Below are 288,358 nucleotides of genomic sequence, written 5' to 3'. Positions count from 1 at the left end.
CCGGCTCAGGAACAGACGCTGGCTCCGGCTCAGGAACAGACGCTGGCTCCGGCTCAGGAACAGACGCTGGCTCCGGCTCAGGAACAGACGCTGGCTCCGGCTCAGGAACAGACGCTGGCTCCGGCTCAGGAACAGACGCTGGCTCAGGAACAGACACCACTGGCTCCGGCTCAGGAACAGGAACAGACACCACCGGCTCAGGAACAGACACCACTGGCTCCGGCTCAGGAACAGGAACAGACACCACCGGCTCAGGAACAGACACCACTGGCTCCGGCTCAGGAACAGGAACAGACACCACCGGCTCAGGAACAGGCACCACCGGCTCAGGAACAGACACAGGCTCGACAGCGGCCATCTTGTCAGGGGACACAGGCTCGGCAAACGTGACCTGAACACTCTCGGCGGCGGCCCTCTTGTCCGAAGACACAGGCTCAGCAGGCGTGACGTGAACAGGCTCGGTGGTGGCCATCTTGTCCGAAGACACAGGCTCGGCAGGTGTGACGTGAACAGGCTCGGCGACGGCCATCTTGTCCGAAGACACAGGCTCGGCAGGCGTGACGTGAACAGGCTCGGCGGCGGCCATTCTGTCCGAAAACACAGACTCGGCGGTGACCATCTTGTCCGAAGACACAGGCTCGGCAGACGTGACGTGAACAGTCTCGGCGGCAGCCATCTTGTCCGAAGACACAGGCTCGGCAGGCGTGACATGAACAGGCTCAGCTGCGGCCATCTTGACGGAAGACACAGGCTCGGCAGACGTGACGTGAACATTCCTGGGAATATCTAGGATCTTGACTAGCGTCGAAAAATAATCCAACAACGTTTCAGCAGGCGTCTTGTCAGGGGACACAGGCTCTGCGGCGGCCATCTTGTCCGGTGACACAGGCTCGGCAAACGTGACGTGAACAGGCTCTGGCTGTGCAGACGTGACATGAACAGTCTCTGGCTGGGCAGACGTGACGTGAACAGTTACGGAGGGAGCCTTTCTCCTCCTCCTGTGTTTTGGAGCTACCGGACTCTGGATCACCGGCACTGGGACCACCGGCACTGGGACCACCGGCACTGGGACCACCGGAACAGACACGGAGGAGGTCTTCCTTCTCCTCCTCTGTCTCCGATGGCAATGTGCAGGTTCTGAGCTAGGCGGAATCAGCGGCGAATGGGGCTCTGGGCTGAACGGAACCAGTGGCGAATGGGACCCTGGGCTGGACATCACCAACCCAGGGTCGAAGAGGGGCCAGAGTGGAGAGTGGTGTCGGGACTCCTCTCGACCACCTCCTCTACTGCGGCCTCCACGGGTCCCGCGAAATATGACCAACCGGGTTCCCAAAAAAGACTGTCCTCTCTCCCGCTCGGTGGCTGGGGAAGAGACACTGTCGGACATGCTGCTGGATGAGTGAGCTCTTCTGCTGAGTCCTCAATGGGTTGGTTCGTTCTGTCACGGAATGGGGAAATACAAAAGGTGCGAGGACTCAAGTGCAGAGAATAAGAATTTATTAATAAAAGAAAGGCTAAACACAAAACAAAACCCACGAGGGGGAAAACACAACTAACAAATATTACAACCGAAAACAGAACATGAACTTACTAGGGAATCAAAGGGAACAGGAAACATAAGACAACGAACCAACACAGACTGCAAACAAGAGGGGACTTATAAAGGGAACAAATCAAGAGGGAACAGGTGGAACAAATTAACCAATGATCAGATAACAAGATGGGAGGGGCTAGACAATAGACACGAGCACATGGCCCAAAATAACAAAACACCCATGTGCAGCACAAGACAGGACAGGCATGTGACAGATCCTCGACGTGATCGAGAGTAGCAGTGAAAAGTTATTGAATATATTTTGAGACAAAGGTCTTCTTAATGATTTTCAGATTTGTTCAAGGTGATTGAAACGACAGTTTTTCAATAACGGAAGAATACGTAAAAGTATAGTATTTGGGGTAAAATGCGCCACTGCTGTTGGGGCAAAAGGCACTGTAGTTAATAATAAATATGGCTGACTTTTAAATTTGTTGACAAGACATGGTTAGATTCAGATGGTAAATATCATATATTAATTTGGTTGTCAGCTGATTGTTATGAACAAGTATTAACTTTGACATTATTAACCCATTTAATCCCACCGGTCACAATAGTGACCGTAAAAAAATGTTTCATTTCTAAGGCTATAAAAATGTTACTGAATGATCTATCAATGCATTTCCAGCAGATATTGAAATAATAAAGGGTCTCAATGAAATATGTGCAGTGTCGCATGTTTACTGTAAATTGTCACATGACCAGAGCTGTTTACTTCCTGTTTGCGCCAAGAGAAGAGGATGGCAGCAAGAAAGCTCCCAAAGAAAAGGTTATTAAAGTATGTTAAAATAAAGATAGGACATAGATTTTTGGTACACATCATGTTTAAGGTGTCTAGTATTGATATATGCATTTGCAATTACTCAACTTTATTTAATGTGGTCATAGAACTCACAAACATGTCAACGGCAACAATAGTGACCGGTGGGATAACCCATTGTATCTACATGTAATACACATAGGCTAACTGTTCTACCTTACTTTCTGCTGCTACCTTACTTTCTACCTAATTTTACACACAGACACACACACAGAAACACACACACACACACACACATGGACCCAAGGAAGACTAGCTAGCTAGCTAATTCTGCTAGCTAATTCTGCTAGCTAATTCTGCTAGCTAATTCTGCTGCTACCTAACTTCCTACCTACTGCAACTTTCCACACAAACACACACACACACACTAGCTAGCTAACTAATTCTACCTAACTTTACACACACACACACACACACACACACACACACACACACACACACACGCACAAGTGGTCTAGGAAGAAAAGCTGAAAAAAAAAAACCATCAAAATGTCCTGAATGGCCAAGATACTATCCCTTGGCCTCGAGACACTATCCCGTGGCCTCCAGACACTATCCCGAGGCCTCGAGACACTATCCCGTGGCCTCCAGACACTATCCCGTGGTCTCCAGACACTATCCCGTGGCCTCCAGACACTATCCCGAGGCCTCCAGACACTATCCCGAGGCCTCCAGCCACTATCCCGTGGTCTCCAGACACTATCCCGTGGTCTCCAGACACTATCCCGTGGTCTCCAGACACTATCCCGAGGCCTCCAGACACTATCCCGAGGCCTCCAGCCACTATCCCGTGGCCTCCAGACACTATCCCGTGGCCTCGAGATACTATCCCGTGGCCTCGAGATGGTATCCCGTGGCCTCCAGATACTATCCCGTGACCTCAAGACACTATCCCGAGGCCTCCAGACACTATCCCGTGGCCTCGAGACACTATCCCGTGGCCTCCAGACACTATCCCGTGGCCTCGAGACACTATCCCGTGGCCTCCAGACACTATCCCGTGGCCTCCAGACATTATCCCGTGGCCTCCAGATACTATCCCGTGGCCTCCAGATACTATCCCGTGGCCTCCAGACACTATCCCGTGGCCTCCAGACACTATCCCGTGGCCTCGAGATACTATCCCGTGGCCTCCAGATGGTATCCCGTGGCCTCCAGATACTATCCCGTGACCTCCAGACACTATCCCGAGGCCTCCAGACACTATCCCGTGGCCTCCAGACACTATCCCGAGGCCTCCAGACACTATCCCGTGGCCTCGAGATACTATCCCGTGGCCTCCAGACACTATCCCGTGGCCTCGAGATGGTATCCCGTGGCCTCAAGATACTATCCCGAGGCCTCCAGACACTATCCCGTGGCCTCTAGACACTATCCCGTGGCCTCCAGACACTATCCCGTGGCCTCCAGACACTATCCCGTGGCCTCCAGACATTATCCCGTGACCTCGAGATACTATCCCGTGGCCTCCAGATACTATCCCGTGACCTCGAGATACTATACCGAGGCCTCCAGACACTATCCCGTGGCCTCGAGACACTATCCCTTGGCCTCCAGACACTATCCCGTGGCCTCGAGATGGTATCCCTTTGCCTCCAGATACTATCCCGTGACCTCAAGATACTATCCCGAGGCCTCCAGACACTATCCCGTGGCCTCCAGACACTATCCCGTGGCCTCCAGACACTATCCCGTGGCCTCCAGACACTATCCCGTGGCCTCCAGACATTATCCCGTGGCCTCGAGATACTATCCCGTGGCCTCGAGATACTATCCCGTGGCCTCGAGACACTATCCCGAGGCCTCCAGACACTATCCCGTGGCCTCCAGACACTATCCCGTGGCCTCCAGACATTATCCCGTGGCCTCGAGATACTATCCCGTGGCCTCGAGATACTATCCCGTGGCCTCGTGACACTATCCCGTGGCCTCCAGACAGTTTCCCGTGGCCTCGAGACACTATCCCGTGGCCTCCAGACACTATCCCGTGGCCTCCAGACACTATCCCCTGGCCTCCAGACACTATCCCGTGGCCTCGAGACACTATCCCGTGGCCTCGAGATACTATCCCGTGGCCTCGAGATACTATCCCGTGGCCTCGAGATACTATCCCGTGGCCTCTAGATACTATCCCGTGGCCTCAAGATAGTATCCCGTGGCCTCAAGATACCATCTCGTGACCTCAAGATACCATCCCGTGGCCTCAAGATACTATCCCGTGGCCTCAAGATAGTATCTTGTGGCCTCAAGATAGTATCTTAAGGATTTTATACACTCTTATGCACGCATGCACGCACACACACACACACACACACACACACACAAACACACACACACACACAAAAACACACACACACACACACACACAAAAACACACACACACACACAAACACACTGCACAGGTCAAATAGACCTATATTCAGTCTGTCCAATGGTTGATACAACACAGTATCCCACCGGTCACAATTGTGACCGATCATAAAACACACTTTTTCACACACTTTTCCATGAAAATTAAAAAAAATTATGATTGATTGTTTCAAAGGGATACTAATGACACATGATTTGGATATTTTTGTTTCTGAGAAAAATTCGGGATTAAATGGGTTAAAAACGTTATTTTTGGCTAAAGTATTTGTATCAATAATGTGTGCCTTTTACCCCATGCTGGTGTTACATTATATATATATATATATATATATATATATATATATATATATATATATATATATATCCTCATAGCTGGAGGGCAAAAAGTTAATTTCGTACCCAGGTGAACACCCTTAAGAGTAACTCTTTTGCTGACAGCAGAGCATGAGCTAAATAACTTAATTTGAAGATAAAAGGCATCATTTGCTAGCTCGTAGTGTTTCACACCCTGTTGAACATGAAAGCTGCAGTTTGAAATGATTTTACGTCTTTGATTCTTTTAGCTTTGATATACAAGCAGTATAGCAGTATGTGATGTTTACGTATTTGTACCGCATTCGAAATCTGTCAACATAATCTTAACATAATTCTTTTTTTTTACCAAACTGTGCAGACCCACATTTAATCATATCAAACATTATATGCAGTCTTCCTCTTAGAAGACTTTCTCCCAAATATTTTGCAAACTAAAAGCACTTTCAGATGTACGGGAAGTCACTGAATAGACAATACTGCTTGAGGAGAGGGGTATTATATTGACAGTATTAATGATTAATAGGCATATAATTTATGCATTAAAATGAAGAATAGTTTTACACTTGCTCAAGTGAGGAGGAGGGTTCACTCAACAAGGAATTCCCACAGAGTGAAGTACTCACACACACTTGAGCTAATCGTGTGCTGCTAATCATCTCATCAGCATCTCTCTCTCGCTCGAAAATAAATAAATGAAATAAATAAGTGTCTGAGTGAGAGGAGTGAAAATGATATTTACAAGGGAGCTTATGTGATGAGCGACTTAATTACAGCAACTGTAAGGTCGAAATTAATGATGTATAATCACGTCGCGTTCACCCTCAGTTTAATTAGGCTAATTACCGAGCTGGGATTGGCTGAGCTTGTTTGTTTTGCTGGTATTTGCTGTTAATGCTGCAGCGTCAAAGGTGTCCGCAGGGATGGAGAAAAGATACAATCTAATTCTCTCAAAATTCTAGGAAACCAATCAAATGGAAGTCTTAGGATTTAATTCCAAAATGAGAAAAGCCTCAAACAAGAACCCCATCTAGGATCTCCTGGTGGAGTGATTTGTACATTTTGCACTGGTGTCAACATTAATGACATACATCAATATGTGTGAGAAAAACATCCAATCAAAGATAATTCAAAGACATTACAGTGTTGTATTAGACAAGTAAATCATTAACTAGACATCTCTCACCACATGAGCGTCACATTTTTAAGATTTTGTGTCAAGTAAAAGAAAAGGACCAAATTTGGCCTCAAAAACACCCTCACGCATTGTGTTCACAATAGTTGCATAATAAATGGTTAAGTCAGAAGGTATTTGTGTGTGTGTGTGTGTCTGTTGGCAGAACTTGATCTACCTTCTCAGTGTCCATGATGGATTCATTATTCAGAGGATCTACCTCACCCATGGTATGTCTGTCTGTCTGTCTGTCTGTCTGTCTGTCTGTCTGTCTGTCTATCTATCTATCTATCTATCTATCTATCTATCTATCTATCTATCTATCTATCTATCTATCTATCTATCTATCTATCTATCTATCTATCTATCTATCTATCTATCTATCTATCTATCTATCTTCCAAAGAGGTGTTTGTAAAACCTCAATCCTCACAGCTTGAGTCTAAAATAAAAAAAAGTGTTTGTTCTCAACTAAGTACATTACAGTCAAACTGGAAAATCACACGTCTTCTGTGTGTCCCTGTAGACTCAGTAGCAGGGCATATTGTCAACAAAAATACATGAACATTGCAACAAAATGAAATGAGCAAGCTGCATATTATAATGTTTTGGTTAGCATGGCAATCCCTGGTGTGGAATTTGAGCAACAACCTTGGCAGTGAATTGCATTTCGAGAGAAACGGAAGAGACACGAAAAAGAGGAAGAGAAAGAGAGAGCGAGGGAAGGCGAAATAGTCGCATTTGTTTTCATTTGGCATCTTGCAGTTTCCTGGGTGATATAATAAAAGAGTTCCCAGACGTCATATAGCAGCACAAACCTTCTCTGTCCATTGTGTAGCAGAGCATTCTGCCACTGTCACATGGGCCCAATACAACTGCTTCTGCTGCAGGGAAATCCACACAATATACTATATGATGCTTATGCTTTCTCTGAATAGGCATATGGTTTCAGAACAATGTAAAGTAAGTAATGAATGTTTAATGGATGCAATACATCTCAAACATACTAATATTCAATAAAACATGCTAGTAGGATGTGGGTGCAAAGCTCAAAGAAAAAATGCCTTTGTAATGAAATACTAGCTTATCTGAATTACTTCCAAACATTTTAAATGTAACTATTAAATATACTAAACTACTATTTATTCCAATAATTTCTTAACATAATGCTGTTTTTAGCAACTTGTAAATATTTTGCATTTTGATTAGACTTTTGGTAGTTGACTCAAATAATGAGCTAGAATACATATTAAACAAAATGAATTCCAGTGTATTCACACTAAACATGGGAAGTAAATTAACAGACTACAAGAGTAGATAATTACAATCATTTAAACTTTTTAAATAAAGAGAAAAAAAACACTTAAGAGGTGTTATTATTACATGTTATTATAACACTCAATATTAAGACTATAAATGTGAGTTTACATGTCTTTACATGAAAGTAGCTAGTTCTGACTTAGTGATTGTGATGAAATGTTATGAATATTGAGCAGTATTACTGTTTAGGGCTGTAAAAGATTTATATTGTCAACAAATTTTTTCATTTTGCATTGTAGCCTGCCTATGACCCATAAATAATAAAGTAAAAGTCAATATATTTACATTTGTGCATGTAAAACAACAGAAAAGATTCAGAGCTACATTGTTTTTAGCTCATACAGTGCAGAAATAGGAAGAGTAGTATGTCAGTATGCTAGTATTAAAACATATATCCAGTTAGCAGTGTGACTCAAATAAAGGTTATATTGACCTAGAGCTAAATCTTCACTCTTTAATAACTCCCACTAACACTCTGTCATTAATAACGTATATGAATGTGTTTGCTGGTTACATCATCACAGCATGTTTTGCACACTTAAAAAATAAAACTCTCTCTGACCTCTTACACACAAATCTTCAATCCCTCAAAACCCTAACAACATTTATGAATAAACAAAATTATGAATTTGATGCAGACACTAAGCAGACCCTAATAAAAACATAACCACACACTCTGTTCTAATATGAGACAAAAAGATTAAAGAAATGTAACAAAAGCAACAACCTCTAGGCCAAAAATAGTTTTCTACTTTTTTTGTTGTAAAACCACTCATGTCTGGCAAAGGAAATTGAAAAAAAGGAATGTAATTCATTTTCAAGATGCTTTCAAGCAGTAAATTGGTTGATTATAGTTTGAGAGGCTTGTTTTAAAGTATCAAGGGAAACTTGAAAAGAACTACCAATAAATAAAAAGGTTACTTGCCCACAGGGGTGGCTTGAATAATCCAACTCAGCAAAAAATGTTTGCATTATTATTCAAACTTCCTGTAATTTTACTAATGAGAAACCTACTGGGCCCTGTGTCCACAGTTCACAGAATGTGGCACTCTTGATGGAGCGAACGCCCATCATCACATCCTAAACTAAACTGCTCCAGCCCAGAGACACTTTATATTCCCATTTTGATTCTTATTTGATATTGCCACTGTTGTCCTTTTTATTTAATTGTTTTCATAAATCATTACTTTTAGTCAACCTTTACATCTCTCTGTGGGTTTAGCTAAATTTAACCAATTAAAAAGAGCTTGTGACTAAACCTCAGATCGCCATTGGATCCTAAAACTGTCAGTCAGACCTTGTAACTCCACCCACCTCTATCGTGAACAAAGTGCCGCACGCGATTTGGACCGTCTCTGCTTGTTTGCAATGCAAGGGTTATAAAGAACTGGTTCTTTGAATAAGTACAGCGTTTTATTTACTCAAGAAACACTATATATAAAGGTTAATGTTTTATTTATTTGAGGAGTGGAGAAGAGTGTCTGGTCTAACATTTGTTGTCAAGTCATAGCCAGTTCTGTCTTAAATAGCCTGTATGAAGCACTTCATCTTCAATAACATGAGATTTTGGAAAAAAAAACTGAGTGCCCACATAGCTACAGTAAACTTTATGATCAGGTTTCACAGACGGGGTTTAGATTAAGCCAGGATTAAGCCTTAGTTCTAGCCTGACATCAAGATGTTGGGTCTGGGAACACACCATTGGCAGGGCTCAATCCGAGGGGCGGGATCAACGGTTGTCTTTCAAATTCCCTCTGCACGCAATAGGACAGCGCTACAACCAACCAGAGCGTTTTCCCACCAGCGGATATAGTTGATAGATTAAACTTTTGCCGTATCCGGTCGGCAAAACACAAACACATCTTCCTTTTTTAAGAATTCTCTCAAAGAAAAGCTTAACTCCAAGTCTTCCAGAGTCCAAAGCCGATTCGAAAGACCGCTGTTCGCCAGCAGCAGCCGCCATCTTCTTTGTTTTCAAGTAGCAGGGAATATACGCGGAACCGTCACAACTCTGCCGTCATTATGTTAAGCCCGCCCACCGACTCTATACACGATGTGATTGGCCTGAATAGAGTTTGTTTTTTCCAGCTCGCAAGCCAACGGAGAGTTGCTAGACTACACTAGTTGCAAAATAAAATTTCAGAAACCTCATAACTCCATTTGAGCTTGATTTTGTTAAAATGTCAATAATTTAATGACACAAGCAAGTGTCTGACAGTGACAATATATAAAGCCACAATATAAACTTGTACAGCACAATCTTCAATTATTTAGAAAATGCTGTTTTTTATTTTTTATTTCCTGAAAAGTATCGTTTTTGGAGATACAAGGTTTCCGCCTGACAGTGACAATATATAATATACACACAACACCCACTGTCTTTCTTAACTCGCCACACACCATTATAAGGACTAAAGGAACACAGCGTATGCCATTTCTTTGATAATAAAACACTTTCTTCTATCTCAGCTTAATATGCAAAGATAACTATAAGATTTGACAATCTATTTGTCACGCTGCAAACTAGTTGTGATGCTGTGCACATCCTAATGTGTACCTGTAACATGAAACACAACTTGCACTTCAGTAAACAAACAGAGTAAATGAGCCCAAATGTGCTGATGGAATTATGGGAGTTTGCCGCATCAGCCCTGTAATGTCATGTGAGTGTCATCAGCTTGCATTTGACACTGATCTCAATGGACTCAAAGTGGGTTGCACACTACATGCCACTTGACTTAGACTGAAGGGGAAGTTCACTAAGAATTACAGTAATTGTCCCCGCTGATAGTGTCGTTTATATGCATGTGCTTTGAGTTGTTTTAGCGCCCAATTCAAAATGAATTATGCAAATCAGATAATGGGGCAAACATGGCCACAGCATTGGGACTGTTTGTGCAATCTGATCATAATTTGCCGGGTCAATAGACTTTGTTGTTACCTGTCTCACACCACACACACAATCGATCTGGCTACATTTACTGCTGCCATGCCCATGATCACTACAAAATGCACTCAAACAAGTTAGGGGTCCTTATGTTTAGGAACCCAGCACATTCTATAATAAGTATCATTAAGATTGAAAGCGTTTATGATTAAAAGATGCAGGTTTTTGCATTGAAGTATGGTGCAACTGTTAAGTAAATTTGCCTGAGTATCTCAGAATTGTGACAAATTATTTACAACGTAAATCTTGATACTTTACAAGGCTTTAAAAGACTTCAACATAATATACACTACTATTCAAAAGTTTGGGGTCGGTAACATTTTTTTATGTTTTAGAAAGAAGACTCTTATGCTCAGCAAGGCTGCATTTATTTGATCAAAAATACATTATTAGTGTGGAAAAAAATATTACAATTTAAAATAACCATTTTCTATTTTAATAGATTTTAAAAAGCAATTTATTCCTGTCAAATCCTGTGTTTTTTATGCCAAAAATAATCTCAAAAGGATGTTTTAGCTTGAATAATAAACAGGATTTTACTGAAATATTCATGCAAGTGCTTTAAAAAAAAAACAATCCTCACATTATAAAATGCCAGATTTCCAAAGCAACCACTAACATTGTCACAAGGATGAAGATGAAGATGAAGATGAAGACGAAGGAGGGTTCAAAAAGGTTTCTATAAACAAAATGGTTCTTTAATGAAAACAAACTCAGGTAATCCACAGCAATGAAGAGACAGTATCAGTGTGTGTGTGTGTGTGTAACATGCACACATAAACAACAACCAACAAGCACAGAGTGAAGGTGAGGAACTGAAATACACAGTGATAATGAGGAGATGACGAACAGGTGATGAGTGGCGGGAAAATCAAACAAAGGAACACATGTGATGAATGAAAACAAACTGAAAGTCCATGAAAGCGAAACTAAAGATGAATGTGACATCTTAATTAACTTTCTTTAGCATTTGCATTTCATAACAATCAAAAAGTGACTGTATGAATTATTCTGACCTGTATCTTTGCAGGATATTTGACTTTCCACAGCACCATTTGGATTATTGGCACATAATAGGAGTTTAATCAGTCATTATTCACAATTAAAGGTACAATAAAAACCTTGATAACCCAACAAAGCCATCTGCTGACTGTAATACGACTACTACATCAATTAACAGAGTAAACAACACTATCAAAGTACAATGGGTTATAATTCTTGATGATGCCGGATGACGGCTGTTTGCGGTAAAGGTATAGGACGTTATGATGAGTTCTCTCAAAGCCGGGAGAGCGGGTGAGATAAAATGCATCCACCGTATCCTTTCCTCACAATGGATTTCAGTGAGATTATGTGTGACAGGACTTAACCTCAGAGAGTACAACACTTCACTATGTTCTGCTCTGCCCCATCGCTAAGATCTTTGTGAGCTTGAGTCATCATTGAGTCGCTGGTTCCACATAAGTGACCAACCTCTCATGATCTTATTATCCTGCTGTCTGCACAGGCTAATTATTTTTTGTGTCCTTTTTCCACTGTATAATGGGATATTTCTTCTCATTCACTTCTAATGATCAGTATCAGATGGTTGAATTAAGTGCTGTAGATAATCACAGCCTTGCATTCAGTATCGCTCGACTGCATTTGAAATATTGCTTTTATACAACAGTTCTATAAACAAGAAGTTAATATTGACTAACCTGTTTTATAAACAATACGGCATCCGTATGCTTGCTTAGAAAAGTCTATCTCTAAAAATATTGGTTATGCTAACATGCACTTTTGTAATGCCATTAAGCCAGATCAGTGATTAGGTTGGAGGTCAGGCGAAATACTGTGATTATGTTAATGTGATTGTGCTCAATTAACAATCGCAGTGTGGAGTACTGCCATTTTAACTGTACTGTATGGTCTTGTATACATTCGCACTTCTTTCTGTTCACATCATGGCAGACCGATGACGTGTGACGCTCATTTGTAAATATGGTGGAATAGAAAAGGACACATTTTACAAACTCTTACTCATGCTTAAGCTTTATGTGACATTGTGCGTTTTACACTGTACACTGTAAAAAATGATTTTTTGGTGAAGTAAATACTACTGAAAAAAAACAATGTAATTTACATGAAAAAGTTAGTTCAGGCAAGAATTAAAAAAACGAAGTAAATTCCATATCAGTACTTAATTCAAGCGAGTAGAAATGAAAGTGTAAATATCAACTCAATAAAATGAAGTAAAAATTACTCTTTTCTAATACTGGGGCTCCCATCATGCACTGGACCTTGAATAATTAATTAGGTTAATTTTTTACTGGTTTCCAGCTGTATTTACACTTTTTTATCATTGCTTTTGTTGTCAGGTTTAGTAACTTGCCATTTTGTGACATTTCGAGTAAATTTTCTGCTTAAAATGACACATTCAAACACAAAAACAATCCATCAAATGTTACCGTCATTGTGTATTGTCTACCAAGTATTGAGGTCTTTGCATTCATCTGACATGCTGTAATATAAATTGCTTAGATAATGTAAGTAAACACATACTATAAATGACTGGTATAAATCAATATTATTGTTTGAGTGAAATGTAATGCAAAGGAAATTTCAACTAAATCGATATTAATCAACCTTTTACTAGCCAAGTTAAAATTACTTATTTTCTGTGTTACTTTCACTTTACTAGGTTAAGTAAAGTTTACTTAATTCCATATATCAAGTAAATCTAACTTAAAGATTTCTAATTAAAGCTACTGATGAGTATGTTTAGGTTTTTACTTGGCAAACCTTTGTAAATTTCCTAGCATTTTCTGAGTGAAAAAAAGTTTCCTAGCTTTTTTCATGTAAATCCTACTCCAATTTTTTTTCAGTGTTTATATTAGACTATTTCAGTCTTTCTACTATTCAATGTGCTACTTGTCATTTCTTTGTAATCATTTGTGAAATTTCTAGCAATTTCTGAGTGAAAATTGTTACAAAGGCAATTTTTTTGCTCCAGTTTATTTTAACCACCTCAAAATTCACATATTTTATGAACACTACCATTCAAAAGTTTGTGGTCAGAAAGATTTCTCTTTTAAAGAAATTAATAATTTTATTCAGCAAAGATGCATTAAATTGATCAAAAGTGACATTAAAACATTTATTAAAAATGTCTATTTCAAATAAATGCTGTTTTTTTACTATCTATTCATCAAAAGATCTGTTTACACTTGATCACTTCATGCGTTTTCATTGATCGGAGAGCTGTCTGATCGCGAAGATAACAGGGCTGTGTCCGAAATCACCCCCTATAACCTTAAATGGGACACTATTTGAGGTTACAGCCATTTGGTAAACATTTTAAACAGGCAAATAAAAACTACAACAGCAAAGAGATCTGTTACATTTGCAACTGAACATTTGTGTTGTGGGTTATGGTAAAAGCACATTTCCTAGCGAATAATTTGAAATATTAGCAAGTAACATGTAAATGGGATTCACCAAGATGTTCACCAATAGTTTGATTACAATCAATAATCAGAATAAGGAATTTATATGACATGCATAAATCCTTTCAATCCTGTTTAGATTAGTGTTGTCACGATACCAAAATTATTGTTTCGATACCGATACCAAGTCAAGTATTGCGATTTCGATACTTTTTCGATACTTTTCCTGAAAAGGGAGAAACACTCTCAAATATCATTGCTGTGCTTTATTTTAAATCCGGGACAACATTCTAATCCTATAACACACTAATAAATGAACATATGAACAGCAGATATATTAAACATTTGAACAAAATATGAAATATCAAAATATAAAAAATAAATTAGAGCAATGCCATTCAAGGTAATTTTTTTTTTTTATAAATTTAGCAGCATTATCTCATTTATCATAAGAAACATAAGAGCTTTATCTTGATTCTGAACTTTGAATAAAAATATGAACAGCGATTATATTAAACAATGTTTAATATTGGTAACATATGATAAGCCTCATTGGTGATATATTTGACATGTGGGGAGAGAGTTGTGGAAGGCCTATACTTCATGTTAAACATATAGCAGCAAAGACAACGTCGGCAGTGTTCACGGTAAAATAGGCTACAGAACAATTCGTTCTTGTTTGAACCAAACATCAAAATGTCATTTATTAATATGTATTCGTGTCAAAATGACATAGAAACATCTTTTCCTATTCTATTTTGCCTGGAAACTTCCAACACACTTGCGTGTCGTGAAAAATAGGCGTCGGTTCTATTTTTAACATGCACGCGTTTTCCGCGCTCTCGAGCTGCGCCCAGGCGCGTGTGTCACGCAGGCAGTTTACATGGGAGCCGAAATAAAAACGGACACGACACGCAGCCAGTGTGTCACCGGCCTTACAAATCTGGAACGTGGTCATTCTTAGAAGTATCGATACTAATAAATTAAGGAATCGTGACGTTTTTAATTTCCGATTTACTTTTGAAGTATCGGTGCACCGTGCAACAGAGCAAGTTAGGCAACGTACTTCCGTATGTCACTCCTCGCATCATCTTTTTCAACGAGTCGTGGAGACGTGGACCACTTGTGCTCGCACATGCAGCCATCTCGCTGTAGTGTTTTGTCACATGACACTGACAGCGGCAGGTTCTTTGCTGCGTGCATCAGGAAAAAAACACAGACGTCCATAGGGAGGCGTTTTTTTTTTTTTTTTTTTTTTTTTTTTTAAGTATCGATACTGATAAATTTAGGTATCGTGACGTTTTTAATTTCCGAGTATCGCGATACTTTTCAGGTATCGGTACACCGTGCAACACTAGTTTAGATGCATTATTTCATTATCCACTAGGAGTTGTGATTTTATGCTTTAAAATAGGAAGCCTTGCAGTTAATCCAGCATATACAGACCAGTTTGTTGGTCTTGTTTTATAGAAGCAACCCTTCTGGAAAGCTCAGGAAACAAAGATTATGCTTATAGCTTTATATGACATAGACATAATGCGTTTTATTGGCGCTCAGAAACATGGACTTCTGTTCCCCCTTGCTTTCAAAACCGATCATGAGCGCTAAACCTCCTCCATGCAGCACATGCACACCTGTGTCAGAGTGGAAAAAATACGATTAAACCGTATACATGCGATTAAACTCCACATATTAGACTGTGATTACTGTAATTATGAGCCTAATCACATTAACATAATCACAGTTTTCAGTGTACATGAGCTCAAACTTAATCTCATTAGATGTAAACGCAGCCAGCAAGTGTGTAAATGAATGTGTGAATGTGCTGCATTTAGGTGTTCGATTGTGTGTGTGTGTGTGTCTGAACTAAACAGGCATACTGTCAACTTTCAATGCAGTAAAAGCAGCAGGAGACTGCAAGACAAACACACACACACCTTTCTCACCTGCAGCCTCGAAACAAAGTCTGAAACAGTGGCATCACTAGCTGAGCATGACTACATGTGTGTGTAAGCGTCTTCTTGTTTTGTTTGGTGAATAATGTGTTTGTGTATGTGTGTGTATTTGGCGACCTGTGGAGACGGTAATTACTGCGACAGGATGGGGCTCTAGCGAGACGCTGTGCTGCAGTTCATCCTGTCACTATCGCTCAGGCACGTCTTCTCCTCCAGCCACAACTGTGTGAGGTCTCTCCATTCCTATCTCCGCACTCTTTTTGTTCTTACAGCTTTTTTTTATTTCTCTTTCTCTAACTGCAGAACTAAATGAATTAGTCTCCTGTGAGAGAGTGGAGCAAGCTAGCGTGAAACCAAGCTGAAATCCACCGCTGATCTGCTAAGTGTGAGTGGCATCACTTCACAGCGATCCATCCTTGAAAAATACCAAGAAAATATGACTTTACAGCCACTTTAAACTTTGAATTTGTGAAAAGAAGTTAGAGGTGAGGGGTTGAGAAATAAGAGGGACTGGTAATCTTAGCCAAAACAGAGTAGATTTTGATTAAAATTATCAAGACCAATTTTTTTTCTTCAGAATAACATGACTGACTAATCATGACCACAAAGGTATAGAAAGTAAATTATGATTTCATTTTGATTTTAAAACCTTTCTTGTATGATTGCCTGCTACACTTCTGTAATATATTTTCGATTCTTTGGTACAAACTGGGGGACGTTGATGTCTTATTTTAGCTTTTTTTATTACTTTTTTATATATATATATACACCACCATTCAAAAGTTTGAAAACTGTTTTTTTAAATGAAATATTTCACACCATTTCTGTTATTACTGTATCAAATAAATGCAGCCTTGGTAAGATTTTTGTTCTCCCCACTGAACTGCATCATGAACAAGGAGAATCATTCACATTGCCTTCATCAGTGAGATTCCGATTATCGATCTTATAGTTCAATAAAAAAAAAAAAAAAAATCCTATATGAAATTTTGACTTTTTTAATAAAAGTGGTACCCACAATTTAAAAACCAGCACATTCAGAAACCTAATGGTTCATGTGTAAAAAACAAACAAAAAAAACCTGACTTAAAAGATGCGTGCCAGTCTGAAATGCAACAGATCAAACATGCTCAACAAAGAGAGAGAAATGAGAGATTTGTGGGGTCAGAGAACATTGAGTTTTGAGTATTAAATGGTTTGTGCAGACTATTATGTTCAACATGTATCAGTGCTGTGCGCTGACTTTGACTTTATGTGCAGCAAAACTTCGAGGCAGGTGAGACAAGCTCACTGCGCCGACAAAATGTCTAAATCAATAACCTGTCAGAGGAGAGGAGAGCTGGAGAAGGACTGATATTCTCTCTCTTGCTCCCTCTGCCTCTATCCTTTCTTTTCTGCCTCATCCCTCTCTCCGCAGAGAGTTTGTTGTAGGCTTCCTCTATTATTGCATTGCAAAACAAACTGTCAGAATTCTCAGAGAGATAGAGAGAAAGAGAGGGCAGCTGTTATGTTGTGGAGAGGTCCACTACTACAATAAACCCATCAGACGGGGAAACTTGCAGCTTTTCTGACAGCATACATGTGAAACAATACAAAGATGAAGAATAAAACATCTTTACTTTCAGCATCACATGCTCTGTTGTTTATCAGAAGTAAATGTTCTGTAGGGGAATGCAGTGTCGTCTGCTATTGGCGAGTCAAACGGATGATCCCGCCCAAATCTCACACAATTGATTAAGACAGATCAATAATTTGAAAGCGAACAAATATGCCCCTCAAGTCTGAAGGACTTGAACAAACTGGAACATTTGTGAACGATTTAAACAAACATTGCATTTCAACACAATTGTGTTTTGCAGTCTGCTTTTAGTTTTGTATGACATTTTTACAACAATAAAATTGACGCAGACCAATAACTGTGTCTTTAATGTCTGTTCTACTGATTATATACTGTATTTAGACTTCAAAATAATAACTAATATTATTATTTTTTGTTGCTGTTATTATAAAAATATTCATAATGCCTATTGTTTTATTGTTGCAGTATAATGAGTCAGCAGTTTTTTCTCCTCAAAAATCTGAAATAAAACAATTAAAACACTGTCACCAGTGTGCATATTAGTTATTTGACACGTAACAATAATCAACAATAATACAGGCCAAACTAATATTAAGCACACTCTATTCTCATTACTGTAATGCAAAAAAAACTTCCACTGATATATTACTTACTGTAAACTGTTAAGTAATAAACATCATGGTATTATTTGTTTAACAGACTTTCATTTATTCTGATTTAAATAAATACCACTGTATTACAGTAATGAGAATTTAATGAGAATCACCAATGAGAATAATGTAAATTACAAAAAGTGCTAAAATATCATGAATATAATGTTATGGAAAAAAACATATTAATTTCATAAAATATTCAGTATATAGCCTACTTTATTTAAATGTGACCTGAATGAGCTTTTTTTCTTTATTAGAGGATTATAAACAGTGGAATTTGAGTAAAAGATCTAAAAAAAAATGAGTTTACTGTTGTTTGTGTACACACACACGCAGACAAACATTCCCAAGGCTGCATTCTGTACATAAATACCAACAACAAGGATTTGTCACGCTGTAAAGCTAACACTGAATGGGGTATTATGACCGGCCTCCGTCAGATTATTTATGAGAGGGGCTGTAATTGAACACTGCAAATCCTACAGCTTTGAGTTATGGATGAACAGGAGAGGGCGTTCGCAAGTGTACTCCATATGCTCCTCTCTCTCTCCCACGCTCTTCACAAACTTTACAGATTCATACCTGCTTATTTGCACAGTACAACAAAATACATGACACAAAATCTGATATGTAACACCTCAGAGGAGGGGATTAATTGCCATTATACAGTACTGAATCATTTTAATCATTCAGGGTAAATAAAAAAAGAAAATAAGGGAACGCATGTTTCGCTAGGTGTAGGCTATAACAATTGATCCGCATGTTGAATTTACCAAGAGGCCCGGAGTGATGGGTTCATTCTGAATGAGCCAAAGGCCTTTATTTAGTTACACACCTTGTAAGAACTTTGAGAATAGAAAGGCACAATTCAAAAAAATATAATATTCACAAAATACTGAAGAGCTGGTTCTCCAAAAAAAAAATTTTCTCAATGTCACAAACTGTATGTAATGCCTTTTTAAAAAATGCATTGCCTTGAGTCAATGAGAATGTAATGTGCTTAATATTAGGTTTGCGAATTGGATTAACTGATTAATTGGGGGAAAAAATCTTGTTTAATAGAACAATTCGTTCATGAATCAGGGCGAACTAGGGTGGATATTAAGATTTTTACTAAAACTTTGGTTTATTTCTCACACAAAACTATTCAGAAGACTTGTAACAGTGCTCAAGTCATATGGATCATTTTTATGATACAACCCTTGTCTTTATTTACAATTATATTGAAAAAGTGCTCAAAATATTCTTCATAAATTCATTTTTATGTTACACAGAATACACTGGTCTGGAACAACATAAGCATGAGTAAATAATGACAGATTTATCATTGTTGGGTGGACTGAACCCAGATCTGGAGTCTGTTACATCATAAAGCACACGAGCAACCATTAGCTCACCCTCTCTGACCGAACAAACAGCTTGTTCTTAAGAGCATCCCGTCACAGTCACATCTGTGCACTGCTCAATTAAAATCGCAATCACTCATAATGGCAAAAGGTGTTCAGCTCCAAAACTGAATTTGGAAATGATCAGTGAGGTCAAAAATATCAAGAAGGATGCAATCTTACTACTATATAACTCTGTGCACGTATACGTATACTGTGAACATTTATCGGCCTGGCCAAAATATCAGTTTATCCCTACTGTGCGTGTGCAGTATGCTATTCAATTCTGAATACAGAATATGCATATTGCTTGATGGGAGGGTCCTGTCCAAAATTCACTCTCCTCTCCTTCTACACCCCTCATCTTCTTTATTCTGTCCCTGTGACCTCTCTACGTTCTGCCTGACTGACCCTCCTGATTTAATGACCTCGCACAGACGGGACACTCAAATAGAATGGGTGAGAAAGAGAAGCGAGAAAGCGAATGGGAGCCAAAAGCTAAAATCAGCGGAGTGGGATTCATTGCTGCTTTCAGATCAGAATTCTCCCATTTTATCCCTCAGATTCATCTTTTATTTTCTTCACCTGTTCGTCACTGTATCTGCAATTCATTCCCCTCTCCTTCTCTGTTACAGCCATTCATTTCGGCCTGATGTCACTCAAAATACCTGTCCCATCACAAGCCTTCATTTCAAATGATCATCCCTCTCTCCCTCTCTCTTTCTTTGTGCTCATTTTCAGAGTGGATTTGAAAGGAGTGACAGACATGCCGAGTGAGAAAGCGCGGCAGAGGAGCCAGAAGATTCTGTATCAAACAGAAACACTTGTGCACGCACACAAACATACCTCCGCCAAGCATTCATCATTTTTTGTTATTCTAACAAAGCTAATGCGACCAAAGTCCTGATGATGTCACTCTGATGTATAAACTGACATTCTCTCCTCACAAACTCATCAAGAATTCAGACCAGCCATAATACCTTCATAACACTTCAATCCAAATCATTTTAGGCAAAATTCTCCATTGCTTTGTAGCCATAAAATATAAAAAGGTATATGGCTCTGTTTCAAAAGCTGAGCTGTCTTGCTGTCTACTCCCTACATAGGCAGCTGCCTTCTAACAGCATATGAACTGGAATAGACAATTTGAAGCAACAACAGTCATACAAATAGCATTACTCACATGCTTAAAGTTGATTTCATTTTCAAAAATTGAGTTAGCACTAATAGCACGTTGCCAAGCCAATGACACAATATTTTATTAACCATAAAAAATATATAGCACGTACAAATATTAGGTAAAATATTCAATTTTTCATTTAATAAACAATTTTTTTTCACACACAGATTTACATGAAAAGTATTATATATGAAAGATGTTCCAATGTTCCCAAACTGATCAACAGTTGAGAGGCAAGTCCTAAAACTGAAGAACTGGAGAACTAATCAATAATCAATAAGTCCTTGTAATCATTAAGTCAACTGAGTTCACCCAAACCAAAAGGGGGTGGGGGGTGGGGGGGGGGGGGGGATTTAGATTGGATCACTCTATAGCGCTTATGCATGCACAGGTGATCAGATCAGCTGTCCAGCTGGAAGTCTATATGCATGCTGATAATACAGCCTATGTAACATCACAAATTCCCTCCTGCCACCACACAGCATTATAAACTCTTAATGTCACTAATGCTATGCCAGCCAATCATCTTTCATCAGTGTCACCATCAGTCATATTAATTCTTATCAGTTGACTTGACACGCTGATTTATTTGGTTCTTCAATAAGTTTCCGGGGGTGAGACCCTCACGAGCTTCTCTTGCGCTCATGGCAACCCGCTAGTTCACACTCATGTGCTCGCATGACATATGAATAAATAACGACACGCGCAGCAAGCGCGTGCACCGCTACCCGATACGCGCAACACTTATGCAAAAAAATAATAAACATTCAAAGGTTTAAAAAAAAACTTTAAAGATAATTAAACACTGAAATATTATAGAACACAAGTATACAACATATAGAAATTGAATGGCCAACTGAAAGCATTGGTTGCCTCATTGTTGTCTAATTTTCTAACATAGGTGATACTGAAGTAAAAGTAGCGGTTGTAGCCTACAGACTTGTCAGCAGTTTTCCAGAGTAAGTCAGAGAGTCAGCGCTCTTACCTGCTTCCTCCTGATCAGTCCGGCCCGTGCGCTCTCGACAACCGACCGACCGACCGCTGATCCTGATGCTGAGAGAGTGCTGATGCTCCGCGCGCTCACCCTTCCTGCGCTCGCTCTCTCTCTCTCTCTCTCTCTCTCTCTCTCTCTCTCTCTCTCTCTCTCTCTCTCTCTCTCTCTCTCTCTCTCTCTCGCATCATCATGTTGCGGTTTCAAGTTTAAAACAAGTTGAATGCCGCATGACTGAGCATCATCATCGAGTGTCATTTGTCATCTATAAATGAAGCTTGAAAGAAATGTCATTTTGCATATCACTGCATTTTAACAGTAAAATAATCATCCATCTCTTATCATATAAATTGCATCAATCCAAGTGTTTTTGTTTTATTTCTTGATTAAACAAATTGAATATATAATATAATCATAGAATAGGCTATGTAATATAATATATAGGCTATTATATAACAATATAATATAAGTTTATTATAACAATAATAATAATACAATTATATCAATATATAATATATATTATATGATAATAATAAGGTAATATAATTGATTAAATGTAATGATATAATATAATCCAATGCTGCTTTCTAAAAAGAAAAGTTTGTGTACATCTTGATATTATATTATATTAGGCTATATTATATTAGGCTATATTATATCAGGCTATATTATATTATATTATATTATATTATATTATATTATATTATATTATATTATATTATATTATATTATATTATATTATAACCAGGACGAGAATTATTCAATGACTTTCCAGAGGGGATGACTGATAAGTTATAAAAGAAATTACCGCCAGTAGCCTATCTAACTGTGAATTGTATCAAAGACGATTCACCAAAACACTATTTATTGTGATACATGTAAATTCATGTATTTGTGATGTTCAAAATTATAATGAAGTAATAAACAATGATAGTATTATGTTTTATATACAGTCCAATGCTGATAATGGAAAGCGCTGAGTGGCAAAACTCCTCCAAACCCCTCGATAATTCACACTCTGCTTGTAACGGCAGATGGGCACCTTTCTGTCATTATATTATATTATATTATATTATATTATATTATATTATAATATATTTTACTATATTATATTATAGATGTATATTATATATTAAAGTAATTCAACAGATCATAAAACTCACAGTTTGGGTCATATTACGGTTTTTGAGTCACAGGTTTTTGATCATTTTTCGGATCAGCAAGAAAAAAATAATATAAAAATAAATACAATATATCAAAGTTGCAAATAAAGTAAGGTCTAAATAGTATTCAGGTACAGAAATATAATAATTAGGCTAACTATAGTGCTCACTGTATTAAATATTCTTTTGTAAGCTATATTTTGTTGTTTCATGAACATTTATGACATAGACAGCGGCAGGTATTTATAGGCTGCTGTCACTTTAAGACCTAAGGCACGTATCCAATATAATGATAGAAATCCATTCAATTAAGACAGAACCTACTGTGTTTATGAGAATTCCTGCCAAGACAGGTATTTTCACTTACTTGTTTTGTGTGTTTGTGTCCGTTCAAGCGCAAAGAGATTGGAAAGGAAACAATTCGTTGTTTGCAGGCTGTCTGAAAAGCGCCTTTCTGTAGTAGCAAATTGATTCTTCTTTTTCATCTCCTTGCATTGGAATGGTTTAAAATCGATTGAATGTGTAAATTCAAGGGACTTTCGGATGCCTGCTTTCTATTTCTATGCTGCTATCATGTGGATTTCATCACATTACTAGGAAGTTTTATCATTTAACAGTTACTCACCCTTATTTCAATTTAGCATAAAAGTGGATGATTTATACTACCAAGCTATGAAAAAGTCACCACAAAAAGCAATCTGCAATGTGTGAGGGCACAAATCTAAATTAAAACGATTTTGCATATTTGTTCGCATTGTTCAGTTAAACTAGCTTTTGTTCTTCATCCTCTGGCAGGTTGCCGTCAATTAAAAATGGCGCCTTTTTGTTTGCTTCATATTGAAACCAAACCTTCTCAACCTATTGGTTCTCATGTGTCATGTGACCGTTCGCGACGCTGCAGGTTCAAAAATAGTACAAATTCTCATAAAATTAATTAATTTGGGTTTATTCTTACGCAATTTGGTTACAGACTACATTTAATAGCCTATAGCATATAGTAGACCTATATTTTATTATATTTTACTGTGTTTTTAAATATATTAACATATTATTGCATCCGCTGGTCAATGATTTGCAACACCAATCTAAAGGCTAAAAAATCAAACCTCAGAAGAGTGATTTATGAAGTGAAGAGTAATTATTAGATGGTATTATTAAAGCGGCTTTGGAACCACACAGAACAAGACGGGTTGCCTCAGATATGTTAAATGACTAAACTGCCTCGGTGTGTTTGCTTGACACTGTACTTCCCTCTGCTGGACATGCTTTTAAATTAATGGAAAGAAGGAGGAAATGATGGCCTAGTACTTGGGCGAGCAAAAAAAAAAAAGACTAGCAAGTAGCCTAGGCTGTGTGATGTAATTTTAGATCAAAGATTTGTATTCAAAATAGAGAAACATCAGACGGCATTAAAATGTTTATTTGACATGAGTTCAATATTCTGAATGCTTGCTGCTTACAGAACTAGCCTATTATTTTCCTCTGGCAGACATATAATAATTATTATAATTTCCTATGTAGCCTACCACTGCTATACAACTTAGCTATTATAGAATGTTGGCCAGAACGTCAGACTGATTCATCTATTATTAAATGCATAAATATATGACATTTAACACAGTTTAATTTTACAGTGCATGGAAGTTTAAATTTGTTATGTTTGGATCAAGAATTGAACCTATGCTCTTGTTTTAATGAACAATTTGAGTTATAAACTGATGAAATGGTTGTTTGTAGTGTACATTGCTGTGTAAAGAACACAAGAGGGCAGCATCAGTTCATCGTGAGAATGCAGATCTGCAGCCCTGTGATCATTTGGAGCAGAAGAGTTAAAGAGAACTGTGATAGCCTACAATTAAAATATGCAGTATCACTGAGCACTCTGGAATACTTGATTCAGATCGGTCAATAGCAGCATTGTGGGGTCAAATATGTAAACGATGATGCAAAAAATATCTAGCATGTGCAGGATGATGATGCATCAGCTAATATGTGTTAAAGAAAATAAATAGAAACATTTGCTTATTTAGTTGTTAGCACAAAATGTAAAATATGAATTGCCCATATTTTGGCAATTATTAGCATATTTTAGTAATAATATAAACAGTGAAAACAATTTTACCACAAAATGACTCATCTTGCCCCTTGTTACCGATACAAAATAATCGGCATATGCTAGACGAACGCACTAGTATTGCAGTAGGATAGCCTAATAATTACTAAAGTTCTCTGAAAGCCTTTTTCTCTATATTCGATAACTCATGCGAGATGGCGACAGTTGCGATTGTATCAAATAAAAGCGAGCAAGTCCGCAAAAGTAGCGCGCTGATCAGTGCGCTGTTATGTTAACCCAAAATAAAAAATATAAATACAGCGATAATTACCATGGATGTATGGAGAACCAAGCCTGCAAACATTTTAAATAATACATAATAATAAAGAAATAAATGACCTGAAGGACGGCAAATAATTGTCCAATTAGAATCAAGTAGACTACCTGGCACCATTAAAAGGCTGATTTCTCAGAAACCAACCCTGCTGAAAAGACTAGCAGTCTGACCAGCTAAAAAGTGACCAAAAACCCCTGTACAAAACCAGCCAACAGACCGTCTTGACCTGGGTGGGAGACCAGAAAAGGTTTGTTTTATTCCCCCAGCAAGACGGTCTGAGGTATAAACCAAAAAAAGTGCAGACGAAATGCAAGACCACTTCCTCTATAATTGCGTGTAGTCAAGACCTCAGCTTTGTAAAGCCGCCATGAGACGTCCTGCATTCTTCTCCTTTTAAGCTGTGCTGCGTCCAGCTGTTTTTAAACGCAAAATACGCACAAATCCTGTGCGTGTGTGAACGGCCCCTAAAATTAAAGGCTTAGGACCACGCCTGTGCTAGAAGGAGGAGTGGGTGAAAGCGTACGAGTAGAACTATTTCACTGTCGCACTTTACAGCTGTAGAGAAGCACAGGGGAAAAGTTTAGAAAATGTCCGGCGTGGCATCAACACTCGCCAAGAAGAGAGCCCTGGCGGCTGGCTTTGGGACGAACACCAATGCCGTGAAGTACCTGAACCAGAACTTTGAGAGTCTGAGAAGTGAATGTTTGAGCCGCGGGGAGCTGTTCTGTGATACAACATTCCCAGCCGCTCCCGAAACTCTGGGCTTCAACGAACTCGGTCCACGATCGTCAAAAACCAGAGGTGTTGTGTGGAAAAGACCTGGGGTGAGTTCCTGTCAAATCAACATGTAGTTTTACCATAGAAATTCATCATATACCAAGGTAAAATTATCTATCTATCTATCTATCTATCTATCTATCTATCTATCTATCTATCTATCTATCTATATTGGCATTGTGGCATGAAGCATAAACGCTTTGTAATGTACTTTTCTTAAAAAGCATTGTCTGCCAACACATGACTCATCTCATGAGTATTTGAATAAAAAATTCTAACATTTTAAGTACTAGGTGGTTTTTTTTTGGAAAACTTCATGTCAATTCTTTTTCACTATTCCTGCAGGAACTCACCTCCAGCCCTGAGTTTATTGTTGGAGGAGCTACAAGAACAGATATTTGCCAAGGAGGTTTAGGTAAGTAAACGCCACTGCTATGTGCAATATAACAGTCCAAAATTTGTTCATTATGAGGAACGGAGCTTATGAAGCTATCTTGGAATTGCCTTATTCCGATTACATTTTTAGGAACTGCCCTCTAAGCATGTTGAAACGTTTTAAGAAGCACACCCACTGTCATTGAGTATTCTGTTCCACTTTAATATTGCACTGCTGTCTAATAAGTGAGACCCCTGTCTGATAAGACCCAGTAAAGTTACTCAGACATCAGAGAAGTGTTGTGCACTTTTGGATGAAATCCCAGCCATTGCTGTTTTTAGCTCCTCTTTTTGTTTGTGTTTTACTTGCAATTAGTCTGTTGAGCCTTATGGAGAATTCTGTTCATAAAGCGGGGTGTGATATGCACCATTGCATAACACAGGGAACGAGTCATGTAAAATCTGCCTCACAAGGCTCCCTATTATATTACATCTGAATCTGCGTTTGTGCTAGTAGTTGGTGCACCACATTTTTGATTTCATATTTTTACAAATGCACTGGTTTCATTCTTTTAGAATGGGAAATAGTGCTAAAATAGTTTCGACACTGGTTGAGGAACCCCCCCCCCCCCATTAAGACTAATAGTGTAACCGTTACTACAGTAACACTTTCAGTGTTGTTGTACATAGTAGTATCACTAGGAACATAATGTCATAGCTGTATGAAAGATGATTCATACCCAGGAAACCGTTGTTTCAGCCCTGTTAGTTAAAGTCAGTTAGAAGCCTAATCAGCTGACACGTTAGGGAAGAATCTGAAAGGCTATTCATTTCAGAGTCAGCTAGCTTAACTGAGTCGTCTTTGTGAAGATTGCGGAATGCAAAACATATTTGGGCAGGACAAACTGTGTAGGCCTACAACAAACTGCTGGAGGATAGAATCTCAGCGCTTGCAGTTGAGCATGTGGGAAGTAAAGTCTTAAAGGGATAGTACACCACAAACATGAAAACTGTCATCATTTACTCACCCTCGTGCCATTCAAAACCCTGTGGTTTTCTTTCATCAATGCAACATAAAAGGAGAAACTTTAATTTATGTAGAATTTGGACTTGAAGTCTTAATGTTTTGAACTGCTTTTACTCATGACTTTACTTTATATACGTCTCTGCTTTGGTAAAATGTCAATTTTCCTTATGAGTGTTAAAGGGAAAGTTCACCCAAAAATTAAAATTCTGTCATCAACCAATTCTTTATTCAACCTCAAGTTGTTCCAAACCTGTATGAATTTCTGTCTTCTGCTGAACACAAAAGAAGATATTTTGAAGACTATGGGTAACCAAACAGTTGATGACTTCCATTGACTTCCATAGTATAAAAAAAAAAAAAATTCTATGGAATTCAATGTGGCCCATTAACATTCTTCAAAATATCATAATTCAAATTCATAGAGGTTTGGAACAACTTGAGGGTGAGTAAATTAAAACAGAATTTTAATTTTTGGGTGAACTATCCCTTCAACATTCATAATACCTTTGCAGCTGTTAATTTTGGTAAAGTTCGTAAAACCTCCAAAACTACAACTATGTTTTCTTTCTGCAGGTGATTGCTGGCTCTTAGCGGCCATTGCATCACTAACCCTCAATGAAGATGTTTTGGCTCGTGTCGTCCCATCCAACCAGGGCTTTGGGCAAGACTATGCAGGAATTTTCCACTTTCAGGTAAACAAAGTAAATTTGAAAGCATGTTAAAGTTAAACTTAAAGAGAAATATGTTGAATACTTAGAAGAGCCGATGAAGTTTTAAAGAATCAAGCCTTGCTAGGATGTTGATAAGATGTTGAGTGGTTGCTATGGTGTTCTGGGAGGTTGCTTGGGCTGCAAAAAAAGATGGACGACGCCCCTTCGCTCTCTTCCATTGATGAGAACTGAAGCCGCCAGTGTCCTGATATGGCGCTGACATCTTGGAACTTGAGTCTGCGCAGTAGCGATCTCGGGACCAGACCTGCGCAGTAGTGAGCAGGAAGTAAAGCCGTGAAATCGGCGCTCCGCCCTCAGTCTCGCAGAATGCACTCAGGGAGAGTGCATTCTGCACACTTTTTTAAAAATTGATTGCAGTACGACAAGAGGCTTGTTAAAATAAAGTAAATACAATCCGAAGATCACAAAAAAAATGTCCGTTGGTGCTTCAGTGACTACTTCGCTCAGAGAACCTGTCAATCACAGCTGTCAATCATGACGTTACACCACCGCATCACGTAACTAACTAAAAACCAACTTATTTTTGAAACAGACACTTGAACTTACATCAGCGTGATAAAAACAACAGCAAATGAAAGAAACCACCTTTGGAAAAAAGATATTTGAAGTGTAATTCAATTGTTTATTTGGTCTCACGTCCCGTTGAATAACACGGGGAGGCGGGGCTTATGACCTATACTAGGACCAGTCACCGGGGGGCGATCGAGACGTTTTGGCTTCACTTTTCAGGGCATGTGTGGCATGCTTGGTTCTAGCTGGTTGCTAGGCAGGTATTAGACAGATAGATGTCTAATAAATAATGATGTCTCTTTAACAGAGACTCATTTTGGCACGGTTTTATGGGTTGGAATGGTGGAAAGGTTTTGTCAGGACAGGAAGTCAAACTGACTCATAATAGACGGACAGCACTGATCCCAGAGGAAGTGCATGCTCAGTTCCTCTGTGTGCTCAGGCTTGCTATATTTTTAAATTCTACTTTTTGCCATGACACTGAGTTTAAGTATTTTTTTAAATCATTCCCAGTTTATAACTGTAAGTGATGCCAGAGATAATTCACAGGACTTTGAGACTGTGCTTTGGCTCTTGATTCTGTGTAATGAGGTTGTATTTTAATTGTCATCTGTTGTGATTCCTCCATAATTTAAGTACATTTGTTTTGATGGTTGCAGTTGTGGCAGTATGGGGAATGGGTGGATGTGGTGGTGGATGATCGATTGCCCACTAGAGATGGAGAACTGCTGTTTGTTCACTCCGCCACAGGCTCCGAGTTCTGGAGCGCCCTGCTGGAGAAGGCCTATGCAAAGTGAGTCATATAATCTTTTGTTGGGTTTGGGATGTTTCGCTTGTGTCATAACAATCACAATTGCAGTCTAGCTTTTCAGTTTTCTTAGTGTCTTATGCTCACCAAAGCATTTATTTGATCAAAATCAAAGTACTTGATACAGTAAAACATTATATATATATATATGTGTGTGTGTGTGTGTGTGTGTGTGTGTGTGTGTGTGTGTGTGTGTGTGTGTGTGTGTGTGTGTGTGTGTGTGTGTATATATATACATATATATGTATTTTATTTTATTATTTTTTTTTTTTTTTTGGTAATTTGTGTAATTTATTCCTGTGATGCAAAGCTGAATTTACAGCATCATTACTCCAGTCTTCAGTCTCTCATGATCCTTCAGAAATCATTCTAATATGCTGATTTGCTGCTCAAGAAACATTTCTTATTATTTCACAATGTTGAAAATGCTTGTACTGCTTCATATTTTTTGTGGAAACCGTAATACATTTTTTAAAGATTCTTTGATGAATAAAACAAAAATGTAATACTACTAATGAAATCTGTTCTGAATTCATGCACATAAAAAAATTGTGTATAGAATATAGATTTATTTGTTTGTTTGTATGCAATCTTAAATATGTGGTTACAGTTTTGCAAAGTGTTCTAGTAAATCATGCACATATAGCACCCAAATATCATCCAAACACATTTTTGGGCATTCTCATTAACATTTTTATCAATACCAACAGAAGGTAAACAATTATTGTAGTCTATATCACTCTTTTTGCACACTTTCCCTCAGAGTGACACTGTGTTCTCTCATTCAGAGTGAATGGGTGTTATGAAGCTCTGTCTGGAGGTTCCACAACTGAAGGTTTTGAGGATTTCACCGGTGGGATTGCAGAAATGTACGAGTTGAAAAGCGCGCCATCCAACATGTTCCAAATCATCAGGAAGGCCCTGGACTCTGGAGCTCTGTTGGGATGCTCCATAGATGTATGAGGTCTTCAGCACACCTAAAGATGTTAAAGGAATAGTTCACCCAAAAATGAAAATCCTGTTAAAAAAAGATGCAGTGCTTATATTACCAGTTCTTTGTTCCGACAGATCACCAGTGCAGCAGACTCTGAGGCTGTTACTAATCAGAAGCTTGTGAAAGGACATGCTTACTCTCTTACTGGGGCAATTGAGGTTATTTATTATCTGAGTGTCTTTCTTTTTTAGAAAATTCACTAAATTTAGACATTTCCCTGTGCATTGGCTTAGTGAAAGAAGACATACACTAAAAGTAAACTTTTATATGTATAATCTATGTACAATTTTGTCAGGTTAATTATCGAGGCCGAAAGGAGAAGCTGGTCAGAGTTCGTAATCCTTGGGGTCAGGTGGAATGGACGGGGGCCTGGAGTGACAAGTTAGACCCAACAATTTAATACAAGATTAAAAATAACTTAATTTATTAAAATCTATATTATAATGATGCATGAAATTGACCATTTATAGCATTACACAGTAGAATATTCACAATATTGCTTAACCTTATTACGTAATTAAATCTATTCACCCTGTATTTTAGCTCTTCTGAGTGGAGCGCTGTCGATCCATCTGAACGTGAGATTGTGAAGGCAGAAGATGGAGAGTTCTGGTAAAATCAAATTCAGTTTTAAACCATATAACCACATCACCAAAGCTTTTCTTGAAACAGTTCTTCACTTCCTGTTTGCATTTGTGCAGGATGTCATTCTCAGATTTTGTGAGGCACTATACCCGCTTAGAGGTCTGCACTCTGACACCAGACACGCTGTCCTCGGACTCTGTCAAACACTGGAGTGCATGTAAATTCGATGGCACCTGGAGAAGAGGCTCTACAGCTGGTGGATGCAGGAACCATCCATGTAAGCATGTTTATATTTCTTTGACCTTAAAGGGGAAGTGTAATTTCCTGACCACTACTTGCACTAAATGGAATTGCAATCTGTTTTAGTGGGCGTGGCATAACAACATCGGCTCTACCAATGCCGTGAGTTCGGGGAGGGACTATCTGTCAGTGGCAGATTAGAGAATGTCTAGAAGCACAGTTTGTACTGTATGTATATCAGTTGCTTTAATTGACATCTTAATTATTTCTTCCAAAGACACCTTCTGGATGAATCCTCAGTTTAAGATCAAACTAGAGGAGGAAGATGATGATCCTGATGATAATGAAGTAGGCTGCAGTCTGGTGATTGGCTTGATTCAGAAGAACCGGCGCAAAATGAGGAAGTCTGGAGAGGACATGCACACTATTGGCTATGCCATCTATGAGGTGGGGTTGCTAAGATACAAATGGTTTATGTGTTTGTTATTGTAATGTTTATGACAATCTGTGAAGGGCGCTATTTATATACCTATTCTTTATGCTTTCTTTCTAGGTGCCTTCACAGGTGAGCACAATGGAAAAACTTCAAAAGGATGAAAATGTGGAGCATTAACATAAATAGTAGAAACAGTAAACATATTTCAAATACACTTTTCACTCAAAATTCCCAAGCAACCACATAGTAATGCCTTAGCAGCAATATAGCATTGACTTTTTCAGGCAAAACCTACACACATTTTCTTCAGAAAATGCATCTAGTTTAATCTTCCTCTGCTTCTTGATCGCCTCATTGCAGTTCCATGGGCAAAAGGAAGTTCATCTGGATAAGAATTATTTCCTGAGCCACGCTCAGAAAGCTCGATCTGAGACGTTTATTAACCTGAGAGAGGTCAGCACGCGCTTTAAACTTCCTCCTGGAGAATATCTCATCGTCCCTTCCACATTCGAACCGCACAAGAACGGAGACTTCTGTGTGCGTGTGTTCTCCGAGAAACAGTCTGAGATGCAGTAAGGACTGTCTTGTTTTATTGAATCAAAAATGATTGATAAGCTCTTAATAAGATCATGTTCTTGTAGTGTCTTCAACATGTGATCAAACAAAAACTGTATTACTTTACAAGTGACCTTTTTTCTCAATAATTCAACGGTCTTAAAGGGATAGTTCACCCAAAAATGAAAATTTCCCTTATTAATTACTCACACTTCAGAACACAAATAAAGATCTTTTTGATGAAATCTGAGCGATTTCTGTCCCTCCATTGACAGTCTACGCAACTGACACTTTCAAGCACCAGAAATGTAGGAAAGACATCATTAAAATAATCCATGTGATGCCATTAACCTAAATTTTATGAAGCGACCCGAGTGCTTTGTTTGCGCAAAAAGGGTGAGTAATTAATGAGAATTTTCTTTTTTGTGTAAACTAACCCTTTAAGCCATTTAAGAAAATGAAACCTATATTGTATATTGTATTATTCACATTATATGTTTTATTTATGTGTGTATAAATTATTAGGGATGCACCGAAATGAAAATTGGGGCCAAAACTGAAAATTTTTAATGCAGTTGGCCGAAAACAGAAACCAAAAATGACTCTTTATATATATATATATATATATATATATATATATATATATAGGCCTACTGTATATATATATATATATATATATATATATATATATATATATATATATATATGTAATTTTTCCGGTTTCTGTTTTTTATATAAATATATATAATTCATTTCTTATTTTAAATTCGTTTTTTGTATATTTGTATTATTATAAGATAAATGAGGTGTTTCTCAAACGGAAAACTGAATCCTACGAAGGCTCCACGTCATCAATCTTTGATAAAGACCATCTCAATTTGTAGGATCCTTGGAAGGCAGCGTTCGTTTCACATCCTTCATTCGGCCTGTTTTGAAGGATGCATTGGATGTATCCTTCACGGGCTTAAATCACCCACAATCCTATGCACACATTCCAATTCACGAAAATAAACTCACTAAGTCGGCACTGAGCTTATTATGAAACGTAAGACAAAACTAATGTTTTCGGACATGAAAGCATAGATTTTATCTTTTATTTTTCTGTAAATTAATCACTAACTAAACTTACAATAATGTAACAGGTAGACCATCTGGAGGCCACCGGTTATCTCCAAACTTTTCCTGTAAAATGACATCTGTTTTTGCTTTCCAAACTCAGAGTGGTTTCAGTTTAATATGTTGCAGGCTCATTTAATGATGAGAAATAAAATTGATGATAAGAAATAATATAATCATATTAGGCTTGTTTTTGAAGCTGTGGTTGCTTATTTGTCTCGCGAGAGTTGGCAACACTGACGGAACAGTGAGCACAGCGCACACACAACAGTCGTTTCGAGTTCAAACTTGTGTATCTTCGGGAGCGGAGCCGCTCTCAAAGTTACAAGCAGACATGCTGCACCAGAGTGAAACTGATCTCTGAACACGGAAGATCGAGGCGGCATATTTTCAGCCTTTTTTCTCTTTCGGACAAAAAGTGAAAATGCCATTTCGGTGCATCCCTATAATTTTTATTATACTGTCATTCGATTTTTTGAAGGGGGGGAGTTTATCCACTATCCCTGTCTCTCTTATTTCCTCCAGACAATGTGATGACCCTGTAGAGGCAAACATAGAAGATGTAAGTCCCATTTTCCTTTGTTTCCCATTACACATTTTCCTCTGTGCGAATTATGGGAGTAACTTCTGTTAAACTGTAAACAATCCTCTCTATAAACACAATAAGCTTAAACAAAACAGCAACAACTGGGTACAATGAACTGACATTATTCTACTCACCCTTTGGCCATTGTACGTTAAAAGGAAACTTAAAAGTGTTAAAGAATGAACAAATTACTTTCAACGGACCATGAATTACAACAAAAGCTTGATTCTTTCCGCAGCAATATTATGGACATGTTAAATATCACTGTAGTAATATGTCTGTATTATGTAACATGCATTATCTTAATCAAAAATGTTCATTAACTTTAGCATTGAGTGATGTTTCAAAAGTGCTCACTGTCATTTTGACAGATTTGTCTGCTTTAGAAACATTCCAGAACTGCTAATAGGGAATAGAAGTGAAAAGGGGAGACATTTTAAAGCATCCGTTTGATAAACCTGAAAGAGACGTGAGGATGTGGGGAGAATCTTAGTGATTTTTTTTGTGAATTCCAGTGAATTACCGGTATTCATGGGATATATCATAAAGTAAAGCAGACCACTGTCAGCATTGGGTTGCAAACAATGATGGAAATAAAAGAGCTGGATCTTTTTAATGGATATATTAATCAGAATAAACAAAAACAGGGTAAACAGAACAACCACAGAAACAGCTAGAACTGAATAAAAACAACTGAAAATGAGGACTATGGGTACGTTTACACGACGATGTACTAAAAACGGAAACATTTTTCCTTTGTGTTTTTCACGCACAGATGTCAGTGTTGTCTAAATGGTCAAATCACATGAGGGCAACCTTATAATATGAAATGATTTGTTTCAGTCTTTTTGAGTGAAAGCTCCCCAAACCGGAAGTGTCTCCCATGATTCAAAACGAAGTAGGCTCTTCAGGAAAAATGTGGATAATAATGGCATTTATTACTGTGAATATCATCAATAACCCTCTTTTCTGTCTCCTCAGGACACAGTGTCTGAAGATGAGGTTGATGCTGGCTTTAGAGGGCTGTTTACTAAACTTGCTGGAGATGTGAGTTATTTTAGACCCCACATAAAGGCCTGTTCACACCAAGAACAATAACTATAACAATAACTATTAATAGCATCCGCACCAGCGCACAATATCGTTCTGTTTATTCTAAGCGCACGCTGCAGTTTAAATGCTCAAGCTTTTTAAAGCAGAATGCTTTATGATTGGCTGTCAGGTGATTCAAACAATATTGTCCCTCTGTGCCGTTATCGTTATAGTTGTGGCGTGGATCCTGCTATTCTTTTATATGTAGAATGATTTTTAGAAATACTTTTTATCTTTATCATTATAGTTATTATCCTTGGTGTGAACGGGCCTTTATGCTCATGGATTACTTTACTTGATAAACATGTAAAAATAATCATTTTTGCTCTTATCTAAGGACATGGAGATCTCTGCCACTGAGCTGCGAACAATTTTAAACAAAATAGTCGCCAAAAGTAAGTATTCTCTTTGTACATTATTATAAAAAATAAAATAAAAACATATTTATACAGATATTTAGTAAACAATTTGTCTTGTCTGTACAGGAACGGATATAAAGACAGATGGTTTCAGTTTGGATACTTGTAGAGTCATGGTGAACCTCATGGATGTATCCTTTTACAAATAGTCCAACAGGCAGTTGTTGTTAAATCATGAGTGTCTCAATCAGTTTGACTTAACTCTAGTGCAGGAAAGTGGCAATGGTAAACTGGGGTTATCTGAGTTTGCCACTCTTTGGAAGAAAATTCAAAAGTATCTGGTCAGTTTGTCTCAAATTTTGCATAGAAACTTTTGCTTCTCATGAGTTCTCTTGGGGTAACATCCTCATCATCCCTTTTTTTAGGGCATTTATAAGAAGAATGACATGGATGGGTCCGGCTGTATGAGTACACCAGAGATGCGAATGGCTTTGAAAGAAGCAGGTACGCTTACCATTGACCTTCATTCAACTTTTAATTTTAAAATGAGTTTTTAAAGAAGGTTTAAATGAATTCTGATACATGGCAACTCAGTATATTCCTGAAAGTCACAATATGAGCCGCAGTTATTTGCAAGCAGCAAATCAAACTTTGAGTTTATCAAAGTAACTTGATTTTTCTGGTAATCATTTCACAGGATTCTCTCTGAATGACTGCATTCATCAGAGTCTGGCTGCACGCTATGGAGACGCAGACATGACCATCGACTTTGATAACTTTGTGTCCTGTGTGATGCGCCTGGAGATGATGTTCAGTAAGAGCAGTTATTTCTTAATTCTGATTGGTTGAGATCGGTTCTTTATTTTGTTGTTGTATGGCTATAAAGTACTTCAGGTTTGTTGACCGCATAACAGTTGTATATCACTTTACTACTGTACATACTTTCTGAATTGTCTCAAGTTACGCTTTTAACTTGAAAATAAAAGATTGTAAGTAAAACTTTATAGTGCCCCTAATATGCTTTTTCGAATATTACCTTTTATGCAGTGTGTAAGATAGCTGTTTATCAATGTAAAAGGTCTGCAGATTTTTTAAGTTTCAAAGTGCACAACAAATAAAGTTATTGTCTCCTAAAAGAAAGAACCAATTCTGAATCAAGCTGGCAGTAATCCCAGTCTTACTTCGCTGCATGAACCTATGTGGGTTTGCACAAATTTGAATAATGCCAGTCTATGTTCTTCATTTGCTGCCCACAAACAACATCTACTTTGACCCGCCCTCAAGCCCTGTAGTTGTAGCTGAGGCCTAGAAGAGTTCATATTGTTTAAATGTTGAGAAGACGCCGTTAAAATCGAAAAACTGTTTGTATCACTGTGTGTACAAGTGCTGAGGAAGCCTCTGGAACTTAAATTCAGATACGGTAATAGCCGTTCTGGGGTGCGTTTCCCGAAAGCATCGTTGGTCAACTATGGTCGCAAGTTCCGTCGTTACCAATAGAGTTCAATGGACATTGCGATGAACTTGCGACCATAGTTGGCCAACGATGCTTTAGGGAAACGCACCCCCGATTGGCATAGATATCATATAAAGGCTAGATGTCTTAAGGCGGAGTCACTTCCGGCAGCACCGGCGGCCATTTTACCACAGGGCTCTGTGAATTAAGGTGAGTGATCAGCATGCACACAAATCCTCTTATCTCGGTGAAATCTTGACGGATTTACAAACGGTTTGGTTTCTTACAAACGTCATTACCGTGGCTATAATTCTTTCATATGGAAGTCCATTTGTATAATTTTTCATATGTATGCAGTTTCATAGCTACATCTCTGACGTTTATAACAAACCAAACCGTTTGAAAATCGGTAGAAAATTGAGCAAGTTATGGTTATTTAAAAGTACATGCACCATGTTACGAGTGAGCGAGCACCCTGTCGTAAGATGGCCGCCGTGTGCGGACGTCGACCTCCATTGGCCAGCAGCGCGGACGAGACATCTAGCCTTTATATGATATCTATGCCGATTGGGACATGTGCTGTAAAAGGTAGACCAATCACAACAGACTGGGCCGTCTGACCAATCAGAGCAGAGTAGGCTCTGAGAAGGGCTTAGAGAGACTGTATCCTTTATCGAAGCGTTTCTGTGAAAAAAAAGGTGATGCTGCAATGTATATTGAGAAAATTAAAGTGTTTTTTTACATTTGATGCATGTAAACCTATTGTAGGAGACCTCGAAAACAAAACTAGGAACAATATCATAATAGGGGCACTTTAAAATAGTTCTGTATACAAATGACCTGAAAAACTTCTTTCTGTGTCATTACCACCTTGTATGTGCAGCATGTTTACAATAATTCAGTAGTCCATAGGAGAATATTTCTTTCATACTATGTAATGCAATTATATTCCTTTCTGTTTTTATAAATTAAACTTCAACAGCAAATTGACAAAAAAAAAAACATTTTTGTTTAACTTTTTGTAGAAGTGTTCAAGAGGATGGATGCACACGACAGTGGGTTCATTGAGTTGGACTTCTTCCAGGTACGCAATGTCTTGCAATCTAGTAGTATATCTTAATGTTCCTACATTTTGTGTTTGCGTTTTATATGGTTCTTTTTCTTTCTTTCAGTGGCTGTCATTTGCTATGATTTAAAGGGCCAGAGGATTATTATGAATTACATTTTCATTGTACTAGTTACCTTACACAGATAACAATCATATGGATAAATGCTTAAGTAGTATAGTGGGCCACCTGGAATTTGTAAATGTGTCCATTGTACTTTGCTTCAGAGATACAAGTATAGTTGGCTGTTGTTTTATTTGTAATGGACTTTTCTCTTATTGTGGTGCTTGCAAGGCATCACTGTTTTTCTTTTTTTCTTTTTTGCTGCTGATGTGATTGGTAGACCAAATTGTGTGGGTTGCTGAGGAGAATTCTGCAATTATTTTAAGTTATCAGACAGATGATTTTCACCTGATCTACGATACAACTGTTGAATGAAATCCCAAGAGGGATCCAAGCCATATATAGGGGCCCCCTAGCCCAACACCCTAGCATCTTGTTTGTGTGAGCAAGCACTGCTCACATTTTTGTAAGAAAATGTTAAAACCAACCAATTACAGACCTGATGAAATCACTTGACAAACAGGATTTTTTTTTTATTTTTTTATTGTAATTCCTATTGAAATTTGAATAGGACATATCTTGGGGATTGTCCATATAAAAAAAAAAAAAAAAAAATCACGACAAAGATTTGCGAACCATGATTTGCTATTGATAATCAATTCAGGTGTTAATAGCCACAAAACTATCATTTTGATTTATGTGGTTTTTAATGCACAGATTCTATTCAAACTTTAGTTTGTAGATAATTTATAGTGCTAAGATAAAAATGTTTGTGAACTTTATACTTGGAATGAAATTCAAGATTTGTCCGAAGCCAAATTTACTCTTTTTTTTAGTACTGTCTTGCAAGCATTGGTATTTCCTTGTGTACCATTTGGAATTTAAAAATGTACAATACAAAGCCTTGCTTTAGATAAACAAATAAAGCTATCTTTTATTATAACATGCTCTTGCCAGTGTTCAAATTATTCAATTACTTTCAAGGGGTTCGACTTTTAAGAAGAATTTCTGTCAATAATGTTAGCACCTTCTGCACAACTTAAAACTTCTTGTTACTGTAATATGTGAAATCTCTGATGAAAGTGTACTGTATGAAATAAGTAATGTAAAAAAAATTATATTTAGTTATTGTTTTTACTTTCGTTGGGAATGCTCAAGGCTCAGCTAAATGGGTCAGACCCTTTCAAATCCACTAATAATTGTTCAGATCAGGAATTTGTATAGCACTTGTCCGTTATGTTGTGACAGGTGCTCTTGTATCGCTCCGCCTCCTCTCTGGACTATCCCACACACACACACACACACACACACTGAAGCTCTAATACAAGCGTGTGTCGCTTATCTTTCGGACGAATAGGTCTGTATATTTCACACATTCCCATCACAGAAGAGACAGACCGGACCGCAGTTTCAAGGCAAGTTTATCGGTTCTTGTATTTCTACCCTCAGTGAAACACGTCGAGATTTATTTAGCTTTATTCTGTCCGTGTTGTTGGTCTCCGTCGGCCTGCTGTTAGTTTGTCGCATTGGACACTTTATTCAGTGTCATATATGAATCTTTTGCGCATATTGAAGCTTAGAGACGTCTAGGTATCGTAGCCTAGTATCGCTTAAAAAAATTGCTGTTAAGTTGAAGTTAATAATCAAGTGAACCGCAGTGATTTGCGAAGGTTTAATGGAGTAAGACAACACCAAGACAAATGTTTGGCATTCTTTACATTTTAGAAAAGAAATGTAGCCTACAGAACAAGACACCAAATAAATCGCCGCTAAAAGTGTTTTTAAAGTGTTACATATACTTATAGAGGTTTAAAACAGTCCTGGTGTTGATTTCTCGACGTTTCAGTATATTTCGTACATTTGTTTTTTTATATAGCCTACAGTGCAGGCTGTGATATTACACTGAGTGTGATTCCTGTGTTGAAATGAATGGGAGGCTCTCACTTTGTATTTGATCAATCATTTATATCGAGATAAGATGCCAATGGTGTGGCATTATGAGCATAAAAGTATTTGGCATGCAAATATTTAAGACTGGACATTGAGAAACAGATTATGACTGTAAAGAGTTATTGTTCTCTGGCCTTTTGTGCAATTAGGCTACCATGTTCCACATTAACATGGTATCACATTAACTTATTGCTATAATGTTTAACAACCAAAAAGTGTCAAGATACTGTTTGTCTTCATTTTGAACAGTATGTCCATTGTATTATCATTTACATACTGTAATTGAAGGTTTATGGGGATCTCAGCACCAGTGTTAGTCTTTTGAAAGCCTGTCTTTTGATGTCCATTTTTTATTTGTCTGTTTTTTTATTATGGCAAAATGTAATGTCCAGACAAAGGCACAAAAATGATGCTAGAGTGATATGGAGTGAGTTTTAAATGTGGAGTGGGTGTGAATCTTGGTATCAGTTAAGCTATTTATACCCGGTCTGCATCTCACCGCTCCAGCATGTTCACATATGGAGGGATCTCAGCACAGATCAGTGCTAACAGGCTAAAGGCAGATGGCGTGGGCTCTTTTGAGCAGGCTTTACACTTCCAGAACCAGGATTTTGAGGCCCTCAAACAGGAATGTTTGGAAGGGGGCTACCTGTTTGAAGACCCCTGCTTTCCAGCAGAACCACCCTCGCTCGGCTTCAAAGAACTCGCCCCACATTCCTCCAAAACCCGGGATGTGGAGTGGATGCGCCCTACGGTAAGGAAAAAAGCTCCATTATTAGATGTTGTTGTCTAAAACGGTTAGGGTTAGGTTACTCACCCTCATGTCATTCCAAACCTGACTTTTTTATTTTGGTGGAACACAAAAAATTTAATTATGAAAAACTGTATTTGTCCATGCAATGAAATTCCATGACAATATTGGACCACGCTGACTTTCATTGTCTTATATATTCACTACCTCTTAGTCTCTTATGCTCACCAAGGCTGCATTCATTTGATCAAAATAGTAATATTGTGAAATAGTAATACAATTTAAAATCACGCCTTTTCCATTTGTACATATTTTATAATGTAATTTATTCCTGTGATGCAAAGCTACATTCAGCTTCATTACTCCAGCCTTCAGTGTCACATGATCCTTCAGAAATCATTCTAATATGAAACATTTCTTATTATTATTAATGTTTTAAACAGTTCTGCTGCTTAATATTTGTGTGGAAACTGAGATAAATAATATCAATAATAAATCTTTGATAAATAGAAAGAACAATATTTATTTAAAATAAATGTTTTTTGTAACATTAGAGATTACTTTACTGTCACTTTTGATGAATTAAAAAAATCTTACTGACACCATACTTTTGAACGGTAGTGTATATACTGTATAGCAGTCTAGACAGCAACATGCTCTTCATTGTGGGCCCGCTCATCCCTGCAGTCAGAATGACTCCTCCTTCTCTCTAGTCTCTACTGCAGCTGTTGTCACTATTATAAAGTTGCATACACAACACATGGATTATAACGTTTCTGTAGACACACTTAGTCAAAATACACATGCCTCCTCTGGAAGAATGAAGGCCTCATTCAGACTGGCCATTGTTATTTCTTTAAAGAAAATGAATATGTTTTTCTGGCAACATAGGTGTGGCAGCAGTACTTGTGCTCATGTCGTTCCAAAGCCTGTTATTTTTTTTCCATAATATACAAAAATATGTTCTTTTCCATACCAGGGTTATTATAATGAACCAAAAACTAAAGCCGAATTTTTTTTTTTACTTCCAATAATATATATATACTACAACTAAAATATATATATATATATTACTACGACTATCTCACAAGTCTTATTTTTCTCACAACTGCAAGTTTATATCTCACAATTCTGAGGAAAAAAGTCAGCTCACAATTCTGACTTTTTTTCTCACAATAGCGAGTTTACATCTCGCAATTCAGACTTTATTACTCGCAATAAAAAGTCAGAATTGTGAAATAAAAAGTCGCAATTAACTTATTTTTTTCTTCTGTGACTTATTAAACAAGCTTCCATTCTAAAAGAACTATATACGGTAGATAAATAAAAAAAAAAAAACGAATAAAAATGACAAAAACAACAAAATGACAAAAACAACAAAATTACTTAAACTTTCAAATGAAAATGGAAAATACAAAAGTAAAAACCAATGCATTATCTCTCAGTCATAAAATAACACCGTTCCATTCAACGGCAGTTCATCTAAAAGGTAACAACAACAAACAATCCTTTGTGTTCCATACAAAAAAATATTCAGGTTTGTTGTTATAACATCAGGGTGCTTTTTCATTTTTGGCTGAACTATTCCTATAAAGTCTTGCTTGCTTCAATCTTGCTAGTAATAAAAACTTTTAGGCTTCCAAATTCCAGCGTCAGTCCCTCTAATCCCTCGTTTTCTGCAGGAGCTCTGTGATGATCCTCAGTTCATTGTGGGAGGAGCTTCGCGGACAGACATCTGTCAGGGAGCTCTGGGTAAGTGTTCTGCCTGTACAAAAGTCATCCAGTATAGTTTCTAAGTGTTGGTGCTCTGCAGGAATCGCCTCTAAATGATTCTGTGGCTGTACCAGCAAACTTAAAGCATGAGTCACGACAGAAAGAGCAGCTCATATAACTGACCTGAGGCGTGCCTGCATGTGACTCATCATCCGTTTCCTCCTGACCTTGAGTCAGTGCATGTTTGTAATCGTGCCAACTTATTTAAATCAATGTGCATGACAGATCATTTTTATAAGTTACCGCCCTTTTATATTACATATGTCTGCTTTCTATTAAGCTAGTGTAAAACAAGCAAATACATTACAAGCCTGCACACACCTACTTATTCTTTATTGTTAGCTTTTTCCATGTTTCACAATAATAGAAAAGTCATCAAAACTAGGAGATAACTTATCTATATCTCTGTATGCTTGCTCCTATTACATTAACTGCTTTAAAACTCTCAAATTCACTACCAGGTGAAAAGTCTGCACAAACATACTCATACTTTGTTAGTATTTTCACAATAATAGAAAGTTCATCAATCTTAGGAGATAACATAAATGGAATAATGGAAATTATAAAGTGATCAAAAGTGTTAAACCATTCAAAATCTCTCATATATTTGAGCCTAGATTTGCTTAGGCTGGGCCTGCCGCCGGCCCGTTACGCTTTTAAAGCTGTGGAAAATTCCTCCGCTCTGAGGTGGAGATCTGAGTGGGATGTAAACAGGAATGGGGACACACAGGCCTCACAGAGAAAATAAACCCCACCCCTTTCTTTGTGTCCCCCTGCTGGTTGTAAATTGACAGTTCAACTGCTGTGCTGTATTAAAAGACAAAATATGAATGGGATTTTAGTATCACAGTTTAAAAATATATTTTCGAATAAGTGCCATTATTTCTCCTTGCCTCATCTGTTATATATATATATATATTGTTTTCTTGTTTCTTTTTCCTGCTCAGGCGACTGCTGGCTCCTCGCTGCCATAGCTTCTCTGACTCTGAATGAAAAACTCCTCCACAGGGTTGTACCTCATGGCCAGAACTTTCAGGATGACTATGCTGGAATATTCCACTTCCAGGTTCTGAAACACACTATGCATGCTCTAAAATCTAAATATTGTGTAATTTTTTAACTATATTAATCAAAGCATTAAAAAAAAAAAACATGGACCATAGTTTCCACAAAATATTAAGCAGCACAGCTGTTTTCAACATTAATAATAAGAATAAGAAGAACCAAATTATTTCTGAAGGATCTTGTGACACTACGGACCTGTTTCATCTGGAATCCTCTCAGCTTTTTCTTCATACAGTTGCTTGTTTCTGTTCTGCAGTTCTGGCAGTTTGGCGAGTGGGTCGACGTTGTGATTGACGATCGACTCCCAGTCAAAGACGGAGAGCTCATGTTTGTCCATTCAGCAGAAGGAAATGAGTTCTGGAGTGCCTTGGTTGAAAAGGCCTATGCAAAGTATGTCCTGATAGACATTTTGGTAAAGACCAGCAAATTTTGTACTTACTAAACAAGAATCATTTACAAAAGTGCACTTATACTGTCTCTGTCTTATTTAAGAAAGATTTTCTTCATGGTCCTCACCTGTGTGTGTGTGTGTGCGTGCGTGCGTGCGTGCGTGCGTGCGTGCGTGCGTGCGTGTGTGTGTTTTGTGCCAGGTTAAATGGCTCCTATGAAGCTCTCTCTGGAGGCTCCACCACTGAGGGTTTTGAGGATTTCACCGGAGGGGTCTCAGAGATGTACGAGCTCCGGAAAGCTCCGCGAGACCTGTACCGAATCATCGGCAAAGCCCTGGAGAGAGGCTCCCTGCTGGGCTGCTCTATTGATGTGAGAGCTTTATTCACTTAAGGGATACTTCACTCAAAAATTACAATTGTTACCAACTTGAACTCATGTTGCTGAAAACCAGTAAGATTGTTTTTCCACTTTTAATGCAGATATTTATCAGAATGTTCAATCTGCTGTTAATTTACAATGTAAGATGATAGGGATGGTTTTGGGGCTGTCAAGCACATACACTACCCTCCAGTTTTTTGTTTTCTTTGTTATATTCATAGTTTTGAATGTATGTGTGTATGTAATATATATATATATATATATATATATATATATATAAATGTATTCAACATTTATTCACATGCATTTATTTACCTATTTCTAGATTTATATTAATTTGTTATTTATAATTGTTTTCCAGATTACCAGTACCTTTGACATGGAATCGGTGACGTTTAAGAAGCTGGTTAAGGGCCACGCTTACTCAGTGACTGCTCTCAAACAGGTAACACTCCCAGTGTATGTTGATAATCGACATATTAGAGTTCAATTTTGTGTGCTTTCGTGTGTGAGATCTCTCTCCTCTTTGATAGGTGGAATTTAGGGGCCATACGGAGAGGCTTATCCGTGTCCGTAACCCGTGGGGTCAGGTAGAATGGACGGGTGCCTGGAGTGATAAGTAAGAAATAACACAGAAATACTCATTCAGTTCAGCCCAAGTCATTGAGTAAGAAGACCGTGTATGTTCCCTCCTCAGCTCTCCTGAATGGGACGAGATCGATCCATCTGAAAAAGATGACTTGCACTTACAAATGGAGGATGGAGAGTTCTGGTGAGCTGTATTAGCAATACAAATTGAATATGACACAACAGTAGACCAATAAGCATTGTGTACTCTCACAGTCACCGCATAAAGAAACGGCTCCCTTTGTCCCCAGGATGTCATTCAGTGAGTTTTTGCGGCAGTTCTCCAGGCTGGAGATTTGTAATCTGTCCCCTGATGCTCTGAGTGATGATGACCTGAGCCACTGGAACACCATCAAGTTTCACGGTGCCTGGCGGAGAGGAAGTACCGCAGGAGGCTGCCGAAATCATCCCAGTGAGTTACACCCCATGTCCAGCAATTTTATCGGTTGAGGTCACAGTGTGGCAGTATTGGTGGTCATAGTGGGAGTCTCTACTACATTCCTAGGCTTTACAAATGACCATATGTTTTGAAAAACATGATAAAAAGATTCTGGAAGAGGAAATGTTTGGATATACACTACATATTGGAGATACAGTCTCTTATGCTCACAGAGGCTGCATTTATTTGATCAACAGTACAGTAAAATAAGTAATATTGTGAAATATTTGTAAAATTTAAATGAACTGTTTTTTATATATATATATATATATATATATATATATATATATATATATATATATATATATATATATATATATATATTTTTTTTTTTTTTTTTTTTTTTATGTTCAGTAGCCATTACTAAGTCTTCAGTGTCACACAATCCTTCAAAAATCATTCTTATATGCTGGTTTACTTCTCAAGAAACATTTCTTATTATTATTAATGTTGAAAACCGTTCTGCTGCTTAATATCTTTGTCGTAATATCTTGTCTTTTTTCTAGGACTCTTTGAAGAATAGAAACTTCAAAAGAAAATAATTTGCAACACTATAAATGTCACTTTTAATCAATTTAATGCATTGTTGCTGCATAAAAGTATATATATTTTTTTTTTTAAGAAATCTTACTGACTACAAACTTTTGAACAGTACATTATAGCATCATATCATTTACAATTATTAATGCATGAATCAAACTCATCTACCAGCTTTACCTGGGATTTGATCCCCATAACTGTATTGTGTTCCTGTACTATTTGCAGACACATTTTGGATCAATCCACAGTATAAGATCACGCTGCTGGAGGAAGATGATGACCCGGAGGATGAAGAAGTGGCCTGCAGCTTACTGGTGGCTTTAATGCAGAAAGACCGCAGACGACACCGCCGCCACGGCCAGGACATGCACACCATTGGTTTTGCGCTCTATGAGGTGAAGAGGTCCCTTTCCAACATGTTCAGATGTTTGTTATGCTGAACAAGCTGGCAATCGAATAATCATATTTATATGCACATTTTGGAATATTGCAAGAACAGGTAGCAAATTAAAAAGCACTTCTTCCTGACATCATTTCCATCCCATCCATGTGTTCAAGCAAGAACTGGCAAATTTGGCTCTGTTCATGAGGATGAGATGCACTGTAGGACTGAAAGCAGCTGGTGGCCACCAAATATTGATTTGTTAACTTTTTGCTCATTGTTTTACTAAGCTAGTTCTTAGCTAGGTGTTTACAAGGCTTTGTTTACAAAGTTAGTTGTTTTCTGACATTGTAAAAGATTTCCTCAGTGCTTTTTGTATCTAATTATTAATTATAGAAGTAGTAAAAAAAAATTCATTACAAAATAATTTTTTCTTTCCATTTCTTTTTTTCTCCACCTTGCAGATTCCTGAAGAGGTATGATCACGTCAACAATTTCTTTGTTAAATAGGTTTGACTACATCATTATGGCTTGTGTGCTTCCATAAACAGGTCATTTATTTTTCAAACGGAAGGTTTGAAGATTGAATTTTCCTCTAGATTATTCACAGTGGAATAACAGAAACTTAATTTATGATTTCCGTCTGTCTGCAGTACGCAGGCTGTCAGAATGTGCACCTTAAAAAGGACTTCTTCCTGACAAACTCATCGAGCGCCCGCTCCGAGACCTTCATCAACCTGCGCGAGGTGAGCACCCGTCTCAGCCTCCCTCCTGGGGAATACATCATCGTCCCCTCCACCTTCGAACCCAGCCAAGAGGCTGATTTTGTCCTACGAGTCTTCACAGAGAAGCAGTCAGAGACAGAGTGAGTGTGTGTTTGAGAACTTCAGCCATTTTTCAGATTACTCACCCTCATGTTGTTTCTTTCCAACATCCAAGCTTTTTTTTTTTTTCATGGACAGTGGACAAAGAAAAATAGCACCAAAAAGCCACACACACACACATTTATATAAAAAGAGAGAGTGCACAGAAAATTATAATAATTGTAGTAATAAAATTGTGATAATTTTCAGAATTTTCTTTTTTTTATATATTTTATATTTTAGTATAACTACATTTGCATATAATAATATAGTGCACTAGTCACACTGAACTACTTCCGTTGTGCTATTTTTGTTGTATGGTAATTTTCTATAGTCATATTTCCTGTTGTATTACTTTTACGCATAGTACATCTCTGAGAGAGATGGTGAGCAGGATCCAATTGCAACATTAACTTTTATTTAAACAAACAAAACAAAAGTAAATCCAGGCAGAGGGAGATTTAAATCCAAAAAAACAGGGAAAGGTAAGCAAAAACAGAACTGACAACACACGCGAGACATTCACAATGGACAACACCAGACACTAGGGAAACACTGGGGTATAAATACACCGGATAACGAGACACTAACTAGGAACAGTTGATGGAAATCAATCACTATGGAAACAAACAAGGGTTACTATAGAAACAAAGCAAAATGGGAACTAAACATGGGAAGTGAACACTGGAAACAATAGAAATAGCAAATACAAATTCAAAATAAAAGTCCTCTAGCGCAAGACAGTGGAAATGAGACCAGAATCGTAAGTGTTATATGGGAAAAAAGAAAATTGGGTTTGGAATGACATGAGGGTTATTAACCCATTATCTTCAATAAAATTTGTTTTCTCTTCAAAGGGAGTTGGATGATGAGATTTCAGCTGACCTCGAGGATGAGGTAAGATTTTGGATCTACATTATCATATAAACTTTCTGACCAAATAGATGCCAAGTGCTTTAGAGTGTAAGTTCATACTGTTTAATAAATATGGTTTCTTTGGTTTTCTTATAGGCAGAAATTACAGAGGATGACATTGATGACTCTTTCAAGTCCATGTTTGGGCAGCTGGCTGGAGAGGTGAGTGAATATAGAAAAATGGTCCTAATGTTAGATTTGTGCATTGATTGATTATTTTTTGTCTTGTTTAAGGATATGGAGATATCTGTCCGTGAACTCAGGACTATTCTCAACAGAGTAGTGTCCAGACGTGAGTAACACATAACAGTTTGCTCACACTTGGAGTCGACTCAAAATGAACCTGTTTAACTGAACCGAATGAACCATTTCTCTCTCAGACAAGGATCTACAGACAGATGGCTTCAGCATGGAGTCCTGCAGAACGATGGTCAACCTCTTGGATGTATCCTTCACTATTTAAAAGAGTATTCTGGGTTAGATACAAGTTAAGCTCTATTGACATCATCTGTGTTATTCTGTTGACTACTACGGAAAATCATTTTTGAGTTTGTAAACGGGCAATATTCCTGTTTACGTTAATGTAAATACAGTGGAAGTCTAAATTTAACAAAGCAGAAACAAGAAGTTTTTTTTTTTTGCTTTAAATGGCAATGACAGCAGAAATACTGGATATATATTTGTACAGAAAGGTTAGCAGTATATGTGAATAATATAAGTAATTTATTCTGGAACAATGCTTTGCTAAATAATTTTCTGTGGTAATTGACATCATGTCAGTTGTGATCAGATAACCTGCGTCAGTGTTTGTTCTTGACTCTGTTCATCAGAAAGATGGTAGTGCACGTTTGGGTTTAGTAGAGTTTCAGATCCTCTGGAACAAAATAAGGAAGATGCTGGTGAGTGGAGACCTTTTTTTTTTTTTTTTTTTTTACATCTTAGCCTACTGAATAAAACTTACATTGTGTTTCCCACAAATTCTGAAATGTTTATAGATGATTATTCAATAGATTGTTCAATAGAAATAATTCATGCATTTTTTTTTTCACTCAGGGGATCTTCAGAGAGTTTGATATTGATAAGTCAGGGACTATGAACTCTTATGAGATGCGTCTCGCTGTAGAATCAGCAGGTAAAGAGGCATTCATTATTGGCACAAACTCACGAACAGGGCCCAAAAACTTGCAACACCTGTCAGTCAGGGTGAATTACGATAATTTGCTGTCCATTAATATTTATCAGCCATAATTGTTTTAAAGAAATTAACACTTTTATTCAGTACAGTAACAGTACTGACAGTCAAGACATTTATAATATTACAAAATATTTCTATTTCAAATAAATGTTGTTCTTTTGAAGTTTCTATTCATCAAAGAAGTACTGAAAAAACAGTACATTAATGAGTCACAGCACTTGCAGATTGTCGCCCTATTGTTGTTTTGATCGCTTCTATTGCTCTCCTCATTTGCAAGTCGCTTTGGATAAAAGGATCTGCTAAATGATTAAATATAATGACTGCTGAAAATTCAGCTTTGCCGTCACAGGAACACATTTAAAATGTATAAAAATAGAAAAATTAAGCCTTTGTGAGAATATATTTTAAATGCAGAATCAAAAACATTGGAAAGAAAATCTTACCAACCCCAAACTTTTGAATGATAGGTAATGGTAACACAATAAGGTTCTATTTGTTGATATCTCTAAACTACATTAGTTTACATGAATTTACAGTGAAAATAATTATAAAGCATTAATTAATCTTAATGTTTCTTTCAACATTTACTAATACATTACTAATATCAAAAGTTTATATATCTATTAAAATTATTTAATGGACTTGAGCTGAAATTAACTAACAATAAACAGCTGTTTTTATTAACTAGCATAACTAACAAAGATTAATAAATACTGTTACAAACGAATTGCTCACTGTTAGTTAAAGGGATAGTTCACCCAAAAATGAAAATGCTGTCATCATTTACTCACCCTCATGTTATTCCAAACCTGTATGACTTTCTTTCTTCTGCTGAACACAAAAGAAGATATTTTAAAGAAGGTTTGGTAATTAAACAGTTGCTGGTCCCCATTGACTTCCATAGTATTTTTTTTTTCCTACTATGGAAGTCAATGGGGTCCATCAGTCGTTTGGTTACCGACTTTCTTCAAAATATCTTTTTTTGTGTTCAGCAGAAGAAAGAAAGTCATACCGGTTTGGAATAACATGAGGGTGAGTAAATGATGACAGCATTTTCATTTTTGGGTGAACTATCCCTTTAATGCATTAAGTAGTATTAACTAATTGGTCCTTATTGTAAAGTGCTACCATAATCTTCTCTGAAAGCCCATCCTATTCACTTTCTTTACAGGCTTTAAACTCAACAATAGACTCAACCAGATCCTTGTTGCCAGATACGCTGAGAATGATGTCATCGATTTTGATAACTTTGTCTGCTGCTTGATCAAACTCGAGTGCATGTTCAGTAAGTGTTTCTCTTTGAATCACATGGTGCCTTTTAATTATTTAAAATTACACTGAAACGCGTTATGCTAGCGCCTTCATAGTCTTGCACTTCCTTGTAGGAACTTTCCAGCAGTTGGACGCTGATGGAACAGGAACGGCTGAGATGAACTTATCCGAGGTGCTTTGGTTTGATTTCTTAATTATTCAAATGTTCAAATATCTACAAAACACTTATTCTTTCTCTTTCCTTTTGTTTAGTGGCTCTTTATGACTATGTGTGGTTGAGGTAAACCATTTCATTAATGTCCAACTCAAGAACCTGCTGCAAAGTGCCTCAATGCTGAACTCCTCATGCAACAATCTCATTTCCACTATAACCTCATTAGAATAAAGTGCTGCTAGTTTTTTAAAGGATTTATTAATATAACATATTGTAGTTACACTACAAAGGAAACCCCCTTCTAGTGTGAAACACGAGAGAAGAGGACCTCCACTCACCGCTTCTCTAGGACTGATGGAATGGCTGAGAAACATCATGTGCATGGGATAAATATCAAGTTTTGCATTTGTCCTAAAAGAAGACCTGCCTTCGTTTCCAAAAGGTTGTGTACTGACAGTGCCATAGTGTACTTCATGTTCTCCTAAAAGCTGAACTAATGCATCCTATTAAAAAAGCTTTAGATGCATAATGCAAAAATTGTGTAGCTATTGTCACTGACTTCCTATGATCAGAGCTTTAGAATAAACACTGTTGTTAAAATTTAACTTGTTTCATTTCATATGTTCTGAAAAACAAGTCTTCCAGAAGCCTGAAACATTCTTACAAGCGTGTCATATTGGAGCATTTAATGGTGATTTCAGTCAAATTTAATTCATGCATGTTTGGGAATACTACAAACAGAAATGATGTGCTTTAAATCAATGGATAATGTAACAATCTCTACAAAATTATAACAACATAAGTTATATCCACATATTTTATCACAAATTTCTCCACGAGTAACCATGAAAGCAAATTTCCTGAATGGAACGAACATCTTTTTTTATATTTATTTACAAAGATAAGTAGTTGCATATTTTGGGATTTGTCCTCCCAGAATACAGAAACGCTGATTTAAACAAATCGCTGAGCGATGGCTAACAGTTTTGAATATTCCCCTTCCATTTTACGCAGGTGTGTTGGTAAAGGAGTTTTTATTCTCGTTCCTGTGGGGTTTCCATTCTCTTCAATCAAAACAACATTATTTGAATCGAAGCGTGGGGTCATTCGCGCTCCAGGCATCTTATGACCCACTATGAGAGCTTTTTTCTTCTGTCCTTTAATGGCCAGTAAGACTCTGTCTCCCACTTTACCAACTCCATTCTTGGTGTAAACGTGAATGACTTTTGGTGGGCGGTGGTGATGGGCATTTCCAAGAGCGCTGTTGTCGACCACCCTCACGCGTGTTAACTTCTGAATAGCGGCCACAGTTGCTGAGACACTGCGGTGAGATTGATAATATATTTGTTGAGAACATGTGAGATCATTATTTCAAAGCTTAATGACAAGGCTACAAATTAAAACAAAAACAGGTTTATTTGAATGATTAAAACAAATCATTCATCATTAAAAAGTAGCATATACTTTTCTGAGAAACTGAAACACTGATCATATATTGAGGACAAAACATCTGAATTTCCATTATGTGTGATATTAATAAATCCCCATCCAAAGATAACAAACCCAGGGTGCCCTGACCAATGAATTTCTATAACTTCTGCTGTCATTAATGATTATAAGTGGTAATATAAATAATAATTGCAATATTACAATTCCTTAATATTTCCCCCATGATTGTGGGAACCCTGCAAAACTAAAAAATTAGGAAATTGTTTACCTGAAAGTCCTCTGCTGCATCAATTTGGGCAAAATCACCCCGGACAACGACAGGGCCATCCTAACCTGGCAATAAAAACAATCCAAAATTTGTAATAACAATAATATAACTTAACGAGTATTAATAAATAGCATCTGGCGTTTGACACCTCGTGCTATTTTGCTTCAGTTATCGGTGAACGGATGCAACGGAAGAAAATGAACTCAAACATCTATCTAAACATTAGTCAAAATGTACTTGTAAAGTGGTATTAAATAGTGTGAATAAATAACGTTATTACCTGCTCAGATCATTCACACCAATGTCACACTCACACACACACATCGGCTTTGCGTCATAGGAAAGCGACATCTGATGTTTCTTCAGTATCAGCGAACTGAGCTCATTAGCGTCCCCTGCAATGTTGGAGGAGACACCGCATTAGAAACCGACAGTATCCCAATATGGCAAGCTGTTTTAACATTTAATCCTTAAAACCTAGTAGTATCCATTTTCATGCTACTAGTAGGCACACTTATTTCTTTAGATACTAGTATCTATTCCATTAAGTACTAGAGCTTATTCTTTTAGGCTAGTGCCTATTTAGAAACTAGCAGACTAACGTTACCTTTTTTAAAAGATACTAGTACCATTGAGAGCAGGGACGAAAGTACCATTTTTCAGAAAAACATAATTTGAAAAGATGATAGACAGAGATATATTTTTGCTGTGGTCAGTCACTCACAAGTGTGGTCTATCAATACCAGGTGGTATTTTGTAAAAATGTAGAAGGACTTCAGTATAATTTCACTTTGAACTTAAGACTGCTCATGTTACTTTCGACCCTGTCAGTTGGGACGAAAGTAACACAACAATATAAAAGCTATATTTTTTGTGTTACTCTTGTTTTTTGTTTTGTTTTTTTATTAGCCTAAATATACCTGAGTATGACCTTGTTAACATGTAACTGCAAACATATTTTGGCTTTTATATTTGCAAAAAATTGTTAATTTTTTACACTAATGCCATTAAAAAGGTAGGCTATTATTATATTGTTATTATAAAAACGGCCTTGTGCAATTCAGTCCGTTTCCTGTGTCATCTCTCTTTGATATGTTGTTTGTTTATTGTTTTATTCAACATACTGATTATTTAAATACACTGTAAAATCCAACAGTGATTCTAACTAACACTTTTCAGTTAACTTTACTTAATGTCTTAACTTAATTGTAAAAATCTAGTAATCTGTACTATTCACATACTAAGATTTGTTTACTAAGGAAACCCAAGTTCAGATTAATTGATTAGTTTGAGTGTGTTATTTTTTGTATTTTAAAAATAACTATGTAAAATCCAAATAAGCTTTATAGATCTTTACTGGAAATGGTTTAAACAAATGGGTTTCATGCTCGTTAAATGATCCATAAATAGATTTTTTTCTTTATTTATTATTTGCTGTGTTTTTACCTTTATTTGTTCATTCATTTATACCCACATGTTTGTTACTGTTATCACTTTCTGACAATATTCTGTAATCAACAGCTAGAGGTCACTATTGGACTGGAAATGTAACATAGAACAATGCATTCTGTGGAGTTATAAATACATTAAGAAATTAGAAATTATAATTAAGATTTCTCTATGAAATTGGTTAGATTTAGGGTAGGACCTAAATCTTTATTATAACGAGTAAGAAGTATATGGACAATATAACCATGTATAGCTTACAAAGTTTTTGACAAAAACAACAACAACAACAACATTTGCTAAGGGCTAGTGGAGGGATAAACAATATTACACAAGGACATGACACAAGATTATGTTCAATCTGAATAGTTTTCTGTTTAGGGGACTAGAGTTAGTTAGGCGTGTTCGAATGCCACGCCTCTTTTCCAACATCCGGGACTTTCAGCGCAAAGCTGGAAAAAACACTTCAGACTCTCAGGAACGACCATTAAGGTAGTGTATCGGTTTTTCTCGCCATCTACTGTCTTTTTCTTTTTTGAAATTAAACTCATACAAGCGGTGGTTGGCTGCTTTTAAGCCTTTTGTGACTTAACTTGGGCCGTTTTCTTGGGAAAGTTTGAGGTGACGGACAGTGTCAGTTTGTGGCTGTCACGCAGGCACGCGCACGCTCACTCAAACAGCCACGCGCACGTGCGCACTCGCTCACCCTGGTCAGCGGGAACGCGCCCGGGTCCCAGTCAGTCAGAACCGACCCTAGTCTCGAGCGGAACAGTGACGGAGAGAAACGGTAAGAAACCGGCACTTACGGAACCAACTGTCATGAAAGTCCAGACAGGGTCACTAAAATGTAATGTGCGAATGAACGGCTCGAGACTTGAGTGACATTTACACACTTTATGCCTTTGAGGACAAGCTAGCAGGCTAACCGCTAACTAGAGTCATACAAATATTGGATTTTACTTATCATATTTATCATTTTAAATATTTACATACATTTAGCTTTGTGTGGGGAATACTACATGTGTTTAATGCTGAAGGGCATATGTTATTTATTTGTTTTCGGGAAAATAAAGTGGTTTAAGTTATTCTGTCACGCATCTGAATGAGTGTTGGTTTATATTTAGCACCTCAGCAGAAATATCAATACAAATATAGATTTTTATTTATAAATGTATTTTTATTGAACTGTTATAAAAATATCCTGACACATTCAACATGGGTTTGGTTTATATAACGTTACATGATACAGACAAGCATGATATATCGTAACGTTACGCGCAATTCTTTGGTTAAACTATTTAATATTCAGGTATTATTTGTCTAGATAAATAAAGTGCTTATTAAATTACTGTCATTGTATAAACTAATTGGCTAACAAAAGAGTAAATAAGAACTAATGAAGCTGCTTTTAAGGAATCAAACACATTACTCTTCCCGTGGCTGTGATATTTCTCTGCTTTGTTAACGTTACATTATATTATGAGGTGTGTGTTGTGTGTCTGGTGTTAATCAGCTCTGAGTCCAGACACACATGACTAAAGCCTCTATTTGTGGGTGTGTGAGATAGTGTGAGAGGCCAGGCTTATCTAACATACATTTGAAATGTTATACGAAATAACACACTAAGATGGCTTGCTGAATTTAGTGGAATAGACCGGCAAACTGCCAATGCAATTTTCTTTACTGTTTGTCTTTGCTGCGTGCAGTTAGATTGCTTCATTTTCTCAACAAATTGGTCATTAAGGTTATGTTGTACACAAAGCCTTTCAGAGATGAGACTGTAAACATCTCATTCAGTGTTTTCTTAAATGATGACACCTGCCAATCATTGTCTTCATCTGCAGAATATTCCGGGAGCCAAGTTGATCTTTATTCAGCTGTGGAGTTGCTGCAGACATGGGGACGCCAGGATCAGGACGAAAACGGGCCCCGATTAAAGACCGTTTCTCAGCGGAGGATGAGGCTCTGAGCAGCATCGCCAGAGAGGTAAGAGGTGTTCACCTGTGACCCCTTTTTATCTCACTGTTGTCATCTTGTGGCTGGTGGTTTCCTGTGACCACAATAAGGGAAGCGTTCACCCAGAAATGAAACTCCTGTTGTCGTTTGCTCACCCTAATGTTGTTGCACTCATATGACTTACTTGTATGTGTTTTCAATAAAAGCATAGAGTGATTTTTGGATTAAGCAAATAAAAAGAGAAACAGATTGAAATTCAGGTGTTATTTGCTTATAGTCGGCATGAAACGAAAGTTGTGATAGTCTTTTTATAGTCTCTGTTGTGACGTATACACAAGCGAAATGGCTTCTGGAATGAGAAGAAAATGGTAGGGCATGACTTTATCTTGTCCATCGGGAATTGATCGAATCGTTGTTTGCTATTGACTTCAACATGTCAGCAGAGAAGAGAAGAGATGTCGCTGCAAGAGGGAGGGGAAATTATTGTAAATAAAGTTAGCGAGGGCACATCAAATAAAAAAAAAAAGATGTGCACAGAAGATTAATAATTTATAAAAAATACTGCAATATTCCATTAAAACAAGAATTGTTAGTTTTTGTTTCGTGCTGACTTTATAATCATACAATCCTCTGTAGCTTTCAAATCTCATTTTCAATCCATGTGACACAAGAGAACCAGTGGCGTTTGCTGTCAGTGATGTCAAACCTTTTTGGAGTTTGACTGCCATTCTATAGACAATCTCTCCTTATGTTTTCTACTTTGGAAAAAATCACTCAGATTTGGAACAACAGAAGTGAATTAAGTAACGGATGAACTAATCCTTCAAAACAGAGCTGTGTTTTTCTGTCATTGTATAAATACTTAAGTCGGATGTCCCATTAAAGATATTTGAGAGTACTAAGGTTTTGCTTTTTTGAAACGCCACACATAAAATGTCTTTACATGACAGGAATATGTGTACCTGCCTCTGTGACAGCTCTAGGCTCCGTAAACAGTGAAAAAGTTCACAGGGTAGCGGACTACACCTTGTAATCAGAAACATTCTCCAGCTGTCAATCAACTAGCCTTTTGGGGTTTGCTGACGTTGGATTTGCTGGCATGTCTTCGAAGAGTGGCGTTTTAGAGAGAGGGCCTGTTATGACATCCTAAATGGGGAGCCTAACTGAATTTAAGTGACTGTCCAAGATGAAAATATTAACCCTGACATATGGAAAGATAGTCAGAAAAATCTTTTATTTTTAATGGAACAGTTTATTTATTAACAGTTAAAAAAAGTTTTCATATGCATTTTTTTTGTATCGTATGTGATACATCAGGCTTTTATGACCCATATAGTATGATAGTAAGGCTAAGCGAAAATATGCAATTTGGTAAAGATTTATATGGCCGAAAAGAGTGGCACATATACAGTAAAGTGATGATTAATTAAAATCCTATTTTATCATATTTGATACAGTGCTTAAAGGGTCATTTCACCCATTTGAACATTGTTTTTTATTTAAAGTGGGTCATATATGTAGTCGAAATGTAAAATAATTTTTGAATTTGGTGCCTTCGTGAACGAGAAAAGACAAAAAATAACTTCAGAACGCATTTGTATGAAAGACAACAACTCCCACAATGCACCACATTGCACAGCTCCGCAAGCCACTCCCACTAATCCAGAAAGCGCATATCTGCCTATAAGAGAAATCACTCTTCCGTCTACAAGGCTAGCTACTACCAGAGCTTGAAATTCATTTCACATTCACACAAAATGTCTAGTTAGTTGGCGAACTCATATAGTGCATTACTCCTCGTTTGTATTTCTTTCGAAAAGGTGAATTATTGCATGGTACCTGGATGTTCAGTCAGAACATATGCGGTGCGAAACTAGGATAGTTCTCAACACAAACGTCCGTGTCCTCGTCTGATTCAGAGATTTCGTCCAGGAGAAATTGTCATCGTTGAAATTCTTTGCCGCAGACGGACTCTATCTCTGTGTTCGTAGCGGTTCGTAGCTGCATTGTGAGATCACCGGCGCCACCAGTCCGCCCTAACTCGAGCCAGTCCGGGCTCCTCGTCTGCGGCAGGCAGGTCTTCTGCCTCGGCTGCTCTTCGCTATAATGCGGCTTGTAAAGGTAGCCACAAACACCTGATTCAAGCATCAGACTTCCGAAATCCTCTTCTTCTATATCATATTGAGCACTCTCCTCCGCTATTGTCATAACTTTACATCTGTCTCCACAGCGCCTGTTAGCTTAGCTTCAAACAAGATGGAGGATATTGCTTTCAGTTTCAGAGAGTAAAGTCCCACCCACTGATCTGTAATAGGTCTGTAGCGTGAGCGCGCCCCACCCTGGGAAAGATGAGAAACTAGTGTCTGTAGTCTTAACAGAAATCCCCCCCTCTAACACTTCCTCCTACAATGACGCAAAATGACGATTTTTGCGTCATTGTAGGAGGAAGTGTAAGAGGTAAATAACAGATTTCTCCCATCTCAGGGGAAAATGAGAGAGTGTTGCACGACCATTCAATAGTATGACTGGGTTTCTAACAATGCAAAGCTTAATGCAAATGGGTGAAGTGTCCCTTTAAATTTTAACATGATTTTTCAAGTCAAGTCACCTTTATTTATAGAGTGCTTTTTATTCCTAAAAAAATATGTATGGATAATCAAGTTGCTTCAGTCTTAAATGTTCATCTTGAAATATTACAATATTAAAGCTCCAGTATGTGACTTTGGTATTTGACCACAAGAGGGCGCAGTTTCCAACAATAACAAAGGCGAAGCTTGATGACGCTATGAAGGAGGTGACGATGGGAGATGTGGTTTATAATGCGTTTTCACCATCTAGCGATGTATCTAAATAGAATTGATGAATCATGATCACGGATGAGGTAATTTATTCGTTTTTGTATTACCTGTATGTCTTATCGTATTATTTTATGTCATCATAATTAATGAACTGCAAGGGACGTGAAATGTTATATTATCCCGTTACAACATACAGCTATTTGTCAAATGATTTGTTTGGTTAATGTTGTGCAGTTTTACGTTTTTTATGGTTAATGCCGTGTTGTTTAACGTGTTCAAACCAATATCTAAAAGTAAATTTGAACGAACATTTGCAAGTAATGACTAAATATTTTTTTTAACATCATCTCCGATTGTAATTGTACTGCCATAATCTCGGTCACCACACGTGATAAAAAGCCTTACCAAAGTACAAAGAGCAATATAACTTTGTTTATAAGTGCTATTATTGACAGTTGCATGTCTTACCTGTCTCAATACACTCGCGAGAGAGTCTCTGACAAGTCCAGACGCGCAGCTCTCTCCATCTCGAAAACGCCTGCCGATATTTATCCGGGTTTTATTCCTCCGTTTGTCACACAGTCCGTGACTCCGCGTGTATCCGAATATGGACGCTTTCGTTTTGTTGGCACTTCAATACTCGCCAAAGAGTTCGTGATCCATAACAGCTATAACCATACAGTCTATGGCTATAACGCTTTAACCACCACTTCCGCATTTTACCATGCGATATTCCGGTGATGTGGGTCATATTTTTTATTTTATTCCTTTTTTTATTCTTTGTCAGATGTCTTTATTGTTTATTGTGATAAGAAAAAAACCTCAATAAAGTTGTAAAAAAAAAAAAAAAATCCGGTGTGGTGGAATATCCTATCACATGGTCCACACCGGAAAGTAGGATAGAGAGAGCGGACATTGCGTCACTGAGGCGCGACATTTCTTTTCCGGGACGGCCAGTTATTTAAAATCGGAATTTCTCTGAAATAAAAAATCTTTGGAGACTTTTGAGATATTGTAAGTACATAACTGGAGGAAATATATCACACTGTGCAAGTTATTTTTGGAAATTTTATTACAAAATCCCTACATATTGGAGCTTTAAAGTAATTCTTACGTTTCATTTATAAAAAAAAAAATCATTACAGATTTCAAATAACACTGAAGGTGGATGTTTTTACAATTTTGCTAAAAGGCCTTTTACTTGCTAAAAAAATATGAATTGTCATTCAGAGGGCAGAAGGCATGTTGTAGAGTGTGTACTAAAAGTTTTTGGTAAATTAGAGGCCTTAGAAACTCATGTATCAAATATGATGCAGTAATCTTTATAGGGTTACGGTAAACGTCTGCTTTGTGAGCTCTACACTGTAGTCTGCATTGTTTGGATCTGCATTATCTTGTTGGTCAGTCCCTAATAGCTCTGCTGAGATGTGTTAATATGTGGACGTTCAGGTTCTGCCAGTTGGAGCTGCAGCTGATGAAGTTTGACTCACAGCTTGAGCAGGGAGCAGCCAGTGTGGACTTGTCTCAGATTTTTCTGCAGCACACATGTGTGAGCCCGTCACTCTCACAAGTAAAAAAAAACGTTTGACTGCTGTGCTCTGGGACACTTCGACCTGAAATGAACTTGTATGACCCAAAATTTATAATTGCAGAGCCCTAATGTGACCCAATGGGATGATCTTGATGCTAAGCCAGATATAAAATCCTGAGTGAGAGAGTTTGATGTCTTGTCTTGCATTCTTTTTCATTGTTTGTTTACAATATTCATTATTAGTAATGCATTTCTTGTTGCTGTGATACAGCATTAGCTAAAGCGCAGCATGCTGATTAAAGTACTGGCACTTAAAATAATAAAACTAAAAAAGAACAAATCTTGATAAACTAGTCGACTTCACCAATCAATTATTCCGCTGTTGCAGAATTAGTAAACTAGATTTTTTTTTGGTAATTCCCACAATTATCATTTTTAATGGAATATTGAAGTTTGTTATAAATAATTTTTCTGTGCACATAATTATATTTTTAATACTCATGTCCCCTTGTAATCTTGTTAACTTCCCCTTCCCGTTACAGCAACATCTCTTCTCTGATTAAATGTGTGCAGCAGCATGAGGGCTGAGCAATAAAGCCTCCTTTCCAGCAACCTGTCACTCACTTGAGGTAGTAGCTGCGATTTGCAAATGATTCTATCAATTCCTTCCCGATAAACAATATCAAGTTCTGTCTTACTTTTTTTTCTCATTCGAGAATCGTTACTCAGATCGTCACAATAGGGAAGCAAAGATGATTGGAATTCCAGTTCGTGCCGGCATTAAAATAAGGGTTTGATATAAAGAACAATTCTTTTTTTTTTTTTTTTTGCCATGGTTTAGTAAAGAAAAGAAAAACAAGGGTATGTTGCTGACACATTATATATACTTTTTTGGGGGAGTCGGGTCAAGTGTTTGTTCAGCGTTTAACGCAAAGGAAATGGAAGTACCATTTGATACTCTCACTGTAAAAAAGCAGGAATAGTTCCCAACCTGAATGTGGACCATATAAGGATGTTTTAAATGAGGAAACAGAAATCTAATGCTACAGGGTGTGAATTGTAATACAGAAGTGAAACTGCAGCCACACTGAAGATGTTTGTTGAATATCTAAATATTTAAGTATTGCCGTGAGAGAGATCTGTTATCTTGTTCTGTGCATTGCTGGAATTCACATACTTTTCAACCCATTGAGTCAGTCACACGTTTTTACAGTTGAGGGAAGCTGAATGCATGCTGACCTATTACATTAGGAAATACTCTGCTAGATCTACTGTATCTAAAAGTTCAGGAGTCACTCCACCCATGCAGTCCAAAGATTATGAATCACGGTCTACCTATAGCACACACAAACCCCTTGCTTGTTTCATTGAACCTGCCTCTTGATCCACCCATTGCGCGCCTACTGCAGAGGAAACTCCCTAATGGTTAACAGAAGTCTCTGTTAACTGAAAGCATGCCGTTTGATCTGCCTGTGCATAGTCCAGGTGACTTCGGGTAAATTTGAGTCGTGTGACCCCCTGTGGAGGTCACTTATGTTTCTGGCTAGTCTCGTCACTTTGAAATGCCAGTGAATTGCATGGTCCATTAGCCACAAATCAACAGAATGAGCTAGTCCCCTAAACTTGGAGTATCTAGGGCAAGGTGTGATATTTCTTTAGCTATTTCCTGGCTTGCACTGCTGTCTAAGGTTTAATGTGAGGTTGAAATAGGTCAGCATACTGTAATAGTTTTATGCCAGGTGTAATATTCAAAGTGCATACCTACCTTATACAATGACGAAAATAATTTGACATGCAAGAAAAAAAGTGTAGCTAACTAACTACTTACAACTTAAACTAACTTTTACATCCAGGAGCAATGCAATAGTGGCCTGCCTTTTGTCTTCTGATGCCCTGTGGCTTTTCAGTTTCCATCTTTCACTGTCTCTGTCTTTATCTTTCACTGTCTGTCCTCCACTGTCTGTCTTGTCTCTCTACCGTTGTATCTGTTGAACTCAGGCAAGACAACCAACCCCATGTCACAGGTTGTAGTAATGCAAGATGGCAGCGCCCTTGCTATATTTTTTCTCTTTTAAGTTGTTACATTTATCAGGTTTATTATATACTTTTTGATTGCAGTGAAAATCCATTTGCTAAATAATGTTAACTTGACTGACTGCTTCATTTTCACTTTAGGGAACTGTTCAGCGTTAGGCTATATAATGTTATTATTGCACAATGCACATAAACTGCCTCACTAAAGTACACAAAATTTCAGACATCACTGAAATTATCATAACTTACAGTTCAGTTCTTGAGTCAGATGTTTGATTCTGTTGTGTTAAAGGATTCAGTGAGTTTATTCCCTGAAGGATTTGTTAGACTTATTCAAACTGGCAACTCGAGTTGTTTTGAATGATTCATTAAAAGATTTGACTTATGAGTCATTTGTTTGTGAATTGGGCTACAGCGGTTGTGCTTTGTTTTGCCTGCAGTCCACAAAGACAACCCAATATAACAACATGCTTTCTTGCCGTTATTTTAAAGGAACAGTTCATCACATTCAAGTGGTGCAAAAAAACTCTGCCGTGGACTGTAGAATCCTAAAAATGTAGATGCATGTTAAACGTCAAGACATTTAAATAACGATAGACACTTTGCATTTTATTGTGACCTTCGATAACACAGTTCTACGGTTCGATAACAAACATTTCCATATCCGACTTTGATAAGCTTATTGTGTAGTGTGTCTGTGGCTTCTCATTGGTCAGTCCCACTATAGAGTTCACTTGTTCTGCAGAATACAGTTAGACCGTCTCTAATAAATGAACGGCTATGTTGGAGGTTGTGAAGTAAGTGTCTCTCCTCGCTCAGATTTCCTGTTGCAGTCTCATGACGGAGGCTCTGCTGGTCTATAGATAGAGCTGGAGACACTGGGCTCAGCTGAGCTGCTCTGGTGAGCTGTCAGACAGCTCAACAGGTGCTGAGCAGAAGAATCACACACACACACACACACACACACCGAGCCCACCCTCTCTAACCTCACCATATGTTTAAAGATTTGCCGTAAGCTTTGTTTAAATGTTTGCTGTCAGGCTGCATACTTTGCAAAGTCACTGTCCTTTTCTGTCAAGGCATAATTGCATTGGAATGTGATGCAATTAATTATTGTGTAGGGTATTGGGAAATGTAAGCAGGTCATATTGCATGTGTGTGTCACATGAGGAATGTGATAGTCAGAAATCACCCAGCATGTGTTTACCTGGAGTGAGTGTATGTGTTGATCTTAAATTAGACACTGTTGCTGAATCATGTTTGTTGTTTTTTCTCCTAGTTAAAGTTGGTGTAATTGAGTTCAGCCGTACTTCTGATAGACGTGAATTATAGACAGCAACCCCCATTGCTTCAGCCACACCCCCTCACTTACCAAACCTCACCCTCCAAAGACATGTCAACAGCAAACATGAACACTTAAGAAAAGCTGAAAAGAGAGGGCTTTTTTTGCAGAGCCTAGTGCTGTCACAGAGACAGGTGTGGTTTCCCAGGACTCCCATTTGAGTGATTTGTGTCAGGACTCTTAGATGCCTTCCAGTGTTTAGTAATGGGGGGGGGGGGGTAATAATTATTATAATAATAATAAGTAATAATACAAACACTAATACAAATAAATTATCATCAAAACTTTATTTTTTAAGGAATAATCAAAACATTTCTTCCATGTTTTAATTTTAACAGTAAAGCACATTGTACAGCACGTTGTTTGACAAAGTTTAAAAATTAAAATAAATTTAATTAATGTTTTATATCTTCATTTGATTACCAGAATAAACAACACTGAATTTGTGTTGAAATAAAAACATTTCATAGAATCTTTTTTTTTTAAATGTCGTGCAAGTTTCATGATTTCAATTCATTTAGACATGCTTTTTAATGTTATGGTGTAAAACAGGTCTGGCAGAGAGCTTTATTACTCAGCTTCTGAAGGCTATGACAACACCACGTATCCGTAACGCCCGCTCCACGACACTAGTAGTTTCGGGGGTGTCCCCCCCCTCCCCCCCACACACACACACAGACCCCCAAAAAAATCCTAGGGGAAACACTGCCTTCCTTCAAGCTATTAAAACAGTCCAGTGAAGGATAACATACCCACCCAGCCATGGTTTCTCTCTTCTTATATCATGTCTACCAATGTATTATGAAGCAGTTGCTTCCCCAACTGTGGTTGCATGGAAAATATGACTGTTCCCCCTCTTTTTTTATTTTTCTGATGGGTGTTTTGCTGCATTTATTTATAGGACTATAGAGTGACAGGAAAGTTGAGGGAGAAAGATAGCCAGTAGGATGGAGACATGACTCTGGTTTGAATATAGGTCCCGTGAGCCAGCTGCTCATATATATATCATCAGCATGTGCTCTATCCACAGCTCTGATGGCTGTTCTTGTTATGATTGCTGACTTTTGAACCATCAGCCTTAAATGCCACCAACAGTTGAAAATGCAGTGAAAAAGCTGTATACATTTATATCTAAACTTGGTGGGAATATGTATCTTTAACTACACTGTAGCATTTTAACATTGCTTTTGAAATGTACACATAGCACAATAATAATTGTTGGCTCATTTTGCATTTTAAGTGAGTGAGTGAGCAATGAGACTCAGATTCTGTATGGCAGAGAATAATAAGACTGAAATCCAAAATTTCAGATCTTGCATACCATTAAGTGTCCAGACAGAGTGTTTCCTGTTCAGACTGTTTAGTGTTACAGCTGTTTAGATGAATTCTGTTTTCTCTCTTGTGCAGGCGGAGGCTAGACTTGCTGCGAAGAGAGCTGCTCGCGCAGAGGCCCGGGACATCCGAATGAGAGAACTGGAGCGACAGCAGAAAGAGGTGAGTTTTACAGAGAACATATAAGGTGACAAAAGGCACTTGAACTTGCTCCCTATAGAATGACATAATGGGCTTTCGCACCGGAGGAACCTTTTAATAGTTCCTACTAGGGCTGTCACTTTTGTGAAAAAATCCTGTTCGATTTTTTGAGACATTAGTGTTCATTGAATCGATTGTAAAATCGATTTTCCATGTCTAAAGACGTTTCCATTTTAAACGCCAAATATGGGCAAATCCACGAACAACTAACAGGCATTAGGACGAACGTAAAGACGGCGCTTGAGACGCGCACAAGTCAGCAAATATTCCTGATGATTTATTGGTACGAAGTTTCGTGCACAATGACAAACAGGAGTGCAACATTCTCGAAAAACAATAAGCAGAATGGACTACCATAACATAAATGAAAAACTTTACCTCAGTCTTCAACATGGCTGTGTTTACGGTTAGAAATGTCAAACTAATTTCGCCTACATAGGCGATTGAAGACCGTAGCCCGAAACTGTATCTGTATGCATGAGACTGTCTGCATACCGGCAGAATTCACAGTTTTGTAGTAAAAAGAGAAACATTATGCAGAAGTATAATTTGCTGTTATGCGTGTTTGTCAGAGCCTGCCGTTGCTGTGTGATGCGCGTTCGCTGCGGGCGTATCGTGACGAGCTGGACGCGCTCCGAGAGAAGACCGTTAAAATCGATTCCTTATTTTGGTTTTCGAAACTTGCGTTGGTTGGTCAGATCGATTGTGCAATCGATTTTCGAACGTAAAGTGACAGCCCTAGTTCCTACAACTATTGGCGGAAGTTTGAACTAGGAATAGGTATTTTAGTTCTTGGAACTCCTTTTGGAGGAACTAATTAGCTCCTACTTCAGAGTAGGGTCTAAACCAGGGGCCGGTTTCACAAAGCTATTTTAGACCGGTCTATAGTGTTAGACAAGTCTAAAATTTGCTCATAGACAGTCTAATGCAAGTTAGACTGTTTCACAAAAATAAAGACCGACTTAATTTAGACCAAAAAAATTAGACACCTTACCCCCAGGCTAACTTAGGTCTAAGACTCTATGTTACCTTGGCAACCAGCAGTAACAATCAGTTACATTACAAACTGCCAAAAGAAAAGGGAAAATGGCTCATAATTTAAACGTTTCTTCTTGTTACTAACGTTACATTCCCAAGTAAAATGTCCTTGTAACTGTTAGGGCCGTTACATAGTCAACGCGAGCAATGATCGACGCGCTCCCTTTCATACGCAAGCGTCACGGGCGATGTGTGAAATGCAATACACCGTGACTGTTCAACCGTCTATTTCGCTTCAAATGCTCGCTTTATACGCGCGTCCTATTCGCCTTGGACGCGCGAATGGATTCAAAATGTTCAAGCGTCGAACTAGATGCGATAGACGCTCTATTCGCGTTTGGTGTGAACGCTGCATAATAACAGGCTGCGATGTCAAGATTGCAATGCTGTAATGTGTGTGTGTATGTCAGAGAGAGAGATGGCACGGGCGCGATCGAACAGTGGAAACATAAAAACATACTCCTCCAACAAACACATATTTTCCGCTGGGGTAAACTGCACCGAGCGGTTGAGTGCGCTTACTCGATCCGCCATGTTTTTTGTTTTGAAAAGTGTCTTATTTTACCCAGAATGCATTGCAGTGTAGTCCTACTTAAGATAGTCATAGTCTTAAGTGCTTTGTGCAACGGTCTGATTTAGATGTCTATCTGAAGTCTAACTATCTACTATATCTAAGCCATAGTCAAAGTCTATCTTTGTGAAACCGGCCCCAGGACTATAGGAACTACCAGTGACATTAGTTACACTGATTGGCCAAACACACGCGAAAAACCCACACCCGCTATTTTTAAAAAAGCTGTATAAACACACATATTATAGCCTATATATTTACTCCAGAAACTTAACTCTACGAACATGGAAAACAGTGATAGATGGGCCTCTTAACCTTTACGCTGAGGAGAAGATCCAACGTGACTTTGAGGGGACCAAGCAAAACATGATTATGTATTTCTGCTCAGCTAGCAACATTGGATATCAACCACTGGGCATACGCTAATACCTTTTCATATACTGTCTACTTTCTTTGTATAACAGTTATATCTAATAACGTATTAGACAGGACTGTTAAACAGATCGTAAACTAATGAACACAGAGAATGCAAGCACTGTGAGCTCAGGCTCTGGCGTTCTCATCGCCGTCAAAAGAAGTCACAACAACAAGCGCAGCTTACGTCACTTCAGAGTTCCTACTGCCGGTGCGAATGCAACCAGGGAACCACTCGTTCTCGGGGAACCACCCTGGTGGCTAATTCCTAGAACTAAGTTCCTAGAACTGCCTGTTGCGAAAGCCCCTGTAATGCACAGTTTCTCAAGGGATTTATAACGCTTTCTTGTGCCTTTGCCCAATTCCAGAACCATGCCTATGTGTTTACTATACTTATTTAATTTAGGTCTGTTGACCTGCAGATCTGTCCTTCACTGATCCTCTGTTCTAAAACCCAGTGAACTGCATGTATAGGCAGCATTCTAAGGCATCATAAGCACACTTTCAATGTGCAGCTAATTGATGTACCTTTGCATATATCCTTCATGGAGAAGGAAAACGCATAATGCATTGCGACGGGCCATTACCTTAGAAAAATGATACTGCAAAACTCTATTGAAATATTGAACCGAGTCTCTCGTAGGATGAGCACTATTAGTATGATGGGTGGGGTTGCTGACTATTTAGCTTTTTTCCAAATCGATCACTTATGAGTTTCCATTTCAGTTCGGATGCTGACTATGTAAACTATAAACGGCAAGGCAGTTCACTAGGTTTTGGAACAGTCTCTGTATTTTGTTCAGAATATGCCTGATCGTCTATAGACTGTCACCTCTCTTTCGATGCCTCGAAGCCAAAGCTGAAAGATAGTTTTAAGAGATCTTCTTGAGCAGATTTTTGAGTAATTTGCTCGTGTGGTTTTAAGCGTTTTTGTTCAGAAGAATAAGTATGACTGTGTTTACAAATAGTTCCAGATTCAAAAACCAGATTTAGCTTGCTGACTAAGCTCATAAGTGGAAACAGGCCTTTAACAATACAGTGTGTTTTTAATGGTTGCAGACACATGTGAATGATTCAGTTATAGATGTCAGCTGTATCTGTCACGGTTTTCTGTACTTGTGAGTTCCTACACTCACAGACCTGGTTGGAGGAATATGTTTACAAAGTGCTTACTTTCAGTATGTCTGTTATCTTATTGGGTTTATTCGTCAGAGTCTTTGTTTGTAAAATGTTTTTCACTGTCAAGAATTCACAAGTACCAAACAATCCACTGTCATATTGAAGTGCAATAGAAGTCTTTGTGTTTGTCTCGTGGCTGTCTCTCTCTCACAGCTGTCTTACCATCAGCACTCCTCCTCTAGCAGGAAATGGGGGCAAATCCACCAATGGATGGTATGAGAAAGATTAGGCCAGTTTGAACATGCATGTACTTTTTCCTTTAACTAATAAAGAACATCAGATGGGAGTGTGTTATCTGTATTCTCAGACACTCAGTTGATTGAATTTGGCTTACATGCATGTTTTGTTAATATTACTTGTGCTCTTTTGAATTTATAAAAGAGTCCTAGTGGTCCTGTTGTTGTCTAAAAATAGTATTCTGTTAGGATGGCATTGGAATCACTTTTCACAGGAATTTTTTTTTGAGTGTGTGTGCATGTGAGTGCATTACAGTAAAAATGGATCTCAGTGTTCTAATTTGTCTGTATAATAATTATTACCTAGAGGCTACATTTACTTTATGGTCTGGGTGATACATTCCTGATGCATTTGTGAATATCACAGTGATTTTAATACATTGATACATTTTATTTGGAAATGATTAGCAGCTATGATCTTTAATGAAGGTTTTCAAAACCCTGCACTGTCATCTATTAAATTGTTTATTTTATAATGATTTTTATATTGGTGCATATCAATGAACAATATTTTTTTATTTAAAAATATTACTTTTTATCAAAATAAATTAATCTTATTTATTCAGTAAATAACATTGTGGAAAATATGCATTAATTTCTTTTGAGATAGATATTTTTAGCTACATTGCCCGTTTTGTCATATTACTGCTAGTAAGCTTTTATGCTTTCCCTGAAATTTGAACCGGCCTTACAGACCCTAACATCAGCATGTTAAGTGTGTTTAGAGTTTGTTTGGGACTGCTGGCGAAGGCTAACACTAACAGCCTAAAACGTGCAACGTTCTTTTGTTTAAATGCTATCTCCTTCACTCTCTTCATATCAGGCTGATGCAGAAAAGGCCCGTCATGGTCATCATTCCAGTAGCCACAGCCGACGGGTCTGTATCTCCTGATGTTGCTGTCTGTCTCCTGCTCTTTCTCTTTTCATTTTGTTCCTTTTTTTGGTCTTATTCCTTTGTTCTTCCAATCTCTCATCAACAGGGATTAAATGATGACACAGCGTCGGTTCGGAGTGTGGGAAGTTATAGGGTGTGTGATTCTGGACTTTATGAAAGTACATTTAGAACTAATTTTTCTTATGAAGATAATTGCTCATTTTCATGACCTGTGTAGAGTAATATGTACCCACAAGCCAGTGTGAAATAGGTCATATTGGAGACATTTGAACACTAATAATAATAATTGTTTCAATTGAAATATTGGCACCTGCCATACAAATAGAAATCTGCCGAAGTATTCAGCATTTTTTTAAATTGATCCCGTAATCACAAACAATTGGAGAGTAGTTTTAAAAGCTCATTTAGAGACAACATGTTACAATCGTGCCATGGAAATTGCAAATTAATGTTTGCCTATTGGATTTCTCTCTACTTTCAAAGTCAAATTCGTCATCTTTACGAGACTTGAGCAGTTCTCATCACTCCAGTCGGGTTAGTTCTTCCAGGAGAAGAGACTTGGTGGTACGTCACTGTGTGTGCTTCGTTCCAGGCATTGTATTGTGTGTATTTTGGCAACATGGTTTTCTCTTGTGTGTGTGTGTGTGATGTGTCATGACTCTAAATTAGACTACTGCATACTAACTTTGTTTGCGCTCTTAGATAGACAAGCTTTTTGTGGCCAAGATTGTCACTGTAACAAATAATTTGGCTTTTATTTTATTAAAATTATATAACTCTAAAAAGTGCTGCCACCAACTGAAGATTTCCCTAGTTGGCAGGACATGGATATAAATCATAAAGAAACAAATAAATGCATATATAGTAAACTGAAATGCTTAAAAGAGAACATAATTAGGCAGATTCACAAGCATCGCCATGAAAACTCAAGAGGTCAATGTCACTACGTGGGCTTTGCCAATTACTGTGGAGTTTTCTTCTTCTTCTGACTAACCAACTAATTAAAATTTAGTGGACCAAGCCTCTTTTCGTCTACTAACGTTTAGTCAATTATTTAGGGGGCAGCCTTAATTCTAAAGCTGATTATTAATAAAGATATACAGGGTTTCCATGGTCATGGAAAATCTAGAAATAAGCAAATTTTGATATTCATACATGGAAAAGGAGGTGAAAAGACAGCTAAAGAATAATGTAATGAGAGCCTCATTTGATTTGCATGCAGGTTGCTTCAAGATTGATAAGTGTGGACATTACGGGCAGATTTTGTGCTGTTGATGACTAGCACAGTTGAGTGGTTTTCTATAAATGAAGTATACCACCACTGACTCATTGTGTTGTGGCACTAACACAAAAAGGTCTGACATAACGCTCCCTTATTAGCACACATGGCATGTCTGCGGCATGGATTAATTCATGTTATATGTATATCCACGATAGATTGTGATTGTATTGACTGCTGTTTTCTCTGCAGTCTGGTGTCTCCAGTAGTTCCACTTTGAAGAGCTCCCTTTCCACTGTATGTATCTATGCCAGTTTATGTCTTTTCTCCATTGAGTGTCAGTTGTTCAACATTTAAGTGTTTTATAGTTCTCCTGTTTGACTAATACAAGGGGAGACTCCAAGATCTGGGATCTTCGTTCATTCCAGCATTCTCCTATGAGATCATAACTGTATATCTATGACTAGATATTTTAGGGTTGCATGATTAATCAAAATGAAACTTAAATCGTGATTAGGTTTAGTCTTAGTGACTTAGTGCAATTATCAAATGGCAAAGGCTGTGATTTAATTAAATAAATATATGTTTCGGAGTGAAGCTGTTATGATCTGTTTTCAGTGTTTCAGAGCGGCTCTGTTTGCAGTAAATATGCTCCTCCACAGTCCACACAAACTCATCTCTGCACCTGCTCTGAGTTTGGGTCACTTTTAACGTACATTTGGGAACGCAATGTGCCAACCACTTCCTAAACTTGTTATGAGAATCGCTTATAAAACAACTGTTGTCAACAAAAGAAAAGCTTTTAGAGCTCCCTGCGATTTTCTGGCAAAATTAAAGCTTTATGGATTAATGTGAAAAAAAAAAAAAAAAAAAAATAGACAGCCATGAATATTACAATATTAAATTTTTTCACTTAGCAGATGGTTTTATCCAAAGACACTTACAAATGCGTTTCAACAATCTTAAAGAGGCAATAACACAAGAAGTGCTACCAATACAAAGTCTTAAACATGAGAAATAGTGAAAACACAGAAGAATTTTTATTTATTTTTACTGTAGAATAAAATTATTATTATATTATTTTTCTTGAATTCTCATTTTTTTATTTTACAGTGAAAAATAGATATATTTCTTATTGTTAAATTATTTTTATTAAATCATAATAAAAAATAAATATATTTTTTATAACCATTTTGTTTGGCCAAATTGCACAGCCTTGCAAACAAGCACCGCAAACCTAGAGCTTTTTTTTTAAATCACATTTTTAAATCAGAATCATAATTTTTATCAGAAAAGTTAGTCTTTTGTGCAGCCCTACTAGGTTCTGTTGCTTCTAAAATTAATCCTGTTAATAAGAATTCTACACATTTGTGCTCTTTCCTTCCAGAGCTCTGTATATAATGATCTTCACAAAAAACATGTTGGCAGTAGCTCCAAAAAGGACCTTCTGGTTAGTGCTGTTCAACATCCTGAACTCAAGTGCTGCTTCATTCTTCATGCATCATCTTTAACATGTTCTTCCTGATTAAGAGCACGATATATTTGAGAATAATGACTACTATGCCAGATATCTGTGTTCATTCTCCATTGCTTTACATCACTTCCTTAGACTGGATTGTATCATGACCAAAGAAACTACACCAGCTTAAAGAACTCCAAACCTCCTCCCTCTACCGCCTCTACCTATACGCCACGGGTTTGTCCGCTTCCTTTCTGCATGTTTATTACTCGCACTGCAAATCTTTTGTAGGAAACATCTTTGAGTCCTCCTGGAAAGTCTCTACTTGCAAATTACGATATGATATAATCTATCTAGTTCATTTCTCTTGTCTAGTCAATGTCTTTATTCCAGTATTGGTTGTTCCTTCAGTTTTAGAAGCTAGTCTGGCATCATCTGTTTGATTCAGTGGTTTAGGAGAGATATCTGACAGCTGTCGATTGTTTGACCTTCACAGGCTCCGTCCAGCAGCAGTTCTGCAGGTCTGACGCGCAGCTGTAGTGTGGTCAGTCTGATTTTCAGCACATCTGCCATGTGATCGGATGTGATACAAGCCCACTGATCACATGCAAGCAACTGTGATGTTTTATAAGCCTCTTTGTCATCTGTTCATTTAAAAATTGTGAGATCTGTTTTGACAGGCCTCCATATGTGACGATGGTCTGTATAGTTCATATGGTTCAAGAGCTGTAAGTGATGCCATAGTCTATAAAATAACAATCATGTGATATATCCCTGGAGCGGCGTTAGCTCAGTGGTCAGTGTTTTTCCCCGCAGCCCTCTGAATGCAGCTGGTATTCTTCTGGTGCCAGCTCTACCCGTAGTAGCCCTGTGGTGAGCGTCACGTGTCTTGAGCTGCAGCATGTCGCACAGCAGCTGATCATGCATTTGTTGATTCTGAAACGCCAGTGTGTGTTTTACTGTATTATACTCCTTTTGAAAGTAGATGTTCTTTCTAGTCTAACTCCAGGTTTTGAACTTTGTGTGTGTAACTCATCCTGCATTTTTATGTTCTACGAACAATTAATGATACCTGGCATGTTAAGGAAAGGTGTGTTAAGTAATTGAACTTAAGGTTTATAAAATAAAAATAAAAACCTTCACAGACCTCCACGGACTGAGCTATACACTACTTACTGTTCAATAGTTTGTGGTTGGTAAGATTTTTTTTTTCTTTCTCTTCTGCTCAACAAGGCAGCATTTATTTGATCAAAATACAGTAAAAACAGTACAATTGTGAAATATTGTTACTTCTTAAAATAACTATTGTTTTCTATATATTTTTTTTTAAAGTAACTAATTCCTGTAATGGGTAAGCTGTGTCATTCTTCAGTGTTCCTTCGGAAATCATTCTAATATTCTGATTTCGCTGTTCAAGACACATTTCTTATTATTATCAATGTTGAAAACAGTTTGTGCTGCCTAATATTTTTGTGGAAACCATGATAATTTTTTCAGGATTCTTATATAAATAGAAAGTTCAGAAAAGCATTTATTTGAAATAGAAATATTTTGTAACATTATAAATGTCTTTACTGTCACTTTTGATCAATTTAATGCATAGTAATTTCTTTCAACAACAAAAAATCTTACAGACTCAAAACTTTTGAATGAACGACAGACTTCGAGGTGGACATTTTTTACTTTGGCCAACAAGCAACCACCCAGGTCACCTTAGCAACTGCATAGCAACACCCTGACAACCATAACCACATAGTAACACTCCGACTCATGACTACACATTTGTTTATGTGCCTCTATTCCATGAGGCCACTGGAGCTGAGAAGCTGTCGAATTATAAATGTTAGAGAGGGAAATATAAGACAAATGGATGTTTTCAAGTGAAAGTGCTTGTAAGTATCCAGAAATTTGTCCCTTGTGGTTAAATGGTTTGACAACAACTGAGTGAATTGTTCGTTGTTGTTGTTGGCTTGGTCAAAGAACATCCTGGTCAAAGGTTAAAACCGTCGTGGTGGATATATTATTTCCCGAAATGTATTCAAATATGTTCTTTGTTGCATTCAAAGCATCATCTGGAAGCATGAAAATTTGGATGCATCAGTGGTGTCTTGATAGTTTGTTCTCTGAAGGTGGGACAGGAATGCAGCTGGTGTCTTTGTTACTCATGTCCCAAACATCTTAGGCAGCAATGACATTGTTTAATGACTTGTCACTAATAAGAATGGCGTGCTATTAAAAGATTGACTTTTTCCTTGAAATGGTTGCAAGTTCTGCTTAAGTCATGACATATGGTTTTTGGTTTTATTTCCTGTGCCAATGTTCTTTTCTTCTCTGTAATCACCCTTATTTAAACTTTTAGTCATCCTCTGATGACGATTCTGTCAGCACTGTGTCCCAAAGTCGACGTGGGAGAAGGGATAGTGTGGTGAGCCAGAATAAAAAAAACTAACCAATGCAATTCAACCACATATTGTTTTCATTAAAACAATAATACATCAAAAACAACTTCTTTCTTTAGGTTGACCATTGCTACTTCTTTTTCCCTTTATCTTTCTCATGTTCTTGTCTGTCTGTGTAGTTGTCTGATTTCTCGGATATCTCCGAGACGGCTGCTGATTATTTCAGCCGCTCTAATCGCAGGGGCAGCATTGTCTCTGATCTTGATGATCTGAGCATCCCAGACCTGGATAGTGTGAGTCAAGACGTGCATGAAGTATTAACCGGTGTGACAACTTCACTAAAGACCACTGGATGGTGACTTATAGGGATAGGTTATTTGTTAAAGTTTCTTTACTTTGCATGGCTTAAGTAAATTTGACTGGATGACTGCTTTGTTTTATTCAAGGACTGCTTTTAGGAAGGTTTTTTAGGAATTTGTTCAACTTTCACTTACATGTATTATTCCAACAATAAGTGAATTAGCTATGGACTGCCTTGATCATAACACCGAAAATCATTCCTGTTTAAATACTTCTAACCATTACCTCTGTTGTGTGTGTATCTGTAACTGTGTGCATTTGGTTTTATAGCAGATTTTTGGTGAAGTCTGGCCAGAGCACTGACTCTGGATGTCGCTGGTTAAATTATGTGACATGCATGATGTGTGCTTAAATCAGTTATTGGAACTACAGCATGTAGAATCCCACTAACTAAGGCACAACCCTGTTAATAGCCATTGAAATTACGCCAAGTATGTATTTCTAATAGTTTCAATGTGAGTAATGGTATCGTCTTCTTTTTCAGCTCGATGAGAAATGTGACAAGCAGTTTACAGACACCTTCAGCCGGGTAAGAGGAAGAGAGATCATTTTCCACTTCCCATTGTAGACTGGCATTTGAGCCATAATTAAGACCCTAGTTAATTTTACTCTTCTCATTAGGGTAAAGTTCATCTGTATTTGGTCAATATTTCCAGATTAGGAGCTAGAGCGGGTTTAAGTGATTTATGTTATTGTTGTTGTCATTACTGATTTAAATGCACTAGTGTTCAAAAGTTTGCGGTCAGTAAGATTTAGATTTTATTTTTTTTTAAGATATTAATACTTTTAATTAGCAAAGATGCATTAAATTAATCGAAAGTGTCAGTAAAGATACATTTACATTAATAATATTTGTACATTTTATAATGTTACAAAAGTTTAAAATAAATGCTGTTCTTTTGAACTGTCAGTTAAGCAAAGAATCCTAAAAAATTATAAATCCATATTAATGATAAATGATTCATAAGTTAATAGGGGTGCAACGGTACAGATAGCCCACGGTACGGTCCGTACCTCGGTTTTTGGGCCACGGTCTCGGTTCGGTTTCGGTACATGTTTTGTGTAGAAAGAGACTGCTATTTCATCCCAAAAATATGTTTTATTTTTCTTATGAGCATAAACAGAATGTCACAGTAGGAAGAACATCAATGTATGGAATAAATTAACACTCAAAATATTCAAGTGGATCCCAATTCCAAACCTTGATAACTGGTATATGAAGTGATCAATGTGAAAGAAACAGTGCACTTTTACCTTTAACAAACATAAATTAGCTTGTGCTTTGAATAAAAAAAAGCAGAGCAAAATAATATAAAAAAAAAAATACTGCATTCAGGATACAAAGTGCAATGTTATTTACTCATCCACTATTGAGAGATTCTTGTGCAAAAAGATGAGTCTATCAACACTGTCTGGTGCAAGGCGAGACCGGTTGGCACTAACGATGTCCCCAGCAGTGGAGAAAATTCTCAACTTTTCAGAATGCCGCAAGCGCACCGTAGGTCACGTGACAAGAACCAACCAGAGCGCAGCTGATGGTTGCTTTAGCAACGACAGACGCCTCCGGAGCGCAACCGCCCTAGCGCTTTGGAAAAAGGAGAACGCGGCGCGCCTAGCGTTTTCTACGCGTTTTTAGGCGCGATATGTGAACGGCGCCTAAAGCAAAAACTAAAAGGATCAGCGCGAACTCAATGGCAAAACCGAAGTCCCGCGGGACATGAGGGTAGATTGTCCCGTGCAGGGCTGACCGAACGGTCAGGGATTTTACCGTGTACCGTAGCATCCCTATAAGTTAATGATAAAAAATTAATCCTTGTAATAATAAAAAGGAATGTTTCATGAGCAGAAAAATTGCATATTAGAATGATTTCTGAAGGATCATGTGACAGAAGACTGAAGTAATGATGATGAAAAATTCACAGAAATTAATTAGAAAACGTTTGTTTTAAATTGTAATACTTTTCCACAATATTACCATTTTTACTGCATTTTTGATCAAATAAATGCAGTCTTGGTGAGCATAAGAGAAAATTCTAACCCCGTACTTTTGAACGTTTTGTTAAGATAGATTTTGGTTAGGCTTAATACACATTTAATTCCTCTAAATATCAATCAATAAAACTTTTGGTAATATACAGCAGCCTCAAAAAGTATTTGCACACTCGAGTCACACTGGGAAATGAATGAATGTCATTGCATTTGATGATAAAATATCCAACCAATTTGCATCTGCAAACAAATGTTACATCTTCTCAAAAATTCATTTTTGCAAATAAATGTAACCAACAGGTGTTAAGGTTGTTGAATCAGCTTTTAATTCATTGTTGATGGGTGCTCTCGTGTCCTGCAGCCATCCTCTCGATGTGCCACCCCGGCGCTCTCCGCAGCTGCCCTGGCATCTCTGGGTGGAAGCACTTCTAGACGGGGCAGCGGAGATGCTGGAAGCGTCATTATGGATGCAGAGGCTTCTCTCAGCGAATTAAGGGTAATTATGTTGTTTATCTGCATATGTTATTGCAGTCAGCTAGTTTACAGATTCAACACAAATCTCTCTGTAATAGGGATTTCTCTGGGATGCTTTTTAAATAGGATGAATCTACCTGCCTTTGAATGTATTTTGGCTAAGCATAGAGCATCATACTTTCCTACTGAATGCATTTGATCTCAGAGAATCCACTTGTTCATTTCCCAGCATTATTTGGTTTTATTTGTGTCTGTGTTAATCTTTTCCTTTCTTTCCTCTGTGTTTGAATGCCCTTGGGAAGCTCTTTCCCTTTCTGTGTTTGTAAAAATGTACAATCAGAGGTCACCGCTCTGACCTTCAGTGAATGCCAAACCTTTCCCATGATTCATTCATCCATCTCAACAGGACATCTATGATCTAAAGGACCAGATTCAGGATGTAGAGGGTCGATACATGCAGGGTCTTAAAGAGCTGAAGGTAGAGGGTCCTGAGCTCAACGCATGCCTTTCCTCATCCTCCACTAACACACCAGACACTTAGCACTCTTTAGTCTGAAAGCATGAGCCTTGCATGGGTCTTTCAATCACTACATTAGCTCTTTATAGTAATGTTTAGCCCACAGTGTTGTGTTGCCTGAAGATGTAATTGCTCCAAAGCGCCAAAGTCACATGGAAGTCTTCTGCCTCACTCCAAACCACTGTTAAAGAAGATGGAGGACGACGCAGACACACCTTTACTCTGTTTCAGCTGTAGCTGTGTGAAGAATTTTTAGTGTTTGTACAGAAGCTGTAGATATTTAAAGCATTAAATATCCTGATACTAGTAAGACCCTGTGAAGGAACTTTACATGAACAAGTGTTAATGCAGGAAAACATTTGAATTTTATCTATTGAGAAGTGATTTGATTTTGAGTAGTTGCCATTAATATATATACTACTGTTCAAAGGTTTAGGGTCAGTAAGATTTTTTTGAAAGAATTAATACTTTCATTCAGCAAGGTTGCTTTTAATTGGTCAAAAGTGACAGTAAAGACATAATGTTACAAATGATTCTATTTCAAATAAATGCTGTTTTGTTTTGTTTTTTTACTTTCTATGCATTCAGTTTTTCTACAAAAACTTTAAGCAACACAAATCTTTCAATATTGATAAATAAGAAAAATTTATTGAGCATCAAGTCAGCATATCCAAAGTATTTCTGAAGGATCATGTGACACTAAAGACTTTAGTAATGATGCTGAAAATTCAGCTTTGCCTTCACAGGAATAATGTTATTTTAAATTGTATTAATATTTCACAATATTACTGTTTTACTGTATTTTTGATTAAAAAATGCAGCCTTGGTGAATATAAGAAACCTCTTTCTAAAACTAAAAAAATCTTATCAACCTCAACCTTTGAACGGTAATGAACCTGCATTAGACGGGTGATTGGAGCAAAGGAGCTGAAGAGGAGGAGCAAGTTATTACCATTTTAGAAAGAGTTACAAAGACGAGCCGTAAAAAAAATCACAGTAAGACCAGGAATGTCTGTTTAGTAAAAGGGCCTTGACTTTTGTAAAAGGTTGTTGATTTTTCAATTTTATGTATAGCATTGAGTTGAATTACACTTTTACTTCTTCAATTTTTACCTGTACTTCACATTTTTATCTAATCTTCAGTGCAGTGATCAGAGTCTGCTTGGTTTATTTGCCTGTCATTAAGTTTTGTAGTGGTTTTGTGTTAAGGATTTTTTCCTCCCTTTCACCAGGAATCTCTGTCAGAAGTGGAAGAGAAGTACAAGAAAGCCATGGTATCCAACGCTCAGCTGGACAACGAAAAGGGAAACCTCATTTACCAAGTGGACACACTAAAAGATGTTTTAGAGGAGATGGAAGAGCAAATGTCAGAGCTGCGCAGGGAAACAGAGGAGAAATCAAAGGTACTTGTACTACATTGCTCATTTCTAGAAAACTGTTGCTTAATAAAACTCTTTTGATTAATTTGGCACTAATTAATCAGGCAAAAAAGCATTGTATGGTCCAGCTGTTTGTATTGCCAATGCACAGATCAATGTGTTTAAATATATTATTATATTATATTTTTATATATATATTTCTATATGATTTTTTTACTATTTATTTGTATGATACAGCTGCAAATAAGTGTTTGAACACCTGTCTATCAGCTAGAATTCTGACCCTCAAAGACCTGTTAGTCTGCCTTTAAAATGTCCACCTCCACTCCATTTATTATCCTAAATTAGATGCACCTGTTTGAGGTCGTTAGCTGCATAAAGACACCTGTCCACCCCATACAATCAGTAAGAATCCAACTACTTACACGGCCAAGACCAAAGAGCTGTCCAAAGACACTAGAGACAAAATTGTACACCTCCACAAGGCTGGAAAGGGCTACGGGGAAATTGCCAAGCAGCTTGGTGAAAAAAGGTCGACTGTTGGAGCAATCATTAGAAAATGGAAGAAGCTAAACATGACTGTCAATCCCCCTCAGACTGGGGCTCCATGGAAGATCTCACCTCGTGGGGTCTCAATGATCCTAAGAAAGGTGAGAAATCAGCCCAGAACTACACGGGAGGAGCTGGTCAATGACCTAAAAAGAGCTGGGACCACCGTTTCCAAGGTTACTGTTGGCAATACACTAAGACGTCATAGTTTGAAATCATGCATGGCACGGAAGGTTCCCCTGCTTAAACCAGCACATGTCAAGGCCCGTCTTAAGTTTGCCAATGACCATTTGGATGATCCAGAGGAGTCATGGGAGAAAGTCATGTGGTCAGATGAGACCAAAATGGAACTTTTTGGTCATAATTCCACTAAACGTGTTTGGAGGAAGAAGAATGATGAGTACCATCCCAAGAACACCATCCCTACTGTGAAGCATGGGGGTGGTAGCATCATGCTTTGGGGGTGTTGTTCTGCACATGGGACAGGGCGACTGCACTGTATTAAGGAGAGGATGACCGGCGCCATGTATTGTGAGATTTTGGGGAACAACCTCCTTCCCTCAGTTAGAGCATTGAAGATGGGTCGAGGGTGGCTGGGTCTTCCAACATGACAATGACCCGAAGCACACAGCCAGGATAACCAAGGAGTGGCTCTGTAAGAAGCATATCAAGGTTCTGGCGTGGCCTAGCCAGTCTCCAGACCTAAACCCAATGATTTCAAAGTGGGAGAACTTGCAAAATAGCAGGGTGTTCAAATACTTATTTTCCTCACCGTATATATATATAAAATATAATATAATAATATATTTACACACACATATATTATGTGTGATTAATCGATTTTCCTGCTGTGTTGAACCCTAAGCGCAAGCTTTGGCAGATTATGTGTGAATGTATTTTTTTCCTTCTTTTGATTGACAGGAGCTAGAGCGACAGAAGCACACATGTTCAGTCCTACAGCACAAACAAGAGGAGCTAAAGGAGGGCATTCGTCAGCGAGATGAGCTCATCGAGGTAGAGACCAGAACAGAAATGGTTTATCGACCATAAATTCAGTTGAAAACATCAGAAAAAAAGGGGAAAAAAGGAGTCTGCATTAGACTAAGTGTTTCAAAGCTTTTGCAGGATAATCAAGTTGTAGATGATTTGGAATCTTTTTAAGGGAAAGTGGTTGTTCTTTATGTTCTTCATAGATGAAATAGGAAGGTTTAGATTCTCTATAGTCTATATCATTCACTCTCCTCCATTGAGATCCTCCTGTTTTCTTCCTTCATATGTTCCGCCTCATTGCTGCTTTGTAGTGTCTGTTTTGAATCTGTCTTTTTTCTTCCTCTGCTTTATTAAACACAACTCCAGGAGAACCAGAAATTTCAGCAAAAACTAGATACCCTAACAAGAGAGGTGTTTGACCTGCAGGAAACTGTTAACTGGAAGGACAAAAAGATTGCGGTATGACGGTTTAGGAGATAGTGTTTGGATTGACTCTGAAAAGGCTGATCAAATTTTATATATACTGTATGTGTGTGTGTGTGTATATATATACATACACACACACACATATACAATATATATAAAATTAAGGTTTTTATATATAATATGATTTATGCGAAGTGTTTGCACGCTTAAGTTTACACAAATTGATTGGCAGTTTCAATAGTTGTAAATGCATGGTGCTGCCCTCTGCTGGTATCCCATGAGCCTCAGCTGTTTACACCAGAATTGTTTGGTACTACACAGTAGAGTTGAAAACTGTAAAAGGAACATAATGCATGAAAATTGATTACATCCAGACTTGCTTGTTTGAAGAAGGTTCGTTTTACTTCTAATATATTCACTTCTGCATGAAATCCAAGAATTGATCCAAGAAAAGATGATTGGAAGAAAAGCACAGGCAACACTATATATAGATAGACTAATAACCTCACTTCTTCACTTCCTGTACTGTTCATCTGTCAGCATGGTCTATTTTCATCCTACCATCTGTGACTAAAGCTAGGGCTGGGCAATATATGCAACATTTGTGATGGGTTAATCAATGTCATTTTTTTACATTCACATTAATTCAGTTAGCAGATGCTTTTATCCAAGGACAACAAACGATTCATCTTAAGGAGGCAATTACACAAGACGTGCCAGCAATACAAAGTTAGGGATGCTCATAATTAACTGGTTAACTGAAAACAAGAATTTTTACCAACTAATACTATCAGTTAAAGGGTTTAAAAAGTCATTTAAGATATTTTAAGACGTTTGCTGCATGTTTCAAAAATTGCGTTTTTGAGAGGGAGAGAGAGACAAAAACGGACAGATCGCGTTTGTCTGACTTATCACATTCAGAAATAATGTAATGTAATGTAAAGAAACGTTTACAAACACCATAAACATACAGTAGCTATAGGCTATTTTAGTTCCCCTCACTCCACAACAAATCCTTTAAATTGAACAGTATTCAGAACAGAACAAGGAAAAATAAACTTAGCCATATAAACATCAATCCAAAATGAATTCCTTTAAAGTAAAACTGAAACAGAATCATTATATTTATATTTATATACACCGTATATATTATTTTTATCTATATCGCCCAGTCCTAACTGAAGGTGGTGTTCATTGCGTGTGTTTGCTGCTGTCTCTACTGTTTTCTTCACTCCTCTCTCTTTTCCTGCCCTGTGCGTGGCCAGGCGTTAGAGAGACAGAAAGAATACTTTGGTTGCATTAGGAATGAGAGAGATGAGCTCAGGGATGAGCTGGCTGACCTCAAGGGGAAAAGCCGAATGGAAGAGGTACGTCCTTTAAGTGGTCCTGCACCGGAAGCTTGACATCAGCACTGTATAACAACAATAAACAGATCGTTTGAATGGAAAGCATTTGGCTTGTTGCGCTCGTCTCCTTTTATTTGGTTTGTATCTGTTTGATCTGCATTTCATAGGACACTTTTTTGTGTGTGTGTTAAAGTAGTCAGTTTGAATTATTTTTAGCTATTTTATCTGTAATTTCTGGCCAGCTTGGATCTTTTTTCCCCCACTGAGCTTGTCACAGTACACTATAAAGGACGCATGCAGTTTTTCTTTAGGATTTATTCCACATAAGGTATCCTAAATAAACGTAATTATGCAATAATCGTACTGGCCAGTGTCCATTAAAAATGGCTTTTATACATCATGCTCTTATACTGTCCTCTCCTGCTCTCACAGAAACATGGGCTGGTCATCATACCCGAGGACATGCCCAACGGAGACGTCAGCCACGAGTCCCCTACCGCAGGCATCACCGTGGTAAAACAAGAGGTAGCTCAGGTGCTGGAGTCAGCAGGAGACGGGCCTTTGGGTGAGTCTCCGAATACACTGTCAAGCTTATCTGTATTAGTGTAGAAGCGATGGCTTAATGATAAAGCTTAATTCCTGTCTTCATACTCCAGATGTAAGACTACGAAAGCTTGCGGATGAAAAGGATGAACTTTTGTCCCAGGTATGATTGTACATGGAATGATTTCAATGGGATTATTGGCATAGATGAGTTGAAGTAACACATCTGTGCTCTTTTAGATCAGAAAACTGAAGATGCAGCTGGAGGAAGAGAGGCAAAAACACTCAAAGATCGACAGTGTTTACACAGAAGGAGAGCGAGGAATGGAGAACGGCACTGACCTGCATTTCATCGAGATGCAGAGTACGACCTCTGACACGATACACACACTGAAGTCTGAATTAACACCTTCACATGTACCTTTACATGCTTTAACTCCGTTTGTTCCTTGTAGGGGACGCCAATAGACAGATAAGTGAATACAAATTCAAGCTCTCAAAGGCTGAACAGGAAATGGCCACTATGGAACAAAATGTGAGTTTGTAATCAGAACCAAATAATTTTCAAAAATGTATTAAAGGTGCATTAAGCAACTTTTCATGTTAAAAATACCCGTTTTCTAACCCATACATGCTTAAACAATTGCCTGATGGGCTGAATGAGCCCTTCTCTGATCACTGAGATTGTCTCTATAATCCTGTAAAGTGAAATAAATAAGAGGGATTCGGGCCGGAATTTTAGACTGGGTGTGACGTCATGCGCGTTCACGGCACGCTCACATAGCTATGCCTGGCAGGTTTGTGTATTCGCCGCCATTCTCCGTAGAAGATGGATTCTAAGAGACCGGCTTGTAGTTCATTTCAAACACCAACGCAAACTCCACGTAAGATAAAAAAAAAGAAAACTTTTGTCCGTGAGCGTGCACACTTCTGGTTGCAGTTTCAATTGCCGCCAGAGGGGGCATAGTTCTGCAAAAACTCAGAGACTTGCGCAATGCACCTTTAAGTAAAATTATTTTAATCATGTGGCAAATATTGTCACTTTATTTAGATTTTTTATTTATTTATTAATAACTTGTTAAAATTGAATATTAGTATAACTTGTAATTTTCTGTATGTCTTGCAGGTAAACAGACTTGAAGGACAGGTGTCCAGATATAAAAATTCAGCAGATAATGCAGAAAAGATAGAAGATGAACTGAAAGCAGAGAAAAGAAAACTTCAGAGGGAGGTATGAACCCATCTGCTGTTCAAACATCTCCGCTACTGATATAGACACACATGACACATTCAGGGTTCTCACAATTGTAACCTGGGGAAAAAATTGTTCCTGACATGCAAATGCCAAATCCAAGCATAGAGAAAAGCAAACTGTTTGTCATATTAGCAGTCACAGTCAAGAGTTAACCTCACGCATCTCTTTTCCATTTGTAGCTGCGTACTGCCCTGGATAAGATCGAAGAAATGGAAATGACCAACAACCATCTCGTAAAGCGGCTGGAGAAGATGAAAGCAAACAGAAATGCTCTTCTATCCCAGCAGTGAAGAGAGACTCTCCGACACCTTTCAGTTGGACACCAAAAAAAAGAAGAAATCTGCAGGCCCCTTTACCTTGTTTCCTTGCCTCTTGTGGTAAAATACAGATTTACACCTTACTAAGGCAACACGGTCAGGGAGGGAACATCTAAACCTTTGTGCTTTCTTCTCTGAACCCGAGAATATTGTTGGTTTTGTTGTTTTTAAAGGCTTGATGAGGTTTCGTTGCTCGGACTGGGTGCTTTTTCCCCCTCCTCTTATCTAAGTTGAACGAGTATAAAAGCGCTTTTTAAACTGTAAATCGACACGACCGCAGGGCCCTCGACGTCCATGTAAATGCTTACACAGCAATGTGCCTTCACAGGGGGGGCGAGGGTTATATGCATTATAACACTATACAAGAAAACGTATTTCTACCGGTACAGAAAACTTTAATGTGTTTAATAAAGGGTACAGCCATGAGTCGAGCGCTATAGAAAATCAATCATGTCTGCTATGGTTTCAATTAAGTGTTTTTGTTTTTCAATTATTTAAAATATTTCTTGAAAATAAATGTGTAAATGAATGCAGTATGAATGGGTGGGTGATTCATGAATTGTGATCGTTTGCAGGGCACATTGACTTTTGTTAGGTTTTTTTGAAGTGCTTTTTCACAATGGACTACATCAGTTTTACACTAAATGCAACGATTTTAACTCCCAGATAGAGACTGGTGTTTCTACTGTGACATTGTGAGATTTCAGATTCATGTACCAATGCCACTCAATGCCTTTCACCACGCTGTTGTATTCAAGTTTGGTGCAACTTTTTAATCACACTAGAAACAAATTGTCTGACACTTCACAAGCACAGCGATTTTGACTAGAGCAACTGCAAAGTATACTGTAAATAAATTACACGATTTACAAACTGACCTCTCTTTCAGTAATTATTTTTGGCCTTTTTAAAGGTGGCATTTTTACACCTCGGAATTGCAGTGTTTGAAATGGCCTAACTTGGCTCAATCAATGGTCACATGTATTTAAAAACACAACATGCAATGATAAACATTTCAAACAGTACTTTATGACCTCGTATTTTAATTGTTTGAGAATGTTAAAGGTAGGGTAGGCAATTTTCAGAGGCTAGCAATAAATAGCAAGCTAGCTTTCAAAGCATAAGATCCCGTCCCGTCCTCCCTTCAGAGCGTCTCCAAAGCCACGCCTCCTTCAAAACACATGAACGCGTGCAGCAGGGAGAAAAGCATCACAAGAGACGGCGTTAAACTACCTCATGTCTCAAAGCAAATTACGTTAAGAATAATAATGAACATAAAGAGCACTGACCTGTACCGCCCGACTGCTGCAGAATCACTTCGCTGAGTGTCACGAACCGCTCCGAGTATAACGTCACGGGATTCCATCTTACAAATTATGGCATGAACGCAGCATAAGCCACTGATCTATATAATGTCATTCTACAGGGTGGGCCATTTATATGGATACACCGTAATAACATGGGAATGGTTGGTGATATTAAAGTCCTGTTTGTGGCACATTAGTATATGTGAGGGGGCAAACTCCTCAAGATGGGTGGTGACCATGACATATACTAATGTGCCACAAACAGGACTTTAATATCACCAACCATTCCCATGTTATTACGGTGTATCCATATAAATGGCCCACCCTGTATATAGATCAGTGGCATAAGCTCATTGTTTTGGATCAGGAGGAAGTGTAAAAGTGGCTGCTGTTTCGGTGCTTGGTGACTGAGGTCCGTCTCTAACTCTTAGTATGAAACGCGTTGATGACGTGTATGGAAATGCATACGTTCACAGACAGGTAGGACATTGTATCATTGCATCGGACCAAATTCAATGATTGGACGGAAATGTTATGGTCCTAAACCACAGATGATGTATACATACACACACACATTTAGACCACTTAACTTAGTGATTGTTATCAGGATGTGAAGAGACTTTCAACCAGCATAACAAAATGTTTCTGTATCAAATTCTGCCTTTAATTTTTGCCATTCAATTTGGTGCCGTTAATGGTGCAAAAACTACATACTTCTACAAACGTGATTTTGTGAATTGTTGTTGATATCCGTTTCATATTTTTGCTTTATTTATCCAAGTAGCTTTGGATAAAAGAATCTGCCAAATGCATAAACGTGTAATGTGACTTGAAAGAGAAGTGCATTATGGAATAAGACTGTTTTACACTTTCAAAGACAGTTCAGTCAGTTCACAATAATAAAAACCGTTGTTTAATATTTCAAAATACAATCTTTTTTTATTCATCTGCAGTACAAATGTCTATAAATCCTTGTTTTAATGTTAGCTGGTCATCTGAAATAATGTGACAGACAATGTGTATCGTGGGATTGTCAGCTGACCAACAAAGCGCAGCGAAAAGCAGTCATTTCTGAAAAGTGCTGAACTTCAGCATCTCTCAAACACTTTGTAGAGTTCAGGCAGGCTGGCGATCTGGAGAACGCTTCCATCTTCACTGAAGTGTTTCGGGGGACTGAAGAGAGATCGGAGAGCTTTGAAAAGCACATGCTCCACCTTCCACTGCCAGCTCATCTCTGCATCCTACAAACAATAAACATCCAGCCTTACACACTCAGGATTCAGTCAACTCTTCTATTAATCAAAAATCATTGACAAAAACGGAATGCATCAAGTTCAGAATAGCATGTTATTACAGTTTGTGACTACCCACAATGTCATTTGTGTGTGTAACGTGAGCATTACCTGTGGCTCTTCTGCATCCGGCTCCAGTGTGTAGCGTTTCCTTATGGAATAGAAGTGACTGCATTCTATGCTGAAGTCACGGAAACAATCCTTCTCTTGATCCCAGTTCACCTGCATCATCCATCAGTTATTTAGTTGCATCTGTTTTTTATTGTAATGTCTATTTTATGCACAAAACCCAATAAACTACAGTTCCATGAAATGCCGACCTCAGTGGCTAAACGCAGGATGAACATCGGGAGTCCCTCCATGGCAGGAGTGTAATTATCAAGCAGCATTGGCAGACCAGTCAGGTTCCCTTCCTGTAAAGAAATGCAAGAGTTCCTAACAGTTATGAAGCACCATAATGTTGATTTCGATTATTATCTTGTCATTATATTGCTTTTGCATTATAGTACGGCAGTCGTATATAGGAAAGCACCATACGCGAGGTTAAATAAACACATAATCAGTCTCTTGAGCTTCATTTATATAAGAATTTGATTATACGTGTAGAATGTGTCACTCACTCCATCTATTTCCAGGGAAAAGTACTCTTCCAGCATTTCGGTTTTCTGCTTGAGGAAATCCACAATATACTGGGCCAGTCCTTCTTTTGATCCGTCCTCGTCCGTCCATCCGCTCTCCTCTGAATCCAGAGCCAACATGGCCAGATCATAGAGCGGAACTGGATTCTGAAGAAACAACTTTAGTTTGAATCTGTCAAATGCAACCATTAGTAAACAGACATTTTAAAATAAAAATGTATTAAAAATTGTTATTACTTTAAATAGCATGTATAACAAAAAATAAAATGAATGCAATAACACACCGACAATCGAAGGACTCCAAAGTTACCAAAATCGTAGATCAAAATTTGATAAAACAGCATCTGACTGTAGAAAACGAGAGAGAAATGTGTGTTTGTCAACAAATATATTATAAACATTACGTATATATATAAAAATAGCATTATTTATGAAAGTAGAGTCATGAATGAACTTATGTCAGTCATTGATCTGTGTGTAACCTGAGTTTGGTTGTATTGAGCAGGTAGAGTTTGGTCTGGTGCTGCACTAGAGTCCACTGAGGACTGACTGAACCCACAAACGAGTGTTTCTGAAGCAGCTCCTGTAAACCTGTGGAGGACAAAATCAATTTACAACCATCGGCTTATCGTCTATAGCATGAAAAATGCCAATATAACAAACCAATGGTTTATTTATTAACTGCATGAAGGTACAGATCTTGTCTGTTGCATAATCCAAGATTAATCCATAATCTAATATTCCTGCATTTTAATGTTAATCAAACAACAAAAGGCAAAGAAAATAAAAAATAGCTCACTTGTCTTGACTAAATACCTTTTGTAACTCTCATAAGGATTAATATGTATTTAATATATACAGTGAAATTGAAATTGTTATACTTTACTGCTCTCCCATTGGAAGTTGGGACGGGACACATTGAATGGCTTTTCCATTGTTAAAATAGTGAAGGGAGATTTTAATTCACTAACATAAAAATTTCAGTCTGTTCTATTTCCTAAAGTGGATATAGTTTGACCTTTGTGAGTTTGCTGCTCTATATCCTCCCGAAGCTCCTTAATGCTGGTCAGTTTAATGACGCGTCTCCTGGGAAGAGAGGCGGCCGTCAAATCTTCCTTCACCTCCTCAACATGAGGCCTTTTCCTGAAAGAAAATGAAACAGACGACAGGATGATCCTCTGATTCCGACCATTAGGCCACGACTGCCTTCTACTATAACTAGTAAAACTCTCTGCAACAGCCTGTTTTCTGCACTTCACCTCAGTGGTGCTTCATCAGGAGGAGGCTGAAAGTCAGTCTGTAGATCTTCTGAGGCGCACGGCTCCAGATCCTCAACAGCATTCAGAAGCTCAGAGTCGTCCGGCTCGGCAGCGGGGGGGCTGGGGGCTTTATCTGGCCTGCACTGAGAGCCAGACGGCTGGAGGAACGCATCCAGCTTCTGGGCTTTGCAGTCAGTGCGGACCATCTGATGGGCGTACACACGCTCCTGGGAGTCTGCTGAAGAAGAGGCTTTGGCCGCGCTGGTGGACGCCGACAGTCCTGGAAGCAGAGTCTAAAACGGATCATGAAAATCAGTCAAGTGTTGGTCAAATTAGACAATATAAAAACGTCCTCCTGTAATTGAAGGTTCACCTGTGTGAAGTATGTGCGTGAGGAGTTGGAGCCAAGCAGTTTACTCTCGATGTGTTTCTGAATGCTCTCGGTGATGCTGTCCTCGTGTAGGAAGTGCACCTCGTGCTTGGTGGGGTGAACGTTCACGTCAATGTTCTGAGGAGCAATCTCTAAACTTCACAATGAACAATTGTCAAGTATTAGTATTGTTAAAGTATTGTTTTAAAGCAGAACTCAGGTTATATTCAAATATTCTGTGTGACTTACACTATCCTTTGATAGTTTGGGTTATATATAGATATATTTTAAAATGTAATTTATTCCTGTGATTACAAGGCTGAATTTTCAGCATCATTACTCCAGTCTACAGTGTCACATGATCCTTCAGAAATTCGCAAATCTTGATTTGCTGCTCTAGAAACATTTCTTATTATTATCAATGTTAATATTTTTGTGGAAACCATTTTTTCAGGAATATTTAATGAATAGAAAGTTTAGAAGAACAGCATTTATTTTAAATAGAATTTTTTGTAACATTATACATTTTTACTGTCATTTTAGATCAATTTAAAGGGATAGTTCACTTTGAAATTAAATTTTGGTATGTTTTAGCTTACCTCAAGGGCATCCAAGATGTAACAACACTCATCAACACAAAAGGTGTCTTTTTTTCCACAGTAGTTTCAATTTTGATATTTTTAGGTCAAACCGTTCTTGTCTGTCAGTCATATAATGCAGGTCTATGGTCACTGTCTCAAAGAGCATGCACAAGTCCAAATTAAAACAATTCCCCATCATCCAAATTAAACAATTCCCCATCGTAAGTACACACTGATGGCCTAAGACACGAAACGAGCGGTTTGTGTGAGAAAACGAACAGTATTTATATCGTTTTTACCTCTTATACACAGCCACGTCCAAATGATCTGAGGGCGCGCGCGCATCCTGGTGTGTGACGTGTGCGCAGACTGGTGCATAGATATATACAATAGATGTCGCTTTAAAGACATTCGTTCCAATAAACTGCCGTAGACAAGGCGACATCTAGTGTATATATCTATGCACCAGTCTGCGCACACGTCACACACCAGGATGCGCGCGCGCCCTCAGATCATTTGGACGTGGCTGTGTATAAGAGGTAAAAACGATATAAATACTGTTCGTTTTCTCACACAAACCGCTCGTTTCGTGTCTTAGGCCATCAGTGTGTACTTACGATGGGGAATTGTTTCATTGGGACGATGTGCTCTTTGAGACAGTGACCATAGACCTGCATTATATGACTGACAGACAAGAACGGTTTGACCTAAAAATATCAAAATTGAAACTACTGCGGAAAAAAAGACACCTACATCTTGGATGCCCTTGAGGTAAGCTAAAACATACCAAAATTTAATTTCAAAGTGAACTATCCCTTTAATCAATCTTTGCTAAATAAAAGTAAAATTAAATCTTATGGACCCCAAACATTTGAATACTCTCATCAAGTGATATGATTTACCTAAGGTAAAGAAAAGGATGAGTGTTTTTGGGAAGATAAGCGGTGTATACAGTCTCAATAGCTTTCTTCAAGGCACTAGACTCCACCAAGCGATCTAGAAGACAACAAAGTCAGAATTATGAAGGTCTTGTATTCAAACGATATCACATATTGCATTTAAAAACTGACCTAGAAACAAACTCATAAGACATACGGTTGATAAAAAGGATAAGGATGCATTTCTTGACGGAGTAGTTGGCATTGGAGATGTAGCCCTTCATTTTAAAAGCGAGTTTCTGATCCTCACACTCAACTTCAATCAACTCCCTGAAACACACACATAAATGCTTTACTCCATGATTTACCATCAAATTAATGTATCCTTTAGTTTAAATGAGGTTCAAATGTTTATAATCCAGGAAAATGGTCACATAAAAGTACCTGCTAACAGCTACACCAAACACCACACGAATGTTGTCCAGCACAGAGGCATTCAGAAGGGTCTTCACATCTGCAACCATCTCGCCTTGCTGGATAGAGGGAAACAATTTACTTTCTGAATGTGTCCTCTCAGTGTTATTTTAGTATCATTAATATACTTTTATAGTATATTTTTTATTGTTATATCGTCCATTTTCAGTTAAAGTTTTAGTTTTTGACATTTTTATTGGTGTTTTCAAGTGTCTATTTCATTTTTATACATTTTTATTTTAGTTTTAGTCATTTTAGTTCTTAGTGTGTTAGTACAACTTGAAATAAACAAAAGTTAGAAAAGTTGTAGTTTGCCTATAATTGATTTTATTTCGTTAATGTTTATTTCAATTGTATATATAAAACACAACACAATGAGAAATGAGCATTTCACCTTCTTGACAGCAAAACTTTTCCCAGAGTTGTGAATGGCGTATCTGTATGACAGGAAACACATACAGGTTGGCATGGACAGTTATTCAGGATCTCGCAGCAGAACAAAAACCTTCTAGATCTCATGAACACACCTGCTCACAACCTCAATGATTCTAGAGTATTCCTCACTGGGGCTCTTCAGGGCTTTCCGTCGGGTGGACACATTATAGAACAGATCCTCTACCTGGAGGAAAGAAAAAAATGGAGGAAATGATTGCTTGTGGAATTGTGGGAATAAAAAAAGTGTAAAAAAGTACTTGCTATCAGGTAAACCTACAGAAATCAACGTCCCCTGGTTTCCAGCGCAGGGTTTGGGTGGAGATTTCAGCTTCCCATCACAGTAATTAGCCCTGTAAACAAAACCAGAGTACCACTTTATAAAAGAAAAGAAAACATTAATAATAAAATAATTGAGCTGCAGTGTATTTACACTACATTCTGTGTGTCTGGTAAAATATATACAATTATAAAGGCTGCGTCCGAAATCGCATACTCTCTTGAGTAGGTACTTATTTTGAATAAGTAATTACTTCACGACCGATAACAAAGTATGTTCTATAGTATGAATCTAATATGGATGTTCTACCTCTGCCATGTTCTCATTATCATGTGACCTACCAGCGTCAGTTACATCGCTTCATTGCCATTCATAAATCCTCTCCTGTGGCCTCATGGGATAGTAAAGTGTCCATCGTATGCACACTCCAGCATCTTGCTAAGAGTAGTAGGTCATCCAGGTACTTTTTGCCTGCTGTTTTATGAATACTGTGGTTTCGGACGTACTTCTTTTGTCACATACTGTTTTTCGCCTACTAAATATTAGGGAAGTATGCGATTTCAGATGCAGCCATAATGTATATAATCTAATCTAATTTAATATATAGACACTTTTCAGCGCTGCGCTCATTGTGTTCTGTCTTCCGGTTTGCATTTCCACAGCATGAAGGTTAGATCTTACCGATTTATGAATGAACCGCTCGTTTTTAAAATCTTCCCGGTCTACTGGCATTCATTATGACATCCGCTTCAAACATTACAATGCTCATGATAATAACTTTCATTAACTCTACATAAAGTAAGTCCACTTCACCAGCTGATTACTTTTCGACAGCAATGCCATAGAAATATACCAAGCTACTGCAAAAACGGTAATTCAAAGACAAAATTCTAAAGACACCTGGGCGCTTGTTTCTCGGACGCATAAGGTCTATAAAATAAAATAAATTACCTGTAGGCACATTTGGCATCAGCTGTTTTTGTGGTGATTGTGACATGTGCCACATGACTTATACTGGCAAGAGCCTATAAAAAAAGAGAGAGGTGACTTAGCCAAGTTGATCAGTAAACAACACACAGGGATCAGCTGAAGTGAGGAACACTGTACCTCCCCTCTGAATCCATATGTTGCAATTGATGCCAAGTCCTCAAAAGACTGAAGCTTGCTGGTCGTAAAACGCTCACAAACTATTTCCATATCATCTTTCTGTGAAGCATAAAAATGCATCAAGCTCCAAACAAGAAATTTGCCATTTCACAAATGTCTATCGATGTGTGCGGTGTAGAAATAAGCGGCTTACCCTGATGCCACTGCCATTGTCCTGAATGAGGATGAGCTTCAGTCCACCTTCTTTCACTGTTATCTGGATATTTGTGGCCTTTGCATCCAAACTGAGGAGTCAAAACAAATATTAGTGTCTCATATTGTGTCACGTGAGGTTGACATATTAGGGTAATTTTGCCACACAGGTGCCATTTGTGTTCCTGAATAGATTTTGATAAACATGAGAATTTTTTATAAAGTGTCACCGGTTGTCAGTCATCAGTCGTTCCAGATAATAATGTATAACCAGTTGACACCAGTCATAAATAATCAATAAAGTTTAATCAAGCATTTAAGACTACATTTGTTTTTAGTCAGTGACGTTACTTGTTATATTAAAGATAAACCTTAGTGACACCAGTTAGCAGACATAAATTGTTAAAATGTCATTAGGTAGAAGTTATTATAGTGATCGATAAATGTGTCACCAGTTCTCCATCATCTCTTTGATGGCATTGGCAGGCCGCTGGATGATCTCTCCTGCTGCGATGCGGTTCACTACAGTCTCGTCGAGTCTGCGGATTACTCCCGCCATGATGAACTCGCACTCATTTACTAAATTAGAAACAAACACAAACACAGTCACATGACCTGTCACTCATTCACTACATAAAATATAAGCTAATTCAAAGGCACGTGAATGTTTGTTTACGTCGCACACGCACGAGACCCGCAGAACTTCAGGCGCGAATGACGAGCGCCCGCCTCTCGAGTGTTGTGATTGGCTGGTGGAAGAACTATATCCGCCAACGTCATGCCTAAAGTTTTTTTATATATATAAAATTTTTATATTGACCTTTCAAAATGACAGAATTCAACAGCAAGTTCTTGACACATTTTCACATTTTGTAAGTATAAATTGAAACACAACAATGATAAAAATTAAAAAAATAAACAAAAACGTAAAATTAAAGGGCATCACAGACGTAAAATTCATTTAGCAGAGATACAGTTCTTTGGGCTTTTCGATTTTTGAAAAACTAGAGATTCTAAATCAACTAAAGGCTGTTCGAAAATGAACAAAACTGACCAAATGGCAGGGTCTTATAAAATTGTAAAAATGAACGAGTGGAGGATGATACACAGGTGAGTGTGTGTAGCCTACAAGTATAATAATACCAGTAAATGTTGACCTTGTGGGGAAATTGTTTAGGTCCCCACGAGGAAACAAGCTTATAAATCATACAGAACGATGTTTATTGGAAATCTAAAAATGTAGAAAGCTTTCTGTAATGGGTATATTTAGGGTTGATTGAAGGAGAGAATATACAGATTGTATAGTATAAATATCATTATCTCTATGGAATGTCCCCATGAAACATGAAAACACAATGTGTGTGTGTGTGTGTGTGTGTGTGTGTGTGTGTGTGTGTGTGTGTGTGTGTGTGTGTGTGTAGCTTATCCATAGAGAGAAGATGCTGATACCTCCATCCATACCACATGTGTGCTGTCATTTTATAAGAGTCTGCTGATGTGCACAATGGTTCTCTTGTGTCCCCAAAATATGTGGATTCTTAGATATCATCAGATTTAGTTACGAATCCAAAGTAAAGCGTCTGTGTTTGTTAGTTTATCAGTGTTTTTATTTATTTTGCATAATGAAGGAAATATGTGTTTTAGTCTCTGGTCATGATATTGTATGGCCTTTAAAGCAATGGTTGTGTTTCTGAACTACTTCAACACAGCATCACAAAACAGCCACCAGATGGCAGAAGACAAGAGTGCTTGTGTAATGCTCTCCTCGTTAAAAGAGGAAGCTGATTCATGGATCAAGATGTCCCAATTCAATAAAAATGCTACTGTCAGGCTCTTTAATCAATGAGTCATAGACCACAATGCAAGCATGTATCTTGTCTGATATCTTTTTTGTTTCTTATATAACATTTTATGTTTCATTAATATAATAAGGCAGTTGTCAAAAGGGATGTCCGGCCTATAAAACTGGCATCTTCATCCTTTTTTCAAATATTCTAAAAAATCTGTTAAAGATTTTGTAAGTATATTGCGTAGTTATTCTTTGAGTCAATTGTTTTATTTGTGATAACACAATTAAACATACCAAATTGTGCAGACATATTTTTTGGCCAGGCTGTGCAAAAACAAGAGAGATGAAATATTAATAACTGATTATGTTGTTGTAGTCAATGTATGTCTTTCCGGTGAGCTTTTTGTTTTTATATGCATTATTTTGCATAGTAAATTAACACTGTAATTATAGTTTTTGCCAAATAATTTTGTCAGATAAATACCTTAACCAAATTTAGTATTTTTTTTTCTTCCCTCACATTTAAAATGTTTTTTAAAATATATATCCCCTCCGGACATCACTTTTGGCCACTACTGTATTGTGTTAAAAGCAGCCTATACGTTTAATTTGTTGAGCTACATTTAATGGTCTCATAACTTTTACTTTTAAGTAACAAACATAAATTTGAAAAATTATTCATTCATTCAATGCATCATTTACTAATCCTCATGTCATTCCAAACTCACATGACTTTCATTCTTCTGTGGAACATTAATATATTTTAAAGGCTTTCTGATCATTTTCATATAGTGGAAGTTAACAAGTACTAGGGCTCACAAGCTCCAAAATAATGAAAAAGCATCATAAAAGTATCATAAAAGAAGCCATATGATAGCTTTATGTGACAAACAGACCATATACCTTTTACATAAAATATACCTTTTCCACAGAAGAAAGAACAACATGAAGGTGAGTAGATTATTGTTTTTGGGTGAACTATCCCTTTAAATATACAGTGACTGACTCTTCATTATCCTCATGTCAATTATAGAGGTCAGTTCATGAGAAATGGATAAAGAGCTACAGAACAAAAGTCACATCCAGTGTTTCCAACCCTTCCACCCTTCATCTTTTTCTGAAATGCTGTGGTTGAGACAATTAAATCTTTTCTCGCTCGCTTGCTTGCATGTAAGTATGTGAGGAATTCAGTTTCTTTGTTCTTTCATATTTTGAAAGCAAATGAAAGTAACCTGAAAAGTACCTGAAACCAGCTCCCTTCCCCTCTGGGTTGAGCTGTAAATCGTTCTCTTCAGCGTTGCTTCATGTTTGCTGTGTGTGTGCTGGACTGAATTCAGCAGCGCATTGAGTCTTTTTACAGGCCTGTTGAAAGAACAGGTCTGATCAACACTGAACAAGACACTATTTGCACAACATTTCCTGTCAGGTCTCTCTCTCATGATTTCTCGAAAGCTTAACCTGCAAACTAGATTTTCTGCTCACCTCTGTTCCGCATTGGATTAAAGCTAGGGGCTAAATTATACATATTTTTTTTTCATTTAGAGCAATTTATCAAATTTCTGAACTGGCTCCCCAAATGAGTTGCAGAAAATCAGTTCATAAATCAATATTTTCCCGTTTCCATGACAATCTGCATTGTGTCCAAAGTAGTTTAGTTGCAACCTGCTCATTTTCAGTCAACACTTGTTTAGACTATTCATACATGCATATTTCTATAACCGGTGCTTCAAGCAACCTGGATTTGTTTTTATACACAGTATGAAGATTGATGAAGGCATATAACCTGAGAAGGGGAATGCCGTGTCTCATTATTTTATGAGGTGTGTTCTGTAAAGGTGAAGCCTTTCTCATCTGTCAGTCTGTGTCTCTCTGCTTACACCCTTTTATAGGAAACTTCTATTGAGGTCTTTGTAATGTATATGTGTAGTATTCATGCACTGTAAAAAAGTATTGCTTGTTTCACTTAAAAAAGTAAGTTACCTGGTTGCCTTAAAATTTTGAGTTCATTGAAATTAAAAAATTGAGTTAATACAACAAAGAGATTGGTTTAATAAATAGAAACTCAAAATATGATGTTATCTGAACCACATTAATTATCTAAGTTGATTTGACAAAAGATTAAAAGTTGTGATAACAAATCATGAAAATATTTTTTTACAGTGGTAAAGTGGGACACTTTCTGGTAATTTGCCCTTAGCCCTTCACCCAGTACTGTTCTGAATAGCTAAAGAGGGAAATACAGAGGGAAAAAGAGGAAATATACAAAAACCTGAGCGTCCCACTTAACGTACTGTCATGTTTCTGTTTGTGTTTGGACTTCCTCTGTGTTCGTTGTTCAGTTTCTAACCACTCCTCTTTCATTAGTTCATTTGGTTCAGCTGTGTCTTGTTAGTTTCTATGGTTACTATCATTGAGTTTATTTGCCCACAAGGGATTTTATGTGAAATGTGACACTTGTAACACAGCTGAACCTGCTGATATGCATCTGGGTTGTGTTTCCTTTCACACTGTTTGAAAACATAATTTTCAGATTCAATATTTTAACATTTAATCTGTTAATTCAATTGCAAAAATGTCATTTGGCCATCATGACCCTCAGGTTTTCCTCCTGAGACCCAGCCATAGACTTTTGTCCTCTGTAAGAGACATTATATTTTAGCGAATTTCTCTGAGACTATACATGTCACAGTTCCTGTACTGTTTAATGTAGAGTACTGGATGGACTGTAAGGTCAGAGATATCAAATGCATTGTGTAAAGTATTTGAGTAAATTGAATGGACTCTTTAATCCAATACATTTCTGATAAGTAATGCAATTACTTATATGGCACCTAACTTTTTCTGTAGCAATTTATTTCTGCTACAAAAGAAGTGTAACACCATCTACAAGGCATTTACAAGGCATTTGTGCGTCAAACAAGGCTACTTTGCATGAATGCAGGTGCATTAGCAGGTAGTTTTGAATCGCAGGTGTTTCACCAGGGCTGTCCTTAGGCCAGTGCAACCGGTGTGACCACACCAGGCCCTGCGCAAATGGACCGAGGGGGACTATTTAATTTAACATTATTTTGAAGATAACTTTTTGAAGGATATGGGTTTACTTATTCCCTTTCTGAGCACTTGAGCTTAACTGAGACTTTAGTGCTTGTAGACGTTTAAGAGGCTATTGTGTAAACCTTGATTTATTGCAATTTTGAGGTGTTCAGTATTTCAATTTTAGAAAATATATGCTTGCTCTCCTTACAAAACACTGGTTTCTTGATTTTCACTGGCATGTCTCTTAGGTGTGGAGGACTAGTGCATCTCAGTATGAGGCAAATACTTTATTACTGTTAAAATCACAATACTCAAGCCATATTGAAAGTTGTAACTTTTAATGGAGTCATTTTTGCTGCAAGGTATCTGTACTTTTACTCAAGTATGGTTTTCAGGTACTCTTTACACCTCTGGCCAAATGTTTGGAGGTTTGACCATGACAACTCCATCTCCTTGCTCTTTAAAAATGACTGACATTGACTGAATGACTGAATTTAGCTCTCTTATGGATAATATTTTGTAATTATCATTTAAATCTGAATCATTTTCAAATAATTTGTCTTTTTTATTACGCTGACAAAAAGCTCACCCCAATAACACATTAATATGCAATACCCATTTATGCATGTTTAAACACACATATTGTATAAATTAAAATAGTATATCAAATTATTTTGTTATGTCTTTCAAGCTGAGGATTATCTTTATACAAAGAAAAATAAAAATGGATTGATGATAGTTGTAGAAAGACAGAAAATATGATGACATTAGCCTCATAAAAAGATCAGTGCTGCTAATACAGTCCCGCTGCTCTTTTTAATGCATGCAAATAATATTCAGCCAGATTCTGACAAATGCTTGTGCATTTGCATGGATCTGGCTGCTGGCAAAAATATTTTCATATTTTTTGAGTGCAAAGACTTGCAGCATGTTTAGAGTAGATGTAAGAGATTGAGAACTGCATGCCGCTGCAAAGCAGAATGTCAAAATCCTTTGATACCATTAATGCAGACTTTTTCGCACACACATTTTCATATGCATACATACAAAATAAGTCATTTTTATTCTTTTAAAGGGATAGTTCACCTTCAAATTAAAATGAAGTCATTATTTACTCACTTTACTTACTGGTGTTCTAATGCACTATGGCATTCTCACATTTATGGACCACAAAAGGAGAATTGAAAAAAAAATTCCACTTTAGCTCTTCCATATAATTGCAGTGCGACCGGCATCAAGCTTTTTTTTAAAAGAATGACAGAATGACAGAATGATCCCATGCGTCATGTACCTTATATACAGTTGTGGTCAGAATTAATGGCACCCCTGGTAAATACGATGTTCCTAGTCACCCTGGTGTGCTAAAGGTAAATATTAATGGGAACATACTTCAGAGATATTTTACTCATAAAAATTCTAGGGGTGCCAATAATTGTGGCCAACGTGTTTTGATCATATTTAACAGGGGTGCAATTAATTCTGACCACAACTGTAAGTGTTCTGGAGCTATACAACAGGGTTTAGTGAAAAACAAACTGAAATTCTTGACCTTGGCCGTTGGTCTTCCCTGCATGTCTGCATGAGAGTCATGAGACTATTAGCGATAGAGTTCACTCCGCCTCACCCAGAAAAGCACACACGTTGTGAGAAGATTAACAAAAACACAACATGAAACACAATGTCTAGAAATCTCAAAAAAGTATCTGTGTACTTTCTTCACTGAGTCAAATATCACCAGACTGGAACTCTGTTTGTCTGATGGCAGTCAGAATGGCAGTTGACGGATGTGAACGCGATAACTTCTTGTTACAACAAACACAACGGATATATTCACCCCAGAGAAGAAGTTGGTTAAATTTTATGTTGTGTTTTTGTTAATCTTGATTAACGTGCATATCGCACAGAAGACCAACGGCCAAGGTCATGAATTTGGTTAAATAAATAAAACATTGAATTTTTTTTTTTTTTCACTTGGGACACTTGGAATAAATGACATGTTGCAAGGGATCATTCTGTGATACTTTTTTATTTATTTATTTATTTTAAAAGCTTGCTTCTGGTCTCTATTCACTGTCATCATATGAATAGCACAAGTGGGACATTTTTTTCTAAAATTCTCCTAGGCCTTATAGGTATTAGAAAAAAGTCAATTATGACATAATTTTCATTTTAGGGTGAACCATCCCTTTAAGAGCCCTTCAAAAATTATTTGGACTGTATAAAACTTATAATAATAATATAATGAAATGTTAGCAATACATAGTGTGGCTTATCCCTTCTAAGGTCCAACTATCCCATGCTAAATAGCCAAACCTGGACCCCTTGGCATTCAGCATATAGCCATATTTTGTCCAATCGAATGTTCTTTAAGATAAGAATGCCACACCTTCCAAAAACACTTTCCTGTGCTGTGACTTGCAACAAAGTAGCATTGACATAACTCAACTAATGGCTATTGATTATTTAATCATAAAAGGGTGATGCCTTCTTTACATGTATCAGCACAAAAAAACGTGCTTGTCGAGACATTTCATTTTATAGGGTTTAAAAGATCTGTGAGTAGCTTAACAGGTATGCGGATTAGCAGTGAAGAGATAGCTTTGAAAATGACTTTTGTTCTTGGAATGTTTTTAAGTATGAGTTCACGAACATCCTCACCCTTAACACTGCTTGCAATATGTGCTTTAGGCGGTGTCTGTTGAAACAATGCAGGATTGTTAAGGCATGCACTTGAGAAATTACATCATATCCTTTGGCTCTCCTGTAGCCAAGTTCTCTTTTTTCTCTGGAAGGGAAGCATGAATTCATGGAACACAATGACAGAACACAAGCCTTTGGTTCTTTTCAAACATTGAATCAACAGCGCTTACTTTCTGATTAATGTAAGCTTGAGGTGATTGTGTGCGGACTATACATCAATATAGCCTTATGAATGTTTGAGGAGCTGTCAAACATATAGCTGTTATATCAATAGAGGTATATTTGACAATGAGTTGTGAAAAATATTCAAGCATTTTGTTGTGAAGCACTTGGTGTAAGAGAGTGGAGGATCCTCTTCAGGTGGTGGGACTAATCATACTTCAGTGGCTATAGTTAATCGTTTCCAGAGAGAAAAGCCACAGACCTTCTGCCGCAGAAACAGCCGATGAGCTCTGATCTGATTTCAGGTGTTGTCTCTGTTGTCCAGGTCGACGCTGCATGTACATAAAGGTCATGCATTATACTGAAACTCTGCAAACAAGATAATAACAATAGCACTATGTGCATGTTATCTTAGACCATTATGCTTTCAGATATATATAAGTATATGTCAAACAGGCAGAAACGTCATGCTCATTCAGCAAAAGTCCCTTCAGATGTTTGAACCAACTGGATTTTGAATGCAACTTCCAAATAAAGTATTGGTCTCTTTTGATAAGTGGCATAAGTGTTGTAGGTTTGCTGTTATTTTTTGTTAAACAAGGTGGTGGAAATTGCATATTCAAATGTCTAAATTCGCCTTCAGAATGTGGAGGTTTTGCTTTTAACTGGACAAAAAGAAAATCCTGTCATCATCTACCCGCCCCACTGAAAACTTTTCCCTTCAGGGGAATTTTGCATTGCATTACAAGGAAAATGTATAGTGATAACTGACTGTTGAGTTATGTTCAACATCCTTGCACTTTCTACTGTTTTTATTTCCAGAAAATGTGTAGATATATCTGTATAATTATTCATACTTTTATTTTGAGAAACACTAATCAGTTTTGTTCACATCTAGTTTTTTCCCTGCAGCCATTCTTTTTTTCTTTTTCTTTTCTTTTTCTTTTTTTTTTTTACAGAAGTTACTCTGTTCAAGCCAAACAAGTTCACACAGGCTCATGTGACCCCATTATTTAATATGTACTTGGATTGCACACATACAAAATTTGTCTTATACAAAGAAAAATAATAATTGTTTATTCATTGATGACAGATGATATAGGCCTACTGGACATACAGAATGTTCATAGCAGTTGTAAATATGGTCTTGTCTAAGTAAGTCGCCATGGGTCCAGTTAAGAAAGTGGAAGGGATTCCCACAATTCAGACTTGTAAACTGGAACATGAATTGTTTGCTATTGAATTGGTCCAGGAGTTAAATTAAGAGCATTAAATTATTACTTGACTTTAATCATATGTATAGGCTAGCCTATATGTAGGCTACTGGCTGTAGATCAGTGTTTTTACTGAGTGGGATTTTTCCAGTGACCTCTGACTGACTGTATGTTCAACAAACACACATTCTCAAATTTATGTGCAATTGAGCTCCAGATCAAGCCTATGTTATCAGGACCATGTGTTTATAGTTAAAGATTGACTATGACTGAGAATTATTAACTTGCATACAACCATATGGAAATCAAATCAATATGTTATGAAATCAATATGTCATGAAATCTGCGTATCTTATAACTTTAACTCTGACACATATATAATTGAATTGTCTTTTGGAATAATGGAAAAAGCGTTTATTTTGAGCAGGAAGACAATTCTCTTCACTTGCGCGCGAACACGAACAGGTTTTGCCTGAGTGTGTGTGTGTGTGTGTGTGTGTGTGTGAGTGTGAGTGTGCGTGTGTATGTTGGCCGAGATGTGTGTTTTCCTCTTCTTCAACTGGAGTGAAAGTTAAACGTCTGTCGTTCGTCATGACGGTCTTATGAAGTCGAGGAAGGGATTTCACACAGGGAATCAACGACCAGTGCGATTTAAATTGGTAAGTCGACTTTAAATGCATGTGAGGAAACTTTAACGCGTCATTAGGTTTCATAATCTGTACTTTTTTTGCTTGGCAGTAAATTTGCGAAACTTGAGAGCTTTTCGATTTACGACGTCAAAATCTAACGGGGTCGCGTCGATCCTCATGGGAAAGAAAATATGTTTGTGATGAAGTTAACAATAGTGATTGTCTTTATATAAATACCAGAGAAAGATTTGGCAGATTTACTCCCTAAATGGTGGGCTCTCTGTTGTCGCGACACACCCAGAGATTGTTGAAGCAGATGTGAGATAACTTACTCGATCTATTCAGATTCATTTCTGTGTCTTAATGATAATAACGCTTAGGATTCGTGCTTTTCTACTAGGCTACTTGAAACTATTAAAATTATATTTGGTTTAGATTATAATTTACTTTTAATATGATTTTACCTCCCGAGATTATTTTACTTTACGTTTTAACTAAGACTAATCCAATGTGGACTGAAAGAAATGGATGCGGTGTTCGATTAGCCTATGTATTTTTTAATATCCATATTGTAATTCACCCTTTAGACCTTAGTTATGTTCCAGGGACACACAAATAGGCCTATGCTTGATTTCTACTCTAAATGCTTTAGCCTATTACCACTGATCTTCTATCCAAATTTATTTATATATAGGCCTACATTTATATAGATCTGCGGATATTACTACCAAAAAATACATTATAATAATGAATAATAATTAAAAGAAAAACAGTTTGTGCCATTTTAGGTTATTTCTAAACATAAGACAAAATTTGGTGGTGGATTAGTACTGAAATCATATCATGATATGACTTGTCTTACTATAATTTATGTAGTTTTAAGGTTTAAATATAATGTTAGATTTCTGGCTCTTTTTTTTGCAACATTCACAGATGTTAGTATCATATAGTTCTCCCTTGAAATAGATATTAACATGTTTGCATTTGCAACGATATTTTTTATTTAATTTTTTTGTTTGTTTATTCAAAAATATCACAATAATCTATGAACATGTTTACTTCTCATGTAGGGGTGGGGGCAGAGTGTTTGCCCTCATGTGGAATGAATGTACATTACCATTTTTTTCTGATAATAATTAATCTCTTAACTCCACTGGTCCAGGTGTAAATATGGCTCATCGTTCCCAGTGCTCCTCTACCGGGGACAACCCCCTGGACCCCAACTACCTGGCCCCTCACTACCGTGAGGAATACCGTATGGCTATCGACTCCCTGGTTGACGCTGACTTGGATGGCTACTATGGGTTTCTTCAGAAAGTAAATGTGGTTGATTTCTTATCCCGTTCAGAGATTGAGTATATCAGATGCATGGTGCAAGCTCCACATCAGACCGCACAACTAGAGAGGAGATGCATGGCTGAAGATGTAGATGGCTCTTCTGACACTTACTGGCCGGTACATTCAGACCATGATGCTCCGAACCTGGACTTGGGCTGGCCACAGACATACAGATCTGTTGGACCAACTGAGGTCACTACATTGGTGAACCCGTCTGACCCCGAGATGCCCAGTATCAAAGAGCAAGTCCGCAGGATGATCAAGACTGCACAGCAAGTGAGTTTTGCATGCTGTCCAAGTGCACTAATAAATATTTTCTTATTACTGCATCACAGAAGTCAGTAAATGCGACTTAGTATTATGGTAGATGTCTTACCTCATTAATCAGTGGTTTAAATTGCTTTGGTACTGTTTTCACAAGTAGGCAATACGAGGTTAGTACAAACGGCAAACTGGTCACACTAGTTTCACAGCTGGTCTTTCATTCTAAGCTTGACAATGACAGCTATTATGCACTTATTAGGATTGTAGTTTCTATTGACATATTTGGTTTAAATACACAACCAAATGATCTTATTTCAATTTAGACATTAAACTACCGGTTAATTCAGTTACAAGGGATACAAGCTTATTGTGTCAAATTGCCTAAAGGTGCTGAATATAAGAATTTGATTTTATGCCAAATTGACACAAGATCTGTATTGTATCTTCATGAAAATGTTGCGATCAATGAAGGCATGAAATGGTTGTTATTACATACACTCTTGCCTGCAGTGATGCCATTCACAGTATACTTCTGTACTGTAAAAGTATTATGCAAATTGTGCAGATTTGTTTTCTTTTTAAAAATGTTCTCATGTTAAATTTGCTCTTGAGGCAGTTTGAGATTCAGATTGGGGTGATTTAATTTGGCAGTCTCTTTCATGATTGAACTTTTGCCTAATATAAAATAGACTGGGTGCCATCATTGTTGACAATGTGGTAAACCGAAGTCCAAGTAAACATAAAAGTAGACAGTGTTGTCTGCCTTCCAACGTCATCTGATATTCACCTCTTTGTCATTTATGTCTGGTTATTCTGCTGGAAACGTGAAATGTTGACACTTTACAAGCACACATGGTAATCAAACCATTTGAATTATCTATACAATATTCAAAATAATTGAAATGAAGTCCGTTTAAAAACTGCTTAAACGTTTAAAGAAAAAAAAAGCACAGTATTTTTAAGGTTGTATTAGATGATTAATACTAAAAGTATGTTCTTGTGATTAAAAACAAACTCATTCTGACATTGCAATGCATGTTGTTGTTTTTTTAACTTTATATATATGATAATATAAGTTTTATTTCTTGTCCTAGGTTATCGCTGTGGTGATGGATATGTTTACAGATGTTGACATCTTTGCTGATATCCTTGGTGCAGCAACACGTGGTGTGGCTGTTTATGTTCTTCTTGATGAACTGAATGCTCAACATTTTGTTTCGATGGCGAACAACTGTAGGGTGAATCTGGATGAGATAAAAGTAGGTACTTTTTTTATTTGATTGTTACAAATCAGTACAAATTCATTAATATACATTTTACTTGCAGTTCATGCGGGTAAGAACTGTGTCTGGAAGTACCTATTCCTGCCGCTCAGGAAAGACATTTAAAGGTCAGATGATGGATCGCTTTATACTAGTAGACTGCAGAGCTGTTTTAAGTGGCAACTATAGGTAAGTGCATTTTACTGTTTTATATATTTTGTTTTAGTATATGTTGTGTTTAATCAAGGTGTACATTAAATATGTGTTGGTTAATACAATTTCTCACTTTGTGTTGCAGCTTCATGTGGTCTTTTGAGAAGATACATCGCTGTCTTGCTCATCTGTTTCTGGGACAGCTTGTGACCACCTTTGATGAAGAGTTTCGGATTCTGTATGCCCATTCAGAGCCACTGGTTGTTGAAAATGTTTTGGCAAATATGCCACACTATGCTGGGGAACCTGAAGGCTACTACAACACAGAAAAGACCCACATGTTTAACAGACAATATCCAACTATGGGCATGGAATGGGCCGAACGTACTGGAGAAGACCAAATGAAAGTGGGTCAAAACATGTTACCCTTTAGGAGTGAATCCATCCACAGTGCAGCAGAAGCAAATCCTTCTGTTCAGAGGCACATGAACCTGCATGCTGATCAACCATTTAGAGGGGACCATCAATCTATAGAGCATGGAAGGCAAATGAGAGGACCAACTGAAATGGTTGGCTTCAAAAGGAATAGCTACGGACATATACCTGATTATGAATACTTGCCTCCTCAAAACATTCCAATAATGAGAGGAAAACAGTACATGGAGGGAGCTGTGCTCCAGGGCAGTCCCTTTGCAAGGGAACCTCGTATTTACCAGGGAGCTGAATTTCAATCTGGCTATGACATGTATGGGAAGCTTAGAGGCCAAGGCCACCACATTGATCAGTTTACAGGGTCTGGCTACCCTCATGAGGAAGATGAGGTTGAACCAGCTGGAGCTTATGACCATGTTCAAAGATACCTGCAGTCTCAATCTGCTATGGAGGAAGGGCATGGTCCAAGAAATGTATTGTCACCTGTGCAGTCCAATATTAAGAGACATAACATGGGGCAGTCGTATACCTGTCAGAGCTCACCAAAACAACCAAACCTGCCGGAACAGAAACATTTCTTTAATGTAAGCCACAAACCACAGGATATGAGTCAAAAGCAAGGCATGCGGGACTGGAGGATCAGCTCATACCTTAGTGCATATGATGATGCAGGAGAACTGGATTTAGCTGAACTTGAAGGATCCAGCACATGTGATGATGTTCCATGTTTTACACAGGAAGCTCCTTGTGGTCCTGTACGTCCAGAACTTAGACCAGGAAACAGAGAGTTTAACAGGATACCTTCACCTAGGGAAAATCCCTTGTTTGTCCAGATTCAGAATAATTCTATTGTGCCTGACAGTTCAGTTAATCATCCAACAGACTTATCACAAATAAATATCAAAACAACACCAACATCAACTTCAGAGTCTTCTTGCACCACTGAGGGTGACAAAGTGGAGGTGACGCAGAATAGAAAACCTAAAGAGACAAACCGGATTAGTGAAGACTTCCTCAGGAAGAAACCCAGCCGACCTTTACAAAGGAGTTCCAGACTGAGACACTCACTGATATTCAGTTCAAATTTGGAGTTGCATACGTCAGATGAGATGAAAGATACTGTGGGAGAAAAGGATGGGGATGAAGCTTCAAAACATTTAGCTCGTGTACCACACATCTTGGATAAAAGGAGGACTGGTTCTTCATTTCAACCATTTCAGTGGAGCGATTTTGTAAAGTCAAACACATTTGATAACTCTGAAATAGAGTCTGCACAACCTGAGGATGAACTGAACAAAATGGGTGAAAATTCCGATTTAGATAAGGTTGAAAACTCCCAAAATCTCTGTCCTCTGCAAGAAAAAGAACAGCTTCAAACAGCAGTTCCTGAAAGAAAAAGCCAAAGGGATGAATGCCCATCTAATCTATTGAAAAAGTCATCTTCTTTCATAGATATGAATGACCCTGACTGTAGACTGAGGTATTTCAAAGAGTTGGCAGCCAAACGCAAACTTGCAGCAGAAAAGGTTTCTCAGAGCAATCCGGTGAAAGCCACCCAAAAATTTGCTCTATCAGAAAAACCTTCCACTAATGATGCAGATAAAAATGCTGGACCTTTTTTCAAGACCACAGAAACTACACTCAAGTCAAAAAATACCACTCTCCCAGCACCAGAGATCAAAGAAACCTGTAGAGACACCAAATATGAGGAATCAAGTAAAGACATCCTGCATAGAGCTACTGATGCTGAAAAAATTAGATTTAAGAAAAAACTTGCTGAAGAATCTAGCTCAACTTTTAAAAAAAGTCAAAAAGACACTGATCCAACTCTAAAACCTGTTGAAGAGGTAAGAACAGTATCTATAGCTAAAAATCAGACATCCCCAGTTTTAAACATTTCTGCTCAAAAGCTTTCCTGTGCTTTGTCTAGTAAGTCCTCCGATCCTTGCATGAGTTCTTCCTCAGAACCTTGCTCAAAAAACTCCCTTTCTACAGCCAGTGCTACATTGGAGGTGCAAAATCAAGGAGAATCTGTTGCATTCAATACTCCCTCAACAGAATCTGGCCTCATCCAATTTCACAGTCCAAAAGAAACTGACCACTCCCATGCTGTTCTGACAGGGAGTTGTCTGCCTGTAAAGTTACCACAGACAAAGTGTATGTCACCATTTAGCACAACTATTGCACAGAGCTCACCCAATATTTCTAGCTCATGCTCTGATAATGTATCTCTAGATTTTAATTCAAAACCAAACCTTGCAATTGTAGATACTAGTGTATCCTCAAAACCTGACCACATAAATGCAGTTCCCTCCCCAGGGATGGAAAGTGGGCCTTCCCAAAAACCTGCTTCAACGGATGGAGACTCTTCTCAACACCCTCCCACATCAGAGACAGACTGTTTTCAGCAGCTTACTGCATTGAGAGAGGAATCTTCTCAGCATCCCACTGCTACAGAAAGTGAAACATCACAAAACTTCCCCATCAAAACAGTAGCAGATGCTTTCCAACAGCCAATTGTAGCAGAAAGTGAATCATCACATCATTCTACTGCAAATGAAACAGTCTCCTCCCAACAGCCTACTGAAACAGGGGAAGACTCTCAACTCCCTGCTATAAATAGGACAGACTTTACCCAAGACTCCAATGTAGCAGAAAGTGAAATCTCCAAACAACTCCTTGTAATGGGGACAGACCCAGCAAAAAATGAACCTTCCCAACAGTGCATTGCCACATCTTCAGACTTTTCCAAACACTCCCTTGCAATGAGGGCAAACTCTTCCCAACACCCCTCTGCAGCAAAAAATGACTTTTCTCTGCAGTCCACTGCATCAGTGGTAGACTCTTCCCAACACCACACTCCAAAAGAAAGTGAACTTTACCACAAACTCACTGCAACAAGTGCAGAACCTTTCAAACAGGCTACTCCATCAGCCACAGACCCTTCCCAGCAGTCCACTGATACAGTCACAGACTCTCCTGAACCACCTTCTGTAACAGAGACAGGTTCTTCTCAAAAGCCCATTGCAATGGTAACAGACACTTCTCAGCAGTCCACAGCATCAGTTGTAGATGCCATCCAACAGCCAACTTCATCAGGGGCAGACACTCCCCAAAACCACACTGCAATAGAATGTGAACTTTCCCCAGAACCTTTCAGACAACCACCTGCATTGGGAGCAGGCTCTTCTCAACAACTCACTGCAATAGAGACTGATTCTTCTCAAAAGCCCATTGCAATGGAGACAAACACTTCTCAGCATCCCATTGCAACAGTCACAGACTCTTCCCAGCATCCCACTGCAACAGTCACAGACTCTTCCCAGCATTCCACTACAATAGTCACAGACTCTTCCCAGCAGCCCACTGCAACAGTCACAGACTCTTCCCAGCATCCCACTGCAACAGTCACAGACTCTTCCCAGCATTCCACTACAATAGTCACAGACTCTTCCCAGCAGCCCACTGCAACAGTCACAGACTCTTCCCAGCAGCCCACTGCAACAGTCACAGACTCTTCCCAGCATCCCATTGCAACAGTCACAGACTCTTCCCAGCATCCCACTGCAACAGTCACAGACTCTTCCCAGCATTCCACTGCAACAGTCACAGACTCTTCCCAGCAGCCCACTGCAACAGTCACAGACTCTTCCCAGCATCCCACTGCAACAGTCACAGACTCTTCTCAACATCCCACTGCAACAGCCACAGACTCTTCCCAGCATCCCACTGCAACAAAGTCAGATTCTTCCCAGCATCCCACTGCAACAATCACAGACTCTTCCCAGCATCCCACTTCAACTGTCACAGATTCTTCCCAGCATCCCACTGCAACAGTCACAGACTCTTCCCAGCAGCCCACTGTAACAGTCACAGACTCTTCCCAGCATCCCACTGTAACAGTCACAGACTCTTCCCAGCATCCCACTGTAACAGTCACAGACTCTTCCCAGCAGCCCACTGCAACAATCACAGACTCTTCCCAGCATCCCACTGTAACAATCACAGACTCTTCCCAGCAGCCCACTGCAACAGTCACAGACTCTTCCCAGCAGCCCACTGCAACAATCACAGACTCTTCCCAGCATCCCACTGCAGCAGTCACAGACTCTTCCCAGCATCCCACTGCAGCAGTCACAGACTCTTCCCAGCAGCCCACTGCAACAGTCACAGACTCTTCCCAGCATCCCACTGCAGCAGTCACAGACTCTTCCCAGCATCCCACTGCAGCAGTCACAGACTCTTCCCAGCATCCCACTGCAACAGTCACAGACTCTTCCCAGCATCCCACTGCAACAATCACAGACTCTTCCCAGCAGCCCACTGCAACAATCACAGACTCTTCCCAGCAGCCCACTGCAACAATCACAGACTCTTCCCAGCAGCCCACTGCAACAATCACAGACTCTTCCCAGCATCCCACTGCAACAGTCACAGACTCTTCCCAGCATCCCACTGCAAAGGAGACAGACCCTTCCCAGCATCCCACTGCAACAGTCACAGACTCTTCCCAGCATCCCACTGCAACAGTCACAGACTCTTCCCAGCATCCCACTGCAACAGTCACAGACCCTTCCCAGAAGACCACCACAACAGCCACAGACTCTTTGCATCAACCCATTGCAAAAGAGACTGATTTGTCCCAGCAGCTCACTGTAACCGAAAGTGAATTATCTCAGAACTCCACTAAAATTACGGTAGACACTTCCAAACATCCTATTGAAGCAGAAAATGAATCCCTTCAATACATCACTGCAACAGAGTCTTACTGTGTGAATGAGAAAAAGAAAAAGGATGATAATTTATCCAAAGCCTTCAGCAAACCCATTCCAGATGCTAACAGTACTCAGGCAGACAATAGCATATCTCAAATTACAGTCATTACAGACTTAAGTTCCACCACTGAGCTTTCCCAAACTGATACTGTTCCACCTTGTGATAGCCAAGTGGAACTAAACAAAACACAAGCATTGACCAAACCATGTATTACTCCTATGGTAAAAGACACAGACAGTGATATTTTAACTAGTCTCAATTCAGTGGAGGTGAGCTCAACTCAGCCTCAAGATTCACCAGAGTTTTGCCTGTACTCAAATGAGACGAACTCAACTCAGAGAATCACACAAATAAAATCTAGCATATCATCAAACCCAATGGAATCTAGTTGTCCAAATGACCAAAAACTAGATGAGTGCCAAAAGAATGAGACCATTACAGAGCAATCTCAGAGGCATGACACTTCAGCTATAGCTCAGACAGAGATTTCTACAACCCTAGACCCTAAACAAACAACACCAGAGGTGGAAAACTCTGTGAATAACTTTACAGAGGTGTCAGAAAAATCTGATTTGACTGTACACAGTAATTCAGAAAATCAGTCTTCTGTTGCAAAGAATCCAAAATCAATCATGTCCGCCCATCAGTTATCTACTGCAAATGTTATCTCGTGCAGCAACCTTAGAGATGACACTAAAGTTCTTTTGGAGCAAATTTCAGCAAAGAACCAAAGCAGATCATCCCAGTCTAAGCAGACTCTTGCTGCACCCAATGAAGCCAAAGAGGTTGAGGTTAGCTCTGCAAATAAACTGTTATCAAATTTTTCGGGAAGGCCCTGGTCCTCCAAGACTACACCAGAAGAAAAGGACATGTTAATACAGAAGATGGAGAAAATGAGGAAAGAGAGGAAGGTCTACAGCCGTTTTGAGGTACATTGTAGAATTTGTTCATAAAAATTCAAAATGTTCAGTCGTATTGTTTGTGTTTGTGAATGTGGGTGTGTGTATGCACTTTTATTTTTAAATTGTTCTGAAAATATTCTAGTAGGTTCAGTGTTGTTATGTTTAAGCCATGTTTTACATTTACTTGTATTACTCAGGCATTTGTATTTGGTGTTTTCACAGGCCTCATAACTTAAACCATTGGAAGAGTGGCTCCAGTAAAGGAACAATACGAGGGAAGCGATTTTGTTGTCTTACCTCAAAACTGTGAACTTGCACTGATTATACCAAAGATTGCTGCCTATATTGAGAGGATAGAAATCCCTGCAAGACTTAACAGATGAACTGCCTGACAAAACACAGGAGCACAATCCTTACCAGCTGTAATAAGCTTTCGATAGAGCAGGTATTTCCTATTGTGTGTGTATATTTATATCTGTGAAATGTATTTCTGAATCTTTTGTAATTATTGGATTTCTGTATCCAGAAATTGTGATCTATAAGAGTTGTTTACCAAACAGTAAGTTGCGTGTTATTGCCAGGAGCAGGTTTTTTGAATGTCTTCAAGATTGTTCCAATACTGCTCCAACATGTTAACAGACTAGTGTTCTTGTTTCAATACAGCATGAAACTTTTCTCCAAGTATTGTTTTTTTCTTCTTCATTTAATACAATTATCTTGTGCCCAGATGTTTGTGGTATTAAAAACAAACATTTAAAGAACTTAAAAGTGGATCTGTAACTGGGCACACATTTTTCTATGTAGTTTACTTGAAATCTGTTCATTTGTAAGTCACTTTGGATAAAACTTTGCTAAATGATTAAATGTAAATGTAAATAGAATACATGGAACAAAGTAGAGCTGTAATGGAATGATAACAGGATGCTTTGAGGAGGGAAAGGGGAAATTGTTCATTCACATACTCTGGCCAGAGAAGAACAGGAAAGGATGTTCCACTACTTCCCATGCTTAAGTGTTTACTAGCCTATTTTTAAAGATGTAAAATACATTATGTTGGTTTATGTTGATGCACGATGGAAACTCCTAAAGCACATAGACATGAGTCCAGGTAACATATTGTTAAGAGTGAATACAACAGTTTCTCAGTAACACAAAACGCTAAAGTAAGAATTGAGGAAAATCTTGTGCAGTTAGATGAAATGTGCAATATTGTGAATTTTGCATGAGATATTGATATTGATTTGTTTAAATTGTAAAATCTGTTTATCAACAACTGTCAATGTAGTGAGACTGCCTCTGTTTTTGATGGAGGATCCCAGCAATGTGTAGAAAGCCAATAATGTCTGTTACATGTTGCCAACCGTTCCAATTGTTGTGTGTTTGAATAATGTTTAGAACAAAGTAAGGTCTACACTGACATGATAATAAAATAAAACTAGGACACAAGACATGTTCTTCAAATATCATAATGCCCTTGTGTGTTTTGTGTCCTCTATTCATCAGAATAGTACTGAACTAAAATGCTTAACAGTAAGGGATTTATCACACAGACAATTAATCTCATTAATCTGAATCATAAATGTTCATTAATCTTTTAATGAAAGGAAAGTTAATACAATGTTTTATGTTTAATGTGTAATCATTCCCCTTTAATACTATTATAGTAGGCTATTTTAAGTGGGAACAAACAGATAGTTTGTGACCCAAAAGTCATAATTTATTCGCTGTCATGTCATTCCAAACCTGTATGACTTTCTCTCCTCTCTGGAACACAAAAGAAGATATTTTGAAAAATGTCTCTCTTTTTCTTTTGCCTGTGCAATGAAAGTAAGAAGGGGCCAGTGTTGTTTTTTTACACTATTCCTTCAAGTCAAATAATATGACAGTGAATGGAGACTATAGACCATAATACATCATGGAAAAAAACTTTGTGTTGAGTATCACTTTTGCTTTCAAATAGACTGTTGAATTGAGTTTTGCATGCTTACTTAACTTTGTGACATCACTGATCTATAATTAGCTTCTTAGGCAGTTTGAGTCATTCTGCAAAATATGTTAGCCATGCAGTTAAGCTTAAATTCGACTTTACAAAACCAAATAACAGAGCATACTTTTTTAGCCCATGATAATTTTACTGTGGCTGAAAAAACGTTATGTCACCAGAAAAACACAGAGCCCTTTGTGAAGATTTGCACTTTTATAACACCATGTCAAAATAGCTTGTCAGTTTAGGCTAATCTCTCAATACAAGCTTTTCTTCTCACAAATCTGAATTAGTTCCCCTGGCTTTTCCTAGTCTTTTGCAGCTCATATAACAGTAGAGAACTTGGTTGATAGTGATGAATTTTGGATTTCAGCAACACACTATATGAGTGCGGACATGACTGGCATTTTGAAGAAATTTTACCACATTGTTGCTTTCAGCTGGTATGCCTTTGTTATTCAGTCTATTTATGCAAAAGGTGATTCAGAACTGCCACCTGGGATCTTTGTCTATGGCGGGCCCTGGAAATACCTAACATTTTTAAACCTGGTAAGTTTGGTACTTTACATCAACATTCTTAGTCTTTTGGACAGTGCTGGAGGTTGCTTGTAAATTTGGTTAACGTTTATTTCTCAGGTCTTACAGATGGTGTTTTTTGGAATGGCATCTGTGAATGACCTTCAGCCTGTGGGGAAAGGCTCAAAAATATCATTTCTATGCCTCTGCAAGGATTTGCTCTTTTCCGTCTTTGTGTTTCCAGTGGGAATGGTGAGTGAGACTTTTTTTTTTTTTTTCAGAACTGCTTTAGATGAAATTAACTAATTTAATAGTTGATGATCTTCACAACAGAACTGAATCAACACTGAATTGACTGTTGCTAATGCATCATTTTCCTGTTATCACTGTAAAGTTGCTTTGAAACAATCTGATAGATAGATAGATAGATAGATAGATAGATAGATAGATAGATAGATAGATAGATAGATAGATAGATAGATAGATAGATAGATAGATAGATAGATAGATAGATAGATAGATAGATGGATGGATGGATGGATGGATGGATGGATGGATGGATGGATGGATGGATGGATGGATGGATGGATGGATGGATGGATGGATGGATGGATGGATGGATGGATGGATGGATGGATGGATGGATGGATGGATGGATGGATGGATGGATGGATGGATGGATGGATGGATGGATGGATGGATGGATGGATGGATGGATGGATGGATGGATGGATGGATGGATGGATGGATGGATGGATAGATGGTTACTTAGTTAGTGAGTGTGCACCATCTACTGGTGATTAATGTTAAATGCCTTAAAGCTTTAACCTGTTAGCCAGTAACCCCACTTTTGAAAAATTCCCTGAAATGGCATTCCCAAACTAAAATAGATACAGTTCATGAACCCTTTGCACTAAAAGCACAAGTATGATATCATTTGAAAGCTGACAATTGGCAGTTTATTGTAAATTTAGAATTAATTATTGTCATAATGAAATTAATTTTTATAAATAGCTTCAAAGTTTTGTAAAGTTATTAGAAATTTATTTTTATGAAATATCTTCATGAAAGTTAAATTGAAGTTGACATTGTATCAATCTAGAAATGCACTGCAGATAAAGCCACATGTCTGACCATGTTACATTTAAAATCTGAAGATGATAAGTCGAAAACTCTGTATTTAGTTAAATGTTTTTCAAGATCATTTCTATGACTTTATTTTGATTAGACTCTAAAATGCAAACTGACATAAAATTACATAACTCCTGACACAAATTAATACATAACTTTCACTATAAGTTTCTCAGAATACTGAAACTTGAGTCTTATATCTTTGATGTATTATACTTTGTCAAGGTAATAACATTAAATCTGATAGTAACTTTGAACTATTTAAACAAAGAACTATTCAGTGCGCCGGCGTCCTCGTAAAGGCTAACAGGTTTTAAGTATTAAATAATCACATTACAAGTCAGTCATTACAAAATCTGTGTATTTGTTATTTTTAATGGGTTTTTAATGTTTGTTCTTGTTTGTCTTCAGTTTGTAGTTCTGCTGTTTTGGCTGATTTTTGCCTATGACCGACAGCTAGTCTATCCAGCTTCAATTGACAGCTTCTTCCCTCAATGGTTGAATCATTCAATGGTTTGTTATCTATTCCTTCGTATAACTTTTTAAAATATATGTCAGTTAAATAATCTGCATTCACAACTACTATTCACATTCACAACTATTCACAACAACTGTCTAATACTAGTCACTTTGTATGTTTGATTTTCAGCACACTCTTGTTCTCCCAATCTTGTTTGGCGAGATCCTGTTGGAGCCACATATCTACCCGAAAACTAGAAATGGTTTAGCAGCTTTGGGATTTGTTGGTCTCGCTTACCTAGGATGGTGAGAATGTCTTGTGTTTGTTTTAAGGATATACTAATGATCTGAAACTGAACAGATTATGTTGGTGACTCCACTAGTCATGAAACTTTTCTCATGCTTTAGACCAGTGGTTCCCAACCCTGTCCTGAAGGCCCCCCAACACTGCACGTTTTCTTTGTCTCCCTACTCAAACACACCTGATGCAACTCATCAGCTCATTATCACATGGGTTAATTGAGCTGATGAGTTGAATCAGGTGTGTTTGATTAGGGAGACAAAGAAAATGTGTAGTGTTGGGGGGCCTTCAGGACAGGGTTGGGAACCACTGCTTTAGACACATGATTAATATATATATATATATATATATTTCTTTTTCAGGATTGTTTGGGTGTATCAAACAGTGGGAATCTGGGTTTACCCTATACTGGGACTGTTCAGCAGCTCAGGATTGACCATCTTCTTCTTTCATAACATGCTTGTTGTGTCGTTGCTGTTCTTACTGGGCCAAACTCTGAACCATAAAGTTTGGGGTAAGAAAATAGTTTTATTTTCATTATAGATTTTCATCTATTGGAAAATTTGTGAGCAATGTTGATGCTAAATACTTCACTAATACCTATATACCTAATAGTCACTTTTACTCTCACAGGGAAAGAACTTCTAAAACGTACAAGAACATGATGAGTCAGAAGGAAGTGTTTATCAGACTAAAACATGGCACATGATTCCTTATAAACGTGTTCCTTGTTTCAGCCCTATGAATCTCTGGTATGAACCAGCTCCAAGTGCTTTGAATTATGTCTGCTGTTGCATTATCAGTTTTGTATATTTTATATATGACCATTCATTTTCTGCTAATGTGTGATATACTGTATGTCATACACATTTCTGGGAACTTGCCACTGGTAAAAAATAATAAAGCTGGTGTCTTCTAACATTTACGGAGCAAGTTATTTAACAAAATCAAAAACTGTGTGAAAAAGAAGTGCTGTTTACAATCTTTGTTACTGCAACTTCCAGAACAATTTGCAAAAATACAGCTCAACATGACTGTTAATTTGCAGTATATAGCTTTATATTGAAACATATGTTGAACTAAATTGCTTCAGTTCATTTTAGATCTGTTTTTCATTCTAAACTAATTTGGGTGTGTTCATATTTACAATGGCAAATATGTTCTGTACATTTCACATAGGAATATTTTTAAAGGGATAGATAGTTCAACCAAAAGTGAAAATTCTGTCATCACTTACTCACCCTCATGTTGTTCCAATCCTGTATGAATTTCTTTCTACTCTTGAACAAAGAATAAGATATTTTGAAGAATATTGGTAATCAAACAGTGGACGGTAGCCATTAACTTAGTATGGAAAAAATACAGGCTTGGAATAACATGAGAGTGAAAAAAAAAAGTCTATCCCTTTAATGCTTTCTGATCTTCCAAGTATTATAAACACATATTGATAATCCATAATGCAGTAATTCTCTCAAGAGAATGTTTGTTCTTTTTAGGCCAATTCACATTGCACTGACAGACACAGAACAACGTCGACAGTCACCAGATTACAGCACGTCACTTCTCAGACATTCTAACTCCGAATCAACATGTTCAATCGGCCAAAACCAGCTCCGACAGACAGCAACAGACTCCGACAGGGGTAACCCTGATCCGGCAAAACCTGTCTGTCGGTGCGCTGTGAAGTGGCCTTTTCTACACTCTTAAAAATAAAGATTATTTTTGGCACTGATGGATCCATGGAACCTTTCCACTCCACAAAAGGTTCTTTATAGTGACATTGCTGTGAAAACCTGCTTTCGAAACCTTTATTTTTAAGAGTGTAGTGTAAATACTCTTCTTTTTTTCAAAGTCCATTCCACCGGAGTCTTTCAGAACAGATGATCCAGGTATTTCGCACATCATCAGGAAAAAGAGTACAAGCGTTTCACAGTCATTTTAAGGTCTGGGAGGACAACATTTTTTGCCACGTCACATGTTTCCTTGAACCAAAGTAAAAGAGAACCACTGCTCTCAGGTTTTCTCTGTCAGGGTTAAAGATGAGGAAGGAAGCTTTTTATAATTGTCTGGGTGACGCTTCCTCTATCAGGCTGAACTTCCTCTCAGATCTCTGTATTCTTTTATATGGTGCAGAGTGTTTGGATCTGCATCCACCAGCCCGACAGAGAGGAGTTTTATGATGAGGTGAAGTTCCTGGTCATTCATTCTCTGCAGGAAAACAATCAGATATCAGCATGTGCTTCCTTCAGTCAGCCATAAGAGAACAAGAGCTGTGTTCTCACCTTGTTTTTGTAAAGCAAGTTCTTTTCTTGGGAGGCATGTTTCTGTGTTGGAGATAATACAGTCAATAAACATGTAAGACTGCGCTCAAAGAGCCTTAGGACAAAAATCATCATTAAAATGTTCTCCTCTGCATCTACATTAAGATATGTGTCCCTTCTTGTCTAATATGATTGTATACTGAATTTACTGCTATGCTTTAATGCAAAAAACTGTTCTCGAACCATACAAAAAACTCAAACACATAAGCACGCACTGCCAGCTTCTCCCAACAATAGATGTAATAGCAAGATAATCATGTATAATTTGTTGCTGACTTTTAAATCCAGATTAACCAGTCATGAGAGCATATATAAACACTTCCTCTTACCTGACTCAGACCATGTGACATGCACTTTATGATACCAATAAGCCCCAGAACAATCTGTGGATAGAAACATTTGAATATTAATAGACATTACAAAGAGAAAAATCTATATTTGCAAAAATATTCGAATTAAAAACTGCATACATAAAAGAGAAACAATGAAACAATACGAATGATCTTAGCAATTTTATTTATTCGTTTGCATATGGTTTTATTGTGTCAAATATTTATCCAAAAGCTATTACAAAAATACAATTTTAGCTTTAAGGAAAAAAATATCTCATTTACAATGGTTTAAGAGACAATAAGCATTTATGTACCATTTATTGACCCAAAATCTTATACTGAGATGTAGCCTTTGTCACTGATAGTTTTGCACATACAGAATACCAAACACAAGACACAAGCTTTAAAACATGAAACAGATCAACTTACCCCCACAATGTACAACATGATTGCTTCTGTGTGTGTTCCTCTTGCGTGTGTGTTTGTCTCTGATCAGGACTGTGATTTAAATGAAACTGAGAGATCATCATGTGAACAGAACCAGATGTACAGGTCTAACAGCATGTGTCAAACTCCAAAGTGACAAAGCCAGACCATCATGAGTTTTCCCCACACACGACAGCTGGAAACTCACTGACGCACAGGTCTGTCACAATTCTGGACTACTGACGTTACTTTAAGAGTAAAAATAAGACCCCAGTGTTTTCTTTTCATTAGTAAAGGGTTAATCAGAAGTAATGGCACATGTGAAGAGTCATTTCTGAAGTTTTACATTCATGTGACCAAAAAGAGATGACGCGCAATATTATACCTCAAGCGTCACATACAAACAATCATTTCATTATTCAAGTTATTGATGATACACTATTCTGTAAGTTCTTCAGATCAGCATACTTTAAAGCACTAATTGTTTTTCTAAAAAAAAAAAAAAAAAAAAAAAAATCAGTCTGACTAATAAAAGTTTTCCTATATCAGTCTGTAAAAAATTATGATCAATAAGTTATGACGACATATGTTTTTACAATTTTCTTCTTTTTTAAATAAGTTATACAAGATTCAACTCAGTTTTAAGTCAGTTTAATGTAATTTAAGTTGAAATGACTTAAACATCCAAGCTGATTATACACAAACAAAGAAATGTTTTTGGTATTTTTTTAAATATAGATTCTATTTTGAGCAGCTGACTGAATTTTTTTTTTACTGTAAGCAGGTTGTAGCAGTTTGCCCATGAATATTTTTTTTTTCAGAGGGAAAATGAAAGATAACTAAATTCAGTGAGACTGAACATCTGATCATGAATGTGTGATAAATGAACTGTTCCCATACAGAAAGCAAAAGTGTGTCTGTGTGTGTGTGTGTGTGTGTGTGTGTGTGTGTGTGTGTGTGTGTGTGTGTGTGTGTGTGTGTGTGTGTGTGTGTGTGTGTGTGTGTGTGTGTGTGTGTGTGTGTGTGTGTGTGTGTGTGTGTGTGTGTGTGTGTGTATTAAGCCACTTTTCCAGTTAAACGCCAGCCAATCTTCTGAAGAAAAGCTGTTCCTTGAGGTAGATTCTGGTTTTACTGGTCTAGTATTTCCCTCTGTATCATTATCAATACCAACACACACACACACACACACACACACACACACACACACACACACACACACACACACACACACACACACACACACACACACACACACACACACACACACACACACACACACACACACACACACACACACACATGTCTGGTGCACTATCTTTGTGAGGACTCTCCATAGACGTAATGGTTTTTATACTGTACAAACTGTATATTCTATCCCCTTACACTGCCCCTATCCCTAAACCTACCCATCACAGGAGACATTCTGCATTTTTACATTTTCAAAAAAACTAATTCTGTATGATTTATAAGCTTTTGTACCCATGGGGACCTCAATTTAGGTCCCCACGGTGACACGAGTCCCCATGAGTCTGTGTGCATTCAGGTTTAAGTCCCCACCGGTGTAGAAAAACATGTCCACACATACACACACACACACAATGAATGTTTCCATGACGACAGGGCATTTGGATTAAAACAATTTGGAGCATATACTAAATTCATTTTTGGAAACTGATGAGGAGCCTTTGGTGAATAAATGTAGAAAACCAGCAACAATTAAAAAGGAAGTACACTGACTTTCAAGGCAAATGAGATTATATAAGAATATAAGAGGATTTAATACAATAGTGCACTGATGAAAAATGCACATTTATTTTTTCATATGCATCAACATAATCTCCAACACTGACAATCCGAAGCACCCATGGTCTTATTTTAATGTGACGTGAAGCTAATATTTAACCATTCATCTTCATGCATTTTAAATCAACCAATGTCAGGGTATGAAGCAAATTTTTTCAGTATTGGATTTTATATCAAATATATTTTGCCATCAATCCTTCATGGTTCTCAGTGCTGCTTGATGTAGAATATATAGCATAATATAATACTACAATAATGAGGCCAGTCATCACCCATTGTATCAATATTTTACCAGCTTACGGCTTCATGAGATGTTGGATTGTTGCAAGTCGTCAGTTTTCCTGTGCAGCAAGTGTAGTTCCTTACATAAAACGTAGATTTATCAAAGCATAAACTAAATATATTGTATGTCTCAGTCTTCTCAGTGAGTCTTCAATCATCATACTATTACAAAGCTTGTAAATACACTAGCTAAATGAACATACTCTGGGTCACCGCGAGAGGGAGGCAAGACACACAGAAACCACCATCAACTACCAGACTACACAAAACTGCTCAACTGACTACACTCGATAGATATCCGATATCAAATGTATGGAATATCCAATAAGTTAATGGCTGTGTTTTATGCTCAATAATAAAGAGCGAGAGAACATTTAAATGTTTATTGTTGCAATATTTAGATAACACGAAGTGAATAAGGTATTAAGAAATTTATTATTAAATCAATTGTAAAAATGTCCACATTCATCAAAGCCAAGAACGTTTTTTTAATTATATTTCTCAGGGGGGAAATAATCACAGGTAGCCTATATACGGGGAAATATAATCATCCTTTTCTTAAGCAATAACTAAATACATATAATTAGTTTATATACACGAACATTTGTGATATGAGTGATTCTAAAAGAGATGTTCTTTTTCACTAGTGATCATAGTCAATGAGTCGTAAAACATCTTTAAGTCGATGTTTGTCTTTGTGCAAGTTAATTTTTCCTTTAAGTCATTTTAGTCATACTACTAAGTCAGTGTTACAGATCAGTGTCATTTATTGAAATTATTGTATTAAATGTCTCAGATATGAATTTTGAATAATTACAGGCACAAATAGAACTTAAAAATATTTCTACTAAAAAGGAGATTAAAAATTCGTGTTTCCGGAGCACATATTTTTTTTCTTGTCCTCTGTGCTTCCTTTTGAAAAGTGCGTTGTGATTGGTCAGCTGGAGCCCATGTAACCAATCACAGCGCGCCTACCATGGATGAAGGAATAAATGCAAGATGGCTCCTCATATAAAACCAGCCGCCTGGCTTCTCTTTTGTGACCAACAAAATTATTTTCCTCCGTTTATTCGATTAAAATACCGTTTTCGGGGTAGTGCGGAGGGCTAAATCAATCTGTACGCTGGCGTAGGTGTTATTCGGCGTCTTCGGGCGCTGTGGGAAATATTTAATAAGCGAGCATTCCGATTTTGAGGCAGTGTGCGAGAGATCGGGCCTGTCCGCGCACGCGACGGTCATCAGCAGCGCGAGCCCGAGCCCGAACCTGATCCTGAGCCCGAACCCGCACCCGCACCCCGCACCGGGATCCCAGCCCGGGCACCCGAACAGCTCATATGGCTGTTTCAAGGTGAGTTAGGGGATTATGGTTGATTTGCAGCTGGCAAATGTGTCTATAGTTGAATATTCTAATTCTTAATACTTACGTTATATAATATATACATTATAGATATAACGGTCAATATATGTGTTAAATGAGTTACGTTAAAGGTAATTCCTCACAGCTACTGCAGAAGCAATTTAACCTCCCGCACGAACACGTCAATGTAACCTGTCAAATTGTGTTAACTCATGCTGTATATCACATATTGGTAGAGTTTTGTGTTATATTTCATATGCGTTATGAATCCAAAATAAATAGTTTGTGGTCTGTCTTAATGATTCTACTTTATCCTGGTAAATCTTCGCCTAATGTGTAAATCCACGGGTGATTAGAGGACTAACCCCACGCAGTGTCATCCCTCTCCGGGTTGGGCACTGTCAGTGAGGTAAAGACACATTAACATTCACAGACTGAAGACAGCACTCGTTTCTCGTAATCCATAACTTGATGATGCAGTTAATGTGCCGTTATATAACGTGTCTGACAGGATGGTGAGGGGGAAGCTGCTAGGTTTTTTTTTTTTACCCTTATAGGGTATTTTTTGGTAATCATATTTTTTTAAGATATAGAAATTAATTCAAATGAGTCTCACGGAAAGATTCTATTCCTTATAGTCCGGGTCGCCCTCCCATGGGCGGCGCCACGTTTATCACGTGACCATTTATTACTTATTATAAAGTTAATACCATAGACTGTAAAAAGGTTAATACACAAATTTCTTGCAATCCAGGGACTCGCCTTGAAACAGGGAAACTGCGATTTGCTTCTTGCGAGAGAGTCAGCAGCGCGATTCATTTCTCTCTTCAGAAAAAGATGAATAGATGGAAGAGTATGAAGTATGTGCATTTACACAGCAAGAAGATAATATCTTGCTATGTGAGTGCAAGTGAAAGTTAGTTTATATAGTTGATCATTTATAGGCAGGGCCTAAAACTTACTTTTTGCCAACCTGCCAAACAAGTGACTTACAAATTTTTTACTGGCATAAATATTTTTTACCAGCCATATCCCAAAATCTTTATTAAGGTTACAGAAGTTATTCAGGGAAGTGAGTGATTGTTCTTTGCCTTTTGTTGTTTGATTAACATGTAAAACAGCAGCAGGAATATAAGGGCTGCTGTCACTTTAAGACCTGCACAGATCCAATATACTTATACACATGCGTTTTCATTCTCAACTTTTTACATTCACTTAAGATATAACTGACTATGTTTATGAGGGTACTTGCCAAGACGGGCCTTTTGACATCATTTTGTTTGAATAAGTCTGTTCAGGTGCAAGAAGACGTGAAAGAGAGCTCAATTCAGCATTTGCGTGCCCTCTGAGACATGGATTTCTGGGCGCGCGATTCGGTAACAAGTAGGCTAAAGAATTGAGTTCCCTTTTGCATTTTCATGCCCATGAATATTTAAATTGCCAAGGCTTAAAGGGTTAATTCACCCAAAAAGGAAAATTCTGTCATTAATTACTCGCCCTCATGTCGTTCCAAACCCGTAAGACCTTTGTTCATCTTTGGAACACAAATTAAGATATTTTTGGTGAAATCCGAGTGCTTTCTGACCACTTTCAAGGCCCAGAATGTTAGTAAAGACATTGTTGAAATAGTCCATGTGACTACAGTGGTTCTGCCTTCATTTTATGAAGTGACGAGAATACTTTTGAGAATCCCCCCCCCCCCCCCCAAATAATGCCGTTATTCAACAATTTCTTCTCTTAAGGGTTGTACGTCAGAACGCCAGCTCAGTATCATGTTTACAACGTGAACGCCGGCGTCAGAGACTGATACGGAAAAGAATTATTTGAATAGTTTGTTTTGTGCGCACAAAAAGTATTCTCGTCGCTTCATAAAATGAAGATGGAAAGTAGTAATAACATTGCAGTCTATAAGGGGGTCAGAAAGCTCTTGGATTTCATCAAAAATATCTTAATTTGTGCTCCGAAGATGAACGAAGGTCTTACGGGTTTGGAACGACATGAGGGTGAGTCATTAATGACAGAATCTTCATTTTTGGGTGAATTAACCTATGAGACTTTTGCAGTGATAGAAGAAATATTATATGAACAATCTAGTGGGACCATGGCTTAAATAATCAATTTATTTATAACATTGTAAATGTTATTTTCTCATTTTATTTTCTCCAGGTTGGAACGTCTATTTATCTTATTGGACACAGGAACGACTCCTGTTACCCGTAAAGCAGCTGCTCAGCAGCTGGGAGATGTTGTTAAGCTTCACCCACATGAACTTAATAACCTACTATCAAAGGTGAGTTTAGGATTTGTTCAGACCAACCAAAAGAAATGTGTAAAAAAAATTTGGGGGGGACATAGGCTCATTTAGTAGTTTGTCATTTGAACCGCAAAAAGATGCATTAAACTCATAAAAATGGTTCAGATATGCAGAAGAACATGTCTGTATTTTGTACTAATAGCATATGTCTTATGTCTGAATTTGTACAGGAAGAATGTCTTTCCTAGCATTCCAAATAGCATGTTTGCCATCTGATGTGAAAACACTACTGTGAGGCAATTATTTATCAGATGCTTTTAAATGTTTTTTTTTTTTTATTTACAGCAAAATTACAACAAACTATATATATATATATATATATATATATATATATATATATATATATTCGTTTAAAATCCACACCAGTTAGACCAGTTGTAGATACTGCCTGTCTGTCTGAACAAATGGGTTTAATTTCATCACTTACAAAATGCTAGTGTTGCGATGAAGATTGCGTTTGAAAAACAAATCACAATTGAGCCAAGATTTAGACCTGCAAATCAAAACTCAAAGGTGCAGTAAGGGATTTCTGAGAAACCCTGTTAATATTTGAAATAGACACCTAAACAAATGCACCCCTCCCTTATTGCTCCCCCTCCAAAATAACAAATATGCTATGCAACACAGGCAACCACTAACATCAGACAGTTTGCGTAAGTTTGGATGAATCCAATCCACTGTAAACAACAGCATCTAAATAATGTCTATAATTGGCTAATAATTTCTCAGATTTTACTTGCCAGTGTGTGTGTTAGAGGCTAAGTATAAGTCTGTGCGCAGTGAACATGTATTTGACGTACCGTAAACTCAAGTGTGAAGGCGCACAACTCGCAGTCGCTTTGCTGACACATACACCGAGAGAGAGAGCCTTACATACCACGCAGAATCGACGCGCTACATGTAAACGATATTATTTGTTGTATTTTCCTGTCAAAATTACGGAGTTCATTTGGAATTATTCAGCTTTTAAGAACAAGCAGAAGATATGCCGGTTTCTCCGGTAGTGGGCGGAAACTAATGCGCAAACTGCAATCTCATTGGCTTGCGCTCATCCCTGTTTTGTTTTCTGATTACTGTTATCTATTTTTATAATACATTGAATGACCCAACAATATCTTAAACACGACCACCAGTCCTAAGTTCAGTTAAAATGACAAATATGCATTCATACATGGTTACCAAGTTTTAGTTCTAATTACTGAAGTTCTATCATTAAATAGTGCTTGATTATTATAATATCATTATATAATGATTGATTGACTGATGTTAAGAGTGTACGTTCAAATATTTAAAAAGTTTAAATTTAAACTGATTTGGTGGAATCATATTTTTTTAATATACAAATATATCAGTCTGGCGAGTAAACTAAAAAAATTACTAGCCAATGGCAAATTCTATTGCCAAGGTGTGTGTAGTTGAAAAAGAGAGGTTAACAGAGATATTTCTTAACATAAGAATTAAGGTGAAGGTTTGGAAGTTCTTATTTGCCTAATGTGTGGTGCAGTTGAACAAACCTGAATTTCAACCCTTCCGAATCTGATTGATCTGGTTTCCCTTCGTCTGGCCTTAATAGGTTTTAACATTCTTGAGGAGTCCAAACTGGGATACGCGAATCGCAGCTGGACAGGCTGTTGAAGCCATAGTGAAGAATATTCCAGAATGGAACCCAACTCCAAAGCCAAAAGACGGTGAGATGTGTATTCCTAGATTGCATTACTGGAGAATTGGAATTTTTTATTTATTTATTTTTTTTTACAGGAAAGCACATAACTATTTATACACTTGATTAATGCAGTCAAATGCAAAAAACTCCAATTTGACCTTGCAGTGGTAATGCCACATGGCATGTTAAAATCTAACAAGTCTTAAGCTTCTGTCTAATGTGTGTCTTGAGCTGAGCGAGAGCTTTAAAGGGGTCATATAATGCCATTTTTGAACAAGCTAATATGATTCTTTAGGGTCTAAATTAAAAGTTTGTAATATACTTCAATTAAAAATTCTCATTAGTATTGTAAGAAAACACTCATTTTACCTGGTCAAAAACAGCTCTGTTTTCAGCACGCCGTTTAAGTGCATGTGTCTTTAAATGATAATGAGCTTTGCTCACCCCGCCCCTCTGTTCTGTGCATACACCGTTTGTAACACAATAACCATAACGCGTTTTTCATTATAAACGTGGGATTATGAATTATATTGAGAACGTCGTACATGGACAACATGCCGTAATGTACCTGAGTGTAAACCTTAGCCGCATTCATTGTGAAGCGTGCAGCAAGCGATTTGCAAAGAGTAACTTAATATAAAGATTAATATAAAGGTTAATAAAACGTTACACTCACTTCAGTTCTTCTGGAGGTGCAGCACGAACACAAATAGTTGGTACCGATCCTTTTTTCAGGAGCAGCTTCTTAGCAAAACCAGTTTTATACTGATCCTCGTTTGTAAAGCAGTCTGGTGAAATGATTCGTGCAAACATGACAGCATGGAAGTTGATCGTGGGGAATCCCCGCGTCAATGCTTTGGGAATATTCCATCAAAACATCAAAATGACTGCTGTGTTCCTTATTACACCCAAGAACAGAACGCCACAATCGCTTAGACGACGCCATTCTTCCAGCATATCTATGCACTATGATGACAGGCAGCTCGCTCACGAGCGAGGGCGGGTCTGTGTTGAAACGCTGCTGTCAATCACAATCGTGGGAGGGGCGTCGATTTTGTGACGTCACAAAATCGAACGGCTTGATTTCAGAGAGATTAAAAAACACTGGATGGATTTTTATCATTTTATGATGGTTGTGTACAGGCACTGCCAACACACATTTCAGTACAATCAACTTGTAAAAGTGCATGTACCATTATATGACCCCTTTAATGTGTTGTCCTTCTCAGAGGTGTGTCCAGAAGATATGTCTCCAGAGGACATCTCTTCAGACAGGCTGAGTTTCTACAGGTTTGATATCTCCCGTCTGCTCAAGCATGGAGCGTCGCTGCTTGGCTCTGCAGGAGCGGAGTTTGAGGTGCAAGATGATAAGTCAGGTAGGATTAGATCTGGCATGCAGGTTAACATTGCAGCTTTGTAACTTTCATGTCGTTATTTCTATTGTTTATACTTGGAGTTTGTTCAAATGTTGCTGTTTAACAGGCACCTTTTGTGCCACAGACATCAATTATGTCAAATGTCAGATAACTACAGGAAAGAGATATAATACCATTGAATTTGACTGTAATAAGGAAATGAAAGCATTGGTCATTTGACATTTGCCTAGAATTGGATAAGAGATGCAGGTGATAAGTGTGCATTTATTTGTATATCTGTATGAAAGAAATTTGATTAGAAATATTTTTTGTCCATGTACTCCTTAATTTTCCATTTCATATTAAACTTGCGTGTACTTTACTCTGCACCATTTGTGCTACAAGCATGAATGATACCTCATTGATTGATACTATTACGTTTCTGTTCAAGCGATTGTGATTATACCTGGTGGACAATAAAATGGGTAATATCTAGAGACCAGAGTATCATAGATTGTTTTGACTTGGACCAAAAAGCGCACACCTAGAACACCCTTGTTGGTTTTGCCATTCTGAGTCATGACTGCATTCCGTTCTTTAGGTGAGACGGATCCCAAAGAGCGTTTGGCCCGGCAGAGAAAGCAGTTGCAGAAGAAGTTGGGATTGGATATGGGCGCTGCGATCGGCATGGACACTGAGGAGCTTTTTAATGATGAGGACCTGGAGGACGCTTGTGCCTCCAGTACCAACAGAACACAGCCTGGTAAAAGCCTGAGCTGTCACTTCTCACGCAACCATATGGTGAGTTGTGCTGTGAATTTCTTACCTTCATCATATTCTACAAAATTTTAATTAGAGGAGAAGGTGAATGGGCATTAATCATTGCAACTATATTGTGATTATTTATTTTTAGTCCAGCCCTGATTCCGGGTCTAAGCGGGCCACTTATAATATTAAAATGTTCAATTGTAAGTTCAGGTTTGTGTTTTCTTCTTTAGCCAGCTGCAGAGCTCATAGATTCACAGTTTCGTCCAGGCATGAGCAATCGACAGAAGAACAAGGCCAAGAGGATGGCCAAACTGGTGGCAAAGCAGAGATCCAGAGACATGGATCCTAATGAGAAGAGGTAATGCTATATAGATCTGTATTTCCTTTTATTCCTTGATTTTAAATGCCAACATAAAACACAAAGTTTACCCTGTACTATTAGCAATTTTGGCTATAACCCTTTCATAAAAGTTTTAACAGCCACAGACACAGAGGCTGCACATGCTTTATTTTACAAGATCTTCAAGACGACAACCACCAAGAAACTTTCATGGATCATAAATAATATATTTAAAGGGAATATGGTTTTATACAGGAATGCAATGTAGGCTGAGGGTTTAAGGTCGCTCTGCAGCATTGAATTTTCACAAAGATACTAGGTTATCATACCTCATTTTTATGTTTCTGTTAGTGGATGAGAGCAGACTTATTCTAGAACAACTTTTATGGTTTACGTAGCCACCTTCACATGTCAAAGATTTGCACCCCTAGATGCATTAGATGAATCATTTTTAGAATCGGGTCGTGATGTGCCTGAAAGACTCCCAGCCCTATAAACAGTGTTTCACGTTGACTTTAAAGATAATGACTGTTCCTAGGTATGTAGGCGGTCAGTCTGACCACTGCTCTTATGTTCCTCTGCCACAGCAATGACAGTTTTGAGGGAGAGCCAGAGGAGAAACGACGGAAAACCACAAATGTAGTCATTGAGCAGCCAGCAACCGACAGCAAACTCTTAATTGATAATGTCCCTGATAACTCCGGCTTATTTGAGGAGGTGTGAGACTTGCACACATGCTTGCTTTTTCTTTCACACATTGAGCTGTTCACATTCAACGTGTCCTATTGTGTCGGTCTAATGTTTGTTTTTGTTTCACAGACTCAGGAATGGCCCCTGGAAAGCTTCTGTGATGAACTGTGCAATGACCTCTTCAACCCCTCATGGGAGGTACTGAAAAAAAAAAAAACTTGTTCTGAAATGGCCACAAGACAAGAGGGGATCATACTAATCTAATGGTTCAGTGTTTCTGAAAATTAATGGACCAATAAAAAGTTCATTAAAATATTGCTATATTTCACAATGCTTAACTTTATATTGCTAGTGAAATCGTTGTGAATTATATCTCCCAGGCCTGGTGGAAACTGAAATTGATCTCAAATGGAGCAGTGATTATATCTCGCTGTAATGCCTATCAGTGTTATCTTAGAATTATTTTATTTTAATATTTATTAATATTATGAATTAGCTTTTTTTTATATAATTTTTTTTGTAATTTTGTGCTTTGTCATTAGTTTTTATTTTTGAATTATATTCAAAATATTTCTATTGTTTTATGTCATTTCGGTTTTAATTATTGTAGTACTATACCTTAAACCTTTTTTTCAGTTAGTTGCCAAGGCAACATTGAAATTTTTATTTTTTAAGTTTGGACTTTTCATCTAATATTTGTTTTTTTTATTTAAATATTTCAGTTAGATATGCAAATTATTTTTAATAGTTTTAGTTACCGAAAACACTGATTCCTGCTGGTCTTGTGCTTTTTGAGACAAATGATCTTAAATGCAGCTTGTGAACAGAAGTTATTTGTTTGTGTGGTTAGTGAAAGGAGTAGTGGTTGGTCACTGAGTTTTTATGTCATGTTTAGATTCGCCACGGTGCCGGCACAGGACTGAGGGAAGTGCTGAAGTGTCACGGTGCTGGTGGAGGAAAGACTGTTGGCAGTACAGTAGAACAGGTGTTCACCAGCTCATTGCACATTTTCACTGTCAGAGTTTAAATTCAGTGTCTAATGTTTGATGCCGCCTTCATTCTCAGATGGAGCGACAGCACCAGGAGTGGCTGGAGGATTTGGTCATCCGGCTTTTGTGCGTCTTCGCTCTGGACAGATTTGGAGACTTTGTATCAGATGAGGTCTGTAACTTTCTGAGTTTGTATATTAGTGTCTGTAGCCCTGTTGCCCCGTAGTGGCTAAAAAAGACTGACATTTGAACCTGTAATTGCACAATTGTGTGTCAGTGTCACTACATTTAAAAATAGTATTTATTTTTTGTGACAAGGCTTTCATTTTCTTGTTCTCATCTTGAAGCATTCCCTTTTCTTAACTTACCAGGTGGTTGCACCTGTCAGAGAGACATGTGCCCAGACTCTTGGCGTGGCTTTGAGGCACATGGCGAACAGTGGCGTTGCTATGACTGTGGACATTCTGCTTAAGCTGCTAACTGAAGACCAGTGGGAGGTTCGACACGGAGGCCTGCTGGGCATCAAATATGTTCTTGCTGTCAGACAGGTGAAGAAATCTCTAATTCTTATTGGCTGAGATTTAAAGTGGTAAGAAGAGTAATATCCACATGTGAGTTTACCATATGGTTGAAACGTTGCGCTGTTTATGAATATGATTTTGGAGCTGTAAACTTGCGTCCGGATATTACTCTTCTCACCTCTATGATTGTCGTATTTTTGCTCTGCACCTGAGCCCAATTAAGATTTGGGATGTGCACACCTTTTTTGTATTTCTGAGATGTAACGTGACATTCGTGTTGTAGTCTTTAGCCTTTGTTTGACCTTCACACCTTGCTGACCCTTAGGATTTGATCGCAGCGCTCCTGCCCCGGGTTCTTCCTGCCATTACAGAAGGCCTGCGTGATCTGGATGATGATGTTCGTGCTGTGGCAGCAGCAGCTTTGATCCCTGTGGTGGATGGATTGGTTCAGTTACAGCCTGCTAAGGTCTGAGCTCAAAGTTCATTTGTTTTTGACAGTCAGTGCAGATATATCTGATTTGAATTGATATGAGAGAAAGAGAGGGCATGTTTTATCAGATGCGACAATCTTAAAATATTCAAATATAGGCCAAGTCGGTCTATCACTGACAGTGTGCATGAAATATATTTTCCAACACATTTAAGCCAGTCTTACATCTAGCACTTATTCACAGCAATTTCTCTGGGTTAATGCGTGCTTCTCTATATCCCCTGTGTGTGCTGAATAGGTTCCCTTCATCGTGGACACCCTGTGGAATGCTCTGCTGGAGCTGGATGACCTCACAGCCTCAACTAACAGCATCATGACCCTTCTGTCCTCTTTGCTTACTTACCCACAGGTCCGCCAGTGCAGGTTAGATCTCTTTAAATCTGAAAGGAGCTCATCTTAGTTGCTATTAACACCACTTTTCATGACAATGATCAATGGGAAACTAAAAACTTTTTTTTTTTTTTGTGGTCTTTCCCAGCTCGCAACAGTCTCTGACAGTGTTGGTTCCTCGAGTGTGGCCGTTCCTCAGACACACCATTGCTTCAGTTCGTCGGGCCGCCCTAGAAACGCTCTACACACTGCTTTCCAAAGCTGATCAGGTTGGATATTTTGTGTAAAGTCTAAGATGCACAACTTTACAGGAAGGATTAGCATGTAGCAATGATTAACATAAAAGTATTTTTAACTAGAGTTGCACAGTAAAATTAAAATCAAAATATGCAGCATTTAAACATCTTCAGTTTCAAGTATTTAATCTTTGCTGTTTCCTGTTCTGATTTAAAAATGTTGCCTTTAGAGTTGTGCAGTGTGGCTGAATCCCATCATGCAGGACATGTTAAGGTACATCTTTCAGTCCTGCATCCTGGAGAGCAACCAAGAGATCCTAGAGCTGATACAGAAGGTGATGCTCACTGAAACTCACTGTTCTGCTCTTTGAATGTTTTGTCTGATTGGTATGTAAATTAGTTTATTAATATGTTCATGTTTTTCTAGGTGTGGGTGGAGTTGTTGCGACAGGCGCCGCAGCAGTATGTGGTGGCGGCCAGCTGTCCTTGGATGGGTGCCTGGCTCTGTTTGATGATGCAAGCGCCACACATCCCAATAGACCCTAACATGCTGCTGGAAGTGAAAGCCCGCTTAAAGGTGAGGGTGGGGGTCAAAATCTCTTAACCAGTCATTTCAGTTTATCGTTATCATTAAGAAATTTATATTTTTGAGCAAGGATGCATTAAATTAATCACTACTGTTTTCAACAATGATAAAAGATGACATGTTTCTTGAGCACCAAATCATCATATTAGACACTGTGACACTGAAGACTGGATTAAAGGAGAACTCCGGTCAATTTTAACATTGAGCTAATTTTTTTGTAAATTTGGAGTGCTGTCAATACAGAGAACAACGACAAAAATCGGTGTTGCCTACACCGTGTTATCCTGTTTTTAAAATTTGCACCCTGTTGACTTCAATGGGGCAATGTTTAAACCTGCTTTTAGCCTCTTAACATCCTTGATGTGTCATTACAAGTGCCCAGCCATGTGAGTGATTCCTTTAGAGTGATCACGGGTGGATCTGACTGCAGTAGATGTGAAAGATATGAATAAAAATGATGTTATTTCAGCCAGCGCACATACCTGTATTTACATCCTGTTTTCGGTCGAAGTCCACAGTAATCGATTGTCAAGTTCACACGCATAGGTTTAGTTACCTATGATCACGCGCGTGAACTTGACAATCGATTACTGTGGACTTCGACCGAAAACAGGATGTAAATACAGGTATGTGCGCTGGCTGAAATAACATAATTTTTATTCATATCTTTCACATCTACTGCAGTCAGATTCACCCGTGATCACTCTGAAGGAATCACTCACATTAGCTGTGCACTTGTAATGACACATCAAGGATGTTAAGAGGCTAAAACCAGGTTTAAACATTGCCCCATTGAAGTCAACAGGGTGCAAATTTTAAAAACAGGATAACACGGTGTAGGCAACACCGATTTTTGTCGTTGTTCTCTGTATTGACAGCACTCCAAATGTACAAAAAAATGAGCTCAATGTTAAAATTGGCCGGAGTTCTCCTTTAATGATGCTGAAAATTCAGATTTTCCATCACAGGAACATGATTAGATTTTAAAATATAGAACATTTATTTTAAATTGTACTACTTTGATGCCTAACTTTTGAACGGTAGTGTACATGCACAAACTTTCTGCCTGTCCAAAAGTAGCGAGTACGGACATGATTTAAAGTAAGCAGATTTTACACTTCAGATTAGAGCTCACCAGAGTGAGAAAGTGCTTTCCAGTTTTCTTTTCTTCTGTTCAGTATGTATCAGTCTGTCAGTGAACGGACTGTGGGTGGTCTGTGGGCGTGCTGTCTGAGGCTGAGAATAATCCAGCCTACAAACTTCACACTTCCCACTCATCCAAAAAACAGATCTGCTTTGAACCTCATTCTGTTAATCCGCAGGAGAAGGCTTCTGGGAAGACCCGGCAGGGATCTATTCAAGTCAAGGAAACGGTCCAGGAATACATCGGTGGAGCGGAGACGATTACCGAAGACCCTGCCACACGAGACTATGTGGTGACACGTGCACGTCTAATGGCTGCGAAGTGGGTGTGGGGGGAGGGATTCTTTAAACTTCTTTTTCCATATTCTTTTTCCATATGTTTCTTTGTGCCATATTTGTGTCTGACTACTTTGTGTCCTCCTAGGCTGTTGGGGGCGCTGTGCAATTGTATATGCGACCCACGGTTGAACAGCTCTTCTCAGGAACTCCGTCCTGCCGAGTCTCTAGCTCAACTTTTACTATTCCATCTCAATTCCAAATCGGCCCTGCAGCGGATCGCTGTTTCTATGGTGATCTGTGAGTGGGCAGGCCTTCAGAAGGTGAGAATGGGAGAGGGTCACTTTTCGGTTTCTTTTTAAACATGTTAATGACATGCTGTCCTGCATCACACAGGAGTGTGAGCTGTTATCCAGTGTGGTTCAGCCCCGATTGCTGACCATCCTCTCAGAACAACTCTACTATGATGAGATCGCCATTCCTTTTACTCGCATGCAGAACGAATGCAAACAGCTCATAGCACTGCTGGCTGACGCCCAGATTGACGTGGGAGAACGCATCAACTCCGCTGTGTTCACCATTGATCAAGCCAATGAGCTGGTAAGTAAAAGATGCTAAAAGTCAAAACTCAAGTTCTAGAGCAGTCTGCTGTTATCTTTTAAGAATGAGGTCCATTCTGGACTTAAACATTAATAATAAAAAATAGTTTATTTTATATATATATATATATATATATATATATATATATATATATATATATATATATATATATATAACTATTAATAATGTGTGTGTATGTATGTTTTTTACATACATGCATACATACACACATTCATACACATACATACATACACACATACACACACACACACACACACACACACACACACACACACACACACACATTAAGTTTTATATATATATATATAACTATTAATAATAAGTAATATTTAAATGCATTATAATTACAATATTAATGTAAATGTATACTAATAAACAAATATATATAATTTACTATATTAATATAATAACTTGAATATAATGTGATGTTTACTTTTTATAATTACAATGTTAAAAACAACAATAATGTACATTTAATATAGCAATTTAAATTATTATAATAAACATTAGTAATATTGTATTATATAATAACTTATAATAATTTAATTGTGTAATATCTAAATGTATTATAATCAGAGGTGGGCATAGATTAATTTTTTTAATCTAGATTAATCTAGATTAAATTGGCTCATTTGAATTCTGCCGAAGGCATTCAGAATATGTGTGCTACCCAAATAATGACTATAAAAGTAAGTCTTTGAGAACGGGTTTGTCAAGCCAGGTGGCGCATTAGACCAGGGGCTCATCTCCTGTTTCCAAAATGCATCACAAACTGCTTGAGAAAGCTGTTCTACTCAAAGACTCTAAAAGGTTACTTCTGTACTGTTACCGTCCGTAGGCAACATTAGGTAGGCCTATGTTATTATCAACTACTATAGGCTATCAATTAGGGATGGGCGATATGGCCTAAAATCTATATTGTGATATACATTGCAGCCTCTTGCGATAACGATATATATTATAATAAAACCATTTCAGAACAGGTTACACAGACCCTGCTAAACGACTGGTAAATGTTTTTTTTTTTTTTTTTTTAAGGGTGTAACTTATGTAGTTTTGAGAACATAGCCTATATTGTGCAAAACTGTAAGTAGCCTATACAACATAATTTTGCAGATAAATAAAATTTAAGTACACTAGCTGCAGAGACTTAAGTAGGCCTAATGTTTATTATGGCTTGGAGCTTATGAAACCCCAAATTTAAAATTAGAATATTGTCTAACTGATGTCTTTTCAGTTAAAAAGAAACACAACAACGATTCTTAAAATCGGGCACAGACAGAGATTATGTGCTGCTACACCACTAAGATATATTGGGAATAATACGCGCGCGCAGGTATTCAGTGATATCATGTTTCGTTTTGAATTTGAGGTGGCAGAATGGATTAGTCGTGTGTTAACTTACCGAACTGTGACCCCACACACTCTGTCTATAGTTTCCTGCTGTTTGTCGGACAGCTTAAATCTTTTTCACCAGCTTTCACTTTCAGCCGTGTTTACTTAAGATGACGACGAATATGATGCGTTGCAGCCGGGTTTACCTCGCGGCCGCGGGTAGATTGCGTCATCATAGCTTGTGTAGTAGAGCCATCTCCCAACCCAACTTGGAGAATAGATTAACAGCGATATTTTTTTTATCGCGCGATAAGAGTCTCGCGTTAACGCAGCACGTTAACGCCGATAACGGCCCACCACTAATTATAATATAATTATATAATATACTATAATATTAATAATTCTATATAATGTACTATATTACTATATCATAATACAATTAATTCATTCAAAACTATGTGTCCAAAATGCTTTAGGATTAATCTCAAAGAAATTAATTTCAGTTAGGACCCTTACTTAGAAGGCAGCAGATGGCAAGGCAGCTCATTAGAACCTATACGTGTCCTGTATGCCACTTTGGATTAATGTCTCCAAAATGGCTTCTTATTCATCCCCTGATTTTCTGTAGGTGACCACCATCTTCTCAGAATGCACCTCCTCTCTGAACCTCAAGTCACGTCAGTTCCAGCCTTTGGACGGCAAGAGGCTGCAAGCTCATTCCACTGTGTGCGAGACCAGTGCTGAATGGCAGCAGCTGCAGCTGAGAGTTCATACCTTCACTGCCTGCGCTGTGGTGGGACTGGCCATGCTGCCGGATAAGCTCAATCCTCTGGTCAGGCCCCTGATGGAGGCAGCCCGCCGTGAAGAGAACATACTCGTTCAGGGTTACGCAGCCTCCAACATCGCTCGCCTGCTGCAGCTGTGCTCTACCAGATCTCCCTGTCCTAACGCCAAGATCGTGAAGAATCTCTGCAGCTCGGTGTGTGTAGATCCGATGCTCACCCCCAGTGCTGCCTGTCCTGTCCCGCCAGCCAGCGCTCCAGCAATACAAGAGAGCAGCAAAGGTGAGAGGAACACCATAACATTCATATTTTCATTGGCCGCCCTTTTTTATGAAACGAGAGCAGACCGAATTTGTGGGTAAATTGTATGAATGGATTTATTGACAATTTATTAAAAAAAAAAAAAATCCGCTTTTATTTCAAGAATAAGGTCTATTCTGGCCCTTTTATTATTATTATTATTATTATTATTATTATTATTCATTTTATTTTTATATTAGGGCTGTCAAAAGATTAATCGCGATTAATCACATCCAAAATAAAAGTTTGTTTACATAATATATGTGTGTGTACTAAGTGTGTATAATTTTTTTGTATATATAAATACACACACATGCATGTATATATTTAAGAAATATTTGCATACATATAAATTATATATAAATATATACAGTATATTATATATAAATATATTTTTTTTATATATAAATTACTCATTTTTCTTAAATATATACAAGCATGTGTGTGTATTTATATACACATTTAATTATACACAGTACACACACATATATTATGTAAACACAAACTTTTTGGATGCGATTTTGGATGCGATTAATCTTTTGACAGCCCTATTTTATATACAACAAATTCTATTATTACCGCTATTACTAGGAGTTAAACGTATCGTTGTTGATCCGTATGGACCATGTGCTAGAATATTACAGTTAGACCTTACAATATAACAAATTTACATAAAGTATTTTATCTATGCTTGTAATTAGTGTTGATGGTCCGATACGTGAATCGAGAGTTGTGATCCATTGACCCACTAGCTATTACTACTACTAATAATAATTACTACTAGCTATTACTGCTACTAATAATAATTACTACTAGCTATTACTACTACTAATAATAATAATTGTGCAGTATTAATAATAATAATACATTTTATTATTATTATTTACATGTATTATAAAAATGGATAATCTTGAAAATTGAAATAAATATAACAAATAATATATAGTATATCAAAAAAATGGAAATGCAACATTTTTAAAACGTGAACTTTATTTCTATAGATTGTTTCTTTCCTTTTTTTTTTCTTTATAGTAATTTGTTCATTTATATTGGTATCTTCCTAGATCATCCTATTTAATTTGAATGTTGGCTTTTAATTAAAAATGTAAGCTAAGCTCTATTGTTTCATGGGTTTTAGATTTGTGTATTTCATCTGTCCTGCAGGGTCTGTGGCAGAGAAGGATGCAATGCATCATATGGTGAACAAGACAAAGGGCATCATCACTCTTTACCGCCATCAGAAAGCAGCTTTTGCCATCACCAGTAAGAGGGGACCCACCCCCAAAGCCCCCAAAACCAACACCAACAATGACCTGCCCCTCGGAGGCAGCATTACTACAGAAACAGACGAGGTATGTACAGTGTTGTAATTAGTAGCGTCACGGTTTCCTCTTCAGTGACCTCATGACTGATGGTGTTTAATTCTAACTTTCTTCTTAATCCTTAATTCTAAGAGCAAGAAGCCATGTCTTATCCAGAGGAGAGGTGCAGAGTTCTGCTTGATGACAGTTGCCAGGCATTTCGGTCAGGACTTGACAAAATCATTGCCATATCTGTGGGAGTTCATGACCGTTCCGCTGAGAAATGCGCTGAATGCTCAGGGATTTGGTAATCTTAATGTTTCAGTGGAGTTTTGACTTGTGTTTGAAAAGCTCTTTATGATTCAGATGAATGTTTGTTAACCTTCTCACTTTGTGTGCGTGTTTGTTGCAGATTCCAGCCAGTTGTTGAAGCAGGGAGATTCGGTTGCTCAGGAGCTTGTGAACTCTCTGCAGGTGCTGGAGGTCACCGCAGGAGCCATGTCCCAAGAGCTCATCCCTGTAGTATGTACACGTACAGCTTTCAAGAACGTCTTGCTTCAAACTGCATGAACATTGGAAATGACAGCTAGTCTCTTGTTGTCTCTATACCTGCAGTTGATGGAGCAGCTGCCTCTCCTGTGCACCTGTCTGCAGCATCCATACACAGCTGTGCGTCACATGGCCGCTCGTGGTGTGGGCGTGCTCAGCAAGATCGCTACTATGGAGACCATGAATGTGTTTCTGGAACATGTGCTGCCCTGGTTGGGTGCTATTGATGACAACACCAAGCAGGAGGGAGCCATCGAAGCCATGGCCTGTATCCTCTGTCACATGAAAATCTAGCTGTGTTTTTTTATTTCACCAAGGTGTTAAACTTAATTTAGGATGTATTATAATTTGAGTAAGACATGCATACAAGTCTTTTGAAGAGATTAATTAAATCTCTTCATCATATAATCACCGAACATAAACAGAAGCTCAACCATACTTGCTTGAGCGAGAAAGAAACCTGTTTGTGGAAGCTCAAATGTTCTGGCATAACACTATCTTTAAGAATATCTTTAAGAGTTTGGGGTGAATAGACTTTCAATAGAGGGACTGAAATCTCCCAGATTTTATTAAAAAATATCTTAATTTGTGTTCCGAAGATGAACGAAAGACTTATGGATTTGAAATGACATGAGGATGAGTAAATGATAACAGAATTTTTAATTTTGGGTGAACTATCCCTTTATTTCAACTAAATGTGCTCTAGAAATAAACGTGCCCTGGATGAATAAAAGTTTTAAGTCAAAGTCAAAATTAAACTGATCAAAAGTAACAGTATAGACAATTATTCATCAGAAAAAAAAATTTGTTTCCACAACAATATTAATCATCACAACTGTTCAACATTGATATTTCATGTGCAGCAAATCGGCATTATTAGATTGATTTCCAAAGGATCATGTGACACACTAGACTGCTGAAAACTTAGCTTTGCCATCACAAGAATAAATTACTTTTAAAATGTATTAAATAAGGATACTTTTTACTTGTATAAACTTGTATACTTGTATTTACTTGTATATTTTTGTATTTGAATAAATAAATGCCTCCTTGGTGAGCAAAAGAGACTTCAAAAACATAAAATCATACCAACCCCAAACATTGTTTGTAGTGTACAGAACACAAATATTTTCCCTGAGCACAGTGTCCAGGTGTGATGGAACAGTTGGATGTGGATATTGTGCCCTACATTGTGCTGTTGGTGGTCCCTGTGTTGGGCCGTATGAGTGACCCCTGTGACAGTGTGCGATTCATGGCCACACAGTGCTTTGCTACTCTGATCCGACTGCTTCCTCTTGAGGTGAGAGATCCGTAACCAGCACAGTTTAGCATTCACACTTCTCACAGTTTCTAATGATGCAAGGCGTTCTGCAGAGGGTTCTCGGTATGGGTTGTTGCATAACTTCTGTGCAGCTGGTTTCCTTTTTGTCTTAGTCTTTTTTTTTTTTTATTCCTTTCAGGCTGGAATCCCAGACCCACCGTCAATGTCTGAAGATCTCATTCGGCAGAAGGCCAGAGAACGACACTTCCTCGAGCAGCTGCTGGATGGAAGGAAACTGGAAAATTACAAGATTCCTGTGCCCATCAAAGCAGAGCTCAGGAAATACCAACAGGTGTGTTTGCTTTTCACAGTTCTTTTTTATTTTTTGGCGAATCCTTCTGAGAATGGAAATGCATAATTTAAATATAAAAGAAGTTTGACTGCATTTATCGCTGGTAATTTAAATCTTTGTTTCATTCATAAAGAATTTCTGTTCTCTTTTGTAGGATGGTGTCAACTGGCTGGCATTTTTAAACAAGTACAAGCTTCACGGGATCTTGTGTGATGATATGGGTCTGGGTAAAACCTTGCAGTCCATCTGTATTCTGGCTGGCGATCATTTCCTCAGGTACACCCCAGACCAACTTCATCCTTTATAGTGCAGCATTATAGGTTAAAAAGCAAGACTTTATTTTCCGAATAATAATGGGGTGTGTGTGTGTGTAGGGCTCAGGAGTTCACCAGGACAAAGGCTCCTGACTGTTGCCATTTGCCCTCCATAGTGGTGTGCCCCCCCACCCTGACAGGCCACTGGGTGGATGAGGTTGGGAAGTTTTGCTCTAAAGAGTATCTGAATCCTCTGCACTATACTGGCCCCCCCACTGAAAGAGCACGGTACGATCATAAGAAACTGTTTGTTAAACGAATATTGACACGTCATACAGTTTTCAAAAAGGAATAGGAAATGCATGTGATTTCCTGTTTCATTTTATGCAGGTTGCAGCACCAGGTGAAGAAACACAATCTCATTGTTGCCTCGTATGATGTCGTTAGGAATGACATTGACTTTTTCAGGTAACAACTCGACATTTACTTGTTTATCATTCACAGACTTCATATACAGTGGGGGTGAAGGAAAGCTTTAATGATGATATGCTGTTTCTCCCATACAGGGATATTAAATTTAATTACTGTATCCTTGACGAGGGTCACGTCATTAAGAATGGAAAGACCAAACTCTCCAAAGCGATCAAGCAGTTATCTGCCAACTACAGGATAATCCTCTCAGGAACGCCCATTCAGGTGAGAACTGAGCTCTTAACTACTGCTCAAAATATCTCGAATGCTTACCAAGGCTGTATTTATTTGATCAAAAATACGGTAAACACCGTAATATAATGAAATATTATCAATTTTAAATGATTGTTTTCTATTTTATTATTTGAAAATGTCATTTATTCCTGTGATGCAAAGCTGAATTTTGAAGAACAGCATTTATTTGAAATGGATCTTTTTTAACATTATAAATGCCTTTACTAAAACTTTTGATCTTTTCAATGTCTTTACTGTTCAGAAATTTGGAATAGTACGAGAAAAAAAAAATAAATTAGTACTTTAATTCAATAATGTACCTTTCATATTTTGACAACATGAAGTAGAATTTTGACTTGAAAGATTCTGAAGCTTGATTTTGACAAACTGTCCTTCTGGTTTTTATTTTTGGTCTATAGAACAATGTTCTGGAGCTGTGGTCTCTCTTTGACTTCCTGATGCCAGGCTTTCTTGGTACTGAACGTCAGTTTGCTGCCCGCTATGGGAAGCCCATCCTTGCCAGTCGAGATGCTAAAAGTTCCTCACGCGAGCAGGAAGCAGGTGTGATTTATCGCTACATAAATATATATATTTTTTAAAGCCATTTTAATAATGTAGTCTTTTTAGTCTAAAATAGCGTGTTTGTGTGTGTTTTTCAGGTGTGCTGGCAATGGAAGCACTCCATAGACAGGTTCTGCCCTTCCTCCTGAGGAGAATGAAGGATGATGTGCTTCAAGATCTGCCACCCAAGATCATACAAGATTACTATTGCAACCTTAGTCCTCTACAGGTACAGAACGCACACAGGATGTGGTTTATGAAATCCAGATTACAGCAAGATTAAGTGCTTTGAGTGTGTCAGAGGGGATAGCTGTTCTGCAGCGCTACAAACTGCTACTAAAAGCCAAAGTGCACTATGCACAATAAAAATAAAATAAATTGCAAAACAGTTCTTTGAAACAACTTGCTTTGAAACAATCTGTATTGTAAAAAGCGCTATATAAATAAAGGTGGCTTGACTTCAGGTAATCTGAAATAAGGAATTTATTTAATAAATGAATAAATTGCGGTAGTAAAAATTGATGACATCGCTCGTGTTCTCTCAGGTTCAACTGTACGAGGACTTTGCAAAGTCTCGCGCAAAGGTGGACGTGGATGATGTAATCTCAACTACGTCTACACAAGAGGAAGAAGAGAAACCCAAACTAAAGGCCACCGGACATGTCTTCCAGGTTGATCTCAGGATAAGAGATATAGTCATATAAGGGAGCAAGAATATCCTCCTCTCAGTCGAACAGTCTGTAATGTTGTTGTGTTGGTGTCTTCAGGCTCTGCAGTATCTGAGGAAGTTGTGTAATCACCCGGCACTGGTGCTGACCCCTCAACACCCAGAGTACAAACACATCACAGAACAGCTGAGCAGCCAACACTCCAACCTCAGAGACATTCAGCACGCCCCGAAACTCTCAGCCCTCAAACAGGTGCGGTCCACACATCTGCACTGCCAAAGCAGCTAATATTAGTGTTTCACTAGGTCATCAATATTAAAGGAGAACTCCGGTTAATTTTAACATTGAGCTGGCAAAAGTGAGTGCTGTCAGTACAGACAACAACGACAAAAATCGGTGTTGCCTACACCATGTTATCCTCTTTTTAAAATTTGCACCCTGTTGACTTCAATGGGGCAAGTTTTAAACCTGCTTTTAGCCTCTTAACATCCTTGATGTGTCATTACAAGTGCCCAGCCATGTGAGTGATTCCTTTAGAGTGAACACGAGTGAATCTGACTGCAGTAGATGTGAAAGATATGAATAAAAATGATGTTTATTCAGCCAGCGCACATACCTGTATTTTCTTCCTGTTTTCGGTTGAAGTCCACAGTAATCGATTGTCGAGTTCACGCGCATAGGTTTAGTACGTACGATCATGCGCCCGAACTCGACAATCGACTACTTTGGACTTCAACCGAAAACAGGATGTAAACACAGGTATGTGCGCAGGCTGAAATAACATCATTTTTATTCATATCTTTCACATCTACTGCAGTCAGATCCACCCGTGTTCACTCAGAAGGAATCACTCACATGACCTGTGCACTTGTAATGACACATCAAGGATGTTAAGAGGCTAAAAGCAGGTTTAAAACTTGCCCCATTGAAGTCAACAGGGTACAAATTTTAAAAAGAGGATAACACGGTGTAGGCAACACCGATTTTTGTCGTTGTTCTCTGTATTGACAGCACTCCAAATGTACAAAAAAATGAGCTCAATGTTAAAATTGACCGGAGTTCTCCTTTAATGGTTTGAAGGGTTTTATGCTTACGGTTTTGCTTTTAAAATATGCAATTTCTTTTTTTGAATCATTAATATCAGCCTATGATTTTTAGCTTTTGGTTTTAAATGATCAATTTCAGGCTATTTTTGTGGTTTGGATTTATATTATCAATATCAGACAATAGGGTTGGGAATCTTTTGGAATCTCACGATTTGATTCAAATTGATTCTTGTCGCTATTTGATTACATCGATTTCTTGATTTTGAATCGAAATGCGATTCAATATATGCATACTTTTACATTTTTGCTAACACAATCATGGATAGTAGTCAACAAATTGTTGAATTTTATTTATTTATTTATTTATTTATTTATTTTAACTAAAATTAAAGTGAAAAAATTTTAAAACGAAACTTTCAAAAAAGTTTCTACTGGATCCTTCACAGAAATGGGTGATCTAAAACAGTGGCTCAACCATTTGTCTGTCTGAAATTAGTTTAGTGAGGTACCTTCATGTGCAAACACTACTTTATCTACATTAACAGGAACTGCAGGCAATTTAAATTACACACACCTTGCAATCGCGTTATTTTACTCTAGCCAGATGGAGACTGAGTCGCCGCCACTCAGCCTTTCATGTTCGCCTCTCACAGCATGAGCACACACGTCTTTTACATCATTGAAGAGTGATCAGTTTAGCTCTCGACACAGTCCGTGTGCTGCACTGCTCTCATAACATCTTTGATCCAACATCTTTGAATCTTTTTTTTATTTATTTTTTTTATTTGTGCATCGATTTGAATCGGTAGAAGATTGAAATACATACTTTATTTGTTTTAAATCATCAATATCCAGTGGTGTTTTTCCCCCTATTTTCATCATCATCAATAAATGCCATTAATGTATAGTACAAATAAAATGCAGTACTAGCAGGATGTATTTATTTGTGTTGTAGCTGCTGTTGGACTGTGGACTGGGTTCATCTGGAGCGTCTGATGGCTGCACAGAGGCTGTGGTGGCCCAGCACCGCGTGCTGATCTTCTGCCAACTGAAGAGCATGCTGGACATCGTGGAGCAGGACCTGCTCAAAACACAGCTGCCCACCATCTCCTACCTCAGGCTGGACGGAGGCGTTCAGGCCGGCCTCAGACACTCCATTGTCTCCAGGTGAGACGGCCACACAAACTACCCTGGAAATGTTTAACCTCGAAGGCAGTTCCATTTGGGTCACTGTATGTGGTCCTTTTCGTTCTACAGGTTCAATAATGACCCGTCCATCGATGTTCTGCTGCTCACTACCCATGTGGGTGGACTGGGATTGAATCTGACCGGGGCAGATACTGTGGTGTTTGTGGAGCACGACTGGAACCCCATGAGAGATTTGCAGGCCATGGACCGAGCTCATAGAATAGGACAGGTATTGTTTTCGTTAAAGCACATCAGTATTTATTAATCGACTAAAATTTCGGAAACCAAAACCATTCGGTCAAAAATTAGGGATGCAGCGATTCCAATTGCTGTTGTTTAAAAACTTTTTTTTTTTTTAAGCAAATAGGCAGATATCTGGGTGTTTTTATTTTTATTTTTTTAGCAAATTTATTTGCTCCATTACAAGCCAAACTGGCCAAAAAAAAAAAATCTATAGCCATTTGAATTTAGAGGCAACCACAGAATTTTAACCATGATCCAAGTAAAGATGTTACACACATGTAGGATGAGCAGTTGTTTTTAATTTAAATGAGATATCTTAGAATTTTTATTTTATTTTTAGACTACTACGAACATGAGCAATGCTTTTATTGCTCGTTTATGTTCCATTTTCGCCTGTGTTTTGATCCGGAGAATCGGTTTTCTTTTAGCAGTGTAATAGCGCCCCCTACCATATAACAGTGAAAACACGGAAAGCTGGAAAATTTCCGTCAATGGCATGAAAAGTCGAAGTTTTTGGTGTTTCGGTAAAAGAATATGTGACCAGCCCATTTGCATCCATAAAACGATTGCGTGTTTGTTTCAGAAACGTGTGGTGAATGTGTATCGTCTCATCACACGAGGCACGCTGGAGGAAAAGATCATGGGTCTGCAGAAATTTAAGATGACCATTGCAAATACAGTCATCAGCCAAGAGAACGCCAGTCTGCAGAGTATGGGCACAGAACAGCTGCTCAACCTCTTCACGCTGGACAAGGTCAGTGCTTACAGAGAAAACGCCTTCCCATGAAGCAATGCTGCCCTAAGTGCTAGTTTTTTTTCACATGCACATCTGCACAAACATTAACAATGACAGATTCATACTGATGCTTTTGTGTTGATGTTCAGGATGAAGCAGTGAAGAGCGAGGCGGGTGCATCGTCCTCTGGTAAAACCAGCATGAAGTCTGTTCTGGATGGACTGGGCGACCTGTGGGACCAGCAGCTGTACGAGAATGAATACGACCTGGACAGCTTCATACACTCCCTTAAATGAGCCCAGTTCAACTTGCACAACAAAACCCAAGTCTTCTGATTGATGGGACAACGGGGAGACGTGCACAAGCACTGTAGCTATCAGCCTTAAACACTCCAGTCTAATGCTCGTCACAGTCTTACAGCTCTTCCTGAATGTTCTTACAATTCGCTCAAGATTTGAGATCTAAAACTGTCCGTTTTTAATGCGGCACTGGAGGAAGTCTTAAAGCTAATCTTCTAAAGCTGAGTGTTGTACGAATGACAATATTTGAACCTCAGGATTTCCAGAAGGCACTATCAGTATCCATGATGACAGTATTCCAGAACTGAATGAAGAGAGAAGGTGAGACGGTGAGACGAGGACTGGACGCACTGAAACGCTTCCACCATCGTGTAGAATGACTTATGGTTCATCCAGGCCACTAGGAGGCGCTTGACTAACTTCTGTAGGGTAATGAAGGGCTTGTTGCTTCTGCTCCATCAGAAATGTCTAACACGCACTGACTGAGATCTTTAGGTACAGCTAGAAGAGCAGCAGGACATCGACATCGGAAACATTGTAGAGTTTTAAAAAAGGAAAAAAAATAGATCTGTAAATATTTCTGTTATTTGCCTTTTTTGGGTAAGCTGGTAGAATTTTAATAAATTCTAATGAGCTCTCTTTAAAATGTCTTGTCTGTGTCAGTTTACATTTATGAGAAATGTGTGAATGAACAGCTAAACCAGATATAATGAAGTATTTAAGTATGTTGTACAGAGTAGACTGGGGTTTATGTATAATCATCCTTTTTTTTTTATTTTTTATTAAGGCTTAAAATGGCAACTCACAAATCCATCTGATAACAATTTATGTATATGTGTGTGTGTGTGTGTGTGTGTGTGTGTGTGTGTATGAGACACAAATGGCGCATAACTCACAGCTTCTGAAAAACATCAGTGGTGAAAAGTGTCAGGGAAAATAATTTGGCCTGGGTCAAAATGTATTATTTTGGATAAATCGTCTAACATCTGCGACTGGTGTTTGGTTTGTGTGGTTGCATCTCAGCAGTGAAGATTTACAAGAGAATGAGACTGCAAAAGATGACAGCGTTTCACAGTGTCATACAATTACATTTAATAAGATTTGCTGTTTAGTACAGAAAAGGGAAAAATCATGAAGGTGGGAAAGCTAGTAAGCATTAGCAGCACTGCCTTTATTTTATCCCACACACACAAAAAAACCTTTAATCACAGTTTTACTGCAAAGTTAGACAAGCAGAGGTCCAAGTTAACAATCTCAATTCCAGACGTGAAATATGAAATTAGAAGTTAAACTGCATTAGGAAAAAGTTGAGGAAAAAACACTTTTTTTCCTTTTTAAATGAAATGACAAATGGAGCTAAAAGTGTGGTAGAATAGAAAAACAAGCCAAAATGACCTAAGATATTACAGAGATTTTTGTGAAACTCACTAAAAACAGTTTGTCGTATGACTATACAGCACAGCTTATAATGGGTTTCAATGATTGCAATATAGAAAAATCTTAAGACAGATGTTTTGAATGAAAACGAGGAAATACCGTCTCTACACTGGACGCCAGGACGCGTCAAAGCGACCGTTGCAAATCCACTATTTGTAGTCAGAAGTGGCGCGAACGGTTGAAGTACGTCAGAAACAGAACGTCGTGGGATTGGTCGAGTCGCTCCGCGCGGCATCCAGTGTAGAAAGCATCACTGTTATAATGGTTTCTGTCTGCTTTTGTCACGTCTGGTGTAGACACGGTGAGTCTTAAGTTAGTTTAAAGTGACAAGTCAACTACTCCACTACACTCAGTTCATAAATAAAATGCATTCTGGGAAACATCATGTCAGTTAAACGCACACATGCTGTGTTCTGACAGTGAATGTGGAGCTACAGAGCTTTATATCAGAGCTCATTATTTCATCTTGTTTTGACTGGGTTTCACCACAACAACCTCACATTTGCTCCATTCTGCCATTGTTTTTATTGCCCATTCATTGTTACATTTCAATCACATATATTACCATCCATGATTGTGTTCATTTTTGTGTGCACTTTTTTTTGTCCCGATCACACTAATGTAAGCAACAGAACTGACAAGCTTTGCATAAAAAAAAAAAAAATCTAGACATTTTAGTAGCAATATTACACATTTTTTAGCTTAAAAAAGAAATAAAAGAATTAGCGCCATAAAATTAATTTATTCCAAGTAAAAATACAAAATAATAATGACATTGACCAGACATGAAAGTCTCTCCCAGAAATAGCTAACATTAATGGTTGAGGAATTAGTGTGTAAAGAAAACAAAAATAAAAAAGAATGAAAAATATGTAAATGTGTTTTAATTCTAGTCTCTTTTTTTCTTTCTTTTTTTGCAAAAAATCTCTAAAAAATAATGAAAAAATTTCTCCGTACAAAGGCTACATTACTACTGGAAGGTACTAGCATGTCGAGTAAATACACAGTAGAAAATGATTTTAGTGAATCACAATGCTTGCAATGAAAATAAATCTGCAATAAAGATATATGCCTCTTTTTCAGTTCTTTTTTTTTCTCTTTTTTTTTTACAAACAGTACAAACAGTATTGCACATTACAACAAAGAATCGAGGTTCTCAGCCTTTAAAAAAGGGACTAATTCAAGTCTTGGGTGAGTAGAAGGCTTTCCATCAAGTTGAAACGTTTCATATCTTTCCAGCTTTCCAAAATAAACATGGTTTTCTCTCCATCTTGCCAAAAACCATAATAAAAAATTAGTTTTCCCTAAATTATATAAGTTGTATGTGCGCTTTACAAAACAAAGGGGAACACATCATTTCACGAAACATAAAAAAATAATGAACAGAAGATTTCACAACTCTGGTCAGCATAGTAAAGGACTGTTTGTAAATATATAAAAACGTAAGTAGTATGTTCAGTTGACTTTATAAGCACCTGACGGCCGGTTGACCCTATAGAATATATATATTTAAATCAAATATATATATTTTACACTATTAATAAGATCAGATGTTTGTGGAACACTGTGATGTTGCGTCTGTACTTCAGCTTCCTACAGTATTCAAATAATACAGCTCTAACTCCTTCAGTTGTTTTTGATTTTAATTTTTTTCCAAAAATAAAATTAAAAGCAAATAAGCATGACAAAAATAAAATTAAACATCTGTTAAATCATTTTTTTCTCTAGCAGAATTAAATTAATATATATATATATATAGTCTTTATTTGAATAAACTTACTTAGAAAATATCAATCTCTCTCCTATAATATTTCAAAATTGAGGTATTGCAAAAGATTACGTCAGTCAGAAAGCACACATATTTTTCTATTAAAAAAAAAAGGAAAAAAAAACAACAACAACAACAACAACGCTGACTGTTCAACCATCCAGATACAAAGAGTAGTGCATAACAAATATTATCTACTACAGAGAAGGAACAAACATAGAAAAATCTGGGCAAGGGAAAGAAATATCACAAAGACACCCAGAATTCACCATCATCAGGATCAAGGTTACCCACAATCCTCTTTTTCTCCATCGGTACAAAAGCAGTGTTCGCATATGTCGTTTCTTTTTTTTTTTCAGACCAACGAACTAAACGTGCCACCCTAAAGCTGACAGTTTTTTGGCTCTCAGATAAGCAGCCAAGACGCATTTCTTGCGTTGCGTTCCTCTCCACCCTCTCTACCTTTCTGAATTTAGTTTAAAAATGTCCACCGTCGACATTAGCAGGTCATGATTCTACTTCAAGCTTCGCAGGATAATCTGGATATAAATGCAGCGGTCACTCAAGGTTATTCCGCCCGCCGTATCTCAAAGTTAGGTTCAGAGCCAGTGTTCGCTTATTCTCCCAGAGTCACCGGTTCGGACACAGTATTGTGAATCGTTGGCGTGTAACGTAGTGTTATTGGTCATTTTGAGCCGGACTCTTTGGTTCTGACGGGACGCGTGTCGAGGGCTAACAACTAGCAGAAGTGTGCGAAAGAAGGGACCGTATGTTTACATACGCTAGTTTCACAGGACGTTCCATGTCAGACATCAATAACAGTTAAAGCGAATCACAGTTCTAGGCGTCGTCTAACTGAACTACATAGTGTATAAAAATTGCACAATTCTATGAACAATCACTGCAAAAAATGCTTCACCTGTTGAAGACATTTTGCTAGAAGATTTCCTACATCTAACTGGTTTGAAACACCACTGCGGTTCTGTATGGAGCCCCTATAGGGACATGGTGATGGTAAAGCAATGAGATGGGAGGGAAAAGTGTATTTCAATGCTTTTGCGTTCGCTCGCAAAACTTTAGTGAGAGAACAAACATTTTGAGCAGACGCAAATGTTACGCAAGCGATCGCTAATGTTTTTTGAACAAACGCAAATGTTTTGAGGGCAAACAAAAAGTGTCTTGAGCAGAAGCAAATGTTTTGTGAGCGAATGCAAATGTTTTGAGTGAACACTAATGTTTTGCGAATTAACGTAAATGTTTTGTGAGCGAACGCTAATGTTTTGTGAGTTAATGTAACTGTTTTGTGAGCGAATGTAAATGTTTTTTTAACAAACCCAAATGTTTTGCAAGTTAACAAATGTTTTGTGAGTGAAAGCTAATGTTTTGTGAGCGAATGTAAATGTTTTTTGAATAAACCCAAATGTTTTGCAAGTTCACGTAAATGTTTTGTGAGTGAAAGCTAATGTTTTGCGAATTAACGTAAATGTTTTGTGAGCGAACGCTTATGTTTTGTGAGTTAATGTAACTGTTTTGTGAGCGAATGTAAATGTTTTTTGAACAAACCCAAATGTTTTGCAAGTTAACATAAATGTTTTGTGAGTGAATGAAAATGTTTTTCGAGCAACTGCAAATGTTTTGCGAGTGAACGTAATACTTTTGTGAGGGAAACGCAATACTTTTCTGAGGGAACACGTTTTTTTTGCAAGCAGACACAAATGCATTGAGACATAATTATCCCTCCCATCTTATATTTTCCCCATCACCACGTGCCCTGAAGAGCTCCGCAGCACGGTCATCTGGCCGGCCTTTTTGGAAAATGAAAGTGATGCCCGATTTTACAGCATGCATCGCAGATTCGTTTACATGCAGTTTCGGTGCAGGTGCAGACCCCTCGGAGCGCTCGTTCGCCTGAATAAAGTATGATGGCATGTGTCCATACCACAGATTTAGCAGCAAAGCTATTGCAGCATTACATGTTGATAATACCAAAAAACTCGTAAAAAAAATGTAAGCCTAAAAAGTCGGAGCGAACAGAAAGAGATGCATGCATGAGATATTACTATTCATTTCAACATGGAGAGCAAATGGTGGTTTACTTTAATAACTTGGGTGTTTTTTAACAGCTCACCCGACATGATTTTCTTAATGAATTCAATTTTACCTTTGGTAACTCTTTTTTTTTTTTTGTCATCATCTAAAGGAGAATTTCCTATCACTCTTTTATCACAATAAGTGCATCCTCCTTTAAAAAGTCTGACACCCAAAATGTATTATCTATGTGTATATAGATAAATATAAAATAAAAATATATACTTTTTGTAAATGTATATATTATATACTGTATATATAGTCTCACACTGCCTAACGTTACCTATATGGAGGACTAAACCGATCAAACGCAGGAAAACGAGAGAATTAAAGCACAACATCCTGATAAGCGTTAACATCGACTGTTTGTGCCAAAGTGCAACGTTTGAGCGCGCAGACTCAAAATTCATATTTTCCTAAATGTTCGAAAGCAGAGAATATACTTGACAGAGATATCATGATATTTGTTTTGTAAAAGGGGAGATCCGTGTGTGGTTACTGGTAATGGTGTTGAAGGTGTTTGCTGGGTGGAGAGGGTGACGTGACGCTTGTCATCAGCTCCAGCGGAAGGACACGTGCCGGGGTCGGTCTCCACCTTCCTTCACCAGCGGTTTGTGGAACTCACGGCCGGCGCGCGAGTGGATGCTCGCCCAGCAGTACTCGCAGTAATACTGCAGACAGGTGACGTTGGCACAGAAAAAAGGGGCGAATTTTCCTCCGCAGCGAGCGCCCTGACATTCATCACACATCTGATCGTCCAGCACGTACGGTTTCACCTCCACCTGCAGACACAGGCAGAGAGAGCACTTATAGACAGCTATCCTGCTCTGTTTTATGTGTCTGAAATAATGAAGATCCACCTGGGTTTTTAAAGTTGGCTAAAAATTGTAAACCATAAAAATAACATTTTTGGGTAGCACTTTATTTTACAGTCCTGTTCCTCATGTAATTTCCTTATTAGAGTAATTGTAATAACTGGGTAATAACCCTCAACCTACCCCTAAACCTAACCTTAACCCATGTAGTTATTTCCCAGTAAGTGTTTGTAAGTACACATACTGTAAAATAAAGTGCAACCCATTTTTGTTACTTGAAATTGAAACACACACACATGTGCGAACAGAAAGCCGCTTCTTACAGGGCTTGAACTGACAAAAACACACAAAATGATGTATTTATACGAGTATTTATCGACGTTTTGGCTTAAATTAGTAAAATTAAGTCCTAAATGAACGTGAAGAGTTGTGATAAAATGGGATGTGCGTCAAATCCGTGTCACATGTGGGAGGTCTTAAAGTGACATTATATTGTAATGCTGAAAAATTGAGAAAAAATTAATGGCTAAAATTTCTACATTCATTTGGAGATTAAATGTGAAATTATTACAATATAAAATATATATTAAAAACTTGAAATGTTAGGTGCATTACAGACAAATGTGATTAATTAGTTGTTTTATTATGTGTGATTAATTAGTTCGTTTTTTAATTTATTGACAGCACTACTTGAAATACATTAAATATTAACTGAAATGAAATAAAAATATTAAAACTGTATTTTAAAGAAACCTTATAAACTAAAAAGGAAACATCTCTCATTTTCGTTGTTTAACTTGATGTACTAAAATAACTTAAACTAAAACTATATATATATATATATATATATATATATAGTAAACTAAAATAAACTAAAATAAAATATATGAATAAAACTATATAGACATTGAAAACAAAACAAAATGACACACAACAAAACTACTAAAATGTTAACAAATTTAAATTAAAATGGAAAACCCTTAAAAATAAAAATGTATTCAAACTATTAATAAAAACTATAATAGTTTATCAATGATACTAAAATAACACTGGGAACCACATACGAATAAATGACATATTAATATTTCAGAAATTATTGCTTTTATTCAGCGAGGATGCATTAAATTGATCAAAAGTGACAGAACTCTTTTGTAACTGTAAATGTCTTTACTGTTTCAGATAAATGCTGCTTTTGAGAAAAATCCTGAAACAACTATATCATGGTTTCCACAACTGTTTTCAACATTGATAATGATAAGAAATGTTTCTTCAAATCAGCATATTAGAATGATTTCTGAAGGATCATGTGACACTGAAGACTGCAGTAATGATGCTGAAAATTCAGCTTTGCATCACAATTTATTTAAATAGAAAATGGTTATTTTTAATTGTAATAATATTTCATAATGTTTTTGATTAAACGAATACAGCCTTGTTGAGCAAAAAATACCAATCCCAGATTTTTAAATATAGTTTGGGATCAGTAGGTAAATTCACAAAATAAACTAGTATTTGATCATGTGCCACAGTGATGGAGGGGGTGATTCTGGGGAGCATAAAGTTTTAGTCCAGTGACCATCAGCTATTTACTTCTGAATAACATTCCCAAAACAGTCCAGTAAATCCAGTGTGTACATATGCATACAGGAATAGCATGGATCTATAATTAACAAAGGCCACGTCTGAGACTTCAAATGTCTGTCAGGCGTCCAGAAGCCCATGGTCATGTTGATTACACACAGTCTGCTCTGGGGTAAACACAGTCTGTGTGGAAAACCACTGACACTATTCAATCACATCTAGAATTACAGTTATAAAAGTACAGTATAAAAACCTCTTCCGACACTTGTCTAGTCAATGCGGCATTCATTGCATTGTGCGAATTTTTTTCATAATGTCCCGTTATTAAGCAGATTTCCCATTTGTAAAGTGTTTTTCACACAACTGTTTTTCAATGCATCTCATGCAAACTGTCTGGTAAACCCTGGCTGCTTTTCGAAAGGTCAAACGGCGTCCGAGTTCAAATTGTTTGACGTTAAATGTCACATTATAACGTGCCGTCGGGGTTATCGCTGTAGCTTGATGCTTCAATCATAGAAATCAATGCATCAGGAGTCGTGAAAAGTCTGATCTTAAGTTAGTACTGCATTCGGTTTTGCTGTTCCTGCAGTGTGTATAATGAGAAGCATTCGAGAGTTCGCTGTGATTCTGGTAGCTGTTATATGAGCTCACTCACCCGTTTGTCAATGTCATTATGCTGCAGCTGGACAAATCTAGCGCTGATGGCAGCGATGTAGCTCTGCTGATTGGAGAAGGCCACTCTGCCCGCCCCTTTGGGGTATTTGAGTTCTGGGTCAGTGTCAATGCCAGCGTAACACACACCTCCATACAGTCTGTCCATGATCATAGCCAGCTCCACTAAACACACACACAGGGGAAACACAGCATTATGCACAGTATGATGTTGATCCACACGATGTTAATGATGATGTATTTGATATTTGGGAGGAAACTACACTTTTACATGTCTGTGAAAAAGCAGAGAGAGAGAGAGAGAGAGAGAGAGAGAGAGACCTGCACGCAGAGGTCGTGGAACGCCTCCCACAAAGATGGTTTTGCGTGGGTCAAGAGGCTGAGAGCCATCCATCACGAAATCACTGTCACTCAGGTTCCACGGGCGAATCTGGACCTGAGGAAGATAAACAGTTGATCTGTAAAAGAAATTCAATGTAGGACGCTTGTTTAAGCCCAAGTAGGACCAAACTAGTTTTATCTAAGGAGGTTGGGTAAATTTGTTTGTCTCTCTGTGATTTTAAAACTCTAAAAAAGTCATTCTCTTCATTTACTTTGACCTTGGTCCAATACAGTACACAAAAGGTAAATTATATTAGCTTATTATTGAATAATACTATATATATATATATATATATATATATATATATTATATATATATATATATATATATATATATATATATATATATATATATATACACATACATACATACATACAGGTGATGGTCATAAAATTTGAATATCATCATAAAGTTGATTTATTTCAAGAATTCAACTTAGCAGGTGAAACTAATATGTTATATAGACTCATTACATGCAAAGAGAGATATTTCAAGCCTTTATTTGTTATAATTTTGATGATTATGGCTTACAGCTTATGAACCCCACGAAAATTAGAAAATTACATGAAATCACACAATAATTACTCAGTAATACCATGGTCATTGAACCAGGTTTTGGTTCTTTTGGCAGTGTGGGCAGGTGCAAATCCTGCTGGAAAATGAAGGAAGCATGAAGTGCAGGTTTCATAAGCTGTAAGCCATAATCATCAAAATTATAACAAATAAAGGCTTGAAATATCTCACTTTGCATGTAATGAGTCTATATAACATTAGTTTCACCTGTTAAGTTGAATTCTTGAAATAAATCAACTTTTTGACGATATTCTAATTTTATGACCAGCACCTGTATATATATATATATATATATATTCATTCATTTAAATCTTTCATATTTCACATACATATATTAATAATTTTAAATAAAATAGTATTTTTAACATTTATTTCTATAAATAACAGATATTCATTTTATATTTAACATACTTATTATATATATATATATATGTGTGTGTGTGTGTGTCTGTGCGCGTTTACATTTTACAATCACACACGCATATTGCATATTTTACATACATACATTACATACATTTTGGACAGACAGACAGACAGACAGACAGACAGACAGACAGACAGACAGACAGACAGACAGACAGACAGACAGACAGACAGACAGACAGACAGACAGACAGATAGATAGATAGATAGATAGATAGATAGATAGATAGATAGATAGATAGATAGATAGATAGATTCTTCTCTTTAGTCTAGATAAGCTGGTAATGACAGATCCACTGTGAGCTTCAGTGGGCATTGAGCTGTGTCAGTGCTTCACTCACTGGTTTATCTTTAATAGTGGGGCTGGAGACACACAGGTAGAGTTTCCCATCCTCCTCGATGCAGGCGTCAATGAGGGCCTGGACCGAACTCTCCTCCTGGAAGAGCAGGAAAGCATAACCTGCAGAAAAAGAGCACGAGGGATGAGACATGCTCTGGCTGCAGACCAACAGTGATCTAACTGAGTGTTTCAAAAGACTCACGGGAAGCACATAAGACGCCAGAGACAGAAAGGTGCATGTGTGTCTGTCTCAAACTAACAGGAACAGGAGTGTAAGAATGAATAACTGATGTAAGTAGGATGAATAACTGATGTAATGAATAACTGATGTAAGTAGGAAAATTAAATAATCAGAGACTCGATCTCATTTCTTCTATCACTCACAGGCCTGTAGCTACGGATGGCACAGGGCAAGAACTAGATGTGGGAGGGGCATTATTGAGAGGGGCGGGACTGTGGGCGGAGTTATGCTGAGGTGAAATCAGGACAGATCTGAGAGATCAGTTTCAGATCTGGTCTGAAACTTGCCATTGTCACATTTATTTCACATTACAGCTACTGTTATGGGCATAAATGAAATATTATAGTCACAAATTTGTATTAAACTATTTTTAAGCAAATTCCTTCTGCTACAAGATACAGTCTTTGACATCAACAATAAGGAATCCAGTCTGTCTCCTATGCAGTTTTATAACATTTGCTGTTATTATATCATGAATTTTAGGACCAGGATTATGATTTTTATACTGTAAATAAACAGAGTCATTATTGTCTGTAGTTTTCCTCTCACTGTTCTGACCCTAAACATGCATTTTGCATTTAGACTGCTTATTAAGAGCATATATGCTGTCTGCCTGTGAATTCATGATGTCCACCGTTCTCAAGTCCTTCTGAAGGAGTGATTTTCCACTATAACACTGCAGTATGAGAACATCAGGATCAGAGCCAGTAGAAAGACCAGAAGGAAGAAAAGAACAAGGCGTTCTGCCTCAGGGAAAGAAAGAGTGTAAGAGGCAGTCGAAAGGAGAGAGAAATATGAACAACCTTGGGAAAGTGAATCGAGGACATCAAAAGAAAGTTTGGAGAGATTCATGTACAAGCATCAGATTTATTAGAGCCAGAGGTTTTACCTCCACAGACTGAGACCATCTCCTAAGCTTAAATATAATAAAGAAATATACATTCAGATTGGATTATTCTGCTCAATTAGGGATTACGATTAAAAATTATTTTCAAATATATTTAAACATTAAATCTTTTTTTCATTTATTATTCATTATTATTATCATCATTAATATATTTTCCCACTTCACCCTAAATGAACTACAAATATTTTCATGATTTTATTAGCGCACTGGTAAAATATCTACTATAAAAAAAATTTACCATTTATGTGCTCACAAAAAATGTATTCATCAGAATGCACTGCAACTTCTGAAGTCCTTCAGTAGAGAACTATGCTTTTTGTTTTGATGGTGTAATTCTTTCATCTACCAGCAGGGGCTAACTGGACCACGTTAAAGGAATAGTTCACTTTAAAATGAAAATTCTGTCATCATATACTCACCCTCATGTTGTTTCAAACCTGTATGAATTTCTTTCTTCTGCTGAACAGAAAGGAAGATATTTAGAAGAATGTCAGTAACCAGACAGTTTCTGGGTCCCATTGACTTCCATAGTATATTTTTTTTCCTACTATGGAAGTCAATGGGACCCAGAAACTGCCTTGACATTCTTCTAAATATCTTCCTTTCTGTTCAGCAGAAGAAAGAAACCCATACAGGTTTGAAGCAACATGAGGGTGAGTATATGATGACAGAATTTTCATTTTAAAGTGAACTATCCCTTTAACCAGCTAAACCTGGACTTAAAGGGATAGTTCACCCAAAAATGTCAATTCTGTCATCATTTACTCCCCCTCAAGCTGTTCCAAACCTGTATGAGTTTCTTTCTTCTGCTGAACACAAAAGAAGATATGACAGCTGATAGTAACCATTGACTTCCATGGTATTTTTTCCTATTATGGAAATCAATGGCCACCGTCAACTGTCTGGTTACCTACATTCTTTAAAATATCATGTTTTGTGTTGAACAGAAGAAAGAAACTCATGAGGTTTGGAACTTGAGGGTGAGTAAATGACGACAAATGTTCATTTTTGGGTGAACTATCCCTTTAATTTCCATTCTGTTTTTCAGCTGGTCTCTGAACAGAAGGAGCTCTTCAATAAATCTCAGTGTTAATGATAAGCGTATAACAGCCTCGTGAAGGCCTATTTAACGCGTTTAGAGCCTCAGCGCTGACCTCAGTCCTGAACACTGTGAGTCATGATGCTTTTACACAACACTGGATGGAAAAATGACCAGCATCTTCCATTCACTCAGTCTGGATCAGTGTTTCATATGAGCTGGAGGAACAATGAGCACATCTACAAAAAGCAGTTACACACTGTGACAGGACGGCTAAGGCATGAAGACTACACGAGTCCAAATATATAAAATCTACATGTGCTGATCACTGTACAGAGCACAGATCTAATAAATGAAGAAAAATACAGTGGCCACAAAAAGACACTTCTTAGTGTGTGAAATCATTGCATTATTTGACAAAATATGAAACCAAGTGACATTTACTCGTACATCCATTAAAATCACCTTGAGATCAGCAAACTGAAGTTCTTGCTTTGATCATTTATTATGAAATGCTTTCAATTTGTAAGTTTAAAAAATAAGCAAAACTAAAAAAAAAAGGTAACACTTGCTTATAAGCATGCATATTACTAGGGTATTGGCTGTTTATTAGTACTTGTAAAGCACATATTAATGCCTTATTCTGCATGACCAATATGGCCTACAACCCTTAATCCACCCAATACCTAAACTTAAGTCAAGTCAAGTCAAGTCAACTTTATTTATATAGCGCTTTTCACAATACAGATTGTATCAAAGCAGCTTCACAGTATTAAATAAAATAGTACATCAGTGTTTGTTTCTAGTGTAAAACGTCCACGTTTGGTAATGCTCATCAATAGTATCGTTGATTGATTAATTAAGTATCCCCAACTGAGCAAGCCAAAGGCAACAATTAACTTTACTAACTAATAAGCAGTAATTAGAAGTTTATTGAGGCAAAAGTCATAGTTAATAGTGAGAATTGGACCCTAATGTAAAGTGTGACCATGAAAATTAGTTACTAGTTGCAATTTTTACAGAAACTGCATAAGCAGCTTTCACAACAAGCAATTATTCACTGTAATGATCCAATACAATTTTAGCATCCCCTTTTAATTTCTTTATTATAATCATGTCACAATATTTTATAGTGTCATCCAACCGGAAATGTTCACTACAGTTACAGCTCAGAGCACAGGACTTAATTAAATGAATTCAAATGTTTAATAGAATTAAAGATTGAGAGGGAGAACACATAAATATTATATATATTATATGGTAAATAATAAATACAATTGAAACATTGTTAACATCTTTGGTTACACTTTATTTTAAGGTGACAGTTACATTGTACTTACTCAGTAAGTACTGAGTAATATTAATTAACTACATGTACTTACTATAGCATTATGGTTATGGTTTGGTTAAGGGTTAGTTTCCTGTAATTATGCATATTTACTGTTATTACTATAGTAAGTGCATTAACGTGCAACAACGTCACCTTAAAATAAAGTGTTACAGAATCTTAACTATAAAAAGTCAGAACATTTTTTAATTAATCTGCATTTCATGTAATTAATGTGATTAAAAATTGTAATCGATTGAAAGAAATCTGTATTTCCTTATAACGTACAAATATCTCATTATACATATAATGAATCTATATCCTACAATATATCTTATTATACATTATATGGTATATAATAAAATGATATATACATTGTTCAAAGTTTCAATGATATATGTCCCTGTGCCCGTCCAATCAAACTCTGTCAGCTATTTCCAGGTACTCACACACACATGTACACGAGTTACGTGATGAAATGCAGTTGTGTGTATCTCCAGGTGTGTACCTCCAGGTGTGTATCTGCAAGTACTTGTCTGTGTGCATCTGTTCAAGCCATAGAAATGAACACCTGGAGGCCCAATGAACTAATAGAGACCAATCTGACGCACACAACACAACAGCTTCCTGATGCTCAGAGTAAACTCAGACCAGCATCCACACACAATAGACTCATTTGAGGTAAATGCCGACTGTGATGTCGTACTTTCAGTTCTCAAACACAGACGGTGTCAAGAGGAATAATGCTGTCACTGATTTGTTAAACATTTGCAGCTGTATTAAAGTGCCGCAGGAGAGATGATGTCATAATGGCATTACCTTTAGGAGGAAAATAGGATTTGCTTTCTGCTTTATGAGGCCAGTCCACCACCAGGTGACCGTAGCGGCGGAAACTGTTGGTGATTTCATCTGTAGGAAAAATGGAAAGTATTTAGACCAAAAATATGGATTCCAAACATTGTAAAAAAAAAAAAAAAAAAAAAATCAGTTACTGAATCCTCTCCAAATATTTGGGGACTCGTAATAATAATAAAAAAAAAAGTTCTTTGCTATGAATCACATTTTCAGTCATGTGTCTGTTTTTTTTTCTGTCTCGTGCAGTTGCTAGGGTGTTCTGAGTGGTTGCTACGTGTCTTACTGATCCAAGTCAAAGTGCATAACCCACCAATCTATATAATAATCTTTAGATATAATAAGAGATATATTTTGGGTCAGTTGTTGTTGTAAGTTTATTGGATGGATGGATGGATGGATGGAACTCAGATGAATGGATGGATTTCCATTTTATTGTCAACAAGATGAAAAAACAGGTCTAAGCGCTTAAAAAACAAATTTCCCACACCACTAAACTTAATAAAATGGTCTCAATTTTTTAACAATTATGTTCTCTTTCCCCCATTATTATAGCTTTTATTCATATTTTGAATGAGCTTTTTCATACTTGGTTTTCATTTTAATTTAAGTTACATTTGTATTCATTTTGTTATGTACTTTTGATTAAATATTTTTTAATTATTACTATTACTATTTAAGTTTAATTTATTTTTATTTTTTAATTTTTTAATTTCCAGTTAGTGATTTTAAGTGCTTCAACTAATACTAAATGAAAAAAAAAAAAATCATTTGCAAATAACTGAAATATAGTTTACATTTTTCATCTGAAATTTATATTTTATTTTATTTCAGCATCACTTATTCATGTTAACTTTTTTATATAAAAAATATTTTAATAGTTTTAGTTGCTGATAATAACCCTAAAACAGATACATAGTAGCACAAAAAGTAGCAGATACAGGTACAATTTTATTCCTATCATGTTATATTTATGATACTGTATCTTGAAGAAAATTTTTTATTTAAGAATTAATATACCCTCCAAACTCAAGTTCAGCTCTGAGCCGTGTGTGTGCGCGAGTCCCGTACCTTCATCGATGTCAGGCGGCAGTCCGCCGACAAACACCTTCCTGGAGTAGCGCTCCATCCTCTCTCCGTTCTGACAGCGGCTGGGAGAGCTCAGGCCAGGGGTCAGCGCTCGGTCCCCATGACCCTCGTCCAAGAAGCCGTCCTCGAAAGGAAACAGTGAAGAGCGACCTGAGGCAGGAAGCAGAGAACAAACAAGAAGAAGAGAAGAGGAGGAATCACAGGACAGGAGATGAAAGAGAGGGAAAGCCAGAGAACAGAAACAGATTAGAGGATAAAAAATGCCAAAGACTACCAAAAAAAAAAAAAAATACACACACACATATACATATATATATATACTACTGTTCAAATGTTTGGGTAACTAAGATTGAAAAGTTAAGATTTAAAGAAATTCATTCAGATTCATTCCATTGATCAAAAGTGACAGTTAAAACATTTATAAATGTAATATTAATTTGCTGTTCTTTTGAACTTTTTATTCATCGAAGAATCTTGAAAAAAAGTATCACGTTTCCACAACAATATTAAGCAACACGACTATTTTCAACATAAGAAAATAAATGTTTTCAAAAACAAGAAATGTTTCTTGAAAATCATCATATTAGAATGATTTCTGAAGGATCATGTGACACTGAAGACTTGAGTAATGATGCTGAACATTCAGCCTTGCCATCATGGAAATATATATTACATTTTTAAATATATTCAAATAGAAAACAGTTATTTTAAATTGTAAAACTATTTCACAATATTACTGTTTTTACTGTATTTTCATAAATATAAAAAAAATAAAAAATAAAATCCCAAACTTTCGAACTGTAGTATAATTTATTTCAAATAGCATGGACTACAACATATTTTAGTTAAAAATTATTAATTAATTTAGATATTACATGAAACTGGATTGTTCCAAAGTGCCAAAGTGAAATTAAATGAAGCTTTTAGAAAATTATACATTTGATCACCCATAAAAAATTAAAATCCCAAATAATTACACAAGCAACAATCCATTTCCCTTTGGTCTTACTCATATTTGTGAAGTGTTAACCTGAAGACATGTTAAAAAACACACAGAGATGTGATCAATATGATCAGGTAGGCATTACTAAAGTTATAAAACAAGATACATTTTCATATTGAAATGCAAACAAACAGTGCTGTGATCAGAGCGTCACTGTGTGAGGAAACAGACCTTTGGACACAAACACTGATATCCCTTTTCAACATGCAAAGTTATTTAATTCATGGTCATGATGCATTCATTGATCAGTTTTTATCAAATGTAATAAAAAACAATAAAAACACACATGATTGTAAATCAATTTATTTTAGACAAATGGGGAATAAGTAGAATTTCAGAGTGACAAAATAGAAGTATTACAGAAAAACATTACCTAAGGGGTGTTCACACTGAACATTCAAATCAATGCTGTGTTCTGGGATAAATGCGCTTGTTGTATGTGCATAGCCAATATATGATGGTATTTTGACCAGCTGAGAACTCGTGAAGAGATTATAAAATGTGTAAAAGAGTCAAAACAGAAGCAGGAATCCCTCCGTCACACACACAAACCAAGATCTACTGCGAGGAGACGCGGTTCTGACGCCTGTGCCGAACTGTAAAGGGCAACATCACGACTATGACGAGAAAAAAACAGGTATGCTTGAGCATTCTGTCCTTTTTAAGGTCTCATCTTCCTGTTTTTGGTTCGTTTACATGTCTTTGGTCCGTGTTGCGTTCAAATATCATTCGAACCGCACCAGAGTTTGATTGGAAGTGGACCGAGACTCATCTTTTCAGCGGTCTCTGTCTGCTTCCAGGGTTCAGATGAACCGCATTTACAGAGCAATCGCACCAGGGTTCATTTTAATCTAACCAAACATGCCAAGTGTGAACACACCTTAAATGCATCATGCCACACTGGGAACTTTCAGACAGTTACAGTGATTGGCTCACGGTGGAAAAGGGGTATGAGAGGAGCACTAGAGCGAAAACCAACACATGTGAGGTATAAACCCTCAGACACAAAACTGGATGACAGAATTAGTCCGACACTTGAAAGGAGAGGTACAGCAAGCCTGTATGATTCACTTCCTAAATAATATTTCAGTGATTGTTGACCATTTTGTTAGGAAATCAATTGCTAAAATATTTCTTGGCCTCCTTAGATTTTATGCAATAACAAAAAAGGAAACATTAATTCAATTATTAGCAGCCAACAATGGCAAAATGAACATGAATTAATGCAGAGGAAGCAGATATCATGACCCCCTCCCCTCATCCGTCCCTGTGACCCTCATAGACAACGAGCAAATCAGCCATAGCAAAAGCCCCATCATTTCTGCGAGCACAAACATAAAGAAGGTGTCAGGTTACCTCTTCTGCGACCATAACTCCTGGCTGCTCGAGAGCAGAGAGACGGGTGAAGATAGAGGAGAGAGAGACAGACAGATAGAAGAGGGAGAGAGACAGACATGGGGGTTTTCAAGCTTGGTTTCACTTGTCGTTGCATAATGACACACTTCATAACACAACACTGTATGCATTGTATTGCCGTAAGAAATGTCATGGGTTTTATATAGCTTGTTTTCTCTTTCAGGTGAAGAGAATCTTCCCGATCAAATTGACAGAAGCTAAACTGTTGACATGTTTATAGCTAGGTAATGCAATCGCAACACACCCAGTTTAATGGCAAAGACATTTGAAAGAAATTCTATTGGCCCCTTGAATATTGAGGGGTTTATTTTACCAACACACTCAACACACTCATACCTATCTTACATTACATATACAAATCTGCCTTTGGTGCATTATTGTTCAAATGTTTGGGGTTCTGTTAAAAAAAATCTAGTAAAAACACACACACATACACACACACACACATACATATACATATATATATATATATATATATATATATATATATATATATATATATATATATATATATATATATAGAGAGAGAGAGAGAGAGAGAGAGAGAGAGAGAGAGAGAGAGAGAGAGAGAGAGAGAGAGAGAGAGAGAGAGAGAGAGAGAGAGAGAGAGAGAGAGAGAGAGCATTGGTCAAAAGTTAGGAAATAGTATCTTAAATCTCACCAAGGCTGCATTTATTTGATCAAAAATACAATAAAAACAGTAATACTGTTAAATATTATTACAATTTAAATTATCTGCTTTCTGTTGTAATATAACTAAAAATATAATTCAGCAAAGCTGAATTTTCAGCATCATTATTTACTCCAGTCTTCAGTGTCACACGATTCTTCAGAAATTATTATAATATGCTGATTTGATTTTCAATTTGATAAGTTTAATTATTATCATGTTGAAAACGGTTGAAAATTTTTTTTTTTCAGGATTCTTTAATGAATAGAACGTTGAAAAGAACAACATTTATTTAAAATAGATTGTTTTGTGATAATATGAATGTATTTACTGTCACTTTTGATCAATTTAATGCGCTCTTGCTGAATAAAATTATTAATTTCTTTAAAAAGAAATTTGAACCCAAACATTTGAATGCATAACTTTTGAATGCATTGATAAAAGTATTTTATTAATTAATTAATAACATAAAATAATATTCTACCAATATCCTGATTAGATAAGATATAACTTTATTTATCCCTAAGGAGAAATTTAGACATTACAGCTGCATGGACAAGGCAGTACAAAAAATAAATAAAAATAGAATATAATTAAAACAGTACAATAATGAATATACACTAAAAAACATCATAAACACTAAAATCCACCAAAAAAAAAAAAAAAAAAAGTTGCATTTAAGAAAACAAAACATTATTGCAACTATGTATTCTGATGATAACTATGCAGGGAGACCAGAAACACAAAGATAAAAACAGATATACAGTATCATTAAATACGAATGAAAAAAGATTAATATATAAATAAATATCCTAATTATGGGTATACGGGTAAATACTCCCCTAAGGATAAAACTGGTCCTAGGAGTGTCAAAGCCCAGCCTCAGTACTAAGATATGCTGATATTAAAAAGTCTAACTGCTGTTGGAACTAAGCATCTCTGATAGCGTTCCCTCTTACACTGGGGGTGCAACAGTCTCTGACTAAAGGAGCAACCTAAGGTCCCAACGGTCTCATACAGTTGGTTCCTGATGTCGACTCTATGGTCTAAAAAGAGCCATAGAGATGCTCCAACTGTATGACATTTTCAGAGTTGGATGTATTGTTTTCATTCTGGGGCATCTCACTTTTGGGGTTTTCATTAAAACAGTCTGCCAGTCTCTGGGTACACAGAAACAGAGGCGGTGTCAGGGGGTCTAACACTCCTAGCAACAATGAAAGGAGAAAGCTATTGAGTCAACACCCACCCGGAGAGACGGACGGGGTCTTTGTTGAGAGGTGACTGTAGGCAGCAGGAAAAAGGGCAGTTCCAGTGAAATAGCTTTTGTTAAAGAATAACCAGTTACATTTAGCAAGGGTTCAAGAGTGAGAAAAAGCAACTGGAGCAAGTCCCTCAGGCTGATTCTTAATACAAGTCACAGCAGATCACACACAGCCTTGACACACTGGGATACAGAGCAAGAACACTGACTCCGACAAACTCTTTAGAGCTCGTCTATAATCAAAACCCTGTCCTGTAAACATGGTGTTGAATTAACACCATTCACCAGCCTGGGATTTTTGGATGGTAATTTGCTTCATCATAAACCCCGATCATCACGAGAACATAATAGGAAAATCTAGTTCTCGTGCATTACGCCACTATCTTCAGGTACAGAGATGTGTGAGGGTGGTGTTCACCAAAAACACCTTCTTGTGTCCATCTGAGGCATTTCTTAATGCTGGTCTATGTAATCTTGAGTTAGATGGATGTCTTTAGCTGCTACGGCACGTCTCACAACATGATTGACACGTTTATAATATGCCGTGTTGAGTTATAAATAGTTCAGCTTTTGACATGCAGGGCAGCATATCAATGTCAGATGTAAAACAGACCAATCAGCTAAATCTGTGGCACGATAAACACATTACATATGGACAAGAGCAAAGCAAAGTCATCAAAATGGAAAGAAAAGACATCAATTTATATGTGTGATTCATTGTTTGCTTTCAGTCAACTAAGACGCTAATCAAAGTGGAGCAAAAAGTGATTCAAATTCACTTTCAAGGACAGTGAAAATTTAAATCAGGTTCATTTTTGGTCTACTAAAAGAGGTTGTTGCACATTTTATTCAAATTATATATATATATACCAGGGTTATTATAGTTAACTAAAACTAAACTATTCAAATACTTGTTAATTGAAATAAAGTAGAATATATTTCAGATGAATAACTTATTGTGTGTCTGTATACATACATACATACATACATACATAATAAGTGTATATATATAAATATATATGCATTTACATGTATTTAACATGTATTTAATTTATGTATGTAATATTTTATATATACAGTACCAGTCAAAAGTTTGGAAACGTTACTATTTTTAATGTTTTTGAAAGAAGTCTCTTATGCTCATCAAGCCTGCAGTTAAAAAAAAAAACAGTAATATTATGAAATATTATTACAATTTAAAATAATGGTTCTCTTTTTTAATATACTTTAAAATGTCATTTATTTTTGTGATGCAAAGCTGAATTTTCATCAGCAAGTACTCCAGTCTTTGGTGTCTTATGATCCTTCAGAAATCATTCTAATATGCTGATTTATGATCAATGTTGGAAATAGTTGTGCTGCTTAATATTTTTTTTATAACCTGAGATACTTTTTTCAGGATTATTTGATGAATAAAAAGTTAAAAAGAACTGTATTTATTTAGAATAGAAATCTTTTGTAACAATATACACTACCGTTCAACAGTTTGGGAACAATAACTATTTTTTTTTAAAGAAATTAGTACTTTAATTCAACAAGGATGCGTTAAATTGATAAAAGGTGATGGTAACGATTTATATTGTTAGAAATGTTTTTATTTTGAATAAATGCTGTTTTTATGAATAAATGCTGTTAACGTTTTACTCATCAATGAATCCTGAAAAAAGTATTCCAAAAAAATATATTAAACAGCACAACTGTTTCCATCATTGATAATAACTGAGTATCAAATCATCATATTAGAATGATTTCTGCAGGATCATAAGACACCAAAGACTGGAGTACTTGCTGATGAAAATTCAGCTTTTCATCACAAAAATAAATTACATTTTAAAATATATTAAAAAAGAGAACCATTATTTTAAATTGTAATAATATTTCATAATATTACTGTTTTTTTTTTTTTTTTTACTGCAGGCTTGATGAGCATAAGAGACTTCTTTCAAAAACATAAAAAATAGTAATGTTTCCAAACTTTTGACTGGTACTGTATATATATATATATATATATATATATATATATATATATATATATATATATATATATATATATATATATTAAAAGAAAAATATAATATAAAAAATATAATATAATAACTTAGATGCAGGGTGACCAGACACATTTTTATTTTCCAATATATATACTATAAAAATGTGGCAGGTCAAATGGCTGGAGGGCAAAAAATTTTAGCATCCTTCAGCCTAAACAACTTTAGACTTTAAAGGCGAGTTCATACAAACAGACATGGAAACTATTTTCCCAGTTAAATTGTCCAAATTAGAGGTTTAGAGAGTGGTCTCAGGCCCTGCCGGCTCCTTCTTGAACTGCTTCCACCAAACGGCGTCCATAAACCACACGAATGACACGCCAGACCTCAAACATCCCACTCAAAGCTTTTCAGTGGTACCTACGGCAGATACGCAGAGACCTACTACAACCATCAGGCTAGTGAGCACAGTTAGCTCAAGTCACCCCTGTGACCCTGGCAAAACTGTTCCTGGCGTTTCCTCCCTTTCATGTTTGTTCCTCTGGCCGTACGCCACTTGCTGAGGTGGACCGTGTGTATATAAGCTTTCAGGACAGCTAATCATAGCAGGGGAGATGCTCATGTGTGCGGTTTGGTGGCACCACAGGAGGAAACCGAGACTCAGCACATTGCATTGGGGCCTACGAGACACTAATGGAGGACGGAAATGGGTTTTGCATTGGCAATTTTAAGGGAAATATGAAGCTGACATTTACAGCAGAACAATTTAATTATTATTAATTATTTAATTGCTTAATTAAGGCCAATTCACACAGCACAGACAAACGCCAACAAACCCGTTTGTTGGGTCGTGTCATATAAGTGTGTTACCCCTGTCGGCAATGGTCGGAGTTTGTTTTCACCAGACTGAACATGTCCAATAAGCGTTTGTTGGTGTCTGTTAGGGCAGTGTGAACATGCCAGTTATTTTTTGCCTTTAAACTGAATTAATGGGTAGATTTTGAAATAGACACACAAGGGAGAAACATTTCTGCAGCATGTAGCACATGCCGATAGTATTAACGGCTAATAGTTTTAATGGATAGTATTAATTAGCCGAGTTATCTGTCTGCCACTACAAGAAACTAGTATACAGGCCTACAGATCACCAAATAAGCATTTACACCACCATTTGAAAAATTTGGATCAATAAAAAAAAAAAAATATATTTAAAGAAATGAATCATTTTCTTCAGCAAGGATGCATTAAATTGATCAAAAGTGACAGCAAAGATGTACAAAAAAAACTTTTATCTCAAATGGATGCTGTTTATTGTAACTTTATATTCATCAACAAATCTTATTTGTTGTAAATAATAAAATAAATAAAATTTATTTTGGTTTCCGCAAAAATATTAAGCAGCACAACTTTCTTTCAACATTGATGATAATAAGAAATGTTTCTTGTGCAGCAAATAATCATTATTAGAATGATTTCTGAAGGATCATGAGACACTAAAAACTGGAGTACTGATGCTGACAATTCATGGTATGTTTACAAGACAACGATGTACTAAAAACTGTCCTAAAAATCTCTGTTCACACGCATCTGCAAAAATGACTAAAAAGGCTGTATTACGCATGCCAGGCCAGTAGCTGGCGATATCACTTTGTCAAGTAATACCCCGCGAACACGCAATACGCATGCGTGAACTTGTAATACACGTGCATGATGTCCCCATTTTCACAGATTCACGTTTTTGTTGTTTATATGGAGACAGTAAAGGCATCGTATTCAAAACCTAGCACTTTGAAACCTGTTTTCAAAAGCTGGAGTTTTCAGATCCCCAAAACGCCATTGTCGTGTAAATGAACGGCCAAAATGCATTAAAAAGTTTTCCGTTTTAAGTTGAAAACAGTGTCGTGTATACACACATAACCTCAGCTTTGCCATTACAATGTATTTTAAATAATATATTCAAATAGAAAACGGTTATTTAAACCAAGTTATAATATTTCAAAATACTACTGTATTTGTATATATGTATATATTTGAGATCAAATAGATGCAGCCTTGGTGAGCATAAGAGATTTCTTTCAAAAACATAAAAAAATTCTTCCCGGCCCCAGACTTTTAAACGGTAGTGTATATTGAATCATTTGACTCAGTCGATTGAAATAAGATGGAATATATAACAAGATGTCTTCGCTGTCTTAGAAATCCAATACTTTGTTCATCTGGAATGAAAAGTCTGTGTTTATTAGCATTAATGCAGTACCGTGAGAGATAGAGAGAGATACTCACTGTTCGGGGGTAATATATGTTCAGCTACAGGATGGTGAAAGTTGAGACCCATGCGACCTACAAAGAGATGAGAAGAACACAAACCATGAGAGTTATGACACCATTGAGACACCTAACATACTACAAACCAGCTTATTACCTTTTTTAAACACGACATTGTGGCATATTTCTGCTAAAAGGTGAAGCATCAATGAATTTTAGCATACAAATCTCGTACTTGCGATGTATTATGAATTGTGTTCTTACACAACTCTAAATGCTGACGTAGAGCAGATTTAAACCCAAGCCTACAAACAAAACACTTGTATTTGCATATTTATGAATCATATTAAATGAGGACATGCCCACACGTCCCCAAAGGAATCTTGTAACATTAGCGAACATCTAGGAACAAATGCATCACCCAAGTATAGCTAAGCAAACTCACACATGGACTCTCAGTAACTACATAAAATGTTCATTTGCATGTAAAACAGCTGTTGATTTATTTTCAGTATCAGAGCTCTAATGTGCCAGCATTAGCAGTTTTGGTTACAAATGACAGCACCTGTGGGATTCCAGGGAACGCTGCTGGCAAGTCTCGACGGGCTCTTATAGGCAAATTCTGAACCGTCACAAGTCACATTTGCAAACTTCTTCCCTACAGCAGACAGAGAATGCCAGAGACGCTCTGCCCGTCAGTGGTTCAACCAACGCCAAATAATGGCGAGCGATGAGAAATGTGCAATGTGGTGCGGTTTCATCAGGTATTTGGCCCGGTGAGATTGTAAGACGAACAGGGCAAATGTTTCCCAACTTGCAAGTGTTGTTCGGGCTAGTGTGCTGTGCTATATATAGTGTCTCTGGTGAGAACCAGCAGCTGTGCTGAGAGCACATCTTTCACATATGGACTATTTTCTCAATAATTCAAATCAAAGCAGCTCAACCATCTGGACATGCGGCAAAGGTTGCCAAAGCACATCATGATACTATAATAAAAAGGTGTAAAGATGATTTTGAAATCAACGCACACACCATGATTACGTTATAAAGCATCAACACCTTTAAAGAGACCCATGATTAATTTCATCAACAGGGCAATGCACTTTAAATAAAGCCTACGCTTCAAATACATAGTCATCTGAATTAAATGTCACTGCTGAGTCATTTTGAACAAACAATACTCGCATACATACTCATTACTCATTCATTTAGGCATAAAACTCACTAAATGTAATCTTGTATCTAATGCTATTTTGTTTTTCTGGTAAATGTATGTGGTTTTGGAGATATTTTGATAGCTTCACTGAAACAAAATACATGGTATACTAAAGGAAATGGACAAATGCTTCCTTTACAACATACATTTGGTTTAAACACTGTGGAAGAATTTGGATTCCAAATTTGAGGTCAGGCAGATAATGAGACACCGGATCTACACCGGACGTGGCCGTTGTTGTGTTGTGATGCGCCACAACAGCTCGAGGCTGTTCACTGCAATCATTGCAAATCCATTTGTTCTTCTTGTCAGAAGTAGCGAAAGCAATTCAAGTGCATCAGAAATAGAACGGTGCATCAGTTTAGTGTCGGGAATTTAAGGTGAAGCCCCGTCCAGTGTAGATTATAATGGGATCTATTTGCCTTTGACGTGTCGCGCCACTCGTGTCTGGTGTAGACACGACACGGTGTAAAAAGTAAGGTTTGTAAAGTACTCACTGTTTATAAACTTACTATAATAAAATAATTTTGCACTTTCTGAGGAATATTAAAGCAATGCAGGTAAATATTTCAGAGTGGTCGTAATTCTGAGGCTGGTTTCACTTGTTTCAGACTTCAAGACAGCTGGAAAAGAGAGTCGGTAGTGAAGAAGTCTCTAACTGACTGCAGCTGTAGTTCAACTTCTGACCCAACGGTGACATAATGGACAGACTGACTCTGAGTATCTCAGCTGGTTTGAACATTACCCTTCTGACTAAAACCAGCTTAAGATGGTGGCTAGAACATGGTCCAAGCTGGTTTATTGACCAGATGGACTACCAGCTGGCAGGGAGAAGGATGAGCTGGTAATGGGCCCAACTGAAAAACCAGGTCACCAAAACTTAAAGTGGTCAAGCTGGTTTTAAGAACACTGTAGCTGTTTACTGCAGGTTCAGGATGGTCTAAAATTCCAGTCAGGTAATGGCGGTCCAGCTATTCAACCACCTAAAAGTGTTTAAACCAGCTAATGACCAGACTATTGAACACAGCTAACATGGTCCCATCTACCACCTAAAGGCCCGTTCACACCAAGGACGATAACTATAAAGATAACGATAAAGATATAATTCTAAAAATCGTTTTCCATATTAAAGAATAACAGAGTTCACACCACAACTATAACGATAAAGATATGAGGAACGATATCGTTGGGATCACTTTCAGAACGATTTTTTTCCAGCTGTCAAACGATAAAACACTGACAGCCAATCAGAATCCATTCTAATTTAAAGGTCTCGCGCATTTAAAATGGACCTGGATCATCCGGTCGCGCGCGTGCTTAGAATAAAAAGACCGTTATCGGTCGCTGGTGTGGACACATATATAGTTATCTTTATCGTTATCTTTATAGTTATCGTGCTTGGTGTGAACGGGCCTTAAAACTGGTTTTAGCAGGATATTTTAGTAGCTCACATTTAAGATTAACATCAGTATTCTTTACTGATTAGTGAAGAGACACCTCAGAGATAGAGCCAAACACATTCCCCTGACATTTCCTCACAGGGGTCTATGGTTATGCAAATCATGCGTTTCCCTTTCCTCTCCTGCTGTTTGATCAGGCCTGAACTCTGGAAGCAAATGTCAGCGTCTTTCTTTCTGCATGAAACAGGGAAACTTTCCAGTCTTGTTATGACAGATACACATAAGCCAACTTTTCCCCTGACACACCAACTTAAAATAAAGGTTATAATACAACATCTGAGGACCTTCAACAACAGGCACAATTAGAAGTAGAGCAAAGCTTGTAACAAAGTCTGTGAAATTCATGTAAATTCATGTCCATCACACACTTAAACATTATAAGAAAATGTTTTGATCTGACAATGATTTTACAATTCTTGGCTAAATGATGCAGTGCATCATGAAATCTCAAAATGCAATTCTCAAAAAAGTAATAAAACCAGATTTCAATTAAGAACTATAATGGAAAATATTACATTAATACCCAGCAATTTCTCATGTAAATGTGTTGGTAACACTTTACAATAAGGTTTCATTTGTTAACATTAACTACATATTAGCTAACATAGACTAACAACGAACAACACTTCTACAGCATTTATTAATCGTAGTTGATGTTCATTTGAACATTTATTAATATTTTTTTTTTAAATCAAAATGTGTATTTGTTAACATTAGTTAATGCACTGTGAACTAGCAATGAACGACTATTTTTATTAACTAACATTAATAAAGATTAATACATGTTGCCAGAAATATATTGCTCACTGTTAGTTAATAATACATTAACTAATGTTAACAAATGAGACCTTATTGAAGTGTTACCAATGTTTTATTTTACACAGGTATGTAAAGATGCAAACAAACTTATTGTCAGAACAAACAATCATGATGGATTGAATGGATCAAAATAAACTTGCTGGCAATAGTCCTGGTATGATAGCATGTAGATATTATAATTGGTTCAGCATGTAAATAAAAGAACTGGCTTAGGCCTTATAATATGACCCTAAAGAGCTGAATGTTTGTCCAACATGCCTTTAGAAGCCATCAGTAAAAGCTTTTACTGTGGAAAAACAGACTGAGACTGTAATGTCCTTGAAATTGAGCAACTATCACATCAACATTCACACACCTTGAGCTTCACACGGACAGCCTAACAGGGCGGCTTTAAGGAAAGACAAACAATGTTAAACTATTAATAGAAAAGACCCTACAGTGAAATGCTGTGTGCTGAGAACTGACAAACTGCTGTGGGAACAATCTGAGAATAACAGTTAAAGGGATAATTCACTCAAAATAAACATTCTGGCATAATTTAAAGAATGGGTGAGTGATTTTGTTGTCCATGCAATGAAAGTCAATGGGGTCCAATGTTGCTTTGGCCACCTTTGACATTTACTGTCTGGACAAAAAAAAGAAACAGTTGAAACATTCTTCAAAAGTTCAGAAGAAGAAAGAAAGTCATACCGTTTTGGAATGACATGAGGGTAAATGATGATTTTCATTTTTGGGTGGAGTACCTCTTTAAATCTAGGGCTGTCAAAGATTACATGTAATTAAATATGTTTAAGTCATTATTTGCTTTTAAGCCATTTATTCAATGTCACACTGCAAACGTTCAATTTTACTGTACAGATATTACTTAGTTTTCTTTCCAAAAAAGGAACAGATTGTATTAATTGCATCAAATATAAAAAAAGATCTTATCTTAATTGCAATTACATTTTGAAATCCATTGACAGCACTTTTTAATTCATATTTATCCAAATTATACAGTTACATCACTAGAAAATACTAATAATTTGAGCAAACTGAAACTCTTTTAGCATGAATGCTGATCTTTTATTGCTCTTACACATGATCAGAAATAGGAGTGGCAGATGTTTTGGCTTAAGCTCTTCATTAGGGTTGTGGGATATGAACAAAAAAAAATTTTTTTTTTTTCAATATTGCATACTTGTCTGTTTTTTTGGGGGTTTTTTGGAAGCAGGCTTCATTGAAGATATTTGCGGGCACCATATCTTTGCATAATTGATATGTGACGGCGATGGTTATTTCTTTATGCCTTTTTAAACATTTTGTATGTTGTGCAGTTCCAGTTTTGATTTTTGTTTTCTGGTTTGGAATATGCCATTGTTTTTCTATGTAAACACACCTTTAACTGTTGCGCTCACGTCTTTTGCAGCATCTCGCCCGTTGACACGGCATCCTACACGACGCTCAACGTAAAAGTTCAAGTTTTTAACTGTCTCTAGACTTGTTGCGCCTCATGTTTTTGACTGCAAAAACGTGTTCTGTGTCAATGGTCCCATTCTGTTTTGCTGCAACGATAGTTTGACAGGTCTTCCAAATTATCTGGCTCTATGATATACATCTCTCCTATATTCAAAATATTCCCAAACCATGGATGTTGATTTTTTTTTTAGGGCACGTCCTTATCCTGCCCTAAATTTACCATCCCTGTTTCAGTGATTTCTTATACGTCGTAACAGTAAACCCACTCTGTTCTGTTCTCGCACTAGATTTAGGCACGCTGCATTCAGATTGCACACTGAGAGGGGGCTGGCGAAAAAAAAATACTTACAGGGTTCTCAAGTTTTATCAAAAGCTTGGAGTGAGATCACATGCGGTTGGGGGAGGAGCCCTAATGGAGCCCCGCCCCCACATGTTCCCGCCCCCCAATTTACCCATTGTTCATAATTAACCAGCACAAACTGAAATTATAACAATTGGTAAATCTGATAAATGACAGAGCAATTCATCACATCAAATATACTCTTTAATGTTATATTTCAAAATTACAAATAAGTTATACAAAAATTACAAAAATATAACAAATTGCTCCAAACAGTTTGGAAAAACAAATCTTTTTGCATTTTGAATGTGTCTAGTTGAAATGGTATAATGATTTATTGTGTGGTGGGACATTGTGAACAAATTAGGCCTACATATTAGAGTATTATTAATGTGTGTGTGTGTGTGTGTGTGTGTACACAAGAGTACACACTCCAGCTTATGAAATGTGTTTTGTGTTGTAAGTGTTTGAAAAATACAAATGCAATGGCAATGATTATGTTTTGACAGGATATAAAATATTACCCAGAGCACTCTGCTTTAATACATGTAGCCTTAATGTAACTAGAAAGACTATTAATACAGTATAATATATAATTTAAAATAAAATAAATAAATTTACATGTATTTAAAATAAAATGAAGAAATACATCTTAATTCCTTCCCATACCCACTAAAATTTCCTTTAGTTTCAGATAACGTAAGCTAGCCAAACTGAGCCAAAGCTTCTGGCCTGGTTGCAAAGTAGTTGTAGAGTTTTTGACTGCATCAATAATAATAATAATGTATACGATGGGCTATATAATGTTCTAGCCTAAAAATGTTAGACAAGCTTTCTTCCAACTTACCTTCTCCATCACGACGTGTGTTCGGCTGTTCGCGCGATGTTGTTGGTTACCTAGTAACGAACGTACGGTGGCCGAGAATGTTCCGTGTGTTCGCGGAACATCGCGCATCAAACGTTATGTTGCCTATTAACGAACGCAATCTGGCCGAGATACGTGCTGGCAGCGGGAAACTTCACTTTGTGTGCCCGCGCCTCGTATACAACGTTATATATAAAGCTTGCAGGACAACTTGGTTGGCATTGCCTTTTCAGCGTGAGAAATACACGGTGTGGCGTGTGAGCGTGTGAACTGGTTGAATTGCGTGTGTCTCACGGCCAATGCGTGAGACTTGAGAACCCTGTACTTAATCGCACAGCCCTACTCTTCATACATTTTATTTTCATCCTAGGCCTTCAATACAGGACGAGTTGAACCGTGAACCATGAGACACTTTTATCAATGTCAATGTGCAAAGTGTCACACCAGCCCAGGCTTGACAAACAACTTGCATCATGATCTTAGTTACAGTCTCAACTTTGGCTTACAGGGTCAAAATGAGCTCTGACAACCCAGATTACAAGTCACCCTGTCAAACGAGTTGTGCATATGTGCAGAAACTGTATCCTCGAATATATTCCTCTCATCAGCTAGTTCAGTTTGATCATTATGGCTGAGTTATTGAGCATAATGAAGTCAGACTGCGGCTGCTGCCAAGCTGTGACTGCTACCACAGTATCAGTCAAGCTTAGGAAGATTTCTCAAAACCTATGACGTGCAGGAACCGATTTGGTTCAAACCTTTGCTCACAGTTACACAAGACAGATCATGTGAGAAGTCCAAAAGAAATCTGTGCATGTGTGCTGGCACAAAGGCATCTTTGTGATTGAGTGTGTGTGTGTGTGTCAATGTTGGGACCTCAGAAAGAGAGAGAGGCTGTGGTCATGTGTGCTCGGATGAAGATTACTCTGTTCTGCATTTCAAAACACAACATTTCCTACGACTTCAATCAGATTAATGTGGATTCAGAAGTGTTAACCGGCACAAAACTCCTCAGAAGACCCACAGACCTGAGAACGTCTGTAGCAAAACCAACAGAACCGTCCAATTCAGATGCAGCCTAGATTGTGATAGAATTTACGTTGATAACTACGATAAGCTCGTCATTTTTACTCAATAATATGGATGAATCTAACAGCCAATCACACAGCAGAAATAAATGCAACAACAGCCAGATAGTTAATGTCGCTAATATGTGATTTCTGCTTGTCTGATACGTTTTCGTCTGATACACAAACTCCTACGCATGTGGCGCTCACTGTGTTTTCAACGTCTGCTGTCTCAATATTTGAGGAGTGAGGACATGAACACACAAACTTCATCTCCAGAACTGCTTTGAGAGTCACTTCACAAGCTTTTCACCATTTTATTTGAGAAAAACTACCATCAAATAGTACACACTGAAAGATCTTCATGATAAACCGTCAAAATAAGGTTTGGTTTAACTTCAAGAAATTATGACAGAAATATATCACTAAATGTAATGTAATAATATTATTATTTCTAAGGGATACCATACAACCAAGATATTTCATCTATGTTTGAAATGTATACAGTTCTGTTGTGCAACAACAAAAAATAAAAATGCAATGTTTTGCTGTAAATTAATTGTTATATTTCATTTGATTACATTTTAAAAGCTTGATTAAATTGTTAAAGTTTATATAAATTTGTATTAAATCATAAAACACAGAATCCGAAAAAAAATGTAATAAAATGGAAAACACAGAATTTAGGAAAAAATAAAAAAGGATTTCATGGGGCCCTAAATTAAAAGGTAGCTTTTCTGTGGAGTTTAATTGTGATGTTTACATTCATTCTAAAGGTCAAACAAATAAGTGGAGAGCATTTCCTTCCCCATTAATTGTAATTGAATATCGATATCGTATGATATGGGAAAAAAATGTCGTGATCATATTTTTGGCCATATCGTCCACCATTTTTTTCATTCGAGAAGTTGTATCACTCAGATAAGCATCACAATAGGTAAGAAAAGACGATCGCAATTTATGTTTCCGGCTGACTTTAAGAAAACCAAAGATTAGAGACAAACAACACACTGATTTGGAATGAGGAGCCTGTTTTACAGGACCATTTATCTGCTCATGACCTCTAGTAACCTAATCAAAACCAACGTGACAGGAAGATGCCAAAACTGCAGTGACTCACCACCACATTTCCCAAACACACACATGAGGAGCTATCACTCCTCGTGCAGATGTAGGATAGGAAAAGATTTCTTTAGAAATTTAAGTGGAACTTCTGGAAGTTCCTAGAAAGTTGTGATACAAATGATTCCCATCTCTCTTTCTGTACATGAGCCTACTTCACTGACATCTGCTTGAGGTGAGCAGTTTGCCAGGGTGTCTGGTCAGTCAGGAGTTTCTGCTCTACCTCCTGCTCACCTCCAGGAGTGATCACTCAAGAATCCAGATCCTACAACTGCCAGATTCACATCTCTTCTCCAACCCAGATCTGGAAAAACAGCTCCACACCTGAGACGGGCCTCAATGCTTTCAGCACATAAAAACAACTTCCCTCACCTGCTTTTTACACAATCACACGCTTCCATTGTCTGCGAGAGGAAAGCCATCTCTCCTGGTGTCCCCTGAGAGTCTAGTGTGATCTCAAAACAACTTATGAGAGAATTTCCCACAACAGATCAGAACAACTAAACTTTCCCTTCAGCAAATGGTCTGTGCAGAATCACTGAATATGGTAATAGACGTGAAAAACCTAAAATACAAATAATTAAATTTGACAAACATTTGAACATCTGAATATATTTGTATTATTTAGACTACTATTCAAAGGTTTGCCTATCCAAGGTTGCATTAGATCAAAAATTCAGGAAAAACAGTAATATTGTGAAATATTTTGACTATTTAAAGTAACTGTTTTCTATTTTAATATATTTTAAAATGTAGTTTATTATTTTATGGCAATCTGAATTTTCAGCAGCCAATTATGCCAGTCTTCAGTGTCACATGATCCTTCAGAAATCATTCTAATGCTGATTTGCTGCTCAAGAAACATTTCTGATCATTATCAATGTAGAAAACAGTTGTGCTGCTTAATATTTTAATGGAAACCATGATGCATTTTTTTTTGATAAATAGAAAGTTCAAAAGAACAGCATTTGTTTGAAATGGTAATTATTGTAAATGACTTTAATGTCACATTTGACCAATTTAAAATCTGAATAAATTAAGTTATTCTAAAAAGACATTTACTGACCTCAAACTTTTGAATAGTAGTGATATTGTTATTAATAATGTTTTTGACATATTTTGCTGGTAAGACAGCAGTTATTGAAAGCGATCATCAACATAATAAAACATTTCATCATATGCTATAGTGGCAGAAAAATGCACCAAAATAAACAAATATGACATTAACCAAATACTTTTTATCATTAGAAGCTAAAAGCACAAGCATGGATGTATAAATAGTCCTAACCTGCAAAATGATTCCTCCATAAAATATCAGCGATAGTCATTGGTGGGCCAGCGGCAGGGTGATGTTTACCTTTGTCATGGTCGGTCATAATCATGTCCATTAAGGAATTCTCCAAAGTTTGCAAGCTGAACGGGTCAAAGGGTCGATTCCGTTCCTGAAAGACAGAAGGAAGGGGTTAAGATAAAGATGAGCCACAAAACCGCCATTTCAAATTAGTCCAGGGGTTAGGGCTGAGTTCAGGGGCCGGTTTCACAAAGATAGACTTTGACTATGGCTTAGATATAGTAGATAGTCAGACTTCAGATAGACATCAAAATCAGACCATTGCACAAAGCACTTAAGACTCTGACTATCTTAAGTAGGACTACACTGCAATGCATTCTGGGTAAAAGACACTTTTCAAAACAAAAAACATGGCGGATCGAGTAAGCGCATTCAACCGTGCAGTTTACCCCAGCGGAAAATATGTGTTTGTTGGAGGAGTATAACAGTTACAAGGACATTTTACTTGGTAAATTTAGCAGAGAATGTAGTAACAAGAAGAAATGTTTAAATTATGAGCCATTTTCCCTTTTCTTTTGGCTGTTTGTAATGTAACTGATTGTTACTGCTGGTTGCCAAGGTAACATAGAGTCTTAGACCTAAGTTAGCCTGGGGGTAAGGTGTTTAACTTTTTTGGTCTAAATTAAGTCAGTCTTTATTTTTGTGAAACGGTCTAACTTGCATTAGACTAGTCTATGAGCAAATTTTAGACTTTTCTAACACTATAGGCCGGTCTAAAATAGCTTTGTGAAACCGACCCCTGATCTAAGGCCCTGTTTACACCTGGTATTAAGATGCATTTTGGTCAATTGGATCACAAGTAGACGAGGGAGACACATTCCCGTTTACACCTGGTGTTTTAATCCGTCTCTTTGTCCACTTTCAACCAGTTCTGTCCTGATTTCTTCGAAGAGAGGGTTTATGGGTGAGTAAATGTATGGCTTTTTCAGATCTTTCGATGTAATAGACGAATAAGCTCACACAATTTACATATGAACGCACCCGTTGACGACGGAAAAACATACGGAGAGCATCAGCTTTTGTTTCTGCTCTGACAGATGCAAGGGCAAGTGTGTGTTAGAAATCAGGAATGGTGAGAGAACATTGTGCTTGGTACGTTTTTCGTCTTCAAACCAAACTTGGATCTTCAGCCGATCAAAATTTAAAAAACATTTTGCTAGTGCGCTTCCCATAATGTTAACGCATTAAGTCAGTTGGTAGATAGTAGGCGGTCTTTTGCAGCTGTTTAAACACATTCGACCACATGAGCGTCTACACCACGAAAGCAATCCAATCGAATGCGTTTTCGACTACCTCTGGAAGTGGTCAAAAGTGGACAAGCTCAAAACATTTTAGACACCGTTTACACCTGTATTTAACGTTGTCCACTTGTGATCCGATCGACAAAAATGCATCTTAATACCAGGCGTAAACAGAGCCTCAAACTGGATAAATCTGTAATCATCAAAATAAACTTGTGTGAAACAACTCATTCATTGTGTTTCCAGTCCATGACAGTGTTGTATCTGGTAAATAAAACTAAAACTATTAAAAATTATTTTCAGCAATTTAATCTATTTTTTTTGTTTGTTTTTTCTAAAATGAAAAAATGTAACTTAATAAACTAGAAAATTAGAAATGTTACTTTCGGAGCTAACTGAAATAAGTTGATGTACTAAAATCACTCAAATTTTTATAAAAATAAAGCTTAAAAAATGAAGAAAAATGAAATGAAGGCAAATTTTTTGTAGTTTTAGCTTACTTTTTTTTGTTTAAAAATATACAAATAAAGGATATTTTTAAACATTAATAAATAATATAATAGCATATAAATAATACTAAAATAGCACAGGTCTATAAATGACTAAAGAAATTAAAGGAAATTGTGTGTAGACTTGTGATCAGAATTTCTTTCTCTCAAAAAAAATAAATACATATTTCACAGACAAATAAAGTGGATTATTCCTTGTATACATTTGCTTGAAAATGATCAAATCCAACAAAACTGAAGAGATTAATTCTTCCTCAAAAGTGCTACACGTTATTAAAGCAACTTTGTTTCCAGACAGACTGGTAAAAACCTTCATTCAGACTCTGAATCTGTGTAAACCAGCCAACCCGACCGAAAATGGTGAGTTTAGTCAGCAGTCAGTTTCATCAGACGTCTGTGAATAGACTAGGCATCCTGTCAGTTTGTGGCCAGTGTTTAAACTCACAGCATTAGATAACGACTCAGCGTTATCTATTTTTTGATCAAAAGCGCTGTGAATTTCAATTTTTGTGCTGTTCCACATGTCTACTAATGAAGATGGTTAATCTGCATCGTCATCTCTACCTAAATGTTTCTCCTGCCCCCCTGCTAGTCAAACACAAATCAGATGAGATTGCCAGTCCACTGTGAAAGCAATTAAACAAGTTAAAGAGAATGAGCAAGAGAATAAAGGAAAAGTGAAAGAGAGCGTGAGCCGGTGAAAGTGTGCGGATGAATACGGCAGTGGGCAGAGGCCAACTGAGGGAAGCACATTGTTTGCACATCGAGTCTATTGTCACGCAACTGGCTGAGCATTCAAAAAGCGATATTTCCCCTCTCAGGTTCCAGATAAAAATCTGCCCACTTTGTGAAAAGCATGAGCAATCAAAACGCTGAGCTCCTCACTTCAGTCACTATCAGACACGAGCCACACATATTTCAGCATTAAACAACTACACACACACATGCCACATCTTGTTATTGCGGTAGCCTGCTTGCATACTTTATATATTGAACTAGAAACTACATACGTTCCTTCCTAAACCTGTAGTCTATCAAATATGTTACATTTATTTTATTTCTTTTTTTACTTTGCTTTGAAAAAGAAAAAGAAAAACACTTTACATTTTAACTCTAATGGAGGCATCAAACTTCCTTGATTTGTTTTTAATGATGGTATTGTGTATGCGTTGAAGGAACTCATGCAGTGATGTACAATATCAGGAAACTGATAGCATTGTGGGCAAAACTGCACGAAATCAGACTCAAAGTAACACTTGTCATGAGAAAAAAACAGTGTTTGGTTAATAAGCGTTTGCCCAATGTTGAGTGGAATGGATATATGTGTGTTCTAGGCTAATACAATGTGCATTCAAAACAAACACAACATTCACTAAAATAACTGAAAACAGAAATGATCCATTAACAATATGACCTTCACATGCTCAAAGACAGTTCAAGTTAAAACAATTTTAAAAATAAACGCAAATAAAATTGCTCCTTTAATTGCTTCTCATGCCCAGTATTTCTGTCACAAATGTCAAAGTAGAGTTTAGATAGTTTGTACTAAAGTTCATTTAGTGTCAATTGACGCATGACTCATCAAAAAATGTATGAGCATAAATAATGAATTCCTGCCAATTATGAAGAAAAACATTATATCGAATAGAGCAGAAGCAGTTTTCAGATCTAAATAATTCAGCATTGTTAATACAAAAATATCAATGCCCTCTATGTGAGAATATGCTACGTTTCCGTTCATGACAGCAGCGCAGGCCCCTCCCCCTCACTCGACAAGCACCAATCAGATTCGAGTGGTGTTTCCTTTAAACGCCCACAAACGCGCTGCAGGAGAGCCTCTGATGGGAATTTGAACCCTTCCACCTTACAATGACATTTATAGATACAGCTGGAAAATAATTCAGAACAACTCTTCCTTACAGTCAAAGAAATGTATTAGAGATATCAGACTTATTGGTATTTCTGTTAAAGTATAAAGAGTATACATAAAAAGTAGGATATAAATTCGTTCACTTTAGTCAAGTCCTTCATAAATAGAAACAATAAAATGACATTCATGTAAATAAAAAACTTTGCAGTGTTGTATTATCTTTAAATAGTTTTATGATTATAATGATACAATTTTAAAAAGGTCTATTATTTATGATAAAGCTATGCCTTTAAACTGTTTTATGACCATATAGCCTATGACTACACATTTTATTTTATTAATATTTTGAGGCAATATGTCCATAATTAATCATGATGATAGGCTACATGTTTTCCAACTATTACAACTAAAAAAAATCCGTCAATAATTACGTTTTGTTTCTATGATGATGCATTATGTCTATATTTACTGAATAATCTCACCTGAAATGGCAGCATGTTGTTGCTGTTGTCGGTTCTGAAGGGTTCCGGAGGCTCTGAGATCATCCAGGGTTTCTGCATGGCTCCGGGTCTCTGGTATTTCGGAGGCGCGATGACATTGCTCGGGAAGGGCTTCTTCGTCGGGGAGATGGGGTTGAGCGGAGACGGGACGCCCAGCCCGAGCGCTCTCTGCCGCGGGTCTCTGCCGCTCCAGGGGTTCGCCGCGGAGCTCCACGCCGCGTTCTGGTGGTTATTCCAGGCGGACGAAGAAGCGGACGACGTGGACACTTTATTGATGAGGGTCTGGTGGCTGTAGGGGTTCCTCTGGTTCACACTCATCGGTGATCTTCTCATCTGCGGAGAGAAACTACCTCCGAACACCGGGTTGACGTGATGGGGAAAGTTCTGAAAAAGCATCGTGCCGTTTACCGACGGAATCCCTTGGAAATAGCCCTCGTCCACAGTGTTTGTGGACCAAGTGCTGCCGAACGACGGGGAGAGAGAGGAATCCTGAGGGAAACCCAAACCCGGTAAAACCGGAGACTCCATGGCGACCCGCTCGGAGTGACCGACGTGGTTCTGCTCGTCCAGGATCGGAGGCTCGGAGGGGGTCGGGGTGGATGGAGGCTCTGTATTTGACGGGTCTTGGTGCTGGTAAGGCTGAGCTTTGCTTTTGTCCATCAGTAAATCATCCTGCATGTTTTGAGCTGAAACACAGATGATCAGTTATTATTGATCACACCGATCGGGCTGGGATTATTATTATTAATGAGCCCCTGATCAGCCATGTATCAGCAGCAGCAGCAGCAGCAGCCCGGGATCTGTCAGTACTCCGGGTTTACTCATGTGTCCCAACACGACTAAAGGAGAAAAGCTCGGAGGTCACCGATATATTCAACAATTTTCGCCACGTCTCGTTTTTCTCTCACCGGAACTCCAGACAGAAATGAGAAACTGATTCTTGTTCCTGTTTTTTTCTTCTTTTCATAAGCCCCGCCCCTCAATTTGCATACGTCAATAAATACAGAAGCGTCCTTCAGCAAGGTTAACTGTTTTATTCACAAACATAAACGAGAAAAATAGCATTGCAGTTCACTTTTAAGAGTGTAGCTTGTGCCATAAGACTCCTCAATACATCCAACATCTGCGAAGACTTTTGCTACTAAAATATTCTCTGCTATTTTAAAAATGTAAAACCTGACTGGTGGTTTAATGCATCACACAAGTGCTGATACTTGATGTGAATCCCTATGTAATATAATTGCTTAGGGATATAATTGCTTTAGTAGCTTTTGTGCATATTGTGTCAGGCAATACAATGTGTTGTTGTGTAACCTACTTAAAGGGACAGTCAGAAACTGTTTACTGCAAGAAATATAATCACACGAGTTTGGGGGAACTTGAGGGTGAGTTATGATAACAGAATGTCCATTTTTGGGCAAACTATCCCTTTTAATGTCCATATGATGTCTAAAATGTTATACATATTTGTCTATTGTAATGTATATGCAGTGCAAATTGTTGTGTATCTTGTTTGTAATGCAGACTAAGCTATTTTTGTGTGTTTATGCAATCAATAAAGTATAGGCTTGTTACATATAAACACAAAATGCAAAGGGAAAAACATGTAGCCTACAGTTCTAAGCATAAGTTTGCAACGTGTATGTTTAGACATTTTGCTTGGATGGTGTACAACCGTCCATGGCACAGCTCAGCAACTAGGTTATATTTGCTGCAGGATCTTGGGTTACACCCAGTAATGCTGCACAAAACATACGCAACAGAAATCCCAATAACAGCTCTGGAAGTTTTTCCACTTCATCTGGCTGTATCACAAACATATCTGAGACATATTTTTATTTTGCACCCTTCGAGTAGGCTATTACGAAGTTTACCTATTTTGTGAAGGGCTATCATATCTGTAGCTATATACGCTGATAAGCAAAACAGATCGAAGGAAAAGAGATTTTATTCAACCGTATGAAAAAGTACATCAATTTCAACATACCTCTTGAGGGTTTCTACGATGCCAAATATTCCCAAGAAAAACAGGCCGAGAATGCGGCAGATTCAGCGAGCCTGATGGATTTATGAACTCAACCTTTAATCAAATTTTAATCAGAATAGACGATCGTAACAAGATGAAGAGCGTTTCTGCCAAATATTCCGTCCGTTAATCCTCGTTTCGCTGCATATTCAAGGTCATAATAGAAACCATCACATCAGAGCACGCGCTGACCAGCTAAATGACAGTAAATAAGACCCTCACAGCACATGCATGTATATTATAATGCATTTCTAAAATGCATCGGGTTATTGGAAAGGGAAAGAAATCAAATCCAGCACTTTAATCCGCGCACACAACTCATATTAAACAGATAACATGCATCTGACGGATTGATTTCTTTTTTCTTTTGCTTGCCTTTTTCTTGCCGTACATGAATCAGACTTTACCTTGTCGTTCACCTTTTGGGATTCTGTAAATAAGACTATTTCTGTTAGTCTCGCCTGGGTTTTGATATGACAGATGAGCTGCCCTTCTGCAGTCGCCTCAACAGCTGATTGACTGCGGCGCATGGCTAATGCACTGCGGGATTATGGGAATTGTAGTTTTTTTTTTTTTTTGCGCTCACTACACCCATTGAACACATGACGTTGCAAAGCTTGACACTAACATGCAAATAACAGTATTTATCAGCCCTTGTTTAGGCTGTAGTCCAAATACGATCAAAAGTGTTTGGCTTTTAAATTGATTACTAAATATTAAAATATTAATTATTTATTTTATTAAGTAAATTCACGAAGAATTAAGCATCCTTATGCTTAGGAGAAATTCCTACTACCTGATGTAGAGTGTTGTTAAGCAACAAAAACAATCTGTTTTTGTTGCTTAACAACAAAAACATTGTGTTTGGCCTCATAGATGTTGCTAAATTGTGGCTTTTAGCATGGCTAGAATGCTGTATTGAACAAAAAGAAGCCAGAACCAGATATATTAATTTTATAACCCAATATTAAGACAGATTTTGTGACACTGACTATGTTTGCATGTGTAACAAAACTACATCAAAATGACCTTCAAGTGATGAAAGAACACAGTCTGAAGCATTCGCATGGCCTTTCACATTGTCAGGTTTTTAGGCATAATCTAAGACTGTATCATTTAAAATATCAAGATAATTTTCAAATAAACACAACAAAAGCATGCAAATCTGCTATGTGGCTCCATATTCACCCCGTCATACTGGACATTTATGAAATAGCCTATATGAACTAAAATTACAGCTCTATACTAAAAAAATAATTTAATATGAAATACAGAAAATGCTTGTCAATTCAAGTCTCATTGTAAGAATGAACTCAATAAAAGAAAAAAGTAAGGACCAAAACACCTCAGCAATAGGCTACACTTTATAATTTCCTAATCAAATGCTATATGAAATGGGAAATGAATTAAGCTCTAACCAATAACATTATCATTTTTAGATGCTCTTTGCCATGTTAAATAAAATATGAAATCATATAGGCTATAAATTGTACTGAAATATGCTGACTCTTCTTACCACAGTACGAGGTATTCTGAAGCCAAATATGTATCTTCATGTTGCTCCAGCAGGCGTAGTCCCTCTTGCTCTGGGCTGCCTGCCTCTGCGAGAACATAAATTTTTATATTTTTGGCTACACGTAAGGAAGACTACACGTCCCAGAGTGCATATGTAGCCTCGCGAGAGTGAAGTTAACGCTCGCACATGCGCGGTGTTGCGTCCGCTCGCGTTTTCTCACGCGCAGTCAATGGAGTCACTGCGTGTTTCTGGAAATACAGACATCTATGAATATTCATTAACAGATCAGTTTGTAATAATTAATTTAAATGGTTTATAATCGGATTCCAGCTGTTGCTTGATGTCAGTTAGGTGTTCATATGCGTGTTTAACACGGCGTTACGATTCACTGCGGCCTGACGATTAAATCTCTATTAAACTATCATCATAGTTTAGTTTTCAGTCACTAATCAAGTGTGAGGACTCATGTAAATATGGCAGACGAGGGAGCGGTTGTGATGCAGCAGATTGTGGACAGGTGAGTGGAAGAAATATAATGTAAACAAACGGCTAATGCCAGCTACATAAGCAGCCAGTCACTATATATCCACATATATATGCTTTTATATAGTTATAAATATTCTTAAAGAACAATATATAGTAGCTACTGAGTGATTGCTTACCGGTTTAGAGCGTTTATGCTCTTAAATAGAGATGTCTGTTATTTACACGATGTGACGTCTTTAGCGAGGGGGCGTGACCTTGAATTGGCCTTTTCATTTTGTTTTGATTCAGTCTTACTCCTTTGTTTATTTAGCCTACTTGTTTACCAAGCCCTACTCTAAATATCAATATGTTAATAATTGAAAACGATATGTAGAACTGATTTTTATATTCTTTCCAATTTTGACACAATTCTAGTAGGCTAACTATATTATACTACAGCAGCAATAACATACATGATAATATCATTATTGACAATAGTTATTAAAATGGTTTTTTTATTATGGACAAAATAATATTTGACAGAATTGACATTTACGCACAATTACGTTATTTTTAATGTGGTCTCGGGCTGTGTGTAGATACTAAGCTTAGCATGTTGTTTCTTGAATGGCTGCTATAGAGCTGGTAAGTCCCGCCCATCCGTAAAACCCCAAGTGGACCTCTAGGTTGAAAAATCGTCAATGCAAGTGAATGGGAGAAATTAATTATTTTCTGGTCCCGTTTGAATTGTGCCATGAATATGAACATATGTTGTCTGCGATTTTTTTTTTTTATATAATTTTTCATGTTACGAGTTTGACAGATTCTTCGGCTAGCAGTTGTGGAAAAGACATAACGAGAAAGACTACATGTCGCCTATGTGACGTCACCCCATAAAGTTGACTTACCCGTGGTTTTCGCCAACCTCAACGATTTTGTCCTCTCCCTGAAAGAAGGCGGTGAAGTGCACCAAAGACACAGCCATGTTTAGCGGGATCCGTGAGCTAGTGTCCGTGTGCGAGTGGTGGTGACGTTTCAAACGCGTCGAAAGCAGCGAAGAGTTGTAGTCCACAAAGTGCTCTCACACAAAGTCTAACCGTATCAAACTTCTACCCGCTAAATTGTAGCATTCTTTACACGAAAGATTATATAAAAAATTCACAGACAACATATGTTCACATTCATGGCACAATTCAAACAGGACCAAAAAATAATTATTTTCTCCCATTCACTTGCATTGACGATTTTTCAACCTAGAGGTCCAGCGGGGTTAGCGGAAGGGGCGGGACTTACCAGCTCTATATAAGAGTAAGTTATGTGAGCAGAAAGTAACATTAAATAAGTTACTTTATCTGTGAAATGCTTTTTGTTTTCTGTTGAATGTGGCATAAATGCATTTTGTAATTTCATATTATAAAGTAGGCTATACAAAGTGCTTATATATCACTTCTTGCACACAAATGTATGTTATTTGAGCTGTTAAGTTGATTAAATTCTCTTTTTAAGCGGTGGGATTACTTCTGGTTATGCATAGATGGAAATCTTGGCTTAGCATTTTTGTTATCTTTGTATCTTTCATGTGATTTCAAATGTTACTGGGTTTACCAGTTTACAGATGAAAAAAATAGTGTTATGTCAACACATTTTGACTTAATAAGATAATAGTATGCTCATTACATTACCATTGTTGTATGTTTTACAATATGTGGTATGATTGGGGTTTATTTTCTGAGTTAATCAACAAACACAGCTTAACTTGTATTGACTCCAGAATATTAATAGTAAAACAGTCATAAAAAAGTCATAAGAGGCATGATTGCCTGTTTGATCTGACTTGCACACCTGACTAAGTCACTGGATGGTTTTGGAAAAGCTCAACGAAGCTTTTTGCCACATGACTTGTGTGATGTTGATTCTTGAGTATTATGAGATTTTACTTTTAATGAACCCAGCTAGGAGGACTGTGTCCTGGAGAAGTTTATAATGACACTGTTGTTGTGGTCAGTTTTTACAGATTGACCCTCATGGGTCATAAATATTGTATATTCCCTATAATTGCAGATTTTCTAAATATAGAGCATTTTTTGGTAAATGACGTGGACAAGTTCTCATTTCAGTAATCATGCATTGGGTCACTGCGTGGAGTCGAGCTGTTCGGTGTCCTGACCTTGTCCATGTTTTTCCACTGAGACTGTCCTGTTTGCCTGAGGGCCAGCGCTTGCAAAATGAACTAGAAAATGATGTGACACACACACTAGCAAATCTGTCCTTCCACTCGACAGCAAGATGCTAGAATATTTTAGATGTTAGTATGCATGCACTACCATTCTAAAGTTTGGGGTCGGTAATTTTTTTATTTTAAGAAATTGATACTTTTATTCAACAAGTATGCATTAAATAATGGAAGCTTGTTTCCGCCACGGAATAAAAATAATGAAATGCTAATTTTGACTTTTTATCTTGCCATTCTGTTTTTTTTATTATTTTTTATTCTCATATAAACTCACAATTCTGGCATTTTTACTTTTTTCCCCTCAGAATTGTGACATTTGCGATTGCGAGTTATAAGTCTGAATTGCGAAATGTAAGCAATTTCCTTGTGTATGTATTTTTTTATTACGTAGCGGAAACTAGCCTCCATATTAAATTGATCACAAGTGACAGTAATAGCATTTATAATATTACAAAAAATTTGTACAAAAGATTTCTAATTCAAATAAATGCTACTCGTTTGAACTTCTGTTCATCAAAGAAAACATATATCACTGTTTCCACAAAAACATTAATCAGCACAACTGTTTTCGACATCGATTAAAAATAAGAAATGTTTCCTGAGCAGAAAATCCGCATATTAGAATGATTTCTGAAGGATCATGTGACACTGAAGACTGGAGTAATGATGCTGACAATTCAGCTTTGCAATCAGAGGAGCAAATTACATTTTGAAATATATTCGTTATTTTAAATTGCAATAATAATTCACAATATTATGTTTAAAAATGCAGCCTTGGTGAGCACTTCTTACAAAAACCTAAACAAATCGTAGCAAATCTTAGCAACCCCAAACCTTTGAACAGTAGTGTATATGCAGATGTGGAAATATGATTTCTGAACGTGTTTTCTCCTCATACTTCTGTTTACATTTCAAGGAAAAGTATATTTAGAGGAAAGTACTTTACTTGTGTTAGTAAAGTGGATTATTGGCACATTAGGCATATCTGTGTCAGTTGTCATGGTGAAAGCTCTCATCTCTCTCAAATGGTTCCTGCATCCTTCTCTAATGTCCGTCACTGAGGCAACAACCTTCACAGGTCTGTGTGAAGCAGATAGCCGTTCAGCAGCATGAAGCTCTATCAGATTCACACACACACACACACACACACACACACACACGGCCTTATCAAGGCCTGCCACCCGCAGCTGCTCTCTCTGCAATGCAGCTCTTCACCGGTTGAAAAGACGGGGTCATGCTTAAATCCTGTCTGACCTTTACGTGGCAGACACTCTATCACCCTCTTTTGTTCTCGTCGGTATTCAGAAAGCTGGCTCCATTTATTTTGGCTGTTTTTAAACCTCACTTTCTCCGCCTTATTGTTTTTCCCGGCACAGCTTTGATGTGTTTCCACATCATCATGGATAAAACAGGCTGTTTTTTCAAAAGTCATGAAATAATCCATCATCTTTTGGACCTTATCGGTGTTATGTTCTGTTTGAATGAAATGTGGTTTTGCATGGTGCCTATAGAGATGTATTGGTACACAGAAGTCAACAGGAAAAAGCAACAAATCCTCAGGTTTCTGTTCATTTATTTTGAACAGACATTAGTGCAAATTACAGTTTGTTCCACCTCCCTGTCCTCCCTGAGGTAGTTGGTACTGTACAGCCTCCTTTAGCGTACTCAGCACTAAGCAGTGAACACAAGGCACTCTTGCATAGGTCCTATTTTTTTTGTAGGGCTGATTTTTTTTTTTTAAGTTACTTGATCACAATCAGCTACAAAACTGAGAAGTATCTCTTGTGTTAGGCTATAAATGTACAAAATAAATAGAATTATGAAAAATAAAACTCCTGTAGTCTGTTTCTGCCTAGCTCCGGCGATTGGCACATCTGGATGATGGCGTCTGCACAGTACCCCTCTTATTATAACAGCGGAAACAACTTCAAATACTGTCATTTATGGTCATACAGAAAATGAAGAAAACAAACATGATGCTGCTTTCTGCCGTCTTCTATGAAGTTAGTGGAGTGTGTCACAAAAACGCATTGCGCTTCGCAACATTGTTAAAATGATCCCCTTTCACACTGATCTGCGAAAACGACTAAAAACGCTGTATTCTGCTGCCAGGCCAGTAGTTGGCGACGTCACTTTGTAAAAAAAAAAAAAAAAACGACACGCTTATAGACCGAACACCTAATACGCATGCGCATCACGTCACCGTTTTTACGTTTCTGTCTCACATTTTTGTTTAAACAGAGACAATATCTTTATAATTTTCAAAAACGTGCACCTTGAAATCCGTTTTCAGACTCCCAAAACTCAATGGGCAATTATTTTTTTCTTCAGTTTTTAGCTGAAAATGGTGTAAACTGCCCCTAAATATACCATGACAGGGTGCATTATACTTTTTTTCAAAGTAATTTCAGTGTAAGTTCCAGTTGAATTTAGCCTTGATTACTATTAGTATTATTTTTTAAATCTTGCATTTTCATAAATTCATGTTGTTAAATTTTTTATTTAAAACTTGTTTTATTTGTAAATAAAGCAAATAAATGTTTCACGTACCTTTTAATTTATTTTAGAGTTAATTTATTAATTTATTGTTCGAATTTTTTCTAGAGCACTTTAACTACAAAATTACTTGCACATTCATAGCAGGGATGTTTCCCAAAAGTTTTTGTCAGTGCCCCTGACATTTTAAGTTAATAGTGCAATAATTTAACAACACATTCTCATGTTCACGGTTTTCTGATGTTGGTTAATGGTCACTTGACATGTAGGTATACAATATATCAGTGCATGTTTCATTTACTTGAACAACAAGTAACAAGTGCTAAAGACTAGTAGTTAGTGTTAGTGGTCTGTTAAAATCCTCAACCCTAAGCATTAAAAACAGCAAACAAAAATGTGACCGGCTGGCTTTCTGCATTTTCTGGGAGTCAACATTTACAGGATTTTAAAGTGGGCATGAAACAGAAGTTGAGTCTTTTCTTCCCTCTTGTGACGTATCTGAATGAAACGGCTTCCCAAACAAGAAAATAAAATGTAGGGCAGGACTTGATGTTTTCCATGGGGAATTGACTGGATGGGTTGTTGGATCATTGTGGTTTGCTATCCGATCTGATGTCGTTGCAAGAGGGAGGGAAAGTTAATTTGATTTAAGATTATGAGGACACGTCAATTTAAAAAAGTAATGATGTGCGCAGATAAGTGAATTAAATACTTCGATATTCCATAAAAAATAAGAATTTTGTATCTTGATTTCATGGTGATTTTGATATATTTGGCTCATGAAAGGTTTAATTGTGTTTCTTGCTTTGCACTGTTTTTTTTTTTTTTTTCAGTATTACTCCTGGAATAGTCCCATTTTTAAGAGGAAATAACTGTCAGGATTTCTTTTTTATTATATTTTAAACATGTCAAACATAAATGTAGTTTTAAGTATGCTGGTAATTCTGTGTGGTGTATGAATTGATGTTTCTCCTGGCTTTATACGTTTGCTGGTGAAACGTGATCTCGTGGATGGGTCTTGTGACTTTGACCACAGGGGAGAGAGTGTGTGTGTTTGTGGATCAGCAGTAGGTCGTATCTGACCCCCCTCCCAGTACAAATATAGACCACAAGTTCAAGATGACTGACGTTACTGGAAAACAGTGACTGAAGTTACATGAACTCTAATAGTGCTCAACTAGTGAAACCAACTGTAAACTAGTCACAATCTATCACATAATAATTCTGTTTAAAAATGTTGGACTTGAATAATGGGACACACACACTCACACACACACAGAGAGAGAGAGAGTAGTGGCCAAAAGTGAGGGTATATTTGTTTTTAATGACCCTAAAAGGTTGCTTAAACCACCAAAATATGAAGAAAACATTTTATATTTTTAAATATTTTAAATATGAGAAAGAAAAAAAACACTAAACTTAAAAAATATTTGGCAAAAAGGGAAATCAGATGTTTGTTTCCATGTTCAGTGTAATTTTTGTTACATTTAAATGTATTTAACTGAGATGGTATGAATAAAAATGCAGTTGGATAAACGCAGTTATTTATATGGCAGATTAATCGTGGCAGCCTTAGGCTATTCGTAGTAGAAACGGCTTGGATCTCGGAGACTCCTGTGATGCTCGACTCTTTGTCGGTTCCCTGGTGATGGAAGTTTCTCTCTCTGGCTGTTGGCTGAGAGGTTTTTCAGGTTCCCACAGTCACGTGACCATGGCCGATGAATAAAGGCATTGTGCCGAGGTTTTAATGCCTCTTTAAATACAGTCTGATCTGTGTAGCAATGAGAACATGCAGGAGAGTTTGTGTTTGTAACACCGTTTGGCCTTCTTTTTGATGCTATTGCTCATACTTATGGTTTGGGGTTTATTGGAGAGTTTGTTCAGTGTTTAATACATTTAGGGCCAGATTTAGTAAACAGGGCAGATTAGCATGAGAGCGCAATTCCAAAACAGCGCAGATGGAAGTGGAAAGTTCTGCGCATGATCTACTGACGACACACAAATTAAAGAGCACAGAAGCAGCTGGATCATTTCCATAATGACCAACACAATCAATCAAGAGCAGCGCGAGTTAGCGTCTGGTTTAAAACGTGCTTTTTTTGGGCGGTAAATAATGGAGCAAACACCAGTAAATTGACGAGCGCAAACCTTAGTAAATCACCTTGCAGGATTCATGAGATGGCCCTCACTGCAGAACACGAAATCCAGGGGGAGGAGTTGGATCCAGATCCAACTCCTCCCACCTTACATATAAGATGTGTTCGATCTCGGCTGCGGCTGGATGTATCCGATCGGCGAGAGTAGCCGTGTGCAAGCGGGGAGGAGCTGCAAACGGAGACATGAAGTCGGACACTTTCTGGTTCCCGTAGTGACCGCTCACGTGGTGTTTGCATACTTTTCCACAGCTGAAGTGAAATAAATGCAATATTTGCCAAATAATGTTTCAGAGACATTTTCATTGGATACTTTATGTACTGCTTCATACAGCGTCTGTTTGAACAAGAATAAAGTTCAACATAAGCTACTATCAATGAAGTGGAGTCTACGTTTTTTAATCAGTTTTATTTTGATAAACATGACACAATATAACATCGCAACTACATGAGTGTTCACTGTTATAAAAAACGGATTTGTGAGCTTTAGAGGAACTAAAGGTGTTTGAATAAACACGCAACACACGTGATCATTGTCATGCGGTGAATCCGGCCAATCGTGGAACAGCTGTGTCGTCATCAGCCCTCGTGCAGCCGCTCTTGAGAAGCTGCGCTGGCTGAGTTCTCCGGCTACTCTCGAATCACTCTCGCAGTACTTTGATGGCATACGTCACAGTCACGTGGCGTCGGCGCTGGATCAAGTCGGACAAAATTTCTAACCGGCATGCACTGCTTCAATTCAGCCGCCGATCGGTCTGCGCAGAGCTGCATGAAGTCGAACAAGCCTATACCTAAACCTACCAATCTCCACCCCCTGATCCCTAAACCCACCCCTAAACCTACCCATCTCCACCCCCTGATCCCTAAACCCACCCCTAAACCTACCCATCTCCACCCCCTGATCCCTAAACCCACCCCTAAACCTACCAATCTCCATCCCCTAGGATGTGGATCCAACCCCGCCCCCTGGATCTTGTGGACTGCATTGAGGTGCTACTGGTGCTGCGTTCCAGTCCACTTTTAGACACGCACTTGCGAACTTCCCTAAGCACTTCCCCTCGGGAGAATCCCTGCCGCCATTTTGAAGTGCGTTCCACTTCCTGAAGTGGACGAGGGAAGTTTATATGGACAGACCCTCGTTCCCTCGATTTTGACCGAGGTACACTTCAGGCACCTATATGTCCCAAAATGCAACACGATTGTGACGTCACCGCATATCTCGTCTAATCACCACCACACAGACAACTCTGATATATTAATTATAATTTTTTTAATTTAAAACAACCCAAACACACCTGAAAACATTTGGATGCTGCATTAAACAAATTCTTAAAGGGAAAAAAATGTCAATAATAAATCAACTCCACAGCTTATTCCAAGTGACCAAGGGCTTAGGACGTTCCAATTCAGCCCATTGCAGTTTCCGCCAGTAGTGGGCACTCGCAATGACGTACATCCGAGTGAACGAGACGAAGAGAAGTTAGCGAGTGAAGGGCATGACAATTTTGGACTGGAACGCAGCACAGGATTCATTGAAATACTCTCCTCGCATACAATTTTGCTTCTAAAAGGTGTTGGATTACATTTTTATTAAAAGTTTAATTTAGTTTTTCCACTGCAATAGTATATAAACTGATAAAGTTTAGTAGACTGATTTCAGATGATTATTGAGTCTCCAGCAAAGAGTCTCCTTTCCTGCCAGACTTGTTTTCTCTATTGTGTTTTAAATAAGTCAGATCACTTGATTCTCACCTTTCGGAGCCCAGACGTTGAGTCGTTAGGTTGATTGACTTTCACCTATTGTCTTTAATGGCTCTGGGATGGCTTTTGGAATTGGAGTTCCTGGCCAGTATCAGCATGTGAATAGTTATGCTGATTCAATTGGACTCAGAGTAGGGTGTGTTCCCACTTCATTTGCATGCTTTATTCAGAGTTCCCGCCTCTATGTAATCCCTCCCCCTTGGAATGTATATAGCTACAATGTATAATGTTTTAGTTAGATCATGTTGGAAGTTTCTACAGCCGTGTACAGAGGAGTTCTCAATAAAGAATAACTTCCGTTGAACGCGATCCCAACTGTCTCCTGGTCTCTGCTTTGAAGAAAGAAAAACTTTACAACATTTGGTGCCGCGACCCGGATGGAGAAACTGAAACTAAACAAAGAATGAACTTTCCAGACGGAACCTTGAAAACTTCAAGCTCAAAGATCTCAACCAAGCTGACTGAGTTCCAGACTGAATCTTCTGAATCCAGATTGAAAACTTCAAGCTCCAAAAAGATCTCAAAGACTGAATTTTTCCAGACGGAATCTTTCTCTACAAATGAAAGACTTGGTGAGTTTCACTCCATTAAAAGAACCAATGCAGACCAGTACAAATGTTTTCCTCTGCGCCGTTCAGAGAAGTAGTTAACAAACAGCTGTAGAGTTTGGTTAACTAAAGATAAGCCTCTAAAAAAGTTTTCTTTTAGAGATGAAATTGATCCTCTGTTGTTGACAGGGAAGATTAACAGTTACATGTTAATATTGTGTGTATGCTCTTGCTAGAGAAGACCTATCTGTAAGCTAGAGAATTAGCTTTAGAATTAGATTTAGCCTCATGTGCTAATAAGATTGTACTCTCTGTTTGTAAGACAGTAGAGAGAAGCTTTTTAGTGTTTGTTTGTGGTAACAGAAAGTCACAAAATGGTTAGAAGGAATGCTAGGCTGATTTCCACAACGGAGAAAGGTGGATTAGCTAGCCCGTTATGGACAGACAATGAGTTTAAATCCTTGTTATCAGAGCACATGGACTCCATCGTGACTGGGCCAGTCAGATTGTATTTAACAAAGAAATTTTGCATTGATCCAGAAAAAGTGTGGTCAATTGAAGATTGTAAGAAGGTACTAGGAGCAAGTATTCGCAAGAACGATATGAAAGCCATTATCTGTTGTCACAGAGAATTCGGTTTAACCCTAGCTACAGAACAGTCTAAGCGCAACTCTGAGCTAGAGAAACAGATCAAAGAGCTCCATACTAGAATATCTTCGTTGACTAAGAAAGTAAACCGCAACAAAGATACAGAAAAAACTGATGTGGAAGAAGTTAGTCAGCCTGATAACAATTATCCTGACTTAAAAGCTTTCGTTGAAACAAATGTAGCCATCCAATCAGTAACTGATCAGCCTGTAGATTCAGTGCAGGTTTGTGGGGCTAGGAGAAGATCTCAGGGAACTAAAAGTGTTCCTCCGACCTCTTCTGTTGTCCAAATACAAACGGTTGCCAAAACATCTTTAGGTCCGAAGGATATAGATAGACTCTCCCAGAGTTTACCCTCAGCACGCACAAATTTTTCTGAATTTAGAAGAGCATTGTTCAGTAAAATGCATCTTTATGACATGTCGTTGCCAGAAGTCACACAGCTAATGTCACAAATTCTAACTGAATCTGAATTCAGCAATTTTGAGTCTGCTGTTACTTCCGAACTGCAACATGTCAGTAAAGGCGATTTGAGAGAAGGTGTTTTGAAAATCCTAAAGAAAATCTTAGGACCCAAAATCGATTGGTCGAAAATTACCAATTGTGTACAAAAGAAGGGTGAAACTGTTTGTGAGTACACAGAACGATTCTGTCAGGTAGCTGTAACGCACAGTGGAATAGTGGAGGATTCCGAAAGTGTGTTAGCTGACAAAGGAGCTCTAATCCGAATTTGGGCAGATGGTCTTGTAGCTGAGTACAGAACAGCCTTGCCATTCCTAGATATTACGTGGGCTAAAAGAACTCTCAGAAGTAACCTAGATAGTTTAACTATTTGGGAAAGAGATTATGATATCAAAGAGAGAGTAAGAATTGCAGCAGTTTCTGTTAAGGTTAACTCAGAGAAGCCAAAGAAACGCAAAAGCCCTAGAGAAGCCAGTTGTTCTTACTGTGGCAAGCACGGACATTTTGGAAATGAGTGTAGAAAAAACAAAAAGAATTTTAAAGATGTAAATAAGGTTACTCAGCTCCTGCTCAGTTTGCTTGCTACTCTGAAGCAACCCTTCCCCTCGTGGGGCAACCTGATACCGTGTTAACCATTTAGGCTGTGAGTGCTTAATTTCCCCAGTAACTCACATCAAAGATGAAAGACTTATTTTTGTTTAATAGAACAAAAAGGAAAGTGACTGTCTCAGCCTTTGTTTGAGGGACATTCAGTATCCTCACAGCCTTAAAATGTTATACCACAGAAATATTCCAGTCAGACCCCCATGCTCTATATGATGTCTATTAAGACTGATGTTTCATTGGAGAATGGGAAGTGCCAATTTTTCTCACACACTGTACAGTTGTTTCCCCGTTCTACAGGAACAGGATAGGACACACGGTTCAGTGAGGGCCCTGGAAAGAACTGACGCAACAAGCGTCGGGGGCCAATCCAGGGTGAAGACAACCTCATAGGCCTTCCCCATTATTTAGTCCATCCTTACCTCACTGATCCATAGGTGTCAAATCAATTAAGAAATAGGGATAGAATGAAACAACCGCAGCAGATGCTACAGCCCTAGTGTTTAAACAAATACTGCTACAACCCTAGTGTTTGGACAAATACTGCTCTGTCGTCTTTTGTTTTCTTTCTTCCTCTGTGCAGATAAACACTTGATGGCTGTTCCAAAAATCCATATGCAACGACGTCTCACCTGCATATGAAGCCACAACCTCAAGAAGACAACCAGACCCACTGCTGAACGAACTATCACAAAAGAAAATGAAAAATACACAACGCAGAAAATTCACGACCCTAATCGCATGTTCGTTTCTGTGTCAACATGCAATTACAGAAAATCAACACAGAACATGTGCGACTTATGGAAGAAAGTCCATGCATGAATACAGCTGGTCTGCCGTTTCTTTGTTTTGTTGTGTTACAGGTATGTGTGTATGCCATGATGTCTTCACAAGCAGCATCATGGTATAAAACATCACCTCAGATTTCCATGAACAAACCTCATGAGGGACGAGTCATCAGAGCGACTCTACGTGACAAATGGACTCTACAGGAAACAGACTTCACAGCTATTCAGGCGCCATGGACTTTCAAGACTTCCACTCTTATGCTACATGGTTTTCTGTGTAATCATGTAGTTTATATGACATTTTACACCCTGCGTCGTATGTGTCAACAGTTATGGTTTGGAGAAGAACTATGACACTCATGTAAATCAAGGACACAACACAGAATAAGTTACACGTGCCTGTAATTTACACAAGTTACAAGAATTAACTTTTAAGTGTATAAATTTGTATTTTTGTGAGAGTTATTAGAACTCTCAAAGGGGGAAGTGTTGGATTACATTTTTATTAAAAGTTTAATTTAGTTTTTCCACTGCAATAGTATATAAACTGATAAAGTTTAGTAGACTGATTTCAGATGATTATTGAGTCTCCAGCAAAGAGTCTCCTTTCCTGCCAGACTTGTTTTCTCTATTGTGTTTTAAATAAGTCAGATCACTTGATTCTCACCTTTCGGAGCCCAGACGTTGAGTCGTTAGGTTGATTGACTTTCACCTATTGTCTTTAATGGCTCTGGGATGGCTTTTGGAATTGGAGTTCCTGGCCAGTATCAGCATGTGAATAGTTATGCTGATTCAATTGGACTCAGAGTAGGGTGTGTTCCCACTTCATTTGCATGCTTTATTCAGAGTTCCCGCCTCTATGTAATCCCTCCCCCTTGGAATGTATATAGCTACAATGTATAATGTTTTAGTTAGACTGATTTGGGAAGAACTGCAGCCGCGTCAACGCAAAGTCTTCAATAAAGAATAACTTTGTTTGAACGTGATCCCCAACGTCTCCTGGTCTCTTGCTTCGACAAAGAAAAAGGTTTTCAACAATGGGAAACTCCTATGAATGCATATGCAATAAGATCAGCTGCAAAAATAACCCTGTCCACGCCTTTTCACCACAAATTTTTCACTGTGTGTTTTTAGTAAATCCTGACAGTAGTTGTTTTTTTTTAACACCAAAAGTGGGTTTGCGCTGTTAGTAAATCTGGCCCTTAGTTTTTCCACAAACTGCTTCCACATTATCTGGCCAAAATCAAAATCAAATAAAGCATCTAAACTTTCATCATTCCAGTTTTTAAAGCAACATCAGTCAACGGTATAGCAAAATTAGCCAGTTTTATCCATGAAAACTCATCCTGTGTGAAATAGTAGCCGATGTTAGGGCTCTAGAGTTCAGGATATTTAAACTATTATCAGGGTTATCAGTTGCAGAGACCCCCCTCGCTGTTGTATAGATTGTGTTTCTGTGTCATGTAACCGGGCTCTTAACATGTAAAGAAAGGTGAGTGCTATCGGCTTTCTGCCCTCCTCGTGGTATCTTATAGACATTAGAGCTATATTCTGCAAGAGCTGAAGTAGTAATGACAATCTAGAGGTCGAGAATCCTGCTTTCTGGGCATTTGTTCCTGGAATATTCACATGATTTAACAGGAAATGATCCGGTATATTGGGGATATTTTAACCATCATAAACATAATCGCAAACAGTGCTGAAAAGTAATTCCATCATATGTCTTCAGTTACAGCTCGAGCTGTGAACAGAATGTGATCACAGTTGTTCAGCTGGACAAAGTCAAAGTTTTACAAGCCTTATTCTCAAGTTATGTTTGCACGTGTGGAGATAAGGTGCTATAATTAATGCATGTTTATGTTATCATAGTAAAAATCGGTTGATCTGAACATAAGTCAGCACTCCTTAAGAACAGGGTTTATGATCTATATTGCATGGCCACAAAATATTGGAGCTTGGAACGACTTTTAACGACTCATGATTCAATTCTAGTTGATTTTGATTCAGGGAATCATGAACTTACAAGTAATAATTTTTTTTTTTTAACTACAGAACCTTATTGTTCAACCCTGTATTATAAGGTAAGATGATCCTCTCTAATAAAAATGAGTAGATTTTGTATTAGTAGTTTTTCATTTAAATATAAAAAAATAATAATAATTAATTATTCCGTAGTAGTTTATTATGTATTTGTATAGTTATATAGTTTATTTAAATTGTTTATTTTTTGTATATTTAATTTTTTTTTAATTAGTATTTATTTTTATTAGAGCTGGGAATCTTTTAACAACACCATGATTCAATTCTATTTTATTTGATTCAAAATATCATTAACTTACAACTAAGACAAGAAAAAATGTAATCTGTATTGTTAAACCCTGTCCTCTCTAATGAAAAATGTATTAGTAGATGTATTATATTTTAAGTATTTAAAAAAATATATTATTAATATGTAGTTTATTTATTTATTTGTGTAATATATTTAAATATTTATGCATCATTTAAATTGTTTATTATATTTTGTATATTTTTAAATGTTATTAGTGATTTAATTTGATTTATTTGTGGTTTAAAGCACACTCGTTAATTAAAGAATTATGATGTATCTGTGAATCATTTTTCTTTCTCAAAACAGACAAAAATCTCATCATGTTCTCATATGTCATACATTTTGCTGTGGATAATATAAGCTGTAGTTTGAAACTTTACCCTCGTTGAGTGAAGGCAAACAAGCTTAAATCAGATTCTGTTTCACAGCACAATTTGTTTCTCCTGGTTTATTAGCTGATAATCTGGTTGTCTGACCTTGACGGTACACCTTAATGAACACAGTTAGAGTGAGGGGCGACGGCCAGATGTCTCGCGTTTCACGCGGATGATTGTGTTTCTGATGTTTGTCATGATGGTGGCTGGGTTACTGGAACAGGAGAAGCAGATTCTTAAGAAACATGGAGAACTCCTCTCCTTTCGTCACTCTTTATTTTACTATCTATGATAGTTGCTTTCAGGACAGAATCATTCTAGACACAATCTAAAATTACTTTCTAGTTCTGTTATCCGGTACAAAATAGAATTGTAAATCTAAAAAAATGGATATTTACAAAAATTGTACTCATCTTCCACCCGTTGCTTGTTTTGTAAATACCGATACTTTTTTATTTAATAAAGTATTTTTTGGTAACTATAAGGTCTCATTTTTTCTCATTAGTTAAGGCATTAACTAACATGAACCAACAATGAACAGTATGTATTTACAGAATTTATTAACCTTTGTTAATGTTTTAGTTCACAGTGCATGAATAATTAACAGATGCAACTATTGATCTTAAAAATTTTGTAAATGTTGAGATTAACATTAATTAAGATTCATAAATGCTGTGGGATTGTTCATATTATATAACAAATGAAAACCTCATTGTAACGTGTTACCAGATTCCCCCCCCCCCCCCCCCCCCAAAAATCAAAACAGAAAGATTTCTCTGAGATTTTAACATCTTGAAAAATGACACTGTGTTAAATTGAGATCAGGTCATGTTTTATAGAAGATGAAGAGGTACATGAAATTACAAATCTAGGCTTTCTTGGGTCTGCGATGGTTACAGGAGGTTCACGATCCCGGTCACCTGAGCCGCTCTTCATCCCTCATGTTTTATTCAAAAAAAACGGACAGAACGGAAAATCTGGCGCAGGAACCTGAGAGAAAGTCTCTGTCTTTCCTCCGACAGCGCAGAAACACTGACAGATTTGCCATGGATTATTTACAGGATCGACATTATTATCGTGATGCTGGACATTAAAATAAATAATATTGTCTTCTAAAGCATCCTTTTGTGTACACTCTTAGAAAAAGGGTTTAATGGGTTTCTATATAGAAACACAATTCTTGACACAATTTTAAAGAACGCTTTATGCCACTAAGGTTCTAAATAGAGAAATGTCTTATGCATAATGCTTTCAAGTTTAACAGGCTATTTTAAATTCATAAAATTTAATTAAAATATTTGTTTTTTGGGGTTTTTTGCATTTAGTTTTAATTGATTCACTTTGCATTAATTTTTTATTTTAATTCAATTTTATGAATGTAAACTGAATCAATTAAAACTAAATGCATAAAATGATCGGGAACACCTAAAAGGTTCTATGTATGAAGCGCCTGACAGAAGCCTTTGATTTCTGCATATAATCTTTTCTTCTAAGAGTGTAATCAGAGATTTGCCGCAATAATCTAAAAATTAAATTAAATGATTTTAATTGTTTTTAAATTATCTTTATTTGCAAAAAATGGTCATTTGGAATTGTGCATGCAATTGTGATAATTTGAGTAATTTATTGGCATATTATTTAAATTCAATAAACCCCTAGTAAATAAAACTTAATTTATCTTGAACACATTGGTTTGGAAATGTTCATGATCTGGTTTCATTTGTGCTTAGTCACTGACCCATTTTACTCTGCAGTTTTCTTTTTTTCCCTTGATACTTTAAAGAGTTGAACTATAAAAATAACTCCTGCAGCTGTAGTCTGCTGAGCCTTGAACTTTACACAATAACATGACAAACTTTCTCCTCACCTTTATGTTTTTATACTCTGAATCATAGTAGGAAAGCATAGCAAGCCAAGTGCTGATGTCTCTGTTTTTTTCCGTGTGTTTTACAGGAGTTGCTGGGTGTGTTTTGCCACAGATGAGGATGATCGTACAGCGGAGTGGGTGCGCCCGTGCCGCTGTCGTGGTTCTACTAAGTGGGTTCATCAGTCGTGTCTTCAGCGCTGGGTTGATGAGAAGCAGAGGGGAAACAGCACCGCACGCGTCGCCTGCCCACAATGCAATGCTGAGTACCTCATCGTGTTCCCTAAGCTTGGTATGACAGCTATTCAATGCTGAAGTGTCAGTCAGCTTTTAAAATCTGATCTTGTACCAGTGTTTAATATACAATATATGGTCAGGAAACCTGTTGTTTTTGCAATTATGTTTGATGATGTAGTGACACTTTAACATGTTAAAGATTAAATATGTTTAACACAGTTAACCTGCACTACCGTTCCAAAGTTTGGGGTCGGTATGATTTTTAAATTTTTTTTTTTTTTTTTTATCTCTTATGCCCACCAAGGCTGCATTTATTTGATCAAAAATAGAGTAAAACAGTAATATTGTGTAATATATATATATTTTTTATATTTTAAAATTTAATTTATTCCTGTGATGGCAAAGCTGAATTTTCAGCATCATTACTCCAGTCTTCAGTGTCACATGATCCTTCTGAAATCATTCTAATATACTGATTTGCTGCTCAAAAAACATTTATTATTATTATTTACCAACTTTGAAATCAGTTGTGCTGCTTAATATTTTGGTGGAAACTGTGATACATTTTTTTCTGGAATGAATAGAAAATTCAAAAGAACAAATTTTTTTTTGTTACATTATAATTTTTTTACTGTCCCTTTTGATCAATTTAATGCATCCTTGCTGATTAAAAGTAAAAATTTATTCTTTTTTTATCTTCTTGACCCCAAATTTTTGATCAGTTGTTTAATATCATAATTATCGTTATAGTTTTTGTTCTTATAATTTTCTGTGTGAACAGATCCTAAGAACATTTTTGTTGAGGTTTAAGGCAGAGTTTGATTTTAAAATGTCTGTTGTAACGCTCTCATACTTATGTTGTGAAATAAGGAAGGATTGTAAAGCTAGTTTAATGGCTAATTAAAGCTGGGTAGGCAATTTTTTCATGAAAACTTTTTGTTATACTGGCTGAAACTCTCTTCACATCCTGATAGCAATCAATAATAAAAGTGGTCTTAATATTAAAACATGTACAATACATATATATTTTGAGGAAGTCTCAGGACCAAAAAATGTTTGTCCAACCATTCAAATTCGTTTCGAATGCATTGATAGGATGTCCTACCTGCCTGTCCACATAGGTATTCAACATAGGCATCAGCGTGTTCAGTAAGGCTAGAGTAGTAGACAGACAGTCACCGAGCGCCACAAACAAACAGCAGCCTCATTTACAGTTCCTCCTGAACTAAAACATCAAGCTTATGCTGCGTTCACGCCATATTGTAACCGTAATTACGAGATGGCAACCCGTGACGTTCTGCGGATTTATGCTTTTCTATGTCAGCACTATCAACGCTGAAATGAAACTGCAGCAGTCAGGTGGTACAAGTCAGCTCTGGTTGTGTGCGTTCATGTGTTTTGAAGGTAGTGTGGCATTAAAAATGCTCTGAAGGGGGGATGGGATCTCAGGCTTTCAAAGCTAGCTTGCTATTGCTAGCTTCTCTGAAATTGCCTACTCTACCTTTAATGGCCAAGTTGAAAGTGAAAAAATTCAATGCATCGTCCCTGCCCTTGCTGGGAATATAATAAACAGTTATACATACCACACATTACAAGCTGAATTCTAGACATTCGTGACATGCTTTCGCTTTTATAGACTTTATCAAACTTCATCAAATGTCACTGCAGTAGTTATGAATAGTTGCATGTTTTTTTATACTTAGTAGGTCAATCCTGATTCCAGAGAAATCCTTCTTTTGATATTGGTGATGAGGATTTGCTTGTGATTCCAGTAATCCGCTGCTCATGAAACGAAATGTCATTTTTCATCCTCTTGTGTTTCATCGCTTATGTAATTGATCAGGTTAGAGTATAACAGCATTAGTTTCTCTTCACGGTGTGCTAATACTCTTCCTCAAACTGCATCTCCAGAGGGCCAGTCTGTCGTCCTCTCTCGCTCTCCGTCTCTTTCCACAGCAATAGGGTTATTCTGGGATACGGTTGTCAGGGTGACCGTGGCCGGCTGTGAAATTGCTTCAATCATCCCCGTTCAACTTTCAAACTTGAGAAACTAGTGGCCCTGCAGGAGCAGGATTGGACACCCCTGGACTAGAGATTGTGCTGATTTGACTGAAGGAAGATTCTGACATGAGGAATGTTTTTCATAAGGTCTTCTTGTAATGTTGGTAACAAAGATGAAAGTCCTGATGAGGCATATTCAGTTGTCAGATTTCAGCAGCCCGCAGACAAGAACGTCTTTTCACATCAGACTGACGGGAAACTGCGTGCACACATTACCTGCATAACAATGCAGTGCATACTTCATTGTGAAGTAAAAATGTAACGAATTATTACTTCACAAACACTCTCATTCCTTCCATGGGACACATTGTGTTCATGTTCCGGGCTCAGTGTTTGCTGGATTTTATATTTAGGGTATAATAATGCGTGGTTTCTTGGTGGATGCAGTACTCCATTGAACCCATAGAGTTATTCAGAGGCGTCACTAGGCCCTTTTTAGGGGGGCTTCAGCCCCCCTAAACTTCTGCCCAGCCCCCCTAAAAAATATTTGATTAATATATTTTTTATCGCTTCAGTCCCCTTTAAAAAAACTCATTTGAAACGGCGGCAAGCTGCGTCAAGTTTCGGCTCCTCCCCTTATCTGAGTCTGCTTGGATTTAGCGCATTTTTCAATCTGCAGGTGCGCTGAGCAGAGCGAGGTGTGTCGTGAGTGCATTTATTGATAGATTGCTATGATATTACATCTGCATCGGTGCAGTTCTTTGTCATTTATGCATTGCAGTTTACATAATGTAATGTTACTGGAGCATTGGGAGCAACACGGGAAGGTTCGGTTTCTCATCCAATACCAATACGTTTCGCTGCGTTCACCTTCAGCCCTTATCAGTGTGATAGTTGTTTTTTTCTACAAAACAAAAATGAAGCGATTAACACCCATGAAAACATACTTTAGAAAACGATCATGATTTATTTTAATTTACTTTTTAAACTTTAAAACATATTATTTTGTATTTCGTTATTACATTATGCTGCCATGCACAGAAATTATTAAAGACACACATCATTGTCTGAAAGCACTAGATGGCCTTGAGAGAGAAACATCATGTGGAGTTATTTTGTTTTGTATTAATAAATATAGTTTTGTATATATATATATATAATATAATAATGTATATATATATATAATATAATAATGTATAATAATTAATATAATATATAATAATATAATAATAATATAATAAAATATAAATATAATAATGAATCAGTAGAAGTGTATACATATATTAGAGTAAGAGTAGAGTAAATGGATTTGTGGTTTTCTTTTAAGCACTTGATTTATAGAAGTGGCAAATTGATAATTCATGTTGTTATTTTTAATAAATAGAAATAAATATAGAACAGATTAATCATATTGCCAATAGACAGTTACATTAATACACGTTTAGCTGGTTAGTTAAATGATTTGAAATTAAATAGATTTTCAAGGGGTGACTTGATGAATAACCAACCGTATTGTTGATTACAAAGGCTAAAAAGCTTAAAAAATAAAATAAATAATTTATATTTCATTGTAGATGGACTTAGTTACCTAGCTTTCCTGGTAGCTTTGTCTGAGAAAATGATTCATAAATCAACCTATCAGTTGACCCTATGTTTACTTTCTTCACTGACAGACAAAAATTAAAAGCCTGTATCAGTCAAAGCTCAGCTTTAGGAGGGGAAAAGACAGAGCAAGATAAAAACAAAGAGAAAAAGAGTGTGATGCTGATGAGGTGAGAAAAAAACAGCTGCCCGCACATGGTTTTAAAGCTATTGTCATCCAATTTTTTTGACCTTCAAAACATCTTAAAATGCACATATGTAGATCAGAGAAATCAAAATTTTCTCGGGGGAGCATGCCCCCGAACCCCCCTAACTACCTCACATTCGGTACCTCAGTGATTATAAAACCGTGCCATATGCATGTTACTGGATGAATGAATGAAACTACTTAATAATGAGCATTAGACCATAAACTAACTTTGTTTTTTTTTTTTTTTTTTTTTTTTTTTTTATACATCATACCCTCATTCGGGGCTGAGCCCCCCTAAAATGAAAATCCTAGAATCGCCCCTGGAGTTATTTCATGTATAAAGCCTTCAGACGTAGCCTGGTGAGCCAGACCTACATCAAGATGTTGGGTCTGGGAACACACCATTGGCAGGGCTCCATCCGAGGGGCGGGATCAACGGTTGTCTTTCAAATTCCCTCTGCACGCAATAGGATAGCGCTACAACCAACCAGAGCGTTTTCCCACCAGCGGAGCTAGCTGATAGATTAAACTTTTGCCGTATCCGGTCGGCAAAACACCGAACACATCTTCCTTTATTAAGAATGACTTCAGTGCCGTTCTTTGCTCTTTTCTCAAAGAAAAGCTTAACTCCAAGTCTTAGAGTCGCGGCCAAAGCCGATTCGAGAGCAGGGAATTCACGCGGAACCGTCACAACTCTGCCGTCATTATGTTAAGCCCGCCCACCGACTCTATACACGATGTGATTGGTCTGACTAGAGTTTGTTTTTTCCAGCTCAAGTCAACGGAGAGTTGCTATATGACACTGGCTGCAAAATAAATGTTGCTGCCGCTAGGGTGCGTCTAGATCTCTAGGCTACTTCAGACCTCCAAGTGATTTAAATGTCAATTTATTTCCTTTTCCCTACGTGAAATCAGTTATTTAGACAGGAATTTTTTTCTTTTTTTTTAATATTGTCACATTTTCACACATGCATCTGTCCTGCTCTACTCAGTGATGAAGACAGTTGGGCTGTTTCGAACCCTAGTGAGCGGTCTACTCTCTATATGATGTCTATTCACTGCTGTATAGAAGGTACTACATTTGGTTTGAGACTTTTTCCAACTGTTAAAAAAAGGATGTTCTAAGTAGGTTCTCTGAATTCGGCCTAAATCTTAATCTTAAAAGGCAGCATCATTTAGCAGTTGTGTATCTGCCTTTATATGATATTTTACATGATTTTATTTATATGATGCCTTTAAATGCTCCCTAGGTAGGTCACTATGGTTTGAAACTGAGTCTTTTAGAGAGTGGTATTGAATGGTGTGCTATGCAATTGCTTTGAGCTAAGTGGCAGACACGAAGATGATGAAAGAACATCTGTCTTTTTCAAATATAATACTCCTGATTAACTTTCAAGATGTTCTTCTGACCTGTGCAGCTTGAGATGACATCACATTGAAGTTGTTTTACGCAGCTTGGCATTGGAGAGGGTTTGTAGGGAACAGAAAGTCCTTGTTCCACAGCAGTTCTTTGGCAGAGCAGCTCAGCTGGTGTGAAACGAGAGAGAATAGACTGCAGATGTATTCCTGCTAAGTGGAGTTTAGTTTTAATGATCTTAATAACGGAATCTGTGGCCGGCAGCAGAAAATGCCTGAATGTTTCCTGTTGCCAGTAGACATTAGGCTCTCACTGCAGCGCCAGAGAGAAAGTCAACCAGATTCCGGCGTTGTCATCAGAATATTCCATATTCATTTTCTTGAGAGGGGTCAGTGATCTCAACACACACCACACACACACCAGAAAGTGTCTGCTATGCATTTGAGAGCTGAATTAATATGCGTTGATGGCTAATTTACACATAGAAACTTCTCACAACCTTTACAGGAACTTTTTGGTCAGATGACGAATTTGTATAGATTTGTGTGTTGTTTGTTCTTTGGTTTTGTACTGCAGACAATTAGCCCATAAGTTTTCTCAGGCCTCAAAATGAGATAAAATAAAATAATATTTCTTTGTAGTTTAATTATAGTTCACTAAGTTTGATAAAGATTGCCCTGAGATTCATATTCATATATATATATATATATATATATATATATATATATATATATTTATTTATATATATATATAGTATCATTAGTATCATTAGTATGATACAGATTTACATATATGTATGTATGTATGTATGTGTATGTATATATATATATATATATATATATATATATATAGAGTATCATTAGTATGATACAGATTTACATATATGTATGTATATGTATGTATGTGTGTATCAGTGTATGTATGTATGTATATATATATATATATATATATATATATATATATCTGCATCATACTAATGATACTATATATACATACATATATATATATATATATATATATATGTAAATCTATATCATACTACTTAAAATGTTTTTTTTTTTACTGCAAAAAAATATACATTCTCTTAATTTTCTCTATGCAAAAAATAAATGTATTTTCTTAAAAAAATGTAGGTAAAATCTGAACTATTCTTGAGATGTTTCATGTTAAACTCTTTCTTTGGTTGGTAGAGCTGTGGTTGAGCACTGGATTAAAATGCTCTGTGTGTGATAAATGTTAAGTGGAAATGAAAATGAAGTCATGATTCAGCAGAGAAATGAGGAAATGAATGTCCTCTCCATTCTCCAGAGAGTCGTCCCAGACATCTCCTGCAGTGGAGGGTATTTATAGGTTGAGAGGAAAGCAGGTTGTAGGTCAGTAAATATTGCATGATTTCATTTCCACTTTTGAGTATTTCCTCATTCCTTTTTAGGAGTGTTTCATAAAGCATAGGTCATTGAGACTTGTGTGCTTTGCAGTGGCTGTAAAACTTAATTCATGAGTCATGTAGGATTTAATCATCATTGGTCACATATGGAACGAACGATAAAGTGATTACCACTCTTATCAACTTTGGTTGAATAATCATGACACAGTCAGGCTCAGGCCGAGTGATTGATTGTTTCTCATCAGAATAGCACCTTCTGCCCCCTGCTGGAGAGACGGAAACCAGAGTCACTCCTCCTTTCATTTCTGGATTCATCACCCTCTCTCGATCCTGCTGTGATAGTCACATGATTCAGACCTCAATATCAACCTGTTTTTTATATTTCGTCTCCCTCTTGTTGTGTGACATTATGTGTATAATACAGTATATATTGCTTAATATCTACATAAGGGTATAGAATAATTTATATTGTATTTATATTTATATACAGCTGCTGATTTGCTGCTCAAGAAACATTTTTTACAACGTCTTTGTGGAAACTGATGCTTTTTTCAGAATTATTTCATAGGAATATATAATTAATATAAAAAGGTCAAAAGAACAGCATTTATTTGAAATAGAAATCTGTTGTAACATTGTAAATGTCTTTACTGTCACTGTTGATCAATTTCATGCATCCTTGCTAAAAAATTAAATTAAATCACTGACCCCAAAATTTTGATTGGTGGTATATGTAGTTATAAACTGATATTCAGCTTATATTAACAGAAGTTTATTCAGTTATCATTGGAAAATATTATCGTGTATATCAGTCGAATTTCAAGATATCACCATTAGCCAGTAAAAAGCCCATTTCATACCGGAAGAGCATGTTTAAAAAAATTATTTGATCAATAATATGTTATGACAACATGTTTTTACATTGCTTTTACTCATCAAAGTAAGTTAAGCAATTTTCAAAAACAATTATGTTATACAAGATTCAACTAATTTCAGTTTGATGTAATTTAAGTTGAAATGACTTCAACATCCAAGTTGATTGTACTTAAAAATGAATGCAGCAACTTTTGTTGTGTCCAGGGCCGGTGGTGTATGTGCTGGATCTGGCAGACAGGTTGATCTCGAAGGCCTGCCCGTTTGCTGCCGCTGGAATCATGGTGGGATCCATTTACTGGACGGCCGTCACATACGGGGCTGTGACTGTCATGCAGGTGAGACGTCACTCACAGCGCAACTGATTTCACAAGCATTATTTGATTCTGAACAATCTGTCTGTGTTCGTCTCTCAGGTTGTGGGTCACAAGGAAGGTCTGGATGTGATGGAACGGGCCGATCCTCTCTTCTTGTTGATCGGCCTGCCCACCATCCCAGTTATGCTAATTCTGGGGAAGATGATTCGCTGGGAAGATTACGTGCTCCGCATCTGGAGGAAATACTCCAATAAGCTTCAGATCCTCAACAGTATCTTTCCAGGTAACAACTAGGGTTGTTATTTTTTACTAAACCTATGAAAACATTTTTGTTAATTGAAATAGAAAAAGAAAAAAATATTAGATGAACATCTTATTTCAGTTAGTTAAGGCAACATTTAAAATTTTTGTTTAGTTAATTAGGTTAAATAAAATAAAAAATAAATAAACAATGGAAATAAACTAAAACTGAAATAAAGATTAAATAAAACCCAAATAATAATAATGAAAAAAGACAAAAGCACATAATTAAAAAAAAAATACACTAAAATTAAAGTGAAAACTAAAATGACAAAAATAAAAAAGAATTCAAAATATTAATAAAAACTATAATAATATAAAAATGATATAATCTGTGCCTATATTACATAATTTTGGACATTCTTTATATTTATAAATGTTCACATACACACATGTATTTAATTATCCTTTGAATGCAATTATTATGTTTATTATTTAATAATTATATTTATTATATTATTTAAATATATATGGTTTAATATTTTAAATACAAATTCAGTGTTTAGTGTTAGGTTATAGACATTTCCTAATTTATCATAACCTACGATTTCTATCTACATCTTTTCTGCCATTTCTTTCTACCAACAGAAACAAATAAACAATTCTGTTGTCTTACTGGAAAAGTGAATTTTCCATTCACTAAAACAAAATGTATTGATTGCAAATGAAGTGTACATCAACACTTATTTTACACAATATTAATTCAAAATTCAAATGCAAGTAAAAATCTGAGTATATAAAATGGTGTCAATCACCAGTTGGCCTGTAACATGTTTTTATGAATTCTAACAATGCAATGTTATGAGAACATGTACGTGAACAAACATGAACAACGGCTTGAGACAGTTGACGGGCCAGCGCTGCATCGTCTCGAAAGTTTGAGCTTTTCCAATTTAATTATTCAGGCACAAGAAGGGAACTCAATTCGCCCTGTGTGGAAAGTTTTGTGTGCAAACACATATTTGAATTGAATTCTCTTTCTTGTCTTCTTGCGCTTCAACAGACAAATTCACATGATTTTTTTCAAAATGCCCCTCTCGGTATCCTTTACTAGTATCTTAGTAAACACAGTCAGCCATGGCTTAAATGAACGTAAATAGTAGATAAAGACACGCATGTGTATCAGTATCAGTACTGGACCAGCGCATTAGTCTTAAAGTGACAGCAGCCCAATATTCCTGCTGCTATCTGTGTTTGCTATGTTAATCAAACAACAAGACAAAGAAAAAATCACTCAATGCTCTTGACTGAATAACTTTTGTAAGTTTAATAAGGATTAAACAATGTTTATTTATACAGTGAAGCCTGTCCAGTGTTATTTTACATTTGATTATGTCTCTACCTGAAAACTACTGTTACTTGTCTCTATTAATGTTTTTAAATTATAATAGTTAGGCTAGTAGTTTTAGCTGTGGCATTGGCAGGTGTGGCAAACTTAAGGTTTTAGTCAGTTTTAGGCCCTGTTTACTTATATTGCTTACTACAAGATTTTGTGAAGTTGTCACTAAAAATGTTGTGTGATACGCAGGGATCGGCTGCCCAGTGCCCAGGATCCCGGCAGAGGCCAGTCCGCTGGCCGATCACGTGTCAGCCACACGGATCCTGTGCGGAGCCCTCGTGTTCCCCACCATCGCCACCATCGTGGGTAAACTGATGTTCAGCAGCGTCAACTCAAATCTTCAGAGGACCATTCTGGTACGAGGAATATGGTGGAAAACTATGGGCCAGATTTACTAAACTGGGCAGATTAGCATGAGAGCGCAATTCCAAAAACAGCGCAGATGGGAGTGGAAAGTTCTGCGCGTGATCTATCGACAACACACAAATTAAAGAGCACAGAAGCAGCCGGATAATTTCCATAATGACCAACACAATCAATAAAGAGCAGCGCGAGTTAGTGTCTGGTTTAGCATGCTTTTTTGACGATTTATAATGTTGCAAATACCAGTAAATTGACTAGCGCAAACCTACAAAAAAAAGTAAATCACCTTGCATGATTCATTGAAATACTCTCCTCCCATAGATTTTGCGATTGAAAGGGAAACTCCTTAGCCTAGAAATCTAGACGCACCCTAGCGGCAGCAACATTTATTTTGCAGCCAGTGTAGTCTAGCAACTCTCCGTTGACTTTCGAGCTGGAAAAACCAAACTCTAGTCAGGCCAATCACATCGTGTATAGAGTCGGTGGGCGGGCTTAACATAATGACGGCAGAGTTGTGACGGTTCTGCGTATATTCCCTGCTACTTGAAAACTAAGAATTGGCGGCTGCTGCTGGCGAACATCGGTCTCTCGAATCGGCTTTGGCCGCAACTCTAAGACTTGGAGTTAAGCTTTTCTTTGAGAAAAGAGCAAAGAACGGCACTGAAGTCATTCTTAATAAAGGAAGATGTGTTCGGAGTTTTGCCAACCAGATACGGCAAAAGTTTAATCTATCAGCTAGCTCCGCTGGTGGGAAAACGCTCTGGTTGGTTGTAGCGCTATCCTATTGCGTGCAGAGGGAATTTGAAAGACAACCGTTGATCCCGCCCCTCAGATTGAGCCGTGCCAATGGTGTGTTCCCAGACCCAACATCTTGATGTGGGTCTGGCTTGTCAGGCTAGAAACTCCTACAGATGCATAAGCAATAAGATCAGCCGCAAAAATAACCCTGTCCACGCCTTTTCAGCGCTAATTTTTCACTGCGTGTCTTTAGTAAATCTTGACAGTAGTTTTTCAACGCCAAAAGAGGGTTTGCACGGGCGCAAGCTGTTAGTAAATCTGGCCCCATGTCTATGATATATGCAGATGTTCCCTCATACTGATGACCTTTATCTCTCCTTCTCTCAGGGTGGCATTGCGTTTGTGGCTATTAAAGGGGCGTTTAAGGTCTATTTCAAGCAGCAGCAGTATCTCCGACAGGCTCATCGCAAGATCCTTAATTTCCCCGAGCTGGAAGAGGCCTGAGATCATCAACCGATTCCATCCACCGGCATTCTGATTTCACGCAGCTTTAAGAGACACTACCGCGCCGCCACACTACTGGACATGTTTTACAGACGCTGGATTTGGTTTTCTTTTCCCTGTGAATGTGACTATTCTGTTTGGAGTTTGAACAGTGATTCAGCTTTATTTCAGTCGACATAATCAGACAGTCGTGTGTTACTTATTTTATGGGCTTTGACCTTTTAAGAAAGCGACTGAGGAAAAATAAATATTGAAAGAACGTTTTATATTAATAAGTGATTGTTTTATATTGAATTAGAAATGTTCAGGTGAATCCACATCTTTCTGAAGCTTTAAAGTATCCTTAACATGCAAACGACAACATGCCGTTTCACGTCAAGCACTTTTGCTGATTCTTCCTCCACTAATTAGCCTAACAAATTGAATATTAAACATTAAAGGCAAACATAAATATCTAAAGCAGTTCATAATGAGCTAATAAAATAACCTTTATTATGTGGTGGTTCTTCTCAGATAAACTGCTCAAAGAAATTTACCCATTTTACCCAAAAATAAAATATATTTTGCTTAGGATTTTTTTTTGTTTCAATATGAATTAGATTTAGTATGTATCATATACTACTGTATAATATACTTACAATTATGCTTAACAAATGAGATATTTCACAAATCAAAAAACTGCAAAAAATCCTAACAATAGGCTTTTTGAAACAACATTTTTAAGCTTTTGTGAAATTCATTGTCTCGCCTGCCTTCACATAATTTGATCAGCCGATCATCTTTATTTTCCATCTTTGTAGTGTTGATGTCTGAGTTTCAGGGAGTCACTTTTATAATTCAGAAATCATGTGATAATTTGATTTAATCTGTTAAGAGCCTTGTAGAAACTAAGAATCCAGTCTGAGTGTTTGGTCCTTGATCGATTACTCTATTAAAACATTATGGTAACCGGATGCCTCATAACTGCTGTTAATAAACCCATTTCATAATAGATAAATGGCCTATGGTAGAACAGTGAACTTTTAAGAGTAATAGTGGCCTTTTTGTTACACCACGACAATATGTGTGTCTTAAAGGTCACATGGTCCAGATGGACAAGTGTATTTGGTGAACATGCCAATTTTTTTCTGAATCATTGTGTTTGATGACTTCTGATTCAAGAAGCACATCTGGGAGAAAAATGTATATAAATACAGTGCAGTAATGGCATACTGAGCAACAGTACACTAAAGTGGGAATTTATTAAACATCATCTAGTGTGCATTGAGAGGCAGGTGTTTTATTTTAAAAAGCTTGTGTAATTAAAGGTGCAGTAAGCGATTTCTGAGAAACACTGTTGATATTTTAAATCAACCCAAACAGACACACCCCTCTCTTCATTGCTCCGCCCCCAACAATGCCTGAACACGCAATGCAAGAGTGGATGTGTCTTTATCATAGCTGAAGCGAAGCAAAATAGTGCTTCGAGAAAAATAAAGCAAAGATGGCGAACGAACGACAAGGAAGAACAAAAAATGAACATACAGTACTCAAGAGTAAGAGTTGGTTGTTAGTCAACAGCAGCTCCAGACAGACAGTGACCCTAAAAACTGTCCCGTTACTACAGCTAACATTACAACAACAGCATATCTTGGTCCTGTGAAACACCAAAACCAATGTTACTCAGTTATGGAGCAGAAACAACAACTTTGGCGTCCGGTTTCAGGTCTTGCAACTTAGGTCTCTCCAGCACTGGAAAGCTTTTCTAATATTAACACGTGTCCTAAAGCTCTTGCCTGATCATAACCCTTCTTTTCCCAGTGATATTCCTCTGACCTTTTCTCTTTTGTAATGTCTCTCAGCCATCTCTCTTTCTACAGTCTTTCCTCTTGCTCACTCTCTCTCCTCCCCCATCATGAGTGGACACGCCCCCTACTGCTGATTGGCTACAAGTGTGTTGTCGCGCTCGGTTTGATCCACTTTCAACAGCGTTTCCCAGAAATCGCATACTGCACCTTTTAACTCCGCTTTACTCCTAATTAGCTGTTCGAGTATTATTTGTCCATAGAGCTACAGCACATCATTAGAGGATAGACGTAACACTGAAAGAACATGCTTAATGTTGACGTAGTTGCTAAAAATAGTGTTTATCTACACCAACTACAAGACAGTTATTCTGTTGCCTAAATATGATTTTTCAGCATTTAATTGTGCTGTATAATTTCCATGGCACAATAATGTCTCCTGTTGTACAGATGAAGCATAATGCCAAATACAGAAAATGTATGTTGTATAAATGGATGAGTTGTACAGATACGGCTTCTGAATTTATAGTTTCTGGTTGATTTATGTAAATAAATGTATTTTTCCAATGCTTGACTGTGTGTTGGGCAGTTTGAGTTTTTATCTTGGACTAAAAACCAGGAGGATTTTAAACGCATGTCTCTTAGCTTTGAGATCAATTACTAGTGTACTCCTAAAATCTTTAGCATCAAGATGCAGAATTGCTACCCTTCCCTGTAGTATTATTTTTCAGATAATCAGACTTGCCTTATTGGTTGATCTATGTTCTTATGCACAGCTCCCTTAAGCTAATGGGTTGTAATGTGTGTGTTGATGCTTTCGCAACAGAACACTCTTACATTCTTTATCTTTAAGGAGGCTATATGTAAAAAAAAGGAAAATTATTGAGAGCAGGAAACCATTTAGGAATAAATGTATTTAAGGGTCATTTGAAATACTGAAATATTGACTCACTATATAAAATATTATCCAATATATTACAATATTATATAATATTTTACCCAATATAACCTATAACTTCTAACCTATTATTTAATCTATAAGAAAAAAAAACATTAAAATATTGATTTGCTTATGTATATCCAATATGCATTCAAATACAATGAAATAAGTTTAAGTTCAGATAAAAGTTTAATTGTCCTTACATTACAATGTATTAAGTAAAATTAAATTGTACAACTACACTCACCTAAAGGATTATTAGGAACACCATACTAATACTGTGTTTGACCCCCTTTCACCTTCAGAACTGCCTTAATTCTACGTGGCATTGATTCAACAAGGTGCTGAAAACATTCTTTAGAAATGTTGGCCCATATTGATAGGATAGCATCTTGCAGTTGATGGAGATTTGTGGGATGCACATCCAGGGCACGAAGCTCCCGTTCCACCACATCCCAAAGATGCTCTATTGGGTTGAGATCTGGTGACTCTGGGGGCCATTTTAGTACAGTGAACTCATTGTCATGTTCAAGAAACCAATTTGAAATGATTCAAGCTTTGTGACATGGTGCATTATCCTGCTGGAAGTAGCCATCAGAGGATGGGTACATGGTGGTCATAAAGGGATGGACATGGTCAGAAACAATGCTCAGGTAGGCCGTGGCATTTAAACGATGCCCAATTGGCACTAAGGGGCCTAAAGTGTGCCAAGAAAACATCCCCCACACCATTACACCACCACCACCAGCCTGCACAGTGGTAACAAGGCATGATGGATCCATGTTCGCATTCTGTTTACGCCAAATTCTGACTCTACCATCTAAATGTCTCAACAGAAATCGAGACTCATCAGACCAGGCAACATTTTTCCAGTCTTCAACTGTCCAATTTTGGTGAGCTCGTGCAAATAGTAGCCTCTTTTTCCTATTTGTAGTGGAGATGAGTGGTACCCGGTGGGGTCTTCTGCTGTTGTAGCCCATCCGCCTCAAGGTTGTGCGTGTTGTGGCTTCACAAATGCTTTGCTGCATACCTCGGTTGTAACGAGTGGTTATTTCAGTCAAAGTTGCTCTTCTATCAGCTTGAATCAGTCAGCCCATTCTCCTCTGACCTCTAACATCAACAAGGCATTTTCGCCCACAGGACTGCCGCATACTGGATGTTTTTCCCTTTTCACACCATTCTTTGTAAACCCTAGAAATGGTTGTGCGTGAAAATCCCAGTAACTGAGCAGATTGTGAAATACTCAGACCGGCCCGTCTGGCACCAACAACCATGCCACGCTCAAAATTGCTTAAATCACCTTTCTTTCCCATTCTGACATTCAGTTTGGAGTTCAGGAGATTGTCTTGACCAGGACCACAACCCTAAATGCATTGAAGCAACTGCCATGTGATTGGTTGATTAGATAATTGCATTAATGAGAAATTGAACAGGTGTTCCTAATAATCTTTAGGTGAGTGTATATGACTGTTATGATGCTTACATTGTACAATAAGGATTATTTTAAAGAGGCCATATTATGCCCTTTTTCAATCTTGATTTTGTTTGTAGGGTCTACTAGAATAGGTTTCATACTTGAATGTTAATTTTATTTTTTTTACATATTTGATATTGTTGCAGTACCTCTCTTCCCAGTCTGCCAGTAACGCTCTGTTGAGTTCCTGTCTCTATGAAGCCCCTCCTTCTGAAAAGCGCAATGTTCTCTGATTGGTCGACTGGACCAGTGTGTTGTGATTGGTCCGTTTCAAGCGTGTTTCGGAAATGCCACTGCTCTTATCATAACCGCGAGTTTCAATACACAACTAAGCAACTAGGCCCCGCCCCTTTATTTAGCATATGCCTTGGGCGGGATTTATTCACACTACAGTCTGTTCCCAGAAAAAAAACTCAAGACTACAATTGAGGCGTTGCAGGGAATATGAATAATTCCTCGTGGAATCTAGGTCAGGTAAAACTAACCCTGTTTAGATTTTTAGCTGGACATGCCATCAGTTGCAACACTAGATATAATCATAAGATAAATAAATCCAGATAAATAAAATAACTCATGAAAACAAGTAATATGCAACTGGAAACTTTATCACTTTTGCAGTTGTAAAACTGCATCACTGTGCACTGATGAAGTGAAGGTTGAAATTATTTTTATGGTAATAACATACAGGTGAAGTTGAGCACTAAGTGCAAGGTGTTTTTAATGCAGAATATTTCTTGAAATACCAATTATCTATTAAAAACCCTCCTTTTTTTAATGTTTAACAGGTTTAAGAATGTAAAACAAAATCTTTAGTGCAGATCAAAGACAAAAAAAGATAGACAACAACTGAGTTCATACAATTGTTTAATGATCATAAAACACAGATACACAGCACCATTCCCCAGTGTTCTGTTGCACTTCAAAACCACCTAATAAACTCGACACAAGACGGTCAGCAACTGAAGAACCGTTCCTACCTCACGACTGCAGCTGGGAGCACACAAGCTCAGATTTGAACCGAATGCAACATCATCTTAGACTCATTCATGCAGAGTAATGCTCTTTTGATTTCTTTACTCTAATATTCTGCCTAGTGTTCAACCACAGTATGAGCAAACAACATGTGACATCAGGTTACAGGAAACGGTGAGAACCACAAGCATCGGTTGCAGAACTCGGAGCTGATTCTAGAACAGTTAAAGAGATTTGGGGTGCAACAAATGCTCCAACCGCATGCCAAATGCATCTTTGGATCTGAAAGTAATGTAAAAGTTTACTATCCACAAAATTTAAATAAATACAATAAAGTCACATTTACTCACCCTCAAGTCGTTTCAAAACCTGTATTTTCATCATTTCATGGAACAAAAAGCATCTTTTTTTCCCATAAAATAAAAAGCATGCAGTGACCTAGAGCCAAATGAATGATAGTTCACCCAAAAATGAAAATACTGTCATGACTTATTCACCATCACGTCATTCCAAACCTTTATGAAGCACAAAAGAAGATATTTTGAGAAACGTGTAATGTTGTTTGGAGTGTCAGTCATACAGGTTTGGAATGACATTGAATGGCAGTTTTCATATTTGGGTGAACTAGCCCATAAAAAGGTACCATAAAATCTTGTCCGTGCGCCTGCTTGTGCTACACATTCCCAAAATCGTCTGACGTCGTGAAAGATTTGTGGCGAACAGACAAATTTAATTCGTTATTCACTGAAAATCTTGAACATCATCTTAAAATCTTAAGAGCAGCTGTGATTTTCCATTTATTAATTTTGAATTAACTTGTTTTTATATTCTCATTTTCATTTTAATGTTTAAGGTTTTAGGAATTTTGTGTGCTTTTGTCATTTTTATTAGTTTGCTTTTTTATATTTCCATTTAGATTTATTTTCATTTCAATTTGAGTAATCTTTGTACTTCAACTCATTTCAACATAAATCACAAAGGCAACATTTGCAATTACCCTTTAAGATTTATCTAATATTTATTATTCAGCTTTATTTTTTTAATTGCCGAAAACAATTGAATAGTTTTTGTTTTAGTTAACAATAAAGCTAGTTTAGTCAGTCATAAAGCTATGAATGGCTTCAAAAGACTTGAGTTATGTTCGAGGCTTAAGAATATAGCGCTCAAGTCGTATGGACTACTTTTATGGTTCCTTTTTTAAGAGCTTTACTATCTGATCCTCATTCACTTCTTTTTCCATGAAAGAAAATGTCATACAGGTTTGGAGTGCCGAGAGAACAAATAAAAATCACTGAATTTGCATTACCGGATGAACCATTGCTTTAAATACAAACCACCAAAACCAATGCAGTGAGATGCCTGAGTAAATCCATCTTAGTGGTACAACTATCCCACCTATGAGGCTGATATCAGTTTTTACAGTTTGTTTCGCGAGCAGGATTCATTATTTTGATGGAGGTGGTAGGATGGTCGTTGTGTTTCTAAAAAACAAAAGTGCAGCATTAAAGTTGATTTGATACGCCTGAGTTAAGTCCAGAATTAATCTCAGCAGTAGAAACACAAGTGATGGTCAAGTCTTGGCTAGCACACACCTGAGATGAGGACACACGAGGATTACAGACTAACTTGATGTTCCTGCATCAATGCAGGTGAACTACAGCCTTCACACGTCACGTCTAGTTCTTGTCTAAACTGTTTCCTGAAACCAAGCTCAAACTGTGTCAAGCAAAATGCCAAGTAGAGTTTAAGACACTAGTCAAAGGTCCTGTAAGTCACATTATTGCTTGTGAAGAGTGCATAAATCACAAGTCAAGACATCAGAGATAAAAACAAACCCAGTTAAAGGGGATTTCAGAGTCAGTTTCTCGTAACGACTTCCTGAAATTGTAAATGCCGTCATGTTTCATGTGGATATCGGCGAATTAGATCCAACTGAGCATCTCGAAAAAGACAATCGGCATTATTCACAAAACACAAGATGAACGTAATGGTTCGCAAAACCAGTGGTGCATAAATTGATGCGTTCAATTATGTACTTTTTTTTTTAAATAAAAAAAACAAAACAGTACACAAATTCATATTTCATGAGTAGAATTTGTGTTTCTATTATGACACTGAGTTTGTCAAATAAATCAATATTATGAACCTATGAAGGACAAAGTAACTTAAACAAATGAACATGACATTAAAAATTGTTTATTATATTTCTCAAACCGCAAATAAAATCAAGTTAACCACCTTGCATTTACAACACTATCCTTTAAAGATAAAACTCTGCCAACATGCACAGAAACTAAAAACAACTCAAAGCAAATTGTTTAAATTAAACATTTTAAAAAATGTGCCAGAAAACCTGATCACTGATTAAAATCTTCTTAAGGCCAGTATTTCTTTTCTGGAGAGACACATCTTGATATATTTCACAACAGCCTCTCCAAATGCTCTCATGGTTTTGCTAAACAGTGGTGCAAATGAAATGAACAGCATTTTGAATGAAACCGAATGATGAAAAAGTGTCGTCGTGGCCAGCGAGTGATTCCTATATTATATAGGGATACAAATTTCTTGACAGAAGCAATATGAATCAAACACTGTATTTTTTCTAACTAAAAATGTCGCAAGCACCACTGTTGTGGCCCTGCCTGCTCACACGCACACAAACACACACTCACACAAACAAACGGACAACGATGTTACTGGCTCCATAATTGGGCGTCTCTGACAATCCCATGGTGCTGGTCACAGTTTGGCAGCCATGAAGTTGATGTGAGGTTTGGTGAGAGGGAACAGCGGCAGACTCCTTTTGAATTCGGTCATATCCTGAACTAATGATGGCTGAAAACACACACAGAGCAAGACAATGAGTGAACTATATTTTGACATCTATAAAGAAAAAGTGAGTGGTGCTTGGCCACACAACACTTCCCGTCATAATGCTAGGGGGTGTTGCTAGTTATTTATGAAAAAAAAAAAATTATATATATATTTCTGCTCACCAAGGCTGCATTTATTTGAACTAACAGCAATATTGTGAAATATTATTACAATATAAAATAACTATTGTCTATTTTAATGCAATTTAAAAGTAGTTTATTCCTGTGATGACAAAGCTGAATTTTCAGCATCATTACTCCAGTCTTCAGTGTCACATGATCCTTCAGAAATCATTCTAATATGATGATTTGCTCCTCAAAAAACATTTCTTCTTCATATTATCATCATCATCATCAATGTTGAAAACAGTTGTGCTGCTTAATATATTTGTGGAAACTGTGATATATTTTTTTCCAGATTCTTTAATGAGCAGAAAGTAAAAAAAAAAGCATTTTTTTTTTAAATAGAAATCTTTGTATTATAAAATGTCTTCACTGATCAATTAAATGCATTCTTGCTGAATAAAAGTATTAATTTCTTTAAAAATATATATCTTACTGACCACAAACATTTGAACAGTAGTTTACAACAATCATCTAATATTTGTAAAAAAAAAAAAAAATAAAAAAAAAAATAATATTGCATAAACCCACATTGGACCACCACTACTGTACATATACATCTATGCAGTACCTGAGGAAGTGAGGGGGCAGGAGCCAGATTGACATCATTTTGAGCAGGAAACTCTCCAACCACTGGACCTGAAGGAAACACATGGCAGAAATAAATGAATCTGTCCAGCTGCATCAGTCAGTCCAATCAAAATGTCTCAGCCTCATTGTGTCAGTACTCACAGGAGTCCATCTCTCTAGACAGCACATGCACGGACACCTTGTGTCTTCTGGGGGCATCGATGGCCAACAAGTCCTGGAGAGAATAAACATGACAATCAAACCACATGACAAGATGAGGAATTGGGCTTTTGGAGACCTCACAAATAAATTAGCATTTGCAAAGTGAGCTGTTTATTGAAATTCATACACAATTCACAAAATAATTCAAGTATAGATTAGATTTATAGATAATTTCTGCCTTAGATGTGCTTTTTATTTATGCAAATAAATAAATAAATAAAAGCTAACTAATTTTTTTTTTTTATATTAAAAAAAGCCTCCAGCATGTAATGGACAGCAATAGCGTATCTTGGTCCTTTTTTGCATTTATTTGCATAATGAATTGTGATTGGTCTATTTATCAGGCATCAACAAAAGGTGTTACATTGTGACAAAAAAAACAAGATGTGTCGAAGCAATTGCAAAATGCAAATTTTTATTTACACAGAACAAAGTCTGAATTCTAAGCTTAAATATTATTATTTTGCTACCTTGCAAGCACTGGAATTTTATTCAGGAATACAAATTTAATTGATAAAAAAAAAAAAAAAAAAAAAAACACCTTGGTTTTAGAGTGATAATGTGTTCAGATCATCACTAACCCTGTAAAACTGCATAATGTGGTCCTTAGTCAATGTCTTCAGGTAAGCCACTTCAATATTATCTAAACAAGGCAAGAAAATCAAGGAAAAACACATTAAAACTTCACAGATACTTCACGCAGAGTACAAGTTCATTTCAACAGCTAAATAACAACTCTCACCCCTGTCAAAGTTATACTGTTGGGAGATGATCTCTCCCCAGTACTTGGCACACTCGGCCGCCAGCTTCTTGGGTTTGTCGAGACGGCGAATGGTCAGTGCCTGGATGTGTTTCTGAAACGCTTCCTCTCCCATCTCCTCCACACTCTTCTCCATGGTCTTGAGGAAGGCCTCCACACGAGACTCCAGGTAGTGAGGAGCTTTTTCAGACTGGATGATGAAACGCAGACCCTGCACCCCATTGGCCCTGCGAGGGCCGCTGAACACAATGTAACCTGGACACAGGCAGAAATAAATGATGTTCTTAAGATCGGTTTGATCAATAGGACGAGCTTGGAGTTTTATCCTATAACCACATCATTAGATGCACACACACACACAACTGAGGACATTTCCCATGAGTGTTTGTGTTACCCAGCTGTTCTTTGGTGCGTAGCGTGTTGAAGCATGGCTCAGAGATGATTTGACAGAAGAGCTCCAGCAGCATGTTCTCATGGGTGTTCTGCATGTCCGTCTGATAGTAAATCTCGATTCCACAGTTATTATGGACATCGTTCTTCTGCTGGTAAACATACCAACCACCTGATAACCACAGAGAACTGGACTTAAACACAAGAACCATGACAAACACACACACAACAAACACATCATAGACCGCAAATTACACACCACAGATTCAGGTTTAACACCAGAGTTGTAATTTCTTTGTAAGTTTCTTCCTATGAAGATGCATTTAATTAAAAAAATAAAATAAAGTAAGACTTTTAAAAAACACAATATTTTTCTTAACTCTACAATTGTATTAAATATATCTGTCAGATAATAATGAATGGTTAAGAAAGAGGTTAAGTTTAGATTTTGTTTTAGATTTGAAGTCCAAAGGACCTTTCACTATTAATTACTCGTCTATATGAATCTGTATAATGATATAAATGGTTTAAAAGTTCGGAGTCAGTAAGTTAATTTTTTTAAAGAAATAAATATAAACAAATATTTATTAAAAATATAAATTTATTAAATTCAGCAAAGATGCATCAAATTGATTAAAACAGACAAGTTATAATTCTCATTTCAAATAAATGCTTTCTATTCAAAGAAAAATAAATTCAGCATGGTTTCCACAAAAACATTAAACAGCACAACTGTTTTCAACTTTGATAAGAAATATTCCTTGAGCAGCAAATCTGCATATTATAATAATTCCTGAAGGATCATGTGACACTGAGGACTGGAGTAATGATGCTGAAATTTCAGCTTTGCATTGAATTACATTTAAAAATATATTAAAACGGTTATTTTAAACTGTAATAATATTTCACAATATTACTGTTATACTGTATTTATCATCAAATAAATGTAGCCTTGGTGAGCAGATGAGACTTCTTTAAAAAAACATTTTAAAGAGACCAAACTTCTGAACAGTAGTGTATATTGTATATGTGGATACAAAGCTCAGAGTTGGAGAAAAGCTGTGTGTGTGTGTCTGTGTGACCAGCTGAGATGTTGCATTTAAGTTTGTGGTGCTAGGCACTTACCGTCAGGTACCTGCACTTCCCTGTAGCGTATCAGCTGACTCGGCAGCAGGGGTTTAGTGTGAGCATGCTCAATGAGAGTGTCCTCCAACATTTGCATCATGCCCAGAGCAGACTGGAGACAACAGGCAGAAACTGCTTATCACTAACTATGACATGGTGTAATGTTAGATTTTGCTTTCATGATCATGATGGGTTAATGTGTGAGCTACTTCGATGAATCTTCAGTCAGCTCATATACATAGATATATACAGATTTCAGTCACATTATGTATATGTTATAACAAAAACAAGACGTGTAACCACTCAAACCTCCAAGGTTTTGTCTGAATCACAGCTTATTACAGGAATAATTTCAATCTGTCCGGACACAAACCTCTCTTTCCCCCCTGCCTTTTCTCTAAGAGAAATTATTTTTAAAACAAACCTGTTTGGTAATGTTGCCATGCAGCAGGGCTTCAATGTGTAACCGTGACAACAGCTGCGGTATGAATGCCTTCAGGCGAGGTAACGTCACATCTGAGAAACACATTCACAGCATGAACACACATGGAGGAGACCACAGCACTCGTATTGACAGAGCAATGAAAGAGTGTCGCACCATCCAGAGAGTCTCTGAGTTCATCTTTGGTCCAGGCCACCTCAGTCATGAGGAGCCGCAGGTAATACATGGCGTGCTGGTGAGGCTGCTCAGCGCGGAAATTATTCAGAGACCTCATGTACTGAAAAAAAAAAAAAACTTTTACAGTTACAGACTAAGCCAATTTCTCTTGGTGTTTGGATCTGTATATGATAACCAGGCCCAGGTGGAATCCACAGATAATTCTGTATCATTTCTTTTGGGGAAATTCTTGGTAAAAACATGATGAAATGGTGTTAAGAGACTAAATGTTAGTCGGTGAGACGAGGCTAAGTCAACCAAATTTTAATTACTTGGATAGTCGCAGAAAAAAAAAAAAAACTCCACAGGAATTGGCGAAGTCATGCAGTGACAGATTGTTAACACGGCTGGTCCATGTGGTGATTATGTCAGGCAGGAAATCAAAATGTTTGTTCATCGACCTCAAACATGGTTTATTTGAAACATGCATGTAGTAGCCAAATGTTCTCTAACATTAATGTTAACCTGGATAAATGTGCGCCGTTATTAGGCGCATATCCAAGTGTTTGTGGGAAGTGTGGAAGCTAAATCAGTAGTGCATGACATGCTTAACTTAACATGCATCTCTCTATAGGGGCATCCAGTATACTGTGGAGATGAGTTAACGTCGTCAACTTCATCTTTGCAGCTGACACGGATGCAAAAAATACTAGTTTATTAATGAATTATGTTCAAACGGTCTCCTTTTTGCTTTTGCCGGGGCTTTATGTGCACTTGAGCACTTAATTCAGATTTTAAAAGCTCGTTATTATGATTAAGTATTGTAAGTAATGTTAATGTATTGCAAGTCAAGGTTACATTTTCTTTCTCAGCCCTGAAACTCAAACCATTTTCTGATGCCACCCCTCCAGTAAATATTTAAGTAATTAAAGTAACATAAACGTGTGACTAGTCGACAAATGGCTTAAATGAAAGACTACTAGTCGACTAGAAAAGTCTTTAGTCAGGGTCAGCCCTAGTTAAGAGGAGCTGAAAGCACAATGAAATTAGACTAAATAAATTACAAATAAACTACTGTGGAAATCTGCAGATTCCTTTGAGCGTAGTTTGTATTATCTCTTCTTTATTCTTAGGAGTGTGTTTGTGTATGTGTCTCACCGCTTCCTTAATGATATCAAATCGCTTCTCATCAATCTCAAATGTGGCCATTTTCTCCATGATCTTCTTCAGCAGGATGTGTTGTTTGTCACTATAACCCTTCACTGACAGCTGACGCACAAAGACAACAGCCATGAATATGCATTAAAATGAGTGATAAAAACAGCTCAAGAACAGACTTTCATCATCTTTACAATTGTGAAATGACATTAAAATGGAAGACACTGAGAGCACAGGACAGATGCAGAATAACAACTACAAAGTTTCAAGTTAAGTGTTACATCTTCAGACAGCCAATGCAGTGCATTCACTGTGATGAATGTGTATGCAAACAATAAGGAGTAAGTGAATCACACAGCAAGTGAGGTTAGGAACAGCCCAGCTTTGCCACGTCATCCAAACCTTAATCACCCCGTTTACCGCTGTTATTAACATCCATCTCGGTTGATCCTATCCAGTGATGGGGAAGCTACAGGTCAAGTAGTTGAAACAGTCAAGTTACCCATTAAGGCAATACACTACAGGCAAAATAGTTTTATGCACTAGTCAATTTTGTGATTTTGGGCTATTTTCCTACCATATAATGTCTTTCAGAACAGTGAAAAGAAAACATCTAAAATTGTTGTTTATTTTATTACACTTTTTCTATTTGCATCTGTAAGTTTCAAACACGATTTTTCTATTTGCATCTGTAAGTTTCAAACACGATTTTTCTATTTGCATCTGTAAGTTTCAAACACGATTAATTTATTGGTTTAATTTTAATGCGGTAAGCGGTTAATGTAGAGTATATTTAAAAATACTAGGCATGTTAGTGTACTAGGCATGTTATGTTTAAATGTATGCAAGCACAAGAGCTTCAAAAGAGGGAAAGATATTTTGCAAATAGACTTTAGTCTGTTCCTTGCACAAATCTATCAAATGTATACAAGAGAATTTAAATAAATGGCACCAGTCATATGGACTACTTATAAGGTGCTTTTCGGAGGTCATTTTATTTTTGCAGCTTGACACATATAAACTGTCTCTGTTTATTGTATATTTTTGTTTTGTTCTTTTGGGCATATACCATTACAAACACCTAAACCCAGCACAAAATACAATTACCCTGAACAGTACCCAAGCAGACTGACCAGAGACAGATATTTTGAAGGCGTAACATTCCATCACTCTGCAGAAAGCAGAAGAAAGCGACTGGCACACTCAAAAGCCACAAGCTCCGCCCTTCACCCAATAGACCACCCCTCTCTCCAAAGGGGGAGGGGCTTATCACCATACTTACAAGGATGGCATTCATTCCCGAGGCTATGCCATAGACCAACCCTGCCAGGCGGGCTGCATATGTATACTCTCTCAAATCATCCTTCAACAACCTGAGAAACAGGTAAGTCATGTTGCAGTGCAGCGGGTCTGCATATAGGTAGCGACTACCATGATGGAAAAAAGAAAAAAGGGAGGGGGAAATAGAACAAATGGAGTGATATTTGTATGGAAGGGTCATGACAAAACAAAAAGAAACGGATTGAGAGGGACCACAGACAGAGTATGAATATGCAGCCTCAGCTCCGGCACTAGTCTAAAGCTAGTCTATTGCTACTAATACATACGCAGAAAAAACAAAAAGGAAAGAATGAGAAGAGTTTGCTGTTGTGTAAAAGCCACAAACAAAGCTACATTTGGGGTTACTATTACAAAGACAGAAACCACTGGTAGTCACTTGTTTGTACGTGAAGTTGGACTGTCTTCCTCACAGGAAGAGCATGTGGCGAGGGGGATATTAGCATACTTACATACATCCCATAGACGGTATTTTGAAGGTCATAGCTCAGGCCGGCTAGCTCGGCTGCATATGCATACTCGTTCAGGGAGTCCTTGAGCAGCTCAAGGTACAAATACGCCATGTTACAATGCAACGGGTCCACGTACGCAAACGGGCTGTGGAAAGAACGTGAGTGATAAACCCTGTCTTTAAAAAGTTCTCTGAAGTATTAATTGTTTCTTAATGGTATAGAGTAGTTAAAGCAGAATTTAACAGGAATAAAAATAAATTAGCATTTCAATGACTTTTAAAATGAGTATAAAAAGTATAAAAAGTATAAAGCAAAATAGGCTGACACCACTGCAAGAAAAAAAAAAAAATATCAGTAAAACCATTTTTTCATAACATTCAAGTAATTTGGGTGGATCTCACGACACTTGTCAAAAACATGTCTGGATCATATTTCACGTTAAAATCAAATTATATTTATTTTATTATACAACTATATATTTTGCATATGAAAAACAATTAAACCTACTTTTGAAAGATTTCATCCTCTTGCCACAAATGACAATTTAGCACCCTCCCACTAATTGTTGTCACAGTTATGCAAATTATGAAAAAAATAAAAGAAAAACATCATTGCAAAGTTTTTAATTTGTTAAACCTACCTGAAAAACTCAAAGTTTAAACAAGCCTTGGGCAGGAAAAACTTGTCATCCTGTTTGAACCAAACTTTGCTCATTGCAGTATCCTAAAAAAAAAAAGGGAACAAAGAAAAGCCAGATGACCCGATGCTTGCAAGTGTGAGAGACTATCAGATATTCGATTAAAGTTGCTCAAAGTGTAACCTGTACAATACGAGTTCCAGCAAAACATACCTTTATCAAGGTGGGGGCAGATGGGGAATCCTTCTCTAGAGGGTAAATCTCAAAGTTTGTTGGGATGAATTCATTCTTCATTGGCAGTTTGAACTTTCCATTGAGGTCTGCCTTTAGCCATTTCTGAAACACACAAAAAAAAAAAAAGGAAACAATGATTTTTATTCTTCAAATAATTGAAATTACAGTAAACCACTTAAAATGAATCTGCTTATTGATGGTCATAGTAAAGTAGCGGTTAAGAGACTAATTAGCACAAGGCCAGTCTCCTTTGATCATAATGCTCATAGTACATGGATCATCCATTCAACTTTTTGAGTTTCCCATCCAGACCATTTCCCATTAGTCTAAGTTCTGAATGAAAATCAAATGCGTCTCACCTTAATAACCTCATCAGTAATGGCTTCCTGTTTATACTGCGTGCCGTACCACTCCTCAGTCCGGTCCGTCTGTCCTTCAAATGATTTGGAGACAACAGCGACCCTAAAAAAAAAAAAACGAAGCCAGAAGAATTGAGGATCACTGCACTAGACAGGGCATGACACCATCCATTTCTCATGACTCCCTAGGGGAAAATGGGCAGGGCAATTTTGATTTTATCAGATCTCAGGCTCTGTAAATAGATTGGGAATTATGGTCATTACATCAATCAAAGGTTCGAGTTTCCCGGAGCTTCTCAATCTGCTGTGCAGGGCTCTAGATCAATGCACCATTTCTGGACAATTTAGACCGCCATGATCGATAGAGAACTTTTGGAACAATGACATGCTATTCTGGACGCTCCTGCATCAATCAATTGCATAAGAGAGCCCAGAATAGGTTTTGTCTAAAAACCGCGAACACTCCTTTCCAAAATTAGTCCAAATCACACAAGATTACCAGCAGGATACTGCAGTCTCAGACCATTCACTCACTGTCTGATGCTTAGTGCACACAAAAACAGCAAGTGCTTTCTCAATCTGGCAAGCTTTAATTTGATTGGTGCTACACCTTTTCCAGCACTCAGGGTGCACAGATTTGATCAGCCTTGCAGGAAATAAAAGTGGCGTTTACAAAAGTACAGGGTTGCTCCAATGCGCACTTCTGAGAAAGAACTAGATACTGGATTTGGCAAAATTTGACATTCATGAGCACTTAAACGTTCACTTAAAAGTAATCAGTATACACAAATGTTCATTTTGATTAAAATGTATGGTAACACTTTAGTTTAGGGTCCAATTCTCACTATTAACTAGTTACTTATTAGCATGCAAATTACTAGGATATTGGCTTACTAACTACTGGCTTACAACTACCTTTCTAACTATTAATAAGCCGTAATTTGCAATTTATTGAGGCAGAAAGTCATAGTTAATAGTTAGTTAATAGTGAGAATTGGACCCTAAAGTGTGACCAAATTAATTTATGTCTAAAGGTAATTTCAAAGTTAAAAGGTAATTTTGATTTTTCGATAAACCCACAGCTAAATTACACAATAACTGTGGTTGGTCACTTTAAAGGATTAGTTCACTTTTAAAAAAACTTTTGCTGATAATTTACTCACCCCCATGTCATCCAAGATGTCCATGTCTTTCTTTCTTCAGTCGAAAAGAAATTAAGGTTTTTGATGAAAACATTTCAGGATTTTTTTCCATATAATGGACTTCAATGGGCCCCAAACGGTTCAAGGTCCAAATGACAGTTTCAGTGCAGCTTCAAAGGGCTTTAAACGATACCAAACGATGAATAAGTGTCTTACCTAGCGAAACAATCGGTCATTTAAAAAAATAAATAAAAAAGTTATAGTTTTATAAGCACACATGCTCACCTTGCTCTGTTCTGTGATGCGCATTCGTGACGTCATCTAATACGCAATTACGTTGAAAAAGGTCACGCTTGACGTAGACAGAAGTACCGAGTCAGTGTTTACAAATGTGCGGAAGGAGGACCATATACAGATACACATTCAAATGACTTTGTGTCAGTTTATCGTTTAAAATGCCCATTTCGTGTGCGTATCCTGGGTGTTTTAATATTAAAAAGCCTAAAAGAAAATTTCAAGCGTGACCTTTTCAACGTAATTGCGTATTACATGACGTCACGAACGCGCATCACAGAACAGAGCAAGGCGAGCATTTGTGTTTATAAAACTATAACTTTATTTATTTATTTTTGAAAAGACTGATCGTTTCGCTAGATAAGACCCTTATTTATCGTCTGGTATCGTTTAAAGCCCTTTGAAGCTGCACTGAAACTGTCATTTGGACCTTGAACCGTTTGGGGCCCATTTAAGTCCATTATATGGAAAAAATATCCTGAAATGGTTTCATCAAAAACCTTAATTTCTTTTCGACTGAAGAAAGAAAGACATGGACATCTTGGATGACATGGGGGTGAGTAAATTATCAGCAAAAGTTTTTTTTAAAGTGAACTAATCCTTTAAATATGGTTCAGATGGTCTCTACCTGTCTAAGTTGGCAGTTCTTGGCCAGAAAAAGCTAGATCAGATTTTATGCTGATAGCCAAATGTCTGGCTGTGTGAGACTACGGCCTTCTAGTGTTGCAGTACTTTCAGAAAGGTCAGCGGTATAGTTAAATCACCAAGAAATATATGACAAGCAGCAAAGCACCAGCTCTGAAGTCAAAGTCTTTGTCTTGATCTGAATAGTTTGGAAATACCAAGACAAAATGAAATATAGGAACCCTACAAGTTCTTCCATCCCCAAAACAACATGAGAGCAACAATGGTAGGGTTGAGATCTACTTCAAACAGAGGGAAAAGGCTCTTTTAAAGCTGAAAAGGAAATTGAATTTGAAAGCCTTCATCACATTGGTGAGAATCTGAAGTGGGATTCTAACAAACACAGCAAGAAGATTCAGCTTCAAACACTTCAAAAACATAAAAAGACTAGCAATCTGAGCCCAGTTTAGCCCTTAGCAGCAATGCATTAAAGAAGCTGATGTTTGCTTTGCACATGTTCAAATATAAAGCTCCTTCAGAGGGTCTTTGAAGAGAGTGGCCAATGGATGGACATCTGTGTTAAACTAATCTCATCCTGAGGGGACAATAAACTTCTTTTAGGTCCATCCACAGGTGCAACACCAATGACATTGTTTCAGTTTAATATTTGGGATTAGTGATTTGAACGAACCCCAAATCCTAAGAGCAATAGTAATATATCCTTGACAACCACCAAAATAACATAATTCAGAGTGCTTTCTTTTACAGGTTATGCACATAAAAGTGTGTATACATGTAATAAAACAGAAAGAAGTCCTTGTATGTGTGCTCACCTGACATTCTCCGGCCTCAGTTTATCAAGCACCATCTCGATGAGATCTGGCTTGAACTCCTCCAGTAAATATTCTGCAGCTAAGATTTCCTCCAGCGGATAGTACTGACACACAGAAAGGTGATTTCAGCATCACACACAGAAACGGGGTATATGTTGTGCTCTCAATAAATATCTGATCTTTTCATAACCAATAGTAAATTTATAGATTTACTTTAAATATTTGATTTAAACGCACTGCATCCCACAATACAATGCACACAATGTTAAATATCAAATGTGACAAATGATCAAGAAGCAATAACAAAAGTTATTAACATCCTTCTTGAAGAAAAGATTACATCAAATTAGTGCTTAAAAATAAAAATTCTAAATAGCTATTGTCTTATGTTCCTCAAGGCAAATGTTCAATTTGAAATAGACAGAATACTGTATTGTATTCAGTACACTAGTATTCCATACCAAACAAAATATTTAACACCAGCTATGATTTCCTGACAATACAGAGCAGCACCCTGATGACACAAGCACCTGTAACCATGGTGACAACCTTTTAAAGTATTTTTAATGAGAGAGACACCTACATGCAGTAGTCCAGCCACTTTAGACGTGTATCCACGAGGACGTTCCTTATCCTTGAATCTGAAAGCCACAGTGTTCAAATCCTGCAAAAACAAAAATGTAGAGACAAATCAGTCATGTCCCAACGACCAAGCTTCATGGTTCCATTGTCATGAGCATGCGAAAATTCACCTGGTGTTTTGTCATAGAGGTTTGGAAACCCATTCATTGATAATGAATTTTAAATTATTGGGTGAACTAGCCCTTCAGTTTTATTTTTCCCCAAAGTCCATGTTTTCCATTTTATTTGATCTGAATTCTATTATTAATGGTTTAATAATTCTCAAATAACCAGAAAGGATGGCTAATCAATTGAATTCATAAATGTTTTTATGAATAATTAAACATTTTAACAATAATAGGTCCCTATGAATTTACCCTCCAGAAATTCTGCATTGTTAATTTTTTCTGGATTCTGTATTTTATGATGTAATGATCAAATGAATGCATAAAACCATTTGATTTTATTTTTTATTTTTTTTGCAAACAGGGCTGCACAAGAAAGGTTTTACAGTGTGAATTAAAACAGGCGAATAATTGTGTGATATTCCTAAAAGTATAATGTTTAAATAAACTGAATTCTTATTGTTAATACTTTGAGAAGTACATTCCATTGCTCAATAGTAATATATTTGTAATTTCTTTTGACAATAGTTTTATCAAATGAAATGTACAGACATACTTTTGATTTATTGATACATTTTTTTTAAAAAGGTGACATTCCATGTTATACACCAAATTTGGTTTTCATGACTGAATTCCACGATTCCGTCAGCTTTTTCTACATCATGGAAATCATAGGGCCCTACTTTAACAAGAATGTTCATACCTTGCACTCCTGAAAGACCCACTCTTGAGGGCCCTCCGTCCGCAGCTTCTGAATGTACTGGAACATGTGGAAGATGATATCCTCGACATGCACTAAAGACAGAAAATACAGCATAAACAATCAAAAACATACTGACCAGCACAAATAGACACAAAAACACTCTAGGTCCTTACACAGCCCCTCTTCAGTCAAATCCACATTAATTATGAAGAACATGAATCCTCTGGCTCCTTCTTTCTGGCCTCCGACTAGCGTGTTCACCCATCCTGAAGAGAGACAAAGTGCATCCATGAACAACACACAGCTAAGAACGAAAATATATGGATCCAAGCTAGTGTTTTACAAGTCCAATGCTATGTTCGATTCTTAAGTCACAAGTTACTTAATTTTTTATTTTTTATCATTTAGGAACTTAAAGCTAAATCTATCTTTCCTGACAAACCTTTAGATTTGAGCTCCGACAAAAGACTCCCTGGACCCTCATGTCCGATCAGATGGCCCAGATAATGACCAGGATTTGATTTGTAGTACTTCTGCAGGTCGGGGATGGGGAAGGTCACGTATAAGTTTCTAATGTCCTTGATAGGCACGACTTTATAAAATTGCTGTGGGGGAAGAGAGAAGGAATGAAGATGAGTCAAGAAAACAGTAGCAGTGGCAACAACTGTTTTCAGCACTAATAATAATAATAAGAAATGTGAAGAAATGTTTCTTGAGCACCAAATTCAGCCTATTAGAATGATTTCTGAAAGGATCATGTGACACTGAAGATTGGAGTAATGATGCTGAAAATTCAGCTTTGATGAAAATTATATTAAATTGCAATGATAATTTTACAATATAACTGATTTTTTGTATTGTATTCTGTATTTCTGATCAAATAAATGTAAGTATAAGAACCGTCTTTTAAAAAACATTAAATATTATTAACCCGACACTTTTGAACAGTACTGTATAATATTACAGTTTATACATGGCTTGGTTGAATTCTAATGTAGAATGCGGTCTGTTATTTCTTGATAAAGGTTGTATTCGCTATAACAACCGCCTCGTTCTACATTATCCCTTACATAGCATTTCCATAGCAGGTTTAGGGTGTATTCTGTATTGTGCAGAATTAGGGCTTAGATCTCACCCTCAGGTGTTCCTCCTGGAAAGGGTGTGTTGGGAATTCTGGGATAGGGACATTCTTGTTCTCCACCTCTCCAAAAAGTTTCACCACCATTGATGTCAAATCATCCAGCGTCTCTGTCAAAGTGTGTCAGACACAACGTTAAACCCAGAATGAAAGCACTTCATCTCTGCACCCTTCAGAATACGTTCTAGTCTGTGCAAAAACAAACTATGAATCATTCAACAGAATGACAAAGAACAAGGAAGATCTCATGAAAGATTCAGCATCAGACTGAGACCGAACTGAGAAATCTGCTGTGCACTGCATGGAGATCACTGATCATTGCCTTTACTGTCAGCTACATTTATGTACAAAACTTGATTCAGATTTTTTTTTATTTTTTTTTTATTAAACAGTGCATGTGAACATCTGGAAGACTGAAATGAGGAAAAATGTTCTTCACCCACTAGTGAGTTCAAAATGTAAGAAAATTATTTTAACGGATTTGTGGCAGGTGACTGACCTCTGCCCAGCACACACAATCCCATCAGATTGGAGGAGTAGTAGGTGGAGTGAAACTTGAGCAGCTCCTCACGGATATCGATGCCCTGCTGAGACGGCCTTGTCTCAAGGGTTAACTTATTGCCTAAACAAAAGAGACATTCACAAAAAAACACTAATTAGTGGAAACAAACCTGCATGGACAAGAAAGTAATTAAAAAAAGTCAATAGCCATTTAACAGTTTGTACCAAGGGACGAAGGCAACTTTAAATTCACACAAACGGCTGCAGAATGTGCAGACCTGCCAGAATCAAATTGTGATGGAGAAGAAAATTAACCAGTGTTCGTTTTAGTGTGGCCATATGAATTCAAGCCAAGATCTGAGGATGACTGTTCTGATGAAGTGGCCCATGGACATCTTCAGGACAATTTTGTATTTCTGAGCTACTGCTGTACCATTAAGATCAATGGTAGATGGTACTTAATTTAGAATGAGCAGGCATTCTTATACTGGGGACATTATATTGGACCAAAAATTGCATTACATCAATAAATAGATTTCAATACAATACAATACAATATTTATTTATAAAGCACATTTAAAAACAACCAAGGCTGACCAAAGTATTTCAATAGGTTTGATAGCATGTTCTTTTAACAACACAGAAACGCTGATTTAATTACCAATAAACATTTGTTTGCAAGCATTAATTTTATCAAATAAACACGTTTTTCTCTGAATGGTGCTGGTTAATACAAGGGTAAAGTACAGAACAAACCACTTTTTTAAGAGCAAGCAAGCCTTATATAACTCAAGGCCGCCACCATCTGGCTATTCTGAGCACAGATAAATCTTCTCAGAGTAGATTACGCTAAATCGATTTAGACATTATTCTCCAGCTTTCTATTGTCCTTCACTGAGAATGAAGTATAGACAGCTTTTACAGTACCCAATGGGGGAGGGGGAAAGCATGTTTCAAATGATCTTAGGACTGAAAGGACAATATCTACATGAAAGATGCCATCAAATTAGATGTGCAGTATTTCCATACCAGTGCCAAACTTGCTAAAAGGGTGTTTGGGGTTCCCAGTGGCTTTCTCCAACTGAAACAGCCTCCATGCGTCATTCATGAGGTTCTTCTCATGTTCTGAATCCACTGCGTTCACCTCTCGGTCCTTACAGCTCTCATCAAACAGAGGACAGAGGAAGAACTGGGAAAACCTGGGATGACAAAGTCAAACGCCATTTAATGCACTGCTTGATAAAGTTCTATTACACAGTCAATGTCAGCTTACAGCTGCAGAACTCTCCATGTTCCTGTTAAAAATCATTTGAATAAACAGAATCTGATCTTAAAAGCATGCAAAGACACGAATGGCAACTGCCATGCAAATAAACATACTTCGTTACTAAGATTAGGGCCCTGTCCCAAATGGCACACTTTATGTGCACTTGCAGTCTTACAATACTGTAGGGCAGGGGTCAACAACAGATAATATCTGGCCCCCGCCCAGAGCTCAAGTTCTGAGAGACATTCAAATGAGTCTGTGGATCGCTTCGTTGCGATAAAGACACACCGGCTTTGCATTCACAAAACTAGGTAGGATGAACGCATAGTTGTCTTTCCATTCTTCTTTGTATGCCCTATTTTAAATGTTAACATCACTCTGCACACGACGTAATAGCGTACCTCCAGCACGCAAACAATTAAAAACAAACGCAGTTTAGTACGCGAGGATGCCATGGAATAATTCTGAGTGTAAAAGTATTACACCATATACACCAAAGTATTACTTAAGTAGGCTACGTCAAATAATTGTTACAATAAGTTAAGCTCCATTGTGTAACAAGCAAATTAAAATGATACACTTATTATTCACAATATGGAAAGAGGAGAAAAAAACAGTTCGTTAAGAGCATGACTCAAACATGCCATTAATGGGCTTATTCAAGTCCTCTTATTTTTTTGTTTGTTATTTTTATCCATTCCGCATCTGCCACATGTGTGTTTTAGCAAGGCGGTCTGTGTTGCAAGTTGGTGAATGAAGATACTTGCCAGTTTATGTGTCACAACTGTTTTATTAATTTTTCCAGTGTAAAATCTGGACACCGCCACACAAATGTGGCTTTTAGTTAATGACTGTCCTACTACAGGAAAGACACTGTAACAGTCTGTCACAAGCAATTCTAGTTGCATTTATCAATTCATTTCTTAAATTATCCTTTGACTATGTTCTGGCCCGCCATATAGTGGAGAAATCTTTTTTGGCCCGATGCCAAACTTACTTGCCGACCCCTGATGTAGGGTGTGCCATTTGTCATTTTAGGTTTCAGAAGGTTGTTCGCGAGCACTTTCTTTGAGGACCTCGATGTGTGCCCTCGATGCGCACTTTTAGCAATACAGTAGACTTCTACCCGACTGTCAAAGCAGTATTACGTCACTAAAGTGTGGACTCAGAAGATTGCGAGAGCTTTGGATTCCATTTGTGATAGGGCCTTTCACTGCTGAAAGTTATATGCCGATCTGCATTTTTGGCAAATATGTATCAAAGAAAAACACCTAAATTATGACACAGGCAAAATATAGATTTCAAATCAATAAAAATAATGCAAGATAAAGTATCAGCGCCTTTAAGACTTACCATAATACTACTATATTCTGGTGAGCCTAACATATTAAAATGAACAAATGGCAAGTTTAAGGGCGCCTACAAACTAAAGTTTAAGATACGCCAAACCACTAGGTGAATCCCCTGACTTCAAGGATGGTGCATTGCAAAGAAAACATGCAAAAAGTCGGCAAAAATTACATTCCATCATGCAAACAACTATTGCTGCAAAAGGGTTCAGTGCTTTCAGTGCATGCCTGATTGAATTCAAAAGGATTTGGCTCTTTTCACACCCTCAAAACGTATCTTACACATTCCTACTTGTCAAACACTTAAGTGTCTGGTCTGATTGCATTTGAAATGTTTGTGAAATTCTTTTAATACAATTCTGAGTCATGACCCAGTTTTTAGAGATTAATCATGAATCATTTAAAGGAGTCATATAACGGTTCTAAAAAGAACATTATTTTGTGCATTTGGTTTAATGCAACGCATTTATGCGGTTTTAGGTAAAAAAAAAAAGAAATAAAAAGTCATTATTTTACACATACCATTCATTATTGTTGCTCCTCTATGCTAGCCTGGGTTTCCCCATGCTGCCTTGCACGCAGTGCGATTTTATTCACGCTGCTAGGCAGCCTGGACACCATGGACCAGATTTTCCCCTCAAAAAGGGAACCAATCACAGAACGGGGAGGGAGCAACAAGACGATGACGACGTCTATGCGACACACCGAAGCAGTTTGTTTATATCTTATGGATCCAACATGGCAGCAGACGCGAAGTTACCTTTCGAGGCAGCCTTAGATAGTGTTCTTAGTAGTTTAGAACGCAAGTTTATTTCGTCTTCTTCCTCGTCGAATTTCTGCCGCTCTACATACGTCATCTGGTATAATTGAAACGATTGGCTATGAGCTACGTACAGGCGCATTTGATAGACATTCGTAGCGCCCAATAAACGGCTCTGGGCATTCGTAAACCACACCTCAAATACGAGAAAATTAACATGTGGTTCCCAGACCACGTCTCAATGAGAAAGAGGTCTGACGTTAGCCAGGCTACCTCTATGCCCCGCCTAGGCCTGTCGCGATAGTCGATAAGTCGATTAATCGCACGATAAAAAAAAATGAGCTCGATAATTTTTCTGGCCGCGATAATTCCATTTGCATGCTTGTTTGTTTTCCTCGTCTCTCTCTCTCTCTACCAAAGAGACTGGATGACCACTCTCGCTCGGTTCTTTAGCGTATAGGAGGAGTGAACCCTCTTTGTTGTCAGTTGCATGGTCTTTGTGTGGGAAGGCGGCGCTTGTCAGTCACATGGTCTTTGTATGGGAAAGCGCCGGCGGGACTGTTTGCGGCGACTGCCGGGAGAGAGAGAAGACGCTAGTTGTAAGTTGCGACAGCGAGCCCGATCACATGAAAATGCGTATCTATACCACGAATGTTATTTCTCGTGCCATTTATACGCCAAAAATAGTTTTTGCGTGCATATGATACGCTCTTTATGGCGTGTAATACGCACGCACTCCTCACCCCTAATCCTAACCAAGTATTTTCAGTGCGTAGCATGCACGCAATAAAGTGCGTCTCAGTCTTCCCGACAGTACACAATCACTTGACAAAGTAACAGGAGTAACAGTGCAAAATTGTGCGATATGGCTTGTTGAGGCTTTTTTTTATTTGTTTACAAAGGTCCTAACTGTCAGTTTTACTTTTGCCTGTTATGGAATGTATCACTATTTAATAATGTCTAAAGCCTAATGTTTAATATTTTTTGAAGTGCAATTTTGTTTCATTTTATTTATTAACAGACATTTATTTTGTTAACAGACACTAAGAGTCCATTGCTTTCATTGTTTTTGGTTGTTTTGTTCATTTTTTTGGATATTTAAAATGTTTTCCGTTTTCAATGTTTAATATTCTTTAGAAATAAAAGTTTATAGATCGTTGAAAAGGTGTACCTGCATTATTATGCCATTATAATTATATTAAATGAAAATGGTCTCAGAACGACAATATTATCATTTATCGCGATAATTTCTTGGACAATTTATCGTCCAGCAAAATTTGTTATCGTGACAGGCCTAGCCCCGCCTTTCTCAAAAGTGTCGATTTTTCCAAAGCCAATCTTTCTGAAAAGCGTGGTGTGCTCTGATTGGCCAGCGATTCAGTGCATTGTGATTGGCCCAAATACCTAACACGTGTGACGGAAATGTCCCGCCCCTTTCCATATTTGGAACATCAGCTCCCAAAGCAATAATGACAGGTGATAATGTCAGTACTACAGCTATCAATTCAAGACCGAATCTGATCCGGAAAATGCAGATGACCAAGCTGATCAATCAACTTTGCCAGCTCGACTGGACCAGGACATATCAGATTGGAAAAGTTTTATTTATTTCAATTACTAAAATGACTAATACTGTCTTTTTACACGTCGCTCTGCGCTACGGGGGGGGGGGGGGGACACTATGTAAACATAAAATCATGTCTGCATTTGTGATCGTAGAAATGACAAACAAGTGGCTACTCTATACTGCTCAAAACTTGCATTTGAATAGTCGGTAGCAAATTCTTAAAATATGAAACCATACTTACAGGCTGTGTCTGTGAGTCAGAAGCGCCAGACTGTACATGCAAAGATGGAATTGCCCCACTTTTTAGAATCAGCCTTTGTGCACAGCTGGCCTTGTACTGGAAACAGTCCTCAGAAAAATGCGCAGCACACAGTCGAAAAATTTGGTTGTACTGTTCTGGAACAGTGTTGTAAATAAAGCTTAACGACTGTTTTCTAATTGTGTCCTCTTTTGGAAGGCCAAGCAAAGTACTTTGGCTTTCGCAACGGAAAACACAGCGTCTCCACGGCATGGCGGCAACAATAACACAGCGATAATAAAAGTTACGCCTTCTTTCTATACATTTGGGCGAGTTATGAAACTCTGATCCCACATAGATTTGTGGGGTGTGTTTGAATGAAGCATTTTAGGAAGGCGTGGCTAAGACTTTTACAAAGAATATCTCTTGGCGTTTGAGACTGAGCTTTATAACTCTGCAGATCTTATACATGCACAAACAGCTACATAACACACTTAAGAAAAAGGAAAACAAGAAATAGCATCATATGACCCCTTTAAATGTTTCAATGAGCAGGTGGTGCTCTGGGTCACATGAGCAGATGGGCTCCGAAGGGAAACTGTTCTCTCTATATCCCAGCAACCCGATACCTCCTGGACATGTAACTCCACACCAATAGACACTGTGACACCTGAAGGTCTGAACCCTGTTCACCCTTTCACAAGTTCAAACAGCGCACATATTGCACTTCAGTATCTAAAACAGACCAGCATTACAGATGATTTTTTATTAAGTCACCAATTGCTCTTTTTTTGGATAAATTTACCTGTCCAATGCCCCTTGCAGGTGCTCATGGGATACATCAAAGTAGTAATTTGTGTGCTCTCCACTGGTGAAGGCGTTGGAGCTGCCGGCATGCTCGCTCAAAAACTGGCTGTACTCGTTCTCTTTGGGGTACTTCTCGGTGCCCAGAAACAGCATGTGCTCACAGAAGTGGGCCAGTCCTGAAATGTTCTCAGGATCTGACAAAGAACCTGCAGGGCAGTTAGAAGAGAAAACCAGGTTATTAGGAAGTGCAAGAAAACACTGCTTGCTTACACTCCAACAAAAAACAAAAAAAACAATCTAAAGCGTTTGACAAACTTGTAAATCGAGTTGACTTTTTCACTGGAAGACAAGTTCAGGCAGTCAAGAACTTCACGCTTGCTTAAACCCATATATTTACACAAAGATCTGCATGAAGGTAAGCCACAATCTTAAAGGCATTGGAAAGCATAGACAACTGGCTGCATCATGATATACTGTCAGACAGCTTTCAAAGTCTTTAGCCATCGTTCAGACATTCAGCACGAATCAGATTCAAACCCATTTAGTTGTTTCCAGTCTGAACAGCAAAAAATAAAACAAAACAAAACAGAAAAAGCATAAAATATACATACAATATATATACGATCTTAAGTAAAACCACTTTTTAAAATTGTTACATTAAATTCAATAGGACAATGTACTCTTGAAATTTTTTTTGAATCATTTAATCCAGATTCATGTTGACTCAAATCAGACTGTTGAACAAATGAATGAAAAAAGCAGAATTAATGTGAAAATCACTGATAAAACATTATCTGTTACACTGAAATAAATCAACAATTTACATAAGAACTGATGTATGACTGACTTAAATTCATTCTGCTTGATTTTAATGATTGAGGGCCTCTGACAAACCTGTCATTGCACAAATGATCGGAGCCTTTAGTCTACTTTTCAGATCTGAAAACTAATCGGAATAGTGTGCAGCTCGAACAAAGCCTCAGAAAAGAAAAAAAAACACATTCTGATTTTGGCCTTATTTACAGTGTAATGAGTGAGTATTAAAGATAAGCAATGACACATTTGTATCTGACCTACATCTTTATCTACAAATTGCAACACCATTTCATGCAAAGGACGGTTGTGTACATACTCTTGAACTATAAAGTGCTTTGATTGTTAAAGGGGTGGTAAAACACGATTTCACTTTTCTAACTTTAGTTAGTGTGTGATGTTGCTGTTTGAGCATAAACAACATCTGCAAAGTTACAACGTTCAAAGTTTAAAGCAAAGGGAGATATTTGCTTTTAAAGAAATCAATTTCTAAGAACTACAGAAACGGCTGAGAAGGACTACACGACATTCCTGTGGGCTTGCTGACATCACTAAGCCCAACATTTACATAAACCCCTCCTCTGGGAACACAATACATAGAGGGGGCGAGGCCATTTTATGTTGCTTTGGAGAAGAGTTGTTGTGGTAGTAGAGAGTCTTTGCCGCTATGCCGTCGAAACGCTGTTATTTTCACCCAGATTGCAGGTCCACTTTGTTCAGTCTTCCTAAGGACGGTTACAATTTATTTTTAACTCGGTCCCTCATAATTATAATCCAAATGTCGCTCTCTGTGCTGCACATTTTCCGGAGGAAAGCTTCCTCAATCTACGAGTTACAATGCAGGATTCACACAACGGCTTGTCCTGAAAGATCGAGCAGTTCCAACTTTAAAAACAGAAGCTGTTTACGAGCCACAACATGTAAGTATGATTTTTTCGTTGATGAGTTTTCCTGTAATAGTTCGTATTGTTAATTGTACATTGTAGTGAGGAAGTAAACGAAGGACAACGCTGTTTGTCTCCACAAACCAGTTTGTTAAATGCTAACGTTAATTCATACTTATCCGACAAACACATACAAACTTCTGTTTAATATCACCAGCGCAGCGAACTTTGAATGTTCGTGGTTGTTGTCGTTTATGTGATCACTGTAAATTATTCTTTGATTATAGCTTTTATGTATTGTTTATCTACAGGCATGCTAAACATGGTTTGTGTTTGATTTGGCTACTGTTGTAAAGCCGATGTTTAGTGTTCGTATTGGGGTAATAGTTCTGCGACAGATATTTAGCTACAATCGTTTTAAATATACAAAAGTAACAGCTTCATATAGCGATCACAATAGATCTGCAGTCTTAAAAAAAAAAAAACATACCTTTCTGAAACGTCCTTTAACAGCCGTTCTTGAACAGGTTCTGCTCGATCCTCTCAACTAACATTCTCTGGGTCTGATTCGGGCTCAAACTGGTATGGGAATATTAACGCCGTTGTTTACTGAAGCACAAACTACCGGTGAGGGTAAGGGGCGTTTCCGAAACAACGTGAACTTGGCGGTTAGCGAATCACAACACACTGGGCCAGCTAACCAATCTGAGCCCATTACGTATTTTTGAGGGCGGGGCTTCTTAGAACCAGGAAATCATCCGACCGTTTTTACAAGGAGGGACAGAGCAGTGTAGAATAATGGTTAAATATGTGAAAAATAATGCGAATTTTAAAAAACGAAGCATGAACACATGTTACAGTGCACCCCACAAACACAATCAAGCCTTCGAAAAAAGGTGTTTTACCACCCCTTTAAAAGCTGCACTTCCTGGCATCAGTTAATCCCAGTGTTCGAATTGAGGGGGGGCTGGGGGGGTCCGGGACCCCCCATAAGCATCAAGGGACCCCCCATAAGGCCCAAAAAAAATACCTTGGGGGGTCCCCTGGTTTTTCATTAAAACTACTAGAAACATAATTTATTAGGTAATATATATATATATATATTTTTTTTTTTTATCAAAGTATTGCGCTGCCGCTGCATTAGAAAGTTTTTCAAATTAGATTTGCGTCTGAAAAGACGCTCAAGTGCGCCACACGCTGTTTTCTGAAGGAATTTACAGACTGTTGAATTTATAAACAGATACATTTTATTTATCGTGCCATTTATACGCCAAAAATAGTTGTTTTTTTTGCGTGTAAATGATACGCACTGCAAACCCCTTGGGTAGGATTAGGGGTGTGGAGTACGTGTGTATTACACGCCATAAAGTGCGTATCATATGCACGCAAAAACTATTTTTGGAGAATAAATGGTACGATAAATAAATTAAAAAATAAAAAAGCACTTTCATGAGAGTCTGGCAGAGTGGATCCTCATTTTCACCTCACGATGACAGTAAGATAATATTAATATTTCTTTCTTTTATGATTGTTTGATAATTTACTGATCTGAATAGAATTTCGACTTTAACGCTTGTCCGGGACACGTGCGTGTGTTTTTTAAGGGACAAGTGAAAGAGAATTGTACTTGCCCAACCGGACAAATGCCCTGATTAAAACAATTTTCAATATCAAAACAAATAAAATAAGAAATAACGTACTTGGTTACTAACGTAACGTCAGTTCCCTGAGAGTAAGGAAAGAGTATAGAGAGTAAAAATTAGGGAAAGAAATGCCCTTTATAAAGATAAAAAAAAAATATTCTGATAAGAGTGTTTTCCAACAGTGATGTAATGAAACATTGACAATTTAAGTTTGAAGGGAGTAAAGCCTCTGTTTAGGCTGGAAATGTAATTTTGACAAAAGAAGAACTTTTATTTTAAATAAATCTTAATTTTAAATCAGCCTACTTCAGTGTGATATTTTATCATATTAACATGCTTAACACTGAGAATTTGAATAATTGAAATGTGATGATCAGATGCAGATATCTAAATCAGAGAATATCATATAGGTTCGGGAGGTTGGCGGGTGGATTATTTATTTTTAACAGCAGATTCGGGGGACTCAAAGTGCACCAGATTAATGAATTTATCTTTAAAATGTACAAAATTTTCTTACGGGGGGGCATGCCCCCGGACCCCCCTAGAGGTACCGAGCTCAACCCGCAAAAATACTGTGCGAAACACAGTAGGCTATATGATGGTCTACGAAAAATACAATTAATTATCTTATTAAAATACATGATCGGGATATTAGCACCTACGCCTCGTTTTGAGCCAGGAAAAACCCAGATTATTACATATATTTTGGGTGGAAAAAAGTCTTTGTTCATCAATTATGCACAGAGTTAATGCTCAGCTGAAAAAACATGTTCTGAAACACTAAAAGTTAAGTAAATGAAATTATAGTATTATATGAAATAAATAAATGAACATATGTATATTATTAAGTTTTTTTGTTTGTTTGTTTTTTTTTGGGGGGGGGGACCCCCCAAGAGCTTTGACACAATTCGAACACTGGTTAATCCCACCCATTAGTCTGTGTTGACACACTGGGCAGCACTTCAGCTCAAATTCAAATCAAATGTTTGAAGTTATTTTTTTCCTTCTTAAATATAGCACTGAAAAGATTTACCTTGACACAAAAAAGGCTTTAATTACTTTTACAGAGTGGCCTGTTCAGAAACAAAATTATTCAAAACTCTTGTGGGCTTTGAGTGTCTCTCCGCAACTAAAACCAGGACAAGGGCAGCCGCCAAGGTCCGGGCTATTAAAAATTGCTTTTTGAGGAAGGGAAAGCTACAGAGAGACAGATGGAGGCAACTCAATCAATTCTGTTAAATAGCTATTGATGGCCAATAATGAAGGTTTGAGGCCAAGATGTCCTCAAGGTTAGTAATAAATAGTCTGTGTTAAAATAGAAGGGAGGAGAAAGCAAGTTAAGTGATGTGTCAAGCAGATATGTGCAAAATGAAGCAAAGAAATTCCCATTTACCTATGTGGACATCCAGTGCGGCTGATGATTTGTCAGTGGTGGGGTCACTGATGAGTATGGCTTTCAGCCCATTTGTAAAATCAAGTCCTCGATACTCCCGTTTGTCTTCTGGAGAACGAATGATATCACTCACCACCCTCTTGACAGCCGGATCACTCATTCTGACGGACAGATTCGAGACACGCCTGGATATGAAAAAGACATTTATTTAGAGTTAAGAAGTCAGGCATTATCAAACAAAGTCAAAGGCAAAACACACTCCATGTGACAAGTAAATTTCAGCTCCACAACACAAATACAGCCCACCATGGGCCCCCAAAAAACACCATCAGACAGACATATATAAAATATGGATTAAAACGTCATGTTTAGTAATTTAGTTTCAGTAGAATTTTAATTCTCTAGTTTAAACGCTACCCTTTCATTTGAATGAGGTTCAGACCATTAATTTAGCTTTATTTAAACCATAGTGCTTTATGATTAGTTTAGTATATTTGGTTTACCGATAAACTCCATTAGTTTAACAGTTAGTACTTTAACCCACAGTTTCACAGACCAGGCTTAAGCCTAGTCCTAGACTAAAATTCATGTTTGAGTGTTTTTAACTGAAATAAACTTGCACTGACATATCTTAAAATATGTCAGTGCCTTTGTTTTGTCTCGAGATGCACACCAGCAATGTTTTTTTTTTTTCTAAGCCACATTTATAAAAGCTACTTAATTGTCCTAATCGAACTAAAACCTATCTGTGAAACCAGGCCTAAGCGTCAATTTAGTCCATTAGTTTATTTGAAACGCAAGTTCAGGTTTAGTTTAAGATTAAGTTGAGAGGTTTAGCTGATATTAAGTTTTGTACATTATTGTAGTTTATTGATTTAGTCATGTGTAGGTTTAGTTTTCGTGTAAGTTTAGTCTAGTTTAAACAGTCTAGTCGGCTTTCAGCGTTTTCGTCTTTTTAAAAAAATATTGACTAACAGCTGAGTTATATAAAACAACAATGACAAATTCTTAAAACTCAAACATCTTCAGAATTAAAAAAAATAAACAATATTTGTGAGATACTGTGTCACGAGCAAATGCTATCGCGCGCGAGAGCAACACACGAGCCCGACGCTAGCGAACCGGGCCGCTCGTTTAACGAACTAAAAAAACAAAGCAGAAATTTGACACTTACCTAATACTTCGAATGAAAACTGTGGATAAGATCATAAAATCGGAAGATAACTCGCTGTAAGGGCCCACCGGTTAACACATTTCTGCATACTTCTGCGCTGGATATCAAAACTCTGCTTAAAACGTCAGGACGCCATGATTTCTGCAGACGTAACCAATCAATCTCAGAGCATATAAAGCAGATTTTTACGTACCTTTCATTAATATAAGATAAAACAAAATACGTGAAATATATACGCACATAGAACAAGTATTTGTATCAAATATATATGTTTAAAATACCCTTTGTTTTCCTGAAGTAGTTGGAATTGCTTAGTCACGCCTTGCCTACCATTGACGTTACGAAACAGACCACACCCACAGCCAGGTTTAGTGGAGAGCACGTTGAGTATTTAAAGAGACACATGATTTAAAGGGATAGTTCACAGAAAAAAATAAAAATTGTCATAATTTACAAGTTGTTCCAAGCTTGTATGAGTTTCTTTCTTCTGTTGAACACCAAAGAACATATTTTGAAGAATGTCAGTAACCAAACAGTTGATGGGTCTCACTCCCAGATAGTCTTTGTTGACCTCCATAGTAGGAAAAAAAAATACTATGGAAGTCAATGGGTGCCATTAACAGTCTGGTTACCAACATTGTTTAAAATATCTTATTTTGTGTTCAGCAGAAGAAAGAAACTCATACATGTTTGAAACAACTAGAGGGTCAGTAAATGATGACAATATTTCATTTTGGGGTGAACTATTCATTTAAATGATCGTTTCCAGGTTTCCAGAATATTTAGTTGTAACTGGAAAATGTGTGGAATTAGAGAAAGGCCACAGAAATTGGACTTTGGGGAAGTTTTAGCATAGTGAAAGGCTCAGTGTTAGTTTTTTATTTGATTTATTTTTATTAATGAATGAACATTAGCATTATACATGAATTTTCGTGAACATCATTATGCATACAAAAATGAAACAGAACAAAACTAAAAATAAATAAATAAAAAACTCGGGGTTGCTGGAGGGCACTTTTTGAAAATAGAATAAGAGTACAATCGGGTAATTATAAATTAGGAAAATGACTGGTCTAAATTGCATGAGGCAACTGTCTCAGAGCTGATTAATGGTGAACTTAAACATTTATGCACAAATTGCTTGTTTTACAATATGAAAATACGTTGCTATAACCGCTGTTTATCAATATGGCAAGTTAATGTTTTAAAGTTTAAAGAAAATTTGTGAAATGTATACTTTGTGGCTGCTTTAACAATCATCCATCTAAATTTCAGAGTTCATGACCGTCCGCTCAGTGGCTCGCCGTGATCGTATAGTGGTTAGTACTCTGCGTTGTGGCCGCAGCAACCCCGGTTCGAATCCGGGTCACGGCATTGTTTTGTTAGGTAAACTTCCGAAGTCATTATTACATATTCTGAGTATTCCAATTTTGACAGATCACGACGTTTATAGAGTAAATCTCAGATACCCATGACCGACGAAAAGACTGACCCATGCGAACGCTCACATAATCACGTTATGGATGCGTCAGTGTTGTCCTGACGTCGAGCCAAGTACACTAATCCGTGAAGTTTTATTTACTTCCGCTAGGTGGTGATATATTAAAGAATATGAACCATACATCCTGGGTATGAGGTGAGTTTTAAACCCTGGTGTTTTCAATGACGTTTACATACTTGCAATTCATGCAATTCTGGGTTAATTCAAATTATTTTTTACAATTATACTGTTCTGATTACAGTAGTTTGGATGGGTTTGACACTGTGTGACTGAAGGTCTGATAAACGGCGACCTGCTGATCCGGTGTTGGTCGATGTTTGACTTTGTGTCGCTCCTCCTTCATAACCACAAAACCCTGCTCTAAAACTCCTAGAAACTCATTCACTCTCACAGTCTGATTCCAGCAGACCCCCTTTACCTCATCTAATACCTCAGAATTGTTAAACATGGAGACTGTTTCATCACACACACATGAATCCAGCAGCAGTAAGAGGAAAGTGATCGCGGTAGTGGGAGGCGGTTTGGTGAGAATCATTGCATCTTTATGACTTGATTACATATCTTATAATGCTGTCAATCACCATTTACTGTCTGTATCAAATCAATCACTGGATGTTTGAGTATGTGAAAAATCACTCAGAAATGTCAGACCAATGAAAGGAAAATTGAATTAGTAGTTTGAGTCTGACTCAGGTGGTCTGTTTAGATGTTTTACTCATTAGAAAATGTGCACTATAAAAAACACGTAGACAAATATTTCAGAATGTGACCTTTGTTAATCACAGTAATTCAGAGATAGTAATTCTGTTATACCATACTGCACATGAGGAGCATGTTAATGATTGACAAAGTGGTTATGAAACTCTGTAAATGTTCCATTATGTTACAGAAGGTGTTGACATTAGCATTTAAAGATGAAACACATTCAAATGAGACTTTAGGGCAATTTAGTTAATGCGCTTAAATGGTCATATGTATGCTGGTGTAGGTTGACAGAATTAATTGAAAATACCCTTCCTGTTAAGTAAAGCGGATCAAGATATCAGTGACTCATCCTGCACCACAGAGGTTTTGTCCAATCAAATGCTCTTTATAATGAGAATGTCCCTCCCCCTGATTCCACTTGCTTTTGACTAACAACAGAACAGTTCATGTCTTTGATCAAAGACCAGAATTTAATATTCATGAATGATTCCAGTGAGTTATGTGTGTGCTTTTGTTATTGTTTATGAGTTTGTAACCGTATAAACCAACTTTAGGCTAAACGTTCTTCTGATATTATGCTTAAGGAAGTGACATCAATAAGATTGATGATAAAAATATGATATTATTATAAAATATTGAACTTGGTACAAAGCACAAGAATAGTGTCTGTAAATAATATGGTGCAATGATATTTGTTGGTTAGAAATGTGCTGGTACTTTGGGCCTGTTAAAGTTCAGCAGTATCCTTTTCAAATAAAATGATTAAAATAAAATCAGCCAGAATCTTCAGTTCTACGTTATCTCTTTAATTCCTCTTACTTTACTATGCTTAAAAGTTTAAAGTTAAGTATAAGTTCATATGAAATAAAATAGGTCATTGCAAGCTTTACAGAAGCCCTGGCTAAAATCCAATGTAATTTTCAACACTCTAACAAAAATGTACTGTGACTGAATCATGGTACAGGTGGTATAATATGATAGTAGATTATTAACATTTTCAAATACCATTATATGTACTATTTACACTGCACATGGTATTATCACAGCACATATCCAAAACACAGGCAGTCATTTATTTAATACGTTTGTGTTTTTTGTTAGTACATGCACATATATTATTACTGTCATAATATACTTCTTCTTCTAACCCTGTCAATGTAGGTTGGATCTTTGAACGCCTGCTTCTTTGCCAAACGAGGATTTGACGTTGCAGTATTTGAATCTCGGGAAGGTGAAGACATAATCTCTCTCTCAAACCAGCATTATTCAAGACTTTATTTGAAGGACGTGATTCTGCATCTCAATTAAATCACTTCACTTTTTATTATTCACACAGCATACTGCAACATCTTTAAGCACACTTATAATCTTGTGGAAGGATTAAAGATAGAAATAAGGGATTCAAATGTCTTCCTAACTTGTGTTTTAACCTGTTCATTCAAACTTTTTGTCCTGTTAGATATCCGGCAGGCAAAAGTCGTGAGGGGTCGAAGCATCAACTTGGCCCTGTCCCATAGGGGGCGCCAGGCCCTGAAACATGTGGGAATGGAGGATAAGGTGGGTTTAGTCATTTACCTGTTTATTGTGGGAGTTTCGTGCAGTTTACATACATTTGTGTCCTCTTTATAAGAGAGCTGTTTATAGTTGCTCAAACTGGAAAGATATCATGAAAACATATTTTCACTCTATTAAATAATGCTTAGCACAGTGAATAAGTAGCATAGTAAGTAGTCATTAGCATATGCTTTTATTTACAGTGTCTAACAGTATAGGACATATATTAAAATACACAATACCCCTGAAGCTGGGTTCATGTTACCTATTTCTATCACAATGTATGTTTTTTAGAGGCATGCAAATGAATTGCTTAATTGCAAAGAACTTGCCTAACTAGTATTTTCTATAACAACTCATACATTTTGTGTGGTGGAACTTTTCCCTCAGAGGGAAGTAAAGGAAATACCATGAGGAAGTGTGAACTTGTGAAACTAGGTCAAATGGTACTTACACTAAGTACTTACACAGTCATTACAGAAGTATTGAATTTTGGTGCAGAATTATTATGTGTTTTGTCGGCACATATTGTGAGCATAGTCTCTGTGATTTGGTTATTTTACACTTGTGTGACTTTTCAGCCTGACCGAGCCAGGAATGCCTGATCAGGAACCCTGAGTTAACACGACTTTTCATATCTGACAGAGTGTGACAGTCAGTCTGAAGCGTTAGATGTATGCGCTGGATGGATGCTGCTGCTGCTGCGAGCCCTTGAATTTGAAATGCATAACGTGATTTACCTAAGCAGGACATCTGCCTGGATCAACATCCTTTGTTGGTCCTGGAACAACATTCCCATCAACCCAGATCATTCCCAAATTAGATTTAGGGTTACGTTTAGGGGCTTCAGTAATGTCTTACAAGTTGAATAAAATTGCTGAATAAAAGTATTATTTTCTTCATATGTATATATGTACATGTACAATCATGCACATATATATATGAAAAAAAATTATACTTTTATTCAGCAAGGATGTATTAAAGTATTTTCAACATTGATATTAATAAGAAATTTTCATGATTCGGTTATGTTACATGTTCCTGTTTCATGTCTGTCTTGTGATCCCCTGTTCAAGTCATATGATCCTGCCATGTGTTCCCTTGTCTCATGAGTCATGCTGTCATTGGTTCATTGTTTCATTGTTCACAGGTGTCCCTTATCTTGTCATTAGTATTGTGTGTATTTAAGCCCTCATGTTTGCCATGTGTCTTGGTCAAGTTTTGTTGCACTGTAAGCATGGTTGGTAAACGCCATGTCCATGTCCATGTCCATGTCCATGATATAATGTCTTTAACAGTAAGTTTAGACAGTCAAACCTGTTTTGTTCCTTTCTTTTAGATAGTCTCTAAAGGCATTCCCATGCATGCCCGTATGATCCATAATACGAATGGAAAACGTTCTCCCATACCCTATGGCAAGAAGGGACAGGTAACAAATAAGATATTCACACAAATGCAGTAGCTTCAAATTGTTCCCCTCTGGATGCTTACCTCAGTCAAGTCAAATTTATTTGTATAGTGCCACACAATACACATTGTTTCAAAGCAGCTTTACAAAAAATCATGATGGTAATGTTTATAATAACTTCATGCCTTATAGTTGCATTTAGCAGATTAGAGCTGGATGATAATATAGGCTAGTTTACATTTTGCAACAATATACAAGCAATCTAGCAGATGAGATATGCTATAGCAGTTCAGAATTGCTCAGTCACATGACAGGTTGTTGTGAAGGTATTGCGCAGTTATAGGGTTATTCACCCACTAGTTGAGAACATTTACATCAGACATACATCCATGAATGAAGTCCACTGATACATAACTTGAGCACCGTGACCAGTGACCCCAGCAGAGTCAATACAACCTTCTCCTTTAAAACCAGTTTGTTAATCATTACAATCATAATGTTCACATAAAAGTGTCAATTAGGACTTTGTCATTGCCTTTTTTCCTTCTGTTTATGAGAAATTAGCACTTATGTTTCATTCCCTGTCATATTGTATCTACACCTTTCCATGCAAAAAGGAATTATTACTTAAAAAGATAAATATATTTATCTCAAATACACGTAAATGTAAATAAATATTGAAAAGGGAGAAAAATATATTTTGTGGTTTGTATCAAATGTGACAGTAGTTTGACAGAAATGCATCCGAATGTAAAGCAACATGTATAGATTGCTTTACATTCCCTTATTATTGAAAATTACTAAATAAATAAAAAAAACTTAATAACTAATAAGAAACTAATTCAAAAATTAGAAGTATATACAATTTAGAAGTATACAATTTGGATAATTTTACAAATTAATACATTTGCATTTTTGGGCCTGTGTAGGTCATCATATTATCATTGATATTTATGGGGGAAAAACTAATAAAAAAGTAAGATGTGTATCATTTGAATAATTTAGCATATTAATAAATTAGTGTTTTTGGTCTTGTGTAGGTAGCTCATCATATTATTCACTGTTGTACAATATAATATTTTATGTTAAATATTAAATATTAGACCTGAAGCAAAACTATCTGAGAACCACTATTCTGGATATCCTTGTTGAAAATCCTGTTTCACTGAGAAATATATCACAGCCTGGAAATTGGTTTGTGGAGACACTGTTTCATGTTGGCGGATGAGTCAAAAAGCCCTCGGATATGCTTTAAAAACCGTGGACATGGGAAAGTTTCTCTGACCTAGTGTTCATTTTGTGAATCATGGGGTTTGCAAAATCAATGGATTGATGGCAGTGATGTGTTTCATGATGCTAAGCTGTAGATAGTGTGTATATGGAGATCAGGTGACTGAACTCCACATCTGTCATAAATCCATCATTTTAGATTAAAAATATGTAATCCAGAACATGCATAATAGGGATTAAACTTGTCATTATTCGAACTGGCTGACTGACTCTAAGCCTACTAAACATGCTGTTCAGTGTAATGATGCTGTTTCTTTTGTAGTACATCCTCTCAGTGGACAGAGCCAACCTCAACAAGGAGCTGCTAGCAGGTATAGCAGTTCATTCAACCCACTGAATGTGCCACTTTATATCAAATCATATTTCAATATAATAAAGGTATACATATTTGGGGTTATTTTGCATATCTATCCTGAGTGGTATGCAAGTGTTTCTCTCTCTTTTCAACTTCTTTCTTCATTTGCCCACTTTTAACCGGTAAATTCCTGACGGATAAAATCAAGTCCTTCCCTATTATTATTGTTTATTTATTTTCTCTTTTTGAATATCCAGATTGAATTTTAAATAAACTAGCATTCAAAAGTTTGGGATCGGTAAGATTTTTAAATGTTTAAATGTGAGAAGTCTCTACTACTCACCAATGCGGCATTTATTTAAGCAAAAAATACAGTGAAAACAGTAACATTATGGAAATATTTTTGCAATTGTTTTCCATTTTAGTATATTTTAAAATGTATTCCTGTGATGTCAATACTCCAGTCTTCAGTCAAACAATGTAAAAGTGTTTGTTGTCACCTTTGCTCAGTTTAATGCATCCTTGCAGAATAAACATATTCATTTCTTAAAAAAAAAAATTACCTTAACTTCCAAACTTTCAATGGTAGCACATTAGACTATGGTTGCAAATTTGTGAATGCTATTTCATGATGACTAAAGGGTAGTAAATCTAAGTTGTAAGACCTGTAAGTTGCTGTAAGTAACAAGAAATACATTTCAAGGACATACTTTTTCTGCTTTAGTACAAGGATATGAACTGGGATGCAGTCAAATGTATGAATGCTTATACTGAATAAACATGCCGAATTGAAATGTTTTCTTGCAGCGGCAGACACGTTTCCGAACACTACACTGAACTTTAATCACAAGCTGCACGACTGGAGTCCAAATACAGGAGCAATGACCTTTATCGGGTAAACAGTGTCTTTTTCTCTCTAAATGTCTTTCTGTCTCTATTTTGGACATGGTAATGCAATGTTTTTGAGTCAATAATACTATGGTATTCTTTGAAAGGAATAGTTAACCAAAAATGAATATTCTGACATTATTTACTGACCTTCATGTCATTACAAACATTTAAAAAACAAACATGCAGGTTTGGAATGATGTGGGTTTATAGATAATGACAGAATTTTAATTTCTAGGTGAACTATACCTTTAAGGGGGTCAGGTTTGGCTGCCTGACAAGGTCATGTGATCACAAGAGTTTGCAAATTTACTTCAGTCTGTGGATACTCCGTGTGAATTAGATTATATTTCAGTGGAAATGCAAATGAGATCTGGTCTCTCAACAGACCTGATGGCCAAAGGAAGGAGTTGCAGGCTGATCTGATCGTAGGCTGTGATGGAGCTTTCTCTGCCGTCAGGAAGCAGTTCTTACGGCAAAGTCGTTTCAATTACAGCCAGACGTACATTCCCCACGGGTACATGGAGCTCACCATGCCTCCTAAAGATGGAGATGTAAGCGTCACAGCATGTTACCCAGCAGTGTTCATACATATCTGCCCTCATTTTGTCTGTTCACATCTCTCTTTCTCTCTCCATGTCCTCTAAGTTTGCGATGGAGCCCAATTATTTGCACATTTGGCCCAGGAACACTTTTATGATGATTGCCCTGCCTAACTTGGTGAGGTCATTTAATCATTTCCTGTGCATGCAGAGTTTTTTATTTATTATTATTTTAAAGTTTATCCAGTGCGTTAAAGTTAAGCATTCAGTTGCTTAATATTATTATATTAAAGTTTTTTATATTTATTATAATAATAATCAGATATTAAAGAATATTTTATTATTTTATCAACTTTTTTGTGCTTATCTATTCATTATCAGTATTATTATTATTAAATATTAAAGAATATTTTATTATTTATTAAAATGTTTGTGATTTTTATTTTTAAATATTAAAGAATATATTGTTATTATTATTTATTAAAGTCATTTTTGTGAGTATGACAATAATAATTGTTTTTAAATATTAAAGAATATTTTATTATTTATTAAAGTTTTCTGTGACTTTCAGTTGTTCAAGAATATTATTATTATTACAGTATAATTTCTGATGTGGTCTTTCATAGTATATTTCATGTCTGTGTTTTTTCATAGTATATTCAAGGTCTTTAGATTTACTGTTTAGATCAAATGCATTTTGAAGGTACTTTATAATCTTTTGCTTTGGTTATGTTGTAGTTTCCTTGTGTAAAATCATGTTCCTTTTGATTTTGTTTCTGAAGGACAGGACGTTCACATGCACCCTCTTCATGCCCTTTGAAGATTTCGAGAAGATCCGCAGCGGTGACGAGGTCATTCGTTTCTTCCAGCAATACTTCCCTGACTCTATACCTCTAATAGGAGTGTGAGAACAGCTCTTTCTCTCTTTCTTTCAGTCTGCTTCATGCTTCTCTCAGGTCTAGAGGACATCTCGGTTAGGTGTGAAATTGTAGTCTAATAGGCACAGGTCAGCGGGTGTTTTTTTTTAATCATATGAATGCTGCGATGATGGGGAGATACAGTACTGAGATGACAGGGGTAAGGACAGTGAGTGATTCCAAGCCTTGCAGAACTGTAAATGAGTTTCAAACAGCGACTGTAGCTTTACTGTTCAGCATTTTAAGTGTCAACTGAAGATGTTCTCATTTTGCTCAAGATTTACATTTGCTTGTAAAAAGAATTCAGCATTGAAAGTTCCAACAAAAAGACTTGGGTTTACAATACAAAAGTTTGAGGTTGGTAAGATTTTGTAATGGTTTTTGAAAGAAATCTCTTATGCTCAACAAGGCTGCATTTATTTGATTAAAAAAACAGTAAAAAACTAGACTAGCCTGGAAATCCAGACCTAAATCTGAAAGATTAATGGTCTGGCGTCGACTAATGAAAATCGTCCAGCTCGAGGAGCGGCACCAAGCATGAATTTGAAAATCTCACTGCACGCAATCGGATAACACTACGACCAATCACAACAAGCCCCATGCGCTTAGCTACCAGCGGAGCTAACTGGGAGATTAGACTCTTGCCGTATACATTCAGCAAAACAGCAAAAACGCACTTCTTGCAAAGTAACGATTCGAGCGTCGTCTTCGAGCGCCAAGTCTAACTCGTTCATTGTAGCGGCCAAAGCCGTTTCAAACAACTGGTGTTCATCTATAGCCATCTTGCAATGTTTACTAATGACTTTGATGTCACAGTGCTGTCGTCATCTCGCCTCTGGCCCGCCTATATCAGATAACCCGATGTGATTGGTGCAGCTCGGATACAAGAGCATATTTAATGAGCATCATTACTCGACGCCAGAGTAACTCGCTGAGCAAATACAGCTTGTGCTCTCACGAGAACTCTGGATAACCAGGGTAGTAAAAAACTGTAATATTGTGAAACATTATAACAATTTAAAACAACTGTTTTCTCCTTCTTTTTTTTCCTGTGATGCAAAGCTGAATTTCATCATTACTCCAGTCTTCAGTGTCACATGATCCCTCAGAAATCATTCTAATATGCTGATTTGCTGCTCAAAAAACATTTCTTACTATGATCAATGTTGAAAACAGTTGTGCTGCTTTATTTTTTTGTAGAAACAGCAATACATTTTAAAATGATTCTTTGAAAGAAGAATAGAAAGTTCAAAAGAACAGAATTGATTTGAAACACTATAAATATCTTTACTGTCACTTTTGATTCATTTAATGCATCCTTGCTTTTAATTTCTTAAAAAAAAAAAAAAGCTTCTTACTGACCCTAGATTTTTAAATGCTAGTGCATGATAATTTGATATTTTGCATAATATAATTATATTTTTGGGTTAATGATGTCAGTGATTTTCATGTTTTGGTTTTCGATGTATTAAATCATAAACAAAGTACAGTGCACCCAAAAATGAAAATTCTGTTATGTCAATATGTCAATCTGTCAGATTTGTGGTGGAATGAAAGTCACAGTCACTATTTTCTTATAGTATCTAAATAAAGTGACCCACTTTTGTGATCCACTGAGTAAAGAAAGTCATACGGGTTTGAAACAACAACGAGGGTGATATTTCATTATCTTCTGCATCTTAATTTGACACTGACCTTTATATAAAATATTCCATTTCAGTCTTTCATAATATATGCAGAATAATAAAAAGTAAATGTGCAAAGAAACACAGGGTGGAATGCTTAAAAAAATATATTAAAAGGACACTTTGGATGAGATTGGCCTACGTTAAATTTCATAATTAACATAATTAAGTAGTGAGTCACTGTGTCAGAAAGAAAAGAGCCAGTGTTGTATATGCATGTACGTTATCTGCTCGTGCGTGTATTCTGTCAGACGGAGTGTGTTTGTGTTTTCTCAGTGAGGCTCTGAAACAGGATTTCTTCCGGCTGCCGGCTCAGGCCATGGTCTCCGTGAAGTGCTCCCCGTATCATCTGTTTGATAAGTGTGTTCTCATGGGAGATGCGGCCCACGCTGTGGTCCCGTTCTATGGTCAAGGTATGAATGCGGTAAGTGGATATTCATTCTGATCAAGTTTTTTCAGTTAGTCTCCAGCTGTAATTGCTCCCAATGAGGTTAACATAACCTCAACATCAAGTTGCAATTTGCAGCTGAAATGCAATTAACAGTATACAGAAATAATCCAGTAGCTCTCGAACATGTAATCATCTCTTTACAGGCTTGACCAGAAAAATGGACCAGTGTTATCATTGAGATACTATTATAGTTTACATTTATAGTTTGAATTAGTTGTTAAAGCTTTGGCAATTTTTATTAGTTCTGTTTTTAATGTGGCTATATAGTTTTTATTCATTATTTCAGTTTGAGTTATTTTAGTACATCAAGTTAAACTAAATGAGTTCATGTTTTTTTTATATATATATTTTATGAAGTAACTTTTTTTTTTTAGTGGATTTTGTTTGAGAAAAGTATAACCCTGATATAAAGGGGTCATGACATGAGAAATCAAATTTGCCCTGATCTTTTGACATTCAATAGGTCTTTGTACCATTAAAACATCCTGCAGGTTTCAGAGCTCCACCTCATTATAAACAAAGCATTTATTTAAACAAGCTCCAATAATGTCTCGTTTTGATATCGTGGGATCTGTAATGTCACACAGGCAAATATATTTGTATTTGACTGCCTCCAGAGCAAGACATTGACAAATACTTACACATCATCACACCATAGGCCCCGCCCACTGGCATTCAGTCGCTTAATGGCTGAGACTTTTGAGAAGCAACAAGTCAAAAGCAAATAGAGTCCATTATAATCACTGACGCTGTCTACACTGGATACAGTATACAGACGCGCGTTCAGTTTCTGACACACTCCACGTGCATCTCAAACCGCAGCAAATGATTTCATAATGCTTTGTCTGTAAATTACAGTTTTATACGGATAATGTTCATTTATTTTTTATTTTGATTCACAGGGCTTTGAGGATTGTTTAGTTATCAACGAAATTATGGACCAGTTGGATGAAAACATTGGTAAGACAGAACCGGCTTCACAAAAAAAATTCAAGGTCAAAACATTTCTAAAATGAAAGGAATTTATTAATTAAATTAAAGTAATATAAATTAATTACATTTCTCAAAAGTTTGAATCATTTGGTTTGAATCAAACCAGAGTAAAATCACAGGATGATTGCTAGTTAGCAATATGGGTTTATAATTACTATATAAAAGTCAAGAGGGAACTACCAAATATTTGGTCTTAAATTGCAGGGACATAAAAAAAAGTGCCCACAGCGTATGTAAAACATACACATAAATAAATGGGGAGAGCCGCTATTGAAGATACAATATCACATGACACATGAATGGTTTTCTATCTACAGCTGCTGTTCTTCAAGAGTACACCAGAGTTCGAGTACCTGACGATCACGCCATAGCTGACCTGGCCATGTACAACTATGTAGAGGTACGCCATCAACTCTTATCAGCTGCAATACTGTATCTGAACACTAGGTGTTGTCACATGACTTCCCACATCACCTGCAGCTCAAGTGTAGTTCATTTGACTTACTTACTGGAACTTGCTAGCAATAACAGACTTTAATTATTTATTTTATCAGAGCTGCTAGACAAGGCTGCCCTTGTTTTTCTGGTCATTAAGTTGAATGCACACATACAGTACAAACACACACTGACACTTTTTCACACAGTAGCAGTAATCACTCTGCCACCAGCTGATCGGATGTGACATGCAGACCACAGTGAGACAGTCAACCTCATTACTGATGGCAGTGTGAAAAATACACACACACACACACACACACACACACACACACACACACATACACAAAACATGACACATTTGTTTTCAAGAGGTTTAGAACAGGCCACAAGCTAGACCATTAAATGCTGCTATTAGCTTCACTTATTATGTGATTTGTGTCGTAGATGAGGGCGCATGTCAATTCCAAATATTTCCTGTTCCGAAAATACCTGGACAATATCCTTCACGTCATCATGCCAAAAACAATCATCCCCCTTTACACAATGGTAAGAGCTTTTCAGTGTTGTGTATTATCATGTTTATTGTTGATTTTTTGTTCACTAATTCATATGTCTGATCGCTTGGCTTTCAGGTCACATTCACCAGAACACGGTACCATGAAGCGGTGAATCGCTGGCATTGGCAAGATAAGGTGAAGAAAAAACAAACCTGTGTGTTTGAAAGTGCCAGAGAACAAATGACTCATGTCAGTGTGAAATCAGAAACCGTGTGAGGCTGAACACACAGAGTTTTAAAACAGCATTTCCACTCTGAGCTATTAACAAAACATTATTTCAGGCGAGGATCCATCAGAGTTATGGTCGTAATAGCACATTATAGTCTGATGGTAGAAAAAGTGTCATTGTGTTCTTTGAGGGTTTTTTATTATTATTTGAAACTCCAAAATGTCCTGCTGTAGTTCAGGAACTAATCAAAGTGTGTTGAACTGTGAAATGAACTCTTAAACTTTTGGATTTATTTTTCTAGATTATGTGCACAAAAATTTCTGTATCCTACAATGCAATGCACTATGAAATTATATTTATTTATATATTTTCTTCTTCTAATAAGCCATGTACAGTACTGCATAGTAAGCAGAATTGCAGACAGTACCATTCAAAAGTTTGGGGTCTATAAGATTTTTTATGTTTCTTATGCTCACCAAGGCTGCATTTATTTGATAGAAAATACAGTAAAAACAGTAATACTGTGAAATATGATTACAATTTAAAATATCTGTTTTCTATTTTGAAAAATATTTAAATGTAATTCATTGAAGCAAAGCATCATTACTCCAGTCTACAGTGTCACGTGATTCAGCTGATTTGCTGCTCAAGAAACTTCTTATTATCATCAACGTTACAGTCTCACTGCATCATATTTTTGGGGAAACCATAATACATTTTCAGGATTCTTTGATAAATAAAAAGTACAAAGGAATCTTTTGTAACACCGTAAATGTCATTACTGATCAGATGCATCCTTGCTAAATAAACACATTTAATAAATCATACTAACCCCAAACAATTGAACTGTAGTGTAGACTGTAGACTATAATTATAAATGCAGAATGACTTTTTTTTTTCCCATTAGAACCAAAGACTGCATTGTTAATGAAGTGAAATGTAAAAATAGTGTTTTTCATTTAAGTGCAAACTGAATGGAAATCCCAGCAGAAGCCTGCAGGAAAATTGGATTTAAAAACGTTTTGGAAGTTTCTCACAGCACAGTGCAATAATAACAGATTGTGATGCATCAGTAAATGTGTTGCTGGTCTTTTGCAGGTGATCACTCGAGGTCTGTGTCTGTGTGGAGTTGTGTCCGCTGCAGGAGGGATGTATGTCTTGGTCAGAAACTCTCACAAACTCCCCAGCATCTCTGCAGAGCACCTGTGGACCCGCATACTCGCTCTAAAGCGCTTCTAAAATGTCCATGCACATGAAAGCCTGTGTTGATGTTTACTCACCAAAGATCTTTCATAGTTCTGTACTGGACCAAAATTGAAATCTTCTTCAGTATAAGTGGCATGATGTTGATTAGCACAGGGAATAATTTGAGTGTAGTGCACTTAAATTGGGAGTACATTGGGGGATTTTTTCCAGATGGTTTAGAAATGTGCAGCTGGTATGATTGTTAAAGCACTTATCTTCTCATCAACAGATTCTTTAATGCAAAGCGACTTATATTGCATTCAAGGTATACATTTGATCAGTTCATGCATTCCCTGGAAAGCTAATCTTTAGCATTACTAGCACTATGCTGTACTTCTGGAGCTACAGGAACGCTGCCTTGACATGAGTTATTCTGTAAAACATTTATTATTTGAGCTCTTAAAGTTGTCTATATGTACTTTTTTGAAGTGGGAATGTTTCTCAAAGTGTTCTGTTTACATCCTGTGCAGAAATTTGTAGATTATTCTGTGATAATCAACATTATGTCTCAGGTTCTTTAACTTGTACTGAATCCAGAACATTCCTTTAAATAAGCCACCATGCACTTGAAATTGTTGAGGGAGAAATAATCGACATATGTCTAATCTAGTTTGCTTTTACTTTATATATCATATAGATCACATCTGAGTGGGTGTTGTGATTTCTAAGCACATAAAGGTATAATTACTGTTGTAGATTCAAAATGAGGTAAAGGTGACTGAATAAAGTCTTTTGTTCACTAAATGATTGAATTCTAATGCTTCATGGGTCTGTTTTCATTATCTTACTTTCATTACAACTAAACATTGTCATTTATCCTTTATTTTTAGGGTGGGAGAAATGTTAAGTCCTCCTGTCCTCATGGTTGTCAACTTGTCATGTAAAATCTAATCCCCGTTTGCATTTGACCCACAAATCCTCCACAGGCCATAATCCATGAATGAGATAACAGATGCCTTCTCAACCACTCAAGCAAGCATTCAGTCATTCAACTGTCATTTTCAAACATATTTATCAGTATGTCGTTTCTGTATTTTAAATCAGTTTCATGAAATTGTAAACACTTTTTAATGCAACGATTGGTATTCAGCTTGTTTTAGCCGTCATCCAGTTTTATGTTAAGGTTCACATTGGGATTTAAATGTTAAATTTAATTTTTTTAGAACTTGAAAAATTATGGAAGCTTCCGTTTCCGTTACAGAATAAATTAAAGCTGCAAGCAGCGATGAAAGGGCCCTCGCACCCGTGCCATCAACACTCGGTGGCTTTAGGAAGACAGAGCATGGTTGGGAAATGTACATTTAAGGAGGTATATATAGTAAGAGTATGTCAAAGTCAGTTACAAAATGTTTTGTATAATGGTGATAATAGCATGCTTCATGACTCAGCTAAGTGTTGCTAGCATGTTTAGTCTGTTTCTAGCATGCTTAGTACACAATAATTATGTGGTTAGTACTGCATTACTGTGTTAACCATGTCAGTTTCTGTTGCCAGTAGGTGGCGTTATCACTATAACTGAATATGAGCATGGATGTGTGTTCAGGACAGAACTCTTATCAAACGTGTGAAGTTTGGTGCAAATTGGACATTGCCTTCTTGAGTAACAACAAAGTCATGTTTCATTGAATTAGCATTCTTTAGCACTTAGCTAAGCATTGTTAGTATGTTTTAACATGTTTCTAGCATGTTTAGAACTCAATGGCATTTTTAACATGTTGCTAGAATGGCATCAACGTGTTAAACATGTCACTTCCTGTTGCCAGTAGGTGGCGCTATTACTATAACTGAACATTCTCATGTAGATGTGTTCAGGCCATGACTCTTATCAAAAGTGTGAAGTTTGGGGCAGATTGGACATTCCATGCCTGAGTTACAGCAAATTCCTATTTAATTGCAATAATAGCATGCTTTAGCACTTAGCTAAGAGTTTGCTAGCATGTTTTAGCATGCTTCTAGTATGTTGTTAGCATGTTTAGCACTTGCTGGCACTTTTTTTATATGTTATTAGGAGTCCATAACAGTGTTAAACATGTCACTTCCTGTTGCCAGCAGGTGGCGCTATGACTATAACTGAATATGAGCATGGTCATGTGTTCAGGACAGAACTCTTATCAAACGTGTGAAGTTTGGGGCAGATTGGACATTCCATGCCTGAGTTACAGCAACTTCCTGTTTCATGGCGAAACATTGAAATTTGTCAGGCCGCCGAGGACCCGCCCTTCGACGAAAACTCAAGATCTTCGCAATTTAACGTCGCAAAGGCCTTAAGATTACACTCACCAAATTTGAAGATGATCAGATTAAAACTATAGGAGGAGTTCGTTAAAGTATGAGGCCTGAAAATGGCAAAAACTGCACAAAAATCTGAGAGGAAGTTCAAAATGGCTGACTTCCTGTTGTGTTTAGGGCTACGCTCCAAGAGACTTTTTTGGTAGGTATTAGGTCATTACATGTATGTACCGAATTTCGTGCACATACGTGGAACGTTGCGGGAGGCGCACTCCGTTGAACTTTTATAGGTGGCGCTATCGAGCCATTTTGCCCTGTCCAATTCTGAAACCTATATCAGATGTAAATTTTCGCCAGTTCTGACGCGTGTGCAAAGTTTCGTGAGTTTTCGAGCATGTTTAGGCCCTCAAAATGCAATTGAATGCGGAGAATAATAATAATAATAATAATAATAATAATAATAATAATAAACAGAGCAATTCCAAGAGGGTCCTCACACCATCGGTGCTCGGGCCCTAAAAATAATAAGCCATCCTAGGTGTAGCCTATATGACATTCTTCTTTTAGCCAAACACGATCGGAGTTAGGCTATTAAAAAATATCCTGGCTCTACCCAGCTTTATAATGAGAGTTTTGAAGCTCCAAAAAGTGCGTTTTAGTAAGAAAAAACAAACTCAAGCTCCTTTGACATTTTTTGTCTGTAGAGAATCCACGTTTTAGACTTATAATTCTTGACCAGTGTTTTGTTTTGCTCTATCCTCTGTGCTTCCGCATTCGTCCCCGGCCTTTATTAACCCTGGAGCCATATGGATTACTTTTGTTATGGATGGATGTGCTCTTTTTTTTTTTAGCTTGAAAAAAAAAAAAAAAAAAAAAAAAAAAAAAAAAGGTACCATTCACTCCCACTATATAAAGCTTGGAAGGGTCAATATATATATATATATATATATATATAATTTTATTTTATTTTTTTGTATAAAAAAAGAATAAAGTCATATACACCTAGGATGGTTTGAGGGTGAGTAAATTATGGGATAATCTTTTTGAGTGAACTATCCATTTAAGTATATTCATAATAGAAAAGGAAAAACACACCTCTTCTCAAGAAGCTACGCGATTTGAGGTAAACTCATTAAGGGTTCAAAGCCCTAATCTAAAAATGAAGCAATAGAAATAATGATGATGCTTGCCTTGTTTTCATAAAGGACACAAAGTTCGTTTCCTCCAGGGGGCGCTGTGGATCTGACTGACTGTCTGGATGAGTGAGTAGCATAGGTGAGTAGGGGAGGCTTGCAGACCTGGAGCCGGTAGATAGCCCCTGTTGTTCCTGATGTGTCCAGTAGGGGGAGGCTGTACAGCGACACGAATTGAGGTATGTTAAATAATCTGTTAAAGTTATTGTTGATTAGCAATGATGCAACATTTATTATTTATAAACGATTAGCTAGATAAAGCTAGGGTAACGTTAGGTAGATATAAATTCATTTCTATATATATCATTAAATGGATGGGTCTATGGTCTATAATTTATTTCGAGAGACAAAAAGTTCTTGACGGTCAGGCTGATGTTCTGTCTGGCTCAAACTTAGACCACGTGTAGGTTTAGCTGCCCCTAGTCTCTGATCATTTTAAAAATTAATTTTCTTTTTAATTTTAATTTTCTTTTGTTGCCTGTCTTTAGCTTGCGTGAGATGGCCTCTTCTGGTAAGACCCTGTTTATTCCTTGCAATAAAAAATACTCTCAACATGGTTACTGGGGCAACATTACAGTAGATATTGGAAATATGTGAACCTGTTTTTTTTTTTTTTTTTTTTTTACAGTCTATGGCGTGAACACACAAAAGACACATTTATAATAGGCATATATGTATGTAAATTTCTCTCTCTAAGAGTTGAACTGCACACTCACTCAAATATTTTGATTATTTTCAACGCCATACATGATAAAACCCACATTAAAAACTTTTCCCATATGGTTTGAGTGTAGATTCTGTTTTGAGTTGTTTCTTATAAATGAGATGATCTAATTATCTAAGTTATATCTTAATATACATTTTTCTTTAAATAGCTTACTGTTACTTAATGTTGGTTTTATCATTATTATTTAACTTGCATCTCATAAAGGTATGTGTTTGTTTAGCAAAAAATGAAAATCTCTCTCTCTTTATACTTATATAAACTATAAACACCCATCTCTTTTTTAACTGCATTCCAAACCAATAGTTTGTCATTTTCAATTTTCTCTGCACAGTCCATCATCAGTAGCCAAAATAAATCAAAGTGGCTTGACACTTTTTCCAAAAGTGTTCCACCAACAAGTGCCTGTGCCGTTGTACTTTGAAGATCAGGAGCAAATTGATGCAATCCACACTCACCTGACATCAATTCTGGACAGCACACCCACACACACTCACAGTGACAAGATCAAATTCACCATGGATGTCCTTAAGAATGTTTTTAATGTTTAATTTTTTTTATCAGGGAGAGAAAAATGTTTTACTCTCTTTGATTTTTTTATCACTTTGACAGGAGGATAGAAAAACAGTTAAAGAAGAGTGGCAAGCCACAGGGGAGTCATCTACAGGAGTCATCATAATTCATAAATGGTGTTAATAATTTTATTTTATATTTTTGCGTACAACAATATTGTCTCTTTCTTCTAAATGGCCCATGGAATTTTAGAAAAGGGATAAATTGTGTTTGTCTGCATAAAATGCTATGTAGGACACTGTTTTGTAGCTGTATGACGACCAATAAAGAATAGTACAGCAGATATTTCATCGAGGATTCATATGATTATACAGTACTGTATGTCTAATGGCCTAAATATGGTTAATATCTAAATGTAACTTTATATAAATTCACAACAAACAACATATTTCTCTCAGTCTCCTGTATAACCTACAGTGAATATAACTATTCTACAGCAGGTCATATATCATACTTGTCATCTGATCCAACTATGTGTATTATTAATTTACAAAAACAAATAGTCTTCTGTAGGCTGAGTGAGGAGAGTGAAGCCCAACTGAATATCTACATATTTTTTATTATAAAATATAAAATATAATTCTACAGATCGACACTGTAACGTTTATATTTAAATTAACAAAAAAACTCAAAATTGGTCAAAGTCTATGGACGGGACTATGGACAGTGTCGATTTAATGATGTTATTTCGAAGTATTTCCCCTACTGGACGCATCAGGAACAACAGGAGCGTAAAACTGCCAGGGGCGTAAAACTGCTCGTCTGTATTATCTTCCAGCTCCAGGTCTGCAGCCTCCCCATATAGGGATGAGTTGCATGCTTTAACAAACGTCCCGTCCTCCAGGAGAGTCCTTGCATGAACACTGTGTTCCTAATCTATCTAAGGACACTCACTAATTTATTCTACTCACGGACTGTGTGATCTAAGCTGCTGGATATCTCACCATCCCATGGAACTGGGTGAAGGTGGAAGTTTCAGTGTCAAAAGAGATGGAAAAGGTATAATTGATCGAAAGTCATTTTCATAAAGTACTTACAGCAGTTACAATTGATTCCTGATCTGAACACAAAAGTCAGTTTATGTTGCATTACTGCTGCACAAAGAAATCCGTGTTTCCATGTTTATAAAAAGAGTTTATGTATGCTGTATCTTCTGCATATTTTGATTTAGCGTGATATTAACAAACTTCAATGCCATTCTTTAATGTTACCACGGCAAATGTCAAAGGGGTCGAACTTGAATTGCATTGATGTCTGGTTCATCATCGTATTTGGTGGTGATGTCCAGAGGACGAGTGTCATTGCTAGCGATGATGAATACGATGGAGGAAGAGTTGAAGGTCACTCTCTTTTTGGGCCGGTCAGCGCGGCTATGCGACATCACGATGGGACGTACGGGGTGTTCGATGTGGGCCAGGGGGCGGTCCTTAATGGTGTGTGGCAGACTGGCCAGGCGAGAACAAAGCATCTGTAACATGCACCTGCGAAACTGACCAATCAGAAAGAGGAAATACATTCATCAAGATGCACTGCACAAAATGACAGATAGATATATAGATAGATAGATAGATAGATAGATAGATAGATAGATAGATAGATAGATAGATAGATAGATAGATAGATAGATAGATAAAAATAGAAAAATTATAAAAAATTGCTAGTAAATGTCATACATGTACAAAGAAACTATGAGCAACACAATAATTAAGTGTCATAATTAAACAAAATTTTGAAGTAGAAAGACTGAAATGGTATTTTCTTGTAAAATGTACTCAAATAATCGTTGTTTTATTTGACAATTTAGAAGAAAAAATTTTTTTTTACAGTGCATATTCTGCTGACAACTTCATGTATTCAGTTTTACTTTTTGTACGAGATCCTGTCTGAACAATTCCTTATTTTTATAAATGAAATACATATAAAATATGATTTTTTTTTTATTTCTGTATTTGATAACTTCCTTTTCAATTTTTTTTATCATTTAAAGATTTGAAGATAAAGATTTTCATGCCACAATTTACAGTACAACTAACTAACATTTTATACAATTAAAAAATCATGTCCCAAAAATGAAGGAATAATACAGGTACAATTCTGCTGAATCTAGTCTAAAATTTTAAGAAATTGTCATTTTATTTTTAATATTTATATTACTATCTATCATCATAGTTATTTTAATATTTTTATTTAAAATCTCAAAGGTCTGAGTGACCCCTGCTGACCTTTCTGCTCATGAAGGCGTAGATGACGGGGTTGTAGGCGGTGCTGGATTTGGCGAAGAGAGAGGGAATGATGGCTACCGTGGGGGAGACGATACTCTTCCTGCCAAAGGCCTCCAGCATGGAGACCACAGCATAGGGTGTCCAACACACCAGGAAACAAGAAATCATCATCAGGAACATCACCGCCACTTTCTTCTCATATCGCAGAATCTTAATCGTCTGAACCGTCTGCAGATCCTGGATAGAGCGCAGCTAAAGGAAGAGAACAGAGGACATTTTGTCATAAATCTGTTTCATTTGGTAAAGCACATCACACGTCCTATAAAGAAAGACCAGGTCATGACATTCAATATTGTGTGTTTTTTTTATATTGTGTGTGATGGTAGTGACATTTTTCACTGTTTGGAGAGCCTTGGATTAGCTAACATAAATGAATAAATAATTTAAACAATATTTGTTTATTCATTTAATTTTCAGATACTGACCAGGGCTGCGTAAAGACCATTGCCAATGTTCTCTACAATCAACCAGTTTGATATGACACCTAATTTAGTAATGATAAAGCTACCCTCAGATCATGATCAAAGAAAGATCAAGAAAGCAGTATTGGGAAAAATAAGTGTGTTATTAAAAAGTGACAAGTTAAAACTGATTTTCTGAATTATTTAAAAATATGATTTTTAAGTTCTAAGAAAAAGTTCAAGATAGAATTTCCTTTTACCGTATTTATAGGGTAAGGTAAGAAGGCTAGAAATGGACAAGCAAACGTAATGATATTCTGGCAAATTTAACATCACAACACCATTAAAAATAAGCAAACATTAATTTAAAAACATAGTAAAAGTTGCTATCATAAGATTTAAGATTTAAGACATAAGATTTTTTTTTTTACTATTCTAGAGGACAGAAAAGATAAAGAAGGAATAGAATAGACCAGAACATAACAGATTTACAAGCATCATAAGAACAATTGATTTACGCTCATTTTAATAGAAATAATACATGCAATCTGGATCATACATCCACCCATTTGTATGGTCATAAAAGTCATAACCAGTGCTGGTGTAATGCATTACTGATTAACTATTGTAGTTTAATTACTTTTCCCTTGAATAAATCATTTTTTATTTTTTCTGCATTTAATTACAGTTACTTCTGATGTAACTGCATTAAATTCTTCATAGACTAACAATTCTATAGAAAACAGTGGATTTAACATCAAAATTTTAACGTCTAATGTTAAAATGTATGCTTTTAATGTAACATTCTCCCTTCCCTTTGGTCAGTTCATGAATAATTTATGCAATTTTATATATATATTTTTAAAGAATTATAAGAGTTGTTTCATTTCTATCCTCGTATTGTTAAACTGGTTGAGGTTGATATGGGATTTAGAAAGTAATTAGTAATAAGTAATGCAATACTTTTAAAGAAAGAAATGAGTACAGTTATCTAATTGTCTAATTACACAGTTTAAGATAATTAGTAGCTAGTAATTACTCTTGTAGAGTAACTAAATAAAGTAATAAAGTGAGATTAAATACATAAAGTATATTTAAGTTATTTAACATATTTAATTATTGCAGGTTTGCATAATATTCTGACTTTGCATTTCACTGTTTTAATTCATTTTGAGGAATACTGAATCAGTTTAGTGCAAGTGAGATGAGTAAATGCTTGCTCACAGCAGTCTAAAACAACAATAACCATCATGTTTACACAGCGCACACAACACCTCTACTTCTCTTTTTCTCTCAACATGGGGACAGGAGAGCTGTCAGTCAATAAATGGGAAAACAAAGTAACTCAAAAATGTATTGTAAATTTAAAAGTAATCCGTTACTTTCCTCGTTACTTGAAAAAAGTAATCTGATTACGTAACTCACATTACTTGTAATGACTTAACCCCAACTCTGGTGGTCATAACAGATTCCACATAATATATTGCACATTATGTTCATGATGATAAAGATATATATTTTCCCAAGCTGATTGGCTTTAGACAGAGGTCATATGCTCCGAAACATAATGCCCTACTGAAGCTTCTTTAATTAAACATACAATTTGCATTCATTATCGTCACACAGCTGCAAGAGCAGCAATAAAATTTGCTGAGTTTGACTGAACATCTCTCAGAGCTCCTGCCATTGTGTAACTAAAACAGAACTGGGTCACCACTTGGGTGCGCAATGGTGTGAACAGCTGATCAAAGTTTTCTCCTGAAATAATTGAGTCAAACTGAAGATGGTTTTCCAAACCCAGTATAGTCATGCTGCTGACAAGGCACGTATAACACCGTCATTGATTCATTATTTGGGTAGATGATAAGGAGTGTGCATTTTTGGTTCATTAACATCAAGATTAAGGTTAAAAGGGAATGTGTATAACTTTAGTCTTTTGACAGGTCAGGTTTCACCATTTTAAACAGCTTTTCTTGAACAAGTTCATAATAAATGGCCTTTTGGTGGAATACATGTTTTAAGTAAGAAATAATTGGCGACAGGCCGTTGAATTATTAGAAAAATAATGCACACCCGAGGTGGTAATGCGGTCACGACGCGAAGCGGAGTGGCCGTTCACCTCGGGTGTGCATTATTTTTCTAATAATTCAACGGCCTGAAGTCAATTATTCCGCTTATACTACAGTTACCACACCTCGAAACATTGTTCAGATTATGTATTTCAAGACGTTTGTAAAGTTTTTGTCATTAAAACACTCTTGTATGTAGGACTAATTTCTTACGCATCTAAACCAATGCCTCCGTTGCTAATTCCAAAACGTCATCTTAGAGTTAGTAACGAGGTTTGAGCCACTGATAGCAGACTAATGCTGGGGACACACGACTAGCTGACACATTCTCTGACTGTTTTCATCGACTGCAGCAGATTTTAAACTGATTGGTTGACGAACGTTCTAAGGTGTGCATTATTTCAAAGTCCTTTTAGGCTAAAAGGACTTTGAAATAATGCACACCTTAGAACGTTCGTCAACCAATCAGATTCAAGCATTCAACGGCCCTGTAGTATAAACTGTTATAATATATGTTTAAATGTATACAACTCTAAGTAATCTCTCAATTTGAATATCTACCCATTTTACTAATTCATTCATGCATTTATTGATTCACTGATTCATTAATGCATTTATTGATTCTTTGATTCATTTATTCAAGGATTTGTTGGTATACCATGTTCACTCATACAGAACAGAATAATCAAGACGTGAGGAGCGGTTCTGCACAACACAGAGGCAGCATAATCCTCTAAAGTCAAGGACACTAAAGGTGCAGTAAGAGAAAAAAAGCAATCAGAGCACTTTGTACACCCTCCCTTTGCCAACAGAGGGAAGATGAAATAGCGAATGAAAAGAAGCAGTCTGGATGATTAAGAAACCCCTGCTGTGCGTTCTGGGGTGAAGTTCGGAGCAAGAATACCAACACTGTGAATGTGTTTATGTATTTTCAAGGGGTCTCGTCTGGTATTGTGCCTTAAGGGTTTAACTTTTAGTAGTATCCTTATGAAGCTTCCAAAGTCATCTAAATTATTAAAGGTGCTGCCAGGTTTTTGTTTATGTCTCACTGGCTTTTCTTCATCGCAGTGGTGTTGGACTTTATATTGACAATTACCAGTGTGTATGCATGAACTGATGCCACTTCACAACTGAGCTGTTTGTTCCTTTCAATCTATGCTTTTTTTCTGTCTCAAATCAATACAATTCTTAGATTCAATCCAAATGCAATCTTGTGTTGTGCTGGTACATAGTCGGCTGCACATCATCACTTTGTGGTTGTTGTGGTTTGTTTAATCGATCCAGCAGTTTTACACTTTCTGATTGACTGCTGTATCTCACATATTGATCCATGCCATCACATATATAAATATATATATTTATGCAGTCTGCCATTGATCAGAACAACAGATAATTCCACCAGAAACTTCAGCCAGTGTTGCTGTTTTGAATGCTTTCATGAGAATCAACCTACAAACGGCTTACTTGCGGCTGTCTCTGTACATAAAGCTGAGATAAGAGACATTATTTCAAAACGCTTCAGTGAGCACACAATCATTTGTAGATCATTTTACAGCAGTCCTGCCCTCCCCCACCTGGGCGGCAGTGCGGCACACCTGATCAAATCTGACACACAGGAGCTGTCCTGATGAAAACCACAAGCTATTTACGCTCACAATCACCATCTCTGCTTATTGTTTGAAAGCACCTTCAGACAATAGGCTTTTAGTTGAAATAGCCCCTCACACAGAATGTGTTGGCCCCATACACTACTAAATCACAACAGCTTGACAGTGTGTTTATAAAAGAACAAGAGAGAATGATGAAGGTTAGGAACAGAAAGAAAGAAAGAAACTCAGGTGACATGCAAATCACAGGTCATGTGAGGTTTAAAATACAGTTTAGTTTGTGCCTATATATATATATATATATATATATATATATATATATATATACATATTGAATTAAGTGAAAAAAGTAACTATATTTGTGTAATTTAATTATTTTTGTAACGCACTAAGTTACTTTTGAATTACTTTTTCTCACCTAGACTGGGCTTGCTTGTTTGTTTTTTAACTTAAAAAAAGGAGCAAAAGTTCTATTTTGGCAAATGTAAAGGCCTTTTCACGCCAAAAGTAAAATGAATAAGCCTTAGGCTCAAACAAACCTTTCAGCTGTGCTGGCATTCTGGATTTCAGAACAATAGGACGCAGAAGACATTTTTTTTCACTGCTTAACTTCATCAATACAAAACACAAATGTGATATTAATCTAAAGTAATTTTTGCGTATTAGTCATTCAATGCGTTCGGGTAAGAAAATATCCATATTTAATACTTTATCAACTAAAATATCTAGCTTCCGGTAGACGGCCGTACGCATCAACTTACGCCAAAAGAGTCAAACTTGAACTTAACGCACAGCGTAATGACGAACGCGGTTGCCCAGCCCTGTTTGTTTGAACCACGACAGGCGTCCATTACCGTCATTACGTTGTGCATCCAGTTTAAGGGTTACTCTTTTGGCGTAAGTCGAAGTGCACGGCCGTCTGTTAACCCCCATAGCCGTGTGGAGCACTTTAATCATGAATAGATGCGCTTTGATGGACTTCCAAAGACATACAGCCATTCACTCCCATTATCAATTTTGGAAGAGCCAGGACATTTTTTAATATAACTCCAATTGGATTCATCTGAAAGAAGAATGTCATATACACCTAGGATGGCTTCAGGGCGAGTAAATCATGGGCTAATTTTCATTTTTGGGTGAACTATCCCTTTAAGCTGATTCCTGTCAACATGGGGAAAGGAGAGCTGTCAGGTCAATAAATGGGAAAACAAAGTAACTTTTCGAGTTACTTGAAAAAAGTTATTAATTATGTAACTTGAGTTACTTATAATGCGTTAACCCCAAAACTGTGTGTGTGTGGTGTGTGCATGTATGTATGCATATACATAAATATATATAAGACCATGTATTGAAACAACCACTATAAATCAATGAAAAGATAAATGAAGGAGATATACGTCCTGTATAAATTATGCATCCAGAGACTAAGTCAGCGAGAAAATGACTTTTACATAAGCCGGCTGCACTGTGATTGTTACCGTAAAGAGCTGTTATTTTTTTACTTGATTAACCCATAAAAATAGATTTTGTTGGAATAAATGTATGTATTTACAGTTTTTCTCAGTCGCTTTGGTGCATTTCTCACATCACTATTTACATTTGCACAACAGTTAGTTCAACCTCCACAACATTTAGTCATTTGTGCACATCATAGTAGCAGTTTCTCATTCCTTCCAACAAATTGCAAATGCTTTTGGACATGCATCAATTGCTTTCATACAACTCTCTGCTGTTTTACAACATTATCATTTGCTTATGTCATGTCAGTCAAAATTAACTATACTTGTGAATGCTGAATAGTCATTCCATATAAAACTAATAGTCCTCATTTCATTGCTTGAGTCATTACATACAAAAATGTTGAACTAGTTGTCAAAATCTGTCATTTAAAAAAATAATAATAAAAAAAAAATCCTGAACAAGTCTCCTAAATTGAACAATTTGCAATTGAGCAAGAGATGATATTCGCTGGGATGTAAATGAAATTATGTGACCAGACAGAGAGGAACGTCTGGATGTGCATGAATGATTACAGTCCTATGTATGTTGTATGTTCAGTTCCAATACATCATATAGGCCTACTGCAATATTGTGTACAGTTGTGCACAGCTCTACCCAAAGGGAGTTTATGTTTGTTGTAAATAAGGGTGTATTTTTTCTTTTGCACAATGCTGTGAACAAATTAGAATTGCAAAGAGCATATGCAGTAAAAATGTGAAACATACATATTCAGTGTCTTGTACCCAGTTACCTCATAAATACAGTAATGTTTAACTTTACTGTATCTTTTCAAATGGCTGTGCAAATAGTATATAGTGCTATCTTGAGCATTTTCAGGTAGTGTCACCAAGATCTGACTTTTATCATTGGAAAACATTTACAGAGTAAACTGTCATAATGAAAACATGACTAAGCCATTTGACTATCTTGTTCATAAACGATGGTGTCAGGACTTTTCATTTTGATGACACTGACACTTTCATTGACATAAATACTTGCTTTTGAGGAATGAGCTATCCATTTTGAGCAAGTGACACGCTTTTGCAGGTTATCAACTAGGTTTTGCAGTTTGTACTAATTGTTTTGAGAACTGCATTAACTGTTGTGCAAATGTAAATAGTGTTATGAGAAATGCACCAAAGCGACTGAGAAAAACTGTAATTTAATTCAGAAATATTATTAAATCATATTTTTGACTTGGATAAAACCAGTTAATTTAGATGTTATAATTTTTAGGTTACCATTTTTTTCAGTCTGTGGCACACATAATTAAAGGAAAGTGTTTGCCTTACCATTTTCACTGTATACAAGATGTTTCCATAACAGTAGGCCATGACACCCACAGGGACAAAGAAGCATCCGAGGAGGAAGAAGAGAATGAAGGAAGCATCATTGGGATCTTTAGACGCCCAGTCAAGAGAGCAGCCTAACTGATGGACTTCCAGCGTGTAGCGGTTCCATCCCAGGAGAGGAGCTCCAGTCCAAGCCAAAGAGTACAGCCAGATGTGTGTGATGGCCCTCCAGGCCCAGGGGAAGTCAATGACCTTGGCATGAACCACACGGATGTAGCGCTCATACGCCAGGCCGGAGAGAGTCATGATGGACACGATACCTTAAAGGACGAAAAGAGAGATAAAGAGACAGCTGACCTAGATAGACAGATAGATAGATAGATAGATAGATAGATAGATAGATAGATAGATAGATAGATAGATAGATAGATAGATAGATAGATAGATAGATAGATAGATAGATAGATAGATAGATAGATAGATAGATAGATAGATAGATAGATAGATTTTGACATTGGTTTTATGGCAATTAAGCACATTCTGGGCTCAAATTCCAATCATCATAATGTGTCCAGATATTTGTCTTTGAGTTTGTTTGTAATTCTCATTACTTTTTTATGCTTCTCATAATATTCCCATACTATAAAACATTGATTCATCATCCTGCCTGGAGTAAATTATTTTTTAAAAAGGTCAATTAAAAGCATTAGAATAAATTCTAAACAATTTATCATGCACTTAAAATAACATTTTATAATAAATAAAACAAATATAGGCTAATAGTATTATTTTTTAATTAATTGTAAGGATGTGATACTGGTACAAAATATACTGTAATTAGTTTTTTTCTTCTTTTGATTTTTGGGTGAAATGATCTGGACATGTTCTTGACAGATTTTGTGAGATTCACACATCTGTAAATGTATTATCGCCCAGCTGCAACTATAAGGTATGAAGATATTGAGCTATTAAAATAACGATTTTATGTTAATTTGCTTTAAAACAAGATATATTGTGAAAAGTGTTAAACAAATAAATGTAAATGCTAAACACTGCGCCTTCTCTCTTTTACAGAAATCAAGCTCCCAGGATACAGTCCTAAATTCAACAGATGATGGATCATAGTAATTGCTATCATTTCATTTTTAGAAGTAAATAACTGTATCCCAGAGTGGCAGTATACACAGACAGAGACTACTCTGGCAAGAGACTTTCCCCCAATTACCCAGACATCCGCAGTCCTCAGTGACAGAGGCAGGCCGGTGGGGAGGCAGAACTCGCATTTTTCCTCTCAGCTGTCAGAAGTACTCACACAGACCTCTTTTTACATCACATATTTTGATGTGGAATATAATGCAGGATTACACACTGGGCCACATCTCATTTTTATTTAAATTAGTCAATTCTCAAGGGGGCAAAAATTGCATAAAAAGCATAAAAGGAAGCCAATTTCACATCTAAATGCGTCAAATGAAGCAGTACAGAAGCAATCATGAGGGATGATAGTCTTTGAACTTAGAATAACAGCAGGTGTGACCTTGGGGGCGCAGGTGCATAAAATGACCATCTATCTTTCAGAAATGAAATTACAAAGCTCTTCTCAAAGCATTTCCTCTCAAAGATGCGTTGTTGATATTCTACCGGTTATTTCTGGTCCATTAAAGTGCCATTATCTGATTCTATTCGACTTTATCTTTCCCTGCAGCAGATGGACTTTTATTTTCATAATTGTGTCACAGTTGTTTACGAAGCTGCATCTTTGCTTTCCGTTGTAAACAATATCAAATAGGCCTAATGAAGCATAAATGTTCTTATAACCATGAAGCTGTTGCAATATCTGATAAGTTAGCCATACCATACATTTCCTTTAATTTGATTCATGCTGCCAAAAATCCCTTAATAACTTGAAGAAGATTGCATCAAATGATGATCATATGAGACCATTTGGTATAGAAAAGCCAAAATGGCAGAGAATTAAGTTTCCTGCCCCTAATATTTTCATCCAAAGAAAATCTCCTGCCTCTTCTAAAGTTAAAAAAGATATCTCAATATCTCAACAACATCTCAAACTGTCCTCTGATTTACTAAGATCTTACCAAAAGACCTCAATGTGAACATTTCTCATCAAATTCTAACAAGATCAAATGTTTTCAGCTGTGCTACCCAGAGTCATTTAATGTTCATTTTATGTCAATATGTTATCAATGCAGTGTGTTATTTCTCTTCTCCATATGATTACCAGCGATTCCTTACTTCCATAGTTACTTAAAGGTATACATACACCTATAAGTTATGATATTACTCCAATGTGTTGTCTTGTTCTCATAGCTTTTTAGAAGTTATTAAGATAATTTGTCGCGAGGTAGCATCCTGCCAGTCTCGCTGCGCGCGCTGCTGCAGTGACTTTTGTCGCGCGAGAAATGTAGGATGTTTCGTGCGTCCATTCAAAAAGTCTCTCAGTCATTCACAAAGCTGAAATAATATAAAGAATCACAACTTACTTACAGTTTACTTAATGCCTGGCAGTTGTGGTAAATAGCATCCCAAATAGCTAAATGTGGTGGTACTGTGCGTTATTAGGCTAGCCTAATTTTTGCTCTTTTAAAACCTCGGTAGCCTACAGTTTGGTCCTGTTTGGTTTCCGTTATAGACTAAACCTACGCAGGTATGTTCAAGATGATTTTAAATTATTTGTTTTTGCTTATATTTAACATCTGTTTATGTGTACTTTCTATAACGTTTTAAAACGTATCAAATTACATAACTGCACAAAAAAAAAAACGCTATGACTTATGTTCTTAACATTTTCCCTGAGTGTACAGCAATATGAGACCATTTTAATGACAACTGACCAAAAACAATTTTATAAATGACAGTTTTCAGATAGAACAGACAAGGCTGCAATAAAAGACGAATAAACTAGCCATCACAAACGGAATATGCAAATCAACTGATCTGTATCGATGAAGTCATATAAGAAAACAACATGTAGCCTAAGAATGACTTTCTTAGAATTAAATTCGAAGTATAGCCAACTAAGAAAACTTATTCAGGTGACTCTGTCGATAGGAACTTAAGACAGAATACTGACCAAATAAACTGTTGCTGAATCCATCCCAAACACATGTGGCAGAATTGAAGACCCATCCTCTCTTCACGCACGAGACGAATGTGAAATTAACTCCAGTGAGGGACACCAGCAGATCGCTGACACTTATATTCACTATTAACAAATTAGTCGGAGTTCGGAGTCTCTTGAATCTGCAGTAGAGAATAATGACGATGATGTTATTACAGAAGCCCAGGACACCGATAGATCCGATGGTGAACGTCAGGAGTTGATAAGTCTCATCGGCGAAAATATAGTTATAGTTCTCCAGGTTCGATGTTTCATTGAAAGAATTCATTTCTTTTCTAAGTGATTTTCCAGCATGGTCACTGAAACGCCTGAAGGTCAGTGACCCGATTCAGCAGCCCGTCCAGAAGGAATCAGGGCAGTCGATCAGTGTTTCTAGTTCAGTGTGTCAGTCAGGCTGAAGAAGACGTCTCAGAAAAAAATGTCACCTACTTCCAGAGAAATGCGTTAAAGTTCCTCCTGGATCCACAAGAGACTTCCAGCGTTTGCAGGGATTGCCTGTCACTGCTGACTGAGCGATGTGATGTTCAGTGTGTAGTGCGCTGTTATGAACACTAATCACAGTAACGGTGATGTTCCGCATATCTACTGCGCTGTTTTGAAAACTTATAACAAGAACGGCGATGATGATCAGCATAACGTGCTGACAGAAAAATAGCTGATAGTGACGAAAATGTAAAATATTAATAGGACACTGACACTTACATGAATTTCTGAACTAAACATTAATCACAGGTCTTATGCTGTTTTGACTATTTATGACTAATGGCAATAGCCTATTCTTTTTTTGTGCTTATATAGTCACGGTGATGAGCCGTATAAAACGCGCTGTTATGCTTTTGAAATGGTAGGCTAATGTTAAAAAATGTTATGGCTGTTATGAAAACCAGTGACAGTAAGAGCGATTAATGTGCTTTTCTAATCGTGAAGTTGTGCATACCTACTAATGCTGTGAATGACAGTAAAACTGGAATGAACCCTACACTGTCACTTTAATATGTTCCATATTTAATAATTTGATACAAAACAAATGCCAAAGCAAAATGTCCACCGTTAGTCATGAAAGGTTATGAACATGCAAATGCAAGCGTGTTGGAGCATCATCATAATCAATGATGCAGCTTAGCAGGTGAAGGTTGGTTCAGATGATTCACTGCTCATTACATGCCAGCTGTTGTTCACATCACACTCACCTCATCCAGGCAAAATTTTTGTTTATCTAAAAGAACTGATTCAGATCATCACCGAATATATTGTTAGAATAGGCTATAAAGAGAAGTCTTATGCTCACCAAGGCTGGATTTACCTGATCAAAATATATAGAGGAGTTAGACTGGGAAGAATACACTAAACTTGGTTAGGATTTTAAAATGACAAAATTATTTGGGCATTATTTTAGGCAAACTCCAGCATATAATTAAATATGGGTTTTATTGTATTATGCAAAAAAGGCATAGAAAATCAAAAAGCTCACAGGAAATGATATAGCCTATACAATGTAATAAAAATTTGTTGGCTCTCCCTTGTTTTTGATTACAGCAACAATTCTTCTTAGCATTGACTCACTAGACTTTGCATGTGTGTCATGCTTCACGTATTTCCAATCCTCCTTACGTTCTTCCCAAAGTTAAGCTTCATTAAGACCTGCGTGACTTCTCACAATGCAGGTTTATAATTTCCCATGAGCTTTTCAATGGCTTTGAGGTCAGGGGACTGAGGAGGCACTTGAAGACTTCAAAATGCTGAGCATGAACACTTTCATTGCATGCAACTTCGTTGCATTTGCGGTGTGTTTGGAATCATTATTGTGTTGGAAAATACACATTTGATCTGCAAACAGATCCTTCATATACTTGACATTTTGTCCAGCAGGATCCCCAAGCATTGGTCCATTTTCAAAGTGCCTGCAACTTTGTAGATCCTTCCAAAACCTGCAGCAGACACAAGTCCCCAATAACATTGTTTCCCCTGACGTGCTTAATGGCACACGCATGCATTTGGCATTAAAACACTCCAGTCGTGTCCTACAAACATGACACCGCGCAATGCAGTTTTGTGGCAGGTACACACAGCATAACACAAATAGACAAATACCCCAAATACATTATTTATTTTTTTATTTAAGCCACTTTTTAAGGTGATATTTAACATTGTAATACATGTAGAATATATTGTCTGGCTATGAGTAACCCACTTCTAGCCAAAATAACCTTGAATTTGGTTACATATCGTTTTTGCCAAAATAACTTGCGAGAGGTATACCATCATGTAGCAAAGTCAACAGTGATTACAAGGTGTTTGGTTTCATTTCTTTGGCATGTTCTATGCCTAGCCTGTGGGTTGATGACTAGTCTATTCTTGGATTGCATTGGTTAGACGTCTATTAAATTTTCACTGACAGCCCAAATTTTGTCTTGGTTTAGCCTAGACGTCAGGGCTGTGTTTGGACGGCTATTAGATATCTTTTAAATGCAAAATTGCTTGTTGGGCATTTTCCTTGTTTATGTGAGGTTTTTACTTTTACCCCCAGTAAAATTGAGGATTCACAGTAAGAACACGAAAAGGTGCGAACTGTACAATTATTTCAGCAGCTTTCTGTCGAGACTTTGATCATCTAAGATAACTTCGAGCCAGTTGATCCTGTGCTCTTGCTGTGGTGTTTATTTTATTTTATCTCATCTCTTGTTACTGTGAGAGATACAATTGTCAGGATAATCAGAAAAACATCAGAAAAACTGTTTTATAAGAGGTTCTCCTCAAAAACCATCACCGTTATAGGAATTACCCTTATTTTAATTCTTAACATATGAATCATTCATTCATATTACATACAAATCGGTGTCCTTATTGGAATGAATTTTTTTCTTCCCTGTCCAATGATATTTTCACAACTCCAATCAGTGTTTAGAAGTAACTATAGATATGGAGAATATTTATTTACAAGCTTTTTGGGCGAGTTGTCTGAAATCAGCGGGAGTGGAAAAAACATTAAAGGTTCACTGTTTTACCAGTTAGATCTCATTCATGCTTGTGCAAGCTCAAAAACAGAGACGCACTGGTCTGACGAACAACGTCAAACGGCATTGGTTAACACACGTCTCATTGCAGATTACGGTGATTAATAACTTACATTTTAGTCTGTTCTGTTTCTCACATCAAACTGCTTTAGAAGACTAGGAATATTAATCACTTTTATTATGCTTTTTTCAGTCATGGTTCTGAAATCGTTGCTATAGAAAAGAGCAGGCTTGGAATGACATGAGGGTGAATAAATGATGACAGAAATGTTTGCACTGTAAAAAAAATAAAGTCTTTCTAGGCCTACTTCAAAATTCCACATTTGATCTACTGTTTCTTGCCCATTTTTATGATTATTTGTGAAATTTAACTAGCAATTTCTGAGTACAAAAATGCTTCAAAGTAAATCCTACACTAAATATTTAGTGTGTGTGAACTAATATTTTACATGCTGGCCATTTTTCCAAGCTTTTAAGAAAGTACAGCCTGATTCAACTATTAATTTTAACAGTTTTATGTGGCTTTTTATGTGACACAACATCTGATTTTGATGCCCTCATGCGAAACCCCTTGATGATTAAACTCCATATGTGTTTTCAGTAATTACCTAGAAAATATTTTCTTCCCCTCACATCCTCATCTAACTCACGTTTATGGAAACTGGGTCATTTCATCCTGCATCTGTTTTTTTCCCTCCTCTCTCTCTCTCTCTCTCTCTCTCTCTCTCTCTTTTTTCTCTGTCTTAGTCTCTTACTTTCTCTTTAATAAGAAGCAAAATTTACAGTTTACAGCACAGTGCACTGGCTGCTGAATGGAGTCTAATTATGAAGACTTGGAATGTGAATGAGTTCCCACAATCCCTGCTGGGAATTAAAACTACGCACTGGCCCAATTCTCTAACTCCCTCTCCGTCTTTCTGTTATTCCCGCCTATTTTTTTCCCTTCATGCACAAGAATGTTTCATGTAACTTAGTCCCTGCATGTAATTGCCATACTATGTTTAGGTGATGGCATGTCTGCCCTTTTTCATCCTGATGTACCAGCCTTCAGAGATAGACATCAAAGCTGAGATATGCACATGGAAAACAACATCAAGAGAAAAGGTTTGAGAGGAAAATCTAGATAATCTTAGAGTATCCATTTGATAGCCATAAAATGAGGTATATTTGTCTGTAGTAAAAACAGGTGAATCAGGGATTAATTCTTTTGTTTTAGGAAATAAATTCTGATTTTAATGATTCATGTTTGATGGTGTTGTAAAATGCTGAAACATTCTTAATATGCCAAGTTGCTATACTACTTGGCCTATAAAGCAAAGTCGCTTTAAGACAAATTAGTTCACTCACCAATCATCTTGAAACCAGATTTCAATAGCTTAAAGTGGTTCTTCACTGCTGGCAAAAAGGGTTTTCAATAAATCTTGGCTGCCTGAGTAGAAAGGTGAAAACATTTTTTAAAATCTGTCCTACCCAACCTAGAGAAAATAGAGAAAAAAGGCTGTTGTCTTCCCTTTTGCCAAGAAAACTTCAACACCCATAATGCACTGGGCGGGTTACCATCCAAGACCACACCCACCAATCTCACCAATCTGCTATGGATATTCTTACACCAGAGTCAAATCAGATTCCTTGCTTTAGAATACTTCTTGGCAAACTTTTAGTCATAATGGTGTCGACTTGTATTGTTTCTAGATGCAAGAATTCAAAGAGTTTAGCGGGAGTGTGTTACTTTTAGTTTCCAGTGAAGGATCCAGCACATTGCTAGCAGCGGCTAAAGGCTGCAAAAATCATAAACACGGAGAGTTTACACGACAGAATATTTGAAAAACCTCTGTTTGTAGTCAACATTTCAAACTGGATTACTGTGAAACAGTGTTTTATGCTGCCTTCACGTGCTATTGGAATTATTACAAACATGAGTTTCCTAGTTGTTCATTTAAATATACTACTGAAATGATAACAATACAAATTGGGATGAAAATCTGTGTTTAAGTCAAATCAGCAATAAAATCCGACAACAATGGCATCATAAATTCTGCTTCTTTGGCGTATTGCATTATCATCTGGACAAATCTGAAAAATACCGTTTTGAGCTAAAGCACAATCAAAATAATAATAATGTGTTTATTAATGTATTCAACTAATCAAAAACATAAAATAACACTTCTTACTTCATTTCTACTTAACTTAAAACTGCAGACTGTGTTATTTGGAATCATCCCAATGTTTTTACACTGATGCTTTTGCTGATGTTGTTAACTTTGTTCAATTGTTTTGCGGTGCCTGATGTAGTTCATTTTCTAAATGATTTATTCGTAGGTAAAAAATAGCCATCGATTGTTAATGTTATTGTGTTTTGTGTACCATATGTTGAGGTCATATTATTTTTTAATGTTTTAGGTAAGATTTACTTTCTCACTTCAATTTTATCACAAAGTTAAATAGATTATTCGACACTGTGATTCAAATTGCATGCAAAAACCTGAAAAAATAAATAAATTACTATTTAATTTAATGAAATACTAGTATTTTTTGTCAGTACATGCATAATTGTGTAACAGTGTCTTTCCAATCCTAAAAACGCTCTTCTATTTTATGCATGAAAGCATGCAAATACAAAGTTTTAATCAATGTGTTCACATATGCATTTACAGATACATGCTGTGTTTGTGTACATTCAGGTACACTACATTTTTTATTCCCGTGTTTCTCTTATACTTTTGATTTGACTCATTAAGTGCCTTGAATTTATATTAAATATGTGGCTCAAATGGCTTAAACAAGTTGTGGCCCAAGAGACTACACACTCGTCATTAATTTCTCACACTGAGTGATCTTGACAACATGCTCGAGGCATTCAGGACTCGTGTCTTCTGTGTGTTTAAATCATTTTCTCCTTCACTGCGAGGCCTTTAAGGACACCAAGGACATGAACCACATCATGTTCTGTGGGCTTATATAATAATTACAATGTTCTTTGTCTTCATAGAATGTGGGGTGGGGGGTGGGGTAATCTATTTATATTACATAAACACCACTGATAAAATGAGTTGTAATTTAAATAAGCAAATGTAGCTGTCACCTATATCAAGGGGGGAAAAAAGGTGACCAGTCTTGCATGCATAATACAGCAAAAATGGAAAGAAAAACAAAAAACACAAACATTTCAAACGTTTTGCAACCGGTTACCTCTTCAATATTCTCAGAACTATCTTTGTGTCCTCTAAATTGATTTCAGTTCCAGGAAAACAATTTGACCTTTTTCTCAGAGAGTCAGCCTTTGGTAGCTGTTTATTTGTTGCTGATAATAACAGATTAGATGATGTGTGAAATATTGATTCTTTTTTGCCTGCACTTTTAGGTCTTTGTCCGCATCAATTTAACTCACGATAATGTCTCAATGGTTTCTGAGACTGTTGACTT

At 37.1% G+C, this 288,358-nt stretch overlaps 14 protein-coding genes across 38 annotated transcripts in view; 8 read left to right on the top strand and 6 right to left on the bottom strand.

Moving 5' to 3' along the window:
• The window catches only part of cdh23 (cadherin-related 23), a 259,561-nt gene extending 237,742 nt beyond the window's left edge, over positions 1–21,819 (bottom strand). Inside the window, exon 1 of the mRNA XM_081350472.1 lies at positions 21,702–21,819. The gene's annotated coding sequence lies outside the window, so the exon portion shown is untranslated. The remainder of the gene's footprint in view (positions 1–21,701) is intronic.
• A 3,805-nt stretch (positions 21,820–25,624) lies between these two features.
• On the top strand, positions 25,625–39,014 carry capn2a (calpain 2, (m/II) large subunit a). The gene is made up of 21 exons (XM_081351648.1): positions 25,625–26,084; positions 26,383–26,452; positions 28,013–28,131; positions 29,340–29,473; positions 30,277–30,445; positions 30,557–30,640; positions 30,778–30,863; positions 31,026–31,094; positions 31,184–31,344; positions 31,585–31,754; positions 31,861–31,872; positions 32,104–32,315; positions 33,940–33,976; positions 34,982–35,047; positions 35,430–35,487; positions 35,578–35,642; positions 35,724–35,792; positions 35,877–35,955; positions 36,149–36,265; positions 37,930–37,988; positions 38,077–39,014. The coding sequence occupies exons 1-21, from the start codon at positions 25,848–25,850 to the stop codon at positions 38,098–38,100; spliced, it is 2,097 nt and encodes a 698-aa protein (XP_081207774.1). The 5' UTR covers positions 25,625–25,847; the 3' UTR covers positions 38,101–39,014.
• Positions 39,015–39,350: 336 nt separating this feature from the next.
• On the top strand, positions 39,351–51,370 carry capn1a (calpain 1, (mu/I) large subunit a). Of its 2 annotated transcripts, XM_081351646.1 has the most exons (22): positions 39,351–39,488; positions 40,531–40,777; positions 42,457–42,526; positions 43,495–43,613; positions 43,869–44,002; positions 44,203–44,371; positions 44,742–44,825; positions 44,914–44,999; positions 45,078–45,152; positions 45,259–45,419; positions 46,212–46,381; positions 46,833–46,844; positions 47,022–47,233; positions 48,089–48,128; positions 48,243–48,308; positions 48,381–48,438; positions 48,527–48,591; positions 48,977–49,045; positions 49,200–49,278; positions 50,513–50,626; positions 50,727–50,785; positions 50,866–51,370. In XM_081351646.1, the coding sequence occupies exons 2-22, from the start codon at positions 40,532–40,534 to the stop codon at positions 50,890–50,892; spliced, it is 2,115 nt and encodes a 704-aa protein (XP_081207772.1). In that variant the 5' UTR covers positions 39,351–39,488; position 40,531; the 3' UTR covers positions 50,893–51,370. The 2 variants fall into 2 exon arrangements, with proteins under 2 accessions (XP_081207772.1, XP_081207773.1); XM_081351647.1 differs by lacking the exon at positions 46,833–46,844.
• Positions 51,371–51,439: 69 nt separating this feature from the next.
• Positions 51,440–52,837, bottom strand: mrpl14 (mitochondrial ribosomal protein L14). Its single transcript, XM_081351650.1, has 3 exons — positions 52,765–52,837; positions 52,485–52,549; positions 51,440–52,088 (listed from the first exon to the last, which is right to left on the bottom strand). Exons 2-3 carry the CDS (start codon positions 52,541–52,543, stop codon positions 51,722–51,724), a joined length of 426 nt encoding a protein of 141 aa, XP_081207776.1. The 5' UTR covers positions 52,544–52,549; positions 52,765–52,837; the 3' UTR covers positions 51,440–51,721.
• Positions 52,838–54,314: 1,477 nt separating this feature from the next.
• Positions 54,315–86,905, top strand: lrrfip2 (leucine rich repeat (in FLII) interacting protein 2). 12 transcript variants are annotated; one of them, XM_081351064.1, is made up of 29 exons: positions 54,356–54,422; positions 54,546–54,717; positions 55,775–55,916; positions 64,999–65,085; positions 68,480–68,539; positions 69,386–69,439; positions 69,543–69,590; positions 69,941–70,021; positions 70,929–70,973; positions 72,064–72,126; positions 72,286–72,372; positions 72,632–72,679; positions 72,816–72,863; positions 72,952–73,008; positions 74,495–74,560; positions 74,714–74,827; positions 75,379–75,423; positions 77,245–77,379; positions 77,764–77,835; positions 79,107–79,277; positions 80,724–80,816; positions 81,159–81,251; positions 82,484–82,585; positions 82,997–83,129; positions 83,221–83,270; positions 83,348–83,471; positions 83,563–83,642; positions 84,234–84,338; positions 84,542–86,905. In XM_081351064.1, exons 3-29 carry the CDS (start codon positions 55,827–55,829, stop codon positions 84,650–84,652), a joined length of 2,262 nt encoding a protein of 753 aa, XP_081207190.1. In that variant the 5' UTR covers positions 54,356–54,422; positions 54,546–54,717; positions 55,775–55,826; the 3' UTR covers positions 84,653–86,905. The 12 variants fall into 12 exon arrangements, with proteins under 12 accessions (XP_081207197.1, XP_081207192.1, XP_081207187.1 ...); XM_081351060.1 differs by having other exon boundaries at positions 54,374–54,717; XM_081351066.1 differs by lacking the exons at positions 72,816–72,863; positions 72,952–73,008 and having other exon boundaries at positions 54,355–54,422.
• On the bottom strand, positions 86,879–94,271 carry mlh1 (mutL homolog 1, colon cancer, nonpolyposis type 2 (E. coli)). 2 transcript variants are annotated; one of them, XM_081351094.1, is made up of 20 exons: positions 94,166–94,271; positions 93,942–94,068; positions 93,491–93,581; positions 93,298–93,396; positions 93,142–93,215; positions 92,191–92,263; positions 92,006–92,097; positions 91,873–91,915; positions 91,449–91,537; positions 91,222–91,334; positions 91,029–91,122; positions 89,549–89,702; positions 89,176–89,468; positions 88,935–89,059; positions 88,399–88,507; positions 88,201–88,264; positions 87,899–88,063; positions 87,599–87,691; positions 87,390–87,500; positions 86,879–87,227 (listed from the first exon to the last, which is right to left on the bottom strand). In XM_081351094.1, exons 2-20 carry the CDS (start codon positions 94,046–94,048, stop codon positions 87,075–87,077), a joined length of 2,142 nt encoding a protein of 713 aa, XP_081207220.1. In that variant the 5' UTR covers positions 94,049–94,068; positions 94,166–94,271; the 3' UTR covers positions 86,879–87,074. The 2 variants fall into 2 exon arrangements, with proteins under 2 accessions (XP_081207220.1, XP_081207221.1); XM_081351095.1 differs by having other exon boundaries at positions 94,179–94,223.
• Positions 94,272–102,941: 8,670 nt separating this feature from the next.
• Positions 102,942–113,935, top strand: fam83ha (family with sequence similarity 83 member Ha). The gene is made up of 6 exons (XM_081351307.1): positions 102,942–103,049; positions 104,182–104,633; positions 105,716–105,880; positions 105,948–106,072; positions 106,182–112,173; positions 112,369–113,935. Exons 2-6 carry the CDS (start codon positions 104,190–104,192, stop codon positions 112,375–112,377), a joined length of 6,735 nt encoding a protein of 2,244 aa, XP_081207433.1. The 5' UTR covers positions 102,942–103,049; positions 104,182–104,189; the 3' UTR covers positions 112,378–113,935.
• A 528-nt stretch (positions 113,936–114,463) lies between these two features.
• Positions 114,464–117,461, top strand: LOC308681948 (androgen-dependent TFPI-regulating protein). The gene is made up of 6 exons (XM_081351306.1): positions 114,464–114,679; positions 114,767–114,898; positions 116,189–116,290; positions 116,427–116,542; positions 116,900–117,051; positions 117,171–117,461. Exons 1-6 carry the CDS (start codon positions 114,515–114,517, stop codon positions 117,200–117,202), a joined length of 699 nt encoding a protein of 232 aa, XP_081207432.1. The 5' UTR covers positions 114,464–114,514; the 3' UTR covers positions 117,203–117,461.
• A 5,213-nt stretch (positions 117,462–122,674) lies between these two features.
• btaf1 (BTAF1 RNA polymerase II, B-TFIID transcription factor-associated) lies at positions 122,675–148,151 on the top strand. Its single transcript, XM_081350210.1, has 38 exons — positions 122,675–123,049; positions 125,225–125,348; positions 126,946–127,060; positions 128,265–128,411; positions 128,992–129,191; positions 129,389–129,516; positions 130,086–130,215; positions 130,318–130,386; positions 131,084–131,173; positions 131,254–131,349; positions 131,549–131,725; positions 132,024–132,164; positions 132,427–132,551; positions 132,667–132,787; positions 132,985–133,089; positions 133,182–133,331; positions 134,663–134,805; positions 134,908–135,082; positions 135,156–135,359; positions 137,344–137,779; positions 138,962–139,149; positions 139,252–139,405; positions 139,511–139,620; positions 139,714–139,915; positions 140,799–140,947; positions 141,108–141,260; positions 141,415–141,536; positions 141,635–141,802; positions 141,905–141,982; positions 142,081–142,210; positions 142,639–142,780; positions 142,879–143,009; positions 143,326–143,451; positions 143,548–143,700; positions 145,450–145,661; positions 145,752–145,911; positions 146,509–146,679; positions 146,811–148,151. The coding sequence occupies exons 1-38, from the start codon at positions 123,036–123,038 to the stop codon at positions 146,955–146,957; spliced, it is 5,586 nt and encodes a 1,861-aa protein (XP_081206336.1). The 5' UTR covers positions 122,675–123,035; the 3' UTR covers positions 146,958–148,151.
• A 4,508-nt stretch (positions 148,152–152,659) lies between these two features.
• On the bottom strand, positions 152,660–188,569 carry cpeb3 (cytoplasmic polyadenylation element binding protein 3). Of its 5 annotated transcripts, none has more exons than XM_081350211.1 (11): positions 188,458–188,569; positions 184,898–185,601; positions 180,733–180,886; positions 171,116–171,172; positions 164,854–164,877; positions 162,477–162,644; positions 161,373–161,462; positions 157,041–157,159; positions 155,643–155,757; positions 155,305–155,486; positions 152,660–153,035 (listed from the first exon to the last, which is right to left on the bottom strand). In XM_081350211.1, the coding sequence occupies exons 1-11, from the start codon at positions 188,552–188,554 to the stop codon at positions 152,808–152,810; spliced, it is 1,938 nt and encodes a 645-aa protein (XP_081206337.1). In that variant the 5' UTR covers positions 188,555–188,569; the 3' UTR covers positions 152,660–152,807. The 5 variants fall into 5 exon arrangements, with proteins under 5 accessions (XP_081206337.1, XP_081206338.1, XP_081206339.1 ...); XM_081350212.1 differs by having other exon boundaries at positions 180,802–180,886; XM_081350213.1 differs by lacking the exon at positions 188,458–188,569 and adding an exon at positions 187,349–187,471.
• Positions 188,570–188,635: 66 nt separating this feature from the next.
• On the top strand, positions 188,636–218,745 carry marchf5 (membrane-associated ring finger (C3HC4) 5). 2 transcript variants are annotated; one of them, XR_014029022.1, is made up of 7 exons: positions 188,636–188,974; positions 205,271–205,473; positions 213,036–213,166; positions 213,245–213,428; positions 214,974–215,140; positions 216,273–217,589; positions 218,368–218,745. XR_014029022.1 is itself a non-coding variant. In XM_081350216.1 (6 exons), the coding sequence occupies exons 1-6, from the start codon at positions 188,931–188,933 to the stop codon at positions 216,387–216,389; spliced, it is 846 nt and encodes a 281-aa protein (XP_081206342.1). In that variant the 5' UTR covers positions 188,636–188,930; the 3' UTR covers positions 216,390–218,745. The 2 variants fall into 2 exon arrangements, 1 of the variants encoding a protein (XP_081206342.1); XM_081350216.1 differs by having other exon boundaries at positions 216,273–218,745.
• Positions 218,746–221,438: 2,693 nt separating this feature from the next.
• On the bottom strand, positions 221,439–250,804 carry ide (insulin-degrading enzyme). Of its 4 annotated transcripts, none has more exons than XM_081351017.1 (26): positions 250,556–250,804; positions 250,275–250,415; positions 249,101–249,285; positions 244,366–244,573; positions 239,409–239,578; positions 238,378–238,500; positions 237,876–237,988; positions 237,183–237,345; positions 236,914–237,006; positions 236,741–236,832; positions 235,875–235,955; positions 235,292–235,395; positions 232,399–232,501; positions 232,019–232,141; positions 231,809–231,891; positions 231,169–231,313; positions 229,379–229,489; positions 228,221–228,341; positions 228,047–228,138; positions 227,623–227,734; positions 226,502–226,669; positions 226,090–226,362; positions 225,929–225,990; positions 225,288–225,360; positions 225,127–225,194; positions 221,439–224,394 (listed from the first exon to the last, which is right to left on the bottom strand). In XM_081351017.1, the coding sequence occupies exons 2-26, from the start codon at positions 250,307–250,309 to the stop codon at positions 224,299–224,301; spliced, it is 2,997 nt and encodes a 998-aa protein (XP_081207143.1). In that variant the 5' UTR covers positions 250,310–250,415; positions 250,556–250,804; the 3' UTR covers positions 221,439–224,298. The 4 variants fall into 4 exon arrangements, with proteins under 4 accessions (XP_081207143.1, XP_081207144.1, XP_081207145.1 ...); XM_081351018.1 differs by lacking the exon at positions 231,169–231,313 and adding an exon at positions 230,661–230,805 and having other exon boundaries at positions 250,556–250,640; XM_081351019.1 differs by lacking the exon at positions 250,275–250,415 and having other exon boundaries at positions 250,556–250,633.
• An 866-nt stretch (positions 250,805–251,670) lies between these two features.
• On the top strand, positions 251,671–265,668 carry kmo (kynurenine 3-monooxygenase). Of its 4 annotated transcripts, none has more exons than XM_081350520.1 (16): positions 251,864–251,910; positions 252,017–252,299; positions 253,642–253,711; positions 253,940–254,037; positions 255,374–255,463; positions 256,995–257,043; positions 257,835–257,922; positions 258,304–258,469; positions 258,564–258,635; positions 259,240–259,361; positions 261,336–261,483; positions 262,413–262,470; positions 262,821–262,903; positions 263,386–263,487; positions 263,574–263,633; positions 264,766–265,668. In XM_081350520.1, the coding sequence occupies exons 2-16, from the start codon at positions 252,222–252,224 to the stop codon at positions 264,904–264,906; spliced, it is 1,425 nt and encodes a 474-aa protein (XP_081206646.1). In that variant the 5' UTR covers positions 251,864–251,910; positions 252,017–252,221; the 3' UTR covers positions 264,907–265,668. The 4 variants fall into 4 exon arrangements, with proteins under 4 accessions (XP_081206647.1, XP_081206646.1, XP_081206648.1 ...); XM_081350522.1 differs by having other exon boundaries at positions 251,879–251,910; positions 254,616–255,463; positions 264,766–265,667; XM_081350521.1 differs by lacking the exon at positions 252,017–252,299 and having other exon boundaries at positions 251,671–251,910; positions 264,766–265,667.
• Positions 265,669–270,747: 5,079 nt separating this feature from the next.
• Positions 270,748–282,189, bottom strand: opn3 (opsin 3; the record flags this gene model as incomplete). Its single annotated transcript, XM_081350863.1, has 4 exons — positions 270,748–271,120; positions 271,854–272,105; positions 278,783–279,102; positions 281,874–282,189. 4 exons carry the CDS (start codon positions 282,187–282,189, stop codon positions 270,854–270,856), a joined length of 1,155 nt encoding a protein of 384 aa, XP_081206989.1. The 3' UTR covers positions 270,748–270,853.
• Between the last annotated feature and the right edge of the window lie 6,169 nt (positions 282,190–288,358).

This window comes from Scardinius erythrophthalmus (assembly GCF_964197995.2).
Source record: "Scardinius erythrophthalmus genome assembly, chromosome: 21".
NCBI classification, from domain to species: Eukaryota; Metazoa; Chordata; class Actinopteri; order Cypriniformes; family Leuciscidae; genus Scardinius; species Scardinius erythrophthalmus.
This window is presented reverse-complemented; position numbering and strand designations above follow the sequence as displayed.

What these genes read in the sequence shown, in the direction of transcription:
- mrpl14 (XM_081351650.1), bottom strand. Translation starts at nt 52,543, where the DNA reads ATGGCCCTGTCGTTGTCCGGGGTGATTTTGCCCAAATTGATGCAGCAG. An exon ending in ATGCAGCAGAGGACTTTCAG is followed by an intron (nt 52,089 to 52,484) that starts GTAAACAATTTC and finishes ATCTCACCGCAG; the next exon opens with TGTCTCAGCAACTGTGGCCG.
- ide (XM_081351017.1), bottom strand. Translation starts at nt 250,309, where the DNA reads ATGATCTTATCCACAGTTTTCATTCGAAGTATTAG. An exon ending in CTGAGGCCGGAGAATGTCAG is followed by an intron (nt 232,502 to 235,291) that starts GTGAGCACACAT and finishes TTTTTTTTTTAG; the next exon opens with GGTCGCTGTTGTCTCCAAAT. An exon ending in CTGCCCCCTCACTTCCTCAG is followed by an intron (nt 224,395 to 225,126) that starts GTACTGCATAGA and finishes GTGTGTTTTCAG; the next exon opens with CCATCATTAGTTCAGGATAT.
- kmo (XM_081350520.1), top strand. Translation starts at nt 252,222, where the DNA reads ATGGAGACTGTTTCATCACACACACATGAATCCAGCAGCAGTAAGAGG. An exon ending in ATGTGGGAATGGAGGATAAG is followed by an intron (nt 254,038 to 255,373) that starts GTGGGTTTAGTC and finishes CCTTTCTTTTAG; the next exon opens with ATAGTCTCTAAAGGCATTCC. An exon ending in CCAGTTGGATGAAAACATTG is followed by an intron (nt 262,471 to 262,820) that starts GTAAGACAGAAC and finishes TTCTATCTACAG; the next exon opens with CTGCTGTTCTTCAAGAGTAC.
- LOC308681948 (XM_081351306.1), top strand. Translation starts at nt 114,515, where the DNA reads ATGAGTGCGGACATGACTGGCATTTTGAAGAAATTTTACCACATTGTT. An exon ending in AATGGTTGAATCATTCAATG is followed by an intron (nt 116,291 to 116,426) that starts GTTTGTTATCTA and finishes TTTGATTTTCAG; the next exon opens with CACACTCTTGTTCTCCCAAT. An exon ending in GGTCTCGCTTACCTAGGATG is followed by an intron (nt 116,543 to 116,899) that starts GTGAGAATGTCT and finishes TTTCTTTTTCAG; the next exon opens with GATTGTTTGGGTGTATCAAA.
- cpeb3 (XM_081350211.1), bottom strand. Translation starts at nt 188,554, where the DNA reads ATGTTCTCGCAGAGGCAGGCAGCCCAGAGCAAGAGGGACTACGCCTGC. An exon ending in ATCCTATTTTCCTCCTAAAG is followed by an intron (nt 157,160 to 161,372) that starts GTAATGCCATTA and finishes CTTTTTCTGCAG; the next exon opens with GTTATGCTTTCCTGCTCTTC. An exon ending in TCCACGACCTCTGCGTGCAG is followed by an intron (nt 155,487 to 155,642) that starts GTCTCTCTCTCT and finishes GTGTGTGTTTAG; the next exon opens with TGGAGCTGGCTATGATCATG.
- marchf5 (XM_081350216.1), top strand. Translation starts at nt 188,931, where the DNA reads ATGGCAGACGAGGGAGCGGTTGTGATGCAGCAGATTGTGGACAG. An exon ending in GGGCTGTGACTGTCATGCAG is followed by an intron (nt 213,167 to 213,244) that starts GTGAGACGTCAC and finishes TTCGTCTCTCAG; the next exon opens with GTTGTGGGTCACAAGGAAGG. An exon ending in ATCTTCAGAGGACCATTCTG is followed by an intron (nt 215,141 to 216,272) that starts GTACGAGGAATA and finishes TCCTTCTCTCAG; the next exon opens with GGTGGCATTGCGTTTGTGGC.
- fam83ha (XM_081351307.1), top strand. Translation starts at nt 104,190, where the DNA reads ATGGCTCATCGTTCCCAGTGCTCCTCTACCGGGGACAACCCCCTGGAC. An exon ending in TGAATCTGGATGAGATAAAA is followed by an intron (nt 105,881 to 105,947) that starts GTAGGTACTTTT and finishes TTTTACTTGCAG; the next exon opens with TTCATGCGGGTAAGAACTGT. An exon ending in GTTTTAAGTGGCAACTATAG is followed by an intron (nt 106,073 to 106,181) that starts GTAAGTGCATTT and finishes TTTGTGTTGCAG; the next exon opens with CTTCATGTGGTCTTTTGAGA.
- lrrfip2 (XM_081351064.1), top strand. Translation starts at nt 55,827, where the DNA reads ATGGGGACGCCAGGATCAGGACGAAAACGGGCCCCGATTAAAGACCGT. An exon ending in CCAGTAGCCACAGCCGACGG is followed by an intron (nt 69,440 to 69,542) that starts GTCTGTATCTCC and finishes TCTCATCAACAG; the next exon opens with GGATTAAATGATGACACAGC. An exon ending in TTACAGACACCTTCAGCCGG is followed by an intron (nt 75,424 to 77,244) that starts GTAAGAGGAAGA and finishes CGTGTCCTGCAG; the next exon opens with CCATCCTCTCGATGTGCCAC.
- capn1a (XM_081351646.1), top strand. Translation starts at nt 40,532, where the DNA reads ATGTTCACATATGGAGGGATCTCAGCACAGATCAGTGCTAACAGGCTA. An exon ending in CATCTGTCAGGGAGCTCTGG is followed by an intron (nt 42,527 to 43,494) that starts GTAAGTGTTCTG and finishes TTTCCTGCTCAG; the next exon opens with GCGACTGCTGGCTCCTCGCT. An exon ending in TGCTGGGCTGCTCTATTGAT is followed by an intron (nt 44,372 to 44,741) that starts GTGAGAGCTTTA and finishes ATTGTTTTCCAG; the next exon opens with ATTACCAGTACCTTTGACAT.
- mlh1 (XM_081351094.1), bottom strand. Translation starts at nt 94,048, where the DNA reads ATGGCGGGAGTAATCCGCAGACTCGACGAGACTGTAGTGAACCGCATC. An exon ending in CTCAATACAACCAAACTCAG is followed by an intron (nt 88,265 to 88,398) that starts GTTACACACAGA and finishes CGTTTTCTACAG; the next exon opens with TCAGATGCTGTTTTATCAAA. An exon ending in TTTCCCTGGAAATAGATGGA is followed by an intron (nt 87,692 to 87,898) that starts GTGAGTGACACA and finishes ATTTCTTTACAG; the next exon opens with GAAGGGAACCTGACTGGTCT.
- btaf1 (XM_081350210.1), top strand. An exon ending in TCCTAGAGCTGATACAGAAG is followed by an intron (nt 133,090 to 133,181) that starts GTGATGCTCACT and finishes ATGTTTTTCTAG; the next exon opens with GTGTGGGTGGAGTTGTTGCG. An exon ending in AAGTGAAAGCCCGCTTAAAG is followed by an intron (nt 133,332 to 134,662) that starts GTGAGGGTGGGG and finishes GTTAATCCGCAG; the next exon opens with GAGAAGGCTTCTGGGAAGAC.
- capn2a (XM_081351648.1), top strand. Translation starts at nt 25,848, where the DNA reads ATGTCCGGCGTGGCATCAACACTCGCCAAGAAGAGAGCCCTGGCGGCT. An exon ending in TTACTAAACTTGCTGGAGAT is followed by an intron (nt 35,048 to 35,429) that starts GTGAGTTATTTT and finishes CTCTTATCTAAG; the next exon opens with GACATGGAGATCTCTGCCAC. An exon ending in TTGAGTTGGACTTCTTCCAG is followed by an intron (nt 37,989 to 38,076) that starts GTACGCAATGTC and finishes TCTTTCTTTCAG; the next exon opens with TGGCTGTCATTTGCTATGAT.